The 243,724-nt window shown below is 40.5% G+C and overlaps 3 protein-coding genes and 1 long non-coding RNA gene across 7 annotated transcripts; 2 read left to right on the forward strand and 2 right to left on the reverse strand.

The window, feature by feature from the left end:
• Nucleotides 1-101,223: 101,223 nt before the first annotated feature.
• Nucleotides 101,224-159,743, reverse strand: zbtb44 (zinc finger and BTB domain containing 44). Of its 3 annotated transcripts, none has more exons than XM_023352059.1 (6): nucleotides 159,438-159,743; nucleotides 118,351-119,452; nucleotides 115,787-115,871; nucleotides 114,359-114,510; nucleotides 112,239-112,539; nucleotides 101,224-104,781 (listed from the first exon to the last, which is right to left on the reverse strand). In XM_023352059.1, the coding sequence occupies exons 2-6, from the start codon at nucleotides 119,414-119,416 to the stop codon at nucleotides 104,391-104,393; spliced, it is 1,995 nt and encodes a 664-aa protein (XP_023207827.1). In that variant the 5' UTR covers nucleotides 119,417-119,452; nucleotides 159,438-159,743; the 3' UTR covers nucleotides 101,224-104,390. The 3 variants fall into 3 exon arrangements, with proteins under 3 accessions (XP_023207827.1, XP_023207826.1, XP_023207828.1); XM_023352058.1 differs by lacking the exon at nucleotides 159,438-159,743 and adding an exon at nucleotides 146,955-146,979; XM_023352060.1 differs by lacking the exon at nucleotides 159,438-159,743 and adding an exon at nucleotides 146,955-146,977 and having other exon boundaries at nucleotides 104,656-104,781; nucleotides 112,456-112,539.
• A 9,188-nt stretch (nucleotides 159,744-168,931) lies between these two features.
• adamts8 (ADAM metallopeptidase with thrombospondin type 1 motif 8) lies at nucleotides 168,932-197,550 on the reverse strand. 2 transcript variants are annotated; one of them, XM_023351974.1, is made up of 9 exons: nucleotides 196,587-197,550; nucleotides 192,983-193,222; nucleotides 186,293-186,425; nucleotides 186,011-186,178; nucleotides 184,956-185,248; nucleotides 181,423-181,609; nucleotides 172,295-172,467; nucleotides 171,200-171,375; nucleotides 168,932-170,617 (listed from the first exon to the last, which is right to left on the reverse strand). In XM_023351974.1, the coding sequence occupies exons 1-9, from the start codon at nucleotides 197,340-197,342 to the stop codon at nucleotides 169,879-169,881; spliced, it is 2,865 nt and encodes a 954-aa protein (XP_023207742.1). In that variant the 5' UTR covers nucleotides 197,343-197,550; the 3' UTR covers nucleotides 168,932-169,878. The 2 variants fall into 2 exon arrangements, with proteins under 2 accessions (XP_023207742.1, XP_023207741.1); XM_023351973.1 differs by having other exon boundaries at nucleotides 171,200-171,378.
• Nucleotides 178,962-180,290, forward strand: LOC111612065. Its single transcript, XR_002754386.1, has 3 exons — nucleotides 178,962-179,002; nucleotides 179,117-179,592; nucleotides 180,251-180,290. It is a non-coding gene; the product is annotated as an uncharacterized LOC111612065 (long non-coding RNA).
• Nucleotides 197,551-198,925: 1,375 nt separating the features above from the next.
• Nucleotides 198,926-218,133, forward strand: LOC106700246 (A disintegrin and metalloproteinase with thrombospondin motifs 15-like). The gene is made up of 5 exons (XM_023351768.1): nucleotides 198,926-199,768; nucleotides 205,605-205,749; nucleotides 213,180-213,331; nucleotides 214,036-214,211; nucleotides 215,795-218,133. Exons 1-5 carry the CDS (start codon nucleotides 198,926-198,928, stop codon nucleotides 216,570-216,572), a joined length of 2,094 nt encoding a protein of 697 aa, XP_023207536.1. The 3' UTR covers nucleotides 216,573-218,133.
• Nucleotides 218,134-243,724: the final 25,591 nt, after the last annotated feature.

Below are 243,724 nucleotides of genomic sequence, written 5' to 3' on the forward strand. Positions count from 1 at the left end.
AATCATTATTTTTTATAAGTTTAGAAAAAACAAGACAAAAGCCACAAATAACAGTTGGGCTTGACGATATTTCTGTTTTTCCAGCAACAAAATGCGCATCTCCATGCACTGTTCATGTTTCTGTCACTGCTAACTGTCACAGAGTCTCTCCCAAAGACGCAAAGAAGGAATAAAAATAAATACACAAGAAAATATTAATGTGCAATGATTTGGATAAATAACTTTAATCTGATTACTGGATTTGAAATACGAACTCGTTAGATTATTCGTTACCGAAAAAGTGGTCCGATTAAAGGCATTACAAAGCAGCGGCGGCACCGGACATCTCTGCTTATAACAAACAAATCCCTATTTTATGGGATGAGTGGCAACTCCAGTCTATAATTTAATAATCTGATCAAGATTAGAGCCTAAAACGTTAGAGTTCAAAAACAGTAAAAAGTTCTGGTTAAGGAACAGTTATGTCACGTAGTTAGCTAGCTAACAAAATTCACTAATGCTAAGCTAACGGTTACGCAAAACAAAAATACCTACCTTCATAGTCAAACAGGTATTGTTCGGTGAAGAATTTGTAGCCTTTGTCTAATTTAGATTTTTTTGTCAGAGAGAACTGGTTTGCAAATCGTGATATATCTTCAAATCTTATTTTAGGCAAATGTTTTAGAGACTGTGTAAACTCCATGCTCCGGTGATCTGTCTGATCAACATATGCTGTCAGATTTATACATCTCTCTCTCTCTCTCTCTCTCTCTCTCTCTCTATATATATATATATATATATATATATATATATATATATGACATATATATATATATATGAAATAGACAACTTTATCATTACTTACTATGTACACCGGAACTAAGGATACACAGCTTCGAGCCAAAACGGAAGTTGTGTGACGTCATGTGAAAAGGGTCTATTGCATAGTTTTCCCTCTTTGTTTTAAGCATTTGTTAGCATTTCTTCTGTAGCAGATAGATGGAATATTTTCTCACAAAGCTGTACTGATAAAATTAGCATCAGAAAGTGCAAAGCCTCAAACTGTAAATCATTATCTGGAGCGATTGAATGACAACTTAAATGCAAACTGCCCACGCAAAAGAAAATGTCACACACTAACATTTTGTTGAAGAACCTTTAGATTTGATCAGTAGTGCAAAAAGTAGGTATTCACTATATGCAACCAGTGATGGAAAAGTACTCAGCACTAGCATTTGAGTAAATGTGTTGAATGGTCAAATCTTACTCAACTAAAAGTAAAAGTAAAAAGTTGCTCGGTGAAAAGTTTACTCAAGTACAGAAGTACTTCCTTTTCAAAATACATAAGCATTCAAATGTACATATACTGTACATCTGCAATATAAATGCAAGTAGCAGGTGAGTCAGACCTCTCCATGAATTCCTTTCTATCACCTCCTGAAGATTAGCAGGGTAAACTCCAGACTCTGGTGAAATGAGATGTGCTCCCATGCTAATGAAACCACTTTTGTAATATTTTCCTGGCATTGCCATCTTAGAATATATCCATGCCATCAGTGAAGAAGAATAATCAGCAGCAACCACAGATCTCAGCACAACCATCATAAGGCAGACAATAGGCATGATGGGTATACCAGGTCATGCACATCTTCCCATCACTGTGGAATATGTTACATCTGGACTCATCAGACCGCATGACCTTCTTCCATTGCCCCAGTCCAATGTTTATGCTCATTAGTAAACTAGAGCATTTTTTTCCAATTATCCTTACTGACAAATGGTAAATGGTCTGAACTTATTTAGTGCTTTTCCAGTCATTTTGACCACCAAAGTGTTTTACACCAGTGGACCCCAACCTTTTTATCACCTTTTTATTATCCTTAATGAATTAAGGAAAGAAATTACCAACATATTCATGTATTGAACTTGTCCCTGTATCTTTTACCACATTTAACAACAGATGAGTCAGTCAGCAGCAGCTCTAACTCACGTCCCCCCTGACCCGTCCTCTCCTAAGTGAAATTAAAGCTGCAGTATGTAACTTTTATAATTTTTTTTTTTACATATTTGTTAAAACTGTCATTATGTTGTGACAGTATGGTATGAGAGATAATCTGTGAAAAATCTATGTCCTCTGCTTTCTCCCAGTACTATCTAGAAACAGCTAATCTGAGACAGGAGAGTTTTAGTGCTGTCAATCACAGTCTCATGTGGCTGCTCATCCCTATGCTGTAGCCAGCGCAGCCTGTTGTGAATGCTCAGTCTAGTTAGCATAGCTACCAATGACAGCAGATAGACATTTTTCCTGTAATGATAAGTTGTTTTTCCACCATTAGCACATTTAGCAGTGAGTGAATGAGTTGATTGACAGCGCTAAGACCCTCCTACTGGTTCTGATTGGTTGTTTTGACCAGAACGTTGCATTACTAGCAATAGTAATTCAGGGAGCAGGTGGAGGAGATTGATTGTTTTCACAGATTATCTGTCTCATAACAAACTGTCACAACATGGTGACAGCTTTAACAAATATTGAGAAAACATTTTTTTTTTAAAGTTATATACTGCAGCTTGAATAAAATGCAACTACAAAGCATTTTATGAGAAGTCTGGATTGGTTCATGTATATTTTGCATGTTGCCTATGACTGTTGCTGGTGGGGAGAGACATTTCAGTAATCTAAAACTAATAGAACAAATTTAAGCAACCTACTTGCATACTGTATGTGGACTGTTGTGTATAAAGTTCATGAGCAGTAAATATTGTGCTAGTTATCAGTATTGGACCAAAGAAAGCAAGACAGTTGCAAGCCTTTAAAATTGTGGCACTTTTGATAGGTCAGATAGACTCAAAAAATTGTAACAGCAGCTGCGTGTTGGGGGCCAATTTAATTTTTTGTCATGGGGCCCAAGATTCCTGGCAGCGCCCCTGCAACCACTACTGACAACCTGTTATTAAATTTGCTTGCAATTTATAAGCACTTTATGCCTGCTGTTGTGTAATTTTGGACTGTAAAGCACCACGATTGCTCCAATTTCATAAGGAATTTTAACTTAAATTTGGCCTAAATTACTTTTTTTTCAACAAATATATCTCATGTGATATGCGTATCACACAAGGGAAAAGCATTATAACATTATAACATTATAACCCACAAATAAGTAAAGTTACAGCCATAGGACTGTTTCTCTTTGGGAGATCAGTCTCCCAAGAAAACTGACCAACTTGCAAGGATTTGAAATCATACCATTATGTCACATTTTTCATAGATAGCCTCAAACTAAACATGACATGGTGCATTTTAGGCCTTCCACGAGGAATTCAAAAATGTTTTATTCAATGGTCAAATTCTGATTTCTAGATGAAATCATAGGACTGGAACAACTAGTTACAACTAACTTCCTGTTATTAAATTTGCTTACAGTTTATAATCAAATTATTAAAAAAAAAACTTTATCTCTGCAGTTGTCTAATTTTGGAAAGTAAAAGTTAATGAGTGCTGTCAAAATATACATTTTAATATACAAGGGGAAAACACATACTATTTCAAAACAAGGGCGGTGAAAACAGATACTCAATTTTCTTCGTGTGTGTGAAAAATTGTATACTTAGAAAACAATTGCCTCCCACTAGCTTCTAAAAGAAAATTTTACCAGTTTATTTTGTTCCAAATTTCTTAGGATCTTGGATTGTTTTTGTGTTCTACAGTATTTCGTTCTATATTGATTATTCTCTTTCTTTAATTAGATCAATCTTGTTTCTGTTTTACTTTGTTTAGTCCTTATTATGTTTACTTTTTTTCTAATTATTCTTAGTTATTTATTATGTTTCTTAAGTCTAGTTATTTTTTAATGTTACATTGGTTTTCCGAGCGGGCTGGAGGTGCTGGAACCCCCGCAGTCGCTATGAGGCTGGAGCGGCGCTGAGCTGCAGGGCCGTTTGAGGCTGCTTGCAGCTTTAATTTTCTTTGTTTCCTTTTTGTGTATTCTGGTTCCTAGTTTATCCTCCTCATCATGCTGATGGTTCTGGGTTTTGGCTTTTGTATTCACCATGCAGGCCATAAGTTTTTGTTATTCGTCTTTCTTTTTTCATTAAAAGTATCGTCTACTACTTGACGTATTTGGGTCCACTTTTCGAACACCTCATCATGACAAAATTGACTTTTCATTTTTATCATCACCATTATTTCACTCTATTGAATTGTTTAAAATAGCAATAAAATAGTCACAAGCATATCTAACTTAAAAGTCAGAAAAAATTCAAGCAGTTTTGTCTCTTGAGATATTAACTTTAATTTCATATTTTCAGTAATGCATGATAGTAACTATGTCTTGCAGCAATAAAGATATTTATCCACCCAGAGTTTCTGAACAATTGTCTGCTCAAACATAAAGTTAGCTTGGTTTTACAACGTTGCTGTAATATTCCACTAACACTCCACTTAAAACACAGATAGCTTTACATTTCTTTTCTGAAGGACTAGCTAACTCGGCACATGGTTACAAAAAGTTTTCCATACTTGTGTAACTTGTTCTACTGAGGATCTTTTCACAGGCAGAAATGGCTGCTAGTGTTAGCTTATTCAACCTCTCTGTTTCTATACTGTTGTTATGTTTTAAATTATTTGTGTGTGTTGAGCCTTATTATTTAGTTATCACCGTCTGATAACTAAATAACCAGTCATGTCCCACATGTTATCCAGAATATTCATTTTTCCTCACACACATTAAAAGTTGGTCCCAACTGGAGTTTCAATTCTATAAAGTTTCTATCATTTGTTTCTAAACACTGATGCGACTCTGACTCCACAAATACAGCTAGATCTGCATGCTCCTGCTAGTACTTTCTTTATGTTTAGTGGTTTGCTTTAAAACGAGGCAATCAGTAGCATGTCTGATTTGACATGGCTCAGTGATAAGTTAGCTTTTAATGGATGCAATTCAAAGTATTGGACTGTGGGGACAGCTTACAGAAAACCTTCTTATTCTGCATCAAACTTAACACTTTGCTTTGAACTCTGTAAAATTCAATAACTGTTTCAGCTGCACTATGTAGCTGTCTACTGCAAAAGACCATAGACATATGCTAGGAGCTGCTGCGGTCTGTTTCACTATCAATATCATTGTGAAAGATGAGAAACACTTAAGTAGAAACACGTTTCATTGCCACAATAATGTGAATAACCTAAAGTACATTTTGGATGACTTCGGTTTTCCCCTCTTGCTTTAAGAAATCTGTAAATATGAACAGCTGAACTCTTAGCAAACCTTTATGTTTTGATAAATGTAAACATTATTAAATGGCTTGTTTTAGCAGTTCCTAAGTTGTCCTTTTGTATCATTGTGGTATCTTGTTTTCTGCTTCACCTAATTAGAATGAGGTAATTCATGAGGTTCAGTAACCTCTATTAAAATTTTAAGTCATATTCAATAGTTTAAATAATTTTAATATTAAATAATATAATGTTTTCTTCAATATTGTGTGCCCCATTGACTAAAAATCAGTGTGTAATTGTTCTACTCAACTGTACAAAACTGTTATTCGCTGTCAGTGGGTCACATGACATGTGAGTTATTAAACACAATCATATTTTTATTATAAAATACTGTAAAAAATGTAAAAACACCAAAAATCGGAAAGAAATTAGTTTACACCAACTTTCCAGTCTAGCAGAATAATTTCACACTGATTTTGAGTTAATGGGTCACATGACGTAAAAACTATTGAAGAGAAATGCTAAATTTAAACTTATAGGTTTTTAAAAAATGGATAACAAAACTAAAAAATGAGTTAGAATGGAATAAAAATGCATGTGCCTCATATATACAGTTTAGCACAACAATTTCACACTAATTTGTAGTTAATGGAGGACACAATATGGAAATTATTGAAGAAAACATTATTTAATATTAAAATTATTTAAACTATTGAATATAGTATTGCTCTATATTCATAGAGCAATACTCATAGAGCAATATTCATATTGCTCTATATATATACTCAGCTCTATTGAATAGAGCTGAGTGAAAAAGCGAAGCTCTCGATTTACCGGTCGATCTACGTTCCCACCCTCATCTATGGTCATGAGCTTTGGATCATGACCGAAAGGAGGAGGTCACGGATACAAGCGGGCCGAAATGGTTTTTCTCCGTAGGGTGTCTGGGCTCTCCCTTAGAGATGGCGTGAGAAGCTCGATCATCCGGAGGGACTCGGAGTAGAGCCGCTGCTCCTTCACATCGAGAGGAGCCAGTTGAGGTGGCTTGGGCATCTGGTCAGGATCCAACAGGTTCGGAAATTTGTTGACAGTCCCTAAGTGAACCTCCAAGCGCCTGAGGAGGGAGCTTGAGAACAGTTGGCCGAAATTAGCTTTCATAAATCGGATCAACCTGGAGCTAAATGCCGCTTGCTCTGCAGATATTGGAATATCCAATATCCAACTTGAAACCAACTTCACTGCGATTGGTAACACAATAAAAACACCGGAATAAAGTTTGTTTTGGTCTGTGGCCTATAAAGATGGAACCGAGCGTCGTAGACACCCCTCAACGTCTTACGCAGTGATGTTGGTTCCAAAGCTCTATTGGCTAATAGTAGGAGTTGTACAAAGAAGGCAGATCTCCTCATTAACATAAAGGTGCACAAGGAAAGCAGAAAAAGGAGAGAAGGCAATGACAAAAGAAGGAGGGCTTGTATAAGGAAAAGACAAAACAAAACATCTACTTTTCTTGACAAAAACGCATGTTTAAGGGAAATGAAAAAGAAAATATATACATTTCTTGATGTAAACACACATGTAAGGAAAAGTAAAATTAATATACATTTTTTGATGACAACACATGTATAAAAGAAAGGAAAAACGGGATGTGCTGTGGTGGCGCAGGGGTTAAGCACAACCCACATAAGGAGGCCTTGGTCCTCGACGTGGCTGTCGCAGGTTCGATTCCCGGCCTGGTGACCTTTGCCGCATGTCTTCCCCCTTCTCTCATTACCCACTTTCCTGTCAGTTAACTATCAAATAAAGGCCACTAGAGCCAATAAAAACCTTTAAAAAAAAAAAAAAAAAAAAAAAAAAAAAAAAAAAGAAAGGAAAAACAAAACATATACATTTCTTGACGACAACAAATGTGTAAGTACAAGGAAAAACAAAATATATATTTATGCTTTTATTTCTTATTATGTCAGTTTTAGTCCTCCATACTTTTAGCTTCTCATCTTTTTACACACTTGTATACAGTACAGGGCATCATGTTGGAATGCAATGAGAGAGCAAACATGGCGTGATACAAGTTATACAACATAAAGTCTGATGCTGCTTTACACAAGGTTGTGGTGGAACCTCATTTATAGGTAAATAACAGCCATGTTTCAATCAAGCCAGTTTACATGGGCCTGTTTAAAAAGAGACACTCCTAAAAGACTTTTGTTTATTGCACAAAAGACTGTGCAAAGTGTGTTCCTGTAAAGGGAGAAAACCTGGATATATGAGCCAGGTTTTAAGGATAGAGCTGGTTCAATGTTTCCATCTATGACCATAGAGTGAGTGGCTCTGTATGGTTACTTTTGGTTTTAGTGGAGGGAAAGCTCTACAGGCCTTTTCAATTGAACACAAAAGTACAATCCAAAGACAACAAGAAAAGGCAAACATTTATGGGCAAAGAAATATACTGTTGACCAAGCATTCATTTAGCAAAGCCTAAACCACAAAAAAAACTAACATCACTGCCAAAGCCATGGAGCTACTGTATTGGAGGGTAAAATATGGATATTTTGTAAATGTTCCCATTCTGACTTCAACAGTTTCCTTCTTCTTGCCTTGTCTGTTATTTCACATACTTGGATGTTAGTTTGGCCTGAAGATAAATTAGATGAGATGATTTTTATACAAGGCTTAACGTACTGAGTATCTTCTTAAGCTTTTTGCAGTAAAAGTGCGGGAACCACCCAGCAAAAATCTAAATGAGCTTCCTGGTGGGTGGTTGATTTACTAGTTCTAACACAAAGCTTTAACTTATTTCTGTTTTGGTATTTAGATTGCTTTGGGTTCTGCATTGCTGTCTTTTAGATTGTTTTGTATGAGTTCATTAATTCATCTCTGTGTTTTGTTTGTAAATGTAACATGCAGACTGAACCATTCATGCTGAATATCACTGAATTTTAAAGTGTTTGCATTTAAATACAGTGATGAAATCCAACAATAGTTGACATATGTAATTAAAGGAATGTTGGATTCTTTCAGGGTCTACCTAGAGAGAGGAAGTCAATAATCAACGTCTTTTTTCAGAGATTTTCAACTAGTAAAGTCCAAACGTATTTTTTACATTTTAAAGGGGGATATTATGCAAAATTTCTCTTTTTTTTTTAGTTATATACGTATCATATTATAATGTAATTCCCTCATCAAACACATTCCCAAACACATTGTGTTTGGGAATGTTTGCTAACACATGGTATGCAGTCATGCATGTTTGAGAAATCCTTAAATGTCCCTTGGCTGCCATTCAGAGGTGCCTTAACGCTTGCTCTCACCAAGCTCCACCCACTTACCCAAAGCTCCTCCTTGGACAGTGCCCTCCTCCACTCAGCTTCTCCAGATTAGCTGCAGCAGCAGTTAGCAAACACCAGGTGGAACTGCTGGTCTGCTGAGCTCATCATACTGACTACGTCTCAGCAGTGTTGTATAAAGTACTGAAATCTCAGAGTCAAGTAAAAGTACAAGTACCTCTCCAAAATATGACTTTGGTAAAAGTCCAAGTCACTGACTGAAATGTTACTTGAGTTAAAGTCTTAAAGTATCTGAAACTTCTTGTACTTAAGTATGGAAATTACTGTAAAAATGGATGTACTCAAGTAATGTAATGAAAAGTACAAGTAAAAAGTAAAACAAAGCAAATGCAGTTTGAATGACATTTTTTATATTTTGGTAAACTTGTCAAATACACTTAAAATAATGTACCCAACCAAGTGCAGGCAAAATTAAACCTGCTAATAGATAAACCTGCTGGCATTATTTAGTAAAGAAAATTAGGTGCTTTACCTATAGCACAAGGTTAACTTAACCTGCTTTACAACTGAACCAGCTTCTTAGTATACCCTCCAGGACAGAAAATACAAAGTTTTTGTAAGCCTTAAGTTTTCCCTTCAAGTAAGGTCAGTGCTGAAAATGAGAAAAATAAATAGTACAGAAAATGCGGCCAACATCAAGAAAAAAAAGCTGTTACGATTACTCTACTTCACAAATCAGTGAATCAGTCAATGCTACAGTCAGTAGGTGGTGCACACAACTGGTCATTATGGAAAAGAAAAAAAGAATTGGGAGGGAAATGCAGCTTATTGGCATCTGTAAATCTGGTTTTGAACTTGCATGCCTTTCCTATATTCGTTAAATTGAGTCTAAATTGCTATCGCTATGGCTTCTGTCCCCCTTGAACAGAGGAGTCTAGGTAGCCTGCTACAGTCAACATTAGGCCTAAGCTAAATACACCACGTGTGGAACTGAAACAATGCCAAACAAAGTTCATTTATGGTCAACGTTTCACAATACAGTAGTGCCTAGTGACCAAGCTATAGTTACTGAAACAGGAGGATTATAACCATTTCATAAGACGTTACCTCGATGTGTTTCTTCAAGTTGGACGGGGAGTTTTTGTAAGATAGAATTTCCACATCTTCGGGCAGGAATAACATAAACTGCATGCGGTACGACGAATCTTTAACACCCACTAAAGAGTATATTGTGTTTAAATAAGGCCATGGGCTCTCATCACCAGCTGGTGGTTCCCCTGGAGCCGTGTCCGACGTAGTTGCACTCGTTGTGGTCTCCGTCTCCTCCTCCATGTGGCTGCTGCTGATTGCGAGACTTGCTTTGTGTTTAATGGGAGAAGCGAAACAGGTGTATCCTATTGGTGGTGATGAACAAGCCCAGGCAAGTAGGCTACAGACTTTGTTCGGTAGCCTACTTGCTACTTGCTAATCAGTAGGTGGGGTCAAAACACTTTGTTTCTCTCTCTCGCTTTTTTGTAACGAGTAACTAAACCACACATTGAAAATGTATCGGAGTAAAAGTACGCAATTAAGTTCGGAAATATAGTGAAGTAAAAGTGAAAGTCATCAAAAAATTTTCATACTCCAGGAAAGTATGAAGTACTCCAAAATATACTTAAGTAAAGTAGTGAAGTATTTTTACTTCGTTACTATACAACACTGCGTCTCAGTCCAATCCTCCTAAGAACTTTTGTAACTCAGAAGAACCTCCTGATTAAAGAGACAGAGGCCAATTTCACATCATCAGATATGGTTATGACACCAAGCCAGATGTCATGTTATTTCAAGTTATGTTAATATGTACAACATTTTTAGGAAAACTGAAGATATTATAGTTACTCGATTATGCTATTGTCACTATGTTCCTGGAAAATGCACAAAATGCAGATCACAGCTTTTTAGGATTGTTGGGCTTTCACCGATTTTAAGTTCAACTAGAGTGTGGCTCCTCTATGAACTCTTTATCAAAGTTTTTACCAGCATTTCGCTGAAAAGAAACTCCTATAATGAGCTCAGCAGATGTTCAGTTCAACCAGGTGTTTGCTAATTGCAGCTGGCTAGTCTGAAGGAGCTGAGTGGAGAAGTTGTTGGGGAGGCCTGCTCCTGCTTCAAAGGCAGTGCTAGGTACATCCAGTGATTTTTATAGCTGAGCAGTTGCCATGAAGATTGAAGGATTTCTCAAACATGCATGAAAGAATATAGGCAACACTCCAGGTTTGTTTTTGAGGCAATATTATGATGTAAAGCTTGAAAAGTTAGTTTTACGTAATAGTTCCAGGTGGTTTGACAGTCATGGGCTCAGTCCCTATTTCAGTTACTCTTTTCGCCAACTGAAACACATCATAAAAAATAATTAAACACAGACTGATGTTTTCAAACTGTTCATAATGATGATTTCTTTTGCTTAAAGCCGAGGAATAAGAGCTGGGTAAAACCAGCCTTTTGTTTGACACTTTGCTTCATCCAGAAGATCTACACCAGTGGTGCTGAAAATCAGTCCTCCAGGGCCGGCATCCTGCATGTTTTAGTTCTCTCCCTGGTTAATGCACCTGGATCAAATGATGGCTCATTAGAAGACAAAAGAAGAACATTGACGAGCTGAAGAGGTCGATACCACCACCAGGGAGAGAACTAAAACATGCAGGATTCCGGCCCTCAAAGACTGACTTTGGGCACCACTGGTCTACACCCTGATTGTTGGAGACATGGACTATTTCGAAGTTTTACATTTTACACAACTGCTTAAGTTCCTCCGTGACATATGTAATGCACCAGTTCGACGCTAAAACACTTACTGTAAACAATCATCCCCCACTGTGAAACAAAAATTAGGTCTGAATGAGATGGCTGTTAATGTTATTTCAATATTAAGAAGCGTGACCAACACATACTGAACAGTTTTGATCAGTTTCTCCATTGCCATTGCTAAAAATACAGGTAGACTACAAATCTAAAATAATACAGAAAATTAACGTCATCGTTCACAACTTCTTCCTACAACCTCCAACAGAACTTGGCTCAGTGTGAGCTTACACCTGAAGCTGCAATTAACTATGGTTGGTTAAAGGGGACAAAATGGTAAAAATAAATAGTCATTAATTAACTGTACATTGAAATAAATAAGTATTGCATTAAATGTTTAATGTATTTAATAAGTAATTGCTTCATTAAATATGTCATCAAACTATCAAAATGCAAGGTGCTGTAGATGGCAAGAGTAAAACGTTACCTATGCTCAGAGTCCTTAAAGGGAACCACAACTAGTTATAAAAATAGACCTTATTTGGGAAACATTTATCTTAGATGTAAAAACAATACAGTAATAATGCTGTTGACTATTTAGTTTTAATACATTTTAATAACATATTTTCACAGGAATGTCGCTATTTGTCCACACTGCAATGCATTCTGGGTAAATGGCGTGTAATGGTCCAACTGACTGGCTCCTCCAGCCAAAACAGTGATGAGTTATTAAGCATTTTTAATTTGAACCGGAGCGCATTGAAACCGATCAGAACGTAGAAATCTTACTTTTGATTTGATTTGAGAAATCAAATCTCTGTGGCAGCTGAAGGAGGAACAGCTTATCCTGCTCTCTCGTCTTACTGATAACTTTGCCTGTGAGTTATTTTTAAAGTGACAGTTTTTATAGTTATATTTACATTATCGACATCATAACTGGATTACTTCAAACCTAAGGACTGGGGGATTTTCTTACTTTTATTTTTACCTTACTTTTCTTCATCTCCAAGTTGAACCAGGGCAAAATGCCTCTGGCCAACCCCAAGGACATTAGCAGTATTATACAATGGCTTCAGTCTATAGAAATGAAGAAGAAACTGCTGGAGGTGAACTTTGAGATAAACGCTACCTGTGGAAATGAGACAACTCTTCCTCAAATTAACAGAGAGGTCATACGCCTCGCATCAAGCAGCTCACCCTGGAACACTCTGGGTGCCAAGCCGCAGCAAAAGTCTCACACTGCAGATCCAATGACACGATTAACAGAGAGGATGAATCAGCGTGGCGCTCTCTGAGCCGAAACTCACCTTCAACCTCAACACCTGCTCCACCAAAGAAAAACAAACAAGCAGCTGCAACCAAAACAGTTCTACCGACCCCGCTCCCAAGGACAGAGCGACCAGCCTGGGCCTCAAAACATTCTGACTCTGTGGGAATCCCACTGAAAAACAGATTTTCTGTACTCCAGCCTGAGCCTTTGAGTGAAACCTCACCTTCAAACATCAACAATGAGGCAAGACCAACACATCCACCCCCCAAAGCTCCAAAGGACAAAGCGACCACCAGGAAAACGAAAGGTATCCCAAAAGTGCTTATTGTTGGAGATGAGGCAGTAAATGGAATCAGTCACATTTGCAATCCCAAGAAAACGAGAGTGATTTCTTTTCCTGGTGACACTGTATCTGATTTAACTCGTAAAGTTCTTTCGCTAACCACTGATCAACCAGATATTTAGTCTTTAGTTGTGCATGTTGGAGCCAACGATCTGGCAAAGCAGAAATCTGAGATTCTGAAAAAGGACTTTGATATTCTTCTGAACACTATGAGAAAGTTAAAAATGAAGTTATTTCTCAGTGATCCAATTCCATCACCTCAATGGGGAGATGAAAAACACTCCAGGCTGGACATGATAAACAAATGGCTGATTAAAAGCTGCTCTGCCAGCTCAGTGACCTTCATCGATATCCTCTGGATCTATTGGCAGCGCTTTCACCTTTTTGGAAGAGGCAGATGCAATCTTAATAAACATGGGATAAAGCTACTCACTGCAAATCTTTTTCATTTTATCAACAAGGACAGCAACGTGATCATTGTTTCAGAAGAACAGGCTCAAGGAGTTCTGACTAGGATGGAACCCTCCACATATCAGGAGCAAACTTTTCCAAAACAGCTGATACATCGACTGGAGACGGAGCGACTGGTTCCCTTCCTCCTTCTCCCCTCCCTCTCTGCTCCTCCAATCAATCACAGGATTCACAAGATATACCTATGAGGAAATGTCTTCTTGACCGGAGTTTCTTAAATTTACAGATGGAATGAATCAACAGGTCCTCCTTGGGACGTCTCTCCTTAGCGCTCACGTAGCAGACCTCACTTCATTTAAGCCACCTGACTCTAACTTCCCAGAGGATCCATCACTCTGCGTTTCTGAGGTCTGAGGCCGGGGTCCAGACTTTATCTTTACATCCTTTTTACTCCAGAATGTTTCTGGCCCCCCGGCACTGCAGAACAGGACATTACCTGTCCGGATCACTACAAGAAAATTTACAAAAAACAGAAACATAAAATACAGGGGACCTAATTCAAACATCAGACTGATCCCTGCCTAATGGAACCTCAGACTGAAGAAGTTTTGGCCTCCAAGTCACTTAAACTAGCTCTTTTAAATACAAGATCTCTCTGTGCTAAAGCTCTATTAATTAATGATTTCATCACTGAGCATAATATAGATGTTATGTTTCTGACAGAAACATGATTGAATGACAATAATGAATCAATCGTACTAATTGAATCAGCGCCTCCTAACTACAATTTTTTAAGTGAGAATAGAAAACATAAAAAAGGAGGAGGCGTGGCTTCAATATTTAAGAATACCATAAATTGTAGTAAAATCTCCTTGGGTCACTTCACCTCTTTTGAGTATCTTGGAATTGAGGTTAAAGGCCACAAATGAACTTTGACACTAACTTTATACAAAACTCCAACATATGTGGAAAATTTCTTTACTGACTTGAATGAGCTTCTATCTCTCATATGTATTGATTATGATTGTTTAATAATTGTTGGTGATTTCAACATTCATGTTGACAACCCCCAAGACAGAGGGGCAAAAAAGCTCTTGAATATATTAAAGAACTTTGGTTTAACACAACATGTCAAACAAGCAACACACACTCAAGGACACACACTGGACCTGGTTATCAGTAAGGGTGTGAATATTTCCAATGTCTCTGTAAATAATGTCGCCTGTCGCATCACTTCCTGTTATCTTTGAAAGTTTAACCCACTTGGACAAACAGCAACCATCACAAAATGTTCTCTCACTGAAAACACAGCAGAAACATTTAATCGAATCTACTCTTCTTCTTCACCCAAAAGCTGTAATGATGTAGATAAGTTGGTAAATGATTTTCAGTCTAAAGTTTCAGATATTATTGAGTCCATTGCCCCAATTAAAATGAAGGTTGTGTCTGGCAAGAAGAAATCTCCATGGAGAAATGCACAGTTAGATCTGCAAGACAACTCTGCCGTAGGGCAGAATGAAAATGGAGTAAAACTCAACTCCACGTTCATTGTGACATCTACAAAGAAAGACTACGTAACTATCATTTAACACTAAAACATGCAAGAGAGGCTTTCTTTGCAGATGTAATAAACAAAAACATTAACAATGCTGGAGCTTTATTTGCAACAGTTGACAGAATCACAAACCCTCCTATTATGCTACCACCTGAATTTCAATCTAATGCTGCCTGCAACAAGTTTTCCAGCTTTTCAGAGAAAATTCAAAAAATCAGAGGATTAATCTGCACATCCACTATAAAGCCAGTACCAATGCTGAACCCAAACAAAACAAATACAGGAAATATGACCCAATTTCAACTACTTAATTATAAAACCCTAGAAGAAATTATAAGTCAACTAAGTTCAAGTTCCTGCTGTCTGGATGTTTTACTCACACATTTCTTTAAGAAAGTCCTGCCTGTTATTGTTACTGATCTGATCCAAATAGTAACTCATTCCTCTGATCAGGTGTTTTCCCCCAGGCTTTGAAAACAGCAGTAATCAAACTACTTATAAAAAAGAACAATCTGGAGAAATCACTAATGCAGAATTACAGGCCAATCTCCAACCTCCCAGGCTCAGGTTATAACAGGAAATAATATTAGCTACCATAGCTATGCAGATGACACACAGCTCTACATTATGTCACCAGGTGACTCAGAGCCCATCCAGTCACTGAACAGATGCTTAGAACAGATAAATGTGTGGATGTGCCAAAACTTTCTCCAGCTGAACAGAAACAAAACAGAAGTTATTATTTTTGGACCTAAAGAGGAACGATCTAGAGTCAATGCACAGCTTCAGTTATTACAACTAAAAACCAGCGATCAGGCCCGAAACCTGGGAGTAGTGATGGACTCTGACCTGAACCTCCAGAGCCACATAAAGTCAGTTACAAAGTCGGCCTTCTATCACCTGAAGAACATTTCCAGGATTAAAGGACTAATGTCTCAGCCAGATCTAGAGAAAATCATCCATGCGTTCATCTTCAGTCGTATTGATTATTGCAACAGCGTCTTCACAGGTCTGTCCAACAAATCAATCAAACAGCTGCAGCTGATCCAGAACGCTGCTGCTCGCGTTCTGACTAAAACCAGGAAGATAGAGCACATAACACCAGTTTTAAAGTCCCTCCACTGGCTCCCTGTAGCTCAAAGAATAGACTTTAAAATCCTGTTGTTAGTTTACAAATCACTGAACGGCTTAGCACCACAATACATTAAAGGTCTGCTGTTGGTGTATCAACCTTCCAGACCTCTCAGGTCTTCCGATTCTAGTTCTGGTTCTGCTCTGCATCCCCAGAACCAAACGAGGAGAAGCAGCATTCAGCATCTATGAACCACAAATTTGGAACAAACTTCCAGAAAACTGTAAAACAGCTGAAACACTGACTTCTTTTAAATCTCAACTAAAAAGCCACCTGTTTAGGATTGTATTTGAAATGTAATCAATTACAAATTTAATGATGGAACTTGACTTAATGCTGTGTTTTGATTATTGATTCTATGTTGCATTGTGTTTCTGTGTTTGTAATGATGTAAAGCACTTTGAAATGCCTTGCTGCTGAAATGTGCTATACAAATAAAATTTGATTGATTGTTTGATGAGGAGGACCAAACAGAGGAAGAGGACAGAGTTGGCAGTAGGAGCTGGTGCTTGCTGCTGTCTACAGCTTTGTAAATGAAACAGTGAATGACACATAACTCTGGTCGGACTGTGTGATCCGGTAAGTACTTGTGTAGCTCTGTGCTTGTCTTTGATGTTTCTCCCAGTATCTGTAGCTCTGTGTTCCGCATCAGTTGTGCTGTGTAGAGTCTGGTGCGGTGGTAAGGGTTAGGGTTAAACTCATGATAGGGTTAGACTCATGGAGTCCAGATCCACTGAAATCCCCAAGGAAATCTGGAGAAGGACACATCGGGATTACAGAGGAGGAAACAAAGAGCGGGGGAGAGCAAAAAGGAAGAAACATCTGAGGCTTGTGGAGAAGAGAAGTTATAAGCCGTTTCTTCCCCCTGTTACCATGGGCAACGTTAGATTGATGGCTAACAAGATGGATGAATTAACATCGCTGTCCAGGAGCCAGAAGGAATACCGAGAATGTAGTTTAATGTGTTTTACAGAGACACATTAAACATTCCTGATGCCAGTGTTACCATCAAGGGCTACAGGACAGTTTGGGCTGATGGGGGTTGCACCGAGAGCGGTAAGCGGAAAGGAGGCGGGCTCGCCGTTCTATTAAACAACCGTTGGTCCAATCCTGCTCATATAACGGTAAAGGAGAGAATCTGCTGCCCAGACGTTGAACTGTTGGCGGTTGGTCTCCGTCCGTTTTACCTACCCCGTAAATATTCCCATGTTGTCATGGTGACTGTTTACATTCCTCTCTCTGCTAGCCCCATGTGCCCTGTGATGTCATCCACTCCACTGTAGATCACTTGCAGACTGAACATCCAACTGCATTCATGGTTTTCTTGGGTGATATTAATCATGTCACCATGGACAAAACCCTGCCCAGCTTCACCCAGTATGTTAGCTGTCCCACCTGAGAGGACAGAACTCTGAACTTGCTGTATGCTAACGTAAAGGATGCATTCAGGTGTGGCAAACACCAAGGAACTGGTGGTGGATCTGAGGAGGAGGATCAGGAGACCTTTGACCGGTGACCCCTGTTACCATCCTGTTGACTACACAATTAATTTAACAATAATCAGTGTGGACAATAATCAGTGTGGACATTGTGGAGGACTATAAATATCTGGGTGTCCACATTGATAAAAAAAACTGGACTGGTCAAGAACACTGATGCTGTGTGCAGGAAGGGACAAAGTTGCCTCTACTTTCTGAGGCGGCTGAGGTCATTCAACATCTCTTGGACTTTGCTCAGGATGTTTTATGATGCTGTGGTTGCCAGTGCCATCCTGTATGCTGTGGTGTTCTGGGGCAGCAGGCTGAAGGTGGAGGACACCAACAGACTGAACAAACTGATCCAGAAGGCCAGTAGCATTGACGGAGTGGAGCTGGACTCTCTGACAGTGGTGTCAGAGAGAAGGATGCAGGCCATCTTGGACAACGAGTCTCATCCACTGCATGACGTGTTGGCCGGATACAGGAGCACCTTCAGCCAGACTCATTTTGCCAAAGTGAACCACAGAGAACAGAAAGTCGTTTCTGCTTGTTGCCATCAGGTTTTACAATGCCCAAGTCTGTGCTAATTGATTCAAATGTTTTCTACACTCATTTATAGGTTATTTATTGATTAATATATTGTATGTGATACAATATATATTAATATATATTATATATTAATATATATTATATAGTAATATATATTTATTTATTTGTTTATATCTAGTCATTTTGAATTTATCACTCTTGGGTATATATATACGTATATACAGTATATTTTTTACAAACTTTGTAATTATTACCTAAGATGGAGTAGCTTTCAACAAATAAGAAATTTCCCCTTGGGGATCAATAAAGTATATTCTATACTATTCTATTCTAACAGCCACTCCGGACTTTGTTACCACCGACATTGGGCCTCCACGGACCCAGTGATGTCAGTACCGCAGGCAGTATAGCTCCTGTTAGCATCTCAAAGAGCATCCAGCTCTGCCTGTCTCAGCAGCATGACGTTTATTTTTAGCTCGTTAAGGTAATGATCACTTGTTAGAGCAGTGGTCCCCAAACTACGGCCCGCTGGCCAGATGCGGCCCGCCTCCACATTTGGTCCTGCCCCCTGAACAATACCAGAGTATTTTCATATATGTGCATTTTTATTTGATAAGTTGGACTTTTGCAATAAAATAAATGTTCCTTAGTAATGAACTTTATTTATTATTAACTACTAGTTAGTAACTGTTTTATACATGCATATAATTGACCCTAACCCTTTTTTTTATGTGGAGAACCTAGTGTTATTTGGTTATTATTTATTTCATAAATAGTGTTATTTCCTGACTTCTGTTCTCTGAAGAATCCAAAAAAGGTTATTTGATTGTGCTTTCTGAAAAACAATACATTTTTATGTTTAGCACTCTTACAATCGTCACACTTTTTCTGTTACAAACTGACCCCGGCCCCCCATCAGAGAAGGGACAAGTTATGTGGCTCTCACAGGAGAAAGTTTGGGGACCCCTGTGTTAGAGCCTTTGTTGGTTCTGCTGGTATAAATGACTCCAAGTGTTCTGGAGAAATGTCCAGGGTCCAAATTAGGTCCTTTGGAAGTTGTGTTCCACTCCAGCTCTCGCACTGTGCTCTCCTTTCTACCATATGGAAAAATATCCAGATTCCCATCAAGTTTTATTTTTATTTTATTTTATTTTTTTAAATAAAAAATATTATCGACTACATTGTGTAGCCGATAGTGACGCAGTGTAGCATTATCTAAAATGACACCAGTCAAACGCAATATGATAAACAACTACTCAGAAAAAGTTGGCCTTCCTGTGTTTACTCTGTAGACTCCAGTACAGAATGAACCATTATGTGACATCAACCTATCTGTGAAAAAATGGCGACCTCCATGTGTGAAAAATAACAAAAGATGTACATTTTTGAAGTAATTATGAGTTTTGGCATATCAAAAATATAATTTTTTAGGTAATAGGAAAATTGCAACATACAGTATTTAGGCCAACATGTTCAACTAGTCGTGGATCCTTTTAACACAGCTGTGACAGGTTCAAGCCCCAATCTGATGACCTGTACTGCATTTCACAACCTACTTTGCAATAAAGGGCACTAGCGCTGATAAACATAAACCATGGAATGTTTAACTATTCCATGGTTCCTGTTCCTCTAGCATCGCCATGAAATAAGTTTGTCTGCCAAACTCACCTGTCAAAATCAGCTATCACTAGATCTGTTGACTACACATTTAATTTAACAATAACAATAAATAATAGTAATAATACATTACTAAGTTCTTTAAATTAGTTTAAACATGTACCACATAAAAAAATGAACCTACTGTATACAAAGTACATAAGATTTAATATTAATATGAAGTTTTGTGCTTTCCAAAACAACGTGTCAGTCTTGCCTGGAGCTTCCAGTGAATTACAGAAGCTCACTTCCTGGTCAGTTCCCATGTTCACACTGCCTATATGTTTTTTATGACAAGGTGATGTTATGTGTGCTGACTGCAGCGTGGGGTTTTTATCAGTTAATGAGTCAGAGATAAGAGGGCTCTCCTCTACAACGGACATGTGAGGCAGAAGAGGAAGGAATAGACCTAACTGTTTCTGACTGGGACTGGACAGTCTCCATGTGTTTCTGGGTTATGCATCTAATCATTTTTTGTGCATTTAAGAAAAGACAGATTTCCATTTGATCACATTAACTACATTCAGTCTCTGTGTTGTTTTCTTCCTGGGCAATTTCTTTTCAGAGATCCACTTATCAGACTTTTGTTGTCTGATTTGAAGCATGAACACTATATTTCTCTTAGAGGAGGCAATAAAGGGAAAGGATTGTACACAAAAAAAACAGTCTCAAAAAAGGGGCATGAAAGGCTCCGTTACTGAAGATGACTGCAGCTTTAAATGACAGACTAACCTTTAAGGTTAGGTTCTGTTGAGATGTTAGGAAAACTCAGTATGCTACCTATAGCAGAGAAGTCTCTGTCTTCTCACTCAAATGGGATCAAGACAAAAATGGTTTTCCAACATTATAAAACAATATTTCATTCCAATTTGTATGAACAGTAATTCATTTTATTGCCTGACCATTTACATTGGATAGTTATTTACACACCTACACGTAGATAATAATTACTACTTATTACTAATAATTACTAATTATTAGTTAGTAATTTATGTCAAAATTAGTTACAAGGAAAGCACGGATTTCTCAGTCTTGATTATTGTTCTTTGAATACCTGCTGATGTGTGGTATTATAGAACAATAAATAAAGGATTAAGTTTGCACACTGACTCATACACAGTAAGCACAGACAAGTTCTCTCCAAAATATAAGAATTTATTATCACAGTACTTGAAACTACTTAAGTCAACAAGCTTCCTAAGCTAGTAACACTCAAATACTCAAAATAGTAATAAAAATGAAAAGAATAACTAAAACTATTGATATCACAGATAAGTGGGCATATACAGTACAGTATTTACGGGGTTATTTAGAGGAATTTTAACTGAGGCTAAGTTACTTTACACTACAGTCTATGTGTATTCTGCCGAGAAAGTAGGTCGGCCCTTTAACTCTGGAGATTTCTAACAGTCTGCCAAATGTTTCAGATGCATCATGTTCCAACAAAGCCAGTGGTTGAGCTAAAACCAGAGGACCTTGGCTGTTATACAGCACCTAGCTCCGCTTCCTCTCCACCAGGGCTGCCACTGCACACCTGCCAGGGATACACAGACAGTTGCAGTCTGGATGATGCACATCCTTTGGATCCTCATTTCCCAGCAAGATATTTTCTGTATGGCACCAGGTATGAGTATGTGATCGTAAAAATTTATTGCCCGAGTAAGTGGGAGCCAAATGTAATATTGCTATATTACATTTGGGCTGGTACTGCAACACCTAAGCTGGGCCTCCAACACCTGAATTGGTGCTACAGCTCTTGACCATCTGCTTTTGTTCAGCATAAACAGAAATGTCGAAAAGACATATGAAGCAAAGCCGATCTATAACAGAGGAAGAGTTTGCGGAGATTAAAAAAATTCTTGAATTTTATGTCCAATGAGATAGCAAAAATCTCACAGCAGCAAAAACTCATAATGGACTTAATGGGGGAGGTTAAAGAATTGAAGAGACAGAATGTTGAGAAAGACAAGCAACTAGCTCTCTTGGAACATCATGTGGCTGACTTAGAACAATATAGTCCAATGAATGATGTTGTAGTTAGTGGATTGGAAACTAAGCCACAATCATATGCTCGGGCAGTGACCGAGGCAAACACTAATGAAGAAAGGGATGAAGATCAAGGGTCTGAAAAACAGGTAATAACATTATTCAGTAATAAGGGCATCATCGTTGATAACAGCATTGAAGCTTGTCGTCTTCTTCCACAAAAAACAAAGGAGTTAAACTGGCCATTTTAATGCAGTTTACCAATAGGAAACATAAAAATACGCTCCTTTATGAATTGGGTTGATGAAGTGGTGTGAATGATGCGGTGGAGACAGGTTGTGGTGAAAAATGGTAGTTTTACCGGTGATTACGAAGGGAGTACAGAAATCCAGGCAGCACAGGTGAGCAATGAGGCCAGGTATTCAGATACTGGCAACACACAAGACTGGACCACAACAAAACCACAACATATGAGTAGAACCCAGTGGGGAAACACAGACACAGGTGAGATTAAATACCCAGAGGGTAATCAGGGGAAACACCAGCATCTGACACTGAAGTCTTTACAAACTACATGGAAACATTGTTTGCCAAGATTTATCAAAAGATCATTTTCATCTGTGGAGACTTTAATATAGACAAATTGAATCCAAACAAGGTTAAAAGGACAACTAACTTTATTGATACTCAGTTTAGGTTTATATCCACTAATTACTAAACCAAGTAGAATAGCAACACACAGGATTGATCCTGATTGACAATATATTTACTAATTACATGGAAAGTAAATTGAGAACTGGACTTCTTATAAATGATACTAGTGACCATCTGCCAGTGTTTGTTATTCTAGAAGAGGTTTGCAGAAAAGTAAATGAGGTCACCAACATCACATACAAAAGAATAATGTCAGAAGACTCAATAAGTGCATTAAAAATGATTTACAATCACACAACTGGAAAGTGTTGCATGAAGAAAAAACTATTGATGAAGCTTTTAAGATATTTCTCAAAATATTTGAAACCCTTTGTGATAAAAAAACTGTCCAACTGTACTTTTTAAATACAGGCAAAAACACAAACATAAGCCATGGATTACTAAAGGATTACAAAATGCATGAAAAAGAATAACCTATATAAACAATTTATACAATATAAAATGTTTGAAGCAGAGCAAAAATGTAAAACCTCTAAAAATACATTAACTATTATTATGAGAAAATGTAAAAAGAGATATTATTCTATAATTAGAAAATTACAAACAAAACATTAAAAGAATATGGAAAACTTCATATAACTTGATAAGAAAGAATTCTAATCCGAAACTGATCACCCTGAATATTTTATCTTTAATGACAAAACCATGAATGAAATGGCTGGGATATGGTTTTAATGGATTCAATGATGGACAATGGATTTAATTAATATTTTGTAAATAAGTTAGCAGAACAAATAAATGACTCAAATCTACAGGATAGGACACTGGAAAATTATATAATATGGAATACATCATCTAAAACCTGTAGACAAAATAGAAATTAAGGAAATAGTTACCATTGTAACAATAAAAAATCAATATCCTGGAATGAAATTAACATGTCACATATTAAGAAGATAATCGATGATGTTGCAGACCAGCTGACTTACATCTGCAACTTGTCATTCATAACTGGAACATTTCCAAATACAATGAAAATTGAAAAGGTTGTTCCTCTATTTAAATCTGGCGATAAGCATGCTTTTCATAATTATAGACACGTGTCCCTACTTTGTCAATTCTCTAAAATACTAGAAAAAGTGGTTAGTAAAATGTTAGATAATTTTATTAATAAGCAAAACATTCTGACAGATTGTCAATATGGCTTTAGAGAAAACAGATCAACTTCATTGGCACTGATGACGTTACCAGAAGAAATCATAGACAGTATGGATAAAAGGAAATTTGCAATTGGTGTATTTCTAGATCTCAAAAAATCTTTTGATACCATCAATTATGACGTCTTACTAAAAAACTGGTAATTTAATGAATTAGAGGGGAAGCACTAACCTGGCTTAAAAGCTACATTGGTCAAAAATAAACAATTTGTAGAATTAGGTCATCAGAAATCAGATTTATAAAACATAACTTATGTTTAGTAAAAAGAGTAGGAGTCACATTGCGAAGTAAAATTTCTTTTAATCAGTCAATCAATCAATCAAGTTTATTTGCATAGCACATTTCAGCAACAAGGCAGTTCAAAATGCGTTACATCATAAAAACACAAAAATACAAAGTAGAACACACAGCCAACAATTGGAACATTACGTTTTGCTAAGTGCCATCATTGCACATCAAAATGTTGGTTAGTTTTTTATTTATTATGGTTTAAAAGCAACTCTGGGTTTTCAGTCTGGATTTAAAAGAACTAACTGCAGATGCAGAGCAGAACCAGAACCAGATGTTTTTGTATATGTTTGATATATACCAATAATTAATGTCATCCAGTCTTTAATTTTCCTTCAGACCAAATTCAGTTAGAAAGTGGCATTTAAAGATTACATTTTAATGAATATTTGGCTTGTGACATAATGCATCTGCAGCCTATCTCAGGAAAGAACTCGAAGAGGTGATGAAGAGGCAGACTCAACAGTTTTTCTGTTCCTCCCAGGACTAACAGACAAAGAAACTCAACAAACATGTTTCTGGAAGATGAGAGGAAGCTGGAGTACCTGGGGAGAACCCCAAAATGCACTGGGAGAACAGTTAGACTCCACACAGCAGAGAGGTGAATACAGGATGAATCAAAGATTTATTAATGGATAATAAGTAAAGAGATTTTTTTATTTGCATTTAAAAACAACAAAAATGCATTTTAAGGATTGATTATTTTTAGATTGGAGAATGCAGAGGGAGAAATCTAGACAGAACCGGTTGCGCACCAACAATAATATAGATCCAGCCTCCCCCAAAAAATAAAGGAAGAATCCTGCTTTCATTTTTGATGTGTTCTAGTGTGAGAGCTAGAGCACAACCCCTCCCTCACCAGATACCATATATTGTCAAACAAACAGCTCAGTATAAGAAGGGTCCTAAATTGTTCTCTTATTTACAAGAAAGAAAATTTTGTGTGTTTGGAAGCATTCAAGGTCAGAAAAATCACACACAGGTACATGCTGCAGAAACTAATGAAATTTCACTCTTCTTTTTTATAGAGGCAACACTGTTTTAAAATAACAGGCGTCCAGGTACAACAGGTTGATGTGTGTGTGTTAATTGGTTATAATTTGTTAAGATGTATTTGTGAACAAACTGAACTCAACACAAAGATAAACTCGTAGCATCACATTATAGCTATGATAATGTAAAAATCGAAATAGGGACTCAATTAAATCCTAAATTTAAATGTTAATGTTGCACTTGTGTTAGATATTGTAATTGATTAATGCTAAGAACATCATGACATATTGACAGTTTTGACAAATATGTAAAGAAAATGTGTATTTTTTATTAAAAACAACATATTGCAGAGCATGCTGTGGTGGCCTCCAAACGCGACCCATGTTTGGAGGCCTTGAGTCCTCAACGCGGTGCGATTCCCGGACCCGGCGACATTTGCCGCATGTCCTTCCCCCTTTCCTGTCAGCCTACTTTCATATAAGGGACACTAGAGCCCACAAAAGACCCCCTGGAGGGGAGAAAAAAACAAACAAACTACATATTGCAACTTTAATAGGTATCTGAGCTCTTTTAGAAGCCAAAGTCGTTCCAGCCAATTCAGCAACAATAGTCTAGAAAGGGTTAATATTAAATATTATTTTTATAAGTAGCTCTGGGTGGACAAACTGGATATGCAAAGTTGAGCCTTTTAGTACTTCCCTCCTGAAATGCTAAAAGCAAGGCTGAACTGATGCTCAGGTGAAGTGGATGGGCTCATCTGATATATTTTACTAATTGTGGGAAGTTTCTAGCAATTCTCACATATTACAAACAGTGATGGATGGATGGATGGATGGATGGATGGATGGATGGATGGATGGATGGATGGATGGATGGATGGATGGATGGATGGATGGATGGATGGATGGATGGATGGATGGATGGGTACATCTCTCCTACTGTGTAAAGAAATGTTTTAAGACCACAAAATAGACCATTTTTGTTCATTGTACAGCTCTTCGAAGATGCTTTATTTTTATTCATATAATGACTCTTTGTGTGATATAAAGATCTATCTGCATGACTATGTGAAATTTGTTGCATTTATAAACTCCTGCGTTCCCACGAGAACTCTGATCTCTTTGGGAGCTCTCCTTGCATATTTCCACTAGAGTGACCTCTAGTGGAATTTTTTAGTCAAATCAATTGACGTCCTCCAGCCTTTTACCCACTAGAGGGCAGTAAGAGATAAGTGAATAAAGACTTGTGACATAATGAAAACACAAATGAACAAAAATAAATTGATATATCAATCAATCAATTTTATTTATAGAGCACCCTTCATACTAAAAGCAGCTCAAAGTGCTGTACAGATCAATAAAAACAAACCAATTCAAACAATTACCCACCCCCACCCCACATGGAAAAACACACATCTGCAAGACTCAGCAGAAATAGAAGTGATTGAATTCAGGAAATATGGTTAAAGGTCAGGTCTTGAGCTGCTCTTAAAGACAGCAACATTTTCTGCAGCCCTCAGGTTCTCTGGCAGACTGTTCCACAAACAGGGTCCATTATACTGGAAAGAAGCTTCACCATCAACGTGTTCTGACTCTTTTAACTGTTAGTAGTCCAGTGCCAGAGGACCTCGGGGTCCACAGAAGTTCATAAGGTAATAGCAGCTCTGCAAGTTAAGATGGTGCAAGACCATTAAGACATTTAAAAACCAGTAAAAAAAATCTTAAATCAATCCTGAGACATACTGGGAACCAATACAATGATTTTAAAACAGGTGTGATGTGAGCCTGCCTTCTGGTATTGGTTAGCACTGGAGCAGCAGAGTTTTGAAACAGCTGAAGGCTGTGTAGCGTTTTTTAGGGAGATGAGAAAGCAGGGCATTACAATAGTCTATATGGCTGGAATTAAAAGCATCAGAGTCTCAGTAATAGCAAGAAATGAATAGGGCAAACTCTGGCTATATTTTTTAGATCATAAAATCCTGTTTTAACTATTCGTGTAATATGCGGAATAAAAGTGAGCTCACAGTCAAGAAGAACACCAAGGTTTCTGACTTGTTTTGAAGGTTTAAAAGATGCAGTTTGTAATTTTTGAATTATAATTTCTTTCTGATCCTCTGGTCCACTGATTAAAACTTCTGTTTTGTCCTGGATGAGCTGGAGAAAATTCTGTCATGCAGGTCTTTATGTCTGAAATGCAATTAAAAAGTGGAGTGATTCGCTGGGGATTGTCATGAGACGAGATGTATAGCTGAGTGTCATCAGTATGACTGTGGAAGCTGATTTCATGGTTCCTGATGACTCCAACAAGTTGAAACATGTACAAATTAAAAAGTAGTACACCTAAAATAGCCTCTCCTTGGGCTGCCACCTTATCGTGGTGGAGGGGTTTGAGTGCCCCAATGATCCTAGGAGCTATGCTGTCTGGGGCTTCATGCCCCTGGTAGGGTCACCCAAGGCAGACAGGTCCTAGGTGAGGGACCAGACAAAGCACAGCCTGAAGACCCCTTTTGATGGACAAGAACTTTGGACGTGGTGTTCCCTCGTGGGTCACCGGGACCCCACTCTGGAGCCAGGCCTGGAGGGGGGGCACGATGGCGAGCGCTTGGTGGCTGGGCTTTTACCCATGGAGCCCGGCTGGGCTCAGCTTGAAGAGGAAACATGGGTCCCCCCTCCCATGGGCCCACCACCTATGAGAGGGGCCAACGGGGTCGGGTGCGATGTGTGATGGGTGGCGACTGAAGGAGGGAGCCTTGGCAGTCCGCTCCTCGGTTGCAGAAGCTGGCTCTTGGGACGTTGAATGTCACCTCTCTGGTGGGGAAGGAGCTGGAGCTAGTGTGTGAGGTTGAGAGGTTCCGGCTCGGTCTCACACCTGTACGTTGGGGTTTATCCCGATGAATGAGAGGGTAGCCTCCCTCCGCCTGTTTGCGGGGGGACAAGTTCTGACTATTGTTTGTGCTTACGGGCTGAACGACAGTTCAGATTACCCATCCTTCTTTGAGTCCTTAGAGGGGGTACTGGAGAGTGCCCTTCCTGGGGTCTTCCTTGTTCTGCTGGGGGACTCCAACGGTCACGTGGGCAATGACAGTGAGACCTGGAGGGGTGTGGTTGGGAAGAATGGCCCCCCGATCTGAACTCGAGCAGTGTTCTGTTGTTTTACTTCTGTGCTCGTCATAGATTGTCCATAACAACACCATGTTCAGGCATAAGGGTATCCATATGTGCACTTGGCACAAGGACACCCTAGGCAGCAGTTTGATGATCGACTTTGTCATCGTTTCATCGGATCTGCGGCCGTATGTCTTGGACACTCGAGTGAAGAGAGGTGCGGAGCTGTCCACTGACCACTACCTGGTGGTGAGTTGGCTCCGGTGGTGGGGGAGGATGCCGGTCAGATCTGGCAGGCCCAGAGGGTCTGTTGGGAACGTCTGGCTGAATGCCCTGTGTGACAGAGCTTTAACTCCCATCTCCAGCAGAACTTTGAACACATTCCAGGGGGAGGGGGGGAACATTGAGTCTGAGTGGACCATGTTCCGTGCCTCCATTGTCGAGGCAGCTTATCGGAGCTGTGGCCACAAGGTTGTCAGTGCCTGTCACGGCAGCAACCCTCGAACCCGTTGGTGGACACCTTCGGTGAGGGATGCTGTCAGGCTGAAGAAGGAGTCCTATTGGGCCTTTTTGGCCTGTGGGACTCCAGAAGCAGCTCATGGGTACCGGCAGGCGAAGTGGCATGTGGCTCGGGTGGGGTGGTTGCTGAGGCAAAAACCCGGGCATGGCAGTTTGGAGTTTGGAAAGGCCATGGAGAAAGACTCTTCCGCACGGCTTCGAGGTGATTCTGGTCTGCCATCCGGTGTCTCAGGAGGGGGAAGCAGTACAGCACCAACCCTGTTTATAGTGGGGATGGTGTGCTGCTGACCTCAACTCGAGACGTTGTGGGCCAGTGGGCAGAATACTTTGAAGACCTCCTCAATCCCATCAACGTGCCTTCCATTGAGGAAGCTGAGCCTGGGGACTCTGGGTTGGGCTCTCCAATCTCTGGGAATGAGGTTGCCGAGGTGGTTAAAGAGATTCTCGTTGTTAAGGCCCCGGGGGTAGATGAGATTTGCTTGGAGTTCTTTAACCCCTTAACCTGCACTGGAACGCCCGAATGCCGTTTTTCCATTGTAATTTGCCGGGCTGAGATTTAAGGGTTTAAACTCTGCCGGTGTCCATTATGACACTTTTATTGGGCAGCCCAGAGCCAATACCAGAAAGACCAACCATATGCTGTAAACTATTCAAAAGAATTTGGTGATCCACTGTCCCACAGTCCAAAAACATGACTGTCAGGTTAATTGGTCTCTCTAAATTCTCCCTAGGTGTGAGTGTGTGTGGGGGTGGGCCTGTGTGTGTGCATGTGTGTTTGTCCTGTCTGTCTCTGTGTAGCCCTGCAACACAGGAACAAGTGGCTGGGGACTGGCGACCTGTCCAGGGTGTACCCCGCCTCTCGCCCGAAACGTTTGCTGGAGATAGACACCAGCACCCCTTCCGACCCCGTTAGGGACTAGGGCGTTAGAAAATGGATGGATGGATGGTGATCCATTGCATCAAAGCCGTCACACAGATCCAACAACACAATGACTGAGAGCTTGTGTGAATATAAATTACACCTAAAATCATTTACAATTTTTTTTTTTGCGGCGCTAGTGGCTCGTATTTTTTCAACAGTAGGCAGACAGGAAGGAGGGTGAGTAGAGGGGGAAGGCATGCGGCAAAGGTCGTCGGGACCGGGAGTCGAACCCGCAACGTCCGCGTCGAGGACTAAGGCCTCCAAACGTGGGGCCTGCTAACCCGCTGCGCCACCACAGCACGCCCCATCATTTACAATTTTTAAAAGGGCTGTCTCTGTACTGTGGTTTGTCCTAAAAACAGATTGATAATTTTCTAAAATGCCAGTGTCATTTAAAAAAGTATTTAAAGTATTTAATTGAATAAAAGCAAGCTTTTCTAAAATTTTGCTTAAAAACGGTAAGCTGGATACAGGTCTGTAATTATTAAAAACACTAGGATCCAGATTACTCTTCTTCAGAAGGGGCTTCACCACTGCCATTTTAAAGGGAGTGGGGAAGAATCCCATCTGAAGAGAGCAATTTACAATATTTAAAATCTCATACTCAAAGGAAGTAAACAGTACACACACACCCACTCACGCCCGCCCGCACGCACACAGGTCATTAGAGAGAAGTGACGAGCAGCCATGAAAGGAGATATGCCTCTCAAGTATCTGCCATGCACCTTTAGCTTATCAACCAGCAGAGTGATGAAACCAGTCAGAGTCTACTGATAGAGGAAAATGGGCTAAGTTGTTGACACATGGGTTGGTTGTCACAGTCGGTAAATCTCGTCCCTTAGTTGTTGAAAAATGTTTGTGTGTGAATTTCCAAATAATTGTCAAGGAATAAGTATGTCTTTATTTTAGCAATTTCACATAGAGGTCAAAGGTATTTGGATTTTTTATATCACGATATCACATATTCTGTTCCAATTGTCTTTAAACAATGGATTTCAAATTATTCCTCGAAAGTACATTGGTAACTACATATGCTAGTTAGCACAAATGCGAACAAAGAAGTCAGTGATAGGATGGTTGTCACATGTGACAGTTGCAAAAGCAAATGGCAGCTACTCAGCACCTAAAATATCTAAAATTTTCAATAGTTCTGCTAACTTTAACATGTCACACCTTGTCCTATTTCTTCAATGTATTTCTCTGTTGTGCTCTGTTTCTATTTGTGTCAGTATTCTGCTTGTCTGATACCTTTAGCCTTAACTGGTTTTATTGTCTACAAAGGTCTTCTGCAAACTTTAATCAATTTTAGCAATTCATATATCAAAATGTTCTGCTTCTTCTGCTAATTTATGCTATATCTTTTGCTATATTTTACCGCCATATTTTTTCAACTATTTCAGGTTGCATACAAACTTCTGTTTCTTCTAATCTATGCTATATCTTTCACTATATTTTACTATTGTACTTTTTCAAATACTTCAAGTTGAATTCAAATTTCTGCTTCTGCCAATCTATGCTATTTATTTTGCTATGTTTTACTTTTCCACTTTTTCAACTATTTCAGGTTGCATACAAACTTCTGCTTCTGCTGAATATTCTATATCTTTGACTAAATTTCACTATTTAGCCAAAGAGGAGGCGTAATGCATGACTGTAGCCAACGGCGTAAATCCCATCTCATTATTGGGGGGGACCATAAGCAGGAAAATTTCTTAAGAGCAATTTTGTGGGCGTCAGCGAAGTTACAGTGAAATGTAACGTAAAATATGGTTTAAAAAGTTTTTAAACCACATTAAAACTGCAGGACCAAAAATGACTAGTAATGCACATCAAACATGTTTTATTTTGAGGAGAAGTAAAACTAAAATTCAAATGTTGCTTAGATACAAGTTTTGTTCAGCCTGACTGATCTAATCTCTGCTTCACCTTTACAAAAATTTAAGGTTCTAAATACAAAAGCTTTAATGAGTAACTGCTCTTAATAAAATTCTTCATTAACATTGATTTATTGAAATGGCTCCCAATACAAGTTATGGGCTATTTAAATAATAACTTGTTCAGTTGCTTAATTTTTATGCCTTTTTTAGTTTTGTCATGTCCTGGGTAACTGATAACAAACAAGTAGGTAGAAATGAATATCTGGGGAGTATCATGACTTAAACGTAACACTTAAAGCACCAGGGTTTTTATTGAAATATATTCAGATTTTATTTTGTGGGTCTAAAGGCTCTCTATGTTGAAGACAGTGAGAAATAAAGGGAGCTTTCTGTTTTTTCTATCTGTTCTCTCTTCTGTTCTCGGCTCCTACACAGAACTGTCGACCTTTTGCTCAGCCCCTCCCTCCCATTTCAAACTCTTCTAATTAACATAAAGTTAAAGAATCTCAATATGAATGTTTGCTACCTTTGACAAAAAAGCTTAAGTCTATGAAAGCAGTGTAGCAGTTTTGCAAGTAAAGCAGCTTATCATGACTCAATCAAAGTAATGAAACAACAAACTGCAGTCTGATTTTTATTGTTAATGTGTTTCACTCTATTGAGCAGTGAAAGTAAATAAAATGTTTACATGTCTTTTGTTTTAAGTATTTACTTATTGGAGGTTTTTTTGTGCTGCAGAGCCACAGCTAACAGTTAGCTCCTCACTTCAGCGGCTCTGACCAGCCTGAGCTGTTCAGAGCCGCTGTTGCTCCTCCTACACTTTGGACTGAACCAAATGACCGGTAGGGGGGACCTAAAAATGTATTCTTATTTTTTTCTGAGATAAATCGCAGATTTATTTGGTTTTTTGGTTTCTTTTGTCTTTTCATATTGATATTATTTAAATGCAAACGTTTCTTCAATGATTTCTTTTGAGGAGGGGCAATTCTAGACTTTTCCAAGATTGGGGGGGTCCGGGCCCCCCCGAACCACCCTGGGATTTACGCCTATGGCTGTAGCTTTCTTCTGCTTTGTTTTCTACTTCTTGTGCTTTGTTCTGCTTTTTCTTGCATATTCTGCAGCAATCATTGTGCAGATATGCATTCTCACAGCTGTTTCACTAGGAATAGCAATTTTTCTAGTTAAATATATATTTTATATAAAATGTTCAACAATAAACTAATAACTTTGAGTTTGTTTATTTAGTTAAAAATAAATTAAGATCTAAGGGGGACCTTATCTTTCGTTCCTCATGCCACATTGTCGCCCATGGGGTAATACTGACTTAGGGGTTGTGCCTGACATGCTTTTGCAAGACACAGGTTACAAGAAATTCCCCAGAAGGCAAAATGTGTCTTTTTGTGTGAGAAAGGCTGTATTAAATTATCTTTATCTTTTTTTCTGGAGTTAACAGTGGTCAATGAAGTACAATTTTATTGGTTACTTGTCTCTTTTTTATGTAAATCTTCTATATTTCCCATGAGCTAATTTAGGTATTTTTCCTCTTTTGGTTCTAACTGCATTATGGAGACATTGGTAAAGCATGTAAAGAAAGACATGTCCACAATAAATATCTGTTCAAACCAAAGAACAATGCTGAGCCTTGATTGAATTCGCATCTACAACTCCACTCAAATCTTCATCTAAATGTAAACAAAAAGTCAGGATATTTGTTCATTTGTTGATAATTTCTTCATTGCAAATAGTTCTGCTGCCAGCAATTGTAATAGGAAAAAAAAGTTTAATTAAATCCTTTAATTAAAAAAACTTACATTTGTATTTTATTGTATAAATTATATTGTACCTGCAATGGACTGGTGATCTGTCCAGGGTGTACCCCACCTCTCGCCTGTTGACAGTTGGAGATAGGCACCAGTACCCCTCCCAATGTCACTAGGTGTAAAGGTGTAAGTTATAGATGGATGGATTGTACTGTTTTATAAATTTGTGTGGGTTTAGTAGCACGGTTGACTTTTTAGAGTAGAGGTCATAAAAAAACTTGGCTGCAGCAGTGGCACAGGGGTAAAGTACAAACTATGTATGGTTATTGCACAATAGCCAACCCCGCCCTAAACCTCACAACTCCCAAGGACTGACTACTGACCAGCTCTCCATCTAATGGGTCCGGAAAATCTCTAAACCCTTGAGTCTTACCCTGAAACAGGTCTAGGAGAGATAATCTGTCTAAGCTGGTGTTGAGAGAGATTCATCTAGCCTTAAACTACCTACAGTCCAAGAGTTATGACCCTTTTTAGTTAAGAAGAAATCAGCTGAGTAGCCCTCACAACCGCATAACTTCAATAACCACTCTTGTTAACGGCAGCTCTCCCTCTATCAACAACATGCACTTGTTACAGACTAGATCATTTTTAGTGGTTCAACATAAGCCCCAAGGTCATTATTTTACCAACACTAAAGAAATATCCGAAGCCACCACATTTCTAGAAACATGTTTTACACTAATTAGGAGAACCATAAAATAATAGATGACACAATTAATTTCACTGTCTACAAATCTTATTAGAATTTTAATGCATCTTTATTAAGCAAGCTTTAGCAAGGATAAGTGACAGGCAGATTAATTATGATTATTAAGAATAAAAATTAAAATCAATATAAACCGCCTTCAATATATTCTAACATCTTTCCCTAAACTGTGTCACTAATTTACTGAGCGAGGCTTTGGGGTGCAGTTCAACTCATACCCAGATGATGGATGATCTCGGCAACAGAAAACTTCAATGTCCTTTGTCTTTAGGGCATAATCCTCTTCTGAATATAAGCAAAGCAGAACTGGTTGTTGTTTTCCGAATACTCAGATCTTCATCACGGTGACCTTTGTCCATTCACCAAGTCTGTTGCAGCAGCCTTGAGATCTTTGGGTTGAGCACAGAGCGGCGGTCGAATCAGGAACCAGGGCTGAGGGTCAATGGATCTTGTCCCTTCTAGCAGTGAGGAGTCTCAACTTCCCCGTGGCTCCAGCGTGCAGTCCTCTGCTAATCTTCTATCTGCATCCTCTTAGTGACTTGACTTCAGCACCGTGGACTAAGAACACTTTGTTCCTCTTTTCATGGGTTTTTATACTCTCTTAACCCATAGTTGTGTATGGGTGATGGCTTACGTGACTTCTCGAATGTTTGATGGTGCCATGGAAAAGTACAACCAAACCTTCCCACAGCAGGCAACACCTTTTGCTGTTTGTCCACTGACCATCTGGATTCACTTCCCAAATTTAGTTTAAAAGAAAACACTTTACTTCCTCTTTGGAACTACCCTGCCTTTCCGCTCAGCTCTGGCCCTGACTTCTGCTCTAATTATAACACAGTCTGGGAACAGCATGTCACTTTGCTTCACACGATGTATTATTACTTCAGTTAAAATTCTGTGCGCTCATCATAAATCATTAAACATAATAATCTTTCTGTTTTAATTCAAACAACTTCTTATAATAATCATCTGAGTTTAATTCTATTCACCATTTATCCATCATGTTATTCATTTCTTGATCTGCTCTTTATTACATCAACTCTGCATAATCATCAGTAGATCAAAGTACAAAAAAAACTTATTTTTATCATCATTAATAAATCAAAATACAAGAATACAATTTTTATAATTAATCAGTATTCAAAATGCAAGAATATATATATTTTAATTATCAGTAAATAAAAATGAAAGATCACTTATGTCTCTCAGGCCTTTATATTTTGTTTTCTGCGTTAACCTGGAAAGATCTCACCACTCTACACCAGGTTTCACAACAAGGCCTTAGACGTGGCAGTCATGTGCCCGAGTCCTGGGCTGATGACCTTGCTGCATGTCTTTCTCTTCTCTTACAACCCAATTTCCTATCTGACAACTGTCAAATTAAGGCCTCTAGAGCCAACAAAACCATTTAAAAATGACTAAATCATCTGCTAAGAGGCAAAGTGAACGAGTCAACAAGGAAACATTTAGAACACACAGCTGAGAATCTGGCACTAACTAAGAAATTCTTTGGAGCATTTTAGTAAGAGTTCTTAGATCTAAGACACTCTGTTTCTCACTGAAACAGAGTGTGACACTCTAAACTGGAAGCAAGATGACGGATAACTAAGGACAATTGGTGGTGATAACAGGTAACAATGACATCCAAACTCATCCAAGAACCAAAGACATGACTCCAGATATTCTATGATCTGGTTCCAGTCTATCTAAAGAAATATAAAGATGTCAGTGTCAGATTTTAAAACAGCAGCAGCTGACCAAAGTGCTTCACAATTTTATCCAACCATCTTAACATAAAAGAAAGATTGAAACAGAAAAAACAGATATTAACAAAAAGAAGTTGAGTAAAAGTATCAGAAAAACTACAACCCAAGCTGCATTCAAAGCCAGTGAAAATACATGTGTTTTTAAAGGATAGTTAATAAGTGGAAGTGAAGGTGTCTCTCTAAGGTCAAAGGGCAGTTGTTCCAAACTTTAGGAGCCACAATCAAGAGCCAGATCTCTTCTGAGCTTCATCCTTGTTTTTGGGATAGCCAAAAGCAGCTGATTAGATGATCTCTGTACCCGAGAAGGAACTGAAGTAGGTCAAAGAGATGTGGTGGTGCAAACCCATTTAGGCATTTATAAGTCATCAAAAGCATTTTAAAATCTTTTCTATGGCACAAAGGAAGCCTTTGAAGGGAGGATAAAACTGGTGAAATGTGTTCAAAACTATACAAGTTCCTGTAAAGAGTCAAGTTGCAGCATTTTGAACAATCTGCAACATAAAAGGGAGACCCAACATAAAACACATTACAAAAATCCAGGCTGGCTGTAATGAAAGCATGAACTTTTTTCCCAAATTCTGGTTAAGACGGACTTAAGTTTAGCTATGTGCCTCAACTGAAAGAAACTCTTCTTTAAGACAGAGTTGATCTGCTTATCAAACTTAAAATCAGAGTCCAAAGTCATCCAAAATTTGTTATTTTTAATATCCACCATCCATTAAAGAAAAACTAAACTTTTGCAAACAGATATTTTCCTCAGTGGGATGTTGACTTTGTGGAAAATGCTGTAGAACACAAAGTTCTCAATCTAATGATAAGAAAATAGATTTAAACAAACATTACTTGTGCTTTTAGTGTCATTTTATTATTCCACAAAAAAAGAACTGCTAAAAATGTGTATTTATTATTTGCCACTTAATTCTTAAGTCAATAAGTTAATCATATCTTTTTTTGATCCAACAGCAGGTCTTTCATATGTTGTGGTGCTAAGCCGTTCAGTGATTTATAAGCTCTTGTGTGAAGTCAAATCAGAAAAAGAAAAGGAAAAAAAACACAATGTGCTCACTGTGTTCCACACGGACCTAAAAGAGGGATGGACAATGAAAAAAAAAGTGGAAGAGAAAGCCAAACAAAGAGGACTGGAGTTTGGGGACTCTTGATTAAGAGGCAGCCGGTTTTTACCTGCTTCTGGACCAGTCATGAAAATGTCCTGACACACATTAAATAAATGGAGGATAAAAATGAAGAAAACTCTTTGGTCCTTTGAGTAAAACCCTGTTGACGAAAGTCTGCATCGATTTATCCATCCCTTTTCAAGTGGGGAAGCTGCACAAATTAGAAAAGAACTTGTGTATTGTGACCCCCACCTACCGCCAGGCTAAGCCTTGTTCAATCTTATTAAAACTTTTTTTTTTTAATAAGCTGATCTGCAAGCATCTCTTTTGTGGTGAGCATTTTACTGGCAGGGCAGAATTATTCCTGAAAGAAAGATGGGTTTATATTTTTTATAGTTGTTGCATTGAACAGGGAGCGCTCACCAATCAGACAGATGGCACCTCTGTGTGTTGATTGCTTTGTGCTCGCTGCCATGGCTTGATCTCTGAGGTTTACCTCGGCGCAAATCACTCATATAAACTCACCTACGGACATTTATATCAACCCACTGTGAGGATGAGGATCCATGTTTCTTTGTAGGATTAATCAAGGTACTGTAGGAGTCAATCGTAAACCTACCACGTTTGCTCTGCTCAGGCAGTTCAGTGTGAACATTTGCGGCTCACATTGAGCTGCACTAAATGCTCACAGGAACACACTTACTGCGTTGCGCAGTAAGAATATTTCTTACTTCTCAACATGCTGACTCAGTCTGTGCTGGTAAAGTTTGAGTTTCCAGTTAGCTGATGGGTTATTGGACCGGTGGTTCAGCCCGTGGAGGAGCTTTCGTGCTCACCTCGAGCCCTAGCAGCAGTGTTCGGTTGCAGTAATAAATGGGACTAAAGATAAACGACTGAATGACTTTCTGTACATCTTTATGGGACATTAGTCCTTTAATCCTAGAAATATTCTTGAGGTGATAGAAGGTCGACTTTGTAACTATCTTTATGTGGCTTTCAAGTTTCGGGTCAGAGTCCATTAGTACACCCAGATTTCAGGCCTGCTCACTAGTTCCTGGCTGTAATAACTGAAGCTATTCTTAATTTAGATACATTTATCTGACCTGGTTTTGAAGATCTACTCTCTCCCCAACACCAACTGCTCAAGATCATACCCAGATAGATTACTTCTATCCAATGCTTTTCTCAGAGCTCTTTATCACTTTTCTGCAGTCATTTTATTTTATAAACCGGAAATATTTTCCAGCTTAAAATATAAACATCACCTTGAATATTGAGCTTCAGTCTGTTAACATTATATACTCCTTTGTCAGGAGGCGGTACTCCTCCTCACTTCAGACTGCTACTGCATAAGATTGAGTTGACAGAGTTTGGTCATAAAGCAATGTGTATTTCATTAAGTGTTAAAGTTGTCCTTAAAGTTGTAAGAACCACTCAAGACCAGACTGGACCAGACAGTCTGAAAAGTCAAGTCATTTCAAACACAACAGTCACATTTAACAAGAAAAGCAAAAGGCCCTCATAAACTATCTGAGTTATGTTGGATTCTCAACCTCATACAGACAATTCCAGTTTTCTGTTTTCTCTTGTACCATCAGGAATAATATGCTGCTTATCTCAGCACAACTCTTGCAAAGTGGAGTGGAATTTTCCAGAGGACAAAGTATTCCACCTCTGCAGAAGGAGGAAGCTTAATTGGACGGGATTCTCTTTGGGTTCCTTTTGTATATCTTGCACATAAAAGGATTATGCTCATAAAACCAACTTCTAGCTTTTAAAAATGTTGGTATGGCTCCAGGCCTCAGCCTCTGGATCTTTCTTGGAAGTTATAGTGCTTTGTAACACTTGAGAGAAATACTTCAGATTCTTCAGAAAGTCTGGAAAGACATATTAAGCTGAGTGGGGTAATATAAATGTTTACTCAAGCTGTGCGAGCACAAAGATTCATGTCGCTCTGGCACAAAGAAGACAGCTCCTACGAACAAGTTCCTCAGAGGAATACTTTATCCTTGAGCACAATGCGGTTTCCATTTGGAGTCAATTTAAAGATCAGCATTGTTCTGTTTTTTTCATTTCAGCTCACTCCTTCAGTAAATGAATGTGAATGCACTTTGAACCCAATAACAGATTTCATCACCTTCATAAACTAAAGGAACCAACACCTATAAACTAGTGTACTCTCACTTTACATTACTCTGGCTAACCTTTGAGGGAAAAATGGTTAGCATTGCAAAAACTATTCACACCAATTGAACCTGGTCACATTTGGTAGCGACCACAAACTTTCATGAATCTTTTTGGGTTTCATGTGATAGATGAATATAAAGTACTGAATAGGATTTACTATTCAGTAAATAGTATTTACATATATAGCTAAATGCACACCACGCCCATAAAAGGCGTGGTGTGCATATATTAAATCCCCTTTACTCTGTTACCCTAAGTAAAACCAACATACAAAACATTGAATGTAGGGCAATCCTGCAGAAACACCTAGATGCGGTAAGCGATTCACCTTATAACAGCCCAGACCAGAGCTACAGAGGCTTGCATATTCATAGTCTGTTATGTTAGCAGGCTTGTGGGGGGAGGAAGACTGCAAGAACCAGATGCGCAGCAAAAATGCAGCAGTACAATTCGGAGTCGAGGGAACCCCAGTATGTCCTGTGATTGAATTGTTGTAAGCAGCCTGTTGCCTAGGTAACAAACAGAATGTTATATTGATAGAAGCGTGTGCCTCCAAATCAAAGAGCCAAGTTGAGAATGATGGAAATAGTTATCGAGTTTGGGCCTGCGATCTGGATACACTGAGCTTATTCCTGAAAAGTGACAACACCAGATCAAATTTGGTGGGAGTTAGGTCTTCAGAATAAGAACCTGAATGATTGCTTAGCTGCATAAATGCCAGACATCAATGTAATTCACTAGGCTGACTTAAGCTACTTAGAGAAGGCTGAAGTAGTAAGGCTAACTCTACATACTTACCATTTAGAATTTGTTGGTGTAAGGAATGTGAAACGGGAGACGGGCACTGGACTGATGAGGAAGGCGGGACAGGAGGAACTGTGGTGGTGAAATTGTAAGGATTATTGACATTAGGAAACACATTCAGGAATGGGCAGTAAAGCAGAAAGAATAGATCAGAATGAAGTGGAAGAGGAAGTTCTGAAGCATTTGGCTGAGCTGGAGAAGCAGGAGCCAAACTAGACTGATATGCTGAAGGAAGAGTAGAAGAAGAGATGGAAGGATGAAAGGGTGTGCACAGGGATTTTGTGAAGCCTGGTCAGGAGTGAAATGATGGTGGATAAGAGCTGGGAAACCTTCAGAGAGATGGTGCAGGCACAGAGGGGTGACATGACCTGGCTCCCACAAGAGGGAGCTATTGGTGCGAGCTGATGCTCTCCTTCAGGAAGGAATCACAGCCAAAATAGAATACCAAACCAGATGCAGCTTCTATGGAGTGAAAATAGTCTCAAAATACCTGAGTGTGTAATAGTGGATTTATAATCCATAAGCATCTTTGTGTATAACTTTGGATAGTTGTATCTGTGAAATATGATTTGTAAACCGTGAAAAGAAAATTTGTGCATAACTCCGGGTACTTGTAAATATGTGGTCAAATGCATGCACAAATATGAAGAAATTTAATACAAAATATAGGTACACACACACAAATACAATTTACACAAACATTACATTTCTACACACAGATTTTACTTCAACCTCACAAATCTGATAATTACGAATTCAAACCTTCTCCTACGCCTACAAACATTAAATAAGTTAAATAAGTCACCTGATATACACAGACAAAACTGCATTTAAGCTCAGATATGGTTACGAGTACATGAGGATTTTTGAGACTCATTTCACGCTTCAGACAGCCTCAGATTGTTCGTAAGTGGTTCATTTAAATGCTGCTGGAAAGCTGGGTCATCTGATTTTTGATTCCAGTGTTTTAATCCTCTGAACATTTCTCACTGTGCTTGTGCCGAAGTGGCAAATACGTTATTTGATTTTTAAAACAAAATACATCAGGACTTCCTTATAATAAAATTATTTGTAGACATATTGTTTATTTTTGAGCTGTACAGATGTGATTACATAGTTTAAAAACAACCACTAGGTAGTTGAATGATTCGGTGGGTGGAAAAACAGGCTGTCATACAAGAAGCAACAAGGTGGTCTGTCCTCAGAAGTAAGTACAGGTTAAATCTGCAAGCTTTGCTCTCCGATTATAGTGAAACATAAATAATTTTAAATAATTTCAGATTATGTTTTATATATCTAGTAGTTTGAACATCTGTCCTCCTCATATTTTTCTGTTCGTGGGAGGTAATGTTTATGTGAGCTATGCTACTTTAGCTGTCAGATAAGTCCTTGTATCTTTAGTGACCCTCAACTTGCCGCATAAACATACAATTTATTGCAGTGTTGTGGATCATCTGCTCTATTTATTGTCAGATGAGGGCAGTCAGAGAAATCCATCTGTGATACCATGAATATGGTTAAAATAGCTTTGGCCTGTACCAAATAATGGCAAGATAGTTCACGTCTTAATGTTGGCTCTGCATGCTGGCAAACGCAAAACATTTTTTTATGTTTTCATGTTTTGCATTATTTATCTGTCCTGTCAATACCTTATTGACATACATCTCTGTATATAAATTGACTTTGTGTTTGGCTAAATAGGGCAAATACATCAGATAAAACAAGAAGACAGCTATTTAGCTACAGTTAATTTACCAATTAATCCTGAATCAGATATTTCCAAATGGACACTACCCTTGATAGGATGATATAGCTGGATGTTGGTCACTATCACTGAAACCATATGTTGGTGCTTCAGCAGTAATGAAGGTAGATCTGGACCTGCAGTGCAGCTGACCTTATTCACCAGAAGAAACTGAAAGATACTTTCCTTATTTATGTTGACTTCTCAGCGTAAGTAATGGTTTAGTCTAATGTTCACACAGCCTCCAGAATTAAACTGTATTTGTGTCTGAATCTGTGTGAAATCTACAAAGACCCCATTTTATTGGCCCCCTCATCTGCAAACCAGGACAAACCTTGTGTTCCTGTTTGTCTTCATTGCACATTGATTAATGTAGAATTCAAAATATATTCAGATGACTCAGATTTTCACAGGACAGCAAATTTATTTTTCAATTGATATTTTAACACAATAAACAGCTAATAAACACATAGTTAAAAACATAAATGTTATGCATTTATTTTAAGTACCACTGCAAAAATAGCCTTGACAGCAAAACATTTAATGCATACACATTTGACCAACATAAAAATAACAATTTCTACATTTACATTATGAAGATACAAGCACTTTTCAGGTTCAGTAATGTTTTGTCAAAGTCAGGTTAATCAATGTATCAGTTGTACAGGAAAATCAACATATATTTTCTAACACTAGCTGTCTAGTTGTACTTTTCTCTGCATATTCAGACAATCTGCAGCAGATCAGATTCTGGGAGGTTCAACACCAAAACCTCAAACTTCAAACTGAGCTGTCCACCAGATCAGGGCGCCCGCCTTCAAAATAACTACAGTAGTTAACTTGCTCTGTTGGTAGACATCATGGTTTATCCTTAATCAACCAATCCTTGGTTGTCTTTGAATACACAGCTTTATGGTGTTTTCTTTTGTTAACTGATTATAGTAAATATTTGAACATCCATGTAATTTTTAAGACGTGTAATTGTTAACTTTAGATAACTGTGAAACCACAAATGTGAGTCTATTTTGTTAAAGTTTCAACAGATTAGGGCGATCTTAAATATTCCATCTGTCCTTTGTGTGCAATGAAGCAAACATTAAAGTTAATTCAGGAAACACTTTTGTCATCTTCTTCTTTCTACAGTATAAATTGAATTATGTGGTCAAGCTATGGGTAAATAGCTATGGGTCAAACTAACCCAACAAACACAGTAAAAGTTGCTGGGTTAAAAACAACCCAATTCGTAACCCAGTGCTGGGTCAAATATGGACCGATCCAAAGCTGGGGTGTTTTAACTTAACTGGGATGGGTTGATGGTTTGACCCAACACATTAGGTTATGGCAACTAACCAAAGGTTGGGTTAAATTGACCCAAAATTGGGTTGAAACTCCAAACCAACACAAGGGTTATTATACCACTATATTTGGGTTAAAAATATATATTTTAAATTTCACTGTACACTATACATAAACAGGATTGAAAACAATCTGAATTTAAAGCTTCTTTTATTTCCATGTGATACATATGTAGAGTCAGCAGATTTCATTCACAAAAGTTACAAAACATAAGTTTTGTAACTTATATTACAAAATGTTAACTTATGTTACATGGACTCATCTAACAACAGCTAAAGTAGCATAGCTCCCATAGACATTAGTTCCCGCTAGCAGACAAATATATGGAGAACAGAGTATCAGACTACCAGACATATAAAACCTAATTTGAAATTATTTATTGCAAGGAGCTTACAAGGATGAAATTCAGATTTTGCAGGTGAGGGAAGTTGTGAACAGAATAAATATCTGTCAGTTTTGACTAAAAGTCTTCATGTGCCTGCAAAAAAAAGCTGGAGATTTTACTTTTCACCATCTCAATGCATCTAAAGTCAAAAGAAGAAATGATGTTACCAGACAAAAATTAAAGACTATCAAAGTCCTTGGAAGAGTCCTGAACTGAAACTGTCATGATTTGTTTGTTGGTTGGTGGTGGACCCAAATGCACAACAGTGGAGGTGATGATGAAAATGTTTAATGAAAAAGTAAGGATCAAAAACTTCCAAAATCCACAAGAGGCCAGGGCAGAAAACAAATAATAATTCCAAAGAATTATGAACACAGAGACATGAGGAGAAAAAGAGCCGAAAAGGAAGCAATGGAAGGAACCAGCTAAGAGTAACTGAAAGACAAGGGTTTATTAAGTACTGGGAGGTTGAATGCTGAAACAAAGGACCAGGTAATTGACTAACTGGTCACAAATATTATGGGAGAGAGCAGATAGCAGACTGAGGAAAGAGAGGCAGGGGCCGAGGGAGATAACACTGAGGACTAGAAAATTAATCTAATATATAGAATAACTGGACCTAAAGGACATAATAGAACTGGAGTGCAAGTAATGACTAGAGACAATGCATAATAAACTATAATAACTAAGAAAGGACTGAATTAAAGTAAAACAAAAACATAGCTGATCTAAAAAGAAAAAACAAAAATAGAGAAATGAACAACATCTAAAACCCAACAAATCAACCATCCATCCATCCATCCATCCATCTTCTTCCGCTTATCCGAGGTCGGGTCGCGGGGGTAGCAGCTTCAGAAGGGAGGCCCAGACTTCCCTCTCCCCGGCCACTTCTTCTAGCTCTTCCGGGGGAATCCCGAGACGTTCCCAGGCCAGCCGAGAGACATAGTCCCTCCAGCGTGTCCTGGGTCTTCCCCGGGGCCTCCTCCCGGTGGGACGTGCCCGGAACACCTCACCAGGGAGGCGTCCAGGAGGCATCCTGACCAGATGCCCAAGCCACCTCAACTGGCTCCTCTCGATGTGAAGGAGCAGCGGCTCTACTCTGAGTCCCTCCCGGATGACTGAGCTTCTCACCCTATCTCTAAGGGAGAGCCCAGCCACCCTACGGAGGAAACCCATTTCGGCCGCTTGTATCCGCAATCTCGTTCTTTCGGTCATGACCCAAAGCTCATGACCATAGATGAGGGTGGGAACGTAGATCGACCGGTAAATCGAGAGCTTTGCTTTTTGGCTCAGCTCTCTCTTCACCACGACGGACCGGTACAGCGCCCGCTTGACGGCAGACGCTGCGCCAATCCGCCTGTCGATCTCCCGCTCCCTTCTTCCCCCATTCGTGAACAAGATCCCGAGATACTTAAACTCCTCCACTTGGGGCAGGACACCCCCCCTGACCCGGAGAAGGCACTCTACCCTTTTCTGGCTCAAGACCATGGCCTCGGATTTGGAGGCACTGATCCCCATCCCGGCCGCTTCACACTCGGCTGCGAACCGCTCCAGCGAGAGCTGCAGATCACGATCTGATGAAGCCAAAAGGACCACATCGTCTGCGAAAAGCAGAGATGAGATCCTAAGGCCACCAAATCGGATCCCCTCAACACCTTGGCTGCGCCTAGAAATTCTGTCCATGAAAGTGATGAACAGAATCGGTGACAAAGGGCAGCCCTGGCGGAGTCCAACTCTCACCGGAAACGAGCCCGACTTACTGCCGGCAATGCGGACCAGACTCTGACACCGGTCATACAGGGACCTGACAGCCCGTATCAAAGGGCCCGGTACCCCATACTCCCGGAGAACCCCCCACAGGGCTCCCCGAGGGACACGGTCGAACGCCTTCTCCAAATCCACAAAACACATGTAGACTGGTTGGGCGAACTCCCATGCACCCTCCAGGACCCTGCCGAGGGTGTAGAGCTGGTCCAGTGTTCCACGACCAGGACGAAAACCACACTGCTCTTCCTGAATCCGAGGTTCGACTATCCGACGGACCCTCCTCTCCAGGACCCCTGAATAGACCTTGCCAGGGAGGCTTAAGAGTGTGACCCCTCTATAATTGGAGCACACCCTCCGGTCCCCCTTTTTGAACAGGGGGACCACCACCCCAGTCTGCCAATCCAGGGGAACTGCCCCCGATGTCTATGCGATATTGCAGAGTCGCGTCAACCAACACAACCCTACAACATCTAGAGCCTTAAGGAACTCCGGGCGGATCTCATCCACCCCCGGGGCCTTGCCACCGAGAAGCTTTTTAACCACCTCGGCGACCTCGCCCCCAGAGATTGGAGAGCCCAACCCAGAGTCCCCAGGCTCCGCTTCCTCAGTGGAAGGCATGTTGGTGGGATTGAGGAGGTCTTCGAAGTACTCTGCCCACCGGCCCACAACGTCCCGAGTAGAGGTCAGCAGCACACCATCCCCACTATAAACAGTGTTGGTGCTGCACCGCTTCCCCCCCTGAGACGCCGGATGGTGGACCAGAATCGCCTCGAAGCCGTACGGAAGTCTTTCTCCATGGCCTCTCCAAACTCCTCCCATGCCCGAGTTTTTGCCTCAGCAACCGCCCGAGCCGCATGCCGCTTCGCCCGCCGGTACCCATCAGCTGCTTCCGGAGTCCCACAGGCCAAAAAGGCCCGATAGGACTCCTTCTTCAGCCTGACGGCATCCCTCACCGAAGGTGTCCACCAGCGGGTTCGAGGGTTGCCGCCGCGACAGGCACCGACAACCTTGCGGCCACAGCTCCGATCGGCCGCCTCGACAATGGAGGCATGGAACACGGTCCACTCAGACTCCATGTCCCCCACCTCCCCCGGGACGTGTTCGAAGTTTTGCCGGAGATGGGAGTTAAAGTTCCGTCTCACAGGGGATTCCGCCAGACGTTCCCAGCAGACCCTCACAACACGTTTGGGCCTGCCAGGTCTGACCGGCTTTCGCCCCCACCACCGGAGCCAACTCACCACCAGGTAGTGGTCAGTGGACAGCTCCGCACCTCTCTTCACCCGAGTGTCCAAGACATACGGCCGCAGATCCGATGAAACGATGACAAAGTCGATCATCGAACTGCGGCCTAGGGTGTCCTGGTGCCAAGTGTACATATGGACACCCTTATGCTTGAACATGGTGTTCGTTATGGACAATCCATGGCGAGCACAGAAGTCCAGCAACAGAACACCGCTCGAGTTCAGGTCGGGCGGGCCGTTCCTCCCAACCACGCCCCTCCAGGTCTCACTGTCATTGCCCACGTGAGCGTTGAAGTCCCCCAGCAGAACAAGGGAGTCACCAGGAGGAGCACTCTCCAGTAACCCTCTAAGGACTCCAAAAAGGGTGGGTAATCTGAACTGTCGTTCGGCCCGTAAGCACAAACGACAGTCAGAACTCGTCCCCCCACCCGTAGGCGGAGGGATGCTACCCTCTCGTTCGCCGGGGTAAACCCCAACGTACAGGCGCCGAGATGGGGAGCAACAAGTATGCCCACTCCTGCCCGACGCCTCTCACCTTGGGCAACTCCAGAGTGGAAGTATGTCCAGCCCCTCTCAAGGAGACTGGTTCCAGAACCAGAGCCGTGCGTCGAGGTGAGACCGACTATTTCTAGCCGGAACCTCTCGACCTCACACACTAGCTCCGGCTCCTTCCCCACCAGAGAGGTGACATTCCACGTCCCAAGAGCCAGTTTCTGCAAACGAGGATCGGACCGCCAGGGTCCCCTCCCTCTGCTGCCACCCATCCCACACTGCACCCGACCCCTTTGGCCCCTCCCACGGGTGGTGGGCCCATGGGAGGGGGGGCCCATGTTTCCTCTTCGGGCTGAGCCCGGCCGGGCTCCATGGGTAAAAGCCCGGCCACCAGACGCTCGCCATCGTGCCCCCCCTCCAGGCCTGGCTCCAGAGTGGGGCCCCGGTGACCCGCGTCCGGGCGAGGGAACACCAAGTCCAAAGTTCTTGTCCATCATAAGGGGTCTTCGGGCTGCTCTTTGTCTGGTCCCTCACCTAGGACCTGTCTGCCTTGGGTGACCCTACCAGGGGCATGAAGCCCCAGACAGCATAGCTCCTAGGATCATTGGGACACTCAAACCCCTCCACCACGATAAGGTGGCAGCCCATGGAGGAGCAACAAAACAACCCGGGATTTTAATATTGATTCAGCTGAAGAGATCTGTGGACTAGATATGTCATTAAAGTTGGAGAACTTTTACTGGCTAGAGGCAGGGGTGAAAGTAGTTTTAAATTCTTGCCGGTACTATGACAAAAATCATCAGTGCAAACCAAAACAAATAAAAACATTACTCTTTTACTGTACTATAGGCTCCCTGTATGGATAACACAGAAAGTAGAAGCACTTTACAATGTGAAAAATATATATTTTCTACCATACAGGGTGGAAAGTAATTAGTTACTTTTATTCATACTGATGTAATTACAGTTTGTCCAATTTGTCCTTTAAGTTGTTTACCAAATCTGAACTTTTACTTTTACTTGAATTTGTTTTGAGTAAAGTTACTATGTTACATTTCATATCATATTCATTAATGAGTAAAGATAAAACAAAGAAATACCAGAAAAAATGGCATTGATCTTTCAGCTAGGTTTATATTAAGATCTCATGGTGTTGCATCAAATGAAAGACAGAGTAAGGAAAACCTATCAAGTGTAGTTCAAGTTAACTTCTGAGAAAAAGAAAATATCTTGCTGTACTTAAGGCATTAGTTTAATTGTAACTATGAGAAAGGCAAGAGTTTAATCTCTAACCCTAACCCTCCCCTAAAACTGAAAACAGATAATCAGGTGCTTAGTTTAGAGTTGATTAAGGAACAAACAGCAGCTGACATAAAATATTGGAAATTAATGTCCCATTAAAAATACATGTAATATCTTGTGTTTCTATTTTATTTATAAATGTGCTCCTTTAAATAAAAATAGCTTGACACCAACATGCTCTCTTTTCCTTTTCGAGCTGTTTTGCTCATAAAGCAAAATTTTAATGAGGTACTAAGTGCACATTTTTATCAAAACTAACTTGGGTAGCCTAATTGTTTGTCCTCTTTCCAGCTCTGCTGGCATTTAGAAACATTGAATAAACAATTTTTATTTTAAAGTCTATAAATGATACGCAATTTTTTGTTCGTCCTGTCCCAATGCAAGTGGCTTTTTTTTTTAATGTCTGGACCACTTGTGTAAAATGTCCCAGATTATAAATCAAATGCAACAGTTCGACCAGCAACCACTGTCTTTTATAAGAAGCCATGCGTACTAGTTCTATCACTTAATACCAGTAAAATCTCTGGTCATAAGTTAATAAGCAGTTGTTTTTGAGGTGTGCTGTTTTGTTTTAATTGAGCAAAATAACATGAAGTAACATGAAACACAACATGATACTCTCATTTTGCTTTTAATTATGACATTTTGTGATAAACAGGCAGACATTAAGCATAGCAGAGAACACTTTGAAGGATGCTGACGAAAGCTACAAGCTGCAAGAGGGAGGAGGGGAGAGAGAGAGAGCGAGAGACGGCTGGAGGGTCAGAGGCTTGGACCAGGGGCGCCACCAGAAATCTTGGGCCCCATGACAAAAAATTAAATTGGGCCCCCCTGCGCATCTGCTGTTACAATTTCTTGAGTCTATTTGACTTATAAAAGGCTATAAAAGGCTTAGAACTGTCTTGCTTTCTTTGGTCCAAGACTGATACTAGCATAATATTTACTGCTAGTGAATTTTACATGCAACAGTGTGCAGCTGTATGCAAATAGGTTGCTTAATTTTTTAAAATTAGTTTTAGCTTACTGAAAGGTCTCTCTCCACCAGCAACAGTCATAGGCAACATGCAAAATATAAATAAGGTAATCCAGACTTCTCAAAAAATGCTATGTAGGTTCATTTCATTCAAACTGCAGCATTTTTTAATATTTTTAATATTACATATTACAAATATTGCATGTCACCATGTTGTGACAGTTTGTTATGAGACAGATAATCTGTGAAAAGATCAATCTCCTCCACCTCGTCACTGAGTTACTATTGCTAGATAAAGTAATGCAACGTTCCCACCAAAAACAATCAATCAGAACCAGGAGGAGGGTCTTAGCGTTGTCAATCACCCTCGCTCACTGCTGTACTAATGGCGGAGAAACAACTTATCATTACAGGAAAACTGTTTATCTGCCATCATTGGCAGCTATGCTAACTAGACTAAGCATTCCCATCAGGCTATGCTAGCTGTAGCATAGCACAGAGCAAGGGGGAGGGAGGATGAGCAGCCATATGAGATTGTGACTGACAGCGCTAAAACCCACCTCCTGCCTCTGATTGGTTGTTTCTAGATAATACTGGGAGAAGGCAGAGGAAATAAATGTTTCACAGCTTTTCTCTCATACCATACTTTCACAATGACAGTTTTAACAAATATGTAGATGTAGGGCAGTGGTTTAAATATATCAGCGGATGCCACCAAAATGTTAGATTTGTTCTTTGTGGGTTGTGGAGTTGGTAAAGTGTGTCCATTGAAGAACACTGTGAAGGAAAAATTTAGTAGCAAAGTTTAAAGAAATTTGAATGTACACTTTATGATGTTTCTATTAAAGGTTTGCACTCAGTTGCAGCTCAACAGGACATATGCTCTTCTGACCCTCCTCAAATAAATGAAGAACAGGATGTTCAGCAGTTAGAAATGTGAGACATGGCTAAGGTGATAAGCCTAGTTTGTAGAAGTTCAATTACTAGTATCTGTTTAGCCATCAGCAGAGAGGCCTTTTTGGAGAAACGCCTAAAGTTGAGCTGTGAATGTGTATGCAACCCTGCTCGACTGAAACTTACAGATAAGTAACGTATAGATTTAACGTATAGACCTGACACTTGAGCCAGGGGGTGTGACTAAGTAATGTGTGATGTATCCTATGTAAATGAGGGGACGTTCAGCCCCAAGTCAGAACTCATCCGATTCTCACTGAGATGTGAGCTTTGTATGTTTTCTCCATTTGCAAATGTTAATTAAAGCTGTGTTTGTTCTCTTTTAAAGCTGAAGTTTGGTCTCGAATTTTGTGCAACTTAACACACTGTACTTGGCTTCTGTTACTGTGCCAGCTTTTGTGGTTGAGGACTCAGAATATTGCCTGTCTGTCCCTCTGCTGATTGGAACTAATGTTCTCCGTGCCTCCAGAACTCATCTCCCAGCAACTTATGGCCAACAATTTCTCCAGCATGTCAGAGAGAGCCATCCAGAATGGTACACCTCGCTCTTGGAGGTGGGTGATACAGGACATTATAATGTGGAGGACACACTGGGTCTGGCTGCCTATACAGGCCACAAAATACACATCACTGGGGAAAAAGAAATGGATCTAATGTGCAAGGTGACAGACGGCCCACACAGAAGGACTTATACAGCACTGATTGAGGGCCACCACTCCCTGAAGCTTCCTCAAGACATTCTGGTTGCCATGGTTGCCTTGCTAATGTGAAAAGAGGATGCACCCCTGACAGAGTGATGAACCTGTCTCAACATCCAGTCACCATCAAGCCACACACCAATGTGTCCCTAGTGGATGCTGTTGTGGATTTCTCAGACAAAAAGCAGGGCCAAAGCCATGGAAGCAGGTCCAAAGACACATGTCTGAGTCTGACTCAGGTAATATCGAGTTATTGTGTTGACCTGAGCAAACCTGCAGCCGAGGACGAGAACCAGCGCTCCACTCTTAAAAAGCTAGCAGAGAGGAATGTTGATGTATTCTCCCAACATCCTCTAGATCAGTGGTTCCCAAAGATTTCCTGGCCCCCACTATGGATTACAATAAAATCCCTCCCAAAAAGTAAAAAAAATCAACTGGGCACACACATCGTTCAACGAGACATAAACCTATACACATATTTTGTTTTTAAACTCCACTGAAGTTTATCTCACACTTCAGGTTGCAACAAAACACACTACAAACCATCTTTACATCAAACACTTTTGTGTAACTTTTTTTTTTCATTCATCCATACTGCTTCCCACTCTCCCCCTGCAATAGCATTGTGACCCCCTAGGGGGCGCACCCCACACTTTGGAACCACTGGAATAAACGATCTGAACCACGACCTCAACTGCCATGTGTGTCCGATTCCTGCCTCAAGTTTCCTTCCGACAACAACCCTTAAAGAAAACATAACACAGAGTCTAAGGAACAGCGAGGTGTGATCTCACACAGACAGGATTACATTAAAAAAACAAAAAAAATTGTATAAAAGTTACATACTGCAGCTTTATTTTCACTTAGGAGAGGACGGGTCAGGAGGGACGTGGGAACAGACAACTTTAATTTAAATGCAAGTTAAGGTAAAACTGTTTGGACTGGTTCTAGTCCAGGCAGGAGGCTGTTTTATGAAATTCCTATTGATGTCCTGGAATGATGCTAAGTAGCTTGTCACTGAACACAATGTTACTCACCTTTTTCACTGGGACAGGGGTTAAAGGTTATGCTGGTATCAGGGTCAGCTGCTGCTGACTGACTCATCTGTTGTTAAGTGTGGTAAAAGTTACAGGGACAAGTTAGATATATGAATATGTTGGTCACTTTTATTTCCTTAATTCATTAAATGCTAATGAAATGCAGGCAAACAGTGGACTGCAGCTAAGCTAATTATGCTAAATGGTTGATAATCTCACACAGTCTACTCAACTCTCTTGGAGAAAAACTGGGTGACAAATTGACACTCTTGTCTTTTTCTTTCTCTTTTATTGAAAACCTGACTTTATCATTTTTCTTAGCACCATAGTAACAGCCACAGTCTTTCTTGTCTTCTACTGACTGCTGCTGAACACTGTCTGTCAAGCTAAGCTAAGCAGGAACAAACCATTTCATGCAGATCCAGAGGGGTGTTCAGTGCAAATATGGATGTGGGCTTTTTGGTCTGGAAGGGGTAACATCTAAACTATTTTTAAAAGCACAATATGATTAATTTCGTGGGGGTTTTTATTTCTATGAACACAAAAAAAGCTATTTTGAACAAAATAGTTGAATGCCCTGTCGGTCAGAAACCCTTGGAATTGTCCTAACTTTTCCCCCCTATATGGCGCTGCTGACTTGGACAGTTCAGAATCTATAAGAAATTAGAAAAAAAACTATTTATAAACAAATTAACTCATGTTTTAGACTGCCTATTGCTAGCAGATCTATTTTGACTCAAAGTGCAGCCGTTCTAAATGACGGCCTAATTGCAGCCATTCTCCCAGTACTGTGTAGCGGCTCTTTTACCTGTATGCAGTACTTTTACCCCTGGGTAGAAGGAAATTATCAAGACTAAAAGGGACAAAATGAACACCGACATTGAATCAAAAGATGCTTTGACATAGTTTTAGCACAAGCGCTGCAAAAACATAGGTTTTTTTTAATTTATTATTCAGATATCTTTATTAGCTTCATGATTTCTCTATGTTTATCTAATTTTTGTGGCAAAGCAATGTCCTCAAAGGAATTTCTAAACCCTGAGGAACACCTTTGATGCAGTGATTAATAGGATTAATCACTGATAATAGCAGTAGTGTGAGGTTGGAAAGCTGCATGAAGATATATATAAGTCAGGCCACCCAGTGTCCGGAGTTTTAGTCGTATGTTTGAATATGAAGCCAGTGCAGATGTTTTAACCAGGGATTGTTCTTTTTACACAGACAATGGAAAAAGTTCTGAAGTAGTGAGGAAACTAGAGAGTGTACTAATGAGACTGCTCATTAGTACAGTCTCCAGTTTCCTTGCTGGATTTGACAAGGTCTTTGTTTTAACAAATACATAATAGCAGGAAGTATCTGGGTTTCTAGAATGTAGTCTACTTTTTTGAGTAGTAAAAAATTTTAGCATACAACCAAACACAGAGGGAGCGGCCATGATTGTCCAAAAGAATGGAAACATTCTAACTGCTTTGCTGTTAACAAGTGACACTTTTTTAAATCAAACCAACAGATTAAAAGAAGTGTGGTCACAAACAGGCCTAAAAGTCTTTCTGACTTGTGTCTATGGAAATAAGAGAGACTAAATCTTTTACTCTTTTAATTTTTTAACAACTAAAGATTGACTGCATCAACAAATAGCAGAATGCAGAACTGTGTCCATAAGAAAAAGACCATTAAAAAGTTTTCCTTACAAAGGTTAGGAGATATTAATAAAAGTAGAGTTTCTGTCTGGTGCATCTGTTCAAAAATGTTTTATTTCCGTCACATACTTACAAGAGCTTCCTGGATTCTGATAAAGGGAGGAAGGAGTTGGTACTGGATCAGGACCCTCCATGACATTCTGTAAAAGCATCACCTAAAACACGGACGATCGTTGCAGAGTCTGTGGAAGATCCCGAGAGGAACACATGTACCTCTCAATTGACATGTTAGTCAAGGTAGAAAAATCATTGTGGTTCCTAAGTGGAATAGCAGATTCTGGGGCCCTGGGTGGAGCATAAAGGAGTGTGGAGGTTGAGCTTTCTTCGTACCCTTAAAATGCATAGATGAAGCTATGAGGTCTACTTTCTCATCGCAAACATCTTATATTTACATTTATACCCCACATTAGCAGTGGTGTATAAAAGAAACATTTTTGCAAATGTTCTACTTACTGCTGCTAGTGGAGCAATGCATTGTGGAATACATTGCTAGCTCTTACAGACTTAAGTCCACAGAAGGTAACAGGTGCCCACATCAGAGATCTCCAATCATGGTTTACATAAACAACGACCACACACAAAAAACACTCCCTTCTTTATTGCAGAGACAAATACTAGTTAAAATGGGACCTATGTTAACTGGACTGGGTTGGTTGTTGACAATTTGATGCTAGCATGATACTACCCATCATGGTAGCATCATTCAGGGGGATGAAGTGGTGGAAAAGGGGTGGAGCCAGTCTATATAGTGGGTTTTTACTTATGTTTGTTTTCAATTAGTTTTTGTGTGCTCTCTCCTTTTTGTGTCCTTGTGAACTGGTCAGCCAGGATTTAAGCTTCCCTTTTCTCTCACTTAGATAGGTCTGTTTGTGCTGTTAGTGCTGTTGTTTTTTGTTGTTGTTGTTTTTGTCAGTTCAATAATGTTGACCTCTTTTATGGGTCAACGTTACGTTGTATTATTTGTTTCTTTGGGTTAATTAAAAACTTTTTTGGACTTAAACCTGGGCCTGACTGTCCTTTTGCTGCTCGGTCCATCACAGATGTTCTTCATGGTTGCGTTGTGAGCCGGTCCAAGGAAGTTGTGGTGTTTTGGAGGAACATGTTGCTGCCAGCAGAGTTGAAGAATGCAGAAAAGACAAAGGAATTCCTGTGTGGCTTTTACAAGCATTTTGATGGCCTTTACCCAAATGGTTTTCTACAACACCTTAATCTAATCATATCTAGGCTGCGAAGAGTGTAGATCCATTTTTTTTCTGGAAGATAGTTTTATTGAAAGAGTTTCTCTGCAACTACTTGGTCCTTGATCTGTAAATAGAAAACTACTGATTGTATGGCCATAACCTTACAATCAGTCAAAGATTTTAGGCACCTACCAACAAGTGTTACCTGAGGAAGTCTAACCTCAGACATATTATTGGATGCATAAGGACACAGTCACCTGGGGTATGATAAAATCTTAATAGGCAGGTGTCAGCAGCAGAAATGTCTCTCTGATGCAATGCAGAGCATGATAAAAAGCAAATGTGGGATGGTATGACATGAAGTGAGGCCTGCAAAATTGAAAAAGAATATGCACAAAGCAAATTGATGTACAATGTGTGGTCCATTAGCCATGGGCACTCTGGGGGCCTGATGCTGGCAGAGCTGATTTCCAGATGTGGCTTCAGGCTCTGACTTATGGCAGTGTGTCTGCACAGTTGGGGCTGCTTTGGCTATCTGTTTGTATGACTGAAGAAGTTTAAATGTTGACTCAGTCTCAGTTTCCAAAGCACTTCTCTTTTCACTATAGCAGGCATCACTGACCCTCTGTTCATTCCTCTTATGCACAAGCTTAGAGAACTTCACATCATCTATTTGCTCTCCAAACCGCACTCATAAATGAAAACATATAGTTTCATAATCACTATGTTTCATAACTTATTGGCACATACTGTATGTGTCAGCATGTCTACCTCAATTTATTTGTTGTGAAAAGGCAAGAAAAGGCAAACCTATCAATCGACTTCCCTTTGTCCATAATCTGACACAAAGAATTACTAGAAAAAAGGCCAGAGTTGACCATAAATCACTTCTTTATGTACTATGTCTTCATTCAGCAGCCTTCAAATGTTTTTCAACAGGTGCCTCTGGGGTTCAGGGTTACTGTTGGTGCAATGTACGAATAAGGATTATTTACTTTATAAGGACCCACTATGAATAGCTGCAAACATTATGCAAATTGCCCAATATTGGAATATCACAAAGTAGATTTCAGATCTTATTGGTAACTCTACATTTCAATGACAGTTTAGATTTGTCAAACAGACTTATGAAGGATAAGTAGTGGAGAATTAATTCTTGGCTTGATTTGATTAGCAAAAATAATGGCAAGACATCATCCCAGAGGAGCACAACTTCTTTGCTGAGCAAATGGTATCCCTTTAGGGACACACAACTCAATATGGCACAATGTGAGGGGCTACCCCCATCTCTGGAGATCTGCGCCTGCTACTCATTGTACACTCAAAAAAATTAACTTTGGGGGTTATTACATTAACAAAAGAATATCATGTACTTTTAACACAATAATTTCATGTTTCAAACAAAAATGTGATAAAATCATGTTGGATAAACAAGAAATTCAACAACTTAACGTTTATGAAATTTAATCATGTTGAAATAACATGATTCATTATAGACAGACTGATCTTGTGCTGAAGACCAGTGGTCCCCAACCTTTTTGCCACCACTGACCAGGTCACATGGCATAATTTTTTATTTTCTGCCCCGATTTTCCCGTTATGACAATCTTAGAACGTTCCAAGTTCTATTGACGCTGCGATAATCCTAACTGATAATCCTGCTGTGTAGTGTGTTACGTAAAACGTCAGGACCACCACACTGATCTAAAATCAGGCCTGTCGCAGCGTGTGGGGTTTTCCCTGACTGGCAGAGAGAACACAGCCTGTTGAATGTGACAGTTAGCCAATCAGAAAGTGCGGTGACCTAAGCACAGAAGGGAATCCCAAACAAACAACAGCTAACATGGCACAACTGAGATTCCGGTGGACATGGAGATTATATGTGGAAACAACGTCACTATTTATTAAACATTTCATAAAAGGATATCCATAGAAATGATAACGAGAGGAGTTGGAGCGAAATTGCAACCGCAATTGGTAAACCCGTTAGCTTTTCAGTTATTTATTATTAACATAACATAATTAGATGATAATGATAAGGTTATTTATTCAGTCAGGGCTTGATGCTGACACTAGCCACATGCATTGCAGGTAGATTGTGACTAGTAAAACATTGATTAATGACTGGTTTTAAAATTAGTTAACTGGACTTGTGTTCGTTATTTTGTGCTCATTGTTCTCAATGTAATTGTAAACATTAAAACAGCAAATACTGTAATAACAAGCCATGGGGAGACAGTGGGAACATTCTCATAAGTTGGAGCTGTGACTTCCCGATCTTGCGGCTTGATGGTATCTAGGAATATTGCAGCATAGGTCATCTGGAGATGCTGTTTTTTACTAGGCCTATGGTGCATTCCACCACTCCATTGGCTTGTGGAGTGTACGGTGATGAGTAAATTCGCATTACTCCAAACCTCTGTCACCATTGGTCAACCTGTGAGTTACGGAAATGAGTCCCATTATCCGTATGCAGTTCTGTCGGGATCCCCTGGGCACTGCATACTTGCTCCAGCATGCCGACAACGCTGTTGCCATTTGTTTTTCTGGCTCCCTTCACGGTTTCAAATACTGACATGGAGTCCACCAGCACCAAGAGGTACTTCTCACCTCTTTTTCCTGTTATTACCATGGGGCCCACCACATTCATGCAGACTGAGCCCCAGGGAACCGTGCTCTTGATGGTCAACCCTTCCATCCGCTGCCCTCGGCGGCCTGCGTTGTATTGACCACACACCTTGCAATCCCTCAGCACGGGTTGGACTTGTTTCACTGGGATCCAAAGTTCTTGCTTTTCCAGTTCCTTACGGGTAGGTCGTACGCCTGATTGTCCTAGGACCTCATGCACACACCGTACGACCTCATCCACGCACTCTTCTGGGACCTCCTGTCCTCTAGGAGTGCTGTCCCACTCCTTGAAAGACGATTTTCCTTTGTTGGACGTAACAGTCCACTTTATCAATTCCACGCCAATGAGCTCCCTCATGCGTGTGTGCTCTCTGATGCTTGACCTCAAGCTCTAGATGCAGTTTTATCTCAGCAATCTTCTTCCACAAGTCTCTGTGTGCCACTGGCTTGCCCTTAGCTGTCTCAAACCCATTTTCTTCCCAAATGGACAAATCTTCTCTAAGGGCTTGGGCACAATAATAGCTGTCTGTGACTAACCTGGCACTTTTGATTCTTCTTTTGACCAGTTACAGTAGTCCATCCAGGATTGCAGTTACTTCTCCTGCTTGGGCACTGCCAGGGGCTTTTCCTTTTTGTTGATATCTCTCTTTGCCGTCCTGCTTCAGGATGAACCCCCAGAATGCAATTTGGCCTGATCTCTTTCTTGATCCGTCTGTGTAGAGTGTCCACTCTAGGTGTCCTCCTTTCTCAGGTGGTTCTGGAAGTTGTTTCTTGTTGGCGGGTTGTCCGATTTCGAGCTCCGGGTCTAGCAGGATGCCTTCCCATCATCCCCACTCTGCATTGGTTGCTTTAGTGCTTTCAACAGTTCCTTTCCTTAGGTATTTGTGAACTTGACTTTGTGTGATGACCTTAACTTGACAGACTGGCGACCTGTCCAGGGTGTACCCCGCCTCCCACCCGGAACGTAGCTGGAGGTAGGCACCAGCAACCCTCCCGACCCCATTAGGGACAAAGGGTGACCAGAAGATAGATAGATAGATAGATAGATAGATAGATAGATAGATAGATAGATAGATAGATAGATAGATAGATAGATAGATAGATAGATAGATAGATAGATAGATAGATAGATAGATAGATAGATAGATAGATAGATGGATGGATGGATGGATGGATGGATGGATGGATGGATGGATGGATGGATGGATGGATGGATGGATGGATGGATGGATGGATGGATGGATGGATGGATGGATGGATGGATGGATCTTAACTGGCTATCCTTGTGCTAAGTCTTTTAGCGCACTCCAGTACCGAGTTAGCCCCGCCAGCTCTTTTTCTTCTTGTGGGTATTTCTTCTCAGCGGAGGTTAGTGTGTAACTCCACAAGGTAACCAGGCCTCCATTCTCATTACTCACTTTGATCATGGCGTCTTCATTTTCGCAGCTGATCTCTGCCACTAGTCTCTCTGACAGGCTTCTTGGTTCCAATCTTACAGCTGCTTGTATCGCTTTTCTCAGTTCTTCCAGGGTTTGTTGATTTGCTGCTGTCCAAATCCAGGATCTTTTAACTCCTTTTTCATCGTCTTCGTTTTTTTTCAGGCAGGCGTACAACGAACGGTCTGGCATATTTTTGATAGTTAGGATCATGGTCTCTGACATAATTATATAGTCCCAGGATTTTCTGCAAATCATTTTCTGATTGTGGTGGTTGAATGTTCATCAGTTTTCCTCTATATCCATCCAAGAGTCCCAAGTCAGTTGTGACTTGGAATCCCAGATAATTCACTTGTAACTGTCCAAATTGACATTTCTTGAGATTCAATTTCAGACCTGCTTTAGTTAGGTTTTCATGCCAAACAATTGCAAGGTAAAACAGCATTCACCCACAAGGGCAAGAGATATGTGTGGCAAAGGTTACCCCAAGTGTATAAGAACTCCCCAAATGTGTTTCAGTCAGCAGTAATGGAAGTACTGGGGGGCGTGGGTGCAACTGTGTACATTGATGAAGTCTGGTTACTGATGAAACCAAGTATGGATGTAGTGTCAAACCCGATTTATAAGGTATCTTACCTTGTAAAGTTACCTATCACTGCAAGGGAGATAGCAAAAGAAACAGACAAAGATCCTGTGTAAAAGGTGGTGAAGCACTTGGTGTTAACTGGCTGGCCTAAACATGTACAGGATGAGTTGCTGAAGCCATATTTTCAGAGACGTTTTGAGCTGACTGTTGAAGATGATTGTCTGCTGTGGGGGTTACGAGTGGTGGTTCCTAAGAAATTAAGGGATCAGTTGATTTCTGAACTGCATGAACACCACTGGTACCACTTTACTATGGTAAAGATGAAATCCCTCGCCTGAAGTTTATTCTGGTGGCCAGCAGTAGATGAGTGTATTGAACAGGAAGTCAGTGAGTTTACCAATTGTCAAAAGCAGCGTAGTATGCCTTGTACGTGCAGAAATGGGCTGCCAGCCCCTGGGAGAGAATCCATCTGGACTTTGCAGAGGACCACAAGCAGGTGCTTCTGGTAATTATGGATGCCTATGCTAGATGGTATTAAGGAAGAGTAATTAACATTAACTTTGGACAAAAAGTTTGGCTCCTTCTTCCTTAAAGTCCAGGGATCTCTGGCAGGCGGGCTGCGGTTGGAGGAAGTGAAACCACAACACTGCGCGTTGACGTCACAGATCACAGAGTTTAATCCCACACAAAACAACGCTTGAATCAATTAACAAAGCTGCAGAGGTACAGAGATATATATTCATTACCTGTAACAGGAAAAATAGAAAAAGAAACACAAAGAAACAAGGGGGGCAAAGACGCGTCTTTGGAGAAAGCTTTATGCTCAAAAGCAAAACAGTGGTAACATTCTGAATTTCTGAGGCTTGCATGAAATTTTATACTCAGTGGGTGTTTCTCCAATTTAATATATTCAATTAAGGCGTTCCGCTCTTTAACCAATTAGAAACTCCCGTAAGGACTAAGGAAACTTGAGAAGTCTCCTAATTTTACAACGAAGTTCCAAAGGCGTCTGGTTTCTGTCAAAAGACAAGGGCGGACCAGTTAATCTTAGAGGATACCAGGTACGAATGTCCCCGGCGCCGAGAGTCTTAAGATAAGATTTCGCAGACACCCTCGGAATCTGACGTCTCTTCCATTATCTCTCCTAACGTTCTCGAAGAGACTTCAAGAAATGTTATCTTTGCAAACCCCTTTTTTGCTTTTGCACAATCAGCCCCCCAAAAGATTGAGTTCTGCCAAAATAATACATAAAATCCACAGGACAAAAATAAAGTATAATTCCTGAGCCATTTTCTAATAGTAAAGAAAACATTTTCATTCAAACAATTTCCATTTGCTTCTAAAATCGTCACAGATAATACAGTTTTCAGATACCTTCATCATTTAGTAGTTTTAAAATGAGATAATACAATCTTCAGTAAAAACATGGTATTAATACTTAGAAATTAAATGTTAAGGGGTTTCAATCTTGTATTTTGCATTAGTTTCACACCATCGCAGATGCTGGGCTCCAGCAGGTCTCCCCCCAACTGCCTGCAAGAATGCGAATTTATGGCTCTATGTTCTAGCCGGGCAGCAAAAGGCCCCATTTAGTGATCTGCATTCTAACCCCTGTCTGTCCGATTTAAAACAAGAGTATCCAACTTAACCTTTTTACACATGCGTAAAATTAACTGCATTAAGCACCAAAATAATCATTTTCCTTAACAATGGCCAGAGATTATTTCTATCCATACTACTACTTCAGTTAAAACCATTGAAACACTGAGAAATTTGTTTGCTGCTTACGGGTTACCGAAAGAAGTTGTAACAGATAACGGTCCTCAGTTTGTTTCACAAGATTTTGAGTCATTTCTAAAAAAGAAAATGGAGTGCAGCACATCAAGTCACCTGCATACCACCCTGCCAGCAATGGATTAGCAGAGAGCTTAGTCCAAAATCTTAAAAAGTTGCTAACAAAGACTCGAGCCGTAGGTGGTATGACGCTTGAGCACTGTGTTGCAAATTTTCTTTTAGGGTACCGAAACACACCCCATACAGCTACAGGGAAAACTCCTGCTCAGTTATTCCTAAAAAGATAGGTTCAAACAAGACTGTCACTGATCAGACCCCAGTTCTCTCAGAAATGCAAAACAAAACAGAACCAACTCTTCCACGTGTGAGAGTTTTCACAGTAGGTCAACCTGTATTGGTTAAAAATTACAGGGGAGGGGAGAAGTGGTTGAATGGAGTTGTACAAGGAATGTTGGGTCCTGTAACTTACAGTGTGGAAGTGAATGGGAAGTGTGTTAAAAAACATGTAAATCAGATTCTGGGTGTAAATGGAAATTCAGCTCATTTTACACAAACAGACTCTTGTGCTGGAAACCTTTGGATGATGATGATGATCTTGATACAACCAAAGTCGTGGATCAACAGATGGAAGAAAAAACGGTTGGGAATCAATCAATAGACTTGCCATCATCTACAGTACAGTCGAAAGTAACATTTGTCCAATGAGGAACTGGCGACCTCCTGATAGACTGAACTTGAAATTGCAACTCTAAATGAGGATAAGAAAAAAAAGTGTTTCTTGATTTCAGTTATATTCATAAAAAAAACTGAAAAAATGTTTAATTGATTGAGAAGTACCAGTATTGATTTTACAGGGGAGGAGCTGTGGTGTTCCAGACAAAGGAATAATTGAACCTCTGGATTAAGATTGTTGAGACACTATTGGTCTGATTATGCTCCTATGTGTTGGAGGCTGTTTGGTTGTATAATCTGAAGGTAAATGAAATATAACAATACGCCATTGGTGGCGCTCTTGCTCTGCACAAGAGAGGTGAGCTGTCCTGTGAAGAAGAAGAGATGTTCCCTGTTCGAAAATAAACCTTACCATGTGCTACTTCCAGTTATCTGCTTGAACATTATTTTATTTGACCTAATGTATCATACACAACACAGGGGACCGCTCCTAAAGCAGGAAGTGGACTGCAGCACAGGGCATTCTGGGTAACTACAACCAAAGCAAACATGCAAATGCGGTCTAGTGGGAAAAAATGGCTTGTGGTCTTTTACAAATGACAAAAGAGAAATCCTCCAACCACTAAAATCTAATTCCACTCAATTTTTGTTTACATTTCATAAAGAAGGAAGTTGCGCTCAGTTTGTTCTTCAAAGGTTTTCAAGTCATTTTGTTCAGTGGTTCTTGGCGCAGAGTCACCACAGGCGAGGAGGTCAGCAGGATGTTCATAGGTTTTGATTCATTTGCCACAGTGCAGTGAGAGCAGCAAAAAATATAGTAAATGTTGCAAATTTAATTCCCAATTGAAACAAGTTTATTGGACTATCAGGTGTGAAAAAGATATAATTATCCAGTTTTTCTGATCTAGTATTAAATCTGATGGGTAAACTGTTCAAATTAAAACATCCTACCTTACCTGTTTTTTTCCTATAAGATGGCTGTTCTGCATTCCAGGCTCAGGGGCCCCATAGAGGGGGAGAAGGTTAGGACAATTCCAAGGGCCCCTGACTGACAGGGTGCACCCCACAAAAAAGGGATTTTATTTTTTTTAAAATAGAAATAGAATTAAAAAAAATTGGGGTCCTGTCCATAATAAAATGAACAATATAATTTTTTAACTTGTTTTCACAGTAAACAATAAATGTTACCCCTCCCAGACCAAAAAGCAAATATCCATATTTGAACAGAACACCCTCTTGATCTGCATGAAATGTTTCGTTCCTGCTTGGCGCTCCTGATGTTGATGGTGTTCAGCAGGAGTCAGTACAACACAAGAAGGACTGTAAGTCACTGTGCTGCCAAGAAACATAATGTTATTGATAAAATGATTGTGTTTTTTATCTCTTTTATCTGCTTACACATACACATACTGCTGCTGTTTACATAATGTTGAGGAAAAATGATTATTTTTAGTGCTTAATACAGTTAATCTTACGGCATGTGTAAAAGGTATATTCAACACACTTATTTTGAACAAATTTATTTATTTTGAACAGGTTTGTGTTAAGCATTCAGACAAACAGGGGCCAAATGCAGATCCCTCAATGGGGCCTCCCGCTGTGCGGCCACAGCACAGGAGGCCATAAAATTAGCATTTCCTGCAGGGCAATAAATTGAGCTTGGGGGAGAGAAGCCTGTCTGTTCACAGCAGATCAAAAACCTGCAGGAAACCAACATCTGGGATGGTGTGAAACTTAATACAACATAGAAGATTGAAACCGCTAACATTTAATTTTTAAGACATTTTTCTAAGTATTAATACCATGTTTTTACTGAAGATTGTATTATCTCATTTTAAAACTACTAAAGGATGAATGTATTTGAAAATTGTATTAGCTGTGACTATATCAGAAGCAAATGGAAATTGTTTGAATGAAAATGTTTTGTTTACTATTAGAAAATTGCTCAGGAATTATACCTTATTTTGTTCTGTTGATTTTATGTGTTACTTTTGGCAGGACTCAATCTTTTGGGGGGCTGATTGTAGAGAAGCAAAACTGGGGTTTGTAAAGATAATATTTCCTTGAACTAAAGATTACGAGATGTAAGTTTCTTTGAGAATTTATGTAAGGAGAGATAATGAGAGAGACTTCAGATTTCACAGGTATCTGTGAAATCTTATCTCAGGTTTTTCTGTACCCAGAATGGCCGTAGAATCACAGGGGGTCAGGACGCAGCTGTTCGCTCTTTTGTTTTACCAGAGAACAGATGGCCTTTTGATCTTTGGCGTAAATTAGGGGGAGTTCCAAGTTTCTCTAAGTGTCCAAGGTAGCTTCCAGTTGGTCAACTAGAGGAACGCCTTAAGTGCATATTTTAAAAAACAAAGACACACCTTTAGTATAAGACATCGTGTCAGGAGAAAAAATTCAGAAAGCTGCCACTATTTTGCTTTTTTGCATCAGCTATCTCCAAAGACGCGTCTTTGCCTTTTCTTTGTTTTTTCCTTCTCTATTTTTCCTGTCTCAAGGTAAAATGTATATCTCTGTCCCTCTGCAGTTCTGTTGTTAATCAATGCGTTGTATGGGATTAAACTCTGTGATTTCTGTGACGTCAACGCGCAGTGTTGTTGTTTTCACTCTGGCTGCACGCCGCCCGCTGAGGACCCGGAGGATTAAGGAAGAGAGAGCCAAACGTTTTGTCCAAAGTTAATTTAATAAAATAGTCTTCCTTAATAATAACCATAACACATAAGACCGACAGTCACACAGAAACAGAATGGACTGATTACACTGCCCTTTAGGGAGGGTACCGAATGAGGAGAAGATAAAAGCAGAACTACAATCTACTGTACAGTACAAGCTACAGTCTTTACTTCAATTGGTGTCACGCCTGAGGTGAGCTAAGTGTGGCCCAGCGCTGGACGGTGAATGTCCCTCTGTATCTGTTCAATTTGTATGACATGTAACATTTGATAATTTTTGCAATAGATAGATAGATAGATTGAGAGGTGGTTTTTAGCACTGTCAATCACAATCTTGTATGGTGCCGCTTATCCCTCCTTCCCTTTACCCCTCGCTCTGTTCTGTTGGGAATGCTCAGTCTAGTTAGCATAGCTACTATTGACAGCAGATAAATGGTTTTCCTGTAAAGGTAAGTTAGCAGTGAGTGAATGACATTGATTAACAACGCTATGACCCTCCTCCTGGTTCTGATTAGTTGTTTTTGGTCAGAACGGGGCATTACTTTAGCTAGCAATAGTAGTTCAGGGAGGATTTTTTTCACAGATTATCTGTCTCATAGCAAACTGTCACGACATGGTGACAGCTTTAACAAATTGGGAAAAATATATTCTTTATGAAACTTATATTCAGTAGCTTTAACAAAATGCAACAACATAGGATTTTTTGAGAAGTCTGGATTACTTTATTTATATTTTGCACATTGCCTATGACTGTTGCTGGTGGAGAGAGACATTTCAGTAAGCTAAAACTATTTTTTTTTTTTTAAAAAAAGAACCTATTCGCACACTGTATGTAGACTGTTGCATGTAAAATTCACTAACATTAAATATTGTGCAAGTATCAGTATTTTACCAAAGAAAACCGGGTAGTTGCAAGCCTTTAAATTGTGTGATGCTTCTGATGGGTCACATAGACTCAAGAAATTGTAACAGCAGCTGCAATTCCTGGCCATTTCTGGCAGCGCCCTGCCCAGGCTCCTCCTGACGTCAGCACTTTTGGAGAAGAGCATGACTGCATTCCAGAGAGGAGTACTCCAGCCCTGGTCTCACCACTGCTCTCATTTATCAGCAGAGACAGCAAGCAAAGTTCTTTGCAGACAGGCTGATTGATTGGGAGAAAACCTACAAGTTCTTAGTGTGTTTGCTTATTTTTTTTTTTTTTAGATTTTGGATAGAAACAAAAAGTATTTTCTGAGCAAGTTTATTTTTCAAAATTCAACAGAGAATGACATGAACTGGAGGCCACATGACGAACAAAAATATTTATGAGGTACATCTGCTGAACAAGAATCCCAGATACAAACATGCGCTAGTGGAGGACTGGTGTGGAATGTGAGTTATCCACCTCATGGATCTTGTTCAAAATGACTCATTATGCAAAATCTTTACACCAACCTTATTTATGACACAGCTGCTTTGGTGAGAAAAGGTTTTTTCCACTTCAATTCCTTCATCCATGTTCATATTGAATATGTATGCTGTCTGGGACTACAAATGTTTTGTTTGTACCTGATTTTGGCTGCAGGACTTTACGGTTAAGAAAAGCAAAGCATTGCATCTGTTGTGTCTTTCTTCAGCACATAATGGCACAAACTTTGACCAATAAATGTGCCTGTAAATACTCCTAACGTAAAGGTAATTTTATCTATATAGCAACAAGGCAATACAAAGTGCTTTATAGGAATTAAAAGGAAATAAAATAACAAACAAACCAAAGGAAAGAAAAATAATCTAATGTTGATCTAAACTAGATACTCCTATTCAGGGTTGGTAGATAAGTATAAGTAAGTTTCCTCTGGTCTAATTGCTTTTCTGGTTTGGAAGAATGGGAGTCTAAAACGTAGTTGCTCAGGTAGTTTTTCTGGATTCTAATTTTGTTCTAATCCTTGTTCTGGGTTGCTAAATAAGTGTAAGTTAGTATTCTCTGGACTTTCTAAGTGTGGTCTAAATTTGTAAAAGTAATGAGTACTCCACAGTTTCTAAGTAATAACAAAAACCAAATGTTCCTGTTCTGGAAGAATTTTTTTCTGGATTCTAAGTTTGTTCTAATTCCTTTTCTCTGTTGCTAAATAAGTGTAAGTAAGTATCCTCAGGATAAGTATAAGTATTCTCTGGACTTTCTAAGAACGCTCTAAATTTGTAAATGTATTTTGTACATTTGTAAATTTATTATTACAGTTTCTCAGTAATAATAAAAGAAAAGCTACATATTCCTGTTCTGGGAGAATTTTTTCTAGATTCTGAGTTTGTTCTAATTAATGTTCTTTGCTGCAATAATAGGAGTCTCTTTGCATAATAATCTAAAAATGTATCTAAGATGATATCGGTCTAGATCAGTGGTTCCCAAAGATTTTCTGGCCCCCCCTATGGATTATAATAAAATCCCCCCAAAAAAGACAAAAAAATCAACTGGTCACATGTCGTTCAACCAGACATAAACCTATACACATATTTTATTTTCAAACTCCACTGAAGATTATTTCACACTTCAGGTTGCAACAAAACAAACTTCAAACCATCTTTACAGTCAAACAGTGTAACAGTTTTTTTTTTTTTCATCCATACCGCTTCCCACTCTCCCCCTGCAACGGCACTGCACCCCCCCCAAGGGGGCACGCCCACACTTTGGGAACCACTGGAATAAAAAGTGAGTACGCTATAGTTTCTAAAATATAAGCTAAAGCTAAAGACTAATAAATTAGAGACTCTGGATTCCAGGTTTGTTCTAATTTCTTTTCTGGGTTAAAAGTGAGTAAAAGTGAAATAAAAGAAGGAAATGACACATTAGGGCAAATGGCAACATTCAGACAAAACAAAGGGCAAAACAAATAAAAAGCCCAAACTTTCTCTGTTATCTCTGCAACTGGAAAATACATGTTAAGCTACCTGATTATCGGTCAGAACGTGATATTAATCACTTTGGAAGTAAATATTTTTGATTTAATTACTTGTTCGGCTTGAATTTGTACTAGCTGTACAAATAAATGAATTGCATTTTTCTTTTTCAGGCAGATTACAAATTAACCAAATGTTCTTATGGTATAGTGATAATTGTGATAAATCAAATTTAATATTTATTTAATATTCTCAGATATGAGAATATAGAGTTTAACTACCAGGTGTAGTAAGTCATTTAAATGCAAAAGTTTCTTCTTATAAGGAGACAAAAAACTTGCCATAACTTGAAACATTTTCATTTTAACAATATTACTTTGTCACTCAATGCTGAAATCCATTTCTCTGACGGATTATGACTTGTTATGACTTTTATAGTTATTCATATTAATATATCATTTTATTATACAACTTTTTTGAGAAAACATCCATCCATCCATCTTCTTCCGCTTATCCAGGGTCGGGTCACGGTGGCAGCAGCTTCAGAAGGGAGGCCCAGACTTCCATCTCCCCGACCACTTCTTCCAGCTCTTCCGGGGGAATCCCGAGGAGTTCCCAGGCCTGCCGAGAGACATAGTCCCTCCAGCGTGTCCTGGGTCTTCCCCGGGCCCTCCTCCTGGTGGGACGTGCCCAGAACACCTCACCAGGGAGGCATCCAGGAGGCATCCTGGCCAGATGCCCGAGCCACCTCAACTGGCTCCTCTCGATGTGAAGGAGTAGCAGCTCTACTCTGAGTCCCTCCCGGATGACTGAGCTTCTCACCCTATCTCTAAGGGAGAGCCCAGACACCCTACGGAGAAAACCCATTTTGGTGGCTTGCATCCGCGATCTCGTTCTTTTGGTCATGACCCAAAGCTCATGACCATAGATGAGGGTGGGAACGTAGATCGACCGGTAAATCGAGAGCTTTGCTTTTTGGCTCAGCTCTCTCTTCACCACGACGGACCGGTACAGCGCCCGCTTGACGGCAGACGCTGCGCCAATCCGCCTGTCGATCTCCCGCTCCCTTCTTCCCCCATTCGTGAACAAGATCCTGAGATACTTGAACTCCTCCACTTGGGGCAGGACACCCCCCCTGACCCAGAGAAGGCACTCTACCCTTTTCCGGCTCAAGACCATGGCCTCGGATTTGGAGGCACTGATCCTCATCCCGGCCGCTTCACACTCGGCTGCGAACCGCTCCAGCGAGAGCTGCAGATCACGACCTGATGAAGCGAAAAGGACCACATCGTCTGCAAAAAGCAGAGATGAGATCCTAAGGCCCCCACATCGGATCCCCTCAACACCTTGGCTGGTCTAGAAATTCTGTCCATGAAAGTGATGAACAGAATCGGTGACAAAGGGCAGCCCTGGCGGAGTCCAACTCTCACCGGAAACGAGCCCGACTTACTGCCGGCAATGCGGACCAGACACCGGTCATACAGGGACCTGACAGCCCGTATCAAAGGGCCCGGTACCCCATACTCCCGGAGAACCCCCCACAGGGCTCCCCGAGGGACACGGTCGAACGCCTTCTCCAAGTCCACAAAACACATGTAGACTGGTTGGGTGAACTCCCATGCACCCTCCAGGACCCTGCCGAGGGTGTAGAGCTGGTCCAGTGTTCCACGACCAGGACGAAAACCACACTGCTCTTCCTGAATCCGAGGTTTGACTATCCGACGGACCCTCCTCTCCAGGACCCCTGAATAGGCCTTGCCAGGGAGGCTTAAGAGTGTGACCCCTCTATAATTGGAACACACCCTCCGGTCCCCTTTTTGAACAGGGGGACCACCACCCCAGTCTGCCAATCCAGGGAATTGCCCCCGATGTCCATGCGATATTGCAGAGTTGTGTCAGCCAACACAACCCTACAATATCCAGAGACTTAAGGAACTCTGGGTGGATCTCATCCACCCACAGGGCCCTGCCACCGAGGAGCTTTTTTACAAACTCGGCGACCTCGTCCCCAGAGATCGGAGAGCCCAACCCAGAATCCACAGGCTCAGCTTATTCAATGGAAGGCATGTTGGTGGGATTGAGGAGGTCTTCGAAGTACTCTGCCCACCTGCCCACAACGTCCCGAGTAGAGGTCAGCAGCACACCATCCCCACTATAAACAGTGTTGGTGCCGTACTGCTCCCCCGCCCCCGAGGCGCCAGATGGTGGACCAGAATCGCCTCGAAGCCGTACGGAAGAGTCTTTCTCCATGGCCTCTCCAAACTTCTCCCACACCCGAGTTTTTGCCTCAGCAACCACTCGAGCTGCATGCCGCTTCGCCCGCCGGTACGCATCAGCTGCTTCCGGAGTCCCACAGGCCAAAAAGGCCCGATAGGACTCCTTCTTCAGCCTGACAGCATCCCTCATCAAAGGTGTCCACCAACGGGTTCGAGGGCTGCCGCCGCGACAGGCACTGACAACCTTGCGGCCACAGCTCCGATTGGCCACCTCAACAATGGAGGCACGGAACACGGTCCACTCAGACTCCATGTCGCCCACCTCCCCAGGACATGTTCGAAGTTTTGCCGGAGATGGGAGTTAAAGCTCCATCTCACAGGGGATTTTGCCAGACGGTCCCAGCAGACCCTCACAACATGTTTGGGCCTGCCAGGTCTGACCGGCTTCCTCCCCCACCACCACAGCCAACTCACCACCAGGTAGTGGTCAGTGGACAGCTCCGCACCTCTCTTCACCCGAGTGTCCAAGACATACGGCCGCAGATCCGATGAAACGATGACAAAGTCGATCATCGAACTGCAGCCTAGGGTGTCCTGGTGCCAAGTGCACATATGGACACCCTTATGCTTGAACATGGTGTTCGATATGGACAATCCATGACGAGCACAGAAGTCCAACAACAGAACAATGCTCAAGTTCAGATCGGGGGGGGCCGTTCCTCCCAACCATGCCCCTCCAGGTCTCACTGTCATTGCCCACGTGAGCGTTGAAGTCCCCCAGCAGAACAAGGGAGTCCCCAGGAGGAGCACTCTCCAGTACCCTCTCTAAGGACTCCAAAAAGGGTGGGTAATCTGAACTGTCATTGAGCCTGTAAGCACAAACGACAGTCAGGACTTGTCCACCCACCCGTAGGCGGAGGGAGGCTACCCTCTCGTTCACCGGGGTAAACCCCAATGTACAGGTGCCGAGATGGGGAGCAACAAGTATGCCCACTCCTGCCCGACGCCTCTCACCTTGGGCAACTCCAGAGTGAAAGTATGTCCAGCCCCTCTCAAGGAGACTGGTTCCAGAACCAGAGCCATGCGTTGAGGTGAGATCGACTATTTCTAGCCGGAACCTCTCAACCTCACACACTAGCTCCGGCTCCTTCCCCACCAGAGAGGTGACATTCCACGTCCCAAGAGCCAGCTTCTTCAACCGAGGAACGGAGTGCCAGGGTCCCCTCTCTCAGCCGCCACCCATCACACAATGCACCCGACCCCTTTGGCCCCTCTCACGGGTAGTGGGCCCATGGGAGAGGGGGCCCATGTTTCCTCTTCGGTCTGAGCCCGGCCGGGCTCCATGGGTAAAAGCCCGGCCACCAGGCGCTCGCCATCGTGCCCCCGCCCCAGGCCTGGCTCCAGAGTGGGTCCCCGTTGACCCGCGTCCGGGCGAGGGAACGCCAAGTCCAATGTTTTTATCCATCATTGGGGTCTTCGGGCTGCGCTTTGTCTGGTCCCTCACCTAGGACCTGTCTGCCTTGGGTGACCCTACCAGGGGCATGAAGCCCCAGACAGCATAGCTCCTAGGATCATTGGGGCACTCAAACCCCTCCACCACGATAAGGTGGCAGCCCAAGGAGCCCAATCTATCTCATTTAAACAATCACTGTGTGTCTCTTTTACCATCAACACATTTATATGTTTTAAAAACATTACATCAAACGCACTAATTTTCTTCTTCGCATCTCTGGCCCGCGTCCGGGCAAGGGAACACGGAGTCCAATGGTACTGTTCATCATTGGGATCTTCGGGCTGCTCTTTGTCTGGTCCCTCACCTAGGACCTGTCTGCCTTGGGTGACCCTACCAGGGGCATGAAGCCCCAGACAGCATAGCTCCTAGGATCATTGGGGCACTCAAACCCCTCCACCACGATAAGGTGGCAGCCCAAGGAGAGGAACATTTAAACTATAAAAATACTTTTAATGTAAATTCACAACCAAATATCATTCAGAATCTGACCACTAGATGGTCCCAAAGCACCTTGATCTTGATCTCTGCTGGGTAGAATATGCATCAACATACAACATCCTGGATGACCAGCTGAAGTTGGATGTGATTTAGTGGCAAAGGTTTAAATATTTAAGATTCGAGATGCGAATGATGATAGAAATTTAAAATTGTAATTAACTGGAGCCTTTAATCAATCAATCAATCAAATTTTATTTCTATAGCATTTTCAGGCAGCAAGGCATTTCAAAGTGCTTTACATCATAAAACCACAAAAACACAAAGTCATGTAACATAGAATCAACAATCAAAACATGACAACTACAACTACAACTACAAATCGTCATTAAATTTGTAGTTGATTATGTTTCAAATAAAACTCTAAACAGGTGGGTTCATAGTCGAGATTTGAAGGCACTCAATGTTTCAGCTGTTTTACAGTTTTCTGGAAGTTTGTTCCAAATTTGTGGAGCATAGATGCTGAAAGCTGCATCTGCTCTGCATCCCCAGAACCAGAACCAGAAGACCTGAGAGGTCTGGAAGGTTGATACAACAACAGCAGATCTTTAATGTATTGTGGTGCTAAGCTGTTCAGTGATTTGTAAACTAACAACAGTATTTTAAAGTCTATTCTCTGAGCTACAGGAAGCCACAGAAGAAGGACTTTAAAACTGGTGTTATGTGCTCTATCTTCCTGGTTTTAGTGAGAACATCAGCAGCAGCATTCTGGACCAGCTGCAGCTGGAGGCTTGATTTGTTGGATAGACCTGTGAAGACTCTGTTGCAGTGATCAATGCCACTAAAGATAAACACCTGGATGAGTTTCTCTAGATCTCACTGAGACATTAGTCCTCTAGATGTTCGTCAGGTAGAAGGCCGACTTTGAGACTGACCAGAACCTTCAGAGCCACATAAAGACAGAGTTCATCACTACTCCCAGATTTCAGGCCTGATCACTAAGGCTTAGTTGTAATAACTGAAGCTGTGCATTGACTCTAGATCTATAACTCTAGATCGTTTCTCTTTAGGTCCAAAAATAATAACTACAGTTTTGTTTCTGTTCAGCTGGAGAAAGTTTTGGCTCATCCACACATTTATCTGTTCTAAGCATCTGTTCAGTGATTGGATGGGTTCAGAGTCACCTGGTGACATCGTAATGTAGAGCTGTGTGTCATCTGCATAGCTATGGTAGCTAGTATTATTTCCTGTTATTACCTGAGCTAGTGGGAGTATATAAATATTGAATAATAGGGGTCCTAGGATTGAACCTTGGGGTACCCAAGGTACCCTTGACCTCTTTGATGAGAAGTTTCCAATGGAAACAAAGAAATCCCTGTTCTTTATGTAGGATTCAAACCAGTTAAGCACTGGACCGGAGAGTCTGACCCAACTCGCCAGTCGATTCAGTAAAATGTCATGATCAACACTAAGGTCCAACAGAACCAGAGCCAGCTCTGTGGTTCTCCCACAGTCCGTATTTATATGGATGTCACTGAACACTTTTACTAGGCCAGTCTCTGTGCTGTGATGAGGAAACCAGAGTGAAAGACATCCAAGCTGTTGGTTATCGTTAGGAAGCTATTTAATTCTTTAAACAGCTTTTTCAATAACTTTGCTGATGAACAGAAGGTCAGAGGTCAGAGGAAGGACTGTAGTTCTGCACTAGTGATTTTATAAGTAGTTTGATTACTGCTGTTTTCAAAGCCTGGGGGAAAACACCTGATCAGAGGAATGAGTTACTATTTGGATCAGATCAGTAACAATAACAGGCAGGACTTTCTTAAAGAAATGTGTGAGTAAAACATCCAGACAGCAGGAACTTGAACTTAGTTGACTTATAATTTCTTCTAGGGTTTTATAATTAAGTAGTTGAAATTGGGTCATATTTCCTGTATTTGTTTTGTTTGGGTTCAGCATTGGTACTGGCTTTATAGTGGATGTTCAGATTAATCCTCTGATTTTTTGAATTTTCTCTGCAAAGCTGGAAAACTTGTTGCAGGCAGCATTAGATTGAAATTCAGGTGGTAGCATAATAGGAGGGTTTGTGATTCTGTCAACTGTTGCAAATAAAGCTCCAGCATTGTTAATGTTTTTGTTTATTACATCTGCAAAGAAAGCCTCTCTTGCATGTTTTAGTGTTAAATGATAGTTACGTAGTCTTTCTTTGTAGATGTCACAATGAACGTGGAGTTGAGTTTTACTCCATTTTCATTCTGCCCTACGGCAGAGTTGTCTTGCAGATCTAACTGTGCATTTCTCCATGGAGATTTCTTCTTGCCAGACACAACCTTCATTTTAATTGGGGCAATGGACTCAATAATATCTGAAACTTTAGACTGAAAATCATTTACCAACTTATCTACATCATTACAGCTTTTGGGTGAAGAAGAAGAGTAGATTCGATTAAATGTTTCTGCTGTGTTTTCAGTGAGAGAACATTTTGTGATGGTTGCTGTTTGTCCAAGTGGGTTAAAAGAAAAATAACTTTCAAAGATAACAGGAAGTGATGCGACAGGCGACATTATTTACAGAGACATTGGAAATATTCACACCCTTACTGATAACCAGGTCCAGTGTGTGTCCTTGAGTGTGTGTTGCTTGTTTGACATGTTGTGTTAAACCAAAGTTCTTTAATATATTCAAGAGCTTTTTTGCCCCTCTGTCTTGGGGGTTGTCAACATGAATGTTGAAATCACCAACAATTATTAAACAATCATAATCAATACATATGAGAGATAGAAGCTCATTCAAGTCAGTAAAGAAATTTTCCACATATGTTGGAGTTTTGTATAAAGTTAGTGTCAAAGTTCATTTGTGGCCTTTAACCTCAATTCCAAGATACTCAAAAGAGGTGAAGTGACCCAAGGAGATTTTACTACAATTTATGGTATTCTTAAATATTGAAGCCACGCCTCCTCCTTTTATATGTTTTCTATTCTCACTTAAAAAATTGTAATTAGGAGGCAGGTCAGGCTTTTTAAAGATCGGAAACCAGGGATCGGCTAGAAAACTGCAATCGGTGCAGCTCTACACACATATTTATGACATTCTTTGATTAAATATATTTCTCTTCAGTGTTACTCCAATAGCTGAAAATGTAATTTATACCAGATGAGTCTTTCTCCCCTGAGAACAGGTACTGGACTGATTCTGTTCATTCAAATGACTTTAACAGAAGTTTCTCATAACTTAGAAGTTGATGTAAAAATAATGTTTGTTTTAGCCACTAAATGATTTTGCTCAGCAGCAAACAACAAATCCCAACTGCAGCTTAGAGCAGCTCATCCATGTAGCAGCCATGTAGCCTGACGTAAAAACATTTATTTAGACAATGTCAAACATTGAGAAGTTTTAATTATTCTTATCAAACACGGTGTTTTGAAGCCAAAAATACCTCAGAAATATCCAGAGCCATCATGAGAATCGACTCATTTACAGTTTAAACTCAGTTTCACACAAACACAAAGACCCTAGCATAAATGTTTGACTGTTGAACCGTTCAAGCTAATTTTCTATTAGCAGCTTTACTAATCTCTTACATTACATTACCAAGACATATTAAAACAAACCTTTATCTTGGCTTTTTCTATTCTTCCTCTTTCTTTTCTCCCTCCCTGAAGGATAAATCCTTTTTTGAGACACAGTTTTGCTAACTTAACTTTGGATATTTGGATTCTCTGAACGGCAGCTCATGTTACCACGAAGCGTGCGGTACCTACCACGGCCACCAGGGGCCCCCAAGAGCAATAAACTTTTTTCATTTTACCCATAAAATATTTATTTCTACATACATTATCAAAATATATATATATTTATATATTATTGTAAAAACAAATTGCTTCATAGTGAAATTGTGTGTGTTTGATATTATAATGACATAGACATTATTACAAAAAAAAAATCAGCTCGACTTTAGTGGTCTTGGGGCCCTAAGTGGCTGCTTAGTTTGCTTATGCCTTGGGCCGGCCCTGTCACCTTGTTCCCTAAAACTCTAATGCAGGTCCTGGCTCCAATGACCTGTCTGCATGTGCTGGCTGACACAAGGACTACTGGAAAATGTCACAGGTGTCACAGAGTTTTTACTGTCACTTCTGTCAGTCCACTTTTCCATGACTTTCCACAAATGCAATGGAAACATTGTGTAATGTACGAACAGGAAAAAAATCTGCAGCGGACCCTTTTCTGATGATTGGTTGGTGGGTTGGAAATCACAACATGCCATTTAAGAAATCCGTTGTGCTCTCTGAACACTACTTCTTCTGGTCTGATATGAATTTCAACTCTCCTCTATGCTGAATTCAAAGCCATCACAGACATTACGTAATGAGGGAAAAAGTGAAAGCATGCCTTCAAAGTGTGCTGCATGTGTCGAACGTCAGCCATGTCATCTGAAGAGGTTTCTTTCAGCACTTAAGTGCACAGGATGAATTGTTCTCAGCCAGGTTAAAGAAATGCACCAGAGAAGGAGACAAAAAGTCCATGTGAAACATTCCTTAGGGGTTAAGCCTAGCTTTGCTCTGCTGAAGCAACGCTGTTTGCAGAAACACTAAAATCTCTAAGAGGATTTCTAAGAAAGGTAAGATGGATTTTTGATGTTAGGTTCCCTGTCAGACAGAGATAGTGTCCTTAGCAACATTCAAAAACAATACAGCACAACTTGGATCTGGGCGTCCAGCAGCCAGCAGCCAGCACTGTTGCAATCATAATTCTTGCTTTGAAATAATGGAATAGCTCAGTAGTGAGACATCAGTTTTTTTAACTAAAGCTGATGTCTCACTGCAGAGGCATTAGCAGAGATGTTGTTACGGCCCGGCTCGGATGGCCGCAACAAAAGTAGGGAGGACACGGCAAACCCAACGGTTTTTAACCTCTTGCGAGGCATTTATTTAAAAACACAAGGTGTCAGCGCCGCCTCTGAGTCCGGATCGCGTCTGCTTCTGTTGTCAGCCGGCCACACACACCGATTGATGGAACGGCGCTCCTTATATACCATCCAGGTCTGGGAGGCACCTCCCACAATCAAGGACCTAATGGAAAAGCCGCCTGCACTATACAGCACACACATACAACAGCACCGCAGGGGCGTCACACCCCCGCCCATAAAAAAGCAGGTTCCTATATGGAACCCTGCGCCAACCTAAATTCACCACAAGTGCAAAGCAAACCCAGTCACCATTAACATGTTGCTTTTTCCCACATACTTAGCCAAGTTGATGTTAAATGTACAGGTTCTTTCCTCAGTTCACTTCTCCAGACCAGCAACTGGTGCACTCAGAAGCTCTTTTAAGGAACAGAGAAAGGGAACAGGAAGAAAAACAGGCACAAAAAAAACAAACATGCTACAAAAGTGGAGCGCGCGATAACGCATCGGCCATGACATTGTCTTTTCCTTTAATGTAATGAATATCCAGATTGTAGGACTGCAGGAACAATGACCAGCGAATCAAACGCTGATTTGGACATTTCAGTGATGACAGGAACGTCAGCGGATTATGATCTGTAAACACCACGATGTTAACGCCACCACTTAAATAAACATCAAAATGTTTCAGGGCTAAGATCAAAGCAAACGTCTCCTTCTCAATCACAGAGTAGTTCAACTGATGCTTATTGAACTTTTTTGAAAAATAACTCACCGGCCTGCCAATACCCAGGTCATCAGTCTGTGTAAGGACAGCTCCAGCACCCACGTGACTGGCGTCCACGTAGAGCTGGAAAGGATGTTTAAGACGTGGTGCAGCCAATACAGGAGCAGCACAGAGGAGCCTTTTCACCTGCTCAAAAGCCTGTTGACAAAGGGTAGACCACTCAAACTTTACGTCTTTGCGCAGTAAATTTGTCAGCGGCACCACCACAGATGAGAAGTTCCGACAAAAACATCTGTAATATCCCACCAGCCCAAGAAAACGCATTAGCTCCTTCTTTGTAGCAGGAACAGGAAACTGCTCTACCGCCTGAACCTTTGCTGCAACAGGGCGGACCTCACCTTGGCCAACCACACGACCTAAATAGGTAACAGTCGCCCTTCCAAACTCGCATTTGGCCAGGTTGACCGTTAACCTCGCCCCCGCCAAACGAGTGAAAAGCTCCCGGATGCGCTCCACGTGCTCTTCCCACGTGTTGGAGTACACCACCACGTCGTCCAAGTAAACCGCACAACCAGTCATGTCACCAACCACTCTGTTCATTAGCCTTTGAAACGTCGCCGGCGCATTTCTCAGACCAAACGGCATTACAGTATAAGAATACAAGCCTGTAGGTGTAACAAACGCCGACACTTCACGTGCGCGCTTTGTCAATGGCACCTGCCAGTAACCTTTTAAAAGATCAAATTTACTGACAAAGTTAGCAGAACCCACCTGGTCGACACAATCATCCATTCTCGGTAACGGGAAACAATCTGGTTTTGTAACAGCGTTAAGCTTGCGAAAATCCGAGCAGAAACGCGGAGTGTTATCAGACTTGGGGACCAGAATACAAGGTGATGCCCAACTGGACATACTCGGTTCTGCAATCCCATTACGAAGCATGTAATCCACTTCAGCATCCAAGCGTTCGCGCTTCTCCAGATTCACCCTGTAAAATTGTTGCTTTATGGGTTTAGAGTCTCCCACATCCACATCATGTTCTATCAAATGTGTACGACCTGGCGTGTCCGAAAATAGGCATGGAAATTCTCTTATCAGCTCTGCTAACTGCATAGCACGACCCGCAGGTAAGTGAGCCAACAACGTGTCCAATTTACTCAAAGTTTCGGAGTTTTTAAGACGCCCATGAATCAGGGAGCTGTCCAACCCATCCGTGTCACCGTCATCCCCCACAGGTGACAGAGCGCTGTCCGTGGTGCTGAAAGTCTCGCTCCTCCCAGCAAGGTTGTCTACGGCACACGCAGGCGTGGCAACATTACTCTGTGGCTGAAATAAATCAACATCACGAGCATAATACGGTTTTAATATGTTGACATGACACAACTGGGTTTTCTTTCTCCGCTCTGGCATAGATATTAGATAGTTCTGATCGGAAACCCGCTCCAGAACTGTATACGGACCAGTGAACTTCGCCTGAAACGGAGAAGTCACGACTGGACACAAAGCCAACACTTGATCACCCGGCAGAAATGTGCGCGCCTCAACACGCCGATCGAACAAGCTTTTCATTTTCTTCTGCGCCACAGTCAATTTCTCCTTAACGAGGTCCCGTGCCAAATATAAGCGTCTTCTGAAACCATTAACATAATCCACCAGGTTTTTCGGTGGAGCAGGCTCCGTCAGCCCGTCCGCCACCACAGCCAACGGACCCTTCACAGTGTGCGCAAAAACCAGTTCATTCGGGCTAAACCCGGTGCTTTCCTGGGTTACCTCTCTGGCGGCCAGCATTAGCCAAGGCAAACCTTCCTCCCAGTCACCCGCCAGTTCTGTACAGTAAGCGCGCAGGAGAGACTTCAGAGACTGGCGGAAGCGCTCTAAGGCCCCCTGACTTTCTGGATGATACGCTGTCGCTTTACTATGTCGCACCCGTAGCTGTTTCAGAACCTGACTGAACAAATGAGATGAAAAATTAGTTCCTTGGTCAGACTGTATTACTTTAGGGATGCCAAACACCGAAAAGAACTGAGTGAGTGCACGTACAACTGACCTAGCAGTAATTGTACGTAACGGATAAGCTGCTGGATAACGTGTAGTCTGACACATCACAGTGAGCAGATATGATGACCCAGCCTTTGAGCGGGGTAACGGGCCCACGCAGTCGATTATCAAATGCTCAAATGGATCAGATGCGGCAATAATTGGGCTTAAAGGAAACGGTTTCAAAACCTGATTAGGCTTGGCTATGAGCTGACAGACATGACACACTTTAACATAAGACGAAACGTCCTTTTTAAGACGCGGCCAGAAAAAATGTCTTAGAACCCGGTCATACGTCTTGCGTACACCAGAATGGCCAGCCTCGTCATGAGCAACTTTTAACACTGCGGAGCGGAGTTTACTGGGAACCACTACCTGAAACACCGGCTCACCCACAATGTCAGCATGTGGTGACCATTTCCTCACCAACAACGCGTCCTGCAGGAAATATCCACATGCACAGTCCGCTATTTCACTCAGCGGGCGCACCTGATCGAAAAGAGTCCTCAAAGAATCATCGGCTCGCTGCTCCGCCGTGAACTCACTGCAAGACAGAGACACAGGAAAACTGGACAAAGGCAAATTAATTTTATTCGCACATTTCCCCTCTTGTCCGCTCTGCGCGCGCGCCATGGCCCGAGTAACTGCACATGCGGTAAATACATCTGAGAATTCCCTGCGATTCTCATCAACCTGAGAAATGACCCGCTCAACTGGCTCCGACGAAACCAGGCCATCCCACGGCACAGTGTCCACCCACAAACGCGTTCCAGCTAAACCGTTACCCAAAATCACAGAGACTCCGTCAATTGGCAAAGCAGGGCGCACAGCTAATTGTGCGACACCAGTAAATAGTTCGCACTCGAGAGACACTTCATGTAATGGAACAAACATTACGTTCAATCCCATTCCCCGAATCGGAACACAGGCACCTGTCTCAGACTCTGCCGAGAACGGCAACACGTCAGCTCTAATGAAAGAATCAAACGCCCCAGTGTCCCTCAGAATCTTAACTTGAACCTTTTCCCCGCCGTTTGGCAGAAACACAAACCCCTCACGAATGAAAGGCAGATACGAGTCACCTACTTCAGAACAGCGAGCGCTCCTGGTGGTCATTGAAGGACTCCGCACCGGCGCAGCCAAGCCAACTCCTTTAGGAGCAGTTTGAAACTTTTCCGTTCCAACCTTGAGCCGATGACAATCCGCTTTAATGTGTCCACGTCTGTGACAGTAGTGACAAACCCGACTATCTGAGACCGGACTTTTAAACTGTCTCGCCTCAAGTTGCCCAGCAACACCAACCCGATCAACGCGGCTCACGTTTCGCCCAACAAATTGTCTGAAACCCACATGATCTGAAAAATCCTTATGAGTCAGCACGTAATCGTCTGCCAACACTGCAGCCTCTGACACATTCTTAACTTTCTGCTCATTTACGTAAGTTGCGATGTTTTCCGGTAAGCCATTTTTAAATTCCTCCAACAAAATCAGGTCGCGGAGCTGATCAAAGTTCCTAACGTCCTGTGCAGCGCACCACCGATCAAATAAGGCTGTTTTAATACGGCCAAAGTCAGTGTAACTTTGAATGGCGGCTTTCTTATAGTGGCGAAATTTTTGTCTATATGCCTCAGGCACGAGTTCATAGGCTTTTTCCACTGCACTCTTCACCTTATTATAATCTAAACTGTCACCAGCTGACAGCGAGGCATAGGCTTCCTGTGCTTTACCAGTAAAAACGCACTGCAAAAGCAACGGCCAAACCTCTTGAGGCCACTTCAGTGTCTTCGCCACACGTTCAAACAAGACGAAATATTTATCCACATCCAACTCTGTAAAGGGTGGAATCAAGCGAATGCATTTGTTTACGTCAAACTCTGCCCGCGCAGAAGTACCATCCAGATCAACAAAAACGCGCGCAGACTCGCGTTTCGCAGCCGCATCTAATTCCAATCTGCGCATCTCCACTTGATGGTGCAGCTCCCTCTCACGGAGCTCCAAACGGCGCATTTCCAACTCCAACTCCAATTTACGGACCTCAGCGTTAAACGCCCCAACCTCACCCAAGGTAGTCGGTTCGGGAGGTGGCAAAATGTGTTGCTCAACCAACGCGGCATACAGTCGCCTTTTAATAACCTCCTTTTTCTCCTGTTTAACCACAGGTACTTCAAACTGAGCAGCAATAGCTATGAGATCATTTTTAGTAGCCACACTAAACTTCTCTAAAGAAGGCTCAGCTACAAAACCGTCCAGATCAAACTCCATTGTTAAGCAAAAACGGTAATCGCACACCACAGGAAGAGAAAACAAGCGAAACTGCAAATACAGTGAAAAGTGAAAGTAAATTGAAACCAGTGCACAACGGGCCCAAAGTAATTATGTCCCCACTATACTTAACCTGCCTGCCACGACTCACCTGCGTAACTAATACCTGGCACTTCACGTGGATCGGCGGCGGGTTTATTAAGCACTAACCCAGTAAGAAATTAATCTTACGGATTGCCCCCGAGATCACTGCTTGCACAGTGAACGCTAACCGCAAACCCCCACGACACTACCAAAAAACAAACAGGTGAAGTCTAAAGCGACAGCACCTCTTAGCCTAGCAGGAGACACAATCACTAGAACAGAACCAACATTGATGCACAAGCCCCAAAACATTCCACTCACCTGTACACCGGACCAATCCACCAAACAAGCCACAGCTGCCCACAACAAACAAACCGGTTAAGAAAGCCGCGTCCCACCTACAACGATGATGTCACCGCGTACTCCTACAAATAGGAAAAAGATCAATGAAACACGTCATGCACCCAAACCCACAAATTACCAAACGGTAGAAATGTAGTTTTTGACGAGCCCCCATTTGTTACGGCCCGGCTCGGATGGCCGCAACAAAAGTAGGGAGGACACGGCAAACCCAACGGTTTTTAACCTCTTGCGAGGCATTTATTTAAAAACACAAGGTGTCAGCGCCGCCTCTGAGTCCGGATCGCGTCTGCTTCTGTTGTCAGCCGGCCACACACACCGATTGATGGAACGGCGCTCCTTATATACCATCCAGGTCTGGGAGGCACCTCCCACAATCAAGGACCTAATGGAAAAGCCGCCTGCACTATACAGCACACACATACAACAGCACCGCAGGGGCGTCACAGATGTCATCACCAAAACCTCTGCTGGTCACAGACAAATGCAAGCAAGACCCTTCAATTGGGTTAAGTAATTTCTGTACCTCTTTTAGAAGCATGTCATGATGTATTCTTTAATGCTGATCGCTCACAGCCTGTGATGTCATCCACATTGCTACAGTACTGTTGTTTTCCAGAAAGCATAATGGAATAACTATTGAATGACAAAGGCAACACAACAAAGTATCTCTACATCAGAGATGTGATGTCTCATCTGTACCAACTGATGTTCCTCCAACTGGGTTTTACAAAACAATTCCATCATGGCAAAGAACCTAAAGATGAGTCTTTAAACTGGCTTAGCAGTTCATAAATCACCAGGAGGAAAGAGATTGAGCTCAGCTGATTAGATCCAAATTAATTTAAAAAATGTTTTATTCATCCCGAAAGGAAATTAAATGTTGTCATAACTCATATCATCCAAGTATCTTCAAAGAGTCGCTGTGGATGGTGATGCTGTTTGCTGGAAGGATCTCTCTAAATCTGTGTGTGGCCATATAGAAATCTGGGCAGAGAAACGTTGGGAGTCAGAGATATAATTATTTTTGGAAGAGTTGCTTTGAACTTCCTCTTTCGGTCTCAGCTCCCCGGTCCTGCTCTGCATCCAGGAACTCCTCAGTTTCCACTCCTTTGTTATCGTAGTTCTGGTATTATCTGAGCTTTAAGGGATGCTAATCAGCAGCACATTAACAACACATTGTTGCCATGATTCCAGTTCATAACTGCTGTCTGAAAGTAAAAAAGTAAGAGCAAAAATATGTTAAGCTGCAGAACATCTAAAACCAGAGGCAAACCAAATCTATGCATTTTCACACTTTAGAAGTGAAATAAAGTGCTAATGGAACTAGCAGTTTTTATATATATTAAAAAAAGGATTTATATATACAGCTTGTATATATTTTGTTGAAAAGTTTCTTATAAGTTAGTTTTGTCCTATTTCAAGTCCACTGAAATAGAATAAAATTATTACTTGTACTACAAACTAGACACAAATACTTGGGTATAATTTTGTGTTTTTGCAGGCTGCAAAAAATTTGAGTCTGGGACAAATTAACCTCACAACTGGACGACACACACCACTGAAGCTGCATTGGAATGGCTTAGATCAAATAATATGTTCCAGACTAAACAAATCAAAGTCCAGACATAAATGTAATCGGAAATCTGTGGTAGGACTTGAAATTTGCAGTTCCTTATCCAGTCTGGTTCAGTTTGAGCTATTTTGCAAAGAATGGGTGAAAAATTGAGGTTGCACAGCTGTAATTGCTGTGAATGTGGGCTCTAATTTATCCATGAGTCTTTGTATTTCCTCAGTGGGGCTGCAGACTGAAGCACACCACACTTTCCGGGTCTTAGGGTGTGTGACAACCACAAAATAATGTTTTTTTCTACTATGCAAGAGATGTCTGACCTCTGAACACCATGATGCAACACTCCATCAAGTTTTACTGTTTTGAAGAGTCACCGGTACTGAAAAAGCTCCACATAAGCAACGTCCAGTAATCTGTTTTGTCTTCATCATGGCTTGTGCGTTGTCTGTTGATCAGCAATCAGCAAAAATGTGTTACAAGGTCAATAGCAGAGAATAAAGAAACATTTGTTCTGGAAGTGATATGTGTTGCACTAATATGCCCAAAATACCATACTTGTTACACCTGGAAAAAAAGATTGCATCAAGTGTGTGGATGACAAGGGAGGAACTTAGCTGGATAAAAATGGGTTAAATGTGGGGATAAAGACAAACATGTTTCTAATTATGCTGTCATGTTGGTATTTAAGTTCATTAAAATTCAGCTTGGATTCTTTTGTATCAACTTTTCCCTTTGCCATTACCAGTGCTTGATTGAAACCACTCTGTGGTGTGGAAGCTGAATTAAAAGGCATAGTTTGGGCTTTCTGAAGTGGGATCACCTAAAATATCTACACTACAGTGATGTCTGACAGTGTCTGACCTGCTTCCCATATAGCAAAATGTGAGTAAATCAACACTGAAATATATTGTAGTTAGGCAGAAACATTGAAAATACTTTGAAGCCTGACATTGAAACAAAATTGAAAGTGACTCACATGTTAAATCAATGTTAGGGTTTCAACCATAACTGACACCATATCAATGTTGATTCAACCATCATATAAAATTGGATCCACATGTGTTACTTTTATATTGAATCAAAGTTAAGGAATAACTATTGATTCATGTACACGTTTTAGTCTGATATGTCTACATCATAACATACCATTAAAAGTTTCTTCACTGATGTTAAACACACCATTTTACTGGCAGACGATGGGTATTATATCATTCATAATTATCTTGTATTGCCATATTTCCAAAAATGTGTTTACAAGCTTAAAAATGACAACATGGCATTAATATAACATTTTATTTAAGAAAACAGGGATAGATCTGTAAACATATTTGACTCCGTTTTGACTGTCAGAACAACATACAGCACAACATACATTGTGCTGTATGAACCAGGGAAACAGTATGCATTGGGGTAACCCAAGTTTCACTCTGGTTGGCGTCATGTTGGTTCCTTTATGCCTCACTCTCTCTCTGGTGTGTAATGTAGCCACTTCTTGACTGTTTCACTGTAGGACTTATCAGTCAGCTTTGGGTCAAACTGCTCAGCAGCAGCTGAAAAATACAGAAATAAGAGAAAGGAAGGTGCTGGTTTGGGCCAGTTAAAAAGACGATATAAACAGGAGGACAAAAATTTTTTTACCCCTCGGTTAATGAAAGAAAAACCCACAAAGGTCACAGAAATAACTTGAATCTGACAAAGGTGATAATGAATAAAAATTCTATGAAAATTAGCAAATGAAAGTAAGACATTGCTTTTCAAACATGCTTTGACAAATTATTAAAGAAAACAAACTCAGGAAACAGACCTGGACAAAAATGATGGTACCCCTGAAAATAAGGTGACCAAAGGGACCATGTTAAATCAAGGTGTGTCCACTAATTAACATCACAGGTGTCTACATTCTTGTAAGCAGTCAGTGGGCCTATATGTAGGGCTACAAGTAGTCACTGTGCTCTTTGGTGACATAATGTGTACCACACTCAACATAGACCAGAGGACGCAAAGGAAAGAGATGTCTCAAGAGATTAGAAAGACAATTAAAGCTGCGCGCAGCCGCTCAGCCAAGCACTGCTCCAGCCTATTGGCCACCGCGGGGGTTCCCGCACCGCCGCCCGCCAGCCACTGCAGACGGTGTCACGCCTTTCAGTTTTTGAATATGATAAAGCCCCCTCTTTAGGGGAGCAGAAAAATAATAAGAAACAGTACGATTACAATAGGCCTTCGCAGCGCTTTGCTGCTCAGGCCTAATTATAAACAAGTGCGTTAAAGGTAAAGGTTATAAGACCATCTCCAAGCAGCTTGATGTTTGTGACTACAGACACAAAATATTCAAAGGTCCACGGGACTGTAGCCAACCTCCCAGGACATGGCTGCAGGAAGAAAATTGACAACAAAACAAATACGGATAATATAAACGGTAGCAAAAGAGCCTTAGAAAACTTCTAAAGAAATTAAAGGTGAACTTCAAGCCCAAGGAACATCAGTGTAAGATCACACTATCCAATGCTGTTTGAGTCAAAGTGGACTGGGAGATGACCAAAGAGAACACCTTTGTTAAAAACAAATCATAAAAAAGCCAGACTGGAATTTGCCAAGCTACATGTTGACAAGCCACAAAGCTTATGGGAGAATGTCCTATGAACAGATGAGACAAAAAACTAACTTTTTAGTAAGGCACATTAGCTCTATGTTGGCAGACAGAAAAATGAAGCATATCAAGAAAAGAACACTGTCCCTACTATGAAACATGGAAGAAGCTCTGGGGCTGCTTTGCTGCATCCGGCACAGGGTGTCTTGAATCTGTGCTGCATATAACAAAATCTCAAGACTATCAAGGGATTGTAGAGAGAAATGTGCTGCCCATTGTGAGAAAGCTTGGTCTCAGTCGCAGGACATTGACCTTGCAACAGGATAACAGCTAAAAGCACCCAAGAATAGCTAAGAGAAAAACATTGGACTCTTCTGAAGTGGCCTTCTATGAGCCCTGACTTGAATCCTATTGAGCATCTTTGGTAGGAGCTGAAACTTGCCGTCTGGAAAAGGCTACAAACCTGAGACAACAAGAGCAGTTTGTTCATGAAGAGTGGGCCCAAATACCTGTAGAGAGGTGCTAAAGTTTTATTGACAGTTACAGGAATCGTTTCATTGCAGTGATTGCCTCAAAAGGTTGTGAAACAAATTATTAAGAGTACCATTATTTTTGCCTAGGTCTGTTTCATGAGTTTATTTTTTAAAATAATTTTCTTAAAGCATGTTTGAAAAGCAATATCTGATTTTCGTTTGTTCATTTAAATAGAACTTGTATTCATTAATACCTTTGTCAGATTCAAGTTATTTCTGAAAATAACTAGCCTAGCCAACCTCTCAGTCTAGGGTAACCCTATAGTGGTACTGGTACAGGGTGCATTTGTTTCCTTCTAGAATGTGTGCCTATGTGGCTACCCGTGATGTCAGTAACGCATTACTTAGTAAGAAATTAAACATTAGTTACTGACGTTGGACCACTTTTTTCAGTAACTAATAATCTAACACGTTGCTATTTCATATCCAGTAGTCAGACTACAGTTACTTATCAAAATCATTTTTCGTTACTGTGCGTTACTATTTTCTTTTGGAATTTAATTTTACTTCCTTTACGCATCTTGTCGAGTGATCGCCGTTTCTATGCGACAGTATCAGCAGCGACAAAAATGTAAACAATGGAGGGAAGAGGGAGATGCACATTTTGTTGGTAGAAAAACAGTAACTATTTTGAGTTTCTGTCGCCAAGTCCTATTATTGTAAGCGGCTGTGGGCTTTTTTGTTTTGTTTAAGTCGCTAGCAAATTTAATGAGTCGTTGGTTTTTGAACGTGAAGTTGCTCATTTGGGCTTGGAAATAAGCAGACATAAACCCCAGAATGTGTCTGACCTCCAGCTAGTTTTAGTCAGGGTCTCCCTGTCCATCATTTCCCGGATCATCCGTCCCGCTGTGTTTTTGTTAATGTCAAGTTAATATATTACCTGTCAATCACGTCAAGCTATCCAGAACATTTGAAACATCGAGACTAATATGAACAGCGCAATAAACGTGAAAACAGCTATGAATGAACGAGTCTGTAAAGTTGTGCAACTAAACGCTATTATAATTATTAATATTAAGATAAGTGTCACTAATCTGTGCAGCAGCCATCTGAATTGTGGAGCCGCAGGAGGAGCGCTGCGCTCTGACACCAAACGCAGGGCCGTAACGCACAACCTGGAGGCTGGGGGGGGGGGGGGGGGGGGGGGGGGGGATTTGTTCACCCAACCAAAATATTCCCGACATTCTATCTGTCTGTCTGTCTGTCTGTCTGTCTGTCTGACCTTTGGTTGGATGAACAAACTCCTGCCTAAGATCAGTAGCTGTTAGCGACCAGTAGCTCTGCTGGTGGATGTTTAATGTACTACAGAGCAGAAAGCTAACGTCGTTGTTTCTCCCAGTGGTTGTTTCTCCCGTCGTTGTTTCTCCCAGGTGCGGGTCGCTACAATTGATAGTAACCACACAGACACACCTGCTATAAGGAAACAAATGCACCCAGTACAACACTTTCATTCTATTGGCTGAGAGGTTGCCAGGCGACTGTGCCAAAAGGTGATTCTATGTTTTCTTAAGCGAACAGAGACTAAGTCTGAGCATGAGGAGAAGTTTTGAGTGCAATCATTACAAGTTTTGAGGAGAAAGACATGAAGTACTGCTTTCAAAATGAAAATGTAAGCAAAAGTATTAAAAGTTGGGACGTGCCATGGTGGCGGAGGGGTTAGCGCGACCCACATTCAGGCAAAACGTAGCCTCGATGCGGCTGTCGCGGGTTCGACTCCCGGACCCGACGACGTTTACCGCATGTCTTCCCCCCTCTCCTTCCCCCTTTCCTGTCAGTCTACTTTGAAAAAGGGACACTAGAGCCCACAAAAAGACCCCTTGCGGGGCGATAAAAAAAAGTATTAAAAGTTTTGAGAAGAAAAGACATTAAATCCTGCTTTCAGACTGAAAGTGTATGCTCTTTGATTATGGCAGAAAAATTCCTCCATACACCCTTAGGTTCCCAAGATAGACATCATTCTCTGTTCATCACAAACGGGATAGGTGACCAGAGCCAGTGCTGGCAGAGTCCAACCCATACTGGGATAGTGGCGAGAATGTGGGCACAGAAGATGCTTTGGTGATTAAAAAAAAATCTTTTCACAATACAGTGCCACAATAACCATCTTCGGTGTGCTAACAAAGTATGTCACACAGGTAGTGGTGCCATCTTCACATGCTGATGAGCCATTTTATATGGATGTAGGAGGCATCTAAAGACAGTCTTGAGGACTGGATGAGGGCAATGCCACTAGAGGATCTTGTAATGCCTCTAGTCTTTGTACACAATGGACTCATTCTTATTATCAGAACCATATTACCACCAGTATTTTATAGGTTTATGAATGCCTCCTGGGGTGCATCAAAGGGTGTAACAGTGTAGCTTGACTTCAGTTCCCTAAAGCCAAGTTCGGACCTTTCAGTTGATCATGAGGAATAAAGAACACATGAGGTCAAAGGACTGAAAGGATGACTGGAAGGACACCACAGCAACCAGTGAGAGGCTGTGTGAGACCTTTGGAGGGGCAGGTGCTCAAAGTTAAAAAAAGAGTACATTAACTCATATTAATCTAAAATCTAATATTTAATCGGATCATACTGTAGCATTGTCGTCATGTGGGGACAATGCAAAGCAAAGGTAGTCTAAGTTTTCCCCAACAAGTATAATGTTGCTGTTGAGGCGTTTCTACTGCTGACAGAGCTGGAGGGACATGTTGATTTGAGACTGTAGTTGTTATACCAATCATAACAGAGATGGTCACTGGGTTTATTTGCAGCTATTTTACTAAATAAACCCTAATAATATCTGGCTGTTTAAGATCCATAGCAACTTGGCTGCAGGCTGCTTTAAAAATCACCAAAGCTTAGAGGAATTAACTCTAGATAATTTGTTGATGCTAGCACCTCTGACAGATCTAGGATTTGTTTGAGAATTACAATGCTACTAACTTTTATTTAATCCTTTCAGCAAAGATAAATAAAAAATTATAATTGTAGGATTTAATTAGGAAGTTTACTTTTTAAAGGTGCACAGAAATATCTTGATAGTTTGATCAATCGAATCAAAATCAAATTTTATTTCTATAGCATTTTCAGGCAGCAAGCATTTCAAAGTGCTTTACATCATAAAACCACAAAAACACAAAGTCATGTAACATAGAATCAACAATCAAAACATGACATTAAGTCAATTGTCGTCATTAAATTTGTAGTTGATTATGTTTCAAATAAAACTCTAAACAGGTGGGTTTGTAGTCGAGATTTGAAGGCACTCAATGTTTCAGCTGTTTTACAGTTTTCTGGAAGTTTGTTCCAAATTTGTGGAGCATAGATGCTGAAAGCTGCATCTGCTCTGCATCCCCAGAACCAGAACCAGAAGACCTGAGAGGTCTGGAAGGTTGATACAACAACAGCAGATCTTTAATGTATTGTGGTGCTAAGCTGTTCAGTGATTTGTAAACTAACAACAGTATTTTAAAGTCTATTCTCTGAGCTACAGGAAGCCACAGAAGAAGGACTTTAAAACTGGTGTTATGTGCTCTATCTTCCTGGTTTTAGTGAGAACATCAGCAGCAGCATTCTGGACCAGCTGCAGCTGGAGGCTTGATTTGTTGGACAGACTTGTGAAGACTCTGTTGCAGTGATCAATGCCACTAAAGATAAACACCTGGATGAGTTTCTCTAGATCTCACTGAGACATTAGTCCTCTAGATGTTCGTCAGGTAGAAGGCCGACTTTGAGACTGACCAGAACCTTCAGAGCCACATAAAGACAGAGTTCATCACTACTCCCAGATTTCAGGCCTGATCACTAAGGTTTAGTTGTAATAACCGATTGATTGTTGTGTTGTGTTACCTTAGCTACAATATGGTACTATCTGTAATCTTTGTTTTTGAGCTGGATTTGTTCACAAATGCATCACAGCAAATAACAGCCAATAATCAGTGACTGATTGCCAATTTTACGTTACTACCCTCATCTATGGTCATGAACTTTGGGTCATGTCCAAAAGATCGAGGTCACAGATACAAGCGGCCAAAATTACTTTTTTTCTGTAGGGTGTCTGGGCTCTCCCTACAGATAGGGTGAGAAGTTCAGTCATCCGGGAGTAGAGCTGCTGCTCCTTCATGTTGAGAGGAGCCAGTTGAGGTGGCTCAGGCATCTGGTTACTGGTGAGGTCTTCTGGGCACGTCCTACCAGGAGGAGACCCAGGGTAAGACCCCGGTCACACTGGAGGGAATATGCTTCTCAGCTGGAAGAAATGGCTTGGGAAAGGGAATTCTGGGCCTCTCTACTTAGGCTGCTACCCCCACAACCTGACTCGGGATAGGGAGGGAGGAAGGGATGGATGGATGGATGGATGGATGGATGGATGGATGGATGGATGGATGGATGGATGGATGGATGGATGCCAATTAACCTGGGCAACCTCTCAGTGACTTCATTAAATCTGTTTTTAAACACTGTTAGTGATGCTGATGTTCTTAGTGGGTAGAGGCCCCTAAATCAGATTCTGCCTCATATTATCTTGGGCCAGCCTTGCATGAAGAGCTAGAGCTGCTCCGCTGTGCATTTATCTACTGGATGTGAGAGACCAATAGGGAGATTTAAATTATGAGGCATCGGATAGCGTGCCTCATAAGGTCTGTCTGGGACAGACCTTCAGACCAGGTTTTTCTGTTCCCTGACTGTTCAACTGTAATAAGCACCACAGAGGTTGTTTTGGTTGCCTGGGCTTTGTGGGGTGGATTTCTTTTTCCGATTGTCGCTCTTCATTGTCAGCCCTGTTGCACTCCTTAATGTGTTCACAGGTTCACTCTGCAGTCACTGCTGAAATATGCCTGACTGGAGTGGCAGGAGCTAGGTAGAAATTTGACGACATAGATGTTGTACAACATCAAGCCCCCTTCACCATCGCTCTCTGCACGTGCCTGAATCCTTATCCTCCCATGTCAGCAATTCTACAAGATAAAAACTACTGCCTCAATGTTCATTTGACTGTTAAAGATGAACTAATTTACACTAAAATAAAACCTGGGTGATTTAATAAAGGCTTTTCTAACGCTGCAGGACAGATACACTGCAGCTAAAAGAGTCAAATATAGTGCAGCTCTGAGACATTTAATTTAAACAGCACCTTAAGTGGTTTTATGGGAGGGTGAATAAATGTCTTTATTACTTTCATTACTTACTTGGTCTGGTGAATCTTTTGGCAGATGTAAACAAGAGGAAAATGCAGAAATCATTCCCATCAGAGGTTTTCAGGGAGCTGTCATTGCCTGTCCCCAAGCTTTGGAAAACAACAAGTGTCTTCAATGTAGGTGTGCCTGCAGGTTGTCAGGTGAACAAAGGCTAATACTTCACAGGGTCAGTGCTTCAAGAACCGGGCTGGATACTTTCTATAGACACACACAACTAATGAATCTGGCAAGGATGGGAGATGTGGAATGTTCCATTAAATCCAACTCCACCATTGATTGGGAATGTATGACAAGTGTATTAGTCATGCAGTGTGTTTTATTTTTCCTGGCAGCAAGACTCGCCACAGTATTATCACTGTCCTCAGAAACGGCTGCATCTAGTTTGTCTGAAACCTGCCTTCGGGCTCTTCATTTCCAAGAGATAAACCAAAAAATTTAAACAAGCGCTTAATGCATCTGCAAACACATTTCAGTCTCTGTAGTAAAAGTTTACAAGGGATGAAGTAAGAGCCATGGATTACACAGAGGGGCTGTAATGAAGGTAATATATGCTGTCTGAGTGGGGGTGTTGTTGGAGTACAGAGTACAGAATCATGGCTTCCATCCTACACTCTGTATTATTCAACCACCATGTGTTTGCACTGTGGCTCTAACTTTTCCCACTAATGATTAGCCTCCAGCCTTTGTTTGCTTTTTTTGTCTTCTTTATTTATTAGTTTTTAAACAAATGTGTTACCAATGAAATGAGAGGACGCCTCCAAAAGTAATCACATCGCTTTTATTTTCTACTGGTCGTCTCAGCAGATTCAGAGATGTTCCACTGGATTCAGGTCCGAGCTCTGGCCGGACATTCTCAGACTGACCCTTTGCTCTCTTGGCTATCTATTTTGGGTCATTGCCATGTTGAAAGATGTTGTCTTCTTAGTCCAATTCTACTCTGGATTGGGTTTTTATTACAAGTTTCTCTATATCTATGACGACTGACACAATCCTGTTTCTTTTTGTCTCTGCTCCGTCTTCTCAAACCCTGTCAGGTACAGCCAGGGGCGCCTGTGGGATATTATCAGAGGGTACGCACAATACAATCACTGTACCACCTGACCCACAAGAACAGAGCCACATCACCAACACACATCATGTACATGTCGCAGAAAACCAGCGCAAACCTGAACCACACAAATACAGGTACCATTCGCGTAATGTGTGGATTAGACCTGCTTTTTTCCTATTACAAATTATACTAAATAATAAAGACATAAAAGCAAAGCTTAACTGTGTGACCCACGGGAGGTGGAGGGTGGAGATCCCCAGGTTGATGTGGTGTGTCTGAGACTACCATAGGAGGAGTAGGTGAAGCAACAATATTTGCTCGATTTCTATTCTTTTGGCAAAGTTTCAAATAGATTTAACTGTTTAACCCTCCAGCTGCTGGAGGTTTCTTCTTATGAAAGGGAAGTTTTTCCACACAACACAAACGATTGTCTCCTGTTGCTTCGTCCAGGAATGAATGATGTCAATGACTTGTAGCAATCTGCTGGGTTTCCTTAGATTAAAAATGTTGTAAACTAATTTGATTTATTAACTGCGCATACTGTACTGTTGATAACTTGGATCAATGTAACAGCGTGTATGATTGAATTTATAATAATTTTGTGTCTCAAAACATTTATTGTGAACTGGCGCTATAGAAAACTGATTGAATTGAATATTTGACTGCTCTCATCTTATCTTCTGTCACCCAGATCAGACTGCAGAAAAGCATCTTCACAGCATGATGCTAGCATGATGAATAAATAACTGATCATTTGTGATGCCCCTCAAGTCCTCTTTCATGTCTTTATTGGGTTTCCCCCCTATTTATAGGTTTTTAGACTCAACTCTTCATTGGTTCAAACATTTTAGTACACCCTGCACAATATGCTCTCAGACATTACTTAGAAATTGTTTAAATCAGTTCATTTTATGAATAAAAATGTACCCTTTATATTCATACCTATCTTGAGAATGCGGGTAATATTTGTCTGTCCACTACCATCGGAGCGATGGGTAAGTAACGCTTAGCCCATCTTTCTTTAATCTCTATATTAGCATCTTTTAACTACTAATCCTCTGCATTCAAAGGAACATCTTTAACATTCTTCTATCAGTCTCTTTGGTTTCTTTGTTTGTGTGGCTGGTCTTCTGTGCATTATCCCTGAGGTACAGAAGTTGTTTTTATCCTGTACCATGCTCTCTGTATGCTTGTTGATATTTGCTCAGTATTTCCTTGCATTGAGTCCATCAGTGTGGTGGTTCTCTGGTTCCTCTATCTTCATGAGTGGAACTTTAAGTAGATGTCGATGGTTCCTTCTCAGTATATTTCCATACTCAGTCTGTATCGCAAAAGATCTTGGGGTTGTCTCCGTTATGATTTTAGCAAGTGGTCCCCACTGTCCATCACATCTGACCTAAACCACATCCTCTTTCTCCAACTGACACAAAGGTCTAGCTGATCTGTCATATGTTTGTTTTTTGTCCATTACTCTTTTCTGTACAAGCATCGTTTTTCTCCAACAGGTGTTCTGGTGATTGAAGTCTGGTTCTTAGTTGTCTATTCAAAAGGAGTTCTGCTGGTGAAAGTCCTTCTTCCAGAGTTGATGCTGTGTAGTTGAGTTAACCGAAATAGGGGTCACCTCCAGCCTCAGCTGCTTTCCTGTAGTCTCTTTACAATCTGAACTCTTTTTTCAGCTAAGCAATTTGATTGTGGAAAAAGTGGACTTGAAATGATGTTTTCAAATCCATACCTCTTTGCAAAGTCTTTGTATTCCTGGCTGATGAATTGTAGACCACTGTTGCTGGAATTCCATGCCTGGCAAAAATGCCTTTGGTGCATTGTATCACTTGCTTTGCAGCTATACCAGACAACAGTGCCACTTCTGGGAAGTTTGAGAAATTTTACATTATTTATGTCATAGATAATGTGACAGACTTGTTCACTTGCCAGACTTGTTCAGGATGTCTGAACAGTCTGGTTAGACTGTTCAGACAAGTCTGTTCCCACTTTACTCCACAGTTTCGCTGGTCTACTGTGAAACATGAGTGGCTCTCTAGGATGTTAGTACCAGTGTCTGTTTCACATGTTTCACAGCGTTGCACCAGTGACTCAATATCTTTATTTATGTTAGGCCAATACAGTAAATCTCTTGTTCACCTCTTGAACTTTCCTATGCCAAAATGTACTTCATGTATAAGATTTGTCATCTCTGGGTGCAACACTACTTCAAGCTCTTTGTCCTCTTTTGTTACTGCTGTAATCTGTCTCAATTTCTCTTCTGACACTGGCATATGTTTTTGAATACTGTCCACATGCACTTGCATATCATGTTTTGTAGAATTTGGACCAGTGATGTTCAGTGATGCCCTGCTGAGTGAATCAGTCATAACCAAATATTTTCCTGGTGTGAACTGTATTTTTGCAACCGTAGCATTAGTCTTTGTATTCATGGAGTTGCATCTCCAAGTGGTTTAGTTGAGATTGCAATCAATGGTTTATGATGTGTCTCTAGCACCACATCTCTTTCATAGATGTATTCATGAAACTTCTAGTCACTGCTCCCAGTGTCTCCTCGATTTGTGCATATATTTTTTTTAGCTTATGTCATTGTCCGTGAAGCATAGGCAAATGGAATCCATGCTGAGTTATGCTGTTGAAGCAAGACTGCTCTGAGTCCATCTTTCAATGTGTTGGTGGACACTTCACTGGAAGAGAAGGGTCATAAAACTTTAACTCTGGATCTTTTGTCAGGCTCTTCTTCATCATTTCCCACTCAGCTTTGTGATAATGTTCCCACTTCCATTTGGTTTTATTCTCCAACAAGCTTCTCAGTGCTTTTATTTTTGCTAAAAAGTTTGGAATAAACTTGCCCACATAATTCACTAAACTTAGAGCTCTTTGGAGGCTGATTTTGTCCTTTGCTGGTGACATATCAGTTATTGCTCTTACTTTTTCGGGGTCTGGCTGGATTCCCACAGCTGACAGTTTGGCCCCCAACTAAGTAATTTTACGCACTAAAAACTGACATTTCTGTTCGTTTAACTTCAGTCCAGACTCTTGTGCTTTTTCCATCACTTTTTACAATCTTTCATCATGCTCCTTCCCTGTAGTTTCCCACACAACTACATCATCCAGAAACACTCCAACTCCTTCCATTCCACCAAACAGTTTCACAGTTCTGTGAAAGACTTTGGGTGCGGGTGCAATACCAAAGGGCATGCGAAGAAAACAGTGTCTGAAAAACGGTCTATTAAATGCACACTTTCTTCATCCAGTTTAATCTGGTAAAACCTGGAAGATACATCCAAATTTGAAAAGAATTTTGCTCCTGCCATTGCACTAGTTATGTCTGAATTGGTTGGGAGTTTGTAGTGCCCTCTCTTGAGCCACTTGTTTAGATCTTTTGGGCCAATGCAGAGTCTTAAATCTCCATTTTTCTTTTGCGGAATAACAAGTGAATTGAACCAGTCTGTAGGTTCTTCAAATTTTCTCACAGTTCCTTTGTCTGTGAGTGATTTAAGTTCTTTTCTCAGTCTTTCTTTCAGCACTACTGGTACTTTTCTTTCAGCATGGATGACTGGCACAGCATTTTCTTTCAGCTGTATTTTATATTTGGTTGGTTGACATCTTACACCGTGAAACACATCCTTGAACTCAGCCATGATCTCTGCTGGTGAACCTTGATTTTCGTCGTCCTACTTCTCTTTGTTGCCTCTAGGTGTCACTAGGGTGCTATCGACGACATGAACACTTTTAACAAGTCATAGTCTTTCACTTGCTTTCAGTCCTAGAACAGCTTGTCTGTCTTCTTCAACCAGAACAAACAGTGTGCTGAGTCCTTTTCCTGAAAGAGTTGTTTTAAACTCTCCTTTGGTAGGGATTGGTTGGTTGGTGAAAGCTCTCAGCCATAGCTTCCTAGGTTTCACCGTGGGCTTTTTACTGATATTTCATTGACAGTATACTTGTGCACCTGTATTTATTGTCATTGGGACAGTAACTCCATTTATGTGCAAATCTGCTACTCACTCATCCTCAACGTCACTTGTGTTGAGTGTTACTGTTTCCACCCTGTATGTTTCTGACTTCAATTGTTCCACAGAATGCACTCTTTCTTCCTATAGCACCATTTAGCATAATGATTCTATTTTCTGCAATCTTTCCCATATGCAGGGAATTCTTTTGAAGCATACTTTATGATATTCTTTTTTTCATCAACCACTCCTGGTACCATGTATTCAGTTGACTCTCACAGAGTACCATTTTTCTATATCCAACTTTATTGAACACAGTCTGTATGACACTACATGAACATAAGATCTTAACGCCTCCTTCTGACCAACTCTTAATCAGTACAGCAGGGACTGACTACTGTCAGGGGGGAGAGAGGCATGGCATAATTACTCTTATATTGGAAAATGTTGATATGGGAGCACTGCCAGGTCAGAGGGGTAGAATATTTTCCGGGCCAAAACGGAAAACTTGACAGGTATGTTTATATCCTTTTAAGCGGTGCCAGTCTAATTTTTTGTTAGAAACTAACTTCTTCGTTCAATTAAATAAATTGTATTGCAAAATCTTCCAGTAGTATGAATAATTTAATCAATCAATCAATCAAATTTTATTTGTATAGCACATTTCAGCAGCAAGGCATTTCAAAGTGCTTTACATCATATCAAACACAGAAACACAATGCAATATAGAATCAACAATCAAAACTTGGATGGGATCAAAGGTCACCTGGTGACATCGTAATGTAGAGCTGTGTGTCATCTGCATAGTTATGGTAGCTAATATTATTTTCTGTTATAACCTGAGCTAGTGGGAGCATATAAATATTGAACAAGAGGGGTCCTAGGATTGAACCTTGGGGTACCCCACATGTGACCCTTGACCTCTTTGATGAGAAGTTTCCAATTGAAACAAAGAAATCCCTGTTCTTTATGTAGGATTCAAACCAGTTAAGCACTGGACCGGAGAGTCTGACCCAACTCTCCAGTCGATTCAGTAATATGTCATGGTCAACAATGTCAAAAGCTGCACTGAGGTCCAACAGAACCAGCACTGTTTAATGAATTAAATTTGGTGCAACAGAGAATCAACTAAGGGCCGCGAACGCCTGTCACAGTCACCAAGTCAAATTAAGACAATTATTAATGGAATTTAAGACCTACATGTCCACAACTTCTTCCAGCCAGTGGGTCAGACTTAGCACTTACCAATGATAGCTGCAAAAGTGCTAGCTGACTAAATAGCAAGGGTATGTTTGCAGTGAGTTAGCGGTAGCTTCAACCGCCTCAAGCCACAATAAGTATGAGGGTGACTCAAACTTTTGCCTTACAGAAAATGCCACTAGAAAAAATAATACATAGAACGTACAGATTAAATAGCAATGTCAACACAAAATTTAAGACCTGTGATTAAGATATTAAAGGTCAATTTTGAAATTTAAGGCATTTTAAAGGCTTAATTTTGGGTACATGGATTTCAGACTTTTTAAGGATGCAAAGACACCTGTCAATGGATTTATTTATTATCAAGTTATGGATCCTATTGTTCCACGTCACAGTTCTACATTACTTGGTGTTGGATCTATTACGTAAAATCCCAATAAATATATTAAGGGTTGTGGTTGAGCATGTGACAAAACTTAGGCATATTTAATACATATAATTAATAGACACTTAACACTTAAGGACTAAAGAAATCTTCATGGAAACAGATTTTTTATTCCGACTCAGGTCATTTTATTTACATGTTATACATATACAAAAACAGCTCTTTTTTATAAGAACAACAAGACTGCAAAGCCAGAACAATAGCAAAAATTTGAAACAACCATAAACTCTTCCATAAAGAGTGCCTTTGCTGGATTTTCTCACTGCCAACTATGGAATATGATCCAGTTAAAACACTTAATACAGTCTAGAATTAGCTGAAACATCTGTGTACAGGTTCTCCAAAACATTGTTGAAATACGGTATCAAAGACGCAAAACACAACATCTGTGAGAAAGCAGGTTGAAACCAAGTAGTCTACTGCATAAAGAATATCCAACATAGTATGAGTGTATATACTGTACATTTATATATTAATATATATACTAACACTGCAGACAGTCACAAAAAGAAGACTACCAAGGTCCTCCCATACGTACAAAGACTAAAGTGGCCCATTCACATTTAACAAGAATATCCAAAGATGCCTTAAAATAGCAACTAGAATACAAAAAAAGTCACCAAAAATAGATGTCATCATGTGGAGCTTTTACTGAATTTTCCTACTGTTAAATAAACCATATGGACTGGAGCATGTATACCACATCAAGTGTACACTGAGAAGGCATGTCCTATATGTAATCAAGAGATTTTCAAAACATTGCACATAAAAAGGGATAATGTACAGAATAAAAGAGGGCATGCTGTCCATATCAGAGCTACACTGGCTGAAGAGTCATAAGGCCTCGCTACCAACTCAACACATACTCTCTGTCACTTCACAGAACAATATGAACATGCAAACTTTCAAAATACAAAATGCTTCGGAGCTGAAAAGAACCAGTTGCTCAGCAACAAAGCCGTGTTCCTTGTTTCACAGATCAAAAAAAATCAGGGGGTTTCTGCTTGTGTGGCGCACCTTCAGTCACATTTGATTGAAACAAAACAGAATCTTACATTCCTTTGGACTATATATATATATATATATATACAGTACAGACCAAAAGTTTGGACACACCTTCTAATTCAATGGGTTTTCTTTATTTTCATGACTATTTATAAGGCAAGAAATCCCACTTATTAACCTGACAGGGCACACCTATGAAGTGAAAACCATTTCAGGTGACGACCTCTTGAAGCTCATCAAGAAAATGCAGAGTGTGTGCAAAGCAGTAATCACAGCAAAAGGTTGCTACTTTGAAGAAACTAGAATATAAGGGCTATTTTCAGTTGTTTTACACTTTTTTGTTTAGTACATATTTCCACATGTGTTATTCATAGTTTTGATGCCTTCAGTGTGAATCTACAATGTCAATAGTCATGAAAATAAAGGAAACTCATTGAATTAAAAGGTGTGTCCAAACGTTTGGTTTGGTCTGTACTGTATATATACATATATATATACTTCCAAAGACAAAGATCGAAACAACACCGATCCATTTATTGCACGCCATCGGTTCACAAAAATATTTTGGGCACTTTTGCGTTTCAACAAACAGCAGCATTTCATCATTTAAAACAACAACAAAAAATGTTAGAATAAGAATACAGACACAAAGCTCAACAACTGAAAAGCATGACATACAAGGAGGATAGATTTTTTTTTACATTGTGATATTGTGCAACTAGAGAAAATAGGTCCATTTACTAAGGCTAGCCTCTTAAATGCACAACACCATACAGTGTTTTAAGAGCCACAACAGCAGGACCCCTATGCTGAACAGCATGAACTACTTAGAATGATTATCTTTTTCTTCCATCATGTGCAATAACTGATTGCCATGGCAAATCCCCAGTGAGACAGAGAACATTTGGTCCCGTTTAAAAAAAAAATATTTCTACCCAGATATAAAGGGCAAATGGCACATTTAAAACAAACACCAAAAAAAGTGACTGTGAGGATGGCACAAGGTACCACCAGTTTTGACTGGTTTCAGGACGTGGCCATAACAGCACTATTGAAGCCAACCTCTACAATCAACCCTGTATGTGAGCACCTATGTCCTGCACTGAATGAACTAATCTCAAAACAAGAACGAGAAACAGAGTCACTGTCAGTAGCATTTCATTCATGAAGAATCACCATGGGGGTCATTCCCTCCTCCAGACACAGGAACCGCTACCCACATGAGCAGGACAGCAACACAAACGGAACGCTGTTATAAAACATGAAACCAGCTCCGGCTTTATGTACTCAGTAATCACACCCATACATTAGCATGCACCAGCTGCTCCATAAATACAATAGATGCACAGGGTCAGAAACTCAAAATTCCAACCTTTCACTGGTCAGTGAACACACCAAACCCAAGAGCTATCAGGTTGCACTAAAGACAAAGGAAGTAGTAACTATGGAGAGTGACCTATGAAATAATTATTTAATTAATTTATTTAAAAAGAAAAATAAATAAAATAATAAACAGTTATATAAAATTTAAGTTAAAACATGTAACATTGGGTACAGCACTATTCTTGATGAAATACACAAATATCAGGATGCAAAAAGCATCAGAATGGCCCTTGTTTAAAAATAAGGTAGACATTGCTGTCTTATGCTTTTTATAAAATACCAATTGTTTTATATATCCATCCATCTACTATCTTACAACCTTGTCCCTAGTGGGGTTAGGAGGGATGCTGGTGCACATCTCCAGCGGTCAGTGAGCAAGAGACGGAGTATACCCTGGACAAGTCACCAGGGCAACACAGAAACAGACAAAACAAACAATCATGTACAATCATCCTAAACCTAAATTGAATTTAGAGAGACCAATTAACCTGACTGTCATGTTTTTGGACTGTGGGAGGAAGCCAGAGTACCTAGAGAGAACTCACGCATACACAGGGAGAACATGCAAACTCCATCCAGAAAGACCGGGATTCGAACCCAGGACCTTCTTGCTGCAAGGCAACAATGCTACCAACTGCACCACTGTGCAGCCCAATTTTATACAATTAACTTTTGTTTAACCAAATTTTACATAATTTTAATACAAGGCATGTTTTTAAAAGTTGTTTCTCTTCCACGAAGCAACAGGAATGCTGGACAGAAGACAGTTAGAGGAACGAAAACATGGAACTCACTTCTTTCATCTGTTATAAATGTAACAAATGCTAAAGCTTTTTAAATAGCCCTGTTTAATTATTTTTACTACATAAAGTGTTATAACTGTACATTTATTAATTAATATGCTGTGTTCCTAATATTATGTTGAATGTATAGAACTGCTTTCGTAATAAATACTTTTTTTATCATGTGGACCCCAGAAAGACTGGCCATGTTACAGCAATGGGATCCTAATAAACAGACAGACTTCATTTGAATTCATTGGAGACCCTGACGTCTGATTGGCTGCTTCAAGCAACAAATTAAGACCTTCTTCTATGCCAGCTATATAACTGTGAGGTCAATATCTTTGCTGGAAAGTGCAGAAATATCTTCAATACAATTAAATTGAGGCCCATATAATTCATCCCATATTTAATTATACAGGCATGTATTTCCAGTTTTATCAAATTAATGACAGATTTAAATAATTATTTCATAACTTATTTATATATTGTAATTTGGCACTCCTAACTATATTATATGGAACATACTGAATTCAGAAATATTTGAACCCTTTTTACAATTTCAGTCACTGTTGGGTCCGTTCTATTTTAACAATTCTAACTTCTCAAGCCAGTCTAATTGCTAATATAAGATCCTAAAGTCATTTTAAAATGAATAATCACTTTGTTTGAAAATAAAACAGCTAAACAGTGACAGCTCTCTCTCACAGAGAAATCAGCTCTTCTAAGTAAAACAAACTAAAAACATGGCTGTTTACAGCAGGACTTGTAGTAAAACAAGATTCTAAATGCTGTTCTTACAAAAAAAAAAAAACAAATAGGAAAAATCTGTTTCGGAGGGTTGAAATCTGACAAAAACTGCAAATCAAATAAGAAAGACTTAAATCTGCTCTTAAATCTGCTCAGTGCTTCTCTATTGCTAAAGCAATGTCACCACAATATTTCTCTCAGTCTTGGGACTTGCTTACAGTAAACCCTAACGATGGTCCAGCTGCAATGACAAAAATGATTGATTGATGCCATTTTATCCCTACCAACATTCATTTCTCACTCATGAATGAACATTTTCTTACAAATGCAATCATTGTGTATTAGTTTATCCTTGTGTCTTGCTAGTTACCTGTCTTCAATGATTTGAAGAAATTTCTGATCATAGAAATCTTCAAATCTAACTTATAAATTAACATATAAAGTAATTTCTGATGTTTTCACATTGGACCAGTTTAAGCTTATGAAAAATTAATTTTTGAGGCCTGATCCAAACCAAAAATAACAGCCTCAAAACTACATGTACTTATAGTTTGACTAAATAGATAACTTGTTAAAACTTCCCCAAACCCCTAACTAACTCATCCCACAGAAAGTGGATCATTTTGGAGAGAAAAAAAAATCCATGAATGCAGAAATATAAAACGTCAAACACTACAGAGACTTGCAGCTGTGAAATTGAACTACTGAAAACATATTTGTCTCTGCTGGAAGTAAAATAAACAAATAAAAAAACCTGTCATGTTTTACCTAAGAGGAACCATTATTCAAATGCAATGCAATAATAATGCATTTGTTAGCATTGTTGTTATGCTAACATAACAACAATGTTATGTTAGCATAACAATGCTAACAACATTATGCATAACATTGTTGTTATGCATAATGTTGGTACATTGCAATCTCGGACATCAGCAATGTACCGACTGATAATCAAGCAACTGCAAACAACAGTGACAAAAAAAGTGGCTGAGCTTCAGTTGGAGTAAAATAGTAAGTGATTACATATTTAGGGTGAACTAGTGATACATACCTGCAGCTGGAAATAGGTATGAGCTAGTTACTGGGATCAATAAGTCCACAAAGGCTAGCAAAAGCTAGCTAACATGTTCATCGTGCTGCTTCTATGGTTTTCAATGGATCAAAATGAAACTGTGACACTGAATGAATGTTATAGATAAAATATAGCTGTAATAATCCATATTCTGTTATTTGAAAAGTCGTAGGGGTTGTTGCCATTCCTTCACAATAAAACCAATTTGAGCAGATCCCAGACATTTGGTTCTAATTCCCCATGTAAATATCAGGAATTTTTTTTATGCCATGAAAATCCCACATAACACCATGCCTATTTATGAAGTAACCCTAAACTGTCCATCTTTTCTTTGACCCTGGATTTAAGGGGTCTGGAAACAGAGAATTTTGCTTTTGAGTAGAACCAGAGTTGGATTTCACAACAGTGTTCACTGACAAGTCAAACTGTGGAGCCAGTCAAGAAAGTGTTGCCACTGCACAGATAACTTTAGGGAATACTTTGTCAGTACAGTTCAAGTATGAAACATTTAAAAAAGGAAATGCACTGTGTTCATACTGGTCATAGAAATGCACATACACACACATCTTACACATCATAGAACAACACTCAACATACACAGCATTCATATAGAAGTACAGTACAAGCTATTGCAGGAGAGATTAATATTGACATGAAATATTTGCCAATAGCAACGGCACCAATTGAGTAACACAGTTTTTGCCCATACAAACTAGCATTACTATTACAAATGTAAATCAAGGACTATTTTAGCTCAGTTTGCAAAGACTTGATTTGTCACTTCATTTCTCCTATGTGACTTTGCTAAAGTGTGAACTCTCAGGCACTTTCTAAAAGTAGAGCAAGGCTTGGAACTGACAGACCTCCAAGTGGCTGACACTTCACTGACTTGAGACAGTGCTGCATTCAAGTCATATGGGAAAAAAACAGGCTTGTTAAAACTGCTCAAATACTGCTGGCTTTCAGGGAGCAAGGAGGCTGTGAGATCTGGATTCCCCAGCCAATGAACTAGTGTGAAATCTGAAGAAGTGCTGCGGTTTTTGCATGTAAAATGATGCCATCAAATCAACAGCATCTTTTGAAAACTCTGTAGCGTTTCCATTGTTCCATATGATAAGGGCTGCATTGTGGATCTCCGAGTTCTTTCAGTCTTCAGATCATTTTGACTTATATTCCCATATAACCTGAGTGCAAAATACAACATCAGGGGCAGGAAGAAGACTTGGATCACTCTATGGTAATGGAAGCCACCTCCTTAGGCTGCTCCTCTCCAAACTCCTCTGGGGAACTGCCCCTGACACCGTCACTCATCTTGTTCTCCGTCATGACTGCCGTTTCATCGGCGTCTGTTTTATTGGAGGTTGGGGCTTCCAGGGGGTCCAGGGGCTCTGGCGAAAGTAAGCCGGAGGAACTTTCACAGTTCTGTGTGGAAGAGGAGACTTGGGAGATGACCGGCATTTGGACCGAGGAAGAGGACGAGGCAGTGGTGGTGGCGGCGACATTGGAGGTGCTGCCCAGGTAAACTGGGTGATGTTGGGACTCCTCCAGCTCATATGGAACTCCCAGTGCCTCCTCCTCCTCCTGTACCTGGCTCAGGTAGTCGGGCACGAGGAAATCACTGAAAGGACCAAGAGAACATGTGATCTCGCTGCCTTCTCATTCTTACCTCGGCACAAACAGTAGATGCAATCTGGAAAGTTCCACCAGTAAAAGTAGAGGAGACTGTTAGTTTTAATGAAAATTAGTCTCTAATGCTTGGTTCACACAGCAAGATTTTCCCTCTTCGGACAATCTTAAGAATGACCTGATAATCAGGATGGCTCTTAAGATAACCCTAACCTGCTGTCTTAGAGGGATCCACAGTAAGTTGAACATGCTGGCCTAAATATTTTGTCATTTTCCTATTAACTACAAAATTCTATTTGTGATGCATAAAAACTCAAAATTACTTCTAAAATTTTATATCTTTCGTTATAGTTTTCACCGAAGGAAGTTGCTGCTTTTTCACCTGCACAATGCATGCTGGGTTGATGATGCGTTTTGGTCCATTCTGTACTTGAATCTACAGAGTAAACACAGGAAGGCTAACTTTACCTGAGTTATTGTTTATCATTCAGTACTTACTGCCACCAGAACTGAATGTGAAACCACAGAGCTAACACTGGACAGAAGATCGGACTCCAAACAGGTGCTACCTAACGAAAGACCGGACTGGACACAGAGCTACAGAAGTACTTACCGGATCACACAGTCCGACCAGAGCTACGTGTCATTCATTGTTTCATTTATGAAGCTGAGGGCAGCAGCAGCAAGCACCAGCTTCTTCAGCCTACTCTGTCCTCTTCCTCCATTTGTCCTGCTCATCTTCATCACTTGTGATTTCTACATTGCCATTTCAATGAGCTCCAGTTCAATTTGAAAAGGCTTAAAGATGTTACTCATCACTGTTTACATTGCACAGAGCTAGTGTAATCGACCCCATCGTCAACCTAATAGCAAAATTTCCTGGATGTAGGCAGTTATGCTATCAGGACTTAGCAGACGAATGTCATTTACACAGAATGCATTACAGTGTAAACAAAATGGCGACGTCCATGTGACAATATCTTATTTTAATTTCTAAAAACCAAACAGTATTATTACTGTATTGTCTTTACATCCAAAATAAATATTTCTCAAATAAAGTCATTTGGAGCCCAAAAGTTTTTTACCCGGTGCGCAGTCTGGCGGGGTGGCACTAGCCTCAGGCATGCTTTCACTAGTTTTTTTTGTATGTTGTTTCAGGAATCAACAGTCTGACAGAACATTTCTCTCCCCTTACCACCACCATCACCCCCCGTTTCTCCTGAGCGTCATGCTAAGACTACAGAAATGTTAAGAGATCTTCTTCCTGCCGTGTGTGGAATCTTAACAGATCTGGTCCATTCAGGAATGCTCACGTTTAAATCAGGAATATTCAATATGCTGGATCATCTTATCCCAATATTGCAGTGTGTATGGTGTTCCCTGAAGACAAACAACGCAACTTGTTGAAGGTGACGTTTAGCCAATCAGAAACAAAAATGATGGAAACACAAGAGGAGAATCGAAAATTCAACAAAGACTAAATATCTGCCATGTCTACTTGAAAGTCCTGTGGACGTTGAATACATCTTTATATTGTTTTTTTTTCTCTGTTAAATATAATCCACAAGCTATCGCTGTAGCTTCTTCCCAATCGGCCACGTTTGTTTACACTGAACTCACGTTTGGTCCTGTGAGGTTTTGCAAGATTTCCCAACTGATAGCTGAATGTGGGGGAGTGAACTCTGTAGAACCAGATAAACTTATTATCCTTATCCTTAAATGTTGCTATGTGAACCAGACATAATCAGAGCACAGAGAATTTGTTCCAGTAGAACACACTGATTACACTTTTTGACAGTATTAGTGATGGACCCTTTCAGGCTGGTAAATTTATTCCAAAAACATGACAATACATAACAACTTTATAATCAACATAATATTAATATTATAAAGTCCTGACTGATGTGGAGTATTTCTTGACACTTTGAAAGCACACTTTTCATATTAAACAATATGTTCAGTTCAGAGATGACAAAAACCACAGCCATCCCAATCAGTCAGATTCCTGGGTTAGCAAAAACCACCATACAGGCTGTGGTTATTATAACAAGATTACTAATCCTTATCACCATTATACTTTACCCTGACAATAATATACAATTTGATGTTGTCTGTCTCTGCTGTAAACTTATATATATATATATCGCAATATTACTGTGATGTTGTGCAGCCATATTATAAATAGACTTTTAACCTATTAGTGATTATCTGTAGCTGGAGTGATAATCAAATTAAATGCATTTATCTAACTTTGCTAAAGTTTTGGTAATATAACTAATACACAATATTATAGAGGAGGTCAGAAAAGCGTTCCAATTCACTTGACTTTTGCCAAGAAATTTTAGACAGGTTGGGTTATTGGTGGAGCAGGAGCAGCTTGTTTCCAGAAGCTGACTACTGGTTTCTACCTAAAGTTCAGCAAAAGCCACAATGTAACAACAAAAGTCACCTTGAAATTTATGCTAAAATAAAAGTTAGAAAAAACTTGCTACAATAACTTTGGTTGTGGTCTATGCATTTTGTTGACCCTTCTGGGCCAACGTAGGTTTATGTTTTCACTAACAAGAAGCTGAAGACTAAAAGAGACATGAATACGATAATGTGAAAGCCTGTGTTTGCTCAGTTTCAGTATAACAGCTGGTCCTGACATTGTTCTCATGTTTGAAATCCCTTTTTTTTAAAAAACACAGCAGCTGGTGCCTCATCGGAAAACATGAAATACTGTTTCACATATGGAATATGCCCATTTCATCTGCCCGATGCTACGACTTTTTGTTGGTCCCATGGTACTGGGACATTTTCATCTAAATGCATCCATTTAAAGTTTACAAAACACCTACAATAGTTTTTCTTATTATGGATCAGATTTAGGGTTAAAATGATACTGGAAATAGGTTTAGAAAAAGAATAAATTTGAAAAAATACAGAAATATTCAATGGATGACTTCAATAGCATTTTATCTGACATCTTGTGGACAATTAACTGACTTGACCTCTTTTTGTGAATCTTACATTTATAGTTTTTGCCTGAATTTGAGTTATTCTTATTGTTAGAGCTGTATGATACTAGTAAGTATCGTGATGACAATATCTATTGCTAATATGTCTATTTTCTTCTTTCCATTAGTTTGTCAGCTTTAGGCTTTTGAGCAACATTATTAAGGTCAAGTATGATCCTCTGCTCCCATGAAACTATTCACCCAACTAAATATTACATTAGCACAGAAGTTGCAAATTCACAACACTTGGAATATATTAGCTAATAATTATTGCACTCTTAACAGTCCTTTGCTATGTGAATATTACACCGACCGATATTATTACACCTTTTTGGCAATATATTGTGCAGCCCTAATAAGATTTCATGAACACACAATTGTCTGTAAAACAACTATAAGCATCACAGCATAATCTGATTCAATTGAATGTGCACTCAGTCTTGGATCTCTAGTTTAGTTCAAACAAGTCCTATCATCTGGTTTAAAATGTAAACCAATGAACCTGAAGTTTTACATGTATACCTGATCAGATGTTGGATATTAAGGCAAAATATCCAGATGAAATGGTTAAGTTCTGAACACATCTGAATCTGAGACTGGTCTGAAAATCTGCTTCTACAGTGCAATAAACACATTGTTTTTTTTTATGTGAAGACCGAGAATGGGAATTAAGAGTCCGCCTGAGCAGCCAGACAATTTTCCACACTTACAATCTCAGGCACAGACCTTCTACCATAAAACATTTGAGCAGTCAATGGCCCATATGAGTTCTGTCAACCTGTGAGGGTTTGAGTTGATTAAGAAATGGAAAAGTTCGGGGGGGAATAAAATGTCTGACTTCTTAAAGAAGTATTCTGACTATTATGTTTTAAAGACTTTTTGTTTCTATATAACAGAAACGGTCAAAGAACAGAATACAAACTGAATTTTTATTTTTAATAAGTCCTCTTTGTGAAGACATAAACAATAATACCTTGACTTTTGGGAAAAATAAACCACTTCTATTTCTTGAAAGGCAACACAAGTGATGTAGAACCCACTTGCATTGCTAAATAAATATGGATTTAGTATATTTAAAATATCCAGCCCTTCAAATTGTTCACACAATTAGTAAATACTAATAATAATGGGAAACCTGCCAGCCTGACTGATCAGAAAAGATCGGAAAACCAGCAGTTCAGATGCTGTATAGCTCATCAGATCAATCATTTAATTAGCCTAAGATACACTTTGGAGTTTATTTAAATGGTTTTGTTCAGGAAGGTTTTGGGTAGAAGTGCAGAGAAGTGAGAAGCCTTAATTGGCAGGACATGGTTTGGGAACAAACTGTACCAAGAAGTGAAACTGAGTCGCACAGCGACCTACTCGTTTTCCCACTGCAGACGGAAATTGTGAGGCGATATACAGACCAGTCAATGGAAAACAAAGTGTAATACGTCTTCAATGCAAATCCTTTTCATAAAACCTGAGCTCCACTTTTACGTCCCTCTTCTGGGTTTTTCATCTTGTCATGAATCATTGATTTTTAATAGGAGGCAGTATTAAGAACTGTTGTTTATGTGACCACTTTTTATTGACAGTTATCAGTTTGTTTTTGTCATGGCAGATCAGGGTCAAGCCGAGGTTTGATGTGCAAATGCATTTTTTTTTTATTGTAAAGTTAACCTTTCTAAACAACTAAATTCCAACTAAAAACATTAGAATTGTCTGGAACAGCTAAAAACTTATTTAAGCAATCCAAAACTATTGTCCTAAAATAAAAGTCAGGAACTGATGGTTTTAATAAGAGATATTGCAGCACCTGTATGGTAATAAGCATTAAGAATTGATTAAATACTGCAGCCTTTTCCTCTTTAGCAACAATCTATTTGGTGACAGATTATATTATCTGGCCATAAGCTGGTTTCCCCCCCCCCCCCGCTGTTTTATGTCATTGATCAACTCAGAATGCCACATAACTGTAAGAGGAAAGTAAATTGGAAATTTTTAAAAACTATTAATGAATAAAAATCTGAAAAGTGCGGCATGGTTTATATTCTGTGTGACATCAGGAAAACATGCAACTACAATATTATTACTGAATATTTCAGGGTTTACCCCAGTGTATTATAAGCCTGGCGGCCCGCCATGCTTTCCTGCAGCTCCATGCGAACTGCAGGAATAACTTGTAGTCGAGCTTTCAGAGGTGCGTGTTGAGCGAGTGGTGAGACTGATTTATATTTGTGAACAAAACATTATCTGTAGTGTTTACAACTCAAACGCTGCCCAGCATGTGGCTCTGTCTTCCCTGCAGTTTACGTCTGTGTTCCCGGTTGGCCGGAGCAGTAGTGGTTAATGAACCAGCACTAACATCATGCAGGTTCAGCTCTCGCTCTCCTCGTAGTCACGCTGGTTTTACATTATTTTATTATTTTGTAGTATTATTTTTTCAGTTACACAATGCAACAAACCATATGAAATGCTTTGTCTACTTGGGCAGCCAGAATTAATGCGCACGGCCGCACAAAAATCTGAAAATCTCGTCCAACAAACTTGAGCAATCAAGTGTCCGTGACGCTTATTAAAAACTCAACAGACAAAATGGAAGAGCTACTAAAGCCACATTAGCAGCATTAAATTAAATCTCCCTTTTGTTGCACAGCTCTGCATACAGTGAAGCAGATTTAACTCATCATGCAGAGCCGGTTCAACATTGTCTGAGACCTGGAGCAGAATTTGACTTAGGGGCCCCTCTTCCTGCTAAAAACATCAGCATCTCTAACAGCTCCTGTGTTACAGTTAGTGAAATCTGGGAGCAGGGAGTAGTTTAATAGGCCAACCTAAAAAGCAAAAAGTTATAATCACAGTTTACTAATTTGTATTTGTGACCAATTTGGATTAAACAGAAGTGCAAATAACTGATATTCATTTCAATTATATTTTTTAATTTGTTGTTTTTAAGACTAGTTGTGGGTTTAAATAGCGTTTCACTGGCGATACTTTCCCATAACATATAATTACCCAGTAATATTTTTACTTTTCCTGTCTACTTAACATCTTTTCATACAAAAACATGGTGGTCTGCCAGTAAACCGCCTGGGCGCCCCGACCACCGGGCTTAGCAAGTTTTCTCGGGGAAACCCTGTAATGCAATGGAAATCATAATAAAAAATAGGAAGGAAGTAGCTTCCACTTTTTTCTTGCAACAAATTCCTAATAAAATACTAATAAAAACATACAAATGATGGCAGATATGACTGGCGATACATGTAATTGGCAAGCAAAGCTTGAATGCATGGAACTTCATGTCAGAATTCAACTAAATATAATTGGATTATGATTATCAGTCATAACAGCAACACTTACTTTGGACATAGATATTGGCTCAATTTTTCATATTGGTGCATCTATACTCACTAATGTTCTCTAACAAAACTTCACAGATCAGATGGATTTAAACTGAGGTTAAAAAGAAACAAATAAGGAGTCTGTTTACTAACCAGGTGACTTGCAAAGGAAAGTGGTTGCACTGGATTTTAACGGTAATATCAAAGCTAAGCTATTGGACTAAGTAGAAATCCATGCCGCATGTTGCAGATTTTAATTACAAAAAAATAATACAACCAAACTGCAAATGTACGTTAATTTTTCTCCACTGGATATTATGTTGATCTACCACATGCAATCCCGAACAAAGTACACAGAATTTTGTGTAATATAACAAAATGGGAAAAAAAAGAAACATCTGATACATGAAGTTTTTTTCCTCTCTGAGTCACCCTACCTTTTAATTTCTATGGGTTTTTGGACATTAATTTACTGATTTCTTTTTCCATATACATTTATTGCTTTTAATCATCCACAGAAATTTTTAAATGTTGGTGTCAATCAAAGATGGATGCATAGTTGGTCCTTAATGTTTTTTTGTTTGATTGTCAAAATCTTTAACAGCAGTTTAGCATTAAATTCTGAATCTTCCGGGAATGATCCAGACTGTGGGTCTTAGCAGTTGCAGAAGAATGGTTTGTGTTTCTTATAAGTAACACTGCATCATGTATGGGACACTTGGAAATAAATTTAATGATCGATGATGATAATACTCACTCTGCAATAAAAATTTTTTTACAGTCACATCATCACTGCAATACCAGAAAAAAAATTTCATTATATGCTATTCAGTATTTCAACCATCCCTACTGTTTGTGGCATAAATTTCAGATGTCAATAATATTCTGCCTCCAATAAGTTATGAAAAGGTTTAACATCTTAAAATGGAAACCTGATTTGGAATGAGTCATTAAACCTCCACATGTGAAAGCAAAAACTTCAAATCACTTATCATCTCAGAAACATAACCAAATGAGGACAACGATCTAATGAACTTCAGACATCAGCATTTAAACTGGAGTTATTTTCTGAACCAGGGGAGATCTGAGTAAATGAGAGAGGCCAACGCCCCCAAACTCCTCACCTGCTCTGGAAGTAGTTTGCTAGCTCGGATGCCTCATGGTTCAGACTCCTCAGGTGTACAATTAAATTGCCAGAGTTGGTGAACATGGCGCCGCATGTTTTGCACTCATAAATCCGCGGCTTGCGGATTATGTGTCGGGAGACCCTCATGTGGTGCTTATATTCACCGAAGGACGTGAATGTGGCGCTACAAATCTGGCACCGGAAACAGCGTTTACCTTCGTGCTTCAGCCGATGCATCTTTAGGGAGTAGGCCCGTGTGAACTTTTTCCCACAGCGATCACATTGGAAAGGTTTAATGCCTGGAGGAACGGGACAAAACAAGGAAAACATAATTCAGTTTAGAATTCTTCCCTTGTTCCTCCTAAAAGGCTCTTCAGTCAACAATTTTTCCGTTTTGTCTTTTCAAACTTAAAGCTTTTTTTTTAAGATCTTGGTGCAAACAAAATAAAAATAAAATAAAAACATCAGGGATGGAAATACTAATATCTTATATATAGACATATATATATATATACGTATATATAGATATGTACGTATATATACAGTATATATATACACACACACACATTTCACTACCCTTTTGATGATTGGAAAAAAAAACAAAGCACCCTGCTGACTGTGCCAATACCTCTCTACTTCATTTGAACTCCCCACAGTCCTTTGCTGCATCACTGTCACTGACATATGAAAAAACAAACACATGACCAATGTCCTCTCTCCTCCCAGGAATAAATGGCAACAATATGGAGATAAATATTGGTCGTTAATGTCAGTTTTATTTATCTGACCGAAACCAATATGTCAAAAAATGACTTTCGGCCAACATTGACGTTGGTATATACAGTATATCATTATATCATGCACCCCTAGAAAAACTATACAATAGAAACACTAAGAATTTTTTTAGAAAATAACTAAATTATAGTGTCAAAACTTTCAGTGTACTGAAGCTTCAAGACAATTTACAGTACAGTAAATAAATTTCTTGCCGATTGTTGGATTTAGTGTAAAAGGGAGCCACAACAAATGTCGGAATATGGTGATCAGGAGCATAAGACAGGAGTTTTCTTATTCCTTCTCCAAAACCCCAAAGGAGCACAAAACAATATCAACGCTGGATACTAGATGTCAGTGAAAGGGATTTGCTGCACAAAATACGACCAAGGACAACTATACAGGCCTTTTACGTTTCATCGGTGGAAAGGAACCAACAATTGACTTTCCAGACCCAATACCAGCAACTGCAACATCTGTGCAGGTATGTTTACACAGTTTTTCTCAGCGGCATAAAAACGTCAACATACAATACATGGCATTGCGGATTCAGTGGGGTTCTTCCTCATGTTTGATTTGTGATGACAGGGACAAATCAGAGAAACTTTGAAGTGATCTGGCACAGCCTGATCACCAGCGGTTTAATTTTAGAGACACTATTCCATTTGCTGGTGTAGTATGGACTACTGCATGAGCGATTTTATGGAGTTATTGCTCAGTGTGTCTAAACAGCTGATGTTTTGTGATCTTCTGCTTTAGGCTATTAATAAGCAATATGTACAATGTAATGCCCATTGTTCGTTAATTGCTAACCACAGACATGAAGACTTCACATCCAGCAGTTTTATATATGACAATGAGCGGACATAGGAACAGTGCTAGCGGAGTTGCTCACCATGGTGCAATTTTTCTGAATTGATAATGAATTTGAAAAAAAGAATTATAAGCATTGATAAATTCATATTTTCACTCACTTGTTCTAAACTTTCATTAATATCCTCAAAGCCAAAGCAGCACAAACAAAAAATTTTGCTGCACAAACGAAGTGGAGTTGATTGACACCAATTTTGTTTGATTGGCAGAAGGTTGGGGGGGACCTGTGGAAACATTTATTAATATCTTTAAAATGATAGTGGCATAAACAAAAATTGTTGCTGCACAAACCAGCTCAAACCTAGCAAAACGTTTGACACCATTTTTGTCTGATTTTAAGAAGGTAGGGGGTCAGCTTCACTCAGGTGCTTTGACGTCCATCAAGGCGGAGTGGGAAGCTTTCTGAAGAGCCTGACTTCACGTGCAAAACATCAATACTGCAATACTTTTGTTTGACTCGGTCCCACCTACCGGAGTGTATGAGCATATGCTGTTTCAGGTTTTGAATGCGTGTGAATCTGACTCCACAGGTTGGGCATTGAAAAGGCCGGTCTGGGCCATTGGTGCCAGGTCGAGCCGATGGGCTTATATAGAGGTGGTATGGATACTGAATACCTTCCAGCCTAAAACAGAAACAAAGAACACCAGAGACAATCTTGATTTTGTGGATACATGGAACATTCTGTATATGCACTTTTATGTTTACTTTTTGGCTTTAAATCCTATATGTGATATAATATATTCAGGGTTTCCGATAGTGTATCATAAGCCTGGAGGATCACCAGGCTTTACATGCCCGCCACATTAAGCGTTTTTTTTTTTGTTTTTTTTTTAAATAGGTTTGTTATACACCAGTAACAACGACAATAACGACGGATAAAGACTATTAGCTAGCTTTATAAGTTGACAAATTGAACTGGGCACGAGGGTGTGCGCACCAATTGCGCCGTCCCTGAACCTGCTCGCTGGCCTCACACTATTGTAATTTCCAAATTATGATGCCTGCTCACGTACTGCCAAATTTTTGCAACTCAGTGGGCCGCTGGTGGATTGCCCTACCCCCGTGCTTAGTATATTTCCTGGGGAAACCATGAAATATTTAATTTGAAAGTTCATGATTTTTGGAAAATTGGTAACTATTGTGAAACTGATTGAATTCCTGCCACATCCAGCATCTGTTTTTAGGCACAATCAATCAATTTCCAATAAGACTGATATATGGAGCTTAATGTTAGTCTTCTTTACAAATCCTTCTGCTAGAACAGTCAACAGTGTCCAAACTAAAAATTCCAAGGTAGTTTTGCTTATGCAATGTGGAACGCTATCTCCTCGGATGTGACATCAAACCCAGGTTCAACTTCTGAGATCAACGGAACAAAGCATTATTCTGCCAATTACTTGACTAACAAAATATACCAACATATCATTTTATGCAGTTAAAAAAGTAACCAGAGGGTAAAGCAAGAAGCTAAAAGATATTCGACAACCTTCACCACCAATTAAAACCTTAACGTGGATGTATGTGAGGTGTGTGGAAATATGTAATCCTTTCGAAAAAGTGGAGTCCGCACTTCTAACTCTTCCTGAGTTCCGACAAGTTCACACCTTTCCAAAATCCCTTGACTAAGTGGTAGGTGAGGATGACAATATGAGTCAGTCGTTTTATGTCTGACATTTGCAGATGATCCTCTTGAATGGAAGTCAGTTCTCATAAAATAAATTATGTCTCTTACGGATTTGACAAAAAAAAACAAAACCCCACTAGTTAGATTGGGTGCATCACCTCAGGTCCAGATGAATTACCTAAACAGAGGTGGTCCAGACATGCTGTGATGAGCTTCATGTCTATTAGTTGTTTCTGACTTATGACACGTTCATGGCAAGTTCTGACAAAGGTACCTCTCATCATCATCTGCGTGTCCTCCAGCGTTAGAGGTGCTCTGCATGGAAGGCAGGCTTTCTGACACACCTTCATCCATTGATCCTGGGAGGAGGAAGAGGAGAGAGAGTGATTCATGGAGGCTAAACTATATGATGAAACTATATGAAAATGTCTTACACTCAGAAATACTTAACCCCCCCGGGATACAGCATGTACTATAATAGTGACAGACACAGTCACTGCAACACCTACATCATCAACATGAATGTTTATTCTCGGTTTTAAATGCTGCACCTAAACTATTCTTCCCACAGGAATGGATTGATAAAAACCTACAGCTTCAATAGAGGTCATAGCTCTAATTGGATAGTCATCCACAGGGTCAAAATTACACAAAAAGGCTCAAATAGATGCATGTTTAGGATCTTGGTCATGTTGGAACTTCTGTTTCCAAGGGTTAGGGTTCTCATTATTACATTGTGCTTGACAGTTCAAATATGAACTGACTATTTTTAAAATGTAAAGCATAACGTTGATACCTACCGATGCTATAGCTGCTTATCCGCCGTAGTGGAGCCTTGTTTACTATCCTGCACATGCACGCTAGTCTTCTCTGTGAGGGAGGGGCTGTGGAGGGAGGGCTGCGTGACGCAGCAGAGAGCAAGAGGGTGGGGCTTGTTCAAATTTTCAGGCCAAGTCCACGGTTTTGAAAAAGTTACATACAGCAGCTTTAAGAGCCAAATTGAGCTCATTGTGACTGTAAAGAGCCATACAGCAATTTTTTCACATTGCTTGCTGAAACAGTTATTTTGTTAGTCCCTAATGCTTTAGTGGGACACCTGACGGTGTTTAATTTTCACAAGTGTCTTTATGTTTGGTTTGTACTCTGCAATAGATACTTGAACCAACTTCTTCACGTGTGTCAGTGAAAACAAGACAATGATTAGTCTTGTTTAGTGTAGTAAAAAGTCATCCACAGACATACGTAAAACTTTTGAGCCCCCTCTGTCAAACTGGAGGATGTGGAAGTGTCTCACGCAGAACATTTTTGAAGCATGTACTAGGACAACTTACTCACATGGTTCAATATGTACCTATTTGAGGTAGTGACCTCTAATATTCGCATATTTTACACTAACACCCCAAGATTATCACTGACCCTCATTAAAAACTTCCTGGATTTACACCTGCTCAACATTGTTAAGGAGGCATTTAATACAAACATTAATATTCAAGCATTAATACCGTTAAATATTTTGAAAATGACGCACTAAATTAAAGCTCACTCAGAGGTTAAACGTATCTGACGCACCACAGTCGCAGATAAGTCTTGTTTCTTTCAGAACTTTCTCACTTTTGTGTCGTTTTTTTCTGTCGTTGAAAAATTGCTCCATATCTCAAATACATAAACCTGCCAGTCTGCGCGTCACCGCGATACACACATCATTGATTGTGTTCATGTGATCAGAACCAGTTTGCTTTTCCCCTTTGCTGCTTATTATTTGCCAAGCAGCTTTTTCCCACTTCAGTCCCACCTCTGCGCCACAATCCTCTAAGCTTGGATGCGGCACAAAGTGCACCAACGTGAAATACAGAGACCTGTTGAGGAAAGCTGCTACCATGTAAGCAAATTTTATTCCTAAATGATTCAGCTTCCATCTGTCACCTTTGTCAAGTCTTTCCTCCTAGATCAAAAACTACTGCAGACTTGTAGCGCTAACTTAACAGAATTTAAGCTGTTAAGTTACATGCGTTAAGTTACATGCTGTGCGCATGCGCTGCATGTTACACAGCTTTTGTCAGTGCTTTCTTCAATGAGAGTGGGAAATTTCAGTATCAAACTGCACCCCCCTTCCCCCGGGGTTATGATATCATCTGGAGATGAGGACTGAGTACTATTGTTTTTATCTTCAATGTGTTGTTAACTCTGTTGTCCTGGAAAGTTTGGTGACACACTACTTTAAATCATATTTGGGATTGTCTGTATTTTATGTATGCAGACTGGATGTATGTATGCTCCATGTTGATTTGGGATGGGTGGTTTTTATTTGCTTGCTTTTGTAATTTTGTTTACATAAAGTTCTGAAAATCAATAAAATAAAATGGGGAAAAAAAAAGAAATTTGGAGTCCAACAAAGAACAGAGGCATCACAACATGCCTCCTCTATTGACCCTTTATCAACATTTTCTACCAGTGTTGCTGAGAGTAGGAGCTCAGCAAATGAGCACTAGGTGTTTGCTAATTGCTGCTGGCTAGTCTGAAAGAGCTGAGTGGCGGAGTAACAGGGGAGGGGTGCTCTGTGAGGCAGAAGCTAGGAAGCTTGAAAACTGCAACTTAGAGGAGAAGCTGCGTTTTCAAGGTGGCGCTAGGTCAACCCAGGAGTTTTACACAGCTGAATGTGTAAAACACCTTAGCAACCGGTAAGGAGACTAAAAGATTTCTCAAACATGCATGAAAGAATCAAAGCAACACTCCAAGTATGTTTTTGATGATGGAATAACATAACATGATGTAAAGCTCAAAAAGGTTAACTACATAATACTGCCCTTTTAGAGGAGTTTCTAGGTACTAGAAGCCCACCTATAGAAGAGGACTGTGGACTGATAAGAAGCTCTTCCTGGACCTGCTCGCTCCCCGGCACCGTCTGCTGGTCGCTCATAGAGCTCTGAGAGGCGCTGACGGGTTGGGACGATGCCTCCTGAACCTCCTCGTCACTGAGTCGCTCTACTTTCACCCTCACGTCCTCCTCCTCTGTAGCCACTGGCGATGACACCACCTTGGAGCTCTCACACGTCAGGAAGTCGCTGAGCCGGCGGGCAACAACGCCCTCCGAGGTCGCGGGGGCACCTGCCTCCAAACAGCGGGGGCTCTCCGGCAGCTTAGATTTGTCTGAGTGAAACCTTCGGTCGATGCCGAAGGGGAATGTCCAGGGAAAGGCCAGGGAAGACTCCACCGCCTGGGCCGGGCCATCCGAAAACGAAGGTGACGGGTTGGGGATTTGAGGCGAGGTGGTGACCATCTGTGTAGTGCATTTGAGTGGGCTTTCCGGCGATGTCATTGTGACAAAATTTTTCCGTTTTCGTCGGGATTCCCGGCAGATGGGAACATTCCTCTCCATCACGCTGCAGTCGGACGACACGGGGGACACACTGCCATCCAGCGGCGTCAGGGCACAGTGTGACGAAGCACTCTCAGGTGCCGCTTCGTGCGCCTTATCCACAGCCATGTTGCTGCTGCTGCTGTTGTTCGTTGGGCTCCACAGGATGCTGGACTTCATGAACTCGGAACATGTGCTAGCCACGGCAAACATCTGCATGTAGCTGGCTGCTGCCAGAACGTCGATGATGTTCTCTGTGCTAATGGAAAGAGTGGAGGTGTAGGCATATTCCAGAAGCGGAGCAAAGCCACTAATCGTCACATGATGGAGGTCCAACACAAACTTTTCCTCGTCTTCTGGCCGGCCAATAAGTTTGGAGCGGAAGAATTCACTGCAGCATGCCAAGACCACCTTGTGTGCTAGGAAGAGCTTGTCCTGGACCCGGATGGTGACATCACAGAGGTGACCCTCATTGCGCAAAGCATTCAGCTTGTCAAGCATCTCCTGGCTGTGGGAGGTTGAGCTGTGGGTGAAGGTTTTCACCCCCATGGTGGAGTCCTCCTTACTGTATAAAGGAAATGTGTCCTGCAACCAAACAGCAAAAACATATCACTTTAGAATGCAAAATGCAAGGAGTCTCGGATCCATCTTTATTTAAAACATATGCTGAATTCAAATGTATTTATAGAAAGGTTTCACCAACTCAAATTTCACACTATTTAACCCTCAAACCTGAGCCGGAACGCCGCAGTACCCTATTTGCCATGTATTCTCCGGTACTGAGATTTAAGGGATTAAACTCTGCCGGTGTCCATTACGACGCTTTTATTGGGCAGCCTAGAGCCCACCCTCTTGATTGACACCTCATTAGACCAATAATGTTATGAAATGGCTTTTTCCGAGCCAATACTATCCAGAGAGCAACTTGAGCTCGTTTTGACATGCCTATATTCTTTCTGGAATATTTCTGACTGGTCAACTCGGAAACTAAATCTAAAGCCACAGATTTGTAGCCAACACGTGTCCTGTCATAACAGTGCTTCTCAATTCCGGTCCTCAGGCCCCCCTGCCCTGCATGTTTTAGGTGTTTCCCTGCTGCCACACACCTGGATTGAATCTATGAGTGATTAACAGGCTTCTGCAGTACTTGATGGCCACAGAACAGGTAATGCAATCATTTGGATCAGCTGTTCTGAAATAGGGGTACAGCTAAAACATGCAGAGAAGCAGGGCATGAGGACTGGAATTGAGAAGCACTGTGTCATAAGGATATAAGGCATTTTGGGGTTTGCTTTGACATGAATCCACCAGCTGCATGCGTAACCACGCGCAATGTGTGTGTCGTTGCTGCGTCAAAGCTAGGCTCTGTGTACCCTCATGCATAACGGTGTATACAGGACAATTTTTCACCGTCGGAGAGCCATGGAGAGACACGTTGTCAGAACGTGTCAAAACTGGATGTGTTTCTTCAGCAGAACTTCACAACTCACGGGAGTGGAAGATTATGGCCGTAAGCGTGCTGACAAGCTTTGGATTTGAGAATACCGGAAACTTTTAGTCATCCACTGCTACATGTCAGAGTGAAGTGGGTAGAGCGTACCGAAAAGCGAGAATGGGTGGCCGAGGGAACGGTGGCACAGGAACGAGGGGTTGAGGGTGGGGCTAGCGTATCATTAGAGACGGGAAGGGGGGGGTGGAACTGGGGGGTTGTTAGTGTACCATAAGAAGGGTGGGGGTGGGGGGGCGAACAAGGAGGGGGGTCGAAGGAGAGATGGGGTGGAGAAGAGGGCAGGGGGGGCCTAGAGTACCGTTGAGTGCTGGGGGGCGGACAGACGGATGGATAGCGTATTGCAAGAAGGGGAAGCAGGTCTGACTGTACGCCTTGCAGTGGGAGGAAAGCAGGTGGCTCAGACGGTGCAGGTGAGCCAACAATGATTGTTGTATTATACTTCTATAAAACATGTAATACATTGCCAATGTACATGCACTAATGTAAATCAGGGTGTTGCAAATAACTTAATAGTGTGAGAACTGCGTGTTGATTCCACATATTCATAATATATTCCAATGTGTTTATAGATGTTGGTGAACTGCCGCCGCAGACCATCAGTGTGGTTCTTCCTGCAGCCTCTGAGTTGTAAGATGTCTCATCAGTGTCCGTCTTTCTGACTGCCAGTCAGTGTTTACCTTCAGGATGTCCAGAGACCTTCACCTTTCTGGAGCAGGAATCAGATGAGCTCAATGTGCTGATGAAACATTTCTAATTTTTAAAAAATGTGGCTGATGTTCTTACAAAGTTGAAGTGCATTAACAATCTGTTATTTTTAACTTCTCAATATGTTTAGTTATGATTCATCTGATGTTCAAGTTATACTTAGAACAAATAAAGCTGTATTCCTTCTAATCTGACTGGTTCTACTTTTATCTTACTGGTTCTACTTTTAATCAAACCTTCATGTTTTCACATTTTGGTCACCCAGAATCGATCGGGGGTTTAAAAGTTTAAACTCAATCGTATTTATCAGTAATTATGGTTACAGGTTTTGGACACATTTTCTCTTTCTTACACTGAAGATTCTCCAGGAAGACAGCTAAACAGTGAGTGGATAGAATGATGTTGTACAAAGTAGAAACTAACAAACATGATTTGTATTTTGGGTTCTTGTTAATAGCAACTCTTATAATAATGTCAAAATGTTTGGTGTGCTGAATAATGTATTCACTTTTGGATACCTTCATTGGTAATCTACAATGTTAAGTGTCAATGACATATTTACATAATATAATGTTATTTTCACTCTGTCTAAAGCTCCTCACATTTTGGGAGGATTGTATTAGGACCTTAATGCCAAACAAACTACAGTATGTACAGTATGTGTGGAGAGAGTATAAAAAAGAGACTTTGTTCATTGAGAGCACAACAGCATTTATTTTTCTTTTGTTTGCCTCAGCTCTTCATGGAGCTCTGCCATCTCAGTGCTGGTAGTTGCTTCCTCCTGAAGGAGATCCAGTTGTTGTTCTGATGGTTTTCCTCATCGTTCACCATCATGTCAGCCATGTTCCTCTTCTTCTGTTCCCTGGGAAAAGTAATCAGATGTTAGAGCTTATAGTAGACAAATAACACAGAGTTACTAATGCGGAAGTTACATATACAGAAGGAATTATTTAACACAGACATGTTACTTTATATATACAAACATTTTTTTTTACCATCCAGACATACAGAATTATTAATTCCCAGAATAGTTGTGTAAATTAAAGACAAAACATGATTACTTGTAAGTTTTAGATCTATGCAGACATACAGCCATGGATAAAATACCACTCTCGTTTCTTCAAGTTCATTGTTTATTTTTATGTCCTCTACAATTAATAGTTCATAACCATTTAATTAGAGAACTGATATCTAGCCATTTTACAATAATAGAATATCATATAACATGTTTTATTATCTTACAATGGGGGAAACTAAGGAGCAACAACAGCAAAATGAGAAACAATCGAAGCATGTAGAAGTCATGTTCCGTGTTTTTATGTGTGTTTATTTTGAGTTTCCTGTGTCTCTGAGTCTTCGTGTTGTCCTGTCTTCCCCTTGATTGCTCCCAGGTGTTTCTCGTTCCCTGATGGCCTCCTGTGTATTTAGTCTCATCTGTGTGTCTGTTCTTTGTCGGGTCCTTGTCTTGCAATTGTCTAACGTGCGTGCGGTCATTCGTGTTCCAGTCGTGTTAACGGTTGCTACCGGCGTTGAGCCCTGGCTTCTGCTCGGCCGTGCTGCCCGTTGCTGGACTGTGTTTATTCTTTATTAAAATCATCATTATTCATCTTACCTGGGTCTACAGCGTTTTGCCTCACCACCTCAACACCCACAACTCATGACAGTAGATTCACGAAAAGATCAAATATAAACAAATGAAGGCAACATGCTGTACAATATTGACAGTTATTTATAACTGAGGAATATGCAACTGAGTATCTTCAGAAAATGCGCATGTTGTGTTTGAGCAATAAAAACACAGCAGACTTTGTGTTTCAAATGTCTTCCGTGACTGTAAGTAGGCAACCTTAACTATAGTAAAAAGCAGACAGATATATCTACAAACTGCTCACCTGGCTGGAGATCAGCAGCGGCGTTAGCTGCATCTGAGTCGGTGTTCACCGTCGGGCTCCAAAGCGGCTAACGAGGCTTTCCATTCTCTCCACTACGTTGACAAAAACGACTCATTCCTCACTGCTCCATCGAGCTGCCGCTGAATATTGAAATCCGAAGAAAAGAAAAGCCGGCATCCTTTAGTTCACGGCTTGTTTGTATCTTCCATCACTTCTGTGTTGCAGCGAGTTTGAAACGTCGCGCCTTTTCCTTCTCTCTTTGCTGCTCTGTCTGTCCACGCTCAAGGCCAATCAGTGAACAGGAGCGTAGCATTTTGGCTACAACTTCACCACGTAGTATTTATTTAAGATGTGTCCAGTCATTTTTTTAAAAACATTTTTAAATTGTATTAATAGCTGTTTCCTAACTGTCTTCCTTGTTATTACTTTTCCATTGAAATTCACAATTAGTCTTATTATTAAAAACATCTCAAAAGGTAACTCATTATTAATTCCATGGGCTGTCATCATTCCTGTATTGTCCCAGTGTTTCTCTAACTGCCTGCTAGCTTGGCGTTGTCTTACCCTACCCGGACTCACACACCCCCCCACGCGCGCGCACACACACACACCTGCCCTCCTGCCTGCATGAAACGCTCCTATATCATGAACATTTCCTCATCTTCTTACCGGGCAGCAGCTAATCTGAACTCTTCCTAAATCTGCCCCAGGTCACGTCTTTCTCATCCTCCTCCTCCTCCAATGACAACAACAAAACCCAACCCAACAAAATTATTGATAAGGGAATCACTAATTCCCTCTCCTTCTCCGCTACTGAATCTGCTCCAGGTCAAAGTTTGTGTGGTAATAAACATAACAATTAGTTTGACACATTTTCCTGAATGAGCCTTTCGCTTTTTAACTTTTGTTGTAGTTGTTCCGACCAACCCCGTCTCGTATCCGCTCACTTTTCTCAGACTCCGGTTAGCAGAATTGGCTCTATTTATAACCTCGGAGGGAAGGGAAGGGCCAAGGAGGACCGAGGAAGTTAATTGGATAAGCCCAATGTCCGACAATAAAATCAACCACTGGGCTGTCGCGGTCATAAAAATATATTCCACATACTTTTTTTTTGTGGTAAATTATGTCAGCGCAAGGCCGCCAGATATGTACAGTGTGTGCATCAGTCTGGACTCCAGATGGTCAGTCCTGTCCTGGTCAGAAGCTCAAATTGAATGCAGTTTTTTTTCTGTTCAAATTGTCAACCTGCCAAGGTGGCAGGTGCGTTGCTCCAATTTACACGCCACTTCATACTTTTACCCGCATTTGGCCAGTGGCGGGTGCTAATTTCCATCCCTGGATGATACTCAGAAAGGATTTTTTTTGTGATTGATTTTAGATGCCTCTTTGCATAAAGTCTATAAGGTCTGCACAGGGTGTGAATTATAGCCTGTCAAAAAAATACTGGTCAAATGTGGAAAATATTTGTTAATGCCACCCCTGCTCACAAAATTCAAAATATCTTCTCTTTTAAATATGATCGATTACAAGAGAAAAACAACCATACTTAACATTTTTTGAGATGCCATCTGGAGAAAACTGGGTGAGAAGTAGAGTCATAGTGAGCCCATTTATACCTTTTTAACAAGTCGTAATCTGTCAGAGATTTTACCTTGTTAAAACAAGAAGCTCTCTGTTTATAATGAGATATAAAATTCATCTCGTTAAAACAGGAACGTTTCTCATTAAAACAAGAAACTTTCCTTTTAACGAGATTTGCATCTCGTTAAAACAATAAAGTTTTCTCATTTTAATGAGATGCCGCTCCTGAATTTATTTCCAAGCTCTGGTAGTTAAACACTTCCATACCAAAGCCCTGAACGGCAAGTGAGAGAAAAATCATGCCATTTTTAGGGTCTTTTTTTTCTTATCCAACACAAAGGGAAATGTTTATTTTTCCACTAAAGTTACTTTTACTTTTTTTACAGTAATGCAATCAAAGTTACTTTTTCAAAGTAGCTATAACATCACTGTTTTTCCATACACCCAATGAGACCTCATCTGCCCATCACTAGAAACATGCCTATTTCGCATTTTCTATTTTGCAATATTTTAAAAGTTTGCCCAAAGGTTGCATAACAATTGGATGAAAAATTGGCTATTGATGGCTCTTTCTGACACACATGGTAAAACATTCTTTCTAGTTCTTAATATTAATTAACAATGGATCAAAGAAAAGCAGGAGATAAGGAAGATTGTACCTTCTGTGGTAGACGGTTTCCACTAGGGGCATGCTACATTGTCTCGTTTACAGTAATACTGGTGGTGAAAAAATTTATATCACAATATCAAATGAGGACGTCATTTACCTGAGCCTGACCTGTGCAGCATGAGGTGCTATGTGGTAACGTTTCCTACAATTGTTTGCCAACCGCCATTAAAACAAATAAGAAGCTGGTCCACAGTCTAAACTGGACTGAATCTCACAGAATTAGCTGATATCAGAAAAGGGAAAGATACACAATAGTTTCTGTACTGTTTTGGCCGCTGCAGCTCACATACCCACCATTACCTGGTTACTTGGAACTCAGCTCTGCCTCTGCTCACCTCTCCTATCCTCACAGAAAGAACAAACCGGTCACCTATGGCAAAAAGACTTTATGAAACATCGATGTCTTCCCAAAAATGAAATAAATAACTTGAAGCTTCAGGGTCACTGAAATATATGAAACAGAAGAAAAAACTTTTCTGTCTATTTTGTCAGGCGCAAGTTTACGATGACGACTCAAGAGCATAGAAGAAGTTACTTAGCTGCTAGTTTAGCTTTTAGCTAGCAGATAGTCCAGGGGTGGGCAATCCTGGTCCTCGAGGGCCGGTGTCCTGTAACTCTTAGATGTCTCCCTGATCCAACACACTTGAATCCAATAGCTGAATCACCTCCTAAGTGCAGTCAAGTTCTCCAGAGTCCTGCTAATGACCTCATTATTTGACTCAGGTGTGTTGAAGTAGAGACACATCTAAAAGTTACAGAAGACCGGCCCTCCAGGCCTGGAGTTGCCCACCCCTGAGCTATAGTCACATCTGGTAACTTTTGATCATTTAAATAAATCTGTAGAAGTGAGAGTTGTACTTGCTTCCTGCTTTATGTAGAAACCAGAAACCTTTATTTGTTTAGGAAAAAAAGAATGATTTCTGTTTATATTAATAAAGAAGAGGTATAAATATAAGGGGGGGGGGAATTAGAAGAAAATAAATCAATTTGGAAAAATATACTTTTTGTTCTGGTGACTGTTTATAATGCAAAGTAAAAAGAAAATCGTGTTCTGAAGATACACAGGGTTTCCCCCAGAAATTTATCCAAGCCTAGTGGTCTGGGCACCGGCAGTCCACTGGGGTTTTGCATTAAAGAATGTTAAGTTGACAGGAAATGTAAAAATATTACTGAGTAATTACGTTACTGAAATACATTGCTGACAATGCTTTAAACCCACAAATACAGAATCTTAAAAACATCAAATAAAATAAAATACAATTAAAATAAATATTAATTATTTGCACTTCTGTTAAATCCAAATTAAATTTTCAGTTAGTGGATCTAAAAACATCATGTAATAATCACACTTAGAACTGGCCAATGGTATTTAATGAACTAAAAAATTTTAATTGTTTAACATTTAAATTCAAGATTTTAAGGAGCTGGCCAGTTTAGTTTACTGTGTAAAAGAAGACCTTGATAGTTAGACTTGATACCATAGCTACAAACTGATGTCAATTTAACCTTTGGGTTTTAGCTGTTCATAAATGCATCTTAGTAAACTATAATTACAATTGACTGCTTGGTCAATTAAACTAGGCCCCCTCTCCCAGATTTCACTAAATCCATGGTGAAATGCTCCTGATGGTGCTGATGTTCTAAGCAGTAAAATTCTGCTCAAGGCCTCATTCAACATCGGACCGGCCCTGTATGATGAGCTAAATCCGCATCACTACGCATCTCTGCTGCTGATGGATGTAGTGGGACAAAAGGGAGATTAAATTTATGTGGCTTTAGTAGCTCTTCCATTTCGTGTCAACTGAGTTTTTAATAATTGCCACAGAAACTGTTTTGGTTGCCTGAGCTTTATGGGATGAGCTTTTCTGATCTCCTCATATCTCCGCATATACAGAGTCAGAATGTTGAGACTTAAACGTACACACCGCATATAATGCTTTGTTCACAAAGATATATCATTCTTACTGCAGGCTCAATGCACACCTCTAAATATGCACCTGTGAACACTGAGTGCAGCTCAATGTGAACATTTGCGGTTCAAATTGAGCTCTGTGAGCAGAGCAAATGCGGTGGATTTAAACTTCACTCCTACCTTGATGAATTCTAGAAAGAAACATGGATCCTCATCCTCACAGGGGGTTGATATAAATGTCCATATAGGTGAGCTTATATGAGCGATTTTTGCCAAGGTAAACCTCAGAGATGAAGCCACAACAGCTGGCGCAGAGGCGCCCGAGTTTTGCAGAGGCGCCAGCTGTATGGTTTTTGGGTCCTCCCTGTTCAATGCATCAACTATAAAAACTAGAAACAAAAGGAATTAAATTATTGCATATTTGGATGTTTAATGTATGTATAATGTTGTATAAAAACAGGATTAAGTAGAAAATGAAAAAAATCTCCAGAATGTGTCAAATTTTTGATTAATCTATCCATTAATCGATTACTGAAATAATTGTTAGCTGCATCCCCACATACCATTTGTTTAACTGGCGTGTAGGGGAACACCTAACGTAAAGAATTAGGTGTGAAAATATATATTTTTTAAAGTCCCTAGAAGCCCAAAGGTAACTGAAAGAAAAAAAATGTGCATCATGGAAGGCAGTGGGCGTCCTTCAATGGTGTTCTCTGAGGGGGAACAGAGGGCAGCATTAGCGGGGCTTGAAAAGAGGGCGGGGAGCTCGGAGAACAAAATGGCAAGTTATGTAAGAACAATCAAAGCAGATGCGAAGCAATGTGAGCCAGCCCCATGTGGACGATAATGTGCTGCAGGACGCTCAGCAGCTGTCTATAAGACATGTGGACTCTCTGAGGCATGAGACTTTCCATCAGGCCAAAGCTCAAGCGAAGGGCCTCTCACAGGGAGAGAGCTCTAGCCACCACACACACAGAGGAGAGGGGAACGCTCTGTGTTGGTCCTGTAGAGGCAAAGTCAGACACAGAACAGGACTGCAGTAGTAATAAAGCAAATAAAACTAACAGAAAAAAACCTTTGTCAAGAAGATTCTCTTTCAAAACCTTAATTGATTTACATCCAAAAACTGGGCAATATCTAAACTCTTCCAGGAAAACTTATTTCTAGTCATGTCTGTCCATGTTTGTTGATGTGGCCGTCTTTCTTGTTCAAGCAACAGAAGCAAATGTCCATCCTACAAACTCGGGTTCTGTTCAAAGAAAGCGATCCTCTCTGGTGTCCAATGCCAACCCGAACATCTATTGGTGACAATCAGATGCATTATGTTGGACATCTTTTACAAAAGAGAATTTATTCGCACAGAATTTTTTTTTGAAACAGGTATCAAAATAAAGACTAATTTGTGAGCTTTAATACTATATTGGTAGCAAATCTGTAGAATCAATGTGCGTGATGCCCCACGAATATCAACACATGAATGGACTTCGCCCAAGTCACCCCTTCTAGCTTTTGCTCCTTCTGTAAACTAAATGTGGCTTCGTAGTTAAGCTGGCTAAAAATGAATAGCCAGATTTTTAAGTCGGCTATGGAATGAACCCCTCCCGCAAGGGAGTAAATTCCATCTCATTATTGGGGGGGACAATAAACATGGAAATTTCTTAAGCGTAATTTTGGAGGTGTCAGAAAACTTACAGTGAAATGTAACGTGGTTTAAAAAGTTTTTAATGTGTTCAAGCTGCAGGACCAAAAATGACTAGTATAAGTGGTAATTAGGCCTGTGTTAAGGAAAAATGATTATTTTTAGTGCTTAATACAGTTAATCTTACGACATGTGTAACAGTTATATTCAATACTCTTATTTGGAACAGGTTTCGTCTGAGATGCGGTAAGGAGCTGAATAGCAGGCATTCAGACAAGCAGGGGCCCCCCGCTGTCACACAGAGTCATAAATTAGCATTCCGATGGGGCAGAGGTAAGGGAGTTTGGGGGAAGAGACTTCAGAGGTATCTGCGAAATCTCATTTTAGGACTTTTGGCGCCAGGGATCCCCCGTACCAGACAGGGATTAGCACTAAGTGGTCCGCCCTTTTACTTAGAAAAAAACCAGACATCTTTGTCGTAAATGAGGGGAGTTCCAAGTTTCTCTGAGTGCCTAAGGGAGTTTCCAGTTGGTCAAAAGGAGGAACGCCTTGACTGCATAAATTAAATAGGGAAACGCCTCTTTGGTATAAGAAGACGTGTAAGAAAAAAATACAGGAAGCGGCCACTATTTTTTGCCTTTTTGTCTTTGTTTCGTGTTTGTCTGTCTTCCCCTTGTCTGTCTTTATTTTTATGAGAAAAATGCATATCTCTGTACCTCTGCAGCTTTGTTAATTGATTCATGCGTTGCTTTGTATGGGATTAAACTCTGTGATCTGTGACGTCAACGCGCTTTGTTGCTGTTCCATTTTTTCTAGCTACAGCACGCCCGCTAAGGATCCCAGGACTTTAAGGGAGAAAGAGCCAAACGTTTTGTCCAAAGTTAACATTAAATAATTCTTTCTTAATACCTGTCACGATAGCAAATTTTGCTGAACGATTAATTGTCTCAAAAATTATTGCGATAAACGATAATATTGTTTAAAGGCCTTTTTACACTGATTTAATGAAAATGACGTAATAATGCATGTGATTTCCTGCCAAAGATAGATACACTTTATTTTCAAAAGAACACTTAACACTTGAGCTGATAAACAAAATTAACAAAACAACCAAAAACAAAAATTAAATGGATTCTCAGTCTCCATTAACAAAAAACACACTTGAAAAAAAAACTAAACAACATAAAGCCAAAGTGGAAATAAATACTGCATTCAACCAAGAGAGTGCAGATTATGAAGTCTGTATACTATGTTGCCCTTCAGTAATAATTAGATTTAAATAGAGAAGATGGGCACATTGACTACCTGATGCAATAGTTCACACTACATGATTTTTGCTCCTATTTTTCCCCTTACAACAATCTTAGAACGTTGGCCGTTCTAAGATTTCATAACTGATCATCCTGTAGTGTGTGGTGTGTTAAGGTAGATCGTCGTTGCCGCTCCGATCCAAATCAGGGTTTTTCCCGACTGGGAGCTTAACGCAGCCTGTTGAATGTAACAAGTACAATCAGAAATCCCAAACAGCTGACACGGCGCTACCCGAAGTCCAGCGGACATTGGAGATGATATGTGGAAACAACATTAATGTTTATTCAACATGCAAAGAATATAGAAATGACAAGAGGAGGAGTTGGAGCGAAATTGCTACCGCAGTTGATAAACCCGGTAACTTTTCAGCAGTGGTGGAGAAAGTACTCAAAAAATGTACTTAAGTAAAAGTACAAATACACAGGCAAAAATGTACTCAAGTAAAAGTCAAAGTACCACATTAACATTTTACTTAAGTAAAAGTAAAAAAGTACTGGCTTTTAAAAACACTTAAGTATTAAAAGTAAAAGTACTTGCTGAATACATAACCTAATCGCTAATATCATTAAGTGTGCCGATAGTATTTAATTTGAATACATCATAAATGTGCCATTTTAATAAACAATGTCACAGATTAAACATGTTCTTATTGTGTTTATTCTCTGTAAGAGTTTAGACTTAGATATGTGATTCTATGCATCATAATTTCAGAGATGGAAACATCTTATTTCCTGTCCTAACGTAGCATGAACTTCATTAGTGACATTTATTTAGAAAGAAATCCAACTGAAAGGGGATGGAACGAAAGTGTGGGGGGGAAGACATGCAATCGAGGACCCACGTATCAGAGTTGTAGTCAAGACCACTGAACACGAGACCAAGACCAGCGCCCTGCGCTACATGACACAATAAAATGAAGTGCACCTATCAAAATTGGTTCTCAGACTGATCTGAAAGATCCACATTTCCATAAAAACACCTAGATATAAATACTTAGAGCTGAAATATATTTAACCAGTATCAATTACAACTCATTTCATTCTGTTTTGCTTTCATCGCTGTGCTACAATCCGCAGAGGTCGCCTGCCATCCCTATAAAAATAACGCCCTGGGCGGTTGCCCATATTGCCCATGTCAGAAACCACAACTGTCTGCACCATTAAACCATGAAACATAGCAATTAACTGTAATTGCTATGTTACAATTACAGTTGTAATTGTAACATTACAACAACACTATGAACACTGTCCAACGGCGCAACAAGCAGAAGGAGCACCATGACTGTTCTCATCCTCCCTCCCACTGCATGTTTGCCACCATGACAGGAGACAAAATCAATCAATGAGCATGCTCTGTGTTCATACGTTCAACTTTTACTTATTCGGCAATTAAATAAATGTGTGTGTGTGTGTGTGTGTATATATATATATATATAGCTATTGCAGTGTATACAAGAACAAAGAACGGCTCTCAGTGATGCTTCAGTCCCATCAACCTTAGTAAAGATCCGTCCAGAAGAATCGGATCGTTCCTGAATCCACACAATAATTCAGCGCATGAGTGACAACTTTTTTTCATCGCAGATGCAACATGTGTCTCAGTACAGCTAGCTTTGCTAGCATCACGTCCACAGATCTTATCTTTCTTTAAGCTTTCCTTCCAAGTGACGCTAAAAGTTGGCCCGCACTGACGCGGCTCAGTGATTACGTGACACGCAGCGCCGTGCCCTACTATGCACTGTAAGCTATGTAATGTGTTTTGACGCAGTTGACCAAAATCCCGGACGATTTTTAAATTCCCCCAGGACATCTTTTTAGGTCTGAAAAGTAGGACATGTCCGGGAAAAAGAGGACGTCTGGTCACCCTAGATTACGGTAATGCCTGGTTTTAAAATTTGTTAACTGGACTTGTAGCCATTATTTGGTGCCCATTGCTGGAAATCACACGGCAGGATCGAACCGTTATACCTAGGATTTCTGTCGGCTAATGTGTGATCCGTCAGGTTTTGAAAATGGGCCGACAATCTGCCGAAGCTCTAAGACCGTGCAGGATAAGATAGTGTGCTGTGGGCTTTACACTAAGTAAAATGAGGAAGGAGGGTCAGTGGAGAGCACGGGATTTGAGCCTTTTTTCATTTAGTGTCATTAACAGAAAGAGAAAAAGGCCGGAAGAGACGATAATGCCGATAATTAAAATGACGTCGATAGTTTTAATTTATCTACGATTAATTGATTTATCATTTATCGCAACAGGCCTAGTGGTAATGTTCAACAAACATGTTTTTCTCAGTAAGCAAACTATTGAGACCCATAGAAGTCAAACTAAAATTCAAATGCTTAGTTATGAGTTTGGTTCAGTGTCACTGATCTAATATCTGCTACACCTTTACAAAAATTTAAGACTCTAAATAAAAAGTTTTAATGGGTGACTCCACTTAGTAAAATTCCTCAAATATTGACTTATTGTAGTGGCTCTCAAAAGTTATATGTTGTTTAAATTATAACTTAAGTTGCTTAATTTTTAAACTTTTTTTGGTTTTCCCATGTCCTGGATGGCTAAGAACCTGGTAGGTGAATATCTGGGAAGTATAACTTCAACTTAATGTTCAAAGCATCAAGGTTTTTATGGAAAAATATTCAGATTTTACTGTGTAGTTTTAAAGGCTATAGGTTGAAGATAGTAAGAAATGAAGGCATACTTTCTTTGCTCTGCAAATGTGTAGTCTGCAATAGCAGAGCAGCTATTGCTCTGCTATTGCAGAGCAATTAGTCATGTCTGTCCATGTTTGTTGATGTAGCTCTTTCTTGTTCAAGCAACAGAAGCAAACAGAAGAGCTGTCCACTAACCGACAGCTCGATGGAAGCCTCTGCTCAGCTTCCACTACCTGTCGGCTAGTGGTAATGCTCAGCCAGGGGCGGATCTAGAGAAATATCTATGGGGTGGCAAGACGGAGGCAACAATTTTTTCAGAGGTGGAAGCATATGCCAGTGTATGAAAGTATATAAAGCAGATAAATATATATATAAAATAATATATATATATATATATATATATATATATATATATATATATATATATAGTGGTGCCTGTGGTCATCGGGGCCCTCGGGGCAGTCACCCCCAAACTGGACCAATGGCTACAACAGATCCCAGGAACAACATCAGACATCTCAGTCCAGAAATGTGCAGTCCTTGGCACAGCCAAGATACTGCGCAGGACCCTCAAGCTCCCAGGCCTCTGGTAGAGGACCCGAGCTCAGAGGATAAGAACCACCTGCGGTGGGTGAGAAGGGAATTTTATTGTCTGTTATTGCGCAATAGCCAGCCCCGCCCACTCCTCACAACTCTCCTGGGCTGACTACTGACCAGTTCTCTGTCTAACAGGTCCGGAAAATCTCTAAGACCTGGGTATTACCCAAAAAGACATCTATAAGAGATAATCTATTCAAACTGGTGGCGAAAGCGATTCGTCTAGCTCTAACTACCTCCAATCCAGAAGCTACGACCCTTTTCAGTTAAGAAACAATCAGCTGAGTAGCCCTCGCAGCTGCAAAATTCCAATAACCACTCCTGTTAACGGTAGCTCGCTTCCTAAAATATAACTCGCTCTTGGAACCGGCTAGATTAATTTTAGTGACTTGGATATAAATCCCAGGGTCATTATTTACACTCACTAAAGGAAATTATGAAGCCACCTATCCACTAGAATCATGTACATTAGTTTTACCTCAATTAAAAGAACTGAAAAATAATTAAATGACTCAATTAATTCCAATGTCCACCAACCTCATTAGAATTTTATAGTATACATTTATTAAGCAAGCTTAAGCAGGGATATGCGACATACAAATCAGTAATTAATTGTATATAATTCAAGAGCAGTATAATAAAATCAACATGTATAACCATACTATCCTGTCTCTTTTCCCTAACCTATGTCGCAAGTTCTGAGATAGACTTTTGAAATGACGACTTTATTCTCATCCAACTTTACTCGTATTTAAAACAAATCAAAAACTCAGAGCCTGGCTCTTATACTCCATCATAAGCAAGTAACTGAAGCTCACAGAAAAAGGCCAGTAAATAGATGAAACCTATCTTTTTATTGTTAATGCAAAATGTTATACACTTTTCATCTCTTCTTATCTGACAAGATGAAATATAAGCAATATTGCTGCAAATCTTTCCACAATAAATGTTAAGAACTACAGTATGTACCTTCTGGAAAACTAAACTGAAGAAGCTGATAAGTAACCAAAAAGGTTTTACTGTATTAAGTCTAAAAATGCACATCCCAGTGAATCATTTGCATTTTTTCTCTTTCAAACTGAGTCTTTATTAAATTTTACTGATTCACTTAATAAACTGATTTTGGAAATTATTTTGAGAGTTAGAACAATAAAACAGTGGTTTTGATAATGTCATACAATGCCGGAGCCAGTGGTTTGTACAGATAAATTATTAAATATGAACAGATTCACAACAGTATTTCTATTCTGGGGAGGGAAGGTCACCGGGGGGCATGATAAAAATTATGATCCCCGGGGGGGCATTTCAGAAAATAACTGAGAAACACTGCCTTATGGGCGTGGGATGATAACGTCTACCAGCTCCATTTGTTAAAACTGCAGGTTGAGTTAAGTTTAATATTTCGCAGTTCGCATTAATTGTGCAGCACATGTTATGGTCTAATTAACGTCTGCACCTTTATTTATTTATTTCCTCAAGATAAACTGCCGGCTCCTCTGTTCAGACTATAAATGGATTAGCTCAACTTTGCATTCTCTTTAGTTTTCTCTGTTCTGTATGTAATGGAGACTGGAATTAAACGTGCCATTTCACCCAAAGGTTTGAAATGTGCTTCTGAACCAGACGCTCTCCAAACTGTCCGGTCCATAACTCTTCAACATGTTGTCAGCTCCTGGTCAGAAAGATGCATTTAGTATTTAGTTCAGTGTCCATGAGATGATATTCAGAAAGGATTTTTTTATTAATTGATTTTAGTTGCCTCTGCAATGAACTCTTTGAGTAAAGTCTGTAATGTCTGCCCTTGTGCACCAGTCAATTATAACCTGTCAAATGAAGGATGGGCTTCAAATTTTCCCGTCGTTTAAAAAAGAAACCGGATGGGCATGCCGTGGTGGCGTAAGGTGTTAGCGCGACCCATATTTGGAGGCCTTGAGTCCTCGATGCGGCCGTCGCGGGTTCGACTTCCGGACCCGACGACATTTGCCGCATGTCTTCCCCCCTCTCCTTCCCCGTTTCTTGTCATCCAACTATCATATAAGGGACACTAGAGCCCACAAAAGACCCCCTGGAGGGGTAAAAAAAAAAAAAAAAAAAAGAAACTGGATTGGACAGCACCTATTAGTCGCTTTGTGTTGCGCCATTGAGTTATGTCCAGTAAACCATTAAATTCCAATGCAGGACAAGCAGAAGTCTGTCACAAAAATATTAGTAGTGCCATCATTTATTATCAGATACATCTCGGCTTAAGATGAAGCTGAGAAAACTGATGCTTGCTACATAAATTCATAGCCCTAAAATAAAATACAAATCTATAAACGGTTTGGTTTCTGTTAGTCCTGTCAAGATGCAAGAAAGGGCAAATTTTTCATATACTGGTCAATCGTTTTATTTTAAATATGGTGTAGGAGTCACAGTTTGATGACTGTTATAAATATCAATATTGTACACTGAACAAATTAGGGAATTAGTTCAGTTTGCTCTGTGTGTCAGCATTACCCTGCGCTGATCCGTTGCCATGGCAACCGACAGACAACAGCTCAAAGAGCAGATAGAGCAGAGATACATTCAAGCCTATGAGAGGGAATCAATACCAAAAAAACTAACATTTCCCATACAAAAAAAGTATGCAAAAACATCAAAACTGAATATTTAGTCTGTTACATTATGTTGTCAGGTTTGATGTCTATATTGTGATTATTAATACTTTTTCACCTGAACACAGCGGTGGTTGATTAGCCGATTTAAACACCTGCTCTACTGATGACTTGGCGTGTGTATTGTCCTGTTTTAGTGCTAACGGAACCAAAACACACCGAACTGCACAGCACATAGGTTATCAAAGTAAATAGCAGCCTAGCCACAGTTAGGCTAGCAAAACTGACCCACTGATCACTTTATCAATGTTTTTTTTAAATTAAAACTTTTTCCTCACCTGTTAAATGTGAAACCCTTGAACCTTGCGTTGTTTTTTCTGATTCTTTGTCTGATTGTGGTATTTCCTGGACCACTAGTATTCTTGACTCAATAGACAGCAATGGCGTATGTGTGGCGCACAATAAGTCACGTAATGTCTAGTCCAGTAATATATAGTATATAAATCCATATATATCAATGCTGCTGCCTCGCGCGCTGTCCTTCCAGTTTGTCTCACACTTCCTGCTACTCAGGAGTAGGTGTCAGGTTACACTGTGTTGCATTCAATGTTATCGGAAAAAAAGAGATTCATGCGTTTAATGTCCGATTTACCATAACTATTTATTGAATTCATAGTTGCAAGCTGATGAGGCAACAGGGGTGGCAAGGCTCTCAGTCGGGGTGGAACTGCCACACCCAGCCACCCCAGTAGATCCGCCCCTGCGCTCAGCCCCTCCTGCCCGTTTCAAACTCTTCTTATGAATGTGAGAGTTAAAGGGCTAAATATAATTGCGATATTTGTTACCTTTAACAAGGTTCATCCGTAAAGCTACACTTACGTTAATTATCTAATGCGCAGTCGCCCGCAGTGTTCATTCTATCCAATCACCTGTATAAATACACCTTCAACGCTCTTCCCCGCTGTTCGCTCTGAACCGCCACCAGGCAGCAGCTCTGGGAGGAGAAAAGCTGCTGTACTCCAGCCATCAAGCCAGTCGTTTTAAGGATGCTTATTGATCCCCTGAAAAACGACAAAAACCCAGACATTATCATGAATCAATAAAATCTTCCCAGGCCAAACTTGAAAACTGGACGTTTTGCTGCTAACACTTAGCTTTCGTCAACAACTTAGAAGGAAGTGAGAGTGCTGTGCAACACAAGTAATAACCCGGCCGGAACACGGTGCATTAAATAATAAAACATAAATTAAAGAAGCTTTGAGGCAGATAAATTTTCCTCGAGGAATTTTAATAACTCCTCAAATCACTCGAGAAATCGTTTCAGCCCTAATTGATATTGTTTAAATACAAGGATTTCCTTCATGATTTCTTTGGGGGGGGACAATTCCAAGATTGGGGAGGTCCGGACCCTCCCAACCCCCCGGGATTTATGCCCATGCCCTCCTGAGCATTTTACCGTGTGCATGCTCTAGCAGGCATGCCGATTTAACAGATTTTTTGTGGTTTTGCAAACTGAAAAGCGGACGGATCGCCCATCTGGCTGATCATGATATCTACCATGCTCCACCAGGCTTCCCCTGTGCGCCGCGCTAAGACTGCGGGAGGGGTAAACAGTTAAATCTAGTCAAAACTTTTACAAAAGAGGAAAAATTAAGCAAACATGGTTGCTTCACCTCCTCACCTGAACATGGGGTTATCCATCCTCCTCCTCCTGTGGATCACACAGATATGCTTTGCTATAACAATAATAAAAAAGTGGAATAGATCAGCTGTTTTTGTGGGCCATGGGCATTATGCATGACGACCTGTATATGTGTGGTTTAGGTTTGTGCTGGTTTTGTACAATTTGTGCAACACACAGATGATGCGCATAAGCAGATGTGCTCAGTTGCAGTTTTTGATATGGGTGGCATGGGCAGCCCCCCAGGGCATCATCATGTGGCCGGCAGCATGATGAAGTGTCTATACTAAAGTAATGAATTCTGCACACTTATTATGAAAAACTGTACTTTTTTGGCACTTTTTCAAATGGTCAGTAGTAGGTAATTTTCCATAAAAAAAAAAATCTTTTCTTCCAGCAATATCAAAAAAAAAATACTGAAGATAGCCACAAATAAATGTTTTTTATCTGATGCAGGAGCATAATTGACATCTAAGAAGGAAGTTTCAATGAAATGCATAAAGAATAAACATGATTATATATTATAAACAAACAAAAGAATCCCTGTTTCCTACCAGCAATGTCAAGGAAACTATTGAAGATGGCCAAAAATGGATGCCTTTATGTTATTCAGCAGCCTAATTTACCTGTTGCAGAGAAAATTTGAAAAAATCTGATGAAAAATACAAATTTGGGGAGTGGTCAAAAAATACTCAATTTTGTCAATTTTCCAAAAAAAAATTTCCAACGAGTCAAATTAGCTTTGGAAGCATTTTTGTGGCCTAATAAATCTTTATTAAACAGTTGCAGACCCCTACAAAAAATTGAGCCTGTTAAGAAAACACAGCAGGATGGGCAAAATATCTTTTGGGGCTTGGTTTTAATGTACATTTTTTAATATGGTATCCCAAAAATGCCATGTCTGCTGTTAGGGTCAATATAGAAATTCGTTTTATTTTTCAAAATTTGTACATTTATTTAAGGAATCTTCATTTTACAAGTAATACTTTATACTCTGCATTTTCTTGTTTTGCAATATGATTTGTATATACACAAAGGAATGTCATTACAAATAAGAGTCAAATTGATTTATTTTTTTGAGTAATTGGCTTTCAAAAACCCCATCTTTTCTATTCAAAGTTGGGTTTGCGGTAAGGAACACTTACACCCCAAAATCTCAAAAACTATTAGACATAATGGTGTCATGAGGTGGTGGTGTAGGTGGTGAGGAAAACGCAGCAGGCTCAGGATGAGATGAGAAATGGTGGTTTAATGAAGTAAATCCAGAATTAACACAGTCCAATATAATCCAAAACGCCGGGCAGCACGACCGAGCTGAAGCCAGGGCTCGACGCCGGGAGCAACCGGTAAACGAAGGACGAAACAGACTGGGCAATGTCAATGTCAAATTTATTTATATAGCACTTTAAAAACAGGCATAAAACTGTCATTCTTGTACAGCACCAAAGTGCTGTACAAGAATGACAATAACACAAATGAATAAAAACAGAGTATAAAAACACTAGTTTAATTAAATGCTAAGGAATAAAAATGAGTTTTAAGAAGCGATTTAAAATGATCCAGGCTGTGGGCAGATCTAATTTGGAAAGGAAGATTGTTCCACAGAAGAGGACCAACTACAGAAAAAGCCCGATCTCCTTTCCTCCTAAGTCGGGTCCGAGGAACTGTCAGTAAAAGCTGATTATTTGAACGTAGGATTCTGGACACAGACTGAGATTTTAAAAGGTCCCAAAGATAAGGGGGAGCTAATCCATTTAAAATTTATAAGTTAATAAAAGAATCTTAAAATCTATTTGATAAAAAACAGGCAGCCAGTGTAAAGAGGCCAGTATGGGCCTTGTATGGTCAGGCTTCCTAGTTCCTGTAAGAAGCTGTGCTGCTGCGTTCTGGATGATTTGAAGTCGCTGCATCTGTGATTTATCCAGGCCTCTGTATAATGAATTGCAATAATCCAAACGAGATGTAATGAAGGCATGGATAAGTCCTTCAAAGTCCTTAAAACCAAAATAAGATTTACCTTTTGCTAAAATCCGCAGGTGATAAAAACTTGATTTAACGACAGAGCTAACTTGTTTATCTAGCTTTAAACAGCTATCAAAAGTAAAACCAAGGTTCCTAGCAGAGGTCTGACAAAACCGAGCTAAAGAACCAAGAATCAGATCTGGATTTGTGGTGTGAAGACTCTGACCAAATAATATAACTTGCGTTTTACTTTGACTGAGGTGAAGAAAGTTTTGCTCCATCCAAGATTTGACTTCTGCTAAACAATCGATCAACAGCTGAAGATATTTATTTTTACCATTTTGTAGTTTAAGGGGCATATAAATATGGACATGATCTGCAAAGCAATGAAATGAAACGTTAAACTTATGGAAAATCTGACCAAGAGGTAATAAATACAAAATAAACAAAATGGGACCTAAAATTGAGCCTTGAGGGACGCCGCACTTTAAAGGTTTGGCCCCAGAACAACATTGGCCTAGATGAACTGAGAAAGTTCTGTTTTCTAAATAAGACTTAAACCATTCAAATACTGGGCCTCTCAGGCCAACACAATGTTTTAATCTCTGTAACAGAATCTGATGATCTACAGTGTCAAATGCCGCGCTCAGATCTAAAAGTAATAAAACTGCGACATTGTCTGAATCAACTGTTAAAAGAAGATCATTATACACTCGAAGCAAAGCTGTGTCAGTGCTATGAGCAGCTTTAAACCCAGACTGAAATGTCTCAGTTATATTATTGTCTTTTAAAAACATTTCAAGCTGAATAAAAACTAATTTTTCAAGGACCTTAGATAAAATAGGGAGTTTAGAAATGGGCCTAAAACTTGCTAGTACACTTGAGTCTAGATTAGTTTTTTTAAGAAGGGGTTTAACCACAGCATGTTTAAGAATTGATGGGACACAACCTGACTGAAGTGAGGCATTTATCACCATTAAGATATATAGGCCAGAAGTAAGAAAAATGTCTTTTATCAGACAAGTAGGAAGACAATCCAAAGGATAATTTGATGGCCACAGATGCTTAATTACTGAGGTCAGTTCATCTAAAGAAACTGGCTGAAAATGGTCCAGAACAGCTGTACATTGTGGCATTTCTGGGGAATCTAAATCTAATAGGGTATTCAAGCCTCTAAGAGCTACAATTTTTTCAGTAAAAAAATTAGAGAAAGCCTTGTTTTGTTTTGCTTTTTTTCCAGTTATTTATTTCTTACATTGTGTGTGAATTGTGACAGTTTTTTTGTTTGTTTGTTTTTAAGCATATGCACTGACTGATGGCACTTTTTAAATTTCGTTGTTCTTGTGACAATGACAAAGATCTATCTACCTATCTATCTATCTATCTATCAAGTTCAGCAGAGGCTATTAACAATCCTATCCAGGACATTAAAAAGGACTTGAGGCCTGTGCCTATTTGAAGCTACAAGATTGATGAAATATTTAGATTTAGCTAATTTGACATTATTCTGATAATTAAATAAACTGTTTTTCAATATTTCAAATGAAACCTGCAATTTATCTTTTTTCCACCTCCTCTCAGCTCGCCTACATTCCAGTCTGAGTGCATGAGTGGTTTCATTAAGCCACGGCTCTAAAAGTTTCTTTTTTGTAGTTTTTATAGTTTTCAAGGGAGCTACTGTGTTTAGAGCATTTGAACATGCATTGTTAAAATTTAGAACAAGGGTTTCAATATCAAGATTGCTATCGGTAGGGAATGTAGTATTAGCAAGGACTGCATTTAACTGAAGAGCAGTATCAGAATTTATAGTACGAGAAAGTATGGGTCTAGTATTGTTTGTATCCACAGAAGATAAAATATTGATAGAAAATAAAACAGGCAAATGATCAGAAATACATGTCTGAAGGATTTAAATGATATCCAAACAAAGCCCATGTGATAGCACCAAATCCAGAGTATGTCCCTTTAAATGCGTTGGCCCAACCACAGACTGTGTAAAATCGAATGAATCAATCAAGTCCAAAAAGTCCTTCACCAGAGGTTTATCTGGGCAGCATACATGTATATTAAAATCACCTGTAATTAAAATATGATCATACTCTAATGTAATCCATGCCATTAGTTCTGAGAATTCATGAAGAAAATCCTTGTTGAACTTTGGAGGACGGTAGACCACCACACACAGAACTGGTTCAGTTAATTTCACTTCAAAGACTTGGAGCTCAAAACTGGAAAATGAGTTTATAGATGATTGTTGACAGTGGAAACTGGATTTAAAAATTGTAGCCAGACCTCCACCTTTGCCAGTCAACCGGGGAGAATTTATAAAAGCACAGTTCAGAGGTAGAAGTTCAGAAAACGGGGAACAATTGACCTTCTTGTAGCCAAGTTTCTGTGATGAATAAAAAATCCAAATCCCGAGAAGTAAACAGGTCGTGTAGCACGAAGGTCTTATTAGCTAAAGACCTAGCATTAAGCAAAGCCAGGTAGATGGTTGATGGTGCAGAAACACAAGTTGAAGACGTAACATAGTTCAACTGCCTGAGGTTTCCATAATCCACATTCCTCTTTTGATCCCGAAACCGTCGATGATAGAAAAACTCCACCGCGTCCTTCCGAGAGCAGCACAGCCCCGGAACAATGGGGCGAATCCAGCGCCGTCCTACGTTCAGGAAACGAGGACACCATCCCAGTCGAGGAGAGCCGCCTCGACGGCGAAGAAATCCCAAATAGGCTTTAATCCTCACCGCCAGTCCTCCACGTTTACCACATCTTTGACGGACACGCCTTTCCGGAATCAAATGTGGAAAACTCAGCAGCTCATTACGGATGTCAGTGAGGAACTGGAAACCTCGGTTTCTCGAACCCGGACCATATCCAAATTGTAGATCTACCGAAGTTTTAATGTCCAGAAGTGCTTGACGGTCGTAAACAATTAAGCCACCAGAACCATAACAGCATAAATGTGCAAAAAGAGTAATAATAACAAAGTAGAGAGAGCGAGTCGGACGGCGTGCCAAATACACTGGCGCCATCTTGGCACACAGAAACGGAATGAGAGGACGCCTAGTGCGGCAAGAAACGACAAGGACCCGACAAAGACACAGAGACACAGGTGAAACTAAATACACAGGAGGTAATCAGGGAACGAGACACACCTGGGAACTAATCAAAGGGAGACAGGATAACACGGAGACACAGAGAACTCAAAACACATAGAAAAACACAGATCCTGACCAATGGGCTGAAATTATTTCTGCTCTTTTCTGGCAATACATTTAAAAAATGCATTTAGAGTACTAAAAATCAAAAGAACGGTGGGTACCTAATCTTAGTAAACTACAATTACATTTGACTGCTCGGTCTAGGCTAGACGCCTCGCACAGATTTCACTAAATCCGTGGTGAAATGTTGTTAGTGGTGCTGATTAGGCCTGTTGCGATAAACGGTAAATCAATTAATTGTACAATAAATTAAAACTATCGACGTCATTTTAATTATCGGCATTATCGTCTCTTCCGGCCTTTTTCTCTTTCTGTTGATGACACCGAATGAAAAAAGGCTCAACTCCGGTGCTCAACACTGACCCTCCTTCCTCATTTCCTTAGTTTAAAGCCCAGTGCACGGCCGATTGTCGGCCCATTTTCAAAACCTGAGAGATGTCAAGAAAATCCGAGCTCATCCCACTTCCCCATGCTGGAGATTTTAGTTTAACAGTAATAATAAATAAAGTTATCTTTAAAATGAATCACTCAAGTGACATCAAGGCCCAACAGTAGACTTAAGTGTCAATAAAGTTAGTTTAACAGTAATAATAAATAAAGTTATCTTTAAAATGAATCACTCAAGTGATATCTAGGCCCAACAGTAGACTTAAGTGTCAATAAAATAAATCTGGTTGTGTGTGTTGTTTTTGTCTCATGCAAACTTTGCTTTAATTCTACTTTTCTCTATTTAATCATAAGAAATCATAGTCAGTCAGAGAGAGTCATGAAGCAAGAAAAGCAGGTTTCCTGGAAAAAGAGGAAGTAAGTTCCAGCCTGCAGATTTATAAAAAATAGCTGAGACTATTTCTTATTTTAAATCATGAAAGTTTTAAAGAATGAAATCTAAAACATTTTGGGTAATTTGATAAGATTCAAAGTAAAATACTTATATTAATATTGGTTTACTTGTAATAATATTTACATGAACATTTGTGGGAACAGTTACAAGAAAAACAAGTAACTGTAACTTTGGCATCAAATAATTAGAATCATGTATTATTCTTGGTTTCTTTTCAGAAAAACATCTGTAATAACTCACATTAAGATTATAATAAGTATAATTAATAAGTTATGGTTATAAAATCATAAATGAATGATAAATCAGAGAAGCTGAAGAAAATAAATGTGATATAAGTTATGGTTATAAAATTATAAATGAATGCTAGATCAGAGAAGCTAAAGAAAATAAATGTGATATAAATGTGATTTTGACATTGAACTTGAAATGGTGTAAAAGGTGTAACTGCAATTAAACATCACTGATATGTTGGAGGTAGAGAGTAGGTGAAAGGTGAAAGGCAAGGAACTAACAGGAGAGCAGAGATGATCAACGCCTTATTTAGAGAGTAGGTGAAAGGTTGTGCAGGCAATGGACAGGAGGTTGAGCAACTCTGAGACATTAGCACAGACATCAGGACATAATGTCTGTAAGACAGTGATGGATATGAGATCATCTGTCTAAGCAGACAGCCAATGAAAACGCACCGAAAGGGTGGATAAACCCTATAAGAGGTGGGTGCAAAAGAGGAACCTTTTGTTGGATCCTCCGGGCAGCTTCGAGCCAAGAGATGGACAAAGAACTCTGCAGCTGAAGAAGAGCCGGGGCCACGGAGCCGAAGACTGTCCGGCCATGGGGACCAACCCGTCAGCCCCACAACCTGTGGCTTCAAATCGCACTTCTCTCATCGGCTGGGTTCAGACCCCAAAGACAAAGATGAAGACAAAGGCAAAGACAAAGAAGAAGAACTGGTGCCTTCCTTCCTGCCAGCACCAAGTCCTGTGTGACCTCACCATCCATGCGGAGAGGAGGCTCATCAGACCTACAGAGATCCCTGCCTTCATCGATCGGCGTCTTCCTCCTGCTGCAACACCTTCTTCATCATCAGACCTGCGGAGATCCTGGCCTTCATCGATCGGCGTCTTCCTCCTGCTGCAACACCTTCTTCATCATCAGACCTGCGGAGATCCTGGCCTTCATCGATCGGCGTCTTCCTCCTGCTGCAGCACCTTCTTCGTCGTCGTGCCAGGTCTGGGGTTCGAGGCGCCATGCTCCGTCCGTCTCTCTCAAAGGTTCCTTTTTTTTAGTTCTTAGTATCAGCAGTAGGGAAAGACAGACTAGATGATTGATTTTACTTATTTGATTATTTCTGCTACTGAATTAAGCTGTACTGACCCTTGCAAAAATGCCTTACTAATAAAATATTTAGCATAAAGAAAATCTAAAAGATGTTGTGGACATTCAGTTAATGAGTCACCTTAAAGTTCTTTGATGGTTGTAAAATAGCTGTGATGTTTGATTCTGGAGAGGAAAAAGTTTAAAATGTTTTTAAGTTGCTGGTAGCCCAAATTTAAAACGTCATCCTTGGGACTCGCCCGAGTCACTAAAACCTACCTGGTTCAATAACAAATGCAAGTTGTAAAATAAGAGAACGAGCGACCGTTAACAGGTGTGCTCTGTGAAACTAGTTGGCTGTAGGCTGCTCAGTCTGGCTAATTCACAGAGGGAAGAAGGGTGAGACACCTGGATGTAGGCCGTTAAAAATCAGGTGAATCGTTTCTCGAAACCAGCTTAAACAGAGTTTACTTCAGTTCTGGACAGGGTAAATCCCGGCAGATTTAGGAAACTCAATTAACCCGTTAGATGGAGAGCTGGTAGCACATCTCCCCTCTCAGAAGAGGAAGTACGAGAGTGAGAGAGTAGAGACAGAAAGGAGGGGGGGGGTGTTGCGCAACAACAGAGACAACACATTAGCCGACAGAAATCCTAGGTATAACGGTTCGATCGGTTCGATCGTGTGGTGTGGTGTCCAACAATGGGCACAAAATAATGGCTACTAGTCCAGTTAACTAATTTTAAAACCATGCATCAATCAATGCTTTACTACAGTCTACCTGCAATGCATGTGGCTAGTGTCAGCGTAAAGTCCTGACTGAATGAAAATCATTAGAACCTATTTATGTCACGTTAACGAAGAACAGCTGAAAAGTTACCGGGTTTATCAACTGCGGTAGCAATTTCGCTCCAACTCCTCCCCTTGTCGTTTCTATATTCTTTGCATGTTGAATAAACATTAATGTTGTTTCCACATATCATCTCCAATGTCCGCTGGACTTCGGGTAGCGCCTTGTCAGCTGTTTGGGATTCCCCGATGTAATTTCCCCTCAGAAAGCCAGGAGGAGAATCCACCTGTCACATTCAACAGGCTCCCAGTCGGGGAAAACCCCTGATTTGGATTGGAGCGGCAACAACGATCTACCGTAACACACCACACAATCTTAGAAAGACCAACGTTCTAAGATTGTCTTAAGGGGAAAAATAGGAGCAAAAAACCTGTAGTGTGAACTATTGCATCAGGTAGTCGATGTGCCCATTTTCTCTATTTAAATCTAATTATTACTGAAGGGCAACATAGTATACAGACTTCATAATCTTTTGGTTGAATGCAGTATTTATTTCCACTTTGGCTTTATGTTGTTTAGTTGTTTTTTTTCAAGTGAGTTTTTTGTTAATGGAGACTGAAAATCCATTTTATTTTTGTTTTTGGTTGTTTTGTTTATTTTATCAGTTCCAGTGTTAAGTGTTCTTTTGAAAATAAAGTGTATCTATCTTTGGCAAGAAATCACATGCATTATTACGTCATTTCCATTAAGTCAGTGTAAAAAGGTCTTCAAACAATATTATCGTTTATCGCAATAATTTTTGAGACAATTAATCGTTCAGCAAAATTTGCTATCGTGACAGGCCTAGTGCTGATGTTTGCAGCAAGAGGGGCTCCAAAATCAAGTTCTGTTCAAAGCCTCATTCAACATTGGACAGGCCCTGCCTGATGAGGTAAATCCGCTGCACTGCGCATCTCTGCTGCTGGAGGTAGAGGGACAAACAGGTGATTTAATTTATGTTTTAATAGCTCTTCCATTTTGCATCTATTGAGTTTTTAATAATCGCCACATAATCTGGTTTGGTTGCATGAGCTTCATGAGACAAGTTTTTCTGATCTCCGCATGGCCGTGCAGCCACTCTACCTGACTTTAAGTAGACAAAGCATCTGATAATTATTGTGTCGCCGCAAAAAATTAAATAAAAATAAAAACAAACCAGTAAGCTACACTACTCACAAGGCGAGGGTGAAAGCTCCTCCACGGTCTAAACCACCGGTCCATCAGCTAACCGGGAACTCAACCTTTATAAAGGGCAGACAGAGTCAGCATGTTGAGACATAAACACACAGGCCATGTACAAATGCTTTGTTCAATCAGAAATATTCTCAATGTGAACCTCTAAACATGTACCTGTGAATACTGAGTACAGCTCAATATGAGCGATCCGCATCGAGTTAAACTTCAGAGATCAGGCCATGACAGCGCGTGCAAAAAAATGCATTTTTGCTGAAAACAAGTAGGCGGAACTCGTCCATTCCATATGGTGTCAGAAGTGACTCCAACAGCTACCTCTTCTAGACGTCACGAGAAGTAGCAACAGTATGACGTAGTTTAACCCGCCAGAGAACTTTTCTTTTGAAAAGCCAACAGATTGGCCTGACTGGAAACGGAGATTTGAGCGCCACAGAAAAGCCACGATACTACAGAAAGATGAAGGACCAGTGCAGGTGAGCTGCCTGATTAATGCTATGGGCAATGAAGCAGAGCAGATTTATAACTCATTCACGTTTGCTCAAGAGGAGAACCGTGATGACTTTGTTATCGTAATGGGGAAATTTGATTAATGTTTCTTTCCCCGGAGAAATATCATCCATGAGAGAGCCTGCTTTCACCAGCGTGTTCAGCGGCAAGGAGAAAAGACTGAGTGTTTTATACGAGCGCTGTATGACCTATCAAAAACCGCAACACATTGTTGTCAGGATAAAGGATAAAGAACACTCCCGCCGGCTGCAGTTGATGGGGAGTCTGATGTTGGCGCAAATGATACAGACCGTCAGACAATCTGAAGAAGTGGCAGCTCAGGTGAGCCAACAGGGATAGTCGGTGAGATCAGTGGAGGAGGTCCACCATAAGAGGAGATGAAAGTTGATGAAACTCCAGTTCAGTTTAAAATTTACACCGGTGCAGACATCAAAATGAAGAAACTTTTCACGCACTTAACCCTGAGAGAGCGCTGGAACCATCTGATCTGCCCTGACCAGCCCAGGAGGGGAGCTGGGTTGTCTTGGCAGCCAGTGGATTCGATGTCACACTCAACCACAAGAAAAAATAATATTCATCTAAAGTTAATGTTGTCAGTGGACATAAAGTCAATAATCTACTCAGCAGATCACTTTCTTGGTACTTGGTGAGGCAAGTGGATGAACTGACCAACAACACAAGTGAACATCAGCAGGTGTATGGGGAACATGGCTCACTAAAAACCAGCTAAAAACTTTAGCTGTACTTTGACTTTAGCTTTCAAAATACAGCTAAAGGACAGTGCTGTGTCATATGCTGTACACACTGCATGCCATGTACCCTTTCCCTTGCTATAGAAAGTTAAAGAAGAGCTGCACAGAATGGAGATTAATTGTGTCAAAGAACGAGTTACAAAACCTACCGAATGGTGTGCTTCCATTGTCCCTGTAGAAAGCTCAGGTAAAGCCCGCATCTGTGTTGACCTTAACTAAATTAAATAAGTCAGTGAAAAGCGAACTCTATGTATTGCCCACTCCAGATGAGATGACCTCTAAAATAAATATTTTCTCTCTTGACCCAGCCAGTGGGTTCTGGCAAATCCCACTATACCCAGAAAGCTGCAGATTAACAACTTTCATCACTCCATTTGGCAGGTACTGTTTCAAGAGGTTACCATTTGGCATCACCAGCACACCTGAGATCTTCCAACGGAAAATCGTGGAGATATTGGAGTGGCTTGAGGGTGTGGAAGTTTTCATGGACGATATTCTGATATACATGGAGCAACAAAAGACTAACACGACCACTGGCTAGAAAGGGTGCTGCAGCACATCAAACTGGCTGGTCTCAAATTAAACAAGGAAAAATGCACTGTTGGACAGAGCCAGTTGCGCTTTCTGGGACAAGTCATCAAGGGGTCAGGCCAGATCCAGAAAAGAAGGAAGCTTTTCAGCTGCTATCACCACCTGAAAATGTGCAGGAGCTTAAAACAGTCCAGGGAATGATGAACTACTTTGGGAAGTTTGTTTCCTTCCTTGCCACTGTAGGGCTACCCTTGTATGAACTGTTGAGGAGTAATAACGTCTGAACCTGGGGCCCTGTGCAGCACTCAGCCTAAGAGAAAATAAAACATGCTGACTACAGCTCCAGTCCTTGCCTTCTAGGTCATCCCCAAACCCACAGCAGTTTCAGCAGACAGAAGCAGTTATGAGCTGGGCACAGTGCTGCTCCAGTTTCATGGAGAAGAACGGAGGCCGATTGCCTACTGCTCCAGACACCTCTCAGATGCTAAAACACGCTACACACAGATAGAAAAAGACTGTCTGGCTAGTGTGTGGGCTTGTGAGAAGTTTGACAAATATCTTTGTGGTCTGGATCAGTTCAAGCTGGAAACTGATCACAAAGCACTGGTGCCATTAGTAAATAATCAGAGCATCGATAATGTTCCCTTGAGGTGTCAGCGTCTTCTCATGAGACTTATGAGATACAAACCTGAAGCAGTATATGTACCAAGAAAAACGCTCGTCATCATTGATGCTCTGCCTCGAAGCCCACTGTCACATGACAAAGAAAAGAGGGACATGCACACAGAGCTGGACAGTTATGTGGCTGCCGTAATCCAAGTCATCCCTGCATCACCATCCAGGATGGACAGTCTTAGAATGGCCACAGCAGCTGACGGAGGCCTTTAGACCAGTGGTCCCCAACCACCGGTCCGCGGACCAATTGGTACCGGGCCGCGCAAGAAATCATGAACTACTTCCGGATCTTTTATTTTGAAAATCCTAAACCGGACTACCGCTTACGTCTTGTGCGTCAAAATTGAGCCAACTTGCAGCAGAATGGGTAACAAAACAACATCTGAGTACTGGAGTACCAGTTTTTAAATTGTGTTAATAGGCCAAGTAAAACCAGAGTTATGCTAATCCTGAGACCCAGCAATACATTTTTGTCCTCTGTGGAGCACATAGGTTTTTTGTTCATAACTCTGAAATCATACATGCCACTGTGTTAAATCCTGTTGGTCCTTAGAGAGGACATCCTGGGCTCTCCAATGATATGACATGTGTGGGGGTGGGGCTTTTCTAGAATTTTCTTCCTGATTCTTCAAAATGGCTGCCATCCCTGTGAGCACATTTTATCAAAAGAAGAAAGGTAAGTATATTATTTTCTAATTATGAGCTTTGTGAGTTTAATATTCAGATTGCTTCTAGTAAATGAATATCTAAGGAATAGTTAGGTGAATTTCAGAGCAGTTTAATTATTTGTTGGCATAAAACATAACCTGTTTATGTGTGTCCTCCATAGAGGACATCAGGATTTGCTTTTTATTTTTTAACCTGTTTTAATAGAAGTCAGCTCACTGACTGAGGCAGAGAAAATCCTAAACAGGATTACTGATGGAGACTCAGACATAGATTTGTCAGATGAGGAGGACCAAGAGGGAAAGATTGACGGTGATTTTGAGGTCGGGAGTTCAGAGGATGAGGCATCAAGTGAGGAAGAGGAGAGTGAAGTTGAGGATGCAAGGGCCCGTCGCCCACTTTGGACCAAAACTAACACGTAGGCTTCTGAGACAAGAGTAGATAAGCTTAGACAGATAAGAGTATGGAGCTGTCCATTTGCCACAGATGATGGACAATCCTAATACTTCCAGGTGCAGAGCAGAAGGGTGCACTGGAAAAACCTACATAAAGTGCATCAAATGCAACATGTACCTCTGCATCTCAAAGAAGAAGAACCTGCTTTATGGACTACCACAAACCAAAACAGAACTAACACACCTGATTAAACTACACTAATCAGCTTGCTTTTGATAAGTTGAATGAGGTGCCTGGAAATCTGAACCACTGGCTTAAAATGATGTAGCCATTTGAAATTTACAGCACTAAAGATTGTCAGAGTTCAGAGGTAAATGTCTGCCTCAAAATGTGTTCATATTTGCCACAAGAGAGTCCCGATGTCCTCTCCAAAGGACATACTCTAAAAAATAAATAAAAACATGTTTTGAAATTTTTTCAATTGTAGTGATGTTTTTTCACTCCAAAAAGTCATGTAGTGTAAAAAAAAAAAGAAATTCAAAAACTTTTTTTTCTCTGGGTCTCAGGAGGCTAAAATAAGTAAACCATATGTCAGAGAAATGTCAAAAACCAGTTTTTTCTGGGAATGTGACAGGAAAAGAGCTTCCAAACGTAAAGAAACGAAACACAACATTAGATTCCTTTGTTTTTAGATATCTCAAATCTTCAATAAATAACGATGGGCTATATTTTGTTGCTAAGAAACGAAGTAAAGTTGCGCAAGTAACCGTGAAAGAGAAGCGGTAACAGAGTAGCTGCAAAAGCAGCATTATTGCAAAGTTTAGATATTGGAGCGACTGGTGGCATCAACTTCGTAATTTGTTTTTAGCTTAGTGGTTTCTGTTCTGTATATAAAGAATTACCTGTAGAATGAATGCACAGCATGCAGTGGCGCTCTGTTTTGAGCCGGAAGACGAAGAGGGGAAGCCCGCAGCCGGAATCTGGGCGCAGTGAGGATTGCCATGATGACGATGGCGGATTGATCATACTTATTAGCATCTGACAAAGAGTATCAGAGACTGAGAGTATGATGAGATCCTGGCAGTCTGAGAGGCAGCTACTCAGAGATCCAAGCAGGGGAAAAGTGACCCTGCGCAGCTGCAAGGAGTTGATCACTATGGGGTAAGGCAGAGCCAGTTTCATGTCAAATCCACATGAATTAAATGACAGAAAACTAATTTTCTCACTGAATCTTTGATTCATTTTGTCCAGCTGTAGACTGTTAGACTCTGTCCAATCAGGGTCAGGTATTGTTAGTACATATATTGTGTAGTTGGTGCTTCTAATCAGTTTTCAGTTTATTAAATCCAAGTCTATGGAACACGTAATGTCACTAAAATCACTCTGTCCCTCTAAAACCTTTCAAAAAATTGTAAAAGTGCATTGAATCGTATCGCCTACCAAATATCGTGATATATATTGTATCATGATCAGAATATCATATATATCATATTGCATTGTGAGATGATTGTAACGCTACACCCCTACTCAGAGCTGAACCATCTGCACAACCTGCTTTAACTAAAACTGCTGAGATGGACAGTAGTGCCCCAGCACAAGTCATCACTCTAGATTCTGCTTCTGCGGACTTGATTGAGACTGAGGTCCGAGCACCCGCCCCTACGAGAGCACCATGACAAATTCAAACTAGATATGGATGCTTGTGCAAACCAGTTCAGAGATTAACTTTGTAGACTCTCAAGGAATTTGTTAGATGCTCTCTTTTTGGGGGAGGGGATTACTAATAAAAAAAGGGGGAGATGTCATATCCTCCTGACTACCAGTAGTTCAAATTTGTCCTCTGTAGAGGACATTTGTAAACTTGAATATCTCCCACCCACTGCATACTACTGAATTAATTCCTTTTGCTATCTACAGAGGACATTTAGGGCTTTTCAATGATACCAAATGTGAAGGGGTGGGGCTTTTGAACCTTACTTTTCCTCACTCAGAAAATGGCGTCCGTCAGTACAAGCACATTTTATGGGAAGAAAAAAAGTAAGTCCATAATACTTCTTATTGTGCAAATTTTGGTTAAAAATTTTGTTGGCATATTCTAAATAAGTCTCTTAGCAGCATATTAAAACATTTTATGAAGTATTTTGACTGTATTTTATCGTAGTATTTAAAAGTTGAAAAATTGTCCTCTGTAGTGGACATTTGTAGTTATTTCCTCTGTTTTTTTTTGGTTTTTTTGTTGATTTTTTTAAATGACAAGAAAGGGAGTCGTTCTCAGATGCAGAGAGAATTTTACTGCGGATTATTGATGGAGACTCAGATATTGAGTTATCTGATGAAGAAGGTGAAGATGCAATGTTTCAGGCAGAAGCAGAGGAAGTTGATTCAGAGAGCTCTGAGGATGAAATTCAGGCAGGGCAAGCAGATGCAGAGTCAGATGAAGCAAGACAGTCCACATCTCAGTCCAGTAGGCGTCCTCTGTGGAGCCAGAATACGAAGTACACCTTGAGTTTGTATTCTAAAAAAACTTATTTATTCTCTAAAAATTGAGACTCATTCTAATTTTGTTTTATTTTCCTTTATTGTTTTTTTTTTAAGATTCCAATTCCAACACAGCGATTCTCCCATCATTCAGAGCAATGATGCCATGACACGCCAAAACTGGACCCCAATGGATTATTTTAAGCAGTACATTGATGACTCTGTGTTTGAAGTGATGGCCCTGTGCACAAATCAGCGTGAAGTCCTTGTGTCTGGAGCAACATTAAATACCACTCCTGATGAACTGAAGACATTCTTTGGGAATTCTATTTACATGGGCTGTCTAGGATACCCAAACATTCAAATGTATTGGGCCTCAAATACCAGAATTCAAATTGTGGCAGAATCTATGACCAGAAATCGGTTTTACAAGCTTAGAAACTCCATCAAGATCGTCAATGACCTTGATGTCTCAGATGATGAAAAAAGAAGTGATCTCTTGTGGAGAATCAGGCCCCTCTTGACCAAAGTAAGGCAAGGATGTTTGAGTCTGCCTAGAACAGGGAAATTGTGCATTGATGAACAAATGGTTCCATTTACTGGTCGATGCCCAGTGCGCCAGTATGTACCGGTCAAACCACATCCAACTGGATTGAAAGTGTTTGTCTTGGCTGCACTGACTGGTCTGGTCTTGGACTTTGTAGTCTACCAAGGTAAGACTACCTTCCAAGTTACAGGAGGAAATGGCATTGGAGAACAAGCTGTTCTTCATTTGGCAGAGTCTGTTCCTCAAGGAACCCACCTGTTCTTTGACAGGTTCTTTACAACAATCAACCTCCTTGATACCCTGATGACAAAAGGGTTAACAGGAACTGGAACGCTCATGAGTAACAGGATTCCAAAGGACTGTAAGATCATAGAGGACAAGACCTTCAAAAAGAAAGGAAGAGGTGAATCGGAGATGGTTGTCAGACGAAGCCCTTCTGAAGTTGCTGTCATAAAATGGTTGGACAACAAGCCAGTTGTCATGGCATCCTCTGCCTATGGCATTGAACCTCAGGACACACGCAGAAGATGGTCCAAGAAAGACAAAAGATTTGTCCAGGTGTCAAGGCCACTAGCAATTGCTGAGTACAACACCAACATGGGTGGCGTGGACTTGGTTGACCGAATGTTGAGTTTCTACAGGATGGCTTCTCGCACTCGGAAATGGACAGTGCGTGCAGTTTTCCACTTTTTTGACCTGGCAATTACCAACTCATGGCTTCAGTATAAGAGTGACTGCCAGTTTCTGGGGAAGAAACCACTGAAGTTGCTTAACTTCAAACTGCTCCTTGGTGAGGAGTTGATTACTCGGGCCCAAGCAGGAATTGGAAGTGACAGTGAAGATGACTACACTCCTCCACGTCAAAAGTGGAAACCACAGCCAAATGCAGCTCTGAGACACTACGGTGCCATCCATCTTACAGAGATGGTGGACGAAACACATGCGTCAAGATGTCGCAGATCTGGCTGCACAAGCAAAACATATGTGATGTGCACAAAGTGTTCCTTTGTGTTTCCAAGAAGGGGAATTGCTTTTTGAAGTATCATAGCAATTAAGCACAGGAATTGCTATGATACTCACACTAATATTTGTTAGTGTGATGATGGACAGTTTTGTCAATGTGAAATGCATTCTTATGTTGATGTTTGGATATTTTCTTTGGGACAAACTGGTTGCCATCAAGGTTCAATTTTAAATGTATGGAGTTCCGATGTCCACTGTAGTGGACACATGATATTTCAAAAATAAAAACTTTTTTCCAAATTTTTTTTTTTTTGCAGTCTTCTATTTACCTTACAAAGATTGTGGAATTTAAAAAAAATTGTGATTGGACAATATTTTTTTCCCTGGTAGTCAGGAGGATATATAGAGCTTTGGAGCTGACGTCACTGCGTGTGACGTTTACGTCCCTGGGTGCCATCTTGTATGGCCACATACCAAAACAAACTTTATTCCGGTGTTTTCTTTGTGTTACAGACCGCAGTGAAGTTGTTTTCATGTTGGATATTGGATATCGGCGCTCCGCGGAGTAAGGAGCATTTAGCTCAAGGTTGATCTGATTTATGAACGCTAATTCCGGCCAGCTGTTCTCTACTGCTCCGTCCTCAAGCGCTCGGAGGTTTACATTGGGACCATCCATTTCCGAACCAAACACTCCTGTAAATAAATGCCTTGTGACCAACTGATACAAAAAAGTGATAATTCATGCTATTACATGAGGCACACTATCCTCTATTAAAATTTTAAGTGACTGACTGGTGACCTGTCCAGGGTGAACCCCGAATCTCGCACGGAACGTTAGCTGGAGAGGCAGCAGCACCTCCTGACCCCACTGGGGACAAAGGTGTAAGAAAATGGATGGATAAATAATTTTAATATTAAATAATATGTTTTCTTAAATAGCTTTGAAATCGTGTGCCCCATTAACTCAAAATCAGTGTGAAATTATTCTACTAGGCCAGGGGTGGGCAATCCTGGTCCTCGAGGGCCGGTGTCCTGCAACTCTTAGATGTCTCCCTGATCAAACACACTTGAATCCAATAGCTGAATCACCTCCTAGGTGCAGTCAAGTTCTCCAGACCCTCATTATTTAATGACCTCATTATTTGACTCAGGTGTGTTGAAGTAGAGCAGTGCTTCTCAATTCCAGTCCTCAGGCCCCCCATGCTCTGCATGTTTTAGATGTGCCTCTATTCCAGAACAGCTGATTCAAACGATTCCATGACCATCAAGTGCTGCAAAAACCTGTTGATCACCCCTAGATTCAATCCAGGTGTGTAGCATAAGGGAAACACCTAAAACATGCAGGGCAGGGAAGCCTGAGGACCGGAATTGAGAAACGCTGAAGTAGAGACACATCTAAAAGTTGCAGAAGACCGGCCCTCCAGGCCTGGAGTTGCCCACCCCTGTACTAGACTGTATGGATCATCTTTATTACATTTTGACCCCTTTTTTATTTAAATAATTTTATAATTAAGAAATTTTCATAAAATGTATTACCTCAGATGATCATCACATTTGTTATCTGTAATGTTCAATTACATACAATTCTAGGACAGGATCTATTTCATTACATGTTCACTTCTGACCTAAAATATGTTAAATACAACAAATATTTACTTAAAGTGTGATGATCTATTTCATAACATTTACTTGTCACCTTTATTGTTTACTCTGACCTGTTTAATTACACATCAAATGTTTAAAGATGGGCTCTTTCATCTGGTGTGATTGTTACATTAAATGTTTACTGCAAAATTTAATATAATTGTTTACTTTAATCACAAAATGTTTATTTAAAACACAATCTTTCATTACATATATGTTTATTACTTGAAACATTTTAGATATCACATTTTTACTTGAAATGTGATTCATTTCATCACCTGTTTACATGCAACTTGAAGTGCTTGAATCAAACGTTTCATGAATGTTTACCACATGAAATTATGAAATGAGAGAAAACAGACACTTCCAACTGTACACATATTTCAACAGAAATTGTTCATGTTCCTCTTCAGAGTGTGCAGCCTTGCTGAGCTCCTCTCCTGGGGTTTCCTCCTCAGTCTCTCCAACTTGCTCCTCTTCTATATCCTCTGCTGCTGTGTTTTCATTATTTACCTCTTCTGGGGTAAATAATGAAAACAGTCTCTGTAACTTGTTGATCCACCATAGTCTTGCTGTATCGCCTCTTTAATTTACGTGCATGTCGGTCAGATGTTGTGGCATGTACCTCGCAGTGACACAGATTCAGCGCTGGAACCCAGTCTGGATTGAGCTAATCCACTTCATACATCGGTTTGCCTTGAAGAGGACATATCAGAACACATATCGGTATTAATGCTGTACATTTGATAACACTAGTAAAATAGTTTACTTCACAATAATGGAATAACCTTGATGTCCACTGACAAAACTCGGACTATGCTACTGTAACGGGTACCAGGGTTCCGGACCCGTCAGCAGCAGATGAAGCTGAAAAATGTAAATGTAAATGAGCACATGGGAGACGCAGTCTGTGTTACTCCAATTTCTCTCAGCTTATTTATTGAACAAACCAGCTCATTTAACTGTCAATACAGCCCAATTTATAGTTCAGTAATTTACTGTACATATTAGACATATTCCATCATTGACATAAACATCAACATTAACTTTCCTTAAACCAGAAATAATTCCATAACATCATATTTTGTCACAATTCCCTCAGGTAACATGTACCTTCAATTCACTGCACTTTATATGCATATTTAATCACACACAGTGACATATTTCATGTTATTGTAAGTTATTGTCAACTGGCATAACTATCTTAGAATCCAATTACTTTAATTAAGTGAATGCATTACATCACCATTTAACCTTTCATCAGTGTTTAGAACGCAAATAAACCCTGGAGCCCAATAACAGCATATTACTCTCATACCATGGAATATATACAGTATATCCCAACTTCCTTTATAAGCTGTTACTGTTAGTGGTTGCACCTATATATCCCGCTATTATCCGCCGCTACAGTGTGCTAACCAACTAGCATCACGGCATGTTAGCTACTTCCTCTAGCCGCTGCTGGCTCCGAAACACAACAAAACTCGTTCAATATCTTTCACACATTGACGCATTTCCTTAAACATTTCTCGAACAGTACCAAATAATCAAAAAGTACTTTATTAAAACAAACTTGAAGGTTATTCTCACCTGAAAAATGTAAATATAATGAGCACACGGGAGACGCAGTCTGTGTTACTCCAATTTCTCTGAGCTTATGAGAAACCGCAGAGCAACAGGCAGCTCAGAGTTTCCATGCGCCACCTACTGGTGAAACACCATTACTACACCCATCGTCATTAACCCCATAAACATTTAAAGAAATGCATGCTCCTTTTTTCTATTGTGAGCACACACCCGTGGGCATCACACAACATAAAAAATATAAGCCCAACCTAAACAAGGTTGACCCACTTAAATTACCTCAACGTAACTGAACATGAGTAAACCCGAACAAAATCATAGCAAAACATTATGACACAACACCAACAGAGCGAATTGAGACACTCACCAGAATGGAAATGTCTGGAGCAAACTTGTAGATATCTTGGGATGTTGGAGAACGTAATATCAGGATGTCTCAGAGCTGATATCCAGGACATTCGTCTCCTTTTCGTTAGCTCCGATAGTTTAGCCTCCTCGCGTTGTTTACAGGCAGGAATACAGTGAAGCGAAAGTCCGTTTTCCATCTTTTTACCATTTCGGTCGTGTGATCGGACATTACATCCAATAATGCAGCAAGTTCGAAACATTGCTAAATAATTTGAAGTAACTTAGATTCAAAAATTCAAAATATCTGTGAGACAGTCGTTTTCTCGGTTATGTTTATGGCCATACAAGATGGCGCTCATCTCCCTACGCCTAGAGCAGTGACGTCACGTTCCAAAGCTCTATAGAACTCTGTTACTTTATGTTACTGTTACTGTGGTTACAGCAGAAGACTCTTGTATACTGTGTGTCGGGTTCTGGGGGAAAAACAGTTAGAGCTGCCGTGGTGTGTGTGTTTTTGCAACAGTCAATAAAGCTTAAAAGACAAAAACTAAAGAGTAGAATTCAACTTTATTGTCATTGCACTGTCACAAGTACAAGCAACGAGATGTAGTTTGCATCTATCCAGAAGTGCTCTACGAGATATAAATATTTATTTACAGATGTACAAGACTATGTATGTATGGACTATAAGGGGTTATAGCAAGAGATATAGATATTGTGTATAAATATAAATATGGGAGCTCTTCCATTCCACAAATACATCTTTAAAAATGCAGTTTTGCTGAAAGCAAGTAGGCGGAGCCATCAACTGGGACCTTCTCCTTATCTACTGTTTTCATTATCAGCAGGACAAAAACAGGTTGAGGAAAGCTAGCATCAGCTGCAGGGAAAGAGGACAAGATGCTCAACACAAATCTGCTATGATTATAAAGGGGAGCTTAGGGCTAACTGGCTAAAGCTCAAGTGTCAAGTCAGATGAGCTTCAACAGCTTTTCTGAGCCCACCTGCCCAAATAAGATATCGACAGCTGGCTGCATCGATAAGTTCTACTAACTCTGTTATTTCTATTAAGTCTTAATGTAAGATAAACTTCCCCAAATCAGTGCACAAAACTGAGTAACTTCATCCTCAACTACAAACAATACATGTCACTAACCTTATTTGGAAGTCGACACTTTTCGCTTTGGCCGTGTCCAACCGTTTGTTTTGATGGTACAGCTAACCGTCGTTAGCTGCTATGCTAACGCTACCTGACCAAATATCACGGTTAGTTAACTCAGATCGTCTCCCTAAAGCAGACGCAACTAAGAAGAGAGTTAGCGTCTCACACACGGGTTCTCCTCATTTGGAAATGACAGTAAGAATTGAATTTACCTTTGGGCGGGAGGCCTGGGAAAACAGCCGGGGCCTCTGGATGCTGGTGGCTCAGCTGTAAAAAAGCAGTCGGAGACAGCGGTGCGCCCTGCTGCAGCTGCGCCGCTACACCCGCTCACATTCCCCGCTCCTCTGAGGCAGTTGCCAGCCGCCCCAGCTCACAGTTTGAATGCCGCTCTGACAAATTCACATTCCCATTCGGTCCTCAAAGTTACCGAGGTACTGTTTTCATTCCTTTGTGGTCCCCGTTGTCTTCTCTGTGCTATATTTTTACCCCCACAATGCAACGCGCAGCACACACTGTCATACTGGAAGAAACAGGAAGTGTCACATTTGGCGACACAAGCGTCACCTCGGAAACCGAAACACTCCCACTTCATTCCTACAGTCAAAACGGTCTCAGCGTGAGATCAGATGGGATAGTTGAAAATGGGTTGAAGATTAACACTGTTTTCCTTTCAACAGAATTACATTTAGTTTATTTTTTTTATTTTTCGTAGATATAACTGTAATTAAAACTGCAAGCAGTGTTTGAGTCCCTCGCAGCTCAGCGACGCTCCGGTGTTCTGTCAGATCAGTATACGCTGTCAGATCGTCATACGCTTAGCACGAACTGACGGTTATATCTATCAGACAAGTATACACTGTCATTACCATATGATTTTATTTAATCAGCTACATAGAATCATGTTGATGATGACTCAACATGAGTCATGTTGATGAGCAACATCATTCTATGTTGATGTTGAATCATCAACATAGAATCATGTTAATGATTCTATGTTGCTGTACACTTTAATCACACAGTGATGCTACGTTTCCCCTTATTTGTGCACAGGGGCACTGCCAGGAATCTTGGGCCCCATGACAAAAAATTAAATTGGACCCCCCCACGCAGCTACTGCTGATTTTGGTTTTAGTTGATATGATTTTTTTTTTTTTTTTTGTCTGAAATGTCGCTGAATATAGGAAAAAAGTTGGTGAGTTGGCAACAGCGGGGTGAATATCGTTAACTGTAAACGTTCAGACCTGACCTGGTGGGTCAGTCTGTCAAACCTCTCACTGTAGAGCAGAAAAGGACAGAGATGATTTATAAACCTTTGGTGACAAAGATAAGATCAGGGGTTAAGATGGGCTTCACGTGTAAGTATCGGCCGATCACGATCAGTTGATCAGAAATCAACTGGTCGATAAATCAGTTGGCCAGTAAATGTATCCTATATTATATACTGTATGTATATAATGTAAACAGCACTGCCAGAGATACAATAAGTTTATAGCAGGTGTCTAATGAGCAGACTGCTGATTGCAGCCAGTCCACATTGTTAGCAGAACTAGAGGGCCCCTGTGATGGCCAAATCCATGGCCACACTCCTTTGTCGGTAACGTTTTTTATGCACAATTTATTTGTTCATACAAACACAACAACACTTTAGTTTCAATAAGAACATTTATTAGTTGATTTGGATACATTTGTTCTCTTTGTTAGCGCACACATTTAGTTAGCATATGTATTTATATCAACTCAAAGTTAATTTTGTTTGCTTAAGATTAACTCTGTTTTTCCTGCCAGTTCTTACCTGCCTTGGAGTTGCCAGACAAAAGATGGGGGCCAGGGCTCAGCAGGCTTAAATGCTGATTGGACTGCACCACTAGTTCCTGCTGGTAGGGGGGATTTGTAGTTTCTTTGTTTATATAAGTTTTGTATTTAAGTAAATGGTAGTATTTAAAGTTTAATATTTTTTGATTTTCATTTTTGGTTCTTTAGTTTAGCCAAGCTTAGCTGTACTGTTATTTGTTTTGTGTTATTTGTAATTGTATTGTATTCTGTTTAGTTACCCCTATTGTGTCTTAATTGGTCTGATCAGCCAGTATATAAACCCCAGTGTGTCATTTCTTTGTTAGGTCAGTTATGTTTGACCTAACAGGTCAAACATAGGTCAGTTACCCTGCAGTAGTGATGGTAAGATGAAGCCTCATGAGGCATTGAACCACTTGAGCCAACTGGTTCGAGAAAGGGTTCATTTCTTGAGGCTTCATGTGCACACGAAACCACCTACTGGCCAGGTGTATAATCACAGCCAGCTGTATCTTAACACGTGTGATGCATTGAATTTTTGTCTATTATGGCTCTTGAGAATGACTTCACAAAAGATGTAGGACGAAATCATTTGTCTACATAAATTATGTATACACATATGTGTATAATAAAATATTGTTTGAATGTATCCTCTGTGTGTAATTATTCCCAAAATAGTAGTGTCATGTGATATGGCATGTTGTGTAATAAAGTTTTTCTGTGACTCTAGAAAAATGGCATGGGCTTCATCAGGCAGAGGACAGTTAAAGTGCTTGTGGAACTAGGGAGGGGGTAGTGAATAGGCTAATGCTTGTGTAACTTGGATGATTTCATGCATTTTTATTAAGAAACAACAATTTCTCCACAGTTTTTGGTTTCAAACGATTTCTCTTTTTTGACACTACATGGATGAGGTGTTATTATTGTACCCCAACTCCTTGGAGCACAATAAACACCTCACCTTTACAGAAAATAAGAAACAGTGAAAAATACAGTTCCTCATAAGCAAACCTAATGCATCTGCAAATGTTCAGTTCACCTTACCTTGTTAGGGCTTATCAAATCAAAATGTTCCCACATAGGAGAAATCCTCCTCTTTCTCGCCGGCTCCATCCTACTCCTATCCTGTCCTCTCTCTCTCTCTCTCTCTCTCTCTCTCTCTCTCTCTCTCTCTCTCTCTCTCTCCTAAACTCACCAAACTAAATAACCATTATCCAAACTCTGCTATCCAAACTATCAAAACTCTTTCCACTCTCTCAACTGACCGCAACTCGCTTTAGAAGCCTGTGGGGTTTCTAAAGCTGTCAAACCCCGCGCCAACATCTGAGCCACTTCCCGAAGCAGTCACGTGGTACAGCCGGGCAGCGAGGCTTCGGACGTCATCGTTTTCGGCTCCTCCCCTAAATGAAGCAAGCCTCGATACGCGCTTTACGGAAACGCCCCCTCCATTACTCGACACGCCTCGAAGCCTCGGCACATCACGTAACATCACTACCCTGCAGCCAGTTTGATTAAATTTTTTGCCTGAGTTCAGTTTTGTTTCTTTGACCTCTTTTATGAGCTCAGTTTATCTTTTGTCAGTTATAATCTTTGGGTTAAAATAAACCAACCCTATTTTTCTAATATGTCCTGTGACTCCTCCTGTTTTCAACTCGGTCCATCACAGCCCCAAAACCAAATTTCGCTTAGGGCCCCATGGAGGCTTGGGCAGGCAATGGGCCGGAGCAACCATTTTCTCTAAGGTGGACTTGGTGCAAGGTTACCATCAGGTTTCAGCAGGGGCGCTGCCAGGAATCTTGGGCACCATGACAAAAAATTAAATTGGCCCCCAAAACTACTGTTACAATTTTTTGAGTCTATCTGACCTATCAAAAGTGCCACAATTTTAAAGGCTTGCAACTGTCTTGCTTTCTTTGGTCCAATACTGATAACTAGCACAATATTTACTGCTCATGAACTTTATACACAACAGTCCACATACAGTATGCAAGTAGGTTGCTTAAATTTGTTCTATTAGTTTTAGATTACTGAAATGTCTCTCCCCACCAGCAACAGTCATAGGCAACATGCAAAATATACATGAAACAATCCAGACTTCTCATAAAATGCTTTGTAGTTGCATTTTATTCAAGCTGCAGTATATAACTTTAATAAAAAATATGTTTTCTCAATATTTGTTAAAGCTGTCACCATGTTGTGACAGTTTGTTATGAGACAGATAATCTGTGAAAACAATCAATCTCCTCCACCTGCTCCCTGAATTACTATTGCTAGTAATGCAACGTTCTGGCCAAAACAACCAATCAGAACCAGTAGGAGGGTCTTAGCGCTGTCAATCAACTCATTCACTCACTGCTAAATGTGTTAATGGTGGAAAAACAACTTATCATTACAGGAAAAATGTCTATCTGCTGTCATTGGTAGCTATGCTAACTAGACAAAGCATTTACAACAGGCTATGCTAGCTGCAACATTTCACAGAGCGAGGGGGAGGAAGGATGAGCAGCCACATGAGATTGTAACTGACAGCGCTAAATCTCTCCTGCCACTGACCTGTTGTTTCTAGCACTTTGAGAAGGCAGAGTAAATAGATTTTTCGTAGATTATCTCTGTCACAACATAATGACAGTTTTAACAAATATGTGAAAAAATATATATTTTTATAAAAGTTACATACTGCAGCTTTAATTTCACTTAGGAGAGGACGGGTCAGGAGGAACGTGGGTTAGTTAGAGCTGCTGCTGACTGACTCACATGTTATGTGGTAAAAGGTACAAGGGACAGGTTATATGAATATCTTGGTATTTTTTTCCTTAATTCATTAAATGTTAGTGAAATGGAGACAAACAGTTTGTAGCTGAGCTAACTATGGTTAATAATCTCACACAGTCTACCCACGTCTCTGAGAAAAACTGCGTTATAAATTGACGCCTTTTTCTCTCTCTTTTTTTTTTTGAAAACCTGACTTTATTATTTTTCTTAGCAGCACAGTAACTGCCACAGTCATTCTTGTCTGCTGACTGCTGCTGAACACCGTCACCGTCAAGCTAAGCAGGAACGAACCATTTCATGCAGATCCAGGGGGGTTCAGGACAAATGTGTGCTTTTTGGTCTGGGAGTGGGAACATAAAATTTTTACTGCTAAAAATAATCTTCGAAAATACAATATGATTCATTTTGTAATTGACAGGGCCCCCTTTTTTTTTTATTTCTATGAACAAAAAATAAGTAAATTGTGGAGGGCCCCCTGTTGGTCAGGGGACTGTAACAGCAGTAATTGTGTAGTGTCTCTTTAAGACACTCTAGTTTTGCTAATGATGTCACAAGTATGCGCCAAGGCTTCTCTGTAGTGAGCGTGGGAGAAACGTGCTAGAGGGACATGTTAGCTCCCTAACTTTTTAGTAATGTTACAGGTTGTTTGAACTCTGCTCATTTTCATGTCTGATATTATAGCAGCCGTTCAACCGGGCTTTGTAAGGTTGGTGAAGAGTGTGTTTATTAAAAGACAACACTGTGGAATTCCCAGTATCAGTGTGGTTTTGCGTTTTTGATCGCCCAGACGAGTCTGCCACCTCCTCTCCTCCCTTAAACACAACCAAGCGTTACAAATGGCGCCCGAACATTTTATCTTGGACCTCAGAATGCAGTATCTTCTACCAGCTGATGATTGAAACGCTGAGGAGGTACTTTGCAAAGTAGTGGATGTCCGCCATACCTCGTGGGAACGGACCAGGCTAGCCCAGACGCAGAGTTTATGTCTGTGTACAGCTAAATGTGTTTCAACTTTTCACACTGCTAAAATTAATAACTAACATTTTTGGAATTATTTCTGTGTGACCAAAACTGAAGTTATTCCAGCATAACTTGCATTCTACAGACTTGGGTTCAGATAAGTGTGCATTATGGCTACTCATCCTGACTTGACTGATCTATGTGATGATTTGGACTTTAGATTGCTCCCAAACCACAATACTGACACAATACCCCTGACCTGGAACATAAAGTACAAAGTTTAAAAGAAGAGGTGGACATGCTTCAACAATGTCTACATGAATCTTTGGATCTACAGAAAAATATTTTGGAGCGTTGGACTCAACAAGCTAAAACCGTCCCTAACGTCCCAAGTGCTCAGGTTACTCAACCTTTCCCTCAGGAGTCATCTACTCCATATGTGCCTAGTCTACGTACCAGGAAAAAAGAGCAATACAACTCAGCACCTGACCCCACTCAGTCCATGAGGGCTCCGTCTCAGACACATTCGGATTCGCTGCAGTTAATTAATACTACCAGAGTCCTCGCTGCCGCTTTGCACCAAGCAAAATTAGAACCCACTGTGTTCACTAATGATGGTGGTCTTCACCCAGAGGAATGGCTGCAGTCTGTTAATGCTTACAAGACCTCACTGGACTTAACAGACACACAGATTCTCAGAGAACTACCACATTTCCTAGCTAAGGGACCAAGGAAGTGGTTTAGTGTTCTCAGCTCTCATGTATCTACTTGGACTGAATTTTGTGAACTTTTCAGAACCGTATTCTTACCTGTTGACAACCAGGAGCATATTATGAGAGGTATCTTGGACAGTTTCCAGCACCCCGAAGAACCTCTCCCAACGTTTGCAGCCCATATGCTCAGTAAGTTCAAAAGACTGAGGAACCCTCTGTCTAAGCAAGAGCAGATTGACCTTATCTGTAAACATGCAGTAGAGAAGTACAGAGTGGCACTGTATGGAACACCTATCAGGTCAGTAATTGATTTGGTGCTGCGTGCCCATGAGCTACATTCTGTTCTCGGCACCAGCCCATTACAGCCATCAAGAGTCCAGATGAAAAATAGAACTAATGATGGACCCTACTGTTTTAAATGTTCCATGCCTGGTGTTGCATCCCGCATATGTCCGAACTGTTCCACTGAGTATTATGGAGCTCAACATTCTACGAGACCTGCCAGAGAGCGTCCCCAAACTCCACCTGCAGATTATCATCCTGTGACACAGACTGCAGAACCAAAAAGCGCTAACGTGGTGAGAGAACCAAACCCAACAGGTAGGAAGCAGGGAAACTTCAGAGGGGGGCAGAGTTTTTCACAGGGCCAACCCTCCCCCCAGTCAGTAACTCCGCCCTCATTGCCTGTGTCAGTCCCAAATTCACCACCTATCATGTTGAAGATGGAGCTTCACAATCATCTTGGAACACTCCTTTCAGAGTTGAAGTGAACTTAAAAGGAACAGCTCTGGAGGCCACACTCGACACAGGTGTGTCGCTTTCAGCAGTAAATGCAGACTTGTTACCTGAAAAGACCCAAAATGTCTCATTAAAGAATCAGTGGCATTCCCCACCTATAAGACTGACCAACGGCACTGACTGCAATCCATTGGGAGTAACTTGGTTGACCATTGGATTTATGGGCAAGTCAGTCTATCAACGATTTGTTATAGTGTAGGGCCTGTCATCCCCCTTAGTTCTTGGGATGGACTTTATGACTCACACTTCTCTAACAATTCATGTCCCAACCAGAACAGTAATTATGGATGACAATCCCCCATTTCTGGATGAACCCTGTGAAAACGACTTTGTGGAGGCTGATCTTGAGTGTGGAACGATGACTCTGCAGAACACTCCACAGGTCTCACTTAAGGAAAAAGTTGAAGACGCTGACTTAAATTCTGCGGAAAAAGGAGGACTGTTAAAGTTGCTAGATAACTACAGTGATCTGTTTGATGGTCACCTAGGTCGAACTTCTCTGGCAGAACATATCATCGTCACTGGGGATGCAAAGCCAGTTAACCTACCACCTTACTGCACCTCCCCAGCTAAAAAGCAAATCATTGAAGAACAAGTACAACAGATGCTAAAGGATAACATAATTGAACCTGCATCTGGACCATGGGCAGCTCCTGTAGTCATTGTGAACAAACCCCCCCGTGAACCACGGTTTTGTGTTGACTTCCGGGGTCTAAATCAGCTGACTGTGACAGACTCTGGAGGGTAAAGTTAGGCATATATCTCAATTTGGCCAAAAAATGTCTCAGGCAATTATGCTATTAAGCTTCACTGATTAAATGGTGGTAATCAGATGGTGATTTTCACTAGTGACATGTCAACAAGAAAGTTCGGTTTTGGGCTCATTTACTCACATTCATATTCTTCCATGTTAGTTTTAAACTGTGGCTTTCTTCTTGAATCTGTGAAGGACAGGGTTTATGCTGCCCTTTTTCACAGATTCTCCCTTTAGAGCTGTGGATTTCTGCAGCTTCTTCAGAGGTACCTTTGGGCTCTTGGCTGCTTCTCTGCTAAATATTTTAGTTTATGTAGGCAGTCATCTGGCAGGTTTGAAGTGTGTCACAGTCCTGATGGATGGATTGAACAAATGTAAGATGCTCAAAGCGTAGATGTTAGAAACTAACTTTGCTTTAAACTTCTCCACAATTTTGACCTTCTGTGTTCCAGACTTGATTTACAACTTACAAAAAAATACACAGAGGTGGACAGTTCTCCTGGTAATTAGGTCAATTTGAGTTATTAGAGGACTATGGATGGATAGCATTATGCTAAATCTGGTATATTTACAACATCATTGTAGTTATTAATATGCACGGCCCCATTTAAATAAAATGAATCAATCGATCAATTAATTAATCAAAAGGAGTTGAACCAGTATGTACGCAACACTTTCAAGATTTTTACCTTCAAAACAAACATGTCTGGTTTTCTTTCACTTTACTACTACGCTACAGTTTGTGTTGCTCTATCATTTAAAAAACATTGAAGTTTATGGCTTAATGTGACAAAATCTGACTACTTTCATCAGGTCCCGTATGGTTTTACCTGCGGGTTTTCCTTTACTTGTGTGCAGAGAGGAGACATTTGTTAACATAAATGTGTTTATTTAACCATTTTATGAACAAACAAAAAATTAACATTCAAAGACAGCAGCATATACCATGATAATTACATATTCAAAGTAAAAACTTTACAAAAATAAATAGCTTAGAAAGCTGTAACAATACTTTAGCATTGTCCTTCATTGAAGGAATATCAGCCTTGCATCCCATTTCTCTTATCTTATACTGTAAGTTAACAAAAGGAATGAATACATTAAATATACATACAGGAGTCAGAAATGACCACAAAGTCTGAAAGAAAATTAAATTAGCAGTACTTTTTTAAATCAACAAAGATATCATGTTTATCACTTAGCCCTATAAGACATAAAGGAACTGAAAAAAAGATTTGTTGCAATAAATATTTCATCACTGCTCAAACTACCAGATAGATAATGTCTTGTATTTGTAATAAAGATTACACATTTCACACAATATTTAAATTGGAACAAATTCATGTTTTTATAATTTCATCTTCTGTGGCTTTGGACTAAGTCTGTCTTGTTTGGTGAAGGATCAGAATTAATAAAAAAAACAATAAATTGGAAGAACACCAAAAACATAATCCACAATATAATAACTTGTAGAAAAAAATTGTTTTTTTCAGCAAAAGTCTTTTAGTGCAAGCCCTAGTTATGAACAGTGAATTTTAGTTTTTCATTGACTTTATTTCTTTTATAATTATACTGCATGTTCTGCCAGAAACAGTCATGAACAATCTTTTTGTACCTTTATAGTTTTAGTTATTCTTCACAAATCATGTAAAAGTTCATACCTACAGGGTGATGTTGAGGGTGGGAAGACAAGAATTTTAAAATAATGCAGTTCTATGATTCTCTTGAATAATTTCTATCAATATTTCATATTCCTTTATTTAATCAGGTAAACCCCGTTGAGATCTAGATCTCATTTTCAAGAGGGACCTGAGCAAAAATTTGCAATACATAGCAACCTGGTTACAAGATAAAAACAGTTAATACATATGCAAGTATAAAACAATAAAAACAATTTAAAAACAATGACACTGTTTCATAGAATCTTGTTGCCTATCTTTAAGAACTGCTCGAAATAAGTCCAGTGAAATCATTTCTGACATCTTAAGTTCAGACTGGAGCTGATTCCACGCTGTGGGGCAAAACACTGAATGCCTGCTTCCCTGTTTCAGTTCGAAAGAAGAATAATGTTATTGGAGCGAAGAGAACGAGAACTGACAGTTCTATGTAGGAGAGTGGATAAATATGCTGGGGTTAGACCGAGTAAAGATTTATACATCAGGATCATTAAATGATTGTTTCTCCGTTCACTTAAAGGAGCCAATCAGCTTTTGATCTGATTTTAATCAAGATTAACACTTTTCCCCAAGGCTTAAATAGCCTCATGTCTTAATTGTCCAATCGAAATTCTCCAGGATATACAGACTGTGTGTTGGCTCTTGCTAATGTTTTGGACTCACAGTGGCACCTAAATCTAGAAAACAAATGGCAAATTATGCCAAATTTATTCCTTAAGTTAATTCTTTGCTTTTAAATTTCATTCCAAAGAAAGCACACACTACATCAAAAACTAGCATTTACACATAGCATCACATGTGCATCCTGAGGTAGATTGTCACTGTTCCGAATCTTAATAGTGGATGTCAAATGTTAACAAAAGACAAATTATAGTGGGACCAGGAATATCAACATAAGTTCATCCAACCCCCTTCAATAGTGCTCATATCTTAGAAATAATTCTTAGGAATAAAACCAAGCGGTTTTACATTTTAGTTGTTTATCATTTCTTTTTAGTCGAAAGTTGAAGACTTTTCTCTAAAATGTAGAGTCCCGGTCTTCTTGTATTTCTTGGTAATCATCAATATCTATAGCTGTTTGTTCCAAAATGTCTGCTACTTTTGCTCCCATCCATGATTTGTATGTGCACTCTGACCAAAAAAAATAAAATAAAATAAAAATAAAGACTGTTCATTGTAATCATGTTTTTCATGAGCAGTCATGGTTGTTACATTGCCCAGAGGCTGGCTCTGGGATTTTATTTGGATCACACATCTCTGGTTCAACAGTCTTCCCCTTGTAGTCTATGCAGAACACGCTGCGGCGGCGCTCGCCCTGACCGCAAGTTCGTGAGCAGGCAGACCAAGGACCCATCTGCCAGATGGGACACGGTGCATCTCCGCAAGGCCGGATGTCTGTGGGCTTCAGCTCCCTGTCGCATTGGCTGGAGAAGAAGCCGTCACCGTCTCTGCATTCGATGCTCCTCCTTGACCACCCAGAGCCACAGCTCTTGGAGCACTCAGACCACTCTCCCAGCACCCAGTCAGAGACATCGCTGATGATATGCAGAGACAAGTACAAGCCCTTTTTCTCTTTAGATTTGTTAAATGCTATGTCCTTAGGGATGAAAAAGGTATATTTAATCTTGGGGGGATTGGCATCCCCTCCTGTGGCCAGGACCTGGATGGTTATGGCTTCCTTCAGCTGCCTGAAGCTCTGGATCCTCTCTAATGTGGTGGAGGATCCGCTGTACTTCAGCACAGCTCCCAGTATGGGAATATCCTGCTCCACTGTGGATACGGAAAAGTTACCATTGAGGATGTAAGCTCCGTTTTCTCGCTTCACAGCCAGGTAGTTCCCATCATGCTTGATTCCTCTATGGCTCCTCTGCTTGATGTCAATGTTGGTGGCACCAATGGGAATGGTGACAATGTCGCTGTAGCCATAGCTAGTAGAGCAAAAAGGAAACACATTTAGATAACACTCCCACTTGTTAAATTTATGTTTCATCAACGTCAGGTGCTAAGAAAGTTTGGTGGCACTTTATAATAACTACACTTTATTTAGCCATATTGAACTATTAATAAAAAGTTCATTAACAACATTAAGGATGATTTATACTTAATAAGCTATAAATTAACACATTTATGAATGCTTTACCTATAATGACTAATTACTCCCAAAACCAACACACTCAATGCTTATTCATGAATAAAGATTGAGTATTAACTATTTATTATTGGCTATTTACGGCTAAATAAGGTCTAGTTATAAAGTGCTACCAAAAGTTTTTTACTTCAGCTGATATATTAACTGTTAGTAAAGTCTTATATTACTCTACTGTATGCTAAGCTAAGCTAGGTTATCCTGTGATAACATTGATAAGCTTCAAACTGCCTTTCTAAAATGAGCTCACAGGGTTATTGCTGTTTTGTTTGATTAGCAAGCAGAGACTTCAGTAGTTGTTCCAACTTTTGTCATTTCTAATGAAAGCAGATTTTAATGTGTCCGCTTGTTGTTGTGGTCTTACATTCCTTTGTTGTAGGAGCCTGTTATCTTTCTGCAGCTGAGCCCAGTTCCTCCACACTCTCCACACTTATCCACCCTCTTGTTAGATCCTATCACCTGGTCGCAGCCTGCTTTCACACACTGGCCTTGAACGCACACTGATGTGGTGTCAGGGCCACAGGTTGTCCCGTCAATCACCTGCTGGGGCGCGGAGAGAAATTGCACTGGTATCATTATAGATGTAATGCACCAGCAGTATTCAAATAAAACCGCATTTTTATTTAAAAAAGAAAAACAACAAAAAAACTTAGCAATGATACAGGGAAGACAACCTTGTTAAACTTTTCACAATGACTGTCTCATTAATGAGACAGATAATCTGTGAAAAAATTGAGCAATTCTGCCTCCTCTAACCTGTGGAGGCAGAAATCCACCCCTGTCGCTCACACCCTCCTTCTTGCTCTCTGGATAGTTAGCTTGGCCACCGATTATGACAAATAAACAGTTTCCTGTAACTGTTGGTTGTTTCTCAGCCATTAGCACATTGAGCAAGGAGTACACAAGATTGATTGACAGCACTAAGACCCTCCTCCTGGCTCTGAGTGGACGTTTCTGACTGAGCAGTGCATTTCTGTAGTTGGACTAAAGGGGGACCAGGGGAGATCAATTTATTTCACAGATGATCTGTCATATAGTCTACTGTCATGACATAGTTGACAAATATGTAAAAAACATACTTTTATAAAAGTTAAATACTGAAGCTTTAAGGATAGTTTTAACTCCAAGATTTCATCAGCGAATTCAGATGAAAATAAACATTCAAGCTTAGGTCTGATTATAACCCTCACAGTTAAAGGTATAAATGAGAGCAGAAAGCTAATGAAACAGCTACTGAATCAGTAACATTTTTCAGAAGACCCCCCAAATTTTCCTAACATTACAATAAAGGACATTAGTGCAGGCTAGATCTATACTGTGAAATAAATCACTACTTAAAAATATATCTGATAGCAAATAATATTAAAAAATATGTTTGCACAATTATTTTATTAATCTCAAAAAATCGAACCAAATTGATATTTCACTTGTGTTGCGCAGTTCCATGTAGATACTGTACCTTTGACTCAAATACTTTAAACTCACTGCTGCCCCTGGCCCTGCAGAACAGCTTACAGCGGTCTCTGGGGGAAACTCCTGCATACTTTGGGATCCATTGTTTGACATTTCCATTGTAGTCCAGGTAGTTAGGGCTGTTGTATTTCTCACACTGCTCTTCTCTGAAACTTTTACCTACACATGGGATATAGAACTTTTGCTTAGAACTCTTATAATCAAATCATCTCATTATTAGCAAAGATGTCACAACATGTCTTTTTTAAAATGTATTTTGAATTGCTCTAGAAATGCTGCAGATTGACTTGCAGTAAAGGGTTCATATGTCAAAAACTTTCAACTCTGAAGTTGGGCTACTGACTAATGACTTATGACCAAAAAAATCCTGGATTGTTGTATGAAGTTTCCACCATCACTTAAAGCATGGATTCATTTTTGTTGTTGGGACAACCTGTAATAAATCAAAATAAAAATCAGTTGAAAAGCTGGAGACCAATCATTAATACGCCATGCTGGTAAGGCCAGAAGAGGTTACTTGACTCTTTTGATGCCAATGGAACTGTGATACTTTTTGTGTACAAACTTGATCTTGCTTCTAAACTTGGCTCTAGTATAAATATAGATGTTCCGTGAACAAATATATGTGCTCCATTACAGTGGTCTGGTACACAAAATTCCAATAAAATACAAACTATGCCTGTGTGTGCGTGTGTACACAGCAAATTCAAAAGTGTTAGATTTCCAGTGTTGGTGCTGTATGTTAAAAATCCAGTGTTAATTCAACACTTATTAAGTTTAATTCAACATCAGTGTTAGTTTCCCTACAGACTTGGTGTTATTCCAGAGAGTTAAATTTAAGCAACTCTTGTCTGGTGTTGATTCTGAAATCAATTTATTTATTTATGTTGATTCTGAAATCAACACCAGACAGAATTGCTCCCACAATTGTAACGTATCTGTGACGTCACGTGTTAGCAGGAGCGGGGACAGCAGCATGGCGTCTTGTCTGGAGCTTATTGTATGTAACAAAGTAAGTTCCATATTAAGATGATCATGATTTTCATTATTTTTTATGGATGCATTAATTTTCTGTTTGAGAGTATCGAGTCATATACATAGCTCGCTTAACATAATTTATTTGTTTGGATATCACGGTATATACGACACAGGGGAGTTCAAGTCCAGTCCTCCGGAGCTACCATCCTGCAACTTTCAGATGCTTCCCTGCTCCAACACACCTGAATCAAACGAATGGCTCGTTAGCAGGTCTGTTCAGAGCTGATCCTGGTCTGTTGGAATAAGGACGCATCTAAAAGTTGCAGGATGGTAGCTCTGGAGGACTGAACTTCAGCCCCCCTGGTTTGGTATTTTTGTTAGCAGCTAGAGCTAGCCAAGCAGGTGTAGCACAAGGTGTTGGGTGGTTAACTAGTGATGAGCAAATGAAACATCATGAAGCAATGAAGCTTTCCAACCCTTTGCTTTGCAAACAGGTTCTTTACTCGATGCTTCACTCATCACTCACTAGTGACATCTGCTGGTGAAACTGTAACAGCCTCGTCACTCAGTTGGATCATATTTCCAAAAATTAGTAAATGCAATATTGTCACAAGGTTTTCATCAAACTCATGTGGAGAATCAATTAAATCATATTTAATTGTCATATATGGTGGCCCTGAGGTGCAAACTACTTCAGCAAATTGAAAGCACAATTACAAATGACAAAAGCACTACAACATTAACAAAACAGAAGAGGTATGTTCCAGTGAGAGACGTAAGAAATAGCTGATTGGACTACAGCTCTTTTTAAATTTTGAACAGGAAGTTACTCTGGTGTGCTTCGTTTTAATGAGAAGCAAAGCAAGCGGGAATACGGTCACGTCGCCATGTATTGCCCAAACTGTGGAAAAGAGCTGGTTGAGCCGTCACCAAACTTTTCTAGCAGTTGTGGCAAGAGGCTTTGGATCACCGAGAACATTCATGTTTTTAAAAAACACGTTAAAGCCAGAATAACTTCCGGTTCAAAAATAAAGACAAGCTGTAGTCCAATCAGCGGTTTCTTAGGTCTACCACTGGGACATACTGTACCTCTTCTGTTTTGTTAATGTTCTTTTGTAATTTGCAATTGTGCTTTCAGTTTGCTGAAGTGGTTTGCACCTCAGGGCCACCGTAGTCATATGTTTTAATTATGAAAATGATTTGTAGCCAATCTAATCCTGGTATATGTTGACCATCAGTGGTTGTCTTGGGTTTTCTTTTATGTCATATACTGATTTGACAATAAATACATTTGATGTTTTAGTGTCTTGGGAGTGCAGTGCTTGTTGGGGAATTCACTTTTTCTTGGATTTCTAATTGGCTCTGATCCCTTATATTTGGCTACATGCAGAATTTTAGTCTTGCAACAGCATTAAATTTGTTTCTGCTGTGCAAGACTGATATATCTTTGCTGATCAGATTACAAATAATAGTGGAAATTTCCAGAAGGTGAGAAATTAGGAGGTGGAGGGGTTAATTATTTTTATTTAAGAAGAATTTTATTGTGAGTGATCATCTCAAAGTATTCCCATATGTCAGAGATTTTCCTCTTGCTGTCTCCATTTCAGACAATCAATCGAGTTTATTTGTGTTACACATTTCAACAACAATGTAGTTCAAAGAGCTTTACATCATAAAGTCATAAAAAACACCATAATCGACAATTGAGAAAGCCAGTACCAAACATTACATTTTGATGAGTGCCATCATCAATACACATCAAATATGTTGGTCAATGTTCCTTTTATCTTGGCCACTGAAGACAAATATTCCTCTGATGCGTGATCAAATGACCTACAACAATCCATGAAGCAACATGGCTCATTGCGCTTTTATTTTGAAAACCAACACGCAAAATGAAGCAGTCAGGTGATCTATGCCACATGTGTCAAACTCCAGTCCTCAAGGGCCGCTGTCCTGCAACTTTTAGATGTGCCTCTGCTGCACCACACCTGAATAGAATAATTAGGTCATTAGCAAGGCTGGGAGAACTGATCTACACAAGGAGGAGGTAATTAAGCCATTTCCTTCCAGCGTTTCGTACCTGTGGCACATCTAAAAACTGCAGGACAGCGGCCCTTGAGGACTGGAGTTTGAGACCCCTGATCTATGCGATCAAAAGTTTCTGAGTTTTGATTTTGCATGAAATCAAATTGTACATGCGATAAGTAATTGCAAATTACACTGTTAGCCTTTGCTGTATTTTCTACAGTTAAATACCACAAAATGCCCAGTAAAACTACCATAAGACATCTTTACAAGTAGTTACTGTAATTTGCATTGCATTATGGGTATAGTACATAGTATTACAGTAACTTACTGTATGTTTTGAATTTGCAGTAATTTACTGTTTACACATTACAGTAGTGGTACTGTACTTATAATATACAGTAAGAATTATATTTGATTTCCAACGGTCATCATAGCTGCTTCATGTTTCTCCCTGTTTCTGTATTTTTACTCCTTTACTGGTTAACATATTTTTAAGGCAGAAAGAGAGCATGTACTTTTGTTTTTTTTCACACCCTAGCTAACATTAATGCAGTTTATCTAGCTACGTCATCAAGGGTCATAATGCTATAACTTAGCATTATAGCATGAGCTGGTTTGTGCTGGTTAGCCTGGTAAAATAGTTACCTTTACGTTACTAACTCTGGTGTTTTATATAACTGGCATATTGCAACGTTATAAGTTACGTGTCTGTAAATGAGGTGAAAGATAGGAAAATATGATGTTGTTATTTTTTGAGCTGGTTCAGAATTAACGTTAGCTAAGGTGCTAATTTTACCGTTGAAGCTTTTAGCTTGACTTTTGCCGCTTAATCTTCCTCGGGCGGCTTTGGGTTGAGATGAGCTCAGTGCTGAGTGTCTGTTAGCATTGTTGTTACATCCTTTGTCGAACAAAATAACCTTAACTGATAATTGATCCTCCCCCTCCTGCCCCCCACCGTTTTCTTTTTTTTTTTTTTACATCTAATGACTGTTCATTTGTTTAAACCATGACCTTGCAAACGTTAAAAGTGCAGATTAGCTACGTAGGTCAGCAAGGATGAATTTCTAACATTGTTCTTTTTTTTTTTCTTTTCTTCATATGACTTTTTGTTTTAACTCCCAAGCTTTTTCCCTCCAAGTGGCTGTGCAGTTCTGTCCTGCTGACTGCTAACATAGCTTCATCTCTTCAAAAGACAAGACAACAGGTAAAAAGACAGCTGTCAGGATCTGTGTTTTTCTGTGTTTATTTAGAGTTTTCTGTGTCCTTAGTCTCTTAGTTGTCCTGTCCTCCCCTTGATTGTTCCCAGGTGTGTCTCGTTTCTGTGATTACCCTCCTGTGTATTTAACTCCACCTGTGTTCCTTGTTCCTCGTCGGGTCCTCGTCTATGTCAACGTCAATGTCCAGTCTAGTCGTCCTCAGTGTTTCCGTGTGCCTGCTACTCGTTGTTTGGACTGGTTTTCTTCATTAAATCCTCATTTTCATCATACCTGGGTCCGCTGCGTCTGCCTCACCACTCTCACCACCCGCACTCCATGACAGAAGGACCCGACCAGACCGAACGGTGAGGCACGCTATTTTTACTTTTCACCATGGACCCAGAGGAGTTAAAGGAGCTAACTGAAACGATCAGGGAGTACGAGGAGGCAATGGCCAAGCCGTACGCTGCCATCCGACGCCTCGGTTTCGCCATCCGCTTGGGACTGCTGCTAGACTACTGGGTTCCTCGTTTTCCGCACCCGGGGTTGGTGGAGTTGCAGAGGGAGGCAGAGTGGGAGCGTATGGCGGCTCTAGCCGTCATGGCTGGCGAACCTCTGCCTCCCAAGCCGCTCAGTTTCTCCGCCAGCCCAGCTCCAGCTCCGGGACCAGCACCCCCAACCGGCGCAGACGGCGCACCCGAGGCCGTTTCAGCCGGCGCACCCGAGGCCGTTTCAGCCGGCGCACCCGAGGCCGTTTCAGCCGGCGCACCCGAGGCCGTTTCAGCCGGCGCACCCGAGGCCGTTTCAGCCGGCGCACCGGAGGCCGAATCAGCCGGCGTTCCTGCCGGCGCACCGGAGGCCGAATCAGCCGGCGTTCCTGCCGGCGCACCGGAGGCCGTAGCAGCCGGCGCACCCGAGACCCAGACCTCCAGCGTTCCACCCGAGACCCAGACCTCCAGCGTTCCACCCGAGACCCAGACCTCCAGCGTTCCACCCGAGACCCCGCCTCGGGGGGCTCATCATCGCCACCTCCAGCGCCGCGGACGGCCGCCGGACCGCCTCCGGGGTTCCCGCCTCCAGCGCCGCGGACGGCCGCCGGACCGCCTCCGTGGTTCCCGCCGCCGCGGACGACCGCCAGACCACCACCGTGGTTCCCGCCTCCTTTGCCTCCGCCCACCCTGTGGGTTGTTTTTGGACTCTTGGCCCTCCCTGTGTTTCCGCCCACAACGGTGGGTTGTTTTTTGTTTTTTCTGGACTCTGGCCCCCCGTCCAGCGCCCCTCCGCCCACCCTTGTTGTGTTTTTGTTTTTTGGGCGTCTGGTAGCCGCCCTTGAGGGTGGGGTACTGTCAGGATCTGTGTTTCTCTGTGTTTATTTAGAGTTTTCTGTGTCCTTAGTCTCTTCGTTGTCCTGTCCTCCCCTTGATTGTTCCCAGGTGTGTCTCGTTTCCGTGATTACCCTCCTGTGTATTTAACTCCACCTGTGTTCCTTGTTCCTCGTCGGGTCCTCGTCTATGTCAACGTCAATGTCCAGTCTAGTCGTCCTCAGTGTTTCCGTGTGCCTGCTACTCGTTGTTTGGACTGGTTTTCTTCATTAAATCCTCATTTTCATCATACCTGGGTCCGCTGCGTCTGCCTCACCACTCTCACCACCCGCACTCCATGACAACAGCTCTTCAAACATATTTGAATCCACAAAATAGTCTGGAAATGTAGAAGAGCAGCTAACCTTATCTATAACTTTGAGCTTGCTACAGCTGGTTAGCCTGCTAAAGTACCATTACATCTCCAACATAGTGTATAAGAGTCTGTAAATGAGGACAAAGGTGAAAAACATTAAAGTAGTTTCTGTTATTTTTTGAGTTGGTTCAGCCACAGTGGCAGGTGGACAAAAAAAGTTAATTTCCAACCCTGGTTACATATAAGGACTGTTCACATGTTTAAACCATGCTCCTGCAAATTTAAAGTTAAGTCAGTACTAACAGGTGCATCTATGTACAGGTGTAAATTCTGCAGCATTTGTACTTCAGAATTTACAGAATTTTGTAGTCATGTGAAGAAACATCAACACACAGCTAATTATCGGTTTGCATGTGGAATAGAGCAATGTCCTGCTTCCTACAGAACATTTTCTGCATTCAGGTCCCACATGCACAGGAGTCACCGCCATTGCAGAAGTCAGACTGAACACTTGTGGAACTGTACTTGTGGAATGTAATGCTTTAAAAAATGCATTTAGCCCCACAAACTGTCATTCACATCCGCTGTTTCAGAGTGGTAGCAGGATGTAGGGGTAAAGTCTAGTCTAGTCTCCGGGATGAGGTTCTCAAAAACCTGTTGTAATCTGGGTGAACTGGCCCTTTAAATATAAATTACTACCAGTAATTCATATTTAAGAGAGTTTTCCTTTTATGTTTTAAAGGTATCTTCCACCAAGATGTCTGTTGAAATGGAAATGACCTTACCCACTACACCAAGGGTAATCATGCTTGGTAAGAGGAATATTTTCTATCACTATAATTTTTTTGTAGCAATGTATGTAATTATTATGGTAGTCTGTACTTTTACTCACTAGCGTTAGCCTGACAAGGGTTTGTCTATTTTAGGAAATAGCTTGATGTCTGCAACCCGGTGGATGGTCAGTATGGAGGAGAAGGTATTTTTCCAGCCTGAGCAACTCCATGACTTTGCCAGCGTCCTTGCTGTCGTTTTTGGGTCATATTATGTCTTCAATCTGGAGTATTAGGAGTCAGCATCCACCATGCTGGAGATGATACAACGGCAAGTACTCTACACCAAGCCATTTATGAATTAAATTTAATGACAGTTTGACTGATGATGAAGAACCATAGCTGATTGCTGTATTGTACGTCTTCATTAAAAATTACAATTAATATATTTTATTTCTGTTAAAAGATTCTTTGTGAGGATCAATCCAGATGTTGGTACCAAATGCACAGCCAAAGTCGATACAAGCCGCAAGACGGGAAGTCTTGTCAAGAGGAGGGTAGTCAGTGTCAACTCCCAGATCACCACCTTCTTCCAACAACTTGCTGAATTTGAATGGAGGACTTCCAACTAGGTAAGTATTTTACCAAATGTAAATGTTTATTATTTTGTTGTCTTTTCCTCCTATCTTGCATGCTCTGACTTTACTTTAGCCTTTTTAATCTGATTTTAATGATTATTTATAAATGCCATGTGATTCCTACACAATAGCCCTTTAGAGTAGCCTGCATCTTTTCTGTGTCCGTGGTAAAAAGTGGATGTCGCTGCATCTCTTAATAAATCACAGAAATGTATAAGTGTGTAGTCGTTTAAGTGTGGTGTATTTTTATACTATGCAGTTTTCAGTTTATTAGGCACACCTTTGCAGTAATCCGTCAGCACCAACAAAATGACTAAAAAGATTGTTGTACTTCATCGTCCCCTTGGGGACATTTGTAGTACGCAATCTTTTGAATTACTGAAGACTGACTGACTGCTTTTGCCATAAACAATCCAAAAACCTGAAGTGAAGCCAGTCCTGCTCATTCTTTATGCAGCTTCTATTATCACTTCAGTCCAATTGATTTTTTTTTTTTTAAATTATCAACTTAATGCTGCTTTATGACAAAGATTTTATGCATTTGAACATTGTCACTTCAGCTTAATTTGTCAACCTTCCTGTCGATTTGAAAATGTAGATAACTTCCTGACCATCTCATGACCTCCCACATTGTCTGTCTTATTCTTTACAGTTCAGCTTCCACAAGATGGATCCCACTGATTTTGTTTGACAAATGGAATAAAAGTTCTTCTGATGTAGGAAATGTGTTCTATGGTTTTGTTGTTTTATAGCACATTATATTGTATTGTGACATTGTTCTTTATGACATTGCGAATATGTAAATGGATTTTATTTCTACAAATCTGCTGAAAATAAATACCTGTTATTCACAGTACTTGGACTAAAATTTCTTTTATGAAATTTTTCGGTTTATGGTAAAATATTCTTATCTTAAAAAAATGTAAACTTTAATTTACAGTAAAACTCTGACATTATGTTGTGAAACAAGTTTACAGTAGACCAGCTTTACTATAAAATACATTTACAGTAAAGCAGTTATAACTGTAAAGCACACTCACAGTAAAAATTAACTGAAATATCATAACAGTAAAGGTACTGTAGAATGGTAATTACAGTACCCTTACTGGAGTTACCATTCTACAGTACACTTACTGAAGAATGGTAATTACAGTAACTTACCGGCAACAGTGTTGCCAGTAAGTTACTGTAAAATTACAATAAAAGGTCTAACAGTGTATGGCAGTGAAGGACGTACGTAAGATATATTCATAATTCAGCCATTCTGCTAGCACTCCTCATCGATCAGCCATCACGGAGACATCGGCAACTTATTCAGGCGTTGGAGCAACATACCCCTTATACTTTCAACCAGCTTATGCGACATTTTGGGGAATCTGTTGGCCATTTTACAGAAGAGCTATGGAGTCGAATGATTCCATAGCTCCTACATCCAACCTACATCAGCATACCGGTGAAATGCTATGTATCCTAATAGTACCCTCAAAACAAAAGTTCTGCAACTTAACCAGAAAAACAAAAAAATATTCCTGCAGACATGCATTACATGGTGTTGTTTTCTTTCCACTCAATAGCTCTTCTTTTGAATGATCCGGTTTTAAGCCACTTATCCATTGTTATTTTTAAACACAATCCTTTGTGTTTGCCATGAAGTGAGCTCATACTTTGAGCTCACTTCATGGCAAATAAATGGCCATTGACATGCTGTATCTTGTGAACCACTAGGGGGCGCCCGCGGACCCGCTGTGATCTGGGGACCACAGTTTGACAGACAGTTCTAGTGTAAAGTGTCCATTGACCTTTTTAAAGTTAAATTGATATTACCTTCACTGGTGTCACAAGGCTCTGTGTTGCAGGACTGGTATCGAACTCTCTGTCCCTCACAGTACTTCCCGCCATTCTGAGGCACAGGATCAGTGCACTCCCTGTAGGAGAACTCCACCCCACCTCCACAGGTCCTGGAGCACTGCTGCCATGGTCCCCATAAGCTCCAGCTGCCATCCACAGCCCTCTGTGGTTAAACACAGAGAACGAAAAGAAGGAGTCACAGTGGTTGGTTTGAGCTCCAAGCCGTAGGCTGTGCAGCCGTAACCACAGTCTGGGCTTCTGGGTTTGAGGCTGCACAGTGTGTTAGAATGCTCAGACCCAGGGCTAAATTTGTGTTGAAGTGCGGCACGCGCCCCGTCTCTGTCTGCCCACATTCTTGCCGCATGTGTCACTCACAGCTAGTAGAAGCTGCCCATGTTTTAAGACTTTATGTGGCAACTAAGTGTGTTTTTGTTTGGTGTTGCGGTTTTGGTTTCATTTCTGGAGGCTTTATAAGTTCAGACCAGCAAATATCCCAGCTGGATCAACACAGAGATGTGTGTATGTATCAGAACAATCAAGTTCAAATGGAACAGGGCGATGGAACCATGCAGGATAAACAAAAGCATAAAAGGTACCAAGAAATCCTTTTTTTCTTTTTTTTTTTGCCACTAAGGGCCCCATCAGTGGAGCTGATTGGGGTTTTTTTGTAATAATTTTTATGTCATCATTATTATATCAAAAACATACAATTTCACTATGAACTGATTTGTTTTTACAATAATATATATATATTTGATAATGTATGTAGAAATCATTATTTTACGGATAAAAAGAAAAAAGTGGGTCTTTGTGTTTGTGTGAAACTGAGTTTAAACTGTAAATGAGTCGATTCTCATGATGGCTCTGGATATTTCTGAGGTATTTTTGGCTTCAAAACACCGTGTTTGATAAGAATAATTAAAACTTCTCAATGTTTGACATTGTCTAAATAAATGTTTTTACGTCAGGCTACATGGCTGCTACATGGATGAGCTGCTCTAAGCTGCAGTTGGGATTTGTTGTTTGCTGCTGAGCAAAATCATTTAGTGGCTAAAACAAACATTATTTTTACATCAACTTCTAAGTTATGAGAAACTTCTGTTAAAGTCATTTGAATGAACAGAATCAGTCCAGTACCTGTTCTCAGGGGAGAAAGACTCATCTGGTATAAATTACATTTTCAGCTATTGGAGTAACACTGAAGAGAAATATATTTAATCAAAGAATGTCATAAATATGTGTGTAGAGCTGCACCGATTGCAGTTTTCTAGCCGATCCCTGGTTTCCGATCTTTAAAAAGCCTGACCTGCCGATTTTGATTTTGGCTGATATGAATTTTTTTGTCTGAAATGTTGCTAAATATAGCAAGAAAGTCACTGAGTTGGCAACAGTGGGGTGAATATTGTTAACTGTAAACGTTCAGACCTGACCTGGTGGGTCAGTCTGTCAAACCTCTCACTGTAGAGCAGAAAAGGACAGAGATGATTTATAAACCTTTGCTGACGAAGATAAGATCAGGGGTTAAGATGGGCTTCACATGTAAGTATCGGCCGATCACGATCCCGGAAATTTTGGGGCCCAGAAATCAACTGGTCGATAAATCAGTTGGCCAATAAATGTATCCTATATTATACATGTATATAATGTAAACAGCACTGCCAGAGATACAATAAGTTTATAGCAGGTGTGTGAATGATCTAATGAGCAGACTGCTGACTGCAGCCAGTCCACATTGTTTGCAGAACTAGAGGGCCAAAAAACCAAATTTTGCTTAGGGCCCCATGGCGGCTCGGGCCGGCAAAGGTGAACTTCAGAGATCAAGCCACGACAGCACACGCGAAGCGGCCAATGCAGAGGTGTCAGTGTTCTGATTGGTGTGCGCTCCCTATTCAATGCATCCACTATTAAAAACTATAATCTCATCTTTCTTTCAGGAATAATTCTGCCCTGCCAGTGAAATGTTCACCGCAGAAGAGACACTTGCAGTCCGTCTTATTTAAAAACAATAAATAAATTAAAAAAAATGTTTTTTTCTTTTTAATTAAAACAAAAACACACAACACTTATCCTGGTGGGGGGCTATGTAAAGCCTGGCAGCCCGCCAGGCCTATAATGCACTGGGGGAAGTCCTGGGTTTCGTCTCTGGCTAGAGGGGAATTACATTGATGTCAAAGTGTTCCTGACATGAATTTCTTATAACATTTTTTGGCCTACAAAGTCAACAATCATGGTTTCTTTAAAGAAGGGCATGTTAATTCCATTAGTTGTTTTACTTTTCAATGTAGCATCAGGATTTTTTAAAATATTTTTTTATATATGCCATATGTTTGTCCTTAACTTGACGCTTGTTAGCACATTAGTTCCACTTTATAATACATTTATGCCAAACTAACTTTTAGCCACATAAAATACATGTTTTTGAGGAGGAGCTGAATATTTAATCATGTCTCAAATTAGTTAAATCGCAGATTGTTAAACTGAATATTAATACATTTTAATGCATATTTTTGTCATCTTGACTGTGTCTTCCGCAAAGAAAGAGAAAAAGTCAGTCTTCAAATGTAAAGTACTGAAATATTTTTTGTCACTGAGAATGTGTGATTACATCAAATTTTGCTCTGTATTCAACAAGTCATAACAAAACACATTTGTACAGTCAAATATCTCAGCAGTAAATTAGGAAAGCAAAAATCCCTATACTGTACATGTCAAATCAATTTTTCTTGTAGTTGTACTTTTTTAGCTGCACAAATGGTTAAACAGTGACCAGTGCCGCCATTTTGGATGTTGAAGTTATGACACAGGGGCGTACTGTCTCAATTCTCAAATCTTTGCACACTTGTAACCTGCGCACTCGAACCCTTATGTGCACTTCGACCGAGTCCACACTTCATAGAGGGGCGAAGGGTGCAGCCTGAGGCCAAACAAAACTGTAATGGCGTTGGGTTTTAGAGGTTGGATGATTTCTCTCTTGTCTTTGGCTAAAGATCACAAGCCATTTCTCAAACTAGCACTCGACTTGTGCGTTTGTTTTGGTTGTATTTGCCCAGAATACCCTGCACTGTAATCTGCTTCTGGCTTCTGGTCTCTGGTACGCTGACATTCATATATGCATTTGAAACGCACCAGAGTTCACTTCAACCAAACAAACTGTTTTCTATAAGTGAGTTTACATAACTTTAGATTAGAAAAATGAAGAATACAAGCAGCTTTGACTTCTTCAATGGTTTTTCTGATTTATTTTCTTTGCTGTAGGGCACTGTGCTAAATGAATAATACCGACATCTCCAGGTTTAACTCAGTTAACGGTTTCACTCAGTTGGCTATGGATGGCAAGTAAAATAATAGCTTTTTTGCCCTCCAGCATTGAGCACATGCACAACCACCCATTGTGTGTTACTGTGACAATGGTGGCAGGGTGCAGCACTGAATCTGAAACAATTAAAAACTGATGTTTTACCTTTGCAAAGATATCTCTTTGAAATCAAACATCAAAGTAATGATCATACCAGTGGTTGCATCACTTCCTCTGTCATCTTGCATGCTCCATGTAGACAGGTCCCATTGGACCTGCAAGGAGTGCCATCGGCCCAGGTCAGGCTGCCGTTCTTGGTGGAACACTGCCCTGTACCATCCTCTCGGCACCAAAGCTGGCTGCAAATGTCGCTGTCTGACGTGTTGGGGCAGTGGACAAACTCCTCCCCAAAAATCTGCTGACACTGTTGGTCCAGGTTGTAGACGGTACCTGGCAGCTCTGGTGGCAGGGGAATGGTGCTCTCCGGGACATCCAGGAGGCAGTCTCCTAGGGTTAGAGAACACATCAGCACTGGATTCCATTAAGGCTGGTAGAGATCATCAGTTTTTGTGTTGCTGTGGTGGTTGTAAATGTGTTTCTTTCCCCATGTGGTATGACACTATGAGGCAAAAATTCAGGGCAAGTCATGTCCTGAAATAAATTGTAACCCTTACAGATGCATCATGCTTACTACTTAGAATCTGAACTTGCTGGCTAATCAAAAAACAAGGCATTTCATCATTCCTCAAATGAAATTTATTACATTCGAGTGTAGGTGATAATCACATTAGCATTTCAGAATGAACACTTCGAGCAACCTGATTTTTTACTAGAGATGTTTTCCATCAGATAAAGAACAGCTTTTTTCAGCACCAGCTGTTGCATTTGGCTGTTGAGGTGGAGAACAGGAAGGAGTCCATGCCATGACTCAGTGGAAAGAAAGGTTCACCAATTGGTCTAGTAAGGACATAAACAATGCAAAACACATGACACAGTAGAGGAGAGGCAGAACTGGAGATGGACTCTCAGTGAAAAAAAAGCCTGAGACCCAAAAGGGAGAGAAGAGGATGTGGAAAGCTCACGCAAGATAAACTATCACCAAAACCTGCAATTTGGGGGGAAGCGGCATGTTTAAGCAGGAAAGACATCATTCATGAAAGCAAAACATTCTGAATCCTGAATCAGCCCCATAAGAAAACCACAGCCGATGTCCAAGTTGGCAGAAGTTTTCCGCTCTGAGGCATAAGCCTGAACCACAGCATCACTCACCATGGCCGTTGTCGAAGAACTCAGTGATGTAAAGAGAGCTGCAGGGAGACCACGGCGCCGATTTGTTGAGACTAACAAACAGAGGGGCCATCAGGTAATGCCCTCCCAGATCTCCGAACAGCTTTTCGCAAGTCTTGGAGTCATCGTGGGGCATGCTCAGCACATGGCCTGCATAGGGAGAGTCAGCAGGTTATCAAAACAATCTCAGCCCAGCTTTTCTACTTCACCCTGTGGTTTCTCTCGCCCTCAGCAGCTTAATCGATGACTTTAAAAAAGGCTCACCGAGCTCATGCGCAGCCGTGAAGGCGGCCTGCAGGCCATTGTCCTCGATGACTGAGCAGCTTCTCTTGGGATCGCACATCGTCCCAACATCTGCCACACCCAGCGTGTCACAGCTCTTCTGTCCACAGATGTCCTGCAATGATAAAGCAGAAAAATTCAAATCCAGTTGAGGGTAAGTAATTAAAAAAGCAAGTCCAAACAATTGGGATTGTGTTTACTGCCTCATAAGGAAAATGTTTTCCCCAAACAGCTGTGTTGTTTACGCTCTCTCTTCAGTAAAAGACCATAGCTTCATGCACCATCTCTTACATTCACACTGTATTCCGAAACTTTGGGTCATATAGTGTACAGAAGTATTCACAGGCCCTAAACTGAGGAGGCACCAATATGGAAATGTGCTCCTATATCAATATCCCATATGGTCACATTCCTAAAATAATGGACTAGATCATTTTTTGCCAAAACAAATCACTTAATGCAAAAAATGACTCAGGCCATTATTTTAGGAAGTTGACAATATTAATTTTCCTCTTATGGCTTATGACCAATATTTTCCTCATCGTCTATATTATATAAATTTCCCCACACATCTGATACCACCTAAAGCACCTACATTGCTTTTCTGCTTGAGTTAAGCAGCCCATTTTCTTGTGCTGTGTCATTATTATGACTGTCACATGACCAATCAAACGCTACATGACCAACACCCCCATAAAAACACATATACAGTGATCTGCTGTTATTAAGCACAAAAGAACACAATCATTCCTTTCTACATGTTTATAAAGTAATTGTCTTTTCTGTTATGTGAAATGCAGACATGTTGTGTTATGCAGATTCTGTGATAGTTTTGCTTGACTTCTCAAGTGCATTCAACATCATCCTTCCAGCTCTACTGGGTGAGAAACTGACGGTGATGCAGGTGGACCCCCTGCAGCCCTTTGTGTCCTGGATTGTGGACTATCTAACAGGCAGACCACAGTCTGTGAGCCTGCAACACTGTGAGTCAGACAGGGGACTGTCCTCTCTCCCTTTCTCTTCATGGTCTATTCATCTGACTTCAGCTGTTGCACTGAGACCTGTCATCTCCAGAAGTTCTCAGATGACTCAGCTGTAGTTGGATGTATCAGAGAGGGTGATGAGACTGAGTACAGGGCTGCTGAGGACAACTTTGTCACATGGTGTGGACTGAACCACCTGCAGCTCAATGTGACAAACACCAAGAAACTGGTGGTGGATCTGAGGAGGAGGATCAGGAGACCTTTGACCGGTGACCCCTGTTACCATCCTGTTGACTACACATTTAATTTAACAATAATCAGTGTGGACATTGTGGAGGACTATAAATATCTGGGTGTCCACATTGATAAAAAAACTGGACTGGTCAAGAACACTGATGCTGTGTGCAGGAAGGGACAAAGTTGCCTCTACTTTCTGAGGCGGCTGAGGTCATTCAACATCTCTTGGACTTTGCTCAGGATGTTTTATGATGCTGTGGTTGCCAGTGCCATCCTGTATGCTGTGGTGTTCTGGGGCAGCAGGCTGAAGGTGGAGGACACCAACAGACTGAACAAACTGATCCAGAAGGCCAGTAGCATTGACGGAGTGGAGCTGGACTCTCTGACAGTGGTGTCAGAGAGAAGGATGCAGGCCATCTTGGACAACGAGTCTCATCCACTGCATGACATGTTGGCCGGATACAGGAGCACCTTCAGCCAGACTCATTTTGCCAAAGTGAACCACAGAGAACAGAAAGTCGTTTCTGCTTGTATAGGGTAGGGTTATGGTTTCTGCCTATATATATATATATATATATATATAGGCACTTTGTCTCATATGGTTATATTTGTATCATTGATATTTAATAGCAATTCCCATTGGGGATCAATAAAGTACATTCTATTCTATTCTATATAATGAAAGGGCAGCTCCTCCTAATCTGAAAGACCAACACAAAGTGGTATATAATTGTGAAGTAGAAAAAAAAATTGTACACCATTCAGAATTTATTTTTACAAACAAACTGAAAAATGTGATGTGTAGTAGTATTCACCCCCTCTGAGTGAATACTTTGCTGTAATTCCAGCTACTAGTCTTTTAGGGTTTGTCTCTATCAGCTTTCCACATCTAGTGAAGCTGAAGCACAGTCAGATTAGATGCAGAGCATTTGTGAACAGCAGTTTTCTGATCTTGCCACAGACTCTAGATGCTCCTTCAAAAATATGTAATGGCTCACCGGAAGGCATAAAGTCAAATCTATGATAAATACATTTGCCTGCCTTGATATAAACATGTTGGGACTGTTTGCACAAAATGCTGCTGGTTGTTTAATCTTTTAATTATTAATGTTTTACCATCTGTCATACTAACCTATTTTCAAACAAACATGTTGCTCAGAGCATTTGTTCTTTAGTAAAGATGTTAAATGTCAGCATGCAGCTGTCCACAGCTCTGATTTGGAAAAAAGAAGACGGTAGTGCAGCAGAAATCTTTTCCGTGGCGACAGAAGCCTGCCCTTGCATTTATGACCTCACCTCACCCCAAACTCTGGGATTCAAAAGACATCTGGACTTGAAGATGCAGACAGTTAATATGCTCCCCAGCATGCAAAGGTACACAGTGTTCCACAATAGTAGCAATCATACTGGTAAGCATAGGCATTGATGCAAAACTAGATCTAGACGTGAAACACTATGCCATCATAGAAGCATACTAGGAAGCAGTACTGCTAAAAAGAAATACTAGAAAAAAATGTTTCCACTAAATGAAATACAGTTTAACAGCACAATTATTATAGGTTTACAACAGCAAACAGAGTTTCCTTCTGACAGATGCTTGGCATGCATTCACAGCCTTGAGCCAGCCAGACATTTAAGCTCTGACCCTTGAAGTATCTTCAACATAGCAGGGAGTTGATTTTTAGTGAAACAAAAGTCAGCTTGTCCATGAGGAGTCTTCTGCCCTCTACATTTCAAACCGTATTGCTACATAAATGGAAAACAATCAAAAATTGGGTTTGCATGACTGATGATTTCCTCTGATTGAAAGCTGGTCAACAGATCCAACACAAGACAGAGAGAAGCCATGTGTTCTGTTCACCGTTCGCTTGATCCAGGTGCCAGATTTACTTTCTAGCATCAAGCAGAGAGCAAATAAATGCCAGGTTTGTCAATAAACTAACCTCAACACCAGAGACCTGATCTATAAAACTTTAACAATAGATGGCTTATTCACCTAAAGCATAGTTAGCATCTTCATAGCAGCTAGACGTTGACAGAAGAGCCGGTTTCTCACAACTCAAACCCTCAGGATTTCCTCTTGAGACCTCCATAAAGCAGAATTTGTTTGTTCTGTGTTGACATTCCCCTCAGCTTGGAATGGATTCCAGCTTTTCCATTTCAATCTGTTTTCTGCATCCATAATTGACCTGTCTGTCTTCGTTCTATTTCCATGTTTTGTAATCCCATAGACCACAACACAAGACATGAAGACAAGAATCCCTTAATATGACAGCAGCTAAACTTGGCTATTTTTCTTCCATAAAACCAACAATTTCCTAATGTTGCTGTCATGTTCCGTGTTTTTCTGTGTGTTTATTTTGAGTTTCCTGTGTCTCTGAGTCTCCGTGTTGTCCTGTCTCCCCTTGACTAGTTTCCAGGTGTGTCTCATTCCCTGATTACCTCCTGTGTATTTAGTGTCACCTGTATCTCTACGTCTTTGTCGGGTCCTTGTCGATGCTTCTAGTCAGTGTCGTTTGTCCATTCGTTGCCTCCAGTTGCTACCGGTGCTGAGCCCTGGCTTTCTGCTCTGCCGTGCTGCCTGGTTGTTGGACTTTTTTGTGGACTATTTTCATCATTAAACCATTCATCTCTCACTGCTACCTGGGTCTGCTGCGTTTCCCTCACCGCTACCACACCACTTTATGACAGTTGTAGAAAATATGCAGTGAAAACATTTGTGCTATGTCTTCTTTTAGGTTTAACATCACTACCATCGTCAATGAGCAACAGATTTGGCAACATAGTTATAAGAATGAAACCATAGTCTCCTCTGAAAGGTTTGCTCCAGAGAATCACTTCCTGAAGTACAGGTTGTGTGAAATAACAAAGTTGACTCTGTTGAGGGGCCTCTAGTCATTTAGGGTAAGTGAAAATGACTTTTTAATTTGCAATGCCTACCACTGAAAAAATATATATATACTGAGTAATCTAAATCAGATATTTTTCCCATGGAATTTCATTTGAGTCAAACAGAACTGTTTGGATTGAATCCAAACATTTCAGTGACTGAAATACATGTAATTGGATTTGAACTGGGCTTACTTGTTTTTTATGTGAAGTGCTTTTAAGCAACTTTTATTTTGATTTGGTGCCATCACATGAAAAAAATTACCTGAACCGAACCAAGTTGAAAACACATAGTACTGGAATTAGATTAGCAGCCTAGTGCCCAAATGATTAATTACAGAAATTTCTAGAAGTAGAGAGAATTGATTTAGGTAATAATACAAGATTAGTTTAAGATCACGTATGATTCACCCTTCAGAAGGCTTTGACACTCAGAGAAATATCTTTTTATTCATTATCAAAGTGTTTCTTGCCACTCAACTTCTCATAAAATCCCATTGTATTGGGCAAATGTTCATTTATTCATTCAGCCACTTTAACAATTCTAGATGTATTAAGTTGCCTACTGTAAGTCTATGAGAACAAACAACTGTCTGGAATTGTTTTTGTCTCTCGGGATCTTTTGTGGTGCTTTGCTCAGCTGTCCACAGCCCAAAGATGACTGATTCAGCCCTCACATTCTGTTGACAGTGTAGAAGCTGGAGTAATTTATGAAGTCTGTTTGCACACACCACACCCATTCAGAAAAAAAGAGGGTGTGCATGTAAATATAGACAGTCATGTACAGTAATTTATTTTTTTCACATCACTGTAAGTCAGTAAGACCCATACAGTTGCTCTTCCATTCAAACTTCAATCTGGCCTTCACAGTTACGCAACCCAGTGGCGTCTCAGCATTACATAAAATACATGTGGCTCAATTGCTATGAAATATTCCAGCTGTCAACAGAGAACACTGAAGTTCACTCACATGGTGAAATATGACTGCTTTTAAGTTCATGAATATCCAATTGAACTCTGGTACAAACAGAAAAAATGAACTCTGGTCTGCCTACAAGCCTCAATAATGGTACAGTTGAAGTGAACTGTGGTGCGATTTGAATGCCTGTCAACACCAAGCAAACTGAAGACCACTCCAAAGGCAGGAAGGAATACAGAGCAGGGCATTCTGGGTAAATGCAACCAAAACGTACTTGTGTAGGAAACTGGAAAATATTTAAATTAATTACAATAAATAAACAAAAAACTGAAACAACACATAAAATCAATGATGAAGTCTCTGTAAACGAAATCATCCTTCAAAATAAGGATAGTTGAGACCAAATATCCAGTTTTTGGGAGAAAAGAGAAAAAAATCATGAATCATGCATATAGACATTTTTAATTTATTATGCCGTTAATTGATTTATTAGTTATTGTGAAAGACCTATATGCTAGTGAGAGAAATGGCTTGTAGTCTTTATCCAAAGACAAAAGAGAAATCCTACAACCTTTAAAATCCGATGCCCCTCCACTTTTGTTTCCATTTTGTGAAGAAGAAAGTTGTGCTCAATGTCTTCTTCTGAGGTTTTCCTGTTATTTCCTTCAGTGGCTCTTGGTGCAGCGCCACCACAGGCGAGGGCGGGAACCATTTCTTCAAATGGTTTAGATCAGGGGTCTCAAACTCCAGGCCTCGAGGGCCGCAGTCCTGCAGTTTTTAGATGTGCCACAGGTACAAAACACTGGAATGAAATGACTTATTGATCTCCTCCTTGTGTAGATTAGTTTTCCAGAGCCTTAATGACCTAATTATTCTGTTCAGGTGTGGTGCAGCAGAGGCACATCTAAAAGTTGCAGGACTGCGGCCCTTGAGGACTGGAGTTTGAGACCCCTGGTTTAGATGGTTTAACACAGTGCAGTCTGGAAGAGAACTGCAGCAGCTGAAAATGGAACAAATGTTGGAGTTTTGGTCCTGAATAGAACCAAGTATACTGGACTATCAGGCATGAAAATGCCCGAAGATCAAACTGTTAAGTGGACAAAATTATTATGTGAAAAACGATAGTCCTCCTTTGAATGAGCCAAAAAATGATGGTATTGGAGTGTCAAAGTCAATACGTCAATCTAATTTCACTTTATCTGATGGCAGTTGTTGCCATCAATATAACCATTAGTTTTACAGAAAATTAACCTTTTTACAGGTTGGTCTGGATGTCTGCTACAAGCAGTTGCCAGACGCAGAATGTGTTTCATGGATGTGATAGACAAGATTACTAATCGCTCTGTTATAACTTAACCTGGCCGCTTAGCTTAAAGCATTTCCAGACAGCTTTTCCCCTGAGTGCAGGTGAGACTTTTTAATACATCCACAAGCAGATCTTAGCTCAGTGATTGACTATTAAACACATCCCTCCACTCATGATACTTCACCTCTACTTTCTGATGCCTGGCACACAGTATGCAGCAGTTCCATCTGGATTAAACCAGTCCATCGTATTCTGAGCAAATTTCACTAAAAGCACAGCATAAGGTAAAACCCTGAGCTCATCACAAGCACACAACAGACCAGTGGTCCACCCCTCACCTCTCTGGTGAACAGCATTGCCGTGTCGTAGTGCTCAGGATGCCTCTGGCTTGGTGGGTTGAAAAGCTGCTGCCAGGAGCAGAAGTTGCGCAGAGCTACGCCTCCGTTGCTGGACAGCTCCGGTCCAGCCTCCTCGTCCTCCACCACCAACATCTTCACCACCACTATGTTCACTGAGTTCTTGATGCTGGGGTGCTTGTACAGTTGGGCCACCATGGACATGAGGGTGAGGACATAGTGCTGCAGAGAAAAGCAAAAGAACAAAATGTTTCTTTCTATTTAGTAAAACTGGAATGTTGCGTTTCAGACTTTTTTTGAGGTAAACAATTTTTTGACACAATCTCTTGCTTACTAGTTATGCCTTATAAGTCATTATTTAGTATGTGTTACACAGAATATGCTTTATTTAAGTTAAATGAAAAAGGTTTAGTCTAATGCAGGGGTCTCAAACTCCAGGCCTCGAGGGCCGCAGTCCTGCAGTTTTTGGATGTGCCACAGGTACAAAACACTGGAATGAAATGACTTATTGATCTCCTCCTTGTGTAGATCAGTTTTCCAGAGCCTTAATGACCTAATTATTCTGTTCAGGTGTGGTGCAGCAGAGGCACATCTAAAAGTTGCAGGACTGCGGCCCTCGAGGACTGGAGTTTGAGACCCCTGGTCTAATGCAACATATTTTGCTTGTTTTATTAATAAAGCTGAAGTATGTAAGTTTTATATAAATGTAATTTTTACATATTTCTTAAAGCCTTTCACTATGTCATGACAGTATAACGTGAGACAGGTAATCTGCAAAAAAATGTGGCTCCTATTGCTTTCTGCATCGTTCCCCACAGCAGCAGGCTCCTTTCCATTTTATCACAGATTACGTTTCTCCTACTATATCATCATGACAAAGAAAAAGTTTTTAAAAATATGCAAAAAACACATTTTTATAAAAGTTGGACACTGCAGCTTTAATGCCAAATGCATAAAGATACAGGTTAATCATATGATGCTCCCATCTTCTTAAATCAAGGTAGCAATAACTATTGTTAGATAGATCATTCTAATATTATAAAGTCATGGCTTGCCTTTCTGCGTCTAACGGGAACAAAACATCTTGGTCTAAAGTCAGTTAGAATGTAAAGTCAGAGGCACGTGGAGAAATCAGACACTGATCAGCTCTAAAACTGGGATGCCTTGTCATGCCACGCCTGGAACAGGTTTTCAGACACTAGAGCTCAAATGATTTGCTTGCTGACTGGGAGTGTGTAAGAGAAAAAGCTGGAAAACATGCTATGATGTGGCTGACATCACTTTTCAGAGTCCCACATAGAAAGTTTTCCACATCTACATGAACAGCTACAGGTGGGGGGGATGTGTTTTAAATTTGAAATGTGTTTGTATTGGAGAGATTTAGTTCATCTGATCCTGGTTGTATGGATGCCTAAGAGGGCTTGGCAGTCGAGGACGGGGCTAAATGCAAACAGACAGAGCTCTCCGAGGTTTAAAAAAGTCTGCTGATTTTGTTTTGCTTAAAGGCAGCAGAGCCAGGATGTTCACATTACATCATCCTTTTGAACTTTTTCACATTCTGCCGCTTGAACTTCAGTGTGTTTTATTGGGATTTTATGTTGCAGTTCAATACAAAGCAGCTTCTAATAGTGAAGTGGAAGAAAACCACACCTCTTTTTATCTTTTACTAATTGAAAAACATGAAAAATGTGGCATTTTTACTCATCTTCCTTTACACTGATGCCTCTAGTAAATAAAGCCAAGATGTGAGTCACTTCATTTCATATTTATGTGCACACTGTAAAACATTTGAAGGTGGTTTAACTTGAAAATAAAAGCCCACTTGCTGCCTTGAAAATGCAATTTAAATCAACAAGAAAATTGTATTGTATTTAACTCAGAAATTAAAGTTCATGAAGTTTATTTAACAGCAAGAGACAAGTTGTCTAAACACTGTTTTTTAAGTTAATTAATTTTGAGTTGTGAGTTTTGACTTAATGACGCAATTTAGACCAAATAATTATTTCACAGTATGCAAGAAAAAACTTCCCTCACCTACTTAAAGAGCACACACTATTATTTTCACTCACAATATCAGGTTAAAATAACTATTTATTTATTTTAGAATAATTTAAATTTTTGTTTTGAATTGTATTTGATCAGAACAGTGGAGAAAACTTTGAGCTCAGCGGTTGGAGTTGAGGCGTTCTCACCTTGGTGAAGCAAGCTGTACATAAATCAGATTTGAAACTTTGGCCAAAGTGATGGATATTCAGCCATTCAACAGACAAAGAAAACCTCTGAAAGCTCTGCAGTGTGAGGAGAAAGCTGGTCAATGTGCAAACAGAGTTCCTTCACAAGCTCACCCCATCCCCCAGCCCCTGATACCTAAATATAGCCAACATGTGTTTTATTTCATTTCATATAACAAACAAGACACTATGTACCTTTTTCCATGCAGCAGAAAACTAAAACTGCAAATACCCAATTACTAGAGAACTATTGCATCTTGGTCTGTCACATTTACTTAAATATTATGTAATGTGGAGAAGTTCAAGGTGTGTCAAAACCTTAACAAAGAACTCGTTCTTCATTGTAGATATTGGCTTTAAGCAGTTTCTGATGCTCTGAAAGGAAAATGGCATTCTATAAATCTTGCAAACCCCATGAATATTTTGGGATGATGGTGAAGCAATGCCGCCAATGTGTTACAAAGCTTAAAGGAATGTGCTCCAGCATTTTTTGCATTTTTGTTGCCTGACTCCTTCTCTCAGCCTGTGGAGATCAGCAGCCCAGCGATTTCCTCTCAACCTCGCTCTGCGCCAAAAGCATGTTCTAAGAAGCAGCCGAGGAAAACAAACCGATGCCTGGTGTATTTTCTTCCAGCATTGAATTCAGGCTCAACAGCCTGATAGGTTGGGGGAACTAAGGTGATGAGCATCGCCAGGAAAGTTAGTGAGATATTTGACGAAAGTGATGTTTTGCCATCACATTAACGTTTGCAGGTTGTAACATCAGTCTGAGACAGTAATTGGTGAGTTTTATCTGTTTTGTTGAATTGTGGAACACATCATATTGATTAATATTCCTTTAAGTGGCTGAAAGCTGCACAAAAAGGATCATATCACTCGATTTTAGGCCTCATGTACTGACTGTCAGTCCATTTCAGAACTCAGCCTGAATTTTTACCATCTTACCATTCTGGACTTTGACAAGCTTCTACCAGACATTCCTCAATCCTGGACGGAACCAGATGTGACCATTAGTGTTTGGGGGAGGCTGTTTTTCAGAAAAACCTGTTGTTGAAAATAGGAGCCTCTTAAAACAATAATCATTTTAAGTCTTTACATTTAAGCTGGGGTGGAGCAGAATATCTTGGTTTTCATCACATAGTTAATTTGGTTTATTTATTTAGTTGTTAACTTGGGTTCTTATGGTCCCTTAAAGTTTGCTATTTTTTTTACTGGAGCCGTCTTATACACTGTAAAGCAGGTTCATCAATCTATAATCTATAATATGCTGTTAAAATGAGTTTTTGATTTTTCGGGAAAGCGCAATCTAAAAGCTGGAGTTGGCAGTGAAAGAGAGAGATCTCACGTCTCCTGACCTTTATTTCATCTCCATAGAAGTGGGTCATAGTCGAGTCTGCTACGACCAGGGTTTCTATGAAGCGTGGCTCTGAAACGAAGCGTCTCCGGCGAGCTTCCCTCCGTGCGTCACTGCCGCCGCGCGTAAAACTTTCAGCTCCGAGCGTCTCCGCAGCGCCATTAAGCAGGAGGGGAACTCCGCGGTTCTCGGCGAGTATCCTCCTCCTGATCACATGAAGCTGCTCTGCAGAGTCCGGCCGCTGGCCGCTGCGGAGTTTGGGCTCGATCAGATACTCCTTCCCTTCTGTGATGAAGGAGCCGAAGATGCCCGAGCACAGGCTGACCGCTACGAGCGAGTTCTCGTCCTGACCGACGTTTCCGGAGAAGAAGCATCTCCGCAGGCGTCCTTCGCTCTCCTGTGTCCGGTTCTTGGAGCCATTGTGGTCAGAGCGCAGCTCGGGCTGGACACCTGAAGCGCTGCGTAAAGTGGCCGTGTATCCGGCGCTGACGCCCTGGATGTGGAAGGCCGGCGACAGAAAGCTGGAGTCTGGGATGAGGTTCAGAGTCAGGTTCCTGCCGAACGCGTTCAGGGTGAAAATGGGGTTCTCTTCGCTTCTCTTCCAGAAGCGGCCGCCGACTCTGCCGTTAATCCGAACAGGTACAACATCCTCCCACTCAAACTGGGAGGCAAGTGCTGCGTTAACTAGGCAGAGGAGCAAAGAGACGAAACGCGGCGTGACGCGCGTCTTCTGACACGAAACGCAGGGAGCTGCCATGAGGAAAATGCAGCTTGATGTTTAGGAAGTTGTGCGTCCTCCCCAGTCCAGTCCAGAGACTATTATCCTTAAATCCCCTGCACTCCCAGTCAGCGCTCTGTCTATGAACTGTCTGCGGAAATCTTTCTGTGTTCCTCTGAACAGCACTGCAGTCTGGACACATCAGGGGTATTTATACGTCTTGCTCTTCCCTCGGACATGACGGGGGTTTATTTTTGATATCCCTGCTTGCTGGAAATTCTCCTCCCACCAGCACTTCACTAGAAACTCACGGGAAAAAAGTCATCCAATGAGAGCGGGCCGACTCTCCGCCCTGCGGAGGGGACTGACAACCGCAGTCCTATTATTAACCAGCCCTGCTGCAGGCAGCGGCAGCGGCAGGATCTGGAAGTCAGCTAAGGGGCTTATTTTGGAGATATGTGAGAGTGTACACAAACAACACCCCCCCCCCCCCATCACACACACACCCACGCGCTCACAGATCAGTCCACAGGGGCGGCCTGCTTTATTCTCTACACAATAGACCATCACTACACTGTAAAAAAGAAAAAAACTGTTTTGTAGGTGTAAAGTTAGTCATTAATTTAAAATTATTACATTAGATCATATTATTAGCTAATTGCCTTTTATTTAAATGACTTAGTAAGACACTGCTATAGGACAAAAATGTTTCACCTGACTCTATTTTCCCAGCTAGCGGTGCGTTTCAGACAACATTCTCAGAACCTTACCATTACCATCAGAATGAAACCAGTTCGTAAACAGACAACGTTCACCGAATGTTTAATAGTTTCATTTTCACATTCATCAAAAGTTTTCTAAGCAAATGTCTATCATACATCTGCAGACCACATCTGTCCATTTAATGGCATTTCATTTTGACAAATGTCTGAAAACATTCATCAAAGTTTACAGACAATGTACAATATTCACCAAAAGTCAAAATCACCCCCCTGCGCAACTGGCTGCTAGACTTCCTCACCAACAGACCTCAGTCAGTCCGGATCGGACAACACACCTCCGATGTCATCACCCTCAGCACAGGCTCCCTTCAGGGCTGCGTCCTGAGCCCTCTGCTGTTCACTCTGATGACACACGACTGTGTCCCCAGGTTCGCCACCAACCACATCGTGAAGTTCGCGGACGACACAACGGTGGTGGGCCTCATCAGAGACGACAACGACCTGGACTACAGAGAGGAGGTGGAGCAGCTGGTGGACTGGTGCAGAGACAACAGCCTGATCCTGAACGTTGACAAGACGAAGGAGATGATCGTCGACTTCAGGAAGAACCGGCCCAGCCACGCTCCACTGCTCATCAACAGCTTGGCTGTGGAGGTGGTCAGCAGCACCAAATTCCTGGGGGTGCACATCACTAACGACCTCACCTGGACTGTGAACACCACGTCTCTGGTCAAGAGGGCACAGAAACGCTTGTATTTCCTGCGGAGGATGAGAAGAGCACACCTGCCCCCGCCCATCCTCAAGACGTTCTACAGAAGCACCATAGAGAGCATTCTGACCAGCTGCCTCTCTGTGGAGGAGGAGTGAGCGTTCACGCTTCGTTTGACTCTAACATCATGCATGGAGGTAGATTTCTGCAAACCTTTTCGCCTTCAGCATGAAAAGTATCCGAAAGGAGCGCGTGTTGGTTTCAAACTGAGGGCATTCAGACAGGACTTCTACCTCCACCTCACACCAGATTCCACTTTCCTGGCCACTGGCGGCGGATCTGCAGCATCCAGGGCTTCATCTGGCCTCAGGGAATGCTTCTACTCCGGGGACGTTAACGCAGACCCGGACTCCTTTGTGGCGGTCAGCCTGTGCAAAGGTTTACGGGGGGGCTTCACCCATAAAGCCATGGAGTATATCATCACTGCAAGCACCGAGGACACAGCAGCTGAATATGGACACATTTTGGAAAAAACGCACAGGATCAACCGCAGAATGAGCTCCAGGCATCCAGGGGCCAACTTCCCCAGCAGGTGTGGAGTCACACCCGACACTAACTTCAGCGTTTCCATGGAGAAATACAAACACCTGGATCAGCTGGACGCCGGTGGCTTCATGGAAGGCGTGCTGAAATCCCTGGGCAGGTCCAAGAGGTCCGTGTCCATCCCCAGGTTCGTGGAGGTGATGGTGGTGGCGGATCAGTCCATGGCTGCATTCCACGGGGTTGACCTCGAGCATTACCTCCTGACCCTTATGTCAGTGGCAGCCAGGCTGTATAAACACCCCAGCATACTGAACTCCATCAACATAGTGGTGGTGGGGTTCATGGTGATAAATGAAACTGACAAGGGCCCAAAGGTTTCCAGCAACGCTGCTCTGACTCTGCGCAACTTCTGCTCCTGGCAGAAGAAGTTAAATAAACCCAACGATAAGCACCCAGAGTACTGGGACACGGCCATCCTGTTCACCAAGCAGGTGGGTACCACAGAGGCAAGCCGAGTTTCACCCCGACAGCCATGTTTTAGTCTCACCCTCAGTCCAGCTGCGTTAAACTCGTTTATAGCCACAAATGTCACATAATGTTTGGTAACTTAGACTTTTTAATGAGTATCTACTACAGAAAACTTTGGGTCACTTTTAAAAACTACCGTTGTATTTCTGGATATAGGTTTAAAACTAAGAAAAATACTAAACGTTTCCAAAAAGGGGATTGTTTCAGTTTCTTCTATGGGATGTTTTTAATGATTTAAACACGCAAAAAACCTTCAGTTGAAAACGTAATAATGGGTAAAAAAAAAAAAAAACATTATTGATATTTGTCTCGTTCCTTTGTGGAAGTTTAATGCAGGATTTTTTCCATACAAAATAAAATTTGTTTGTTCTGCACTTTTTTACCCAAATGAATAAGGGCCACTGTGAAGCTCCACAGAGCCACTTGCAGCTTGCAGACTGCTGTGTTAGATGTTGCATCTTTGAGTAAACTGCACTATTTTTTTTCTCTTTTTTTAATGGTTGGAATCTGGGCAAATAATTATTCACATCCTCCTACTTTGCAGATTTTTGCTCATATTGTGCTTGAAAATTCTTGCTGGATTGAATGTGACCATTTTGTATTTCATCCAGGCTGTTAAGCAACTTTATTTTTTCAGCTTCAGTTCAGAAACTTGATCTCCAGCTGCGCTGTAAAACACTGCTGGGTTCATTCAAATATGGCCGTCTTCACACAGCAGGTTGCTTAGGTTTGCCAACTCCAAATGGATGAAAGTGATTAGTGTTAAGGCTTCCAAAAAGTGGGATGAGAAGAAGCTCCCACAACAATTACTAAACATGTCATATGTGGATTAAAATGACTAATCTATCAATTTCTTTTTATACCTGGCTAATCGGTCAAGGTCAGTGGTCAGTTATTGGTCAATGACATGGCAACATGGAGACACACAGGGCTAAAAATCATGCACATGTCACAAACCCGGATACAGAGGTGTGACAGACAAGTCGTTTGTGGTTTCTTCCATATTTATTTATTTATTCTGTAGAAGACAATAAAGAAGACAATTTGTAGGTGGGCCCCGATCCCAACGACAGAGGCAAAGAGTAGAAGATGATGAATTTAAAGGAAATATGAGGACAAAGACTTACAAAAATCCATGGAGAAACAAGGAGTAAGAACAAAATCAAAACTACACAAGAAGCAAACCAGCAAGGGGACACAAGGAGAACACGGGGACAGAGGAAGGGACAGGAGGAAATGAAAGGAACTGGTGAGGATTTACTGAGATAAAGGTGCTTAAATACTGGGAGGTTGAATGCTGAACAAAATACCTCAACTGATTAGCTAACTGATTACAGGTGTGAGGGGAAAGCAGAAGAGAGAGATTGACAGAGAGAGAGAAAGTGGCACAGGGGGCGAGGGAGGGTACCCAGGGTAGAAGGAAATAAATCTGGCACTACAGAATAACTATGAACAAGATATAAACATGACTAGAAGCACTAAGAACTTCATTAAGAAAAACATGAATAAGACAGATCTAACCAAAATAAGAAGACAAAATAATAATGAAACTAAAATCAAATCAAACTACAAAAACAACTTAACAACCCGGGATCCTAACATTTAAATCCTATTTTGTACTTATATTTTGTGTATTCTAATATTGTGTTTGGTTTTGTTAAACTATGTATTATAGTTTATAATACACATCTATGCGCAGTGCAGCGGATTTAACTCATCATGCAGGGCCGGTCCGAGGCTTTATGAGGCCTGGAGCAGAATTTGACTTAGGGGCCCCTCTTGCTGCTAAAACCATCAGCACCTCTAACAGCTTCTGTGTTCGATTTAATCTGGGGGAGAGAGAGTAGATTAACTGGCCAACCTGAAAACAATCCGTTATAATTACAGTTTATTAATTTGTATTTGTGAAGAAACAGCTCAAACTCAAAGATTAAACTCACAGCATCAGATTGTTGCTATGGTAACAAAACAATCTAACTATGAATATTGTTCTTTGAACTTTTACAAAGTAAACTTGCCAGCTCCTTAAAATCTTACATATAAATGTTAAACAATTTAAAATATTTTTAATTTATGTATGTTGAAGCCATTAAACCAAATATAGCAGCGTTGATAATAAACAAATGTTTTACTTATGTATATGTGGTCTGTGTTAAAATATTAGCATTTATGGGGCCCCTGAAGCCCTGGGGGGCCGTAGGGACCCTCTGAACTTAACAGTAGTGCAAAAAATTGATATGGTAGTAGTAGTGATAGTATTTTCATCTTATCTAATCTTGACTCCTTGTCTATCTAGCAACGTACTTTTACTAATTAATTCACAAAGGCCTGTGATGGCCCAGGGCCACATGTTTAAGTCAGTAACTCTTTTTGATGCACAATTTATTTTTTTCATACAAACACAACAACCTTTTCATTTCAATAAAATGATGATTAGTTGATTTGGATACATTTGTTCTATTTGTTGGCAGCACACAACTTAAAGTTAATTTTGTTTGCTTAATATTAATTCTTGTTGGGTTTTTTGCCGGTTCTTACCTGCTTTGGATTGGCCAGACAAAAGACGGGGCCGGGGATCAGCAGGCTTAAATGCTGATTGGACTGCACCACTAATTCCTGCTGGCAAGGGGGAATTTGTATTATTTGGGTTTGGTTTTGTGTGCTTCTGTGTTTTTCCTGTGTTTTTTCTTGTTCATCTTTTTATTTATCAGTTATGTTTTGGTTGACTTTTTGTTTTACTCTTCTTCATTATATGTTGTTACTGATTTTTTTTCTTAGATCTTTCTCATTCTTGTTTCTTTATTTCAGTCTCATTGTAGTGTTTTCTAGTTACTCTAGGTTTAGTTATTCTTTTATGTCTGAGTCAACGTCTATCTCTCACAGTGTTTCTAGTGAGGTTTATTTCTTTTTTTATTTCTTTGTTTAGTCCTTTTGGTTATTCTAGTTTCTGTGTTTCTGAGTTTTATTATTATTAGATCAGCCTTGTTTCTGTTTAGTTATTTAATAGTTTCTCCTCATGTCTTTGTCTCTTTCTAGTTGAGCATGTTTTCTTTAGTCTTAGTGTTTCTTTAGTGTTACAATTATTTCCAGCTCCCCTGTGTCTTTGTGTTTCCTGTCAGTTCCCTGTTCCACCTTGTCCTCTGCCCTCAGCCTGACTCCTGCTCCAACCAGGCTCATGAGGCCAGGCCCGTTGTTCCCACTCTCAACCTCACAGTATTTAAGTTCTTGATTCTCTGTCACAAATCGCCAGTCCGTTTTCGTCACTTTTCTCATTTCTCCCCGGTCTCATTGTTATCTCAACATGTCCCCAGTTCGGCTTCGTTTTTGGATTTTGTTTCCCTGAACTCTCATACTTTGCATGTTTGATTCTTTAATCTTTTTCATTACATTTTCAAACTCTACCATGTCTCTTGCTTGCTGCATTTGGGTCCATCATGCCACACATCATGACAGTCTCTAGAGTTCAAAATTCTTTATTTTCACTTTGGGTGTTTAGGTTAGCCAAATTTAGCTGTACTGTTATTTGTTGTTAGTGATTGTATTCTGTTTAGTTTTGTTTAGTTATTATTTTTGTTTTGCCATGGCTTCTGTGGTTTCTTTGTAAGTTGTTGTACTTTATCTTTTTTCATTAACTCATCATATTCAGTCAGGGGCGCTGCCAGGAATCTTGGGCCCCATGACAAAAAATTAAATTGGCCCCCAACACGCAGCTGCTGTTACAATTTTTTGAGTCTATCTGACCTATCAAAAGTGCCACAATTTTAAAGGCTTGCAACTGTCTTGCTTTCTTTGGTCCAATACTGATAACTAGCACAATATTTACTGCTCATGAACTTTATACACAACAGTCCACATACAGTATGCAAGTAGGTTGCTTAAATTTGTTCTATTAGTTTTAGATTACTGAAATGTCTCTCCCCACCGGTGTTGGGTCTATTTTAGTTCATAACCTGCAAGGAATCAACCAGAGACGCAAATTACTTTTCTGCAGAAGAGGGGAGCAGAGCCAGACGCGGAGAACCCGCCGTCAAACACTGTCTGTGATCAACTCCGCCGGCTCTCAGTCCCCAACTGCCTTTTATTATGATTACAAGGAAGGAGGATGGGCTTTTTCACACAGTCACACAAACAATCGATCAATAATCTTTACCACAAGCTGTTCTGGAACCTTTTATGGACATGCCCTTACAAGGGCACGAAGCTGACCGTTGCAAATCACTTTCACAGGCAGCTGATAACAAAGAAATGTGTAAATGTTTCTAGCCTCCAGGCAAACATCCAAAAAACAGTTAATAGTTTATCACAAAAGATAGGAGCCAAGTAAACAACAAACAGAATAATAATATGAAAACATAGCCTTTCAAATATGAAATGAACTTCATCTGAACAATCCAGACTTCTCATAAAATGCTTTGTAGTTGCATTTTATTCAAGCTGCAGTATATAACTTTAATAAAAAAAATGTTTTCTCAATATTTGTTAAAGCTGTCACCATGTTGTGACAGTTTGTTATGAGACAGATAATCTGTGAAAACAATCAATCTCCTCCACCTGCTCCCTGAATTACTATTGCTAGTAATGCAACGTTCTGGCCAAAATAACCAATCAGGACCAGTAGGAGGGTCTTAGCGCTGTCAATCAACTCATTCACTCACTGCTAAATGTGCTAATGGTGGAAAAACAACTTATCATTACAGGAAAAATGTCTATCTGCTGTCATTGGTAGCTATGCTAACTAGACTGAGCATTCACAACAGGCTGCGCTGGCTACAGCATAGGGATGAGCAGCCACATGAGACTGTGATTGACAGCACTAAAACTCTCCTGTCTCAGATTAGCTGTTTCTAGATAGTACTGGGAGAAAGCAGAGGACATAGATTTTTCACAGATTATCTCTCATACCATACTGTCACAACATAATGACAGTTTTAACAAATATGTAAAAAAAAAAAATTATAAAAGTTACATACTGCAGCTTTAATTTCACTTAGGAGAGGACGGGTCAGGGGGGACGTGAGTTAGAGCTGCTGCTGACTGACTCATCTGTTGTTAAATGTGGTAAAAGATACAGGGACAAGTTCAATACATGAATATGTTGGTAATTTCTTTCCTTAATTCATTAAATGCTAGTGAAATGGAGGCAAACAGTCTGTAGCTAAGCTAACTATGCTAAATGGTTGATAATCTCACACAGTCTACCCACCTCTCTTGGAGAAAAAGTGGGTTACAAATTGACACTGACCTTTTTCTCTCTCTGTCTCTCTATTTTTTGAAAACCTGACTTTATTATTTTTCTTAGCAGCACAGTAACTGCCACAGTCATTCTTGACTGACTGCTGCTGAACACCGTCACCGTCAAGCTAAGCAGGAACGAACCATTTCATGCAGATCCAGGGGGGTTCAGGACAAATGTGTGCTTTTTGGTCTGGGAGGGGGGACATTTATGTTTTACTGCTAAAATCAATTTTAGAAAACACAGTATAATTAATTTTGTAATTGACAGGGCCCCATTTTTTATTTTTTTTATTTCTATAAGCAAAAAATAAATAAATTGTGGAGGGCCCCCTATTGGTCAGGGCCCCTTAGAGTTATCATAACTTTTCCCCCCTATACAGCGCCCCTGTATTCAGTTGCCATTTCCGTCTCTGCATTTGGGTCCTACGTCCACCTCATCATGACCCTGTGTCCAGTTATAAAATTTTGACCGCTCATGCTAAAAAATCCAAACATGTTAAAGCATCAAAAAAAAATCTTGAATCAGGTTCTTGAGAGGTAAACACTTTGTCTGTGTACCATCAGGATCTCTGCGGAGCCACAACCTGTGACACACTGGGGATGGCTGATGTTGGAACCATTTGTGACCCCAAGAGAAGTTGTTCTGTCATTGAGGATGATGGCTTACCCTCTGCCTTCACAACAGCCCATGAGCTTGGTAAAATAGTTGGTTGTTGTTTATCCTTTTCAGACAATAGGTCAATTATGGGCCCTTATTGTATTTTCCTATTATACTTGTTTCATTGGTACCTAGACTGACTTGGTTTGAAAACTTCACACCTTTCAGAATCAGAATAAGATTTAATCACCTACACCAGGGGTCACCAACACGGTGCCCGCGGGCACCCAGTAGCCCGAGGGGACCTTGTCAGTCACCTGCGAGCAAGTTCTAAAAATAGCCTTTGTCATTAGGGAGAACTGCCAAAAAAAATATTCAATTAAATGTTTTTACCTGGAAATAACATTTGTTTATTTTTAGAATATTTTTAAAAGTGAATTATAAAAATGTTTAAAATTTGCTGTATGTATACAACTCTTTTCTAGGGTTAAAGTTCAGAATTATGCGCAGACGCCTGCAGGATATTATCAGAGGGCAGCAGCGCCTGCAGCTGTACGGCTGCATCCACTCTGGTGCCTTGAGGTTTTCCTTTAAAAAAGAAAAGATTAACTTTTGGATTTTTTTTTTATCTAACCCTCTTTACTATTAGCAAAATTGTGGAGAAAAAAAATTCTTTTGTGTCAAAACATTTTTTATGTAGCGAGTCTGTGGAGGTCAAAGGGCACATCAAAGCCTAAATGTTACTGGTCAGTTTACTTTTATTTGGTGGCTTGGCGCTTTTTCTGTAAGCTAAAAATGAATGAGCGGAGTTTGATCCCACTCGTAGTCCTATCAGCGATCGTTTGGATCCCGGCTGAGCTTTTTACCGTGTGCGCGGTTCTGGCGGGTCAACGGATGGCAGACATCTGCTGCTCCTACTGAGCGTCTCAGACGAAACGTTCCCCAAAAGAGTAGAAATTAAGCAAACAATGTTGCATCACCTTCTCCTCCTCTGGACTCCACCTGAACCTGGGAACCAACATCCCCTCTTTCCTTGGATCACACGGGTTGGCTTCGCTTTCATGTCTTCACTGTTAGACCTTTTATTGTAATTTTACAGTAACTTACTGGCAACACTGTTGCCAGCAAGTTACTGTAATTACCATTCTACAGTACCCTTACTGGCAACACTGTTGCCAGTAAGTTACTGTAATTACCATTCTACAGTACCCTTACTGGCAACACTGTTGCCAGTAAGTTACTGTAATACTATGTACTATACCCATAATGCAATGCAAATTACAGTAACTACTTGTAAAGATGTCTTATGGTAGTTTTACTGGGCATTTTGTGGTATTTAACTGTAGAAAATACAGCAAAGGCTAACAGTGCACAACAAAGCACTGAAGAGATATCCTTGGGCATTTTGAGTTATTTACAAAATTAAATTAAAATAACAATAGCTGTTTACCTAAAAGCAGAGCATCATTCATTACCAATGTCGTTATGCAATAGTCAGCCCCGCCCTCAACCTCACAACATCCAGGGACTGACTACTGACCAGCTCTCCGTCCAACGGGTCCAGAAAATCTCTAAGCCTTCGAGTATTACCCTGAAGCAAGTCTAGTAGAGATGATCTATCTAAGCTGGTGTCGAAGGAGACTCAACTAGCCTTTAACTAGAGTTATGGGCTTTTCCGGTTAAGAAGCAATCAGTTGAATAGCCCTCACAGCTGCATAACCTCAATGACCACTGCTGTTAACTGTAGCGCTCCCTCTGAGTACAACGTGCGTTTGTTACAACACCAAGCAAAGCGCAGTTCTGACTAACTGGAACGATTCCTATCACTAACCGTTCCAGTTGCTATAACTTGGCTTCCTCTGATCATACAAGTAGTCCAGGAGTTCATTTCTGTCCACTAGGGGGTGCCCTTGCACCACAAATGGTCCACTTACCACAGTTTGAGTAAGACTGCTGTAAATCATACATGCTTGCTAGGATAGAGACTTTGTTAGTCTCTAAAGAGCCCAATAGCTTGAATTTCCAATTCAGTTCGACTGCGCTTGTGCGTCGTCAGGGAGCACTGTCCAAGACGTCGGTGTGTGTCGCCTGGTGGACGGCTGGGGGAACTGCACGAGAGTGTCGGTGGTGGCGAGAGCGTGGGCGTTGCTGGAGCCTTGGGGGTTCCAGCAATCGTATATATATATATATACACTGCTCAAAAAAATAAAGGGAACACTTAAACAACACAATATAACTCCAAGTAAATCAAACTTCTGTGAAATCAAACTGTCCACTTAGGAAGCAACACTGATTGACAATCAATTTCACCTGCTGTTGTGCAAATGGAATAGACAACAGGTGGAAATTATTGGCAATTAGCAAGACACACTCAATAAAGGAGTGGTTCTGCAGTTGGGACCACAGACCACTTCTCAGTACCTATGCTGTCTGGCTGATGTTTTGGTCAGTTTTGAATGTTGGTGGTGCTTTCACACTCGTGGTAGCATGAGACGGACTCCACAACCCACACAAGTGGCTCAGGTAGTGCAGCTCATCCAGGATGGCACATCAATGCGAGCTGTGGCAAGAAGGTTTGCTGTGTCTGTCGGCGTAGTGTCCAGAGGCTGGAGGCGCTACCAGGAGACAGGCCAGTACACCAGGAGACGTGGAGGAGGCCGTAGGAGGGCAACAACCCAGCAGCAGGACCGCTACCTCCGCCTTTGTGCAAGAAGGAACAGGAGGAGCACTGCCAGAGCCCTGCAAAATGACCTCCAGCAGGCCACAAATGTGCATGTGTCTGCACAAACGGTTAGAAACCGACTCCATGAGGATGGTATGAGGGCCCGACGTCCACAGATGGGGGTTGTGCTCACAGCCCAACACCGTGCAGGACGCTTGGCATTTGCCAGAGAACACCAGGATTGGCAAATTCGCCACTGGCGCCTTGTGCTCTTCACAGATGAAAACAGGTTCACATTGAGCACATGTGACAGACGTGACAGAGTCTGGAGACGCCGTGGAGAGCGGTCTGCTGCCTGCAACATCCTTCAGCATGACCGGTTTGGCAGTGGGTCAGTAATGGTGTGGGGTGGCATTTATTTGGAGGGCCGCACAGCCCTCCATGTGCTCACCAGAGGTAGCCTGACTGCCATTAGGTACCGAGATGAGATCCTCAGACCCCTTGTGAGACCATATGCTGGTGCGGTTGGCCCTGGGTTCCTCCTAATGCAGGACAATGCTAGACCTCATGTGGCTGGAGTGTGTCAGCAGTTCCTGCAAGATGAAGGCATTGAAGCTATGGACTGGCCAGCCCGTTCCCCAGACCTGAATCCGATTGAGCACATCTGGGACATCATGTCTCGCTCCATCAACCAACGCCACGTTGCACCACAGACTGTCCAGGACGTGGCGGATGCTTTAGTCCAGGTCTGGGAGGAGATCCCTCAGGAGACCATCCGCCACCTCATCAGGAGCATGCCCAGGCGTTGTAGGGAGGTCATACAGGCACGTGGAGGCCACACACAATACTGAGCCTCATTTTGACTTGTTTTAAGGACATTACATTAAAGTTGGATCAGCGTGTAGTGTTATTTCACTTTAATTTTGTGTGTGGCTCCAAATCCAGGCCTCCATTGGTTAATAAATTTGATTTCCATTGATGATTTTTGTGTGATTTTGTTGTCAGCACATTCAACTTTGTACGGAACAAAGTATTCAATGAGAATATTTCTTTCATTCAGATCTAGGATGTGTTATTTGAGTGTTCCCTTTATTTTTTTGAGCAGTGTATTTTTTAAATCTATTTGTCTTGTCATTTTGTTGTAAACTATGTTCTTTTTTATTTTCCATAACTATCAACATAGAAGAAAACATATCCATCCTCTGTTTTCAAAAGTTTTATGTTTTATTTAGTTCAAGACCTAAAAACAGGCGTAAAATTGTGATTATATAAAATAATGACAAATTTCCTAAAGTAGATGTTTATCAAAATGTATTTGTTGTCTTTTTAAAAAAGATTTGGCAACATTTAAAACTCTAAGCGACTTGCAGATCATTTGTCTAAATATAGAGAATTGTTACATTAACTCCATTACTCTTAGCAGCGGCATTTCCATTGATCATATAATTGTGCAATTTAACAACTGTCAAATAAATTTGCTAAATGGAAAATGGTGCTATGATGAGGTGGGTGTTTTTATTGCAATTGGTTTATTTCCAAAACTGCAGCAGAAAGTTTTTTGCATCACAGGAGTCACTTGATAGACACAAAAAAAGGAGAAGATGACAGAAAGTAATTGGAGGATCATGGTGCAGCATGTTTTTATTGATTTATCGCCTAAACAAACTTACTCACATGTGATTTTAATTGTGTTTCTTATTTTAATGGAAACACAGCAATTGTGAAATTGCATTTTCAATGTCAGAAGAATGTTGACAAAGTTTTGTGCACATTTGTAATTGAAATGCAGATACAGTTAGCCTCCCTGATCAGTTCAAACTTTCAGTGTGCGTGTGTGTATGCAGGGGCGCAACTACATACTTTCTGAGGTGTATGTGTAACCTCGATAATCGTGATCGCTCAGTCCAACTCAGTTCTGCGTTGTGTGAATAAGGGCCAGGAGACAGGATGAGATGAATTGATTTTTATCTGTATGGAACAGGATAATAACTGATCAGGAATCAGGTTCATCACAGCGGGTACAGCACCTCGCGCTCATCTCTCATGAACTGGCCAACGGCCGTATTTAATACATTAATATTACACAAAAATACAAAGAAATAAAACAATATGTACCTGTATGGAACAGGATAATAACTGATCAGGAATCAGGTTCATCACAGCGGGTACAGCACCTTACGAGGAATAGTATTTTATGTTAGCATCAAGCTAACATAACATTTTACCAGACAGAGCGTTAAACTCAGTGAACCTACCTCGCGCTCATCTCTCATGAACTGGCAACGAGATATCTGTGTTCAGTATATTTAACACTGCCAACCACCAGAAGGGGGTGCTGTTTCACCCATTACACATGAACCCAAACTTGGGAGTAATGACAAGTGGAATTCTATACAACATTAACTCTGTTACATATGCTAACATGTCACCGGCGCCCTTCCCTTCCTCCATGTCATAAACTTGTACCACTCATCTTTAATTAAAGTATCAATAATAATAAATGTACATATGTGTGAATAAATTACAGCCTAGAAAGCAATAAAAAACAATGAAACAACAAACAGGGCAATATTTCATCATTTAATATATGAGCCAGAGCCACTTCTGGGCTGCAGGTCTGAAGCATTTTGTTAGCATGTTTTCTATCATTCTTATAATTTGATAGGAAGCCTTATCCAAACTGGCAACCCGCATTAACTAACAAATGTTTTTAATGTTGAAAAAATAAACGGTTTCTATTCACAATATTTATTTATTTACTATTAATCTATGTTTATGATTTGTTCTTTAAATTGTCATTTATATTATTTTTCGGTCTCAGGAAATGATTGAGGGATGAAGAGACTGATGTCTGGTTCTTCAGGTTCTGACGGGTCTGCGGTTCCTCTCCTGACCCATTCTGTCTGATATCAAACCCACTGTGCGCCACTGAATATCGGCGACACATTTTTTTTAATGCCCCTATTAAACATCACTGTGATTGTTTAGCCTGGAATGTGTGTCTTCCCACTACCATCTCTATTTTTGCCAGAGGTTTTGCTTCTACGGACCACCGTCTGTAAAAGCTTGTGGCTTGTGTGTCCGTAGAAGAAGTCCGTATCGGGTGGACATTTTAAAAAGACGCGGGTTGATAGCAGCTCACCGCGGCTGCGCAGTGTCCGTCTCTAAGCAACCATGAGAACAGCGTCAGTTCTTTGGGGATGGGGGGTAAGGGTCCTATTTAGGTCCCGCAACGACAATTTAGCTGACCTTAATATTTCCCGTGTTTTGTTTTGGTCATTATTATTACACTTATTGTTGAGATGTGTGTGATAGGTGTGTCTATCAGACATTCATAGCAATACGGAATAAATCGCGTCCCGTACTGGTTCAATATGGGCGGAGAAAACAACCGCCTGTCATTGTAGCCTAGCTTAAGCTAACCTGAATATTTACAACTCTCTTGTTGTTACACTGACATTACTTACCTACTGTGTGTCTTTTAACCACTTTGAAAAGCTTTTCTTCGTCTCTCCAACATCTTTATCCTCTCCGTCTTCCGTTTTCTGCCCCAGAGTTTTTATCTGCTCCCCATCTTTAGCTCCCTGTTGTTGAGGCATTACTACAAATTTAAAAGAAAAAAAATGTGCCTCAGCACTTTCTCGAAGGGCCGCTGCCCAAGCTACCTGTACGGGAGGGGAGAGCGGCTGGCAGGAGGGGAGGGACGCCTAATCAGTGCTGTTCCTCTGTTATTGATCACTTCATACACAAACAGCGGTCAAGTACATAAAATGCTGACTAGAAAAAAAATTCCCCACATCGTTTTTGCGCCCCCTCTAGAGCAGCTCTCCTATGCGTTGCATACAGTGCATACCCACTTTTTGCGCAACTGTGTGTAGGCGTGCAAGTTTGCATGTGTGTATATGTGGTCATTGAACAATGAAGCAAGTTTACCAGCTGGTTTGTGGTTTGTGCATTTGCTTCTCCATCTTTCGAGAGGCTCAGAGAAGTAGGATCATCACTGATGGCAGTTTTGAACTCAAAAAGTCTAAATGCTGGAATTAAATCAAAGTTTTAATTTAAGACTTATGAAATCATGCCATTGAAGTTTTTTTTTCATCTTTTATATTTTTTTCTCTGATTAAGTTGTTTATTTTTGCTGAATTGTAAATGTAACCAGGATAATTTTTCTATACTAGATTTATTTTATTTTTTATTTTGTTAGATTTAATTTAATTTATTTTTATTTAAAAGTTTAATTAAAATCCCCCTTTCTTTAATTTATTTAACACCAACCAGGTGAGAACAACATTGTTCTCGCGCGGGTTTGACGTCATGTGACAGCTGCACGTCAGCGTCCTAAATTGACAGCTACGGCTTATATGGCTGCTAACCGCACCTTAGGTAGGAAACGCTGTCGGACCCTGACGTACAGGTAGGCTTCTGGTCTGTTCCCCAAAGCGGTTTTCAGATATCTATTGTATATCCTTCAGTCGTGTACCTCTGTTAACTTGCAGACGGGTGATTAATCAACCGAACGTTGTAAAAGATCACGGTTGGTCAAGAGGGAACTGGTGAGTGTTTGCTCGGGAGCTAGCATGCTAGCACTAGTCTCCCCAGCCTGTTGTAATTATACACCGATCTAAAGCACATTCAAATTGAAATGCTTACCGAAATTATTGTTGTGTAAAAATACTGTTTTGCATAAGTTGCATTTAATTATTATGTAAACTCCTACAATTATAAGAAAATATATGTACATGTGAATTGATTATTTAGGCCTGTTTACACAGGCCAGGTGTATTGCAGATCCCTCGCTTAAGGAGTGGCTGAAGGGTCTGGAATACAGCAAGGATTGTCTGGCTTCATGCTGACCAGACTGGCGAGCTAACTGTTTAAGCGGATCCGGAAATACAACACCTATTATCTGAGGAAACTCTTCCGAACTGGTTGGAGATTCATCCCAACAAGTCTTCATTGAAGGAACTGGATTATTATTATTATTTTGTTTTTCCCTTTCATCATCAACAAAGACTGGTTGACTTCCTTGGTGTAAGGAACTCTTTTGGACTCTAAATTGTTAACTAACTTGTATATCTTGTAAATATTAATACAACTCACCAATTTTTGCACCATCTAGCTGTCTCTGTGTTTTTACAAATTGCCACGTCCTCCAGCAGACGAATCTAGTTTTTAAGGGATCACTTGGATTGATTTTAATTTGGATTATTTCAAATTCTACTAATCCTAGAATGCAACACAGGTTACATAAAGAATATCACAGTCAAAAGTTCTGAACTTGATTTATCATGGTCTTAATTTTAGCTCAATAAAAACCTGGAAGTTTAACAGGAGTGTTGGACTTTTAAAATTTTAGGCAAATAACATTCTGACTTCTTTCACAATGCAATGAGGTTGTCTTCAAATATTTTCCAGCTGCAGTGTTAAAAGAGTGGACTCTGTAGTTAATAGAACTGTATTCAGAATAGATGCATATCAGCTATTAGACTTTTAGATGCAGTTTCAACTCCATGCAGTGAGATACACAAGCCAGAGCCACTTTAATTGCAGTCTGTCAGTACAATTTACACACTCAGCAAGGAAACAGGGTTGTTGTAAAAATGCTAGCCAGCGTCTTGTGTATACTTACTGTACTGTACATCCTCTCAGGTGTATGAAGTTTCATTCATGTGTCTTTAGGGCAGAAGGCTGAAACAATATCACAACGTTTGACTATGGTGATCTGAATGTGGCAGGTTGTGGATGGGACGCCGTGCTCCCCTGACACCTCAGCCGTGTGTGTTCAGGGTATATGCATCAAGGCAGGCTGCGATGGCAAGCTGGACTCTGACAAAAAGTTTGACAAATGTGGTGTGTGTGGTGGGGACAACCAGAGCTGCAAGAAGATCTCAGGGATGTTCACAAAGCCTGTGTAAGTATTCAAGCCTCCTGAACTCTGATACACCTAAATCAAACACAGTGCAACCAATTGCCTATAAGCAGTAAAAATATAAATATCTGTGTAATTTACTCACAGAATAAATGCAGCTGTTTTGTGAAGTTATTATAAGATTAGTGCAAAACATCATAACTGTAAAAACCACCATTAATCAGAGTAACAGTTAAAAACTGTCTGCTTGTGTTTGGATAGCTATTGAAGGGACAGCATGATGTGCTTTACAAGTGCACACTGCCATTTAACGGATAATTGAGTAACCGTGTTAAGTTCAGTTGCTATAAAAATGCTATATAATATCAAATAAATTCACCTAATCTGATGAAAACGGCAACAACAAAATAAGTCATTCTGATTCTGAAATATGACTTGAAAAAACTTTGACTTTGAAATTGGGCCTCTGTCTCTTTAAAAACTCTGTCATCAGGAAGTCATAACATGGCTCCTCCATTAACCCTTTAACAACATTTTTAACAGAATTTCACTGAGAAGTAGCTCCTATGTAGTTCAGCAGAAATTCCACCTGGTGTTTGGCAATTTTTTTTGTTCACACTGTATTGATTTTATATATGTAGTAAGGCACAACAAACATCTTAATGAGGCAGTAATATCACTGAAAACTAATTCACCCCATGCTGGCATTTCATATCATTGATCCCTATGTACATGCACTATTACAGTAAGTACGGGAACTCATCAAAACAAGAAATCTACCTAAAAGCGTGGCAGAACTTGATTTACACAAAATTGCCTCATGTTTAGATCAATGTAGCAAGTGTTTTTGGTAACACTTTATTTGGCAAGGTGTGCATAAGACACACCTGTCATGAACATTACATAACACCTGCTAGGAACTTTATGAATATCTATGACTGTTGTCAGAAGTGTCGTTCGGTAAATGACACTTTCAATGCAAAGTTACTTTAAAAGTTGCATTGAAAGTCCATTAAAAGAGCCAACTTTGTATTAAATTGTCATTTACAAAATCATGCAAAGTTGGCACTTGGACTATTAATCCAACTCTTAAAGCAACTTTGCATTGAGTGTCATTACTTGCCGAATGACACTTCGTGACAACAGTCATAGACGTTCATAAAGACTCCTTCATGTTCATGACAGATGTTATGTCATGTTTATGACAGTGTCATGTCAGCCTTATGCACACCCTGTCAAATAAAGTGTTACCGTGTTTTTTTCAAACATGGCGTAACAGGAAACAGTCTTTTTGGAACACCATCAAAGCAGTTCTTGGAAATAGTCGACATTCTTTGCTCCCATGGTTTTCTTGGCAGAAAGCGATGTGTTTTTGTTAAGCTATTCCTATCATGACCTGGACTTTTTTCTGTATCCAGATTTCTGAGTCTAGATTTCAACAGATTTATAACAAATAGAGGTTTCCATATCTTCTCTGGAGTTGAATGTCTGGAACAAATCTTGCCCTATTTTGGGTGAAATTCATTGAATCACTTCACATGCTCTATAATTCGTAGCATTTAGTGTTTTATTTTTTATTAAGATGTAGAAAGGTCATGTTTAAAATGTTCTTTCTTGCTTTTCAGTAATGGTTATAACTTTGTGGTGACGCTGCCCACTGGAGCCTCTAATATTGACATCCGCCAAGGGGGATACAGAGGAATGGTCAGTGATGAAAACTACCTCGCTGTGAAGAATCGCCATGGTAAATACCTTCTGAATGGCAACTATGTAGTGTCAGCTGTAGAGCGAGACCTTCTACTTAAAGGCACCCTGCTGCGCTACAGTGGCACCTCTACATCTGTGGAGATTCTCCAGGCCACCAGACCTCTGCAAGAACCTCTAACTGTAGAGGTGCTCTCTGTGGGGAAGATGACTCCTCCCAGGATCCGCTACTCCTTCTACATGTCAAAGGAGCATAAAGATGAAAAGACTCTTCGGAAAGAGGATAAAAGCCACAAGCTACAGAACAGTGTCTTGATTGATGGCAAAAATACAGTAATTAAGAATATGGTGATAGGTAAGAGACTTGTTAGTCACTGGAAAACAGCAGGGTGGGATTCATGTACAGTTACTTGCGGAAATGGTCTACAGAAGCGGTTGGTCCAATGTCAGAGCACAGAAGGACGTCTTGCAACTGATTGTGACATTACTAAAAGGCCGGCAGCAGTAAGAGCCTGTGGGGATCCATGTCCAATATGGAACGTAGGAACCTGCTCTCAGTGCTCTAAGTCCTGTGGAAGAGGCTTTAAAAGATGTTCAGTGTGCTGCACAACTGAGAATGGACTTAATCTGCCAAGAAACCACTGCTCTGGAAAGAAGAAGCCTCAGGAACTGGACCTTTGCAACCTGACATCTTGTTAGTGCCAAAGAAACTCAAGGGGTTTATTGAAATCTTCTCAAATTATTGTTACAATTCCACTGCTGTGTTAAGAGCAAGAACTCTTGAAAACAGTCAGTATGTGATGGGGTTTCAGATACACCACTGTATTGAAAGATATTTGTTTACTAAAGACAAAAAATGTTAAACCCATCTCGCACAAGTTTTGATGTAGTCTACTGTATTTTTTTTTTTATTCTGTATTTTTACCAGAATTATGCTTGTGTCCGCATGAGTGCATTTCATTCCAGACAATACAGTTTAGTGAGACATGAGAACCCTACCTTAAATAATTTGTCTTAATGGCACAGGCTGAAATTTTAATACCAAAAATCAGGGTTGGTGAGATCAACCTCGCTACTTGTCATGTTACTGGAGAACTGATGGAACAATCATGTAACTGGTCCTTTCTGGTCTTTGTGCAAATGACTGACTAGTAAAAATACTCAAACTTAATGTGACATCAGTCAGATCAGTTTTTGATTGATCAATCTGTTAAGTATATTTTTTCCAGAAAAATATCCAACGTGCAACGAAGAACATCATGTTTGTTTGGCTGGGTTTTGCTTCTCTGGTGTACCTCATGAGACAGGGAGCCAGAGCTGTGAGCCATTGTTTGGCGTCACTTAGGTTGTGGTATTTCCTGGGCCAGCGTTTCTTCCTTCTGCTCTGACAGCTGGGTCATTTCTCTCTGTGTTGCCCTAATCTTAACTTCTAGCTTATATCTTGAGGGAACTATTCCAAGTTGCTGGTGGTGTGCTTGGTCTTCAAACAAAGGGAACCAGCCTATTTCTTTTTTCTTAATTTTTCACGTTTTTTCCTACCAGATCTGCTTGTTATTCAGCAATACACATTGCATATGCCTAACTAAAAAGAAAAAGAAAAATATTCTTAAATGTGTTTTTATAATCTCCTTTATTCACCTTGCAAAAACCACCGGACAGCAGCTCTTGCTTAATCAAAGGAATGATTTGTATTACATATTCCTCATACCTCAAACTAGCAGACTAATTGGCTGCATTTTCATAAACCATAGAATTGCACAAATTAAATTGTGAAAATGGAAACGTGCCAATTTATAAAAAGAAACCCATGTTTCTTCAATAAAAAGTCTGCAAATGGAAAACTGCAATAGAAACTGTTTTATTTTATTTATTTTTTTTGCATCACAGGAGTCTTGATAAATAGCCGAATGTTACTACTGGCAAAAACAGTGAGGAAGACAACAGGACTGCAATTGTTTTTTTCAGGCAGTGCGCAGCTGGTTCCATCAGAGCTCTCACAGCTTCACACAGTTCATAAAAAGTTGTTTGTCATTCCAACATGTTGAATTCATAGCTCTTCTGTAAAATCAACTACAATTTTCCCAAAACACCGCACATGTAGCCACTCCTAATAAGGAGCTTGTTGCTCCAACGCCTGAATAAGACGCTGACGAGTGGCTGATGTCTGACTGATGAGAGCTATTGACTTATCACATGAACAAGCTTATTCACATGATTTTAATTCTATTTTAATGGAAACACAGCAAGCCGGAAAATATGTTTTTTCGACATCAGCAAAACATCAACAAAAATTTGTGCACATTTGTAATGGAAGCGACGCGACTGACACACACACACCCACCCACCCACCCCACACACGCCCACACACACTTTAAAACACTCCTTTAATATCTGTGTTTCAAAGCCATCCAAAACATCTTATCTTATCTTCAATGTGCAACAACTGGATCAAATATCAGTTTAACAGATGAACCACGAGATCCTGATGCTTTTGACTCGATTCTCTGTTAAAAGTTTCGGGTGTTATATTCAACTAACTGACATAGAGTGATGCAACCATGAAGCAGAGGATTTTCACATAAAACAGTCACTGAAGTCTTCAAAACACACCATTTTAAAATAGAACTTGAGTCTGAAAACTACAAGTTTATTTTGAAATCTTGAAGTCTGTGAAATAAGACCTCACTTACTTATCCAAATTAGAAAACTCCCAGTCACCTTTCAATGCACCATTCCAGAAGTTTGTCAACTGTCCAAATATTAACATGTACTGTTGCTGTGTCTATGGAATAATTCTTGTAAAATGTGCCAACACTTTGGACTCATGTAAATTATACCTCTACAAACTGTATGTGAGCCTGCAAATCCTGGAAGCAATAAGTGGGATTTTCATTTTATGTTGGGTTTCCTTGTTGGAAACTTCTCAGCTCTTGGAGAGAGAAATGCCACAAAGACTTCTATTACACATGTGAACAGGCAAACTACATCAAAAGGCCATAAGTGCTTGTGGGGGTGTTCGTGCGTGCATGCGTCTATGTGCTTGTGTTCAAAAGAAAGAGAGCCAGCATCTCTATCTACTCCAGGGCTTTCAACAAATTGCTGATCAAAGCCAAATAAGCAAACTGTGACTCTTCTGTCATGATATTGAATGGGCTATATGCAGATCCAATGCATGAAACATATAGCAGAAAAACTTAGGTACATTAAGCCAAACGTCAACACAAACAAATCTCTAGGACACAGGTGTCAAACTCCAGTCCTCGAGGGCCGCTGCCCTGCAACTTTTAGATGTGCCTCTGCTGCACCACACCTGAATAGAATAATTAGGTCATTAAGGCTCTGAAGAACTGATCTACATAAGGAGGAGGAAATTAAGCAATTTGAATCCAGTGTTTTGTACCTGTGGCACATCTAAAAACTGCAGGACAGCGGCCCTCGAGGACTGGAGTTTGACACCACTGCTCTAGGAGGTCGATTTCACCACCGGTTTCTTCATGAGGTCAGGGATTATGGTAAACCACAAAGACAACCTGTGAGGCTTGAGTGAGAACAGGAACAAGTGGTTGGACAGGCAGAGGGAGCTGATTGATGGAAACCAATCGTGTCAAATGATCCTTACAGGAATTCTTGAGAAAAGTTTAGATTAAAAAGTAGAGTCTGTGAAAAGGGGAGTAGGCCACAATGTCAAGTGGGACTGGTTTTGGTTCTCTTACAGTTTTGTTTGTATTTTCTTTTAATTCATGTAAAGCACTTTGAATTACCTTGTTGCTGAAAATGTGCTATATAAATAAAATTGCCTTACCTTACAGTCAGAACACCCTGATGATTTCTATGATTAATGCTGTATAGCCAGTTATGATTAAATTTGGGGGATAATATGCCTAAGGTTTATACCCTTCCATTTAGAATTAACAAATGAAGCCTTGGCGTAAATTCAAACTGGAAGACTCTCTAGCCTCACCTGCATCATCCAATCGGTGTGACTCGTACATCGCTGTTGACCTATCAACACTGGACCAAGCCACGTCTGCCACAATCATCGACCAAACTCCCGCTGATAAGGACCTCCATCCATGGCATCATCCGCTTTCCAGCCGCGCTCAAGCTGTCCATCCACACACCTCAGCTTCTCAGCTGGCTATCTCACCAAATCCTTTTCTCCGTGGCTCCCCGTCCTTCCACCTCTCATCCTGCCGACAGAAGAGCCGCGTGCTCAGCTCCCTTTTTTTCCCCCTCAGAAACTCCTCAAATGAAAGAAAATTTGGTCATTTAAAGAACAAGTCATACAAATAGATTAACACTAAATACATAAATATTTCCTACTTTAAAAGGTTTTATGGGTAAAACACATTTGGTAGTTCACAGTCATCTAATCGAAATGTACATGCATTTAAAAAAAACAAAAGGGCAATTTTAAACAGTCTGCCATCTGTTTTTAGGCCATTCATAGGCCTCAATCCAGAAAGCGGAACAAAAGCTGCTAAAGGAAAAGTAACATAAAAACCAACAGGACGACTTATGCTCAACACTAGGACTGTCAGGATCTGTGTTTTTCTGTGTTTATTTCAAGTTTTCTGTGTCTCCGTGTTGTCCTGTTCTCCCCTTGATCATTCCCAGATGTGTCTCGTTTCTGTGATTACCCTCTGTGTATTTAATGCCACCTGTGTGTCTGCGTTCTCGTCGGGTCCTTGTCTTGCAGTCGTTTGTGCGTGTCGTATGCACCAATTTGTTTGCTATCCATTCTAATAACCAGTTGCTACCAGCATTGAGCCCTGGTTTCCGCTCAGTCGTGCTGCCTGGTGTTTTGGATCTTGTACATTCACCATTAAACGGTCATCATACATCTTTCCTGGGTCTCAAACGTCTGCCTCACCACCCACCTACACTGCACTTCATGACAGAAGGACCCGACCAAACCGATCAGTGAGGCACACAACTACATGGATCCAGCCGGCTTAAGAAAGACCATAAAGGACTATGTCGAGGAGGTGGCAAAGCCCTACTCCGCCCGTCAGCACCTGGGGATAGCCACACGCATGGTCCTTATGTTAGATTACTGGATCCCGTGTCTTCCGCACCTGGGGCTGGTGGAGTTACAGCAGGAGGCAGAGTGGGAGCGCCGGACAGCGATCGCCGTGCTGAAAGGTAACCCTCTGCCTTCCAAGCCGCACAGTCTCTCTGCCAGCCCAGACCCAGCTCCAGCTCCGGGACCAGTAGCTCCAGCATCTTCGGAACCACCGCTACTTCCAGTCTCCGCCGCAGCGGTCTCTTCATCCCTCGCAGCCGCTGCGGTCTCAGCACCTCCGGAGCCTCCGCAGCCAGAGCCGGCAGCAGCCCCCGCTGCAGTCCCCGCTGCAGTCCCCGCTCCCTGTGTCCCTTCGTTGCCCCCTAGTTTTCCCTCTGAGCTTCCTAGTGTCCCCTCCGAGCTTCCTAGTCCCTCTTAGATTCCTAGTGTCCTCTCTGAGTCCTTTAGTCCCCTTTTTGAGCCCCCCCAGTGTTCTCCCGAGTTTACTAGTGTTTCCCCCAGCTCCCTAGTGCTCCTTCTGAGCTCCCAAGTGTTTCCTCCGAGTTCCCTAGTGTTTCCAATGTTTCCTTGTTGCCTCCTAGCGTCCCCTCTGAGCTTCCTAGTGTCCCCTCAGAGCTTCCTAGTCCCTCTTCCGAGCTTCCTAGACCCTCCTTGTTCCTTAGTGTCTTCAGTGACCCCTTGTCGCCCCCTAGTGTTCCTTCGTCGCTCCCTAGTGGTCCCTGTGTTCCCTTGTCGCCCCCTAGTGCTCCTCCCGAGACCCCGCCTCGCCGCCGCTGGGTGGAGCCCAAGGCTCCTCGTTGCCGCCTCCAGCGCTACGGACACCCGTCGGACAGTACCCGCCAGACAGTCCGCGCGGGTTCTGCCTCCTTTGTTTCCGCCCACCCCAGTGGGTTGTTTTTTTTTTGGTTTGTTTTGGACTCTAGCCTTCTTTGTGTTTCCGCCCACCCTGGTGGTTTTTCTTTTGTTGTTTTGGACTCTGGCCCTCCGCCCAGCGCCCCTCCACCCGCCCTGGTTGTGTTTTCTGTTCGGACTTGGTTTTGGGGCGTCTGGTAGCCGCCCTTGAGGGGGGGTACTGTCAAGATCTGTGTTTTCCTGTGTTTATTTCGAGTTTTCTGTGTCTCTGTGTCACCGTGTTGTCCTGTTCTCCCCTTGATCATTCCCAGGTGTGTCTCATTTCTGTGATTACCCTCTGTGTATTTAATGCTACCTGTGTGTCTGCGTCCGCGGGCTTTAGAAGAAAAAAACCGCTACAGAGCGGAGTCAGGATGCAAATGCTCAGTCAGAAGAGCAGTGAAATACACGTGAGTCACTATTTGTCCTACTGTACTTTGTATTGTTTTTCATAATCATTTTTTATTTTCTCCCGTTCTAATCCAATGACTCAGGTCGCGGTGGGGTGGCGCTGATCTCCGCAATTCGGGCACTGGAATCCGCCTTCAGTTCGTATTAAAATTATTATTTTACAGTAGGCTACCATAGTTATTTGTAATAAAAAAAAGAAGAAGAAAGTTTATACAGTACTTTTTATTTGTTAAACAAATGTTTGGGCCTGTAAAAAGGTTTTGTTTTTTGGTTTCAATGTATTATGGAGTATTTTATTGTAAAATATTTCTAAAAAAAATAAAGGTTTCTACTTCGCGGATTTCGCCTATCACGGGTTCTTTTTGGAACGTAACCCCTGCGAAAAACCAGGGTTCACTGTACTTTGTTTTGCTTTAGTTTGTCAGATTTAAATTGACAATAAAATAAAGCGATTTAAAAATGTACAGGTACATTTTTTTAATTTGACAAATAAAACATTTTTTTGAGAGTTTGGCTATTACTGAATTACTGGCTATTTTAAAGAAATTACAGCAACACTAATCAAATTACAGTAAGATAGTAATAAAATTACAGTAAAACTGTAATAGAATTACAGTAAGGCTACTGTAAAAAAATTACAGTAAAGTTACTCTTTTCTGTAAAAATTACAGTAACTGGCTGGCAACCTTGCTGCCAGTAAGTTACTGTAAATTCTACAGTGACTTTTTTTTTACAGTGTGCTTCTGAAAATGTCATGAAGTGCGGATGTAGAGGGAGGTGAGGCAGACGCAGTAGATCCAGGTAAGTGAAATGAAGATGTTTTAATGATGAAAATAAGTTCTAAGCACAGTCCAAAATAGTCCACAGCCAGGCAGCACGACTGAGCAGAAGCCAGGGCTCAACGCTGGTAGCACTGGAGCCAAGAAGGACACGGTAACACAGCCAGACAGTATGACGCGAAGAAACGACAAGGACCCGACAAAGACACAGACACACAGGTGACACTAAATACAGGAGATAATTAGGGAACGAGAAACACCTGGGAGTAATCGAGGGGAGAACAGGACAACACGGAGACACAGAGACAGAGAAAACTCGAAATAAACACACAGAAAAACACGGAACATGACAGAAAAAGCCATACCAGTGCAGAAAGCTCCATGCTGTGTGGTTGGTCCCTGAGACGTTAAGTAGATTGGAGCCACTGTGGTTTGATACCTGGGAGGCAGAACTGTTACTATCAAAAGACCATTCATATCTTTCTGATGTTGGAGTCATGACCTCTGACCTTAACTGAAGCAGGTGAGGCCGGCAGTTCTTTGGATGGTGCTGTGGGTCTTTGTGACTTCTTCGATGAGTCGTTGTTAATTTTGGTGGACCAGCATCATGGGAAACGTATCCACTGTGCCATGGTGGCTCTCACTGAGGTTTACTGGAGTCCTAAAGCTTTAGAAACGGCTTTGTAATCCTGTCCAGACTGACAGATCAGGGGTCTTACTTTCTTTCTTATTTGTTCCTGAATTTCTGTGTATGGTGTCTAGGTGTTGAGGAACCTTTGGTGTTCATCACATTGTCAGGAAGGTCCTATTTTAGTGACGTCTTTACTGAGAACAGGTGTGGAGTAATCAGGCCTGCATGTGGTGTGATAAATCACATTAAGTTATGATTTACCAGGGGTGCACTCACTTGTCCCACAGGGCAATTTTATCAGGCACATGCAGAGGAAAGGGGGAGAGATGGTGAACACATCATGCAGTTCTGTGCCATAGAGCGCAGCACGCAGCACTTTCTTGTTTTGTATAGCCATGATGCCTCTCTCAGAGGTTATGACATCAACAAATTATCTAGAGTTAATTCCTCTAAGCTTTGGTGATTTTTAAAGCAGCCTGCAGCCAAGTTGCTATGGATCTTAAACAGCCAGATATTATTAGGGTTTATTTAGTAAAATAGCTGCAAATAAACCCAGTGACCATCTCTGTTATGATTGGTATAACAACTACAGTCTCAAATCAACATGTCCCTCCAGCTCTGTCAGCAGTAGAAACGCCTCAACAGCAACATTATACTTGTTGGGGAAAACTTAGACTACCTTTGCTTTGCATTGTCCCCACATGACGACAATGCTACAGTATGATCCGATTAAATATTAGATTCTTGATCATTATGTGTTGTTGCTATGTTGTTGTATGGTATGTTAATGTTTTGTTCAATGTAACCCTTTTTAACTTTGGCCCCTGCCCCTCCAAAGGTCTTTACATGGCCCTGGATTTGAAAAACGTGCAAAAAAAAAAAAAAAGGAAACTGGGAACAGGGCAACCCTTTTCTACACCACTGTCTGGCCATGTGTTACATAGCAGACAGCTTGGCAGATGTAAAAGTTACTCTCTAAAATCCTTGGAATCCACAGTGTGATATCCACATTAAACCAAGGAAGGACTTCAGTCTTTAAGCCACAGAGTGTGACGGATGAGGAGCGTCTAACCCCAGAGCAGCTGAGATGTCTATTTTATCTTGAACAGGGATAAAATGGACAGAAAGCAAATGTTCTCCAATAAAAGATAGGAGTGAAGTCTTTCCTCTCAAAAAATTCCTCTAAGAGAAGGAGGATTAATTATCAGCTGCATCTGTTGCAGACTTAGGGAACACCCACAGAAAACTTAGCGGGTAGGCATTCGTTCCCAAACACAAGTACACAGACATGGGTGGGAACATGCCTGTGTGATTGGTCAGCCTCTCTGGAGGTATAGTTTGGATGTGGAACCAGCCCCACACTGCTCACTGATCGCCGCTCGTCTCAGCAGAGATAGTGCAGCCCCAGCACTAAATGGTTTATGTGCACATGCATGATGTCACAGCACATTTGGAAGATGTTACTCTTTGAAACTGGGCTGCGGCCCAGTTTCAACACATGCATGACAGAGTTTGAGCGTATATCCCAGTCAGGCACATGAAGAGGGGGCAGAGGGGGCTTGAGCTCCTGCCCCTTTTATCCTTGATGCCCTAGATGCCCTTTGTCAAAGTTTGTTTTTTTTTCCAATTTTAGATTTAGTTTTATTTCTTTCACTATGCGTCAGGAGGCCTGTTTGTGCCCCTCAACAATAGTATTTGGCTAAAAATATCAATTTAGAAAAATAAATTAGTCTGGCTGCGCTCAGTCTAATGTCTGAACAAATCTCAATGCCTCTTCCTTCATGTTGTTAAGACATCGGGCCCATGGTGTAAGGAGATATATATATTTGTGTGTGTATGTTTTTTTATTTTTATTTTTCAACATTTGTGAATAAAAACGTAGGTCCTGGACTAAATTTCCGGTTCACTACAGGCAGCTTTATTTAAAACCCCAAACAAAGCAAGCTGCAGGGTGAACAGAAGGGGTGTATGAGTTTGATAACTTCTGCGAACAGCTTGGGGAACTATTACAACAAATCTTCAACTTGAGCCTGCAAATTGGGAGCGTGCCCACACTCTGGAAGACATCATGCATCATTCCTTTCCCTAAGAAGAGCAGGGCCAATGAGCTGAATGACTTCAGACTGGTGGAACTCACATCACATCTGATGAAGACTCTGGAGAAGCTCTTCCTCAACCACCTCAGAATGCAGGTAAAGGATGCAGAAGACCCCCCTGCAGTTTGCCTACTGAGCAGAGGTTGGAGTGGAGGATGCCATTCTCTACCTCCTACATTGAGCCCACTCACCCCTGGACAAGGGAAGTGGCAACATCAGGATTCTCTTTGTGGAATTTTCAAGTGTCTTTAATATGATGCAGCCCCCTGCACTTCTGGAAAAACTTACCAGAATGAGAGTGAACTCTTGCATGGTCATCTGGATTTCCAGCTACCAACAGACCACGGTTCGTCAAGATGAATAACATCATGTCTGACACTGTGGTCAGCAACATTGGAACCCCACAGGGGATGGTGCTGTCACCCATCCTCTTCACCCTGACACCCTGTTACAAAATGTGTCATATCCAGAAGTACGCTGATGACACTACCATCATGGGGTGCATCAAAGACAACAAAGAGGAGTACAAGAGCCTGGTGAGAAACAGCCTGCAGCTAAACAGTTCTAAGACAAAGAAACTGGTTATTAACTTCAGGAGGGACAGAGGCAGACCAAGACCAGTTCTGATAGGAGGAGAGAACGTGGAGATTGTGCAGACCTATAAATATCTTGGCCTATATGATCCTTTAACATCTGTGGAAAGCTGCTGGGGTTGTTTTACCAGTCTGTTGTCGCCAGCATCTTCTTATACGCTGTGGTGTGCTGGGGTGGCAGTACACCACAGAGAGGAGAATCCTACAGAAACTCCAGGCTACTATGGACAACATAAGCAACCCTCTGCACACTGTCATCAGCAGCTAGGAAAGCATATTCAGGGGGAGATTGCTTCTTTCAAAATGCTGGAAAAACAGACTGAGGAACTCCTTTGTCGATTGTGCAAGTAAACTCTTCAACTCTTCACTGGAGGTTGGAAGGAGGGCTAACAGGATAACAGGAGTACAACAGAAACAGAATGACCATAGGGTCGGGCTGTCAATGTACTAAAAAAACCAAAACATTAATTTAAGTATTTGATGTATTGGTGCTGTGTGGGAGACGGGAACTAACCTGAGGTAAAATCCAAAAGGGATTAATAGAACCAACCAACCTATCTATCTATCTATCTATCTATCTATCTATCTATCTATCTATCTATCTATCTATCTATCTATCTATCTATCTATCTATCTATCGTTTTACACCTCAAAATAACTGCCACTTCCTTTCACCGTTAATGCGGCTCGTACCGCTGCGTTCCCCTTCACAATATATATCAAAATGTGCGGCTCGATTCCGTGAGGGGTGCTAATACTTTTTTTTGGCATTTTGAATAACCATAGTGACGTAAATAGTGAAAAATGAGCCAAATTCAAATCAAAAACAAATTTTAACTGCCACTGTTTTGTGTCAGTAAGTCTCAAAACAGAGATCGAAATTTGTCTCCCCCTCTGTGTCTCACTCACACATGACAATTTTCAGAGAGGATTAATTATCAGAAATAGAACACTGAGGAGAGCAGAGATGTAGAGAACTACAGAGATGGCGGAACATCAGTTCCTACAGAGAAGGCCAGACCTTCCTGTTAGTACTACAGAGACACCACCTTACTACATACAAGATGGCAGAAGAGCAAAGGAAGTAAGTTCCATATGACTCATGAAACTTGATGCCCCTAAACTGACAACCACTTTGGACTGTAAAAAGAAGAGAAACACATACCCAACAAAATAAAAGCCTTCTCATTTTTCATAGCAGGTATTTGCTCTTTTGGGCCTTATATGACTGGTTTAATCAAACCGCTGTTACACAACGGATTAGTGTAAAATGAGGCTTACTGAAAATTTCAAAATAAAAGCCTTACTATTTCTCTCAGATTAGTGCATCATAAGGCTAAAATGCGTTTGTTTTTTGAACAATAACAATATTTGTTGTTAATTTGTTACAAGAGACGAGCTGGTAACAAAGTGCCACGAGGTAAACATCTGATTTTTACTTTTGCAAAATTTACCAACTGTAAATTTCTTGTGTCTAAGCACATAAGCAGTATTTCAAAAGAGCTTACGTTGTATATACAATATTATTAGTTATTAATTTGGTGTTAAGAGATAAGCGTTTCTTTTCTGGTAATGAACTGCCACGAAGTGTAAATCAGATTTTTGCTTTGTGTTGAATCACTGTTTCATTATATATTTACCACCAATGATAAAAAAAACATTTTCACTTTTCTGCAAAATTCACCAACTACACAATTCTTGTGTAAGATAAGTAGTATTTCAAAAGAGCAGAAGAAGTCTTATGTTTTTGAATTTTAATATTTGTTGTTAATCTGTTGCTAAGAGATGAGCGTTTTTTCTAGTAAAGTGCTAAGAAATAAACATCTGACCTTTACTTTTTAAAAAGTGCACTAACATTAGCACAAACATTAGCAGTGCACTGCCCCTCACTAGCAGTCTAGCAGTTTCCTTTTTTCCTTAAATAATTATTTTATCTGTTAATTCATGTATTAGCCATGTTTGGTACATTGAATGGAGGAAGTCAATGTAAGACAACATGCTAGTGATACCCCACATGCCACTGGTAGCATTTTGGCCAATTATAGCTTGTACACTAATTTTAACATACTGAATGGAGTAAGTTCATGCTACTCAACATGCTTGTGACTCTCCACATTCTATTGAGTACATTGCAGTTTACTTTAGCAGTGATGCTAATTTTTTGCATCAGAACACTGGGTTCCAACTGATGGGCTTTGGCACACTTAAATTTCTTAAGAAATTTTCTAGTTGGTCATTGTTGTGCCTCTGTTTGATTTGACTGTCACCATCCATTCTGGTCAATATCTCAGACAAAGTGCAGAATGGAACTGAAAAGTAAAAATGTATGAGAGGAAGCTCTACTGTCAGTGTTTGGAACTTTGAAGCAAGCCTTTATTCCAAACTTTGGAACATATGTAGAAGAATAAATGTTAAGTAACTGCTGCTGTATCTAAAGTCAGTAGTTGCGTGAAATAATGAGGCAGAAGCTGCATGATCAGACTGATCCAAATCTCAGTCTAATTAATTTAGACATATTGTATCTTTTAGATAACACATGCTGGAACATAGAAGATGTATTGAGAAGGGAACAGACATTTTTCTTTTTCTGAGCGAACACAACTACACAGTCCATCAACAGCGGTGTGTTTTCCATCCACTGGGAGTGCTTTTTTTTATTTTTTTTTTTTTATTTATATTTTTATTCAAAAAACGTACAATGTAAGGTACATGAAAATACGGTAACAAGAATTAAATTTGCTTTATCTTTTAACAACCCGACCCTACCCACCCACATTCAACAGAAGAGAAAGAAAGAAAGAAAAAAAAAAAAAATGACGGGGAGCATTACGTATCGACAATACAACAATTTGTCATCATCAATTATATATATATATATTTTCATACATACATATATATACATACATACAAACATATACATACACATCTTAGGGCTCTATAGGCTTATGGAGGTGATTCTATATTTTTAAGATTTTTAAAGTATTCCATCATAGGGTCCCACACCTTATGAAATTGTCTTGTTGAGCCTCTAATAAAGTATTTAATTTTTTCTAATTTCAAGAGAGACATTAAATCAGTGAGCCAAACCGAGACTTTAGGTGGTTCAGAGGATTTCCAGAGTAAGACTATAAGTCTACGAGCTACCAAGGAAGCAAAGGCGAACGCATTCATTTGATCAGTAGATAGCATGTGCTCCTCAAACAATACTCCAAAGATGGCCATTCCTGCAAACGGTTTGATTTTGGTATTAAATGCTTCATTCAATGTTTTACAGATGGATGACCAAAATTCGGTTAATTTCGGGCAATTCCAAAACATATGGGTCATATTTGCTGGGGCAGAATGGCACCGCTCACATCTGTCATCAATGTCCTTATAAATTCTTGAGAGTTTAGATTTGGTATAGTAAGTTCTATGGAGGACTTTTAACTGTATAAGGCTAAGCCGTGCACAGGACGATGTTCCATTGATTCTTTCCAGAGCACGTTCCCAGAAATGTTCAGAAATAACAGAACCAAGTTCTTCAGACCATGCAATTCTAAGCTCATCTAATGTTGTTTCCTGAAGAGATGTTATTATATTTGAGATGTTTGCAATGTGCCTCCTGAGATACAAAGGGTTACGCAAAATCCTCTCAAGCCCCGAGTCTGCTGGAGAGGCAGGAAATACTGGACTTTGACTTTGAATAAAATGACGGACCTGGAAATATCTAAAAAGATCAGTTTTTTGTAATTGGAATTTGGCCGAAAGGTCAGTGAAGTTGGCAAAAACACCGTCTATATAAAAATGGTCACAAGTTTTCAAACCATTCCTCCTCCATAAAGCGAAGGTGTGATCCATCCTGGCAGCGAGGAAAAGGTGATTATTACAAATAGGGCTATATAAAGAGAATTCTTTTAAATTAAAGTGTTGTCTGAATTGTATCCATATCCTAAGAGAGGAGGATACTACAGGATTATGGGTGAATTTAGAGGGTGAAAGTGGTAATCCAGTAGTAACCAAAGCAGAAAGAGAGGAAGAGGTGCAGGAGTTTGCTTCAATCCTACACCAATCCAGCTGCGGGCTTTGATACCAATATATAATTTTTTGGATGTTAGATGCCCAGTAATAGTTTCTCATATTAGGTAAAGCCAGACCGCCTTTATCTCTGGGCCTTTCTAGAAACTCTCTGCGAACTCTAGCATTTTTATTTGCCCAGAGAAAAGAGGAGAACAATTTATTTAAAGACTGGAAAAAAGACTTAGGCAGAAATATTGGGAGACACTGAAACAAATACAAAAAGCGGGGTAATACATTCATTTTTATACTGTTAATTCTGCCCGGAAGAGATAAGTAGAGACTGGACCATCTCTGAAAATCAGCCTCCAATTTAAGCAAGAGAGGTTTGAAATTCTTTCCATAAAGATCAGAGAACGTACGGGTGATGTATATGCCTAAATATTTAAATCCGGACTTTGATATATGAAAGGAGAGCGCATTGTCTGGTAGCTGAAGGGCTAGGTAGTTAATTGGAAAGCATTCACTTTTAGAGAAGTTTAATTTGTAACCTGAAAAACTTCCAAAGTCATTAAGAATATTGACAATAGTAGGAATACATGACACTGGGTCAGAAATATACAAAAGTAAATCAACGGCATATAAAGAAATTTTATATTCGGTATCAAACCTACAAATACCGAAAAAATTAGGGGTTGTCCTTAATTTTATTGATAAAGGCTCAATAGCTAATGCAAATAAGAGTGGGCTTAGAGGGCAACCCTGGCGTGTGCCCCTTGAGAGAGAAAATAAACGGGAAGATATCTTATTTGTAAGAACAGATGCTTTGGGTGATGTATATAACAAGCGTATCCAGGTTATAAAATTTAAACCAAAGCCAAATTTTCCCAGTACAGTAAACAAATAATTAAATTCCACTCGGTCGAATGCTTTTTCCGCGTCCAGAGAGGCAACTACTTCAGGAATCTCCCCAGACGCAGGGGAGTAAATGATATTTAAAAGTTTGCGAATATTTGTAAAAGACTGACGACCCTTTATAAAACCAGTTTGTTCTGTTGAGACAATGTTGGGTACAACATTCTCTAGCCTTGATGCTAGCAGTTTTGCTAAAACTTTGACATCAACATTGAGCAAAGATATAGGTCGATATGAGCCGCAATCATTTGGGTCTTTGCCTGGCTTTAAAAGAAGTGAAATGGAAGCCTCTGTTAGGGTTTGTGGTAAATGGTTCTGATTAAAGGAATGATTAAACATTTCAAGTAGCAGAGGAGCAAGTTGAAGAGAAATTTTTTTATAAAACTCAACGGTATAACCGTCAGGTCCAGGTGATTTGCCATTCTGCATTTTATGAATGGAATCAATAATCTCTTGTAGCTTTATGGCTTCCTCAAGGCTGTCTTTGGCTTGCGTATCTACTTGTGGTATATCAATATTATCTAAAAAGCTAATCATTTTGGATTTGTCTTGCGGGGAACAAGATGTGTATAGTCTGGAATAAAAATCCTTAAAGGTGTTGTTTATCTCTATTGGATCTACAGTGAGAGATTGTGGAGTATTACGTATCTGAGGTATTAGACGGGACGCTGTTTTACATTTAAGCTGATAGGCCAAGAGACGGCCTGCCCTATCCCCATGTTCATAATATTGTCCTTTTAACCAAAGTTGGTGTTTTTCAGTTATTTCTGTTGACAATAGGTCATATTGGGTCATCAATGTTACCCTTTCTTTATATAACTCAGGTGTTGGAGTGGTAGAATACTGTTGGTCAATTTGTTTTAATGATACTAAAAGATCGTTTGCTTTTTGCTTTCTTTCCTTACTCCGTGAGATAGAATAAGAAATTATCTTCCCTCTTATAACTACTTTAAGTGTTTCCCACAATATGGATGGGGATATGGAATCAGATCTGTTAAAATATATAAACTCATCTATTTCTTTACCAATAAATTCACAGAAATGACTGTCTGATAGTAAAGAAGTGTCTAATCTCCAAACTCTTGGTTGTGTGACATTTTGAGAGAACAAAATATCCAGGGAGACCGGCGCATGGTCGGATTCAACAATAGGATTGTATTCAATTCTCTTTGTAAAAGGGAGAAGTGTCTTGTCAATGAAGAAAAAATCGATACGACTGTATGTGTGGTGAACATGTGAAAAATAGGAGAATTCTTTTTTGTTAGGACTAAAGAACCTCCATGGGTCAACCCAACCTGCCTTATCAGCAAACTCACCGAGGGCAAGAGACATTTTAGAGCGAGTTAAGTTTCTAGGGCTAGAGCGGTCCATAGTTGGGTCCATAACCGTGTTGAAGTCCCCCGATAGAATAAGACTATGTCTATTTAAGTCTGGGAAAAGAGAAGTGAGTTTATGTATAAAGCCCACATCATCCCAGTTTGGGGCATAAATACTGGCTAGAATTACAGGAGAGTTAAACAGCGACCCAGCTACCATCACAAATCGTCCCTGGGGGTCAGAGATGACCTGAGATGGTGTAAATAATATTTTTTTGTGGATCAGGATGGCCGCCCCTCGTGCCTTATTATTAAAGTTAGAGTGAAAACTCTGTCCAATCCAATTCCTCTTGAGCCTGATTTGGTCCGCTATTTTCAAATGAGTTTCCTGTAAAAATATTATTTCTGCATTCAGTCTCTTTAAGTGAGAAAAAATCTTTGCTCTCTTGTTAGGCCCATTCATCCCTCTCACATTCCAGGTAATGAAACGTGTTGGTGTTACACCTATATCTGCCCTAACACTATCAATGTTGTGCGACATATGACATCTTCAAAAATGAAAAGCAGGCTGAGCACCTCCACATATCTGCCAGCAATAAACAAAAACAGCCCAAACAATACAAGACAGCAGAGCGAGGTCTCCGTCCAAAGAAAAGGAAAAAAAAAAAAAAAACCCACCCTTCCTAAAAATAAATCTCCCTTTAACCCCAAACTGAACATATCCTATGCCTGTCCTCGGAACATGGGCAGACTGCAGGTTCTCTTCTAACTCCTGAACCTTCCGATACACACTCTTCTCTTAACTTGTGAAGAGCCTATGATCTTTTACCAGGGATGGCTTATATTAGTTGAAACCATTCCGGTATTAAAATTAAAGTAAAGGCATAACGTTAAACATACCGTTAATTTACATTCAGTTATGTTAAGTATATAGGTAAAAGAGAAAGAAAAAGAAAACATCCAAAATTCTCAAAAACAATTAAATTACCCAAAATAGACTTTGGCGAGAGTTCACATACGTGTCAGAGCGTCTTCCAAGCGGTAAGATGGTGTCCACACAACAGGTACACACGACCCGACCAGTCCATGTCAGTCCTCTTCCCCAACCACCAGCTGATTGCAGTAAGCGTGTGCTTCTTTCGGAGTGTTGAAGTCGAGGGATCTTCCATTATGGAAGACTCGTAGGATAGCTGGGTAACGCAAGCGAAACTTGATCCCCTTCTCGTAGAGTGCTTGTTTAACGCCGTTAAATTCAGCACGTTTCCTCGACAGAGCAGCGCTGTAGTCGGGGTATATTCTCAGTGTAGCGCCCTGGTAGGTACTTGTGTGCTGCCTTGCCCACTGCAGTAGCCGTTCCTTCTCCTGGTGTCTTTGGAAGCATACCACAAACGGGCGCGGAGGGCGGCTAGCGTCGCTGGGTTTTGCGCCCACCCTGTGTGCTCTCTCCAGCACCGGGGCTGAGTCGAAGAGTGCGTTGCTGCGGGTGAGCTCCATTAGCGCATTCGTCATAAAGTTAACAGTATTCCCCACACCTTCACTGCCTTCTGGAATGTTTATAATCCTCAAGTTATTGCGGCGTGACCTGTTTTCTAGATCCTCAATACGATCTAAGAGTGCAGCATTTTGGCCTTTTAGAGCTTTAACAGCAGATTCGGCAACACATATCTTCTCAAAATTATCACCTGCCAGTGATTCTGAAGCGGTTAGGCGTTGTTGTATAGAGCCCACCGTTTCTGTCAGAGCACTCACCGAAGCTTGTAACGGCACCAGTGATTCTTGAATGAGGGTAGAGATGTCTTCTTTTAAACTTTCTCGTTGCTTGGCTAACTCTTGTACTAGTTGGGTCATAGTTATTCCATCGCTTTTGGAAGGGCTAGCGTCGGAGGCCATGGTGGCTGACTTGCTAGCAGTGGCGTTCCGTGTGGTTATCGAGGAGGTTTGTTTTTGCTTGGAGGTAGCCATTAACCGACCAAAATCGTCCAACGCGATAATGTGTACAAGATACAACAATTCTGTGGTAAAGGTATAAGGTTTGGTCTCATAAGTTAGAAGTTGAGTCAGAGCTCTTCACACTCGCTGCCTACTCCTTCATGACCCAAACCGGAAGTCTCCACTGGGAGTGCTGGTGAAACACAGCTGGTAATGGAAAACATCTGGCCTGGTGTGCAGACCCAAATTTATTGGAAACAACATTATGATGATGTAAGTGACCTGTGCAGAGAGAAGCAGAAATCTATCTGGAGAAGCCCAACCTGCCAGGCTAAATGTTGGGCTTGTGTTTGGAGGCCGGATCGAGGGTATAAGAGGAAAAAACTGAATTTTTGGTTCTGTTCTGGATTTGGGTGTGGTGGATGAATGGGTGATGGAGTCTGAGCGCACACTATAAACCCGCCGAGGCGTTTCAAATGTTAGTGTTGGCTGGCCTGTTGTGGAATTCTAACTAATGTGGTGGATCTCTGGACGGAAAGGGGAGAGCTTTCCGTCTCTCCCCTCTCACATTTGCCCACCTTTGCACTCGCACATCCTTGAGCCCCCGGATCACACAAATGGAGCACACATGGTAAACAGAAACTCTATCAGGGGTGGAGTGGAAAGTGTTGAAAACAGCTCATCCGGAAAAATAAACACGCAAAGAGGAGTCTGATTTCACTACATCTATTTATTTATGACGGTGCTGCCCTTTCTGTTTTTACTGTGAATGTTCTGGAATCTCTGTGTGTTGCTGCCAATCTTGGCCAGGATTCTCTTGCAAAAGAGATTTTGTATCTCAATGGTACAATAACACCAACATGTCTTCTGTCTATGGACACAGTTTCAGTTTCAAAGGAGTCAGGTAGACTGTTCACAGCAAAACATCTCGCTTCCTGTTCTCAGTGGGGGGTGGCTTAAGTGATGTCACCACTTGACAATTGGGTGTTGTAGGGCACCTGATGATGATCAATCACTGAAAGTTTGGTGCCTCTCTGAGTTTTTGTGTAGGAGATATAACAGTTCCGTGTTTCATGGTGAGTAGGCAAAGTGTGAGGCCTGGCCACGCCCCTTCAGCATGCATGAAAACTCATAGTTTTGAAATCTTTGATTTGGCCACGCCTTATAAACAATCTAACCAAGTTTGAACCCAATCAATCAAAATCCCTAGGAGGAGTTCGATCAAATGTAAATGACTGTTAAGATCAGTCTCCCACATTCCATTCACTCCCTTTCTCTGCTAATAAACAGACAAGTTCTGCAGCAGAATGGCAGAAAGCAAGGAGATCGGTTTGTAGGAGCTGATCCTCTGTGCCTTCTCAATTCTTGCAAGAATTTGGTGGAAACCTAAGTAACATTGTCTGTGGTTCTTTTTATATAGGTTGAGAAAATACCTATCATTAGATACTGAAAGTACTTAAGGTGCTTTATAACAGAACAGTAATGTCATATTTTTATAAAGTAATCAATGTCATACCAGCCACAATTCAGCCACAAACTTTTGTTTACTCAATAATTATCATTAAATGTCATTTCAAAATACATTTTGGGTTTTTTCACAATAGTAGTTATTCTAAAACCATAATCTTTATGGTGTATCGACTAGTTATGTATATTTTAGATTTAACAAGATTCGAGGAAGAAGAGAGCGAAAGAAAATACTTTGAATAGTCATCAACATGATAATATGTGACAATTCAAGCTACATAGAGCAGTAAGGAGAAGATGATGAGGACTGGACTGGAATATCCATTCAAGACTTGGCATTCCAATGCAACCAGTGAAGCTCTGGAGAGTTAAGGCAGTTTTAGTAAATAATGGTGGCCATACAAAATATTCACACTTAAGGAACTTTCACTAAGGGGTGTACTTACTTTTGTTACCAGTGGTGTAGACATTAATGGCTGTATATCGAGTTATTTTGAGGGAAGAATAAATTTACACTGTTATATAAGCTGCACAAAGATTATTTTTTATTGTGTCAAAGTGTCATTTTGTCAGTGTTGTCCTATGAAAAGATAAACTTAAATATCTGCAGAAATGTGAGGGATGTACACACTTTTGTGATACACTGTATATATATATATATATATATATATATATATATATATATATATATATATATATATATATATATACTGTATATATATGGTTGTGTGTACGTGCGTGTGTGTGTAAATATATATATAGAGAGAGAGGGAGAGAGAGACAATCAGCTAACAGAAAACATATATATCTATAAATCTATCCATCATAGATAGATAAATAGGTAGGATCTCTTGATAATGTGGCTATTTGTCAACGCATGCTGCAAATCCAGCTTTTGTGGAAGAGTATTAAGAAGAAAGACATTCTTGCAATAAATCAGGAAGATGTTCTGTTTGAGAATTACCACACACCCTTTTTGGGACTGCAAACGTGGAAAAATGTGCTCTGGTCAGAAAAGTACATGCTAAATGTCACATGTAGTGGAAACATGAGTACAGTCCTTTGGGGAGCATGGTGTTGATTCTTCACCAACACTTCAGTAAAGCTGACCAGAGTCAATGGGAAGATGAATCAAGCTAAACACAGGCCAACAGCCTGGAGCATACAGCCAGAGCTGCAGGGGAATGATTTAGATCAAATGATTTCTGCCCAGTCTAAATGAGCTTGTGCTACTTTTCAGTGAAGAACAAACATAAATTTAGTTTTTAATGACTGGAGCAAAAGGTTGTTTTTTGATTTTGATTGTTTTAAGACATGCAAAGACAGTGTGTGTGTTGGTGAGTACTGATCTATCACACAGCATCCCAGTAAATTCCATCAAGTGTGTTTGAAACCTATATGGATGGGAATACTTGTGAGATAACAAACTTGCCTCATCCTTTCTCTCCAGATCGCCCTCATTACAGCTGCAGTGGGAATCCTAGAAGGTTAGCACTCAGCGCCTCCATGTGGTGAGTGGAAAGAAGAACGCTGATTCACTACTATGCTTATGGTGCCATCTAGAGGCTTTGGGTCAGCATCACACTTTCCTTTACAAACAAGGCAATTCAGGATAGAAAAAGTGGAGTTTAGTCACTCTCCAGATGAATATAAAATTCTATATCCACAGCATTCAAACTGCATCAGTCCTCATCTCTTGAGTAGCCATGTTGGTTTGCAGCTTAGTATACAGTTGCTTGTGTTATAACAGCAGAAAAGTGAGTTGAAGGTGCTGATTTTTTTGCTCGGTTGTGAAAGAAATGTAGTTACGATCCAGTTGTGTTTCCTCTGAGCCACATTAAGCTCCTCCAGAGGCAGGCCTGACTAGAGAGCTCACTGAGAATCAAAACATCTGTGGATTGGAAAGGGACACAGCTGTTATCAGCTGCACTGTTCAAAATAAACAAGTTTAGTGGAGGACATGTAGAAATAAAAGCCACCAAAGTGCTAACAGTTAGGGGTGTCCTGACCCGATGTTTCACAGTTGGGAACAAATACTTTAGAAAGTAAAATAAAAGTGGTCCTTGTCAGGTTTTATGTGCTTCAACAGATGGTTCAAATGCTTTGGGGATATGTTTTTCTATATTTAATAAGATCTTAAAATCTTAATAAGACTGCAGAACAAAACAGAAAGAAGCGTTTCTTTTTTCATGCGAAGAAAGAAAAAACTTTTTTCTTGGCATGAGTTTGAAAAACAAGTTTCCGATTGGAATTCTTTCTGGTCTTCTCAGATTTTATCCTTTTAAGGGCATTCAGTATAAACATGTGTGTCCTCAGAGGTGTGTGTGTGTGTGTGTGTGCGTTTTATTATGTAAGAAAGAAAACAGGGGTTAGACATAGAGTGTGCCGTCTCGTCAGAAATTGTCCAGACTCCAGAAAATTATTAAACCACACTGCAGAATATTTGTATGAGTCTGTGTGTGAGCGCGTGTGGGTGTGTGTGTTTGTGTGTGGAAGGAAACTGCTGAAAGTAGATTGCATAACTTATCAAAGACAGAAAACATGTGGCTTTCATGAAGCCTACGCTGCAGACCGATGCTGGTGTGTGTGTGCATGTGTGTGTGAAGCAATTGTACTAATGACATGGCTCATTTGGTTGTGAGGTATTGAACAATATAGACTTTGCCAAAGGGAATCAGTCATGTTGCTGCAGCCACTTTAATATTAATATTCACCAACAAAAGGTGGATTTCATTTTTGCAGAGCATTCTGAACACAAGGACAACAAACCTTCATCCAGGTCATTGAGCCGTTGGCGTTTTGCAAATGCAAACTTGACTGTGTCACATAATTTTGTCATTTATTGAGCATTCATCAGTGGCATGCCAGCATCAATAATTAATTCTCCATTGGACAACTACTCAGATGTAACTGTTTACATCTTTGAGGTACACAAATCAAAAGGTTTCATTTGCAGCATGGAGCTTCATTGTGGTGGACATTCATTCTGACCACTGGCAAAGTTGCTCTGGGAGGATGCTTAGCTTACAATACAACGATCCAATGCATTACAAGATATAATGTAGAATTTATCTTTTATTCCAGAACAGTCTTTTTGGCATCATGTGAGGCAATAACTTTCCTCTGGTCTTCTGAGGTCCAGTCCTGGAACTTCCTGCAGTCCCCACTGTGGTGCAGCAAAATGAGTCTAGTTTTGGCTATGAATTCATTTGGCCAAATGCTGGTTTGAAATCATAATTTCAAATCATAAAAACTGAAGCAAGAAAGTTGTAAAAACACAAATTTCTGTTAGCTGGGCCAAAAACAGAATAGTTGTCTGATATCAAAATTAGATTGTGATTTTTCTGAGACTTCAAGAAAATGCGCGGCAGCTGAACTCCGCCTTGCAGTGGGAGGAAAGCAGGTGGCTCAGACGGTGCAGGTGAGCTAACAATGAGTTTTGTATTAAACTACTATAAAACGTGTAATACATTGCCAATGTACATGCACTGATGTTAGTCAGGGTGTTGCAAATAACTTAAAAGTGTCAGAATTCATTCATAATATATTCCAATGTGTTTATAGATGTTGGTGAACTGCCGCCGCAGACCATCAGTGTGGTTCTTCCTGCAGCCTCTGAGTTGTAAGATGTCTCATCAGTGTCCGTCTTTCTGACTGCCAGTCAGTGTTTACCTTCAGGATGTCCAGAGACCTTCACCTTTCTGGAGCAGGAATCAGATGAGCTCAATGTGCTGATGAAACATTTCTAATTTTTAAAAAATGTGGCTGATGTTCTTACAAAGTTGAAGTGCATTAACAATCTGTTATTTTTAACTTCTCAATATGTTTAGTTATGATTCATCTGATGTTCAAGTTATACTTAGAACAAATAAAGCTGTATTCCTTCTAATCTGACTGGTTCTACTTTTATCTTACTGGTTCTACTTTTAATCAAACCTTCATGTTTTCACATTTTGGTCACCCAGAATCGATCGGGGGTTTAAAAGTTTAAACTCAATCGTATTTATCAGTAATTATGGTTACAGGTTTTGGACACATTTTCTCTTTCTTACACTGAAGATTCTCCAGGAAGACAGCTAAACAGTGAGTGGATAGAATGATGTTGTACAAAGTAGAAACTAACAAACATGATTTGTATTTTGGGTTCTTGTTAATAGCAACTCTTATAATAATGTCAAAATGTTTGGTGTGCTGAATAATGTATTCACTTTTGGATACCTTCATTGGTAATCTACAATGTTAAGTGTCAATGACATATTTACATAATATAATGTTATTTTCACTCTGTCTAAAGCTCCTCACATTTTGGGAGGATTGTATTAGGACCTTAATGCCAAACAAACTACAGTATGTACAGTATGTGTGGAGAGAGTATAAAAAAGAGACTTTGTTCATTGAGAGCACAACAGCATTTATTTTTCTTTTGTTTGCCTCAGCTCTTCATGGAGCTCTGCCATCTCAGTGCTGGTAGTTGCTTCCTCCTGAAGGAGATCCAGTTGTTGTTCTGATGGTTTTCCTCATCGTTCACCATCATGTCAGCCATGTTCCTCTTCTTCTGTTCCCTGGGAAAAGTAATCAGATGTTAGAGCTTATAGTAGACAAATAACACAGAGTTACTAATGCGGAAGTTACATATACAGAAGGAATTATTTAACACAGACATGTTACTTTATATATACAAACATTTTTTTTTACCATCCAGACATACAGAATTATTAATTCCCAGAATAGTTGTGTAAATTAAAGACAAAACATGATTACTTGTAAGTTTTAGATCTATGCAGACATACAGCCATGGATAAAATACCACTCTCGTTTCTTCAAGTTCATTGTTTATTTTTATGTCCTCTACAATTAATAGTTCATAACCATTTAATTAGAGAACTGATATCTAGCCATTTTACAATAATAGAATATCATATAACATGTTTTATTATCTTACAATGGGGGAAACTAAGGAGCAACAACAGCAAAATGAGAAACAATCGAAGCATGTAGAAGTCATGTTCCGTGTTTTTATGTGTGTTTATTTTGAGTTTCCTGTGTCTCTGAGTCTTCGTGTTGTCCTGTCTTCCCCTTGATTGCTCCCAGGTGTTTCTCGTTCCCTGATGGCCTCCTGTGTATTTAGTCTCATCTGTGTGTCTGTTCTTTGTCGGGTCCTTGTCTTGCAATTGTCTAACGTGCGTGCGGTCATTCGTGTTCCAGTCGTGTTAACGGTTGCTACCGGCGTTGAGCCCTGGCTTCTGCTCGGCCGTGCTGCCCGTTGCTGGACTGTGTTTATTCTTTATTAAAATCATCATTATTCATCTTACCTGGGTCTACAGCGTTTTGCCTCACCACCTCAACACCCACAACTCATGACAGTAGATTCACGAAAAGATCAAATATAAACAAATGAAGGCAACATGCTGTACAATATTGACAGTTATTTATAACTGAGGAATATGCAACTGAGTATCTTCAGAAAATGCGCATGTTGTGTTTGAGCAATAAAAACACAGCAGACTTTGTGTTTCAAATGTCTTCCGTGACTGTAAGTAGGCAACCTTAACTATAGTAAAAAGCAGACAGATATATCTACAAACTGCTCACCTGGCTGGAGATCAGCAGCGGCGTTAGCTGCATCTGAGTCGGTGTTCACCGTCGGGCTCCAAAGCGGCTAACGAGGCTTTCCATTCTCTCCACTACGTTGACAAAAACGACTCATTCCTCACTGCTCCATCGAGCTGCCGCTGAATATTGAAATCCGAAGAAAAGAAAAGCCGGCATCCTTTAGTTCACGGCTTGTTTGTATCTTCCATCACTTCTGTGTTGCAGCGAGTTTGAAACGTCGCGCCTTTTCCTTCTCTCTTTGCTGCTCTGTCTGTCCACGCTCAAGGCCAATCAGTGAACAGGAGCGAAGCTTACATCATCTACCAAACCAGGGCCGGCCTGGCTGGGCCTGCTCCAAAGCAGGGCCCTAAAGAGCAGGGCCAGCCCCCCAAAAAAAGCCGGTGGAAAAGCTTGTAAAGCGAACCCAGCTAAGCTGGGCTGGTGGAAAAGGGGCATAATATTAATTAGTATTCCATTATTAAATCATTTTTAATGTCCTGCCCTTTTACTATGAAAACTATCACCCATAAGTGCCTGTGGTTCACTTTCTGCTCTAAGTGAGCAGCTCTGTGACTGGCTTTCCAAGAACTGAGGCTCTCCAAGCCGACTACTGGCTGCTGGCTGTTTCTGTACCACCTCCTGAAATCTATACAAATCTCCTAACTTGTAATCTGGAACAGATGAGAGAAGTTAATGAAATTCAGCGTGGTAAGGTCATTTCAAATCAGTGACATCTCACATTGTAATGTGAGCTGTCACTACAGATGTACTGTAGTACATGTCCCACCAATCTCCATAAATATGAATAGCCCTCTTATGGAGTTGTTTTCAAAACATGAGCAGTCATTGAAATTATGACCATAAGTGAAAATTATATAATGGAGAAATAAAAGCTTGTATTAGCTTTTAAATGCAGTGGGAACAATGCACGGCCTATTTCGAAGGTAAACATGAAGCTAAATTCAATCAAATCTGTTCTCACTCTACAGAAATTGAGGAAAAGTGAATAAAGTTCAGAACATCACTGCATCAGCTTTTTTTCTTGTTTACCCTGAAACGTTGCTTAAATATTCAACATTCCTGTGAATCACCAAAGCAATAATTGGTTGCATAATCGCCACTTCTGAGAACTGCTTGACATCTGTGTTGCATGAAGTGACCAACTCCTAGCACCTGTCATCAGGTTTTCCAGTCTGCAACGACTGGACCACTTCTTTGAAAACGAGCTTTTTGGTGAGATTAAGGAAAGTACGAAAAATTCAAAACAGCAGCCAGTTTTGAACCCAAACCTGCAGCTGGCTGACTTTGATTACGTCACAAAAACTTTACATAACTGTTAATTATTAGCAAGATAGTTCACAAAAAATTTGTATCATCAACTCGTTTATTTCATCAGGTTTTTGGTGCTTTGCAGTTGGGGAAGGATTTTTGTTCTTGCTTTTTTTATTTTATTTTTTACAGCCAGGATGCAGCTGATTAGCATCTCAAAAGCTTAAATACACCTGAACTCTGACTGCAAATACTAGAGGAATTAAAAAGTGTTTTATTGATGCACAGAGAGAAGGCGACATTTTAAGCCATCTCTTAAACGGATAACGACAACTCCAATGGCTTTCTACCTAGACAGCCAGACAGAGTCATTTGTCTGGTTAGACAAATGACTGTTTTGCTTAGTGCAGCAAAAGCAAATGAGGTGGATTAGCAGAGCTGCTAAAAACTGATGATGCTATTAAGGACATGTTGCTGTGGAATGTCACCTCTGCTGCCTGGTTAACAAGCTGTTAGCATGTAATGACAGTTCTCATACTGCAAGTCTTCAGTCAGAGGTCTCTTTACACTGATTGCAAGACTGGCTGCTACTGGACTTCCTTTCTGCCCACAGCATCACCATTTATACTTGGATGAGTTACAACAACATTTATATTCCCCTTGAGATGAATAAATTATTGTTTAAACTGAAGAAATGTTTGCTACAGTGGATCATCTTCTGACTGTAGTAATAATGGCTGGAAGTAACTCTGCTGACAGATATCTGTTGATTAGAAGGTATGGAAAAAAACATTTAATATGATTTACACAACATGTGCTTTAAAAGCTAAATCAAAATGGGAAATCTCCCAAATTGTAGTTGTAACAAGAATATCTTCAATAAGATTTTGTCTTAGTGGTAAGGAGTTTGCAGCAGGGGTATCAAACCACACTTCTTCAT

This window comes from Xiphophorus maculatus, chromosome 18 (genome assembly GCF_002775205.1).
Source record: "Xiphophorus maculatus strain JP 163 A chromosome 18, X_maculatus-5.0-male, whole genome shotgun sequence".
NCBI classification, from domain to species: domain Eukaryota; kingdom Metazoa; phylum Chordata; class Actinopteri; order Cyprinodontiformes; family Poeciliidae; genus Xiphophorus; species Xiphophorus maculatus.

Bases quoted from the DNA above. Each gene is read 5' to 3' on its own strand.
- LOC106700246 (XM_023351768.1), top strand. From the start codon at position 198,926: ATGGAGGTAGATTTCTGCAAACCTTTTCGCCTTCAGCATGAAAAGTAT. The intron at 199,769-205,604 runs GTGGGTACCACA...GTGTACCATCAG, and splicing joins CCATCCTGTTCACCAAGCAG to GATCTCTGCGGAGCCACAAC. The intron at 213,332-214,035 runs GTAAGGAACTCT...TGAATGTGGCAG, and splicing joins GACTGGTTGACTTCCTTGGT to GTTGTGGATGGGACGCCGTG.
- zbtb44 (XM_023352059.1), bottom strand. From the start codon at position 119,416: ATGGGGGTGAAAACCTTCACCCACAGCTCAACCTCCCACAGCCAGGAG. The intron at 115,872-118,350 runs GTGGGCTTCTAG...TCCTCCTCCCAG, and splicing joins TCCACAGTCCTCTTCTATAG to GATCAATGGATGAAGGTGTG. The intron at 114,511-115,786 runs GTACCTTTGTCA...TTTCTGTTTTAG, and splicing joins CACGCAGATGATGATGAGAG to GCTGGAAGGTATTCAGTATC.
- adamts8 (XM_023351973.1), bottom strand. From the start codon at position 197,342: ATGGCAGCTCCCTGCGTTTCGTGTCAGAAGACGCGCGTCACGCCGCGT. The intron at 186,179-186,292 runs GTGAGCCTTTTT...CTCCCTATGCAG, and splicing joins CACGGCTGCGCATGAGCTCG to GCCATGTGCTGAGCATGCCC. The intron at 170,618-171,199 runs GTAAGACCACAA...TTGCTCTACTAG, and splicing joins GGCTCCTACAACAAAGGAAT to CTATGGCTACAGCGACATTG.